We start from the raw sequence: 264,766 nt of genomic DNA, 5'->3' as shown, positions 1-264,766 counted from the left end.
AGAAAAAAAATGGATGGGGACGGGAATGTGCCCCCGTTTTCGCAGCATACAGCGCCGGAGCAGCGCAGCACTGTCTCAGCCGTCCTCACTGGCTCTCCCGCTCCCCTTGGGGCTGCTGCGGCTAGGTTCTACGGGGCCTCTCCCACAGGCCCCGCGCTATCCCCGACAGGCGTGTCCCAGGTATTAGTAGGGAGATCCCTGTGGCCGTGTCCCAAGGGTATATTTCTTTCCCCGTGGGTGCTGTTCTGCACACCGAGGAGTGTCATTAGGACGGGGCGTCTTGCAGCTGAGGACGGGTTTCAGCTCTGCAGAGGCAGATCTCCCTATTCGCGCTCCCTGAAAATCTGCCCTCTCCTTCCACCCCATTTTACTGGGCCCTTTGGCGCTGAGCGTGGGGCTGACGCAAAGCCATGTTTTAATACCAGTGGGAATAATTCAGCTACCTCTTCCTAAATATTCAGAGGGGTCCATTATCAGTGGCCCTGTGAGACCGGGACGCTCAAGAGGTGAAGGACGGAGCATCGCTCCTGGGGAAGAGACCACGGGCGGCCCACTCGGAGCCGCTATGGATACCCCGGATGCGAGGAACGGGGTACCCCCACCCTCCACACAGCCGGTGATGCCTGCGCCCACACTGTCACTTGTCATTCTCAGGCTGTCGCTGACTGCCGCGGATGCGAGCCTACGATAACAGCAACACAACAGCAGAGATGCAGGAACGCCTGCTAGCTGCCTTCTCCGGAGGGATTTCTCTCCCTGTTGCCTATTCCCACTATGACACCTTCCTCCGGCCCCAGCAGTGGCGTACCGGGGTGAGGGAGTGGGACTTAAAGCCCCCAGAACTCTCTGAGCAGGAGACTGAAATGTAACTCTGGAAGAGAAATGCTGTGTACCTTCAATGTAACCGCCTGTCCCGATAAGCACCGACAGAGCCGATCTATGCAGATGTGAATTTGATGATGCCATAAACGGAGAAAGGGGTCATTAAAATGACAAAACTCTCAACATATTGTATTAAAAACGCACCACAATCTTGACCTGCCCCGAAACAGGCCGGTTTTGTGTCTAAGGCTACATCAGTGAATCCCTGGCAGGCAAGTGGTAGCGTTTCGGGGTGAGACCTGACGCCAGCTCATGCTGGCCGGGATGAAGGCCGTCGGCCGCGGAGTCGGATGAGAGTCCCGGGACAACGGTGAAGGAGCAGGACATGGTTCCGAGGCAGCACCGCAATCATCTGGCATCGCAGCGAGCGCACGGCTCTGCTTACCTACTTTGCCATTCGGATAGGGATCCCAGCTGCCCCCGGAGTACAGGTAGGACTTGGGGAGACCGGCCCTACCAGCCGTCCCCTACCCTAAGCCGTCGGAGGGGGAGGACGAGTCCCGCTTCCCCCGCGGATAAATGCTCTGGAGCATCCTCCGCCGCCGAACAGCTGCCCCCCGGACTCGACCTGTCCCAGCGATCTGCCTGGCTGCTGGGGGGTGAGGATACACTGCGGCCGGGACCCTCTTGTCTTACAGTAAGAGGGATCCTGAGCCGCGCATATCTACATACCTGTGAGGCTGGTCGGGCTTCTTTTCCCTGCTACTGGCACACGATTTTGTCCACTTTCCTGACCTACCCAGAGATCGAGGCTTCCCGAGGAGAGTGGGGAGAGAAGGTCTCTCTCTCGGCCGGGTTTCCCCCCTTTACTCCGCTCCGTTCTGGAGGAGGGAGCTGCCCGCTCCCTGTTGCCTTCGTCTCGGGTTTTCCCGCCGACTCTGGCCCAGAGCTGCAGCTCTGGGAGAGAAGAGGGGATCCCGGGACCGGACCCCGACACCACAGAGCGGGCGAAGGCCTGGTACCTCACTCTTTGCTTCCTTCATGTTTTGTTTTGTTTTGTTTTGTTTTGTTTTTTCTTCCCTGTTTCGTTAGATCCTGAGGGGGAAATGTGACTCTACGCCTCTCAAGCTGACAAGTGCCTGATGGGGGACACTGCTTGCAGGGAAGTATCTTCCCCCTCCCCGCCACGATGACCACTGGGCAGACACCGGGCACCCCGCCTTCCTCCTTCAGCTTCAGCCTTACGTCTTGATCTGAAAAAATAATTTCCGACATTATTCCGAGGGGGAGTCAGGGCAGCGACACGACTGCAGAGGAATGCCGGGGGGCAGGCCGCGGCCGGTGCCCGGGTCTGGAGCGGACACCTCGCTTCGGAGCCGCCGCTCATCGTCGCCTCGGGCCACGGGGCTGGGGCGGACTGGGGGATAATGGTCCGAGCAGCATAGCAAGAGGAACCCCGTCCTGGGCCAGACACTCCCCCATAAGCCTCGGGAAAGACCGAGTGCCGCGCAGTGCCCGCGATCCCTCCTCCACCAACTGCTCCCTCTGAGCGGGACCCTTGTGGGGATGCGGATTCATCGTCTTTACTTCTAATAGTTTTGTGCTTTAAAGAATTTATTTTTCCGTGACTTAGGAAAATCTCGGGGTGGGGTATGGGGGAGGACCTTAACGACATGGAACCGGGAGCTTTGTTTGCAAGGTTAAAAAAAAAAAAAGAAAAAAAAAAGAAAGGAAGGGGAAAGAAAGCCCGTTTGAAAGCCCTTTGGTGACCATGGGGAGAGAAGGGAAGGAGGAATCGTGTGTTAGTTAGTCCGACCTGTGGAATTTATGACTCCCCCTAAGCACAGACATGATAAGGACTTAGAAAACATCTTGGATCTTTTCAAGCCGGCAGCCCCCGAGGCTTTGATGTAGATTACGTTGCAGAATACTTTTATCATGGGCTTGATACTCGTCTTGTTTAAGCACATGCCTCTAGGAGCGGGTTAGATGCTGAACGATCGCGCCCGAGCGGATTTGTGTTGCTGGGAAGGAAGAAGAGACGGGGAGGAAAGGTGGCACCTTGTGCCAAACCAGGGCACCGCCGCCCCGCAACAGCACCCGCCACGGGCCGCCCCCGCGGCCCCGGCCGGCCCTGCCTCTTTGCACAGGTGCTGTCAGGCCTGAGTTCACATCGCCCTGCTCCCCTTCAGGAAGTAGGAACGTAAGCAGAAAAGAAGGGGAAAAATAATGATAAATAATACTATACACCAGAAGCTTCATGCAGCCGGAGGCCAATGAGCGTGATCGCAGCCGCTCGGGTCCAGTGGCCAGATCCTCCTGGGGAGACGCTCGGTTTTTCAGACGCAGGAGGACCAAAGGCTGATCCCTGTCGTGCTCCCTGACCCTGTTTACATGGGCTTGGCATTGCTCAGCTCTCTCGGAAGTCTCCGGTGAACCGCGACCGGAGGCCTCCGGCACACATCTGCTGGCTAAGGAAATAGCCTTGGTTGAATTTTATTTTATTATTTTATTTTATTATTTTATTTTATCATTTTTAAATGCCACGGGGAAGAAAAGCCCCACCAGCGCGCCTCGGCCGCCTGCAGAGCTCTTGTGCCCGGACTTTGCTGGCATGTCCCACCTGGGAGAGTGGGGGTCTGATCCGGTCACGGGAGCTGTGAGTGACCCGGCAGCGGGCACACGCGGGGCGGCCCCGGCGGCGCGGTCCCGGCTGGCGTGGGCGGGGGCCGTCCCGCTCCCTGGAAGGGAGCTCAGAGTTCGACTGTTATCACACTTCCCCGTCAAGGACATCCCCCGTCCGCCCACGGACGCTCCCCGCAGCACGCAGGGCCCCTGTTCGCTCCCTCGGCACCAGCAGCACCCGGTGCGGGATGTAGCGGGAGCGCGGTGCTCCCCAGGCGCCCGCTCTCGGTTCTGCAGCGAGGCACGGCCGGGCCGGGACCCCGAGGCAGAGGGTGCTCTCCGGCCTTCCAGCCGTCTCCCAGAGACACGCCACTCCCCGGGAAACTACAAGCCCCGGTCCAGCTGGCGGGAAAGAGCCACTAACACGCGTGTCGACTCCCACGCCGAGCAAAATACCAAATTCTAGCTGTGAAATGGTTTGCACACATTTGCCACCAGCGAGTCCCCAGGCTATCCCCATCTCCCAAGGGCAATATAAACTCTGGTGTCTTCATTGTCTTCCTCACTGATTCATTTCCTACATCTCCCAGCATTAAAACATAACCTCAGCAGGGAGATGATGTCTTCCCATCTCTGCAACTAGTCCTGCTGATTTATTCCCCCTGCCGGCTTCAGACCCTTCCATGGTGAGATGCAGTGGGGTGATTGCCCCATACCACCATCTCCCTCAGCCTGTGTTTTGTGGCAAGCCCAATCCTGCAAACTCTGTCAGTCAGCAGACTCACAGGGTGATGCTGGCCCATGCAGATGGTTTGTTGTTTGTGAGGTCATAACTGTATACATCCCTGCAGGGCCATGGTGCTTTGTGGACAATATTTCATGTTAGAAAATGTAGGAATCCAAAGCAGGCAAGCACCAAGTGCTTCCTTGGCCTGGCAGGTAACCAGCCAAGGCTCCCACCTTTCTTTATTCTGGGACTGTGAGAAGGCAGGAGAAGATCTGTCTTTCTCCACCGGCACACCTGTTCTGTCCAAAATAAAACCTCAGACCTCCTGGCTCCAAGGAGTAACTAGTGCCTCACTGCTCTCCACCACCTCCCATCTGCTCCCAGTTGTCTTCTTCTAATTCCTGGGAGGGGAGTCTCACCGCGTTTTCTTCTGGTCTAAAAAGAAGCCTGAAAAGGAGTGGAAGATACGGACAGGCAGATCCAGGGCTGGCTCCCAGCCATGGCTCACGCTGCCCTCCCCTGGGCCCTTCTTCAGTTTAGCTCCCCAGTCCCTCCACACCCAGAGCACACCCACGCATAGGAAGCTCTTCCAAAGGAGATCTTAGTCCACATCAGGCAGTCGCTTCTCCAGGAGAAATACGGTGGAAACTAGAACACGGCATCTCTTTCTTTTTAGGATCTGAAGCTTCCAAACCCCTTCTGAGGATGGGGCTGTCATGGCACTGGTGGGACTGGAGGGCTGTCATTAGAAGCAACTTCTGGGCTTTTTTCAGAAGGTGATGTAGACATTGCATAGGGCATGGAGGAAGGGGAACTCTATTGCACCTGGAAAGAGGTTTCTCTGGGCACATATGGGCTGCCACAGCTACGTGCCAAAGCTTAACTTAGAATTAACTTAGTGCAAAGAATCATGAATGGGTGTAGGTAACACATGGCGGGAGGAGTGGGTCACTGTGTTACTCTATCAGTCTTCCAGTACAGACTTAAACACATAAATTCTAATGTGTCAGTGACCTATAAGACAGAATCCCTGACCTGAGCAGTCCCTCTGTTTATGTCATCACTGGTAAATATGCCAGGAAGCCTGAATCCAGCCCTGGTCTGAGACAGCCTGCCTTGAAGGGACTTCTTCCCGGTCAGTCCGTAGTGCTGGGATGCTCACCAAGGGTGAGAGGAAGCTGGGCTCAGGTCCCAGCTCTTTCTGAAGTGATCTGTGGCCTCCTCAACCACAAATCTGGATGGGTCTTTTTGTGCCTTGTTTTTTTTAAAGCTGGTTTGCTTTACACAGTCTAACTAATTAGCCACTGATGGGGGAGGGAAGAAGGCATCAACTCGTTGGTGCTGCACTGCATTTGGCTAGGAAGAGTGACCCCTGAGCCACTGAGCACTTGATCTAGTACTGTGTCTGGGAGTAGGGGACTGAGATTTGATGTATCCAGCTCCGTGGGGAATGTCCTAATCCGATTATCTTCTGCCTGCTTTGATTTTTGCTCCCAAAATAGTTTCCAGCAGAAGTGTTGCCTCCTAAAAAATAACCTGTCTGCAAATAGTTCTGTCGCAGCTATGACCTTGGATTTCTTCATCCCATTTCACAGTTCCCTCCATGAACATGTGGACTGAAAGCCTCTGCCAGCATGCATGACAGGGTCAGTTCTGCTGTCCTCTTCTGGTTCAACACATGGTTAGCCCCAGCTTCTCCCAGAGGGACCTCCCAGAGCCCATCTCAGGTATCCCAAACACAAGAGTGGGACGTGTTGGAGGAGCACCTCCAGTTTCTCTCGATCCAGACAAGAGTCTTTTTCTTGTCCCTGCTGCCTGTGACACACGGGAATGGTTGTTTGGGAGAACGCACTGAGGTCGGGGACTGAGTCGTTTGCCCTGGAACTGGGCCAGCCGCGGTTTCTGCTACGAAGTTTTGGCTGTGAATTCCTTTTGGCCGACACCCCTATCCCCAGCTCTGGTCTCCTGGTGTCCTGTAGCTTCGGTCCAGACACCGCGGCTGGCCCAGGCCCTTCTGTTGAGCACCAGCCCGGCTCCTTGTCCCCTCTGCACCACCCGCTCCGTCACTGCCTGCCCGACAGCCGCGGTCGCGGAGCTCCACCTAGTGCCAGCTGCGGCTGTCCCCTGGTTGTCGCGTGGCATCCCGCGGGGACGCTTCCTCGGGAACGGGCTGCCAGCTCCGAGGGGTGCTCTTACAGGTAGAAGGGAAAGAAAATTAGGGCATATTCCTCAATGCCATCCTGTTCTTTAGCTTCGGTTGTCAAATGTATCTTCCTTCTGATTTCTGTTACTGCTAAGTAGGAGAGTGCAGTGTCCTTTGCCCTTTGGCGCCTTGAATTGACCTCAACTCCTTCTACTCTTCTTCCTGCATCAATGATTACTAAATCTTTGTAAGTCTCAGCCTAACCTAATGCATGCAGCTTAGACTAAAGGCATCTCTGCTGGAGGTCTTCAAACGAACTTAACTCTCTCCATTCACTACAGGGGGGACTTTGTCACTTTCTCCAGGCAATCAGCTCCTGGAAACACAGATTAGGGGTCTGGATTCTAATAAGAGAAATGTGGACATTTTCCTTTAAGAATCATGAAACTACTCCACTGCTTGTGGCTCTGCACAAGCCTCAGCAAACCATTTTGCTAAGTTGTGTTGGAAGCATCCTGGAAAGGAAATGTGCTCCTAGAAGATACTATTTTTCACTCAGTACCTCTTGCAGCTTTGTGCCATCTCTCTCTGCTGTGTGGAGAAGCAGGTGTACAACTCTACACATGATCAGCCCTTACAGGAGGGTTTTTCTCCTGATTGCACTTCCTTACAGAGTGCTGTGTTGCCTGATCTGCTTTTCATGTGTGCATCATGAGAAGTTGTGTGTGCTCCAAGGTTCTCTGTTCGCCTTTATATTCCCAAATCTCAGCTTAGTAGTGATGATGGGGCCAGATGACCCCTACCCACTTCTTTTTCATTCTTGTGGAAAAATATTTGACACAACTCCCTGGCATGTTTTAAAGCACGTGGGGTTCCCATCTGCTTTTCTATGAGCCAAGTTTACATCTGCTTAGCTTCCAGAGCCAGTTAGGCTTGGATGTGACCAGTTCAGCATTAAGTTCCTCTAGCTCTGAATTCTGAAAACTGTCTGCACAAGACACTCAAGATCCTCTTTCCAGCTGATGAAAGCTGTGTGTTAACAGTGCTGAACAGTGATATCTTGCAGATGAACACTTTGAAAGTATGTTAAAAATAATATACATTTTCCAGAAAATGAAATGTTAAAGTTTTATTTCTAGCTGAATATTTCAAAATTACTCTTTGGCAGTTTATATGTGATTAAAAAATTTATGACTCCTTGTTAATTATTAACTATCATCAAAAATATACAAATCATAATCACTGCATTACAACATTATTTTCAGACAAAATTAGTAAAGAGCAGCTAAATTTATAGTATATTCTATCAAAAAAGTTATTAATTTAAAACACATGCCACTGAAAAATCCTAAATTAAGTTAGCACCTTGCAAAATGTAAAAAAAGAAAACTATTAACCGATACATTCTCATATTCATTCACTGAGATGCAGAAAAATGTATCCTGTTAATAATGACAGAAGTTGCATTTACAAATTCCTAACCTCATAATGAAAATAATTGTCTTTCTAACTATACTGAAAACACATCAAGCCTCTGGTTATTGTCCTGGGACTCTGCGAGAAAGTTAAATAGGTAATACTCTCATTTTAGTGCAGCAGTATTCATACACCCAGGCTGATATCTGGGAATTGGGAGTGATGATATTACACTCCTAAATTGCTACAGAAGATAATTTATTCAAAATTAAACATTTTTTATTTGATATTAAAACACACAAAGCCTCCAGAATGGAATTAGCTGTAATTCAGTTGAAATGAGACTTCCAGCTGGAGACTGCCACCTGGATTTTCTAGAACAGGGAGGTAAAAGGTTATCTCCAAATATCAATCCTCCTGTTTATTTTAGATTCTTATTTTAGATAGAAAGGAATGACTCACTGCAAATGCCTAGGTCTCACCAGCAGTTGCAGAAAGTAACCTGGATGACTAGAGGCCACCCAAGTACTTCTAGCTTGATAAAATGAACTCACCTGAACATGACACTGGTCAACTACTTTACAGCGATTGAAATATCCAGGATAAGACAGTTATACACAATTAAATTAAGAGTTCCTTGTAAAAACAAGACTGATGAAACTCTAAAACTTGGCATCTAAAGTTGGCTGCTCGAATGGTCTTTGTTTTTCTAACACTCAGTGACATCTGGAGATGAAGTTGTGAACAGCACCTCTGGAAATCAAACCATCTCTTTTTAGTGCATAGTCAATGCTTGTAAACATTGACTAAAAAAAACTGTGGATTTTCTCATGTTTGCTTGTGATGAGGCAAGAACAGTATGAATTCAATACATTGGTTAGACGCTATTTACACAACACCAGGAAAAGAGATATCCAGTTGTAGAGAGGCAGCAAAAAGACCTGTCTTGCTATAGATGTGTTTGCTGAATTCAAATAAATGACTCATCTCTTCTTCTCAAAGTCACATAAATATGGATGGGACCACAAAAAATGCAAACAGTGCTGCATTTGGTGACAAAATCTCTTCTTAGAGCTGGTGTAAAACACTTATCCTACACAGAGTTTATGAAAATAATCAAATCCACAACCCAGATTATTTTTCAGCCTGAGGGTCTTCATTATGGTGCTCAGTTGGGAACAGCAGAGACTCCTCATTCCTGCTTACACTTCCTGGTTTAGTTTTGATGCTGGAATTGTTTGTAGCAGCATTTTTCTTCATATTCTGGTAAACCTAGAATTGGGAAGAGGAAATAAAAGATATCTTCTATTATTACTTATTGTACCTGGAAACCTGCTCTCCTCATGAAGCAGACACTTGTCATGTACAGTTCACCTCCTCTTGAGGGAGAATCACACTCATGTCTGCTAGTTTACTTCCCACTGACTACAAAGGGAGTCCAGACTACTGCCTAAGTGACATGGATCTTAACCAGCCAAAAAGAGTTGGGTTGAGGGATGGCACTGGACTGTAAAGGAAGATTTTTTCATAGACATAGTGCTTTGAAGTTGCTTATTAGTTCATTCCTACAGTTGGCAGCTTCTGCCAGGTTAACAGCCTTCTGAGAAGCTCAGTGCTACAAAGGCAAGAGTCACTCCTCATATCTCAAAAGGTTCTTAAGTACACTGCACTGGGAAATAATGTGTCTAGCCCAGGGTGGATAACCAGGTAGAAAGTGGTAGTTTGGAAAGAAATTATCGTCCCTGAAGAAGAGATAACTGTCTGGTATGGATGGAACAGGGCTTCTTCAGATCCTGTTTAGTATTTTGACCTTTGAGGATGACATGCAGCACTCTGTGAGGACATGGCAGCACATGCCTATGGTGACCCCTCATGAGATCCCTGGCATCAGCTCCCCTCCCATGGTATCTATCAGCATCACCAAAGCAAACTGTACCAGCTCCTGCACAGGGGAAGCGCATCCCCACAGCACAGGCTGAGACCTTTCAGTTTTCCAGAGGCCCAGTGCAGGCAGTGGGAGGAAGAAACTCCTCATCTGGAAGGTCAGGATTCTTTCTGATGGCAGAAAAAATGCCTCAGACTCTTACATAGATCCATGGGCACTGTATCCATAACATAGTTGTATACTTCAAGAGAAAGCAGAAGGCTATTCCTCAGCTCATTCTGATCTATGGAGCTACACAAAAAAACCCCAAACTCCCCTAGTCAAACCCAAACATTGTTCACATTGCCTGTATTTCTGTGTTTACTTACTGCTCCTTCTGCCTCAGCCAGCTGACCTGCAAGAGAGGAAACCAGGCAAGAAAAAGAGGGTCTTTTTCTGGAGTCAAGGGCCCAACAGGACTGCATCATGCAATAGCTGCAGAAGCAAAGAGGTGGTACAGAAAATATGTTAGCTCTTGGACTATCTGTAAATGACTACATAGTGTTGCAGGATTTGAATGGGAATCATGGGGCATCAGAACGATTTTATAGAAACAGGCCAGAACTACTCTCTTGCATACAAGGAAAAGACACAGAAAGATAAGGATCAAGGGTGAAATGAAGAACATGGTTTTACAAGAGCCCTTAGTAAAATCCTCCTCATAGAATTGGAGCCAGAATTCCATCCTGGCTGGCACATACTGGCATGCTAACCCTGTTTTCCAGCTTCCATACAGAAAATTGTAGGAAAACAATTCCTATCTGTCTCTGGGACTGAACCTGCTCCTTGTGGACTATGTATTCTTGAGAGTACTTTTCACAGCAAGTCTTTTTATGTAATTTGACATAACAAATGTCTTTCTAAAATGTAAACAGCACCTTAGAGATTTTGCAGTTTCATCAGGCACTTGTGCAGCACCTATCCATTAAAGTTCCTTCCAAAGTTACTGGGACAAGAGGTTCCCTGATATTTATAAGCACCACAGCAATCTTTCATGGGTCATCCTGTCAGAGTCATGTGTACCTGTAATGCCATTTCCATGGAGAGGATAAGAGCAGTACAGTGTCATAGCAAGGCACTGAGTCCCTAGACCATCTATGAAATGTGTGCCAGAAGAGCTCAGACAATCCAAAGTCCTTCCTTCTTCTCCATGCTCCAGGTCTCATAGCTCCCTATCATCTTCTCTTGTACGCTGGGGTCCACCTCTAGGTAAAGCCCACCCAGGTACAGAGGCACAGGCTAAAAATCATATACTGAGAGCACAGAAATAGCTCCCCCCAACTCTTCCTAGCAAGATTCTTATCTAACAGGATCCCTAGCCACCCTGAACCAAAATAAACGTAGTAAAGCTCAACTAAAAAAAAAAGTTTAGAAAAAAACCCACCAAAGATTTAGTCAATATTCAAAACTGATTTTTTTTTTTTTGGGGGGGAAAAAAAATAAAGGAAAGAAAAAAAAAGAAAAAAAGTAAAGGAAAACAAGGGAAAAAAATATCTCTGATCTGGGAACAAGAATTGTTCCCTGGGAAAGGAAGGCACAATTAAATAAATATGATAAATTAGTCTTTTCAAACACACATAACCTTTAGTGTTGATCGCTTCTGCTTTAGAACAAAACCTGCAGGATCAGGTAACCTTTTCCAGAGTTAGAGGAAGATCTCATGTTTTGCAACTTATTATGAGCAAGACAGAGTATACAATAAATAAAAGGTCATTCAAACAGTGACCTGGTAAATATAAATTCACATACTCTGCATCAGGCAAGAAGTACACTTACACATCTTTTGTAGCATAATATGGTTGGTCCATATTAAATCCACTTTGTATTAATTTGTAGAAATTTGTATCAACCTGAATACCAGGGTAGGGATTTACACCTGTGGAAATTATTGGAGAATACATGTTAATTCAGAAGCTAACAAAACCAAACACTGCTTTTTTGTCCTATTACAAAACATACCCAAAGAGAATATTTCCCATAGCAATATTCCATATGACCAGACATCACTCTTCATTGTGTACGTCCTCTCAAATAAGCTTTCAGGAGCCATCCATTTAACAGGTAAACGAGCCTGTAAAGACAGGGGGAAAGGAGGCCAGGTCATGCTTTGACACAGGCTTTCTAGATGACTCACTGTAGTTCTCACTGCTTGAATACGATCAATTCATGTTTGCCATGTCAAGAGCTGTGTCTCTCTTAGTAGTCCTTTGAAATTCCCGTTGCAGAGAGAAATGGGCACTTCTAAGGAGCCAATTCATCTCATCCATTTTAGATGACTATTTAAGGAGAGATGAGCTCAGTCCTGGAAGAGCTGCCTTCCTTCTTATGACTTCTAGAGTGAGCGGCTCAGATGGAGAAGCCCACACTGTACTTCTTCATACAGGCAGAGGATCTGGCATATCCCCACATTGTCCTACACTATTACTGTCTGCAACAGTAAATGACTCCCAGTGCTTCCATCAGTAGATTTCAGTGTGCTTTAGAAAGAGCATGGGTATCATTTCCTTTACAGTACTAGCTTGATTAGTTTAATCATAAGCTAAGAATTTGCATTTGCCAGGGGCAGGAAAAAGTGAAATTTCTGCACTTTCGGTACAGATATCTGCAAAGCTAACAAGGAATTTAAAAATTAAAACTTCACTTTCTTTGTTCCTTATAATTCTTACAATGGTATGAAAGCCAGAGAGTGCTCATGAACTTACATTCCCCCTGACGATGTAGTTGGAGTCATTAATTATATCTCTGGCAAGGCCAAAATCACATATTTTCACCACTTTTCCATGGGTCACTAGTATATTCCGGGCAGCAAGGTCTCTGTGAATGCACTTAGAAGGAAAGGAATGGTTAATGCTCTGCAGCATTTAGTATCAGAGGAAGACAACTCCCTGCTCTCTGAGTTGCTCCCTCCTTCCACTTAAACAGTTTTGTGAATGGGCAAGCTGGATGCTCCCTGGTTGATCATGGCTAGGGGACAGGGCCAGAGCAGGCACAAGCGTTCAGTGCAGATGCTTCTTACTCAGGGTGGTACCTAAAACTGCAATTCAGCCTTTTCTGTTAAGCCAGGGAAGGAGGTATAGTTCAAGCTTGCCACTGAGTGTCTCTGTTCTTCAACCTGCCTTTTATAAACTGATGGTTTTTTACTGCCTTTTCTATCTGAACAATTTGCTACCCCTCACTATACCGATTTGGACTCAAGAAATTCCATTCCTTTGGCAACTTGATAAGAGAAGCAAAGAAGGTCTTCAAAAGTGAGCACATTAAAATCCTCTTCTTCATCCACCTGTGTGCTTGCATCCTTAATTTTATCTGTAAAAAATAACCAAGTATGAGTTTTCCATGGGCTTGCTCACTCTCTGATTAATTCCACTGACATTTTAAGAATTTTCCTGTGCTCCTACCAAGAACAACATCACAAAGAGCATCTATCTTTTTTATCCTAATAACAGAATTAGTAAAGATAAAATCATTCAGTCTCTTACCTTCCTCAGAGAACAGCACTATCCCATTTGAACCAGGTGTCACATTTATGTTTTGACTTCTTTGCATGGTTTCAAATTCATCTTCTCTGCACAGAGTTGTATTTACACCATACTTCAGGTGAGTCCCCATCCTGGAGCGGGCAACATATTTTCAAAGGTTACACACAGTGTATCACGTAATCTTCTACACATAAATGGTTTCACAGTGAAAACCATGATCAGTTACTGATATTAAAAATCTGGGCACAGACATGCACAGACATGAGACTTCTCCAAACTGGAAAGAGAAACAAGAGATTGCTTGTATTCTGCAGTCCAGTGTGAAGAACATCATAAGGAGAATCAAATCTCAGTTCCTCCCAAAGCATTATTTATTAAAGTACGTCGAAGCACATTCTCAAGAATTGAATGTTTTTACCAGTTTAGTGCACAGCTGAGAATGCAGTTTAAGAAGTGATAGTAGTTTTAAAAAATACTAGACTGTTGCTAAATGCTTTACCTGGAATTTTGGTCCAAATGAATATTGTGGTAAAAGCTGAAATTATGCTGTTTAAAAATATCTGTCAGTGTCCAGTGAAACTTTTCTCTCTTGCTCCTTAAGTAGTTCAGAAGGTCACCATAGCAACAGTACTCAAATATCAAGTAGATTGGTCCTGAAATAGTTGGAAATGTAAATGTTTGCTGCTATTTATAGCACCCTCCCCATTAAAGCCCTAATGCTCTCTCATCTTTTCTCAGGACTAGTCTGTATTAAAACATCCCAAACATCTTTCCTTCCAAGGTAGATAAACTGTGCTGATGGGCAGGTAATGTTTACCGACTGTAATGTCCCTTTAGAAAGTCTGTGTAGCTGATTCTTCCTTATGGTACATCTCTCAATGTGTACTGAAAATCCCTATAGAAACAGAAAGATCCTTCCTGGTAGGACCGCACAGACAATAAAGATGCAACACACTGTCTAAACCATGCATGGTTCAAGTAAAAAATGATCCCTGCTAATTATCTGGATGATGTGAATTTGTATCCTTTGACCTACATCCTTCCATTTATCTGTGCTATCTTCATGCTCTGGAAATATCCTTTTTTTACCATGAAGGCCAACTGAAACCCAAGTGTGCTTGCTGAGCTGGCCCATAGGAGGGATAGATGTTGCAAGGGGATGTGTCTGAGTAGAATACTGGTCAGGTCACTTTCTCAAGAAAGGAAAAATACATCCAAGACCTGACCCAGGCAGGCTCGCAGAAAAGTCATGACAAGCCAGCAGGAGCTCAGAGTGGTCACACATCATCCTGCAAAACCTTACACTGGCATCACTACTTCTGGCTCAGAAAAGCCAACTATGAATTTGCAGCCATTTCTGTCGGAAGGCCCCTGCCAAGTAAGGTAGGGCACACTGGAAACAGCCTGTGAACTCTCTCAGAGGATGGAAAGGAAAGTCTTGAGAGCCAGAAAGTCTTGAGTAAATACTTCTGAAAATGGGATTTGGATAAGGCTGGAAGCATTCCTGCCCTACTGTGCCAGACTAAGCAGGCCTTCACTGCAGCTCTCCTACCTACACCATCACATCTTTTCTAATGTTCCAGAAGGCTGTGGCAGCCTATATAGTTTAAACTCAGCTAAGTCCACCACCATCAACCTATTTCTCTGCTTTCCTCTTATCCCTCAGATGTCTTTGCATGACTATTGCTGCTGATGCAAACTGAGGAAAAAAGAGTTAACTGTTCTCCTTGGTCTTTCTGAGGAAGCCAAGTTTTTCAGCGGCAGGTGTCATAGTTCATGACATGGACCAACACTGGGTAAAATCCTGTCCTTTCGCCAAGGGCATCTGTTCTTTAGCCTCTCCTCACCCACTCTTGTTCACTGCTGGACTGCCCAGGGAAGCAGTTCTTGGGACAGGAATATCTGCGTGTTTCCTCAGTGATGAGTCACACAATAATTAAGTAGTGATAATCCCTTGCTGCCTTCATTTTAACCCATATTTACTTATTTTTTTCAATCTTCAGCTTTGTTTTTACAATTGTTCCCTTAAAAAGTTGTTCCTCTGTCCATTATTCACTTCCCTCATCTTCTTTCTTTGTGTGGCCCTCCTGCCTTTGCTCTTTTTTGGTTTCTTTTCCTTCCTGTCTGGCTTTTAGCCATTTTCCCTTTTCTTTCTACAACTTCACTGTTTGGTGATCCATATGATTTAAAAAAAAAAGAAAAAAAATTATTTCTTATGTGAACATAATCATGTGGATACAAAAATCCCTGACACCAGATAAGTTTTTCCTCTCCTCTTACTAAATTGGCCCATATCAGTGCTATCACCACTGCAACAGGAAATCCTCTTCTACAGAAGAGCTGTTGTATCACTTCATGCAACTTCAATCAGAAAGGACCCTTTTCTGTACACCTGCACAGCTTTTACTTTGCTTTCAGTTCAACCTCATCTTATTTTGGTCCAGCACAGAACAGCAAAATTGATTGGGCAGAGATGGAATTCAGCAGAGAAGAGATTGAAGAGCAGTCCGAGGAATAGGTGATTATTTATGACTTGGATGTCTTTAATACTATTTTTAACAACCAAGTTTTTGACACTTCTTATCTGTTTAGGAGTCCTCATTAGTCTGGAGGTTTTAATTGGTACCTTTCCACAATTGCAAGTTACCTGACACCGTACAAGCTCCTAGTAGGTTCACAATATTTTCATGGCTTCCAATGTGAGTCATCATTTTCAGCTCAGACATTAGAGCATCTTTTTCTGCGGCATCAGGTTTTTCTGTAAAGGTAATAACACAGATTTGGAAATGTCTAGCAAAGAAATAAAAATTTGAATGTTCGTGATGCTTTATCACATGCAAATCTTAATTTCAAATTCATTGAACTGATGGTATATTTGGGAACATTCTGAAAAAAAATCTTTTTACAGTAAAAAAAGATTTAACAAAAGGTGGAAACTAAATTTTTGTGTGTGTGTGCATGTACCATTTGAAGGCTTGGGAAAGCAGCCCTTAAATGTCAACATTTGTCATTCTTGGGTAAGAAATGAGAGCAATTTATTAAAGTGTCCACAAGCACAGAAAAAATGGCAGTCAATTCTGTTGCAGGGAAATGTTAAGAGAAAAAAATGTCTTGGCAGCCATCTGGCATGCAACTAGTTGCAATCCAATAGCTAAGAAGGCCACCCTGTGTTTCTGTTATAGCTTTAGTCTCGTTTTTCAGAAAGCATTTGGTCCTCAGGATCTCAGTGAATTAAGTATGTGAACCATAACGATCAAGTTGAGCTTCCATAAAGACAATCACAAAGGAGTGGACCAAGGAAGTATAAAACTGATGCATATGTGCAAATAGGGGATGGAGCTGCATGGCAGCACTGGCAGTAAGTGGCTGTGTGGGCATACAGGTGGGTAGGGTGCTGGTGTCAATGTGAAGCTCATCCCAATATGTATCAAGAGGTGGGTGAGGTGAATATCGGTCTCTTCTCCCAAGAAACAAGTCAGAGGATGGGGAAAATGACCTCAGTGTGTGCCAGGGGAGGATTACACTGGATATGCAGAAAAAATTCTTCACTGAAAGGGTTGTCAGGCATTGAAACAGGCTGCTCAGGGAAACAGTTGGTTCACCATCCACAAAAGTATTTAAAAGACATATAGTAGTGTCACTGAGGAACATGTTTTAGTGATGGACTTGGCAGTGTTGGGTTGACAGCTGGACCTAATGATAGGTCCAACTGATAGAGATCCAAAAGATAGAGATCTTTTCCAACCTAAACAATTCTATCATTCTTGCTGCCAGGGAGGTTTGCTCCTGGGCACTGCTTTTATGAGGAGATCTTGGAGAGCAGCCAGAGCATAGCACCAAGGAGTATTTGAGGTTTAAGAAGCCTGACCTGTAGGGAGGGATGGAAAGAAGTAGTTTTGTGTCATCAAGAAGAAAAGACTACAGGAAATTGTGCTGAAGTTTTGGAAACAAGCTAGCTCAGACACAGCAGATGAAGGGTGTTCCACAGCTAGACAGCACTACAAGAAAAAGGGACCTTACACCAAAATTCATAGAGACACCGATGTAACCAGGAGGCTAATTTGCACTAGGAATTTCCATTCTTCCTCTTTAGAGCAGAGCAGCTCCATACTTCCCCACAGAGCACACACCTTCTCTAGTGTGTAGGACAAAAGGCAACACACTGCAGGATGAAGGCACTTCAGCAATATCTTTCCAAACTGAAGCAGGATTTTGAAAGGCATTTTAAGGATTTTGAAGCCAAGCGTTTTTGAGGATTAACTACTGAAAGGTTGTATACAAGGGGATTTCCAACTCTGCTTCTGCTTTGGAGCCACTAGAATACGTTGTTGTTTGTGAAAGGTACTAGAATTTATCATACCTTTTAGCATTTTGACTGCGACCTGGACTGAATCTCCCGCATTGCTAATTCCATAAGCTGTCGCATTCACCACTTTTCCAAAAGCCCCAGAACCAAGGATCTGTCCTACAAGACACAATATGCCAATATTATTTGCTGCTGGTACAGTACAGGCTATTACTCCAGTGTTGGGGTTTGCCTTAGGGACTGCTCACCAAATTCCAGGTTTTCCCTGGGAAATTCCCATTTTAGATCGTATTCGAATTCTCTGAAGTCAATGTAGATGTACTCATTATCTGATGGCCCTATCATCTGTATCATTTGCAACTGGCTTTCATATCTAAATTGCTTTGGAAGAAAAAAACACACAGTGTAAGAAGCCTTAGAGAAGAAACAGCCTGGTAGGAACAAAAGAAGAAGGGACAGATATTTATGTTTACCTTTTTGTATTTAAGAAACATGAATACAAACACAAAAGTGATCAATAGGAGAAAAAATCCGACAGAGACATAGAATGCATCATTGTCCGTGAGAGAAGAAACAGCTCCTGCAACTTTAAGAGACACATATTATTACCCACTGAATCAGTTTGTGTGTGCAGCTGAAAATGCAAGGAGAACCCATGGTGGCTTGGTCAGTTGTGGCAGTTTGTAGCCCTCTCACTCCTGAGCCTCCTCTGCATGGGGAATGAGATGGAGCCATATACAAAGCAAGATGGAGCCATATACAAGATGGGCAGGAGGCATTAAGTGCTGGATAATTCTGACATCTGTTTTCAGAAAAAAAAAGCTACATCCACTAATAAATCTACAATAAACTATAAATCTAAGTGCATGGAGGTTTTGGTGTGATCCATGGATTGAACTCTGTGAGCATAAACAGGACTAATCAACTCCTCTTCTTATTGCATCTTTCTGCTCTCTCCCTGTGCCTTCCCCCATCAACGTATGTTAGGTACCAAAGTTCCAGTTATCAGTGGGTGGACTGTACACAGCCTGCTTGGAGCATTGCTGCTGCTCAGCCAGGAACTCTCTTAACAAGCCAAGATATTACTGTAAGGGGCCTGTGGGTAGGTGAGTGTTACATAAGACCTACCCTCATATTCTGGTTGTCTCTAAGAGCGTAAGTATAAAGATTACTTTCTATTTTAATTTCAACATGAATGCTCGAACTCTGACAGTGGTCACAGCTTTGGCCAGCTGTAGTCAAAAGCACCAAACAGGCTGTTCATCCATGACAAAGGAAATCCCTGTACTGCAAATATATGGGTGTTTCAAAACACTTCCTAGGTGCCACAGCACATTCCTTGTAACTGAAATTTTTGCTCTATTGGATATATATGGTGTTACAAGTATAAAGTGCAAAAAAATCATATTGACTTTCTGGCTCAACAAGGAAATATCTCATTGTCTCGGCAAGAAGAGAGACTGCACAGCAGTTTCCAAACTAGGGCTTAACCTTTTGCCACCTGTCTATTATCAGTTTAAGAAGGTCTCTTGCCCAGTACTCCTTCTTCCCAGACAGGGTAGACCCTTAAGTGGTTCTGTTGGCTCAGTCATGATCTTACTTGTGTATGCAATGACCTCCATGGGGTGACAAGAGCTCCCACAGGCATTTCTAGCAGAAACACGATGACTTCCAGGAAAGGAACAAGAGCTAGCATCTGCCACCAGTTATCAAGCGACCTCAGCTCTTTCCGAAGCTGATGCATCCAGATTTCATGTAGGGATTACTAATATGAAATAAAAAATGAGACCCCAACATTGCCATGGTTCCATCCCACACTTCCTATTTGTGTGAAGTTTCTGCTTATTTTAATGAGGGAGGCCCCTGCTTTGGGACTGGAGAAAAAAGAATTGTCTCCCATTCACCCACCATTTCTGATGCTGTATACACATAGAGGTTGTGTTTCACCTGTAATGCCATTGCATGGTCAGCCATTTAGCCAGATAAAAAGTACCACAAGTTCTACCATGCCAGTTTTAATTGAGAAACCCTGTGCTAAAACACTGGCCTATGGTACCTGGCTGGTTAATGAAACTCTTTTTACAGGCTGAACCAGCAGAATTGTTTGCACAGCACTCCACAGAGAAGGTTGTTGCTGTCTCCTTTAGATCCAAAGTACTGCTTGAAGTCCATGACCCCAGGGATCTCCTCTTTGGCAAGAAGTTGTGAATCCCCTCTGCGATTTCTTCTGTACAGCTGAAAAAGTAAGAGGGTCAGTTTTGGTATTTGATTTGACGTTTTCCAGGGGAGAAGGTGGAAAGTTTCAAAACATGTCTTATGTCTGTCTTGGAAGATGAGAAGGGAGGGGGCTTGATTTTTGTCAGTGATAGAGTGAGACTTCAGATTGGTTACCAGTCTCATTTTTGGGGATGGACATGGCAGGGTCAGCAGGGAGCGCATTGGGTTTTCTACCTCCTACGCTGGGTTCACTCCCACTCTCTGCCACTGCCTTGCACCCGCTGCCTTCCAGGACCTCCACCAATTTCATAACTGACACAACCCTCCTATACTGCATCTATTCCCACTGGTTTCATACTTGCCTCAAACACTCAAAACACTGAGCAGCTCCAAACGGGCTGCTACTAAAACTATAAATGCAAAATGAACCCACAGTAAAAGTTCTAAAGTCCTTTCCCTGAAGGTATATGTTTTCAACCACGAAGTTTCTTTTACTCAAGATGAAGAGTATCCACCATGTATTAATGACTTATTTAAGACCTGATATGTAGAGAGAGGGAACATTATACTCGAGGGAAAGGAAGCTCACACAGAGATAATTTTGACTTTTAGCTTTTCTATCATTCATCAGCTTAGTACCTAATTTACTGTTCATATAAATAAAAGAGGAGATAAATAAATGAATAAAATTTATTCAGCTCTAGACATAACACTAGCTTCTACATGTGGAAGTTTCCAAGAAAAGAAATGTCACAGCATTTTCTTTCCAGAAAGATGATTTAAGGAGTATTTTAAACTCACTAGCCGGACGTTTTCTTTCCTCTTCCATTTCTGCATGAACAGATTGATGTTAGGAAACGTTTTCAGAGGTATAGATAAGAAAATTGTTCAGATATTTTTTTTAATTTCTAGCTAAAATACTTAGAGCTTTATCCACAACCTTATAAAGGATAATTTGACCAAGTACTCTTCTGCACCATAGGATTATTAGTTTTTTGCAAATCTAAAATAAAAACTGCAGAGTTCATAAAAGAGTTCAAAGTTCTTTCAGCATCTCTTGAAATTTTAGTGCCTGACTCATTGCCCTAAATAAATAGAGGAAATGGAAACACTCTCACTAACTTTACTGGAAGCACTCTCCCTGACTTCACTGGCTTTGGTAACAGGTCACCATAACAGCTGTTTTAACCAAAGCTTAACCAATTAATCAAGCCTGTATTAACCAATGCATTCCCTGAATCACTTTAATTTTGATAGGCTAAGAGAAAAACTTAGATTGAACTTTGTAGCTACCTAACTGTTGATATAAACCCAGTGGGGCTTGTTTTGGTGCAAAGAGCCTGAGATACATCTTTGTAGAATTCCTTTCATGTCAACAAAAAAATGGAAAACTTTCCCTAGTTTTGGTCATCTGGTTCCTCTGAAGTGGGACACCAAAGAGTTGAGGGTGCATCTTAAACTTGGGTTTTTACAGGTCAGTCTTCATGTAACCAAAGATAGCTCAGATAGTCTTTGCAAAGAATAAAAAAGTGAGAAAATTATTACCTGGATGAGTTCAGTTCAAGACAGTTCCTCCAAACCCAGGATGAGGCAGGATAACTTTCAGCAGTGCATGAGATCTGCGTGAACAACTGCTGCATCGTTATTTCAGGCTTTCCTACAACAAGATAGCACAAGACTTGAGGACATGGTTTAGTGGTGTACTTGGCAGTGCTGGGCTTGTTGGACTCTGTGATTTTAAAGGTCTCTTCCAACCTCATCAGTTCTATGATTCTGTAAGACAATTTCTGTCAGTGACAATACACAGTGACAATTCTATCAGATTTCAAGTGACAATACCCTGTACATTTTTGTGTACTGTATCTGCTGAGACCAAGGTCTGCTTTTGTGTTTTCAAAATAGCCCACACACATGTCCTGTGAGAGTTGGGTGCAGCCCGCAGTCTTACTCCTCCCTCAGTTCTGTGGATGGCAGTGCGGGCAAGGCAAGGGGAGCAGCCACTACTCTGTATGGGCACAGTGAAACCAAAACAATGGCAGAGCCAAAATTAGAAGCCTTAACTTCTGCTTTTCTGACGCTGAACAAGCGATTGGCCCTAGGACTGCCCTGACACTCCAGTTCTGGGGGTCCAGCTCGTACAAAATGTGCACAGGATATATCCCTGCACACATAACATATCATAAATAATGCTCCCTGACCTGGAATAAGGGAGACATGCTCCAGTCATGTGGCAGAACTGAGATAACTGACAGCATTGGTCAAGATTGTGCATGTGTAAATCATGAGTTTCTCATGTGGCTCATGTCATTTCTGCAGCAGTCATATGTGTTACAGCTCTGTAGAATTAGAATACAGTCACTGTATTTTATTGAGCTCCTAAGCTCGTAATTTTCTTAAGAAGCATTAATTTTCTGAGTATCTACTAATTTCTCATATTCTCTTTATGATAGACTAAAGGAAAGAAAAAATTAGTAACTTTCTCCTCCTTTCTCTGTTCTCCATCCCCGACCAAGACAAGAAATACAACCCACAAGCAATCCAGTGTCTTTCTCTGCCCCCGTACCTGGATTTCAGTAGTGGAGTGCAGTGTGAAGAGAATCATATTTTTGCCTTGTGATCCTCCATTTTTAACAATAAATCTATGTAAATGAAATGGCAAATACCAAGGAAAAACAGCAATAGTTTCATTTATACCAGTGACAAGGTCTCAGACTTTGCCAAATCTTCACGGGGATAGTTTTCTCACTTACTTCTCACATAGAGAGTGAATTTTTTTGTCACAACCATATCATCATTTTCAGCATAAAATATGTATATCCCAGACTGGCGCTGATGGTTGCAGAACTTTGATGACACGCTGCGGAGCAAAGAAAAACAAAGAAGGAAAAGGACAAAAAATTGACTTGAAAAAGATTTTAAATGTAGTCAAGACCCATACATATGTTGGAAAAAATTCAGCACCCTCTAATGAAGAACACAGGGGAAATTATTTTTGACTAGAGAATATAAATCCCAGAATCTAACAGTCTTTGTGGGAGTATATTTTTTTTCTGCAGTATTGATTTCATTCTGCATTTTTTCTCACAGGGCCTGGAGTGCACATAGGCTGTCAAGCTGTTATTTTGTTACCGAACCATTGGAAGACAAGGCACGTAACACATCCTGGCACAGATGCTAAGACCAGCAAAGGATCAAACTCTCTACTCTCCAAAGAACTTTGATGGGACTTTCTAGCTGATATGACAAATAGTATTAAGAAACAACAATGTCAGGGAGGATTGTAAAGAGATAAACCTCTCCAAATGGAAAGATCTCATGGAAACTCTGGAATGAGGTCACCATCATAAATTTATTGTCAATGAGACGAAACACCGACCATCAAGATAGTTCTGCAGGAGGAAGACCAGACTTCTGCTAATCCCTATGGCCTTTGACCCAGTGGATGGCAGAAAACCAAGACCCGCACCATGCAGGAGACAGCTTGTGACAATGGAAATGATGAGAGAGGGCTCTAACAAGTCACTGGGCAGAAGCTAACAACTGAGAACTGCAGCAACTCAAAGATTCATGCATGACTGTCCTGTTGTCACTGGTTTATGAGACGTGGGATGAGACAGGGAGGAGGGAATATACCAACTTGCAGAGATGGTATCCTATTTCTGTGCTTTTGACTAGGTTATTGTTGTGAGGACAATTGTCAAATTTGAATGGCAGATAATGCAGTTCATCAACATTAGAAACGCAACCTAAGAAAATCTTTCTTAGGTTTAGTTGCTGACATTTGGGGATAGATGGTTTTGCTGACAGCTCAAGGATAACCATGTAGAATGTCCTCAACTACCTTTAAGTGGTAAAGACAAGCAGGTACATCAGTGAGTTTGAAGCAAAGAAGGAAAAAAAGACAGCCTGCAATCTGCAAGGTAAGAGAAAGCAGTAATGAGATAGAAATCTAGAGATCTAAGATCTGGGTATTTCTCATTAAGGAAGATACATACAAAGGAACTAAGTATTGCCTTGAAATTCTAGACCAGGAAAACTTATGTTGGAGCCACTGGCAGTTTTGCCTTCTCACTAAGGCAACACCTTCTTGTAGTTATTGACTTTTGAATATCTTCATCTGAAATGGCCTTAAAATTGTCCTTGAACTCATAGACATTTTAAAATTAGAACCCTTTTAAGCTGACTCAAGATGGACACTGAAGACAGGAAAAAACACCAAACTCCAAACCAAAAATAATGAATTGCTTTTGAAATCCCAGGGCTGAAGGATTATGTCCTAATGAAATAATGGGAAAAAATTCTAAAACAATATCTTTGATACATGAAAATATCAGGGCATGTGAGCTAAATATTATAAATTCTAACAGAGGTCATAGTGTTTATGAAAACTCATTTGCTCTTAGGAGGGAAGTGAAAATCAACAGTGTGCTGAAATACAGAGACAACAAAAGCAAATAGAAAATGGAAATTCAAGAGAAATGTCTGAAAACACATAAGGGTAGTGATAGGAGAGATGGATCTCTGGGATTTGAAATGAAAAGCTAAAGAAAAGAACAGAGTTAATTAATACAATTTAATATGACCTATAATCAGGAGGAAAAACTTAATACGAAAATGGCAGAAATAAAAAAAGGGAAAAACAGGAAATGAAAAAGGATATGAAAGGAACAAAGTAGAAGTGTTGGGAGACAGGATTACACAGAAATCAACTAAAATATACAAAGTGAGACTTGCAATAGGTTTAGATATGTGATGACCTTTCTCTTGTAGTTTCGGGAAACTTTCTGCATTAAAATCATATGGAAATCTGCAGTGCTACAGCTTGCAGGCAGAATCTCCTGACATCCTCACCCCTTGCTGCTTCTTTCCTCAGGTGAGATGTGCCTATCCAGTGCTTGTATTCAACCAAAATTATAGTTGTGTATGTATAGTTGTGGGGGATGTTTGTACAGAAGAATGTACTTGTCAGATGAAATAATTACCAAATTCAAGTACTTTTTCCTCAATCATATTTTTTCCCATAAAATAAATAGAATGATAAAACAATGCAAAATATAACTACCCGAAAATTAACATTAAAAAAATCTCTTTATCCAATAGCACAGTCAGACGGATGGCTGAGTTGTCTGTTTGAAGCAAGAGCCAGGCCACACCCCAGCAATACTTGGTGGCTGTGATCGTGGCTATGGCCATGACTGTGGCTGAGCCAGCCAAGGACACACAGCTCCAGGGACACAGGCTGGACTTTTCCCCATCCGGCAGGTGGGGATCTGCACTCGGCAACTGCTGCTTCTGTGCTGCAGAGGCTATCTGAAGTGACTCATAAATCCCAAAGCACCAGCAGTTGCACCTTTCCAATTAACAAGGGTTGCCTAAACTATTTCAAGAGTTCTTGACATTATTATTGTTGGCGCAGTCCACAGCACCTTTATCTTATCTGCACTGAATTTACACCAGTTCTCAATCATCCAAGCAAAACTGACTGCTGCTTGTACAAGCGGTGAGAAGAGGTCCATATCAGCTGCAAAGCAAATCAACTCGGTGTTATCAGCTGGAGGGAGGTACCTATTCGACAAGGATGAGCAAATGCTCACGGTTGTCCCTTGAGACTTCATTTCCAAAATCAATCTTGACACAAAGCGCAGATCTGCTGAGCCCATGTCAGGCATTGCAGATTAGTCACCAACACCCACGCAATGCTATCAAAGTTTGCTGACAGCCCCCACTTTATCAGCAGGGACAGAGTTCCTGTGGCCATTGCCAGGAGATGACAATTTGCTAATCTGAACTGAGCTGTCTCTGAACCTCACTGAGGTCTGACTCCAAAACACCATCTGATGCAGATGAAAAGGCCAATCTGTTACAAAGATGCCTTGACAACCTAGTGGATAAAATTGAAGGTACCAAAATACTACAGAAAGAAATCATAAAAAGTGTAATCCAGGCTATGACACAGCTTTATGGAGATGATAAGACAGGTTTTAAGAATATGAGAAGAAATCAGTGCAGCCACATTAGTTTCTGCCCAGGTCCTGCTCAGTTTTAAAGTCAAAACTTGAAAAGAGCAGTCTGGCTTTACTCTCACTGAGGTGAATAAGAGCTGTTACTTTCAAAGCCATGGGACTACTCTGAAAGAAACTCTGAAGGAAATTAGATAATGTTATCAAGAAATTAGAAAGCCTAGGGAATGGAGAAAACATTAACCTTAAACAGGATACATGCCAGAAGTTCATTGTAGGAAATAACAGAAAAGGTAGATAACTAACAGGTTTATTCAAAACATGTTTTGCTGCAGCAGCAGAAGAATACATGACCTGGGTAATGAGCAGAACGGTATGTTTCTGTGGCACAGGCACAGTCAAACAGATCTAACAGAGGCTTGGAAACTACAGGTCCCTGGACTTGATCTGGGCTGTTTGAAAGACACTGGGAACATCATCAAGAACAGGATGACAAAAGGGGAACATGCAGAACTTGTGATTCAGTACAAAAACTGCAGCAGATCTGAAACTAAGAAATTACGTTAGAGAGAAAGGGAATGGCAAAATGCATATAAACTAAAAGGTTACTAGATGCATAACTTACCAAAGGGTTTATTATAAATAGAGAATAAATTGATTCTACAAGTTATATATGTGAACTGTTGCTGAAAGTCAAAATTGTGTTTGAGTGCCTTTTGTTAACATGGTTTCATCATGTGACCCACCCACATTTTAAAAACACAGAGTACAAAACATGGACAGTAAACAGTCCAAATAAGATAAAAAGAGGAAACATTATCATATTAAATTATTACAAAAGACTCAAGTACCTGTGTCCATCCACATTGTAACTTTGTTGACATGGAAATGTTTTTTTGGAAAATAACCACATGCATCTAACTGGTGGATAAGCTGTAAAGTTAACTTCAAAGCAAAACTCTTCCTCATCAATTTCAAAATCTTCTTTAGAGTCAGTTACATTTATAAATCCCTTTTCTGAAGGAAAAGAAAAAAGAGATATTAGGCTGGGCTGCTTAATGAAGAAATTTTGACCTCTGTATGATTTTCATTTTGGTTATCACAAGATAAAAAAATCACTATCATCATGTTACATCACAAAAGGTATCCTGTTAAAATAAGATAATGTTTCAAAATAGTATTGAAATGTTGTCACTGTGTTCAGTTGCAGTCAAATGATTTGAGCCTGGTGAAGTTGTGTATTTGGTCAGACCAGAGCACTTAAAAATGCTTCAACATTTCTCCTCAATACGCTCTACAGAATCACAGGGTCAACAATGTCATTATTTATTTCGTTTGGGTTAGATGTGTATTCCAGGTGTTAACAGCTGCAACTCCTGGCTTTTCTCCTACAAGGAAGAAAAACCAGGGGGCACCACTGGCATAATCAGATGCTGACAGTAGTTCTCCTTCCCTAAAATGAGCTGAAGATTTTTTAAATTAGTCTTGTAGCTGCTCCTTTATTTCTCCATCTAAATTAGACATATTTCATGCAAGATGAGAGCAACATGGAAAAGTGTTTTGAAGATGTCCATGAACCATGTGCTGCTGGCAGTTGCCCTACTAGTGTGGGATTTGTTTTACCTAATGGAGGTGTCTGAAGTTCTGTGATCCATCTAAGCTACTTGTTTGGACCTCTGATAAACTCAGTGGAATGAAACAGGCATATCCAGATGTACCCTGTCGTAAAATAGAAGACAACGAAGATGTACTGAACTGCTTCTGGAAATATCTGTTTCTTGACACTGACTGTTGAAGGAACCAAATTCATTGCTGGGGCCAAATGTCTCATGACTTGAAATGAATCCTATCCAAAGAGACTGAAGAACAGATGTGTGGGGGGAGGTTATCCTGAAGATATCAGTGTAAATATCAGCTCTGTAAATGTCACAGAACTATATACATTGGAAGAGATACCTAGTCCAGTTCCTGCTCACAGTTGGTCCAACTAGATGAGATTGCTCAGAGCCATGCCCAGTTGAGTTTGGATATCTCCAAGGAAGTAGACTTTACAACCTCCGGGAAACGTGTGGTGGTGTTAATCAGTCACATGGTGAAAAACTCCACTGTAAAAATATTGCTAGACTGGGTTTTACTTTTGAGTGTTTTTCTTCTGGTTATATCTGCCTGGCATGCTTTATCTCTGTCTTAGCTTACTGGTTTGAAAAATACTACCTGAAAACTCCCATATAAACCAAAAAAGTGCCAATATTTTAAAACAAGAAGCAATTCCTTTCATGGCTGTTCTCCTACTTTTTGATATTAAAGGCTTACTGCTTTTATAAATTGGACCTTCATCTTTTGTCCTCATCCGTCCAGGCAGAATATAATCTCTGAGTATAGTGTTAACAACACAACCAGCGAAGAGTAATGGCTTTCTCCAGAGTGCATACAAGGACCTTGGAGCAGTGTATGCTATTTCTCTGGAAAATAGCAGAAAAAAAAAAAAGTAGTTTCTTTATTGAAGGAGAAACAAAATAGCACATTATTGCTCAATTTATAATTTTTGGCAAGTTTAAGTGTATTTCTGACTACTTACATTTAGTAATGACACAGAAGTGAGATGAAAGTTGAGACTGAACAAGTTTCTGTGTTTATCGTATTTGTTTATTCATTGCTCTAAACAAATTTTGCAAAACAAATATTGCAAAATAGCTTACATATTCCTGAAGCAAGATTGTGTAGTGCTAAAAATTCTTTATTCAACACTGGTGGAAACTGAGCATAAGAACTGCAGAAACAAAGAGCCTTGCAGCTGCAGTCATTGGTATGATCTGTGTCATGCTTTAAAGTGGTCTAACCACCCTGCCTACCTGACCAGCCACACAAAACGGGATAAGTTGATGAAGTATCAGTTAGCAAAGAGCAAACCAGAGCAGTCTGGCTGCAAGGCATTATTAGAGACTAGAAGAGCACCCATGCGTGTACCTATGCTAGCCAGGCTCCCCAGGCAATGCAGTATGTGCCAATCAAATCACTTTTCTCTTGGTTAAGGTGCATCACAATGATTCCCAGTGTTGACCCATGCACAGTAATGTTTTAAAGGTAGGACCCAGACATGGGCAACTGAGTGAAATCTGTATCTAGATCACTCCTGTATCTGTATCTATATAACTGCTGAAATGGAACCTGGCATGCTAGTACGAATTCACACCAGCTGTGGTTGCCATTAACACATTATGCTAAAGGCTGGGGTGGATCAGAAGTACAGGATGTCCCTGCAGAACCTTGGAGAGAGAAGCACAGCTGTTAGTGCTAGGTATGACAACATTACCTACTTTTATCCACCTTGTAAGTAAACAAATAGATTTTTTCTTCAGGAAAGACAGTGAGCCCTCAGAATTTTTGTTGGCATAAGGGCTATTAAGAAGGGTACAGATGATCATTGTAGGTTCGTGTCTTGCAGTGAAAAAATACCCTTCTCAGAAATATAGCCTTCCAGGGACAGTGACTCAAATATTCCCTGTGACCGTCACACATATTCACGCCTGATAGCTTATATATCCAGGAAGCCACTATTTCTGACCTGTGTACACTACTGATAAAGAGGAGGATCTTGCCCTACCTCTACAGTATCCTCTCACTTCTACATTCCTGTTCACTAAGATGTATGTAGAAAAAAAGCCCAGGTATCATATTTCATTACTGTAAATGATGGGAGAACTTCCTGCTCAGTGGTTAGCAGAATCTGAAAAGAGGATATCGCACTGGGAAAGTAATTTCTGAAGAGACTGGGGTAACTGTTCTCACTTCCTACCATTCCTTGCCTAGGTATTGTAAGCTCTGAGAGCAACTACATCTAAGGTCAAACACATGGTGAGTGCTTCAGAGAGCCTTGTCATCAGAGGCAACTCCAACTCCAGGCACATTAGTCACTAAACTACTCCCAGTGCCTACTCCAGCAGAATGATTCTACCTACAGCTTTCCTTTTTATGCTTTTTTTTCCAGATTTGTGTCTATTTGTATATTATTTCCATCTGAGAAACAAGTTTTGCAGTTGAGGCTGTTCTCAACTAACTTCAACACCACTGGCTTTTAAATCAACATATTGCTTAAGTAGAATGAAGTTTCCTTTTTAAAATTTTCAGGCCTTATGTAGCTTGGCACCAGGAAGATGGTTCTCTTTAGTGCCTGGAGAACAGGAGACACTCAGAACGAAGGATAACATTGGAGTATTTGTCTTTCTATTTTCAGGTTTTCCTTCGGATCCATCACAGCTGCAGCAGCACTTTTGCATGGCAGCTTGCCATCTCCGTCAGCATTCATTCATCACTAGACAATCTGTTGGGGCTTACATTCTCCATTAACATAAAAGTTTAAATTTATTTTCATCTACTAGTTACACGTGTTTTGGAGCTAAAATTCTTTCTCAGATTTACTTTCCCATTAAAAAATTGGCGAACACAAATGGTTTCTTGTGAGTCACTCCCTTGCCATAAGATGAAATGGTCATTTCTCATTTTTTCTGGGTTTTGAGTAGGAAAACCTACCAGCAAGAACCTTCCAATTGTTTGATTCTGTCCTGTTGGACCCAGATCAGGACCACACAAGTAGATTTCATGTCTACTTTTTTTTCTGTATAAGAGCAACAATCACCTGAAAGGTCCATACAAAACAGCAGAGCAGAGGCCACAAGAACATCTGTCTTACATCCCCACCCTCAAAAGCGCAGCAAAGGTGGAGTGGAAATGCCATATGTGAGTAGGGAGGTGCAATGGTGAGAAGGAGACTGAGTCCATGGCTACAGCTTCTAAAAATCCATGCTGAAGTCACAGCAGGATACTTCACATTGGTTGAAGTCAGTCAGTGGTCATACCAGACTGACCAAACTAACATACAAACCATCAATAGCCGAACAAACAGGGCAGGTCTCATACTTCTTGTATTCTTGGCCAGCTCCAGCAGTGCTTTAGCTCTAGCTCTTTGTATCTGCTCTGCAGCTCCACTTGGTGACACAGAGAAGGGCTCTACAACTATAGAAGTCCCCGCTGCCCAGAAAGCCCAAGGCATATCCCCCAGGGACCCTATAGCTTTGTGTCCTCACAAAAAGCCACTGGCTTTGCAGCACACTGGCTGAGCATCACCTACAGCAACATGAGATGAATCCTGGTCTGTGTTTCTAGAGATCCCATTGAAACACTCACATGGACTAGATCTCTAACCAGTGCCATTTAGTTTCACTTCTAAAAGCACTGGGAATTATTATTAATGGGAATTATTTGAAAAGCAATACAAAGAAAAGGTTGATTGTATTCAGGTACCAGAATGACTCAGTTCAAATTAATCTCTTGGCTCTCCTGGACTGCCAGTAAGTGCAAACAGACTTTTTCCTTAGCAAAGGAACTATAAACATGTACTGCATACCTGCAAGCAAAGAACTGCCACATGGAAAATAAAGCAAAACATCCAGCTGAGGAAAAAAATTCATACCAGGGATTGGAATTACCTAAAACTGTAACCACAGCAGTTTGATTCGGATGAGCAGTAGAAGAACAGGTATAACGTCCACTATCACTTCTTCCTGCTTCTGAAGCAAATATATACTGGACCCGAATTGCTGAGTGGTCTGCTGGGTATTCTAATCCTCCAAATAGGCGATCCTAGTTTTCAACAGAGATTCCAATTTAATCAGTTGATAGTGCCCAATACTACCAATTTTAAAACATGCCCTATCTTCTTACCTGAACTTCTCTGTTTTCAGAAGATAATTTTATTCTGAATTTATAATTATGGTGAACAGCTCTGCATCTTATCAGCAATGGTTCCCCGACCTTAAGTAGCAGTTCAGGTAAAGGTGCTGCTTGCCTTTCATTCAAATCTACAAAATCAAAACAGCCACTGAAACAACTATCACTTCGCCTGAAAAAATGCTTGGTTAGATCAACATTTTTCCTGCTAATGCTGTATAGATATTCATTATTTATTCATTGCAATGATAATTACAATAATCATGAAATTAGTAAATTTGATGGATTTAGATGTCTCAAACCAAATTTTGTCATAATTTACAAGATATCTATAGGACACGGGTGCAAGCACACAGCTTAGCTCAGGTCAGGTTTATTAAGAAAACAACAGAGAAACAAACCTGCATATATATATAAATTAAAAATTATTTCTATGTGTATACCTTTGAGAACACCTTAAAGAGCTTTTCCATGCAACACAGTCCTAAAAGCACGAACAAAAAGTCAATACATGCATAGCAAATACAGAAAAGTAAGACATTTTCTACAGAGACCACAGAGAGCTATTGGAATTAGGTTTTAAAGCTGTTACAGAAAAACATATTCACTGTTAGATTTGTTCCAGTGATTACAAATAAGTAGCTTAGCCCATAAAGCATACTCAGATGAATAGTGCAACTAATTTCAGTGTCAGGAACGAGCTCGCATGCAAGAAAACCTTAGAGGGAAGTTACCTATCGTAAAGAGGTTGGTGCATTCTCTGCCCAGGGCATTAACTGCACAGCACCATATGTAAGTTCGAAATAATTCATGTTGCACCATCTGTATGCCATCTATTTCTCCAGTTTCTTCATGCATTTTATCAGGGCAACTGCAATTACAAGCACAATTATTCATTGACTCATTTGGTTAACCTCAAGCAACTAAATCTGATAAATCTCCAAGCCATGAGAATATGCAAACAATAGTGGGAAAACTGGATTTTACATAGTTGAATGAAAAGGAACCAGGAAAGATGAAGATAAGAAAATAAAAATTTCACAGTCTAGGAAGAAATGTGGGCTAAAACGACCTGAATATGCTCAAACTGGCTCATAGACAGGTAATGATGTAATTAAAATCCAGACAAGAGTTAAATCATAGAGACTAAGCTTTCACACCATATCTCTGAATTCCTGGTGGTGGGAGCTACTGCAAATCCAGCAGCCTTTATGAGACCCAGATCCCAAATGACCACACTGCAGAGAAAGGCATTATTCCCACTGTTAATAGAATAAACCTTATATATTAATAGAATGGGAAAAATTATTTAGCTCACAAAATTATGATCTCTTGTAATATCCTCCCAGCTCTCATGCTCCGAGTGAAGCCCACAGTGACTGGGAAAAGGGAAACGTAAGAAAGGGTAGAAAGGAAGACTGTGGGAACTACCAGCCCATCAGCCTCACCTCAGCACCTGGGAAGATCATGGAACAGATCCTCCTAGAAGCTAGGCTAAGTTGTATGGAGGACAGGGAGGTGATTTGAAACAGTTAGCATGGCTTCACCAGGGGCAAGTCCTACCTGACCAACCTATTGGCCTACTGTGATGGAGTGACAGTAGCAGTGGAAAAGGGAATGGTAACAGGTGTCATCTACCTGGATTTCTGTAAAGCCTCTGACACGGTCCCCCGCAATATCTTTCTCTCTAAATTGGAAAATACAGATTTGATGGGTGGACTGTTTGGTGAATGGGGATTTGGTTGGATGGTCACATCAACCAGAGATTAATGGTCAATATCTTGGTGTCCAGTTGGACATCAGTGAAAAGCAGTGTCTTTCAGAGCTCTGTATTGGGACCAGTACTAATATCTTCATCAATGACATAGATAGCAGGATCGGGTGTATCCTTAGCAAGTCTGCATATGACATCAAGCTGTGCAGTACACTTGGTATACCTGAGGGATGCGATGACATCCAGAGGGACCTGGACGAGCTCGAGAAATTGGCCCATGGGAAACTCATGAGGTTCAACAAAGCCAAGTGCAAGGTGCTGCATCTGGGTCAGGGCAATCCCTAGTATCAATACAGGCTGTGGGATGAATGGATCCAGAATAGCCCTGCAGAGAAGGATTTGGGAGTACTGGGATGAAAAGCTGGACATGAGCTGGCAATGTGTGCTTGCAGCCCAGAAAGCCAGTTGTATTCCAAGCTGCATCAAAAGCACCATGGCCAGCATGCGGAGGGAGAAAATTCTGTCCCTCTACTCTGCTCTCATGAACCCCCCCTAGAGCATTATGTCCATTTCTGGGGTCCTCAACATATGAAGGATATGGACATATTGGAGAGAGTTCAGAGGAGGCCACAAAGATGATAAGAGGGCTGGAACACTTCTCCTGTTAAGACAGGTTGAGAGAATTGGGGTTGTTCAGCCTCAAGAAGAGATAGTTCCCTTCCAGTAATTCAAGAAGGCTTATAAGCAAGATGAGGACAAACTTTTTAGCAGAGCCAGTTATGATAGAACAAGGGATAACAGTATTAAATTAAAAGAGGGTAGACTAGACATAAGGAATATTTTTTTTCCTGATGAGGATGGTGAACCATTGGTACAGGCTGCCCATAGAGGTGGTAAATACCCCATCCCTGGAAACATTCAAGGTCATTTTGGTTAGGGCTCTGAGTAACCTGTACTTATTGAAGATGTCCCTGCTTATTGCAGTGCGCTTGGACTAGATGACCTATAAAGGTCTCTTCCAACACAAAGTATTCTATAGTTGTATGATTAAAATTTCAAATAAATGTGAAAAACTAGAGGGAAATTAAATATCTTTGATTTGCTCCTGTGACACCAGAATACTAGAATCTGGAATAACACTCTTAAAGCCAAGAGTTGACAGTTTCCAAAAGAGCACAACAGTCAAAATTTCTAAGAAAAACATGTTGTAGACATAGGTTTTCAACCATCATGTGGGTGTGCCAAACAGCAGAGTCCAGTTCAAAAAGTTCTGAACCAAAAGCTCTTTTTCAGTTACCTCCCCAGTTCACTAGGTGCACTAAGCAGTGTAGAATCATAGAATTATTAAGGTTGGAAAAGACTTCTAAGATTATTGAGTCCAACCATCAACCTAATGCTGCTGTATTCACCATTAAAACGAGTCTGCAAGTGCCACATTACACTTTTATTGAACACTTGCAGGGATGGTGACTCAACTACTTCCCTGGGCAGCCTGTTCCAATGCCTGACCAACCTTTCAGAGAAGAAATTTCTCCTAATATGTAATTTAAACCTCCCCTGGCACATCTTGAGGTTATTTCCTCTCATCCTGTCCCTTCTTCTTTAGAAGATGGGAAACTTTCAGTTTAGAGATACGACACACATATAAACATACACCATACCTCTTTTCAGGTGTTTTGCAGAATATCCATTCCACTGAGGGCTGGGGGTAGCTCTCAGATATGCACTCGATAGAATCCGAATTTTCCCTTTTCCTGAAATGGGGCTTGCTTGGTTTTTCTGTTAAAAATCATGCAAATGTTTAAGAATGATGAAATGATTATGAGACAGTGTTTTGCTCATTTCATAGTAAGTGAAGTTACAGAGCTGTAATTTTTTCAGGAGGTTTCAACACCGAGGGACCAGAAAATTATTTGGCCCTAGCAGTATTGTGGGCTGGTCTCATGAGCCTTGATTGCTAAATTCATGGGTTCCCTGTACCAAAGGCCTGCATCATCCCTATACATCAGGGGATAATCCTGAAACTGATAGTGAAAGGTGTTAATTTGCTATGGTTGCTATTTATTTCAATGGGCAGGAGCACAAATACCTTTTGAAATCACATCCTAAACCCTTCCTTTGGTGGAGTATCTGATGAGACTACAAAGTCTGTACACAAAGTGGGATTGTTGCATACTCCTCAGTCAGATCAGATACAGGATAGAAACACAATGGGTGATAATGACTTCTGAAAGCAGACTTTTCTACCCTGCATCTGTAACCCAGAGGGAAATGATTCCTAGAGAATTCCCAGTACCTTGAACCTATCAGGCACAGATTTGGACTACGCACAAAAAATTTAATGTGTTAAAACCGCTGAAGACTTGACTCAAAATGCAAAACACTGAGTTTGGCTTTAGGCCATCTTTCAATGAAATTACAGCTTCCATCCAAAAGAGTGACATCTTCTTCAGTCATACTTCCATTGCCTGCAAAGTGTCATGCTAAGGTGAAACTAATACTTATGACTTTTTAATTTCTTTGCTCATTTAGCTCTTATAAGCTGGGCCTAGAAGGTTTAGTTCACCTACAGAGATTCACATCCCAGTTGAAGGATTCACATCTAGCCTGAAGGATTTTATGAGATGTAATTATGATATTAGATTCACAGGAGCAAAGAGAATGCAATCCAAGCAATTGATATGGAAAAGACCTTTATCGACAGTGTTTCAAACTATTCTTGCTTGTGCATGTAATAACGTATTCTACCTCTAAAGCCTAATTGATATAGTAGAGATGGCAATCCTTAATGAAAGATTTAATACCTTGTCCCCTCAATAAAGCTGTAAAATTATAATTGAGACATACGATAAGCTTTCAAATAAAACAAGGAGAGATTGGAGGTGACTTTCTGACACTTGAGAAAGAAAAAAATTAAACAGAAGAAATATTTTAAAAGATGGAATAAAAAATGTTGATTTGTTACAGTTTACTAAAAACAAGGCAAGTAGTGATGCTTGTTAAACCTGTATCTAGAAGGGTCTTTTAGCTGTTTGGATTTATGTTTTTGAAATTTCTTTTGCATTTTTAAATTTTATCTTTAAATTTGGTTCTTTTCAGACAAAATAATATAGTCTTTATTTTCTTTCAGAAAATCGTGTCAACATGGGTCTTTTTGTGCTTCGATATGTTTTTGGACACCCCAACTTAGAAAAAGAAGTTTGCACTTTGTTGCAGCAGTTGCCTTTGCATCAGAGATGTCTCTTGTGTGAGCCTCGACAGAATTCAATCAAATCCACTCTCAGCCTTTCAAAAAGTCACACCTCACAGGTGCTCTGTCATGAACATTTAACAACAGTTAAAATCTCAGCTTCTTGGGCACTCTTGTGTGAGCAGTTGCAGAACTGATGGGTTTTACTCTGAAACACAGTAAATTACAAGTAAAGGCTGACAATGAGAAGAGGGACACTTTCTTTCACCTTCCCTCAGCGTACCTCTTGCTGAACACAGAATTGTAGAAGGAAAAGCTGTGAGAGAAGTGAAAGACCCAGCAGCAGGCACAGGTGGAAAAGTGGCAGTGACTCAAACTGTGACTTGGGAGCACCAGAGACCAGAATATGAAAGGTACGTCCTGATCTGGTCCAGATTACAGCCCAGCCAGCAACACCAGAATAAACAGGTTAAAATGAAAGCAAACAAACGTAGCCCAAAAGCTTTGAAAGCACACAAAAGCCACTCTCGTTTTGTCCTTTTTGTCACAGAGGGGAATCTCTCACACAGAAGAGAGCTACCATGCATTTACATCCTTATTTGTTCATTTGCATGGTTTATTGGCTGAAGAAAGATGACTCTCACAGAGTTTGTGGTGCCGACTTCAGCCTCCAAGTCCTATGCTAATCTAGGAAGATGTTTGAAATGCTCATGGAAGCTTCATTGCTTTGGCTGAACTTGAGTCTCTGCCCTTGAACCTATTGATGGTATGACCCCTTTCATGTAGATATACTCACTTCGGATGAGAACAGGCACAACTACTGTGTAATTGCTGTTTTCACTTGTCACCAAGAGGGTGTATTTTCCAGCTTGTCCTTCTTTTATTTGTGAAAAAGTCAAAGATGTAATATATCTATAAAACAGAAAGTAAAGTGGTATTTGTCATGTTAACATAAAGAAGGTAATATGCAGCACACACAATGAAATGTTAGCTCTTTAGCTCTGCAAAACCCATTAGTATTCGTTATTTATATAGTGCCCTTCAGCCTGAAGTGCTTTCAGCATGTGTCTTCCTACACAAGTGCACATAGGAACTTACAGACACAAGTACCACGTGCTTAATGCTGAGCATTGGGAAGGAGGGGTTTCCTGAGCTTAGAACAGTTCGGGAGTTCCACATCAAAATGCTTTAACTAGAAGTTTTGCACAAGGAGGCAATAATTCAGTCTCAGGTTCCAGCCCAGGTTTGGCTGTGAGAATAAGAATGCTGTTGCTGTTGTTCCTGATTTTCTCTGTGATCCTAAAAGTCATATAATTCTTCATGCCTCAGTTTCTTTGACTATAAAATTGCAATTTTCCCACATAAGCACCACAAAGCTCAAATAGATCAATGTCAGAAAGCCCCTGGAGACCCCCACACATGATGCTATACAAATTAAAAGAACAAGCTTATTTTGGAATGTTCTAAGATTCATGTGTGTACATATATCTAAATGAAAATCAGCAATGTGCAGCTGGGTTACAACAATTAAGAAAGGTTAGGAGATTGAAAAAGATAATACATAATGTGAAATTGATCACACAGAATACTTTCCATTTGAATCCTAAAGGAAATGACCTTTTAAAGGCTCTTTGATCCAGTACATCCCTTGACTTACCGATTCTCTGAGTCCAAAAAAAGTGTACAAGCTTTTCTCTCTTTAAAGAACCAAAAGCATGAAGTGATATTCGAAATTCTCATTATTATTCTTAATTCAATATCTTGAAATAGATTGACTTCCACATTTTTAATTGTTTTATAGATGTTCTCTGTTCCTTGAGAATTCAAATAACACCCAAGATCTTCCAAAATGTTAGAAATCTGCAATGCAGAAGGACAGATTGTTAGGTATTTACCAGCAATTAGCTTTATTTGCCAAAATACAAATAAAAATTACAGTAAAATAACACCTTCATTTTGTTTGGTTTGGGGTTTTTTTTCCATTTCTACTGTCAAACTTATTCATAAATATGTTGAGTTCTACTGCATGAGGAAACTTTACAGGTTTGCTGTTGAATTAGTTAATTCTGTTCTCTAGACAGAGATCACAAAACAATTTTAGCCAGAAACTCGATAACTTCCCTTAGTGATATATGTTATTCTTTACACTCAATTTTGTTTCTTTTTATTTAGAACTGTAGGAAGACATAGAACTACAACAAAACCTGTGTGTTTGCAACCTTAATGTAAAGGTAGGGTCGAAATGTTGGGTTTATGTTAGCATCCTACTACTTGTCACTGCATCATCTGGCTAGACTGCTCCTCAACTCCTTGGGCATTTTAGTAGGTAAGAAACACTGGGGCTGGATGCGTTCATGGTTTTCATTTCCTCACCATTGCATATGGCTAAAGGAGAATTGCAAATAGAAAGAGAACACTCTGCAGTCATTCTGAAAGCCACCAGTGGACTAATGAGTCTCTAAGATCAGCTGCAGCAAAAGGTGCCAAGTAAATAGCTCCATCTGAAGAGGAGCCCACAATGTCTCTATTATTTTGGTGGGTGAAATTTATCTAGTGTAAGTTTATGAAAGGATGGAGTTCATTGCATTCTCTGCCCTGCAGTTTTGCTTGGCTGGTTGGTTCTTCTCATTCCTTGCTCCTTTTTCCTTTTGATTGACATGAAAAGTATCTAGAAAAAACGGCCAAATTCTGCCTTGTCAGATACAAGGACAGCACAGCTTTGGCTGATACACCTTAATTTGTTATCTGATTTATTTGTTCAGAAATGAAAAAGATTTCATAAGACTTTCATGAAACAAGAATCCTCAGGAAATATTTTAATCACAGGTCTCAGCTGATTTATAAATTAATTGCACATCATCTCTTCTTCGATTTCTGCCATTTTGAGTCAAAAGAGAAGAAAATAAAGTTATATTTGATTTATTGTCCAGCTTTGGTGTCTAAGTCAAGGGATTTATGGGCTTTGGTGGTGGGAATAGAGGGCAGTACAACTTCCCTATCAGTCCCAGCAGCCATGGCACACACACAGCATGGCAGGACACCCATTCACACCATGGCCTTGGAAATCCCCTCTTAAGGCCACATATTTTCAAATATATTTTTACATTGACACATTGCCAGCAACATCCAGGAATATGACAGCATCAAGGTGTCAATTAAAAAGTCAGTTTTAGAGAAAACTGGTACTTAACTATTTACAGTTTCAAAGTATGAATTGTGATATACATATCCCTCTAACCTTCTGTAGTCATATTTGGCTTAACCTTGGTTATTTTGACTGTGACATCCTCACATCTTCAGGTTTAGTGAGTTGTAAGCTTCTGGGAAGGTATTTCTGGAATGGACAGGAACATTTTACAAGCAAATTGTTTTCTGCTATATTACCTTAGGAGATACTGATGTCTCCGGTGCTCCTGAACCCTCAGCTTTCCGGCTGATAAACTCACATGTGATCTCAGATGTATTTTGAGTTATTGTAGAAGTGAAAGCAACTGCTGTCATAACAAGAACTGCAAAACAGAAAGAGAAAACAAATCTAATAAAGTCTAGATGTCTGCTCAGAGATAGTAATTTTAGTAAAAAAAAAAATACAACAAAACTGTAGAAAGATTACATCTTTTAAAAAAGTGCCCAAATGCATATGCAGATATACTGTATGCATTTGCTAACTGTGCATTTGTGTGTTGAAGCTGAGTGGAAACTTTATTTGACCTTTCAAAAACACAAATACATCCCACTTTAGAAGTATGTCCCATAATACTGCAGAAAATGTCTAAAGACAGAAGCTTCTATGTGTTATGGAGGCTCCTTTAGAAACCACATTACCAAAGACAGGCTCCCTCTTGCACTTCACTTCTGCATCAGTGTGTTGGAAAGGGCCCTGCAGCATCAAACCCTGCAGTGCAGGTCAGCGTTTGCCCACTGTGAGCCAGAGGATAATCATGCAGCATTCCTCCCACAGAACGCAAAGGCAACGATGGGGAGAATGAAGTACTGCCTGCTGCAGGAAATTAGAACTGAGAACATCTAAGGAACCTGAAGGTGAACAAGGCTGTGGGACCTGATGAGATGCATCTGTGAATTTTGAGAGAGCTGGCAGAGGAAGTGGCTAAGCCATTATCCATCCTATTTAAGAATCTGTGGAAGTCCTGTGAGGTTCCCACAGACAGAAAACTAGAAAACATAAGTCTCATTTTTAAAAAGGAAAAAAAAAACGAAGACTTGAGGAACTACAGGCCAGTCTCACCTCAATGCTATCAAGATCATGGAACAAATCCCCCCGAAAACCATGAGAAGATATGTGGAAAATAAGGAGGTGACCAGTGACAGTCAACATGACTTCACTAAGGGTAAATGGCACCTGACAAATTTGGTGGCCTTCTACGATGGGGTTACAGTGTTGGTGTCTGAGGGAAGAGCTACCGACATCATTTACCTGGACTTGTGCAAAGCATTTGACACTGTCCTGCACAACATCCTTGTCTCTAAACTGGAGAGACAGGAATTTGACAGTGGGACAAATCAGTGGATATGGATAAGTAATTGGCTGCATGGTTGCACTCAAAGAGTTGCGATCAATGGCTTGATGAGCAGTGATGAGTGGCATTCTGCAGGGAGCAGTTTGGGACCGGCGCGGTGCAACATCTTTATTGGTGACATGGACGGTGGGATTGAGTGCGCCCTCGGCAAGTTTGCCGATGACATCAAGCCGCGTGGGGCAGCCAATGCACTGGAGGGAAGGAGTGCCATCCAGAGGGACCTGGACAGGCTCAAGAGATGGGCCTGTGTAAAACCTCGTGATGTTCAATATGGCCAAGTGCAAGGTGCCGCAACCCCAAGCACAACTACAGGCTGGGTGGAGCATGGACTGAGAGCAGCCCTGGGCTGAAGGACTCCAGGTTGTTGGTGGATGAGAAGCTCAATATGACCCGGCAGTGTGCACCTGCAGCCCAGAGAGCCACCGGTATCCTGGGCTGCATCCAAAGTGTTGTGGTCAGAAAGTCGAGGACAGTGGTTCTCCCCCTCTACTCTGCTCTCATAAGACCCCACCTGGAGTACTGTGTTCAGCTCTGGGGTCCCGGAAGGACATGGAGTCACTGGAGTGTGTCCAGAGAAGGGCCACAAAGATGCTCAGAGGTCTGGAGCACCTCTCCTATGAAGACAGGCTGAAAGAGTTGCGGTTGTTCAGCCTGCAGAAGAGAAGGCTCTGGGAAGACGTTATAGCACCTTTCAGTACCTGAAGGGGGCCTGCAAGAAAGCTGGAGAGGAACTTCTTACAAGGGCATGTAGTGATAGGACAAGAGGTAATGGCTTTAAACTGGACAAGGGTAGGTTTTGATTAGATATTAGGAAGAAATTCTTCACTATGAGGGTGAACTATGAGGGTGAGCACTGTAACTGGCTACCCCGAGCAGTTGTGGATGCTCTATCCCTGGAAGGCCAGGTTGGATGTGGCTTTGAGCAACCTGGTCTAGTGGAAGGTGTCCCTGCTCATGGCAGGAGAGTTGGAACTACATGATCTGCAAGGTCCCTTTCTAACCAAACCATTCTATGATTCTATGATTTTGAGGAAAGAATATGGAGAAAGTAGAGGGCAAGGAAGAGAAAGACCTTTCTTTCTTCTGCCTTCTCCCTCCTCCAAACCTCTCTGGCTCTGTCACACCTCAGGAGCCTATACAGCAAGGGCAGCTCACTTCCCAGCACCTAACATTGGCAGCAGTAGCAAAAGTTATTTGTCCTTATGCATGAGGAGCAGTGTGGGAAAACTTCTTATTCCTCAAAGGCATCATGCCTCTGAAATGCTTCCTATAATCCTTTCTTCAGGGACTGCAGCTTGAAAAGTCACCTTTTAGCCTGAAAGGGGTTACAGTAACCATGTTCCCACCACTACACCAAACAGAATAAGACTACAACTGGCAGTGTGAAATGCGTCTGCTTTCCATTAACTCCCTAAAGGCAGCTCTCAACAGTACAAATAAGCAGTGAATCATAAAATAACATCTCTCTTCTGGCAACTTGAAAAATTTCTGCCCTAAGTCTCAGCTTTTTGCCTTGCTTTCTTTTTTTTTCCCTCAGCTTCTGAGATGGTTGGATGTAAAGCAAGGTGCAGAGCTGAAAGGAGGAAAAAACATAAATATATCAGGAAGCACTTCAAAGATTAAAGTGATGAGACACTTTCTGCAGGTGATGAAAGCAGCAAAACTGGAAGTAGGGAGAAATGTGTAAGAGTTGCTGCCATCTCCTCCTTGCCATTTGTGTCTTCTGGAAATGTCTGAGCTCTAAGCTGGCAATACTTTGACAACCTCTTCTCAGCCCTCTTGCCAAATGTAGTTTGAGTCCTTCTCATTCAGGCACCTAACATACACTTCATTCTAGTTGCCACCTTTCCACAGCATGCACAGGTAATGGTCTGCTTTTGCAGATCTCTGAGTAAGACCCTGTTTGTTATACCTAAGAAAGGTGAATGGGATTTCTTTGTGGAGACATGTATCTCCATCCATTGGCTATAGAGATAATATTGGCATTTCTTGAGACAGTGAATGCCAGAGGACAGCTAAGAGGCAAGAACACATTAGGTATCTACACCAAACATGATCAGTTCCTCCCACTGATGCAACACAGGTTCTCAGGTCCCTCCCTAGCCTTTTGCCAAGTCTTTCTCTGTTCAGCTTTCTCCGCTTCTGTTGGTTTGTTGGCTGATTTACCTTTTGCCCTTTTCAAACAAGAAACCATTTAACTCGCTCAAAGACAAGGACTCAGCTAATGGAAACCCACCTATATCCAGTGATTTCCAAAACACACCTGCAGAAAACACCTGAAAATATTACCTCAAAAATTCAACTCATTTGGCCTGCTGAGAATTCTCTTGCTTTAGATTTCTGATTTGTGAATAATTTTAGCTTCTGATTGTACAAGCCAAGACAGTGTATCCCAGTGTGGCATTACTCCACTTTGCTCACATTGCCTTGTTAGGAGACTGCAGTAGAAGAGGCATATTTAAACATCGACAGGGAGAAGATTCACAGCTAAAAGTTAGAAGCAGACAGATGTAGAAACCAGACTGTGAGCCAGACATGCAAACAAGCTGTCTGATGAACTGGAACTGCATCTGGAAAGGATGGTATGTGGGAGTATATGCTGGAAAAGGAGTAGTAAACACAGTGAACACTCTGACACCTCATGTGTAAGACAAAACCAGACTCTTTGTCTTGTAAACTGCTAGAGCTTGCCACTGCTGTGGTCTACCTTTATTCCTTGAAATCCAGCGAGTTTTCAGAAAAAGAAAAGACATTTTGAACCTGAGATAACTCCAGCTGCTTTACAGTGAGAAACAAATGATGGAGTGGCCTAAACCTGTGTAGGTCTTACAGAAATACATTACACTGTCAAAATAGAAAAAGAGAGCATGAATGAGCCTGTCAGAAGAAGCAAAATCAATTAAAGAAATATTGGGAAAATGGTAACACTGATTCACTATCCTGATATTTCAGCTTCTGGCTGGCCTGTTCAGGGACTGCTGTTATGGTCTGCACATCAGTCATCTCCTGAAAGCCCAAGTTAAGAACTGCAGGGACTGAAAGCACTGGGTAAAGAATATCAAATACATAGCATGCATAATTATATTGTGTATTGCTGAACTGTAGTGTAGCTGAATTGGAAATATATTGTTGTCTCTGAACAATGTTTGTTTATGCCTGCTTTCCATCTTTATCTTTTTATAGGCTATACAAAAATAAAAGCAGTAGGAGAAATCTTGTTCTCACTGAAGTCAGACAAATGTCTAGTTGCCATAAACTGAGCCAAGATTTCATCAAGATGTGTAGGTACATACTTGGGGAAATGCCTGTACAAGGCAAAAAGTGGGCTTACATGTTATGGTGCTGAGAAGAAAGGCCTGAATCTACTAGAGAGATATCAAACCAAGTAAACTATGATTTCGATCTTATTTGGCTTTTGACTATTTTCTCTGGACGTGACTCTCTAGATCAACTTTCCAAAATTTTCTTCCTGATCAAGGGAGGTAGAAGGACCCTTTTTTTCTGGGAAAACTATTGCTCTCCCACAGTCGTGTGCTGCCAAGACACAAATCTTCAAAGTGGTGACAGGGATGAGCTTAGTACACATGCATTAACCCTTGAAACCCCCACACTTTTGCATGTGGCTGCCTTTTTCTCAAGTCACCCCCAAAGAGGTGGATCCTGAAGTGAAAATTGTACAGTACAAATATGCTAAAAATCAGAGGGAGGCAGGACACATAGAAAGAACAGATCTGCAGTGAATTCCTACCTTCTACCCTTATATTCTTTCTCTCCCATCAAACTTAACTTTTGTCCTTCCCCACCTTTTTGCACATCTTCCTTCCTTGGTGTCTTCACCCTTTCTGCTTAAACAACTCCCAGTTTAGAAAAATATGCACCCCATGAGTTCATTCTCACATGATGGTGGGGCCAGAGATGTTGCTCCACGTTGCAGAATAATAACCATGTTAGAACAAGGTTTAACAAGCAAGGTGGGTGACAAGATGCCTCTGTTGCAGCTCATGCTAACTGTGACCAGATGTTGTAACACTGGATAGAGTATGTCTAGGTCAGGACCAGTCATTTATCTGGTCTTGCCAGTCAATTACAACAAACATCACGTGAACTGATTTAATGATTTGCAGTTGTGTTCAAGCACGACTGAGATTTGAGACGGAAAGAAAAGCCTATAGAGTGTGGTAGCTCTTCAGTAGGGTTTAGTGGGAGGGAACAAGAATCTCTAGACTTGAATCGCTGGGCCGGACAGCAGTGAGAAGAGGGGAGTGGGGAAGGTCGTGCGGTTCCAGAAAGTGCTCATTTAGAGTCCGAGTCAAAAACTAGTCGCGGGAACCAACACCGATATTACACAGCATCCTGGAATGCTACTGTCATCTGCCAGTCTTGTTTGCCGTGGCCTGCAGCCCTCCACCCGGATTATTTTTCCACCTGGATGTGCCCGCCGCCTTCCCTCTCCATTTTCCCCCACCCGTCCGGGCGCTGGCACTCCGCACTCTTTGTCCCCAGGACAGTCTCCGTGCGGGGGCACCGGGGCCCACGACCACCCTCGCACGGTCGGGAAGTCCTCGGGAGCGCCAGGGGGCGCTGCGGCCCCGCACAGCCCCGCGCGTGCCCGCGCATCCCGGTGCTCCCGCAGGACCGGCGTCGGGATACAGGGGCAGCGCCGGCCACGTGGCGCGCCCGGGTCTGGCTCCTGCGTGCTTATGGAGGAGATGCCCTGCTTCCTGTAAATTCTTTCATGCGTTAGTTAAATCGCTGATGACCGATTTTATTTTCTTCTTTTCCTCCACGATGTCTCCAGCTAACATTTTTCTGATTTTCTATTGAAAGGCAGAAAGCTTAAAAATACTTTAAAAAGCTGATGAAGGATCTGGAGCACAAGCCTTATGAGGATTGGCTGAGGGAGCTGGGGTTGTTTATCCTGGAGAAAAGGAGGCTCAGGGGGACCTTATCACTCTCTACAACTACCTGAAAGGAGGTTGTAGTGAAGTGGGAGTCGGCCTCTTCTCCTAGGCAGCAGGAATGGGATGAGAGGAAATAGCCTCAGGTTGCACCAGGGGAGGTTTAAATATTAGGAGAAATTTCTTCAGGAAAGGGTGGTCAGGTATTGGAACAGGCTGCCCAAGGAACTGGTTGAGTCACCATTCTTGGAGGTGTTTAAGTGATGTAGATGTGGCATTTGGAGACATGCTTTAGTGGTGCACTTGGCAGTGCTAGGTTAACAGCTGGACTTGATGATCTTAGAGGTCTTTTCCAACCTAAGTGACTCTATGATTCTCTGAATTTGGGAAAAAAAAATAAAAAAAAGGGTATTTTTTTCACAAGAACAACTCATAAATATACAGCAAAAAATTTCATCTTAGAAAAACACCTTCAAGTAGGTTATGCCCCTCTTTATTATAGTAGTCTCAAAAATGTTTCTTCAGAAGTGGTGTTAAACCAGAACTCGTCACAGTGAATAAACTATTTCTAATGCATTCAGGGGAAGTGTCAGCAAAGGGTTTTGATGGTTGATAACATTCACTCTACGTCAGTTTCTGTAGTGAAACTACATTGCCTCTCCTAAGAAGTTCACTTCCCTAGTCCTCCCAAATTTAATCTATGCCTTAATCTAAAAGATCTTCTTCCACATCTGAGAAAGAGAGAAGTTTGCTCAATCTGCCTCAGGAAGATCATAGCCAAGACCCACCTACTCCAACACAGTTTGACACAAGCAGCAGGGAAAACTCCATCCACAAATTTATTTTCTGTCATTTTTAATATTCCTCATCTTTTCATCAACTGTCCATTTTCAGGTCCCAGATGAAAACAGGTGCAAGAAATTTACTCTTTCACATTTTTTTTAAAAAATATATATTTAATATATATCTAGGGACTTGGTCACTATTTCCAAAGTGTCTTTTTATGTCCTAAGAAGTTTTTGGTATAGATTTCAGCAAACTTCATCTTTTGGGTAAAATTAGGCTTTTCAGTGCTAATACCTTTCTTCTTAGAGGAGCAAAGTCAACAGCCCTACCTATGGATTTTTGCAGGCAGCTTATAAATTACATAGAGATTTTAACAAAGAATAATTGAGGTAGCTGAAGATTTCAAATAAGGTGTCACACTGAGGATGTATTTTACACTGCTTTGCTGGAGAACCAGACAAAACCTTACCCCAAAGCTGCGAGTCAGCAGATACTCATGTTTTTTACTGGTTACTTACAGGTATGTTAGATTCAGTACCTTATGTAGTAAAAATAAGTTAAGAATGACATGAAGTGCAAGCATATTTTTTACATGATACTATTACATATCCAATGTTATTGATTAATTTTGCTATTTACTTTTTGCAGACTAATACCCAAATCATGCTTCTTGATTCATGTTGTGATTTCAGCATTCATTTAAGCCAGGAAGAATAACAACCTAGTTTGTCTTATTTATATATTTCTATCATTTTTCAGACTTTCTAATCATATATCTGCCCTACTGAGTACGTAAGACTTTCTGTTTCCCCATGAAGGAGTTGCTGCTTCGGAGGGATTTTGTACATTTATAAGCAGCATAACCCCTTTAGCTGTTGCAGGCTTCTTTGCTAAATACAAACTAGCCTTAACACTGTGCTGCTCCTTAATTTATAGATTTGCTTTGAAATCACCTTTTTGAGTTCTCAGTCTGTGCCAATAACTCATGCTTTTTATCTAGGAAGAAAAAAATCCCCTTAACATAAAGCAAATGCTGAAGGCTGAAGAAGGCAAAACATTTAACTCTGTTTTATCTCTATGGCCCGCCTCTGCTGGTTTTTATTTACCTTGACTTGGGTGAGGAAAGACTGCAGGGCTCTATTCAAACGCTTATTTGCCTTTCATTTCACTAAGATAACTTTCCATCTACCTTCCCTGTGGATCCAAGATAAAGGTACAGCTCAAACAGCTGAACTGTTACTTTGCTTGTTATTATTCATTTTCTCTGCTTTGCATGGACTGGTTGAATGAATAAACAACAGCCCTTCCACAGGACTGTGATCCTATAGTGACTTTGCTCAGGCTGGTTCTCACAGGGCGCTCACTGAAATCCTTGCTGCTTTACCCATGTTTTGGGTCATTCCAGCCACTATTCTTTACAAAGAATAACTGGGACGGCTGAGGACACCCCTTTTTGGGAAGTGGCTAAAAAGTGGCTGAAAATATAATGAACCTCAGCTACCATGGCAACCTCCCTTTCTGAGGAAGAGGTGGCTGGTTCTTCTTCTGCTTCTTGTCCACATCTTCTGTCCTCTCAAGGGAGCTGCTTCTTGGCTCCCACATTACCTTTACACCTCAGTAAGTATGGTGAATAATGATATCCTGAGCCACATTATGAAGTGTTTTGTCAGCAGACAGAGGTCCTTCCCCTTACTCAACCCTGTCAAGGACACACCTGAAGTCCTGTGTCAAACTGTGGGCTCCTCGGTGTAAGAGGGACATGGCCATACTGGAGAAAGTGCAGTGAAGGGCCACAAAGACGATTATGGGACAGGAGCATCTCTCCTATGAGGAAAGGCTGAAAGAGCTGGGACTGTTCAGCCCAGAGAAGAGAAGGCTCAGAGGTATAAATACCAGAAGGGAAGGTGCAAATAGGATGGAGCAAGGCTCTTCTTGGTTGTGTGTGGTGATAGGACCAGAGGCAATGGGCACAAACTTTTACACCATGTGAATGACAAACATGGACACACATTGTCCAGAAAAATGGTGGTCTCTACCCTCAGAGATATTGAAAAGCTACCTGCACAGGGTCCTGAGCAGCTGGCTTTAGGTGGTCCTGCTCAAGCAGGGGGGTTGGACCAGAAGACCTCTAGAATTCCATTTCAATATCAACCCTTCTGTGATGTTGTGAACAACGGGACAATTGTGTGGGCAAAGAAGTGCTGGTGTGATGCCACCACAGAGGTCCCCCACGAATCAGAAAGTGGCATTGGGCTGTCCTTATTCTTGACTGTTTTCTACAGGATGTTTGCTCATGGGAATGGCGTGTTTGTGTCATTAAGAAGCTGGATAGACAAGCCTGAAGCAAGGCAAACAGATACATCTCATCTAATGACTTAAGCAAGTTTGTGTTAACTCTTTTTTTTTTTTTAAACTGCTCTGTGTTAAAGTACTCCAGTCTTGTTACCTGACACACTCTAGCACTTCTACAAACATTAGTGGAATTATTAACTTCTTGTAAGCAAGGGATACTTTAAGTATCTAAAGGTAAAGGTATAAGATTCCTGGCACTTCATCAACAAGGAGAAAAAGATCTGCCTGAAAACAGAAGATGGCAGATAAAGAAATGATACTACTTGTCATCCTAGTATTGTAAAACTCCCCTTTTAAATGAAAACAGGTTTCTACAACTGACTAGAGGATATTGTCCTTACTTTCCTGGAAAAGGGAGTGAGGAGGGAACACAGAAGGCCTGAATTGTGTATGGAGGAAGGATGGACAGAAAGAGGGAGAATGGGAGAAAACAGTTTTGCTACAAAATATGAAAAGATGAAAATGAATCTAAGATCTTTGATAAAAAATACTATTTGCTATTTGGTACAAAATATGGTAAAAATTAACAAAAAAATAAATACTAGTTGTTCTTATTTGTCGCATTAGGAGGTTAGGGTTAAAAGTAATTGCAATTCCAAAGCAATTGTACAAATGAAAAATTCAGCATACTCCTTAAAGAGCATGTTGTAAAAATAAAACATTTTCAAACTAGCCCTTGAATCTCACACATTAGAAATCTTATCTACAAATGAGTAAATGCTGTCTTACTTTTACAACAGTAACAAAACCAAATATCCAGGCAATAAGCTAGCTTTTGTCTGTTTGCCCTGTTCAGCTTTTTAGCAGTTTTAAAGGAAACTCCTTAGAAAAACTAGGGATCTATTGCTTCATTTGGATGGGAAATAGGCACATTATATAGATAACAGACATTTATCCAGCTATCTGTCTAGCTTTGTTATCATCTTATTTCCTATTAAATATAGAGGCGAAAAGAAGAGTCTATCTCAAACACATCAACAATTTTTAGGGTATTATCTGTGCTTGAAGATTACAGATCCCCTAAGGAAACATTTTGCATTACGTTTCAGTTTAGAGTTCTATAGCATCTTATTAAATGTATGTCTATTAACAGCAGTAGTGTTAAACCATATGGGAAATAAGGTCTTCCTGCCCACGTGAGAAATGCTGCTTTTTGTTGACTCTGAACTAATTTTTTTGGTCCCTATTTTCATTTAAAAGTGTTTGATCACTGTGATTAAACAGACCTTGTCCTTTTCTAGTGTTACTATATAAAATTGAAATTGCCTTCTGCGTTCATTGGTCATCACTCCTGCTCTTACACATTTTTACTCTTTAAATGTTTTACTCTCCGATTTAATTCCCACTGCTGCTTTATGGATCTTTCCATCCCTACCTTTTGCAGCAAACATCTCCATGAAGATTTTCAGGAAACCTAACTAAACACAGTGACCTAAAACAGCTTCTTAGCTGAGATGTGGGTGAGTTTCATGAAGTTTCAGGTATTTTGAAAGATACATTTTCAGAAACATGTGAACAAGAGGTGCTCCATTATTTTGGGAGTCATTATAGAAGAGGCTCCTGATGAGGATGCTGCAGCAGCACAGGATGCCCACAGCTCTGCTCTGCTGACAAACCTGCCTCTGCTGAGCAGCCACAGCAGCACACACCCACCCACTACTGGACACAGAAGTGGGGGCGGCCCGGGAAGTCATGCTGCTCTCTGGGCATCTTCCTGCTTTTCAGTAGCTTGAAATATGGCTGACCTGAGGAATTTTCTGGAGAAAAAAAGAGTAAAAGCAAATTGTTCCAAATCTCAAAAGAAAAAAACACCCATATTTTTAAGCTGCATTTACTTCCATTGGAAAACAACCCTTTTCCTGCATAATCTTTCACCTTCTGGAATTTTCAGAAGCCATACCTTATCTTCTGATCCATGAAATATATGGTGATGGATGACCATGAATATACGGTCTGCTGGGCGCAACAGTTTCCCTGAGTAAGCCGACCATGTACTGGCCTTATCCAGCATTCACAGCCAGTTTGCACCTAAGTGTTTGTATGTTTTGGGAAAAAGACAGGATCAAACTTGATTCTCCCTGGAGTGCTCATTGATTTCACCTTCCTGCCAGTGCAGAGCTCAGCGCCTGAACTTGCTCTGGAATGTTTGTCAGCTGTTTTGTTGGAGACAAATCAGTGTATTGTTGGGAGATGGACAGATCCTGCGGGCGTCTGGGTTCTATGCATTTCTGGTATTCTCCTTGAAAAGCAGAAGTGTGCTGGCCCATCTCATATTTTCCTGTATTCCTGCTGTAGGGATGTAATGGACATACACAGATGTATGTTCTGTGAGGGAATTTTCAACAGTATTATCCTGCAGTTTTTGTGCAGTCAGACACACCAGAATCTAATCCAAAGCTTGTTAGGGCCTGAGTTTGCAGTCCTTGCTTATATAAGATTTCATCTCATTTGCCAGCCACAGGGAGATCTTAGGCCGCATCTCACATCTTCATTTCTCTCAGGTGCCCTGAAACTGGGTTTCATGAATATCCATCAATAAGATGGATGCAATAAAAAAACCAAAGGGAGCAAGAGTCGTTGTTAATTGAAAACTCCCCTGATGAGAAAGGTCACTGAAAGTCTCTGTTCATCAAAAAATTCTCCAATTTGTAAAACGTGAAACTACTACTGCCTCAGTTCCCAGAGCCCATCCACCCTCCTGCCTTTTCCACTATCACAAGGCTAATTGTACGCTAGATAACATTCCCTTTAGCCACACACTCTAGCTTGCTATGACCAGAAAAAGTTAAGATGAGAAATTGGAATAGTGCTTTCAATATATATAGCTGTATTTACATATATATTGTATATATTGTCTTCTGAAGTTCTTGGGATTACATTCCTTGCTGCTGGGGAGCATTTATTTCAAGCAAATAACACAGGCAAGATGCTTTTTCTTTCCTGAAACTTTTGCAGTTCTGAGCCTATAATTTAAAGACTGACCTTGTGCCTTAAGTCTAAAGATACTGCAGACATTGTCCTCCAGGTGTTATTATAATTTAGCTTTCCTTTGCTGGTTAAGTGTTATGATTTCTGATGGTTCTGGTTCATCATATGGATATCATCTGTTGTCTGCACAATTTATTACTCAGTCTTATCTGTAGACAATAGATTCTTAAAGGGAACACAGGCATTTTTAAGAAAGTATGTGTAATTCATTACATGCTTAACATTTTTTACATCAACATTGTTTTTAAGAGTGATCTGCTAGAGAGATGCACAGAATTAGCAAATCTCAGGATTTCTTCTGTCAACTATACTTCTGATCCTTCAAATCCTAGCTGGTTGGTATGTCCGAAAGCATTTGCACTTTTTTCCCCTATAACAGCTAGCCTTACAAGAAGAAACACTGCCTCCCTTTATACCTTGCCTTGCTTAAATAATATCTCAAGAGAAAGAACACCAGTCCTCCGGGAGGATAATCACATCTTGGGGCTTTCATACCTTTTGCTCTCTTAGCCATGCTGATAAGGGCCTTTGGGCACCATCACATCCTGGATGCTAATGATTTTTATTTATTTTGTTATGCAGCCTGCAAAACTGGCAAAGCTCAGTCAAAGGAAAACACAGAAATCCCTCTTTGACAGGGTTTGCTTAGTAGTATCAGCAATCATGCAAAGCAGGAGATCATAAAATACTCATTTTCATTTTTACTCCACCTTCTCTTCAAATAGCTCACGTAGACTTTCAACCATGAATGAATAATATCTAACAATTGCTCTTTGAAGTAAATATTACTATCCCCGTATATGGAGCTGAAAATGGACCACAGGTTGTTGAATAACTTTCTCAGGCATGCATCCGAACTGCATAATCAGGAAAAAAAAAAGCACTCTTTTTTTTGTCAGTCCTGGATTTTGAATCAGCAAGATCATGTTTGATAGGAGCAAGCCATTTATTTTAGAGAACAGTTTCAGGCATTTGAGATGGAAGCAAATGTTATTTCCTTTTTTCTTAATAGTTAATTGTTGAGATGATTTTCAGTAGAGGAAATCAAGCTTTAAACTCCAAAACTCTAACAAAACAAAGGTACTTTCTATATATTAATATCACACCTTCTTCTATTTAGATCATTAAACAACAACAACAAAATAATGATACAGTTGCATCATTATATTTCACTCTACTAAGGTATCTTATTCACAGACTATTTTCGTGGAAAATCGCAGGTATATTATTTTAAGTGTTCAGGTCAAGCTAGCAATAACAACAGGAAACACATTTACATCAGGAGAAAGAAAAAAGAACCAGTATATTTAAGTACGTTTTGCCTTGAGCATAAAGTGTGACAGATGCAGCGAGAGCAAAAGCCAGGCTGGGCTGGGAGAGATCAGGATGATGGGAAGAAGAAGAGCATCCCCAGAAGAGAGAAGAAAGGTGAGACAGAAAATAAAAGATTCAGGAGAAAAAGAAATTAAATGAGAAAGAAAAGAAAGATGTGAAGGGATGCAGTGAGGGAGTAGGAAGTGGATATGAAAGAGTCTGAGGAGTGTGATGAGAAGACCTTACCTGCTAGCTGAAATGGGACTCCAGCAGGGCAGCCGTGGAGCCAGCTCGCTGTCATGGCTGGCAGTGCCCTGCAGTCCCTGGCCCCAGGAGTGAAACTGAGCCTGCAGGTGGTTGCCTTAAGGGTGCATGTCCCTGCCCACAGTGAAACCACTTCTTCAAAAGAGAGGCCCCAAGACCTGAGCCACAAGGAAACGGCTGTGGGATGGGGAGAAGAGGGGCCTCTCTGTGGGTCAGAGAGCATCTTCCTTCTGCCAGAGGATGCCTCCACCAAACTGAGCAGCTGCATCCACTCCAGCTGCTCAGCCTCTCCTGGTTATGTAGTCCTTCGCTCACACTTTTACAACAACATGTTTTTTTGTGTAAAATTGGTGCAGCTGACTTTTTACTGCCTCACGTCAATTCTTATTTTCACAGTAGTTAGTTTCTGCTTTCATGCACTGGCAGTATGCATAATTTCTCTGAGTATTGACGAGAGGAAGAGCAAGCTGTGTTGTTACGCTAAAGAGCTCAAAAAAAAAAATCCGAATGAAGTTTGTGCAACACCATGGGAATACCCTGCCACGTCTGTGTCGTGGGCCAAGGGAGGTTTCTTGTACTCAGTGAGCGCTTGTTCTGCTGGTGACAGAGGACCTGTGCAGTCATCTTTAGAGCCTGAGGGCTGCCACCCAGGCAGGGAGTGGGGCTGTGCTCACACCAGGGGGAACAGGGAACTAGCACTGTTCGCAGGAAGATTCAAACCGAGCTACAGCTGCTCTGAAGTTGTTGCACAGATGACTTGTCTAGGGAATAAAAATAAAGGCCTCCAGGCTCAGACGTGAGCCTCTAGGAGCACAGTCCCTCTGCCCTCAACCTGTCCCTTCTTGCTGCCCTCCTCAGAGCATAGTACTTCACACTCCCGGTTGCCGGTGTGTGAAGGGTGGAACTCGCCCGGGTGTGGCTGAAGTTGCTGGCCTCAGCAAGCCCCCCTGGTTTGTACCAGGACAGGACATTGCAGAGGGGCAGACAGATCTCCCTGGCTTGCACAGCTATGCATCACAGTCAACAGGCAGAAAGTGGACCCAGTTCTAAGGGATAAGCTGAAGCATCTCCCCAGGATTCCCAAGAACAGGCTGGGGGATTTTTATTATTCACCCAGCTGTTGTATTTTATGTATAAATTTATATTTTATTATATTATTCATTCAGTTGTTATTTTTATTTGCTAAAGGCTAAGCATTTGTTCTGCAATTGTATAGAATCTGGATAAAAAGAATCCCTAAGCAAATAAACTCAGTGTTAGTAAAGCATTCTCAGAAATCTGCCAGAGATGATACCTGGATTTTTTATGTTTCATTGATACCTGGTAAATAGCTTCTTCTGCATTAGGGAAGTCAAAACAAAAAGTAAATGGATGAGAACTAGACAGACATACCATAGGTAAAAGAAGACATAGAAAACATCCCGAAGGTAATTGCAGGGGCAATGGGGGAAATGGCACTGAGGCCAGCATTGTTCATGGATATGAACACATGATCTCTCACAAGACTGCCTTAGAAATAGAGACTGAGGAATACCATTGTAATGTGGTGCTGAAGATAAGTTTGTGTGTGCTGCAGTACAAAGGAAGGAGCTGAAATGATATGAAAACTAGGGAGGTGCATATTTGCAAAGATGCAAAAACCAGGAAAGGAAGTATAGGATTCCATTAGCCCTAAAGAAATCATTGCAAACAGGAAAAAGCCATGCTGGCAATAAAGCTTTCTTGGCTGGCATGTTGCCCCTTTTTTTTTCCACAGCCCTCACTGATACCCAGTCCCTCAGTGTGGATGAGGTTATAAGACACCTCTGGAGATTGCCTAGTCCAACTCTATGCTCTCAGCAAGCACAGGTCCCCAGAGCACACTTGGTAAGGTTTTAAATATCTCCAAGGATGAAGAGTCCCCAACTTCCCCAGGCAATCTATTCAGCATTCAGCCAACCTCACAGTATAAAAGTGTTTCCTGATGTTCAGAATGAGCTTTCCCTATTTCCGTTTGTGCACATTGCATCTGGTCCTGTCACTGGGTACCAGAGAATTGAGTCTGGCTCCCCCATCAGATATTTATACACGCTGATGAGGTTCCCCTCAAGCCTTCTCTTCTACAGGCTAAACAATTCCAGCCATTTCACTGCCTTCTTGTATGCCAGATACCCCAATCTCTTATCATCTTTGGGAAAACAGGAAGACCTGAGGAAATACAGGCCGGTCAGTTTTGATGCCTGTCAAGATCATGGAAAAAATTCCCCCAAAAACCATGAGAAGATATGTGGAAAATAAGGAAGTGACCAGTGACAGTCAACATGACTTCACTAAGGGCACCTGACAAATTTGGTGGCCTTCTACATGGGGTTACAGTGTTGGTGTCTGAGGGAAGAGCTACCGACATCATTTACCTGGACTTGTGCAAAGCATTTGACACTGTCCTGCACAACATCCTTGTCTCTAAACTGGAGAGACAGGAATTTGACAGTGGGACAAATCAGTGGATATGGATAAGTAATTGGCTGCATGGTTGCACTCAAAGAGTTGCGATCAATGGCTTGATGAGCAGTGATGAGTGGCATTCTGCAGGGAGCAGTTTGGGACCGGCGCGGTGCAACATCTTTATTGGTGACATGGACGGTGGGATTGAGTGCGCCCTCGGCAAGTTTGCCGATGACATCAAGCCGCGTGGGGCAGCCAATGCACTGGAGGGAAGGAGTGCCATCCAGAGGGACCTGGACAGGCTCAAGAGATGGGCCTGTGTAAAACCTCGTGATGTTCAATATGGCCAAGTGCAAGGTGCCGCAACCCCAAGCACAACTACAGGCTGGGTGGAGCATGGACTGAGAGCAGCCCTGGGCTGAAAGACTCCAGGTTGTTGGTGGATGAGAAGCTCAATATGACCCGGCAGTGTGCACCTGCAGCCCAGAGAGCCACCAGTATCCTGGGCTGCATCCAAAGTGTTGTGGTCAGAAAGTCGAGGACAGTGGTTCTCCCCCTCTACTCTGCTCTCATAAGACCCCACCTGGAGTACTGTGTTCAGCTCTGGGGTCCCGGAAGGACATGGAGTCACTGGAGTGTGTCCAGAGAAGGGCCACAAAGATGCTCAGAGGTCTGGAGCACCTCTCCTATGAAGACAGGCTGAAAGAGTTGCGGCTGTTCAGCCTGCAGAAGAGAAGGCTCTGGGAAGACCTTATAGCACCTTCCAGTACCTGAAGGGGGCCTGCAAGAAAGCTGGAGAGGAACTTCTTACAAGGGCATGTAGTGATAGGACAAGAGGTAATGGCTTTAAACTGGAAAAGGGTAGGTTTTGATTAGATATTAGGAGGAAATTCTCCACTCTGAGAGTAGGGAAATATAGACTGCCCTGAGCAGTTGTGGATGCCCCATTCCTAGAAGTGCTCGAGCCCAGGTTGGATAGGGCCCTGAGTGATCTGATCTAGTGAGTGGCATCCCTTCCAACACAAACCATTCATGATTCCGTGATTCTTCATAGCTCTTCACTATGGTGAAGAGCTCTTCACATGGACTCACTCTGGTAAGTCCATGTGTGTCTTGTACTTTCTTGTACCCCTTTCAACAATATACATATATACAGGTCTTGCCCTCAGAAAACAGGGGCTAGACAGTTTGTGCTTCTGTTCTGAAACTAACAGATATCTGCCCCAGCCACTTAGTGTTCATTGTTAGCATGACAATGACCTTTCTGAACACTTAAATATCTACAAAGCAAGTAGATGCCTGTCCTTTGATTTAAAATTGGCAAATGACCAAAGTGCTTTGTTTTCTCTCCACCTAACGCATTCAGTGCTGGAAACTGCTAGGATTCCATTGAAGATATTTTGCCTGGTGATTCAGCTGATCTGGTATCAGAAGTCTTAATGTGCATGTCCAGTTTTCAGTTTAAAAGCTTTTCTGAAAGATGCCATCAGCTAGGACAGTTCGTATCTACTGGACTAAGCCAAAATAAAGCTATAAATTCTGGCATACTAACTTATTCCTAAAGATACTGAACTGGGGGTAGAAAGGGTTCAGTGAAAGTTTCATATACATGTATATGACAGTAAAGTGTTGTTCTGAGTGAGCAGGGAATTTTTCCACCGTGAGAGAGTGGTTTCTCTTACCAAGTATTTTATCCAAGTTGTGTCACATCCTGGTTGGCCTGTACTGCAAGTCAGATAAAGCCTATGCCAGTGGGAGCAGCCACATGGTAAGAAATTCTCTAGCTAAACCATATGACCAGATTACCAGCACAGCAAAACTCGACTTACATTTTAGTGCTTGTACTAATATGAATTCTAGCTTAGGGCTAGACCTCTCCCCCATACATTATTAATATAGGTGTTAGCATAAATTATTAATGTAGGTGTTAGGAGGAGCACTTCAGGGTCAACTCCCAACTTGCTGCTTGATTTGAATTCAAAACTTCACTGAGTTGGAATTAATTTCTTTTTGCATGTGAATGGGAGTTCTTCCAGATGCTGTAAGTAAAGAAAAATGCCCAGCTGGGGACCCATGAGTATTGCCACAGCAGATCAGTGCACTCAATCCAATATCCTAACTGCCAAATTAGTAATTCTCAAATACTTCAAAGGCAGATTAAAAAACCCTAATTTTGTGGAATAATCCCCTCAAGAGTGGCAATTTCCCTCAGACTTCAGACATCAGCTGCTATATATGCTGAAGCATCAGGCTTTATTATTCTTCCTTCAAAAAATAATGAGTAAATGTTAAATTCATGTCTAATATTACTGTGGACTCTGATCATGTCTATATTTTTCCTTAATAATATACTATAATGATAGACTTTAAAAGTTAAATTCAGATTATGTGAAAACTTTTTTAGGAGTATTTCCTGTGATCTATTTCAATAATATTAAGCAAAGCCAGTTTTGTTAGTAGAGATAATATCTTCTAATAGACAAGTAGTACTGTTGAAAAAAACCTCAGTATTCAGGCATTACTTTTTCCAACTACTTGTTAGTTTAACAAGATTCTTACTTAAAAAACCTGTCTTGCCTATACCTTAAAAAACCCCCACAGCTACAATAACTCTTTCCCTTAAAAAGTATTATTATTCATTTGCATTATCTGATGCCAGCCTGCAGTTCAGGATCTGTTTCCACACGATTTACTAAATATGTTAATTCTGGGTCGACACAAAGAGAAACTGTCACTCTCAATAGCAGACATGGCTTTCTCAACAGTGGTTCAAATGTTAGGGGAGAGCTATTTGGCATTTGTGAGCTTTGGCTGGAAAAAAAAAGAGCTCTTGTCAGGGCTTTCCTTTCCAAGGATTTCCTCCCCACCCCCCTTCTGTTTTTCATTTAATAATGTTCGGTTCTGCCTTTCTGATAGAGCTCATAAAAACCCTGTCACTTGTCTATGGCTGCATGTGTGCATACAGAAGTGTTTCCCCATTTCTGGGTCGAAAAGCACACCACAGTTACCACTTAAACTACAAAGTGGGACAAGGCCCAGGGGTATCTATCTGTTTCTCCTTCGTCTTGCTTCCTGAATTTTATGCAAAGTGTAGCAATACGCTCCTTAGAGATGCCAGTTTCAATGATCACGGGACCTAGTTTTGTGAAAAAAATAACATAATCAATCACTACTGCAGGAATGCCTAGTACATCTCCTTGCACGACATGAAGCTGGGGAGCAAGTTGAAACAGATAGAGAGTGGTCTGCGGGCGTCCTCAGCACTCTGGTTGACCAGCAGGAACAGGCAATAAAAATAAAAAACTGGAGGGGAACACATAATTAGTGATGTCAGGTTCCTATATGGACACTCAGTACTTTCAGGTCAGTCTTCAGGCCAAGTCCTTGTATATAGCTAACAGAAATGAAGATACAGGAGTGGTCAGAGCTTGCCAGAGTCACAAAAAGAGGCTCATGCCATCTTGAGCCTCTTCCCATTATTTGCTTTGCTCTGCGGGCCAAAAGATGAGGGATGCTTCCAAGTTGTTTTGGTCCTCAGTGGCTCAGGTACAGTACTTTCACTGATTTTGGTGGGGGAGAACCCAAATGTTCTTGGCACTGTACCACACACCTCATTGCTCTCTGGGCACTCGGGCTGGCAAGACCACGCTCTACTGCCCACTCCACTATCTCAGCTGTTCCCACATCCAGTGGGAATGTTTTGAACCTGAGCTAGAGACTGCAGAGAGAAAAAATGCGGGTCATGTACATACAAGCCCATTTGTGTCCTTGTTCCTAACCTCATTGTATATATTAGACATATACACAGATCAGCAAAAGAGGTGTGGGAAAAGCAGATTCACAAGGCTGAAAACGCAGGTTAGAATACACTTGAGCAATGGGAGTGGCTATGCAACTGAAGTCTTTGCTTGGAAGAATAGATTTCATGTTCAACCAGTTTACCCAGAAAAGGTATTACCCTACGTGTATCATCAAATCTCTTGTAAGATAACTTGATACCATTAAATCCACAACACTAAAGCCTTGAACTAAAGACCTACAGAGCTTGGGAAAGCTCTGGGTGAAAGCTGAGATATTTCTTCTCCCTTATTAATATTTTTTTGCATTCCCTTCCAACCTCCTCACAGGTACATATAACTTCTCCACTCAGTCTGACCTTTCTGGGGCCAGAAGGGAGGTCTTCCAGGGGACATCATACGTGGAATAAGGGGTCATAAATAGACTGCTGATAACCAGGCTTAAGCAGATGATGATAGAGGGTTCCTCTCTCCCCCCACACTTGGCATTACCTCAACACATCTTCTATCTCCCATTCCTCTCTGTGAATCCATGCACCCTCAAATCTCCATCTGCCTTGTGCTGGCATTTTCCCAGGGCAGGAATTAGCAGGACAAAGGGAGAGAAAACAATGCACTCCCAGACTCTCTCCCCTCTGCAGAAGCTGAGGGAAGTATCATCCAAAGGCACCTGTGTGTAGCTGTAACAGCATGAGGAAGCCCTTGGTTTCACTCCTCAGAGGCGTAACACTAATGCCAGGGGGCCAAGTGATACACAACCAAGTGGGCACCTCACCTAAATCAGCCAGGACCACCACTGAGCTGTGTACCAAACCCATTTTGGTTATCTCAGAAGGGATAAGTTAGGACTGAAACAATTTCCATGGCTGGGGCAATTATGATGTCTGTCTTCCTTGTGGAATCTGCTCTGGTTTGTCTGAGCTCTGACATGGAGATTTTAATGGAGAAACCAACAGACTCTTTCCACCCTTTTGCCTGCTTTTCAAGCTTGGAGGAAGGTAGAAGCTGTGAGCTCTTTGCCCTACTGTTGAAAAAAAGCAGAAGGCTGAAAATTGTTGGGGAATGAGAGATGATATCCTCACCTTGTCTTCTTGGTATACCAGGATGAAACTGGAGTCAGGACAAGATTTTAACAGTCCATTCTCTAGTTTCCTCTCCAAACTTTTTGATCTTGAGACTTCAGCTTAAGGCACATTTACTTCTCAAGTTCTTTGAAGACTTTAACTAAGGAAGAAAGACTGATTTGTTCCAATGAGACAAGCTCACTCATTATTTTTATAAATGTCTTTTCACACAAACTGCGTGAAACTTTTTCACACAAAGCATCTCACACAGGCAGGCTCTGATTTTCTTTTAATTTTTAATAAGGGAGAAGGCTACAATATACAAAAAGCTTAATTCTACTGTAAATGTTTTTCTTACAAAAATAATGTCAAGTGTACTTTAACATTTGGTTTTTTTCAAATATATATACTCATTATTTCAGCGATTGCACCACAAGCTATGCCAACAAGTTTACTGAGGAAAAACTGAAAAAATTAAAATCTTGTGTAGCATTGCAAGCCAGTCATTTAAAATCTATATAACAAAGTTCTCTACGCTCCGGGGAAAAGACTTCAAGCATCCTCTTAAAAACTGCCTCTCGTCTCCCGGAGAGGGAGAATCCCTCAGGCTGCGTTCCCCTTATGCCAGCAGGAAGGGCACAGCCAGCGTGTGTTTTTCGGCAGGAAAGAGGTACAACAACACTTTGGGAGAGGTGGAACCACTTGAGGTCCTGCTCGGAGCGCCGGTATTTCGACCTCGACCCCGCGAGGGGGAGAAGGCTCGATAGCCAGCCTGGTAGAGAGCTGGAGCGCCGATCGGGCCCGGGGCAAGGGTCCGGTCGTGTTCCGGGGCTCACCTGCCGCCTTCCCCCGCCGGTGCGGGCGGTGACCCCGGCGGGCGCCGCGCCGAGCGGTTAACGCCCCTCAGCCGGCCCCGGCCCCCTGCGCCCCGCCGGACACCGCGCCCGGCCGCCCGTGGCTCCGCGCCTGCCTCCCGCTCTCTATCCATCCATCCATCCATCCATCTATCTACTCATCCCTCCTCCCTCCCTCCCTCCCTCCCGCCCGCACCGGCTCCCCCTCCGCCTCCCCGGCCCCGGCCGCCGGCGCTACCCAGCATGCCGCGCGCCGGCGCAGGCGCGGCCGCTCAGGAAGAGGAAAATGGCATAAACAACCCGGAGCGCCGGGACCGCTGAGGAGGAGGAGGCGCCGCCGCCCCGGGCCGCGCGGCCCCTTTAAGAGGCGCGGAGTCGCCCCCTCCTCCTCCCCCTTCCGGAGCCGGACCCGGGGTGACGGCGGTCCCCGCGCCCCTTCCCCCTGCCCGCCCCCTTCCCCATGGTGCCGACCCCGGCGGCGGGGCGGTTGCCATGAACAGCAGCGGCCTGCCCTGCTCGTCGCCGTCGCCGGTGGTGGGGCCGCCACCGCCGCCGCCGCCGGGGGCGGGGGTCGGCGTGGCGGGGCCGGCGGCCGGCGGGGCGGGGGCCGCAGGCGGCGGCGGAGGGGCCGTGAAGCTGAAGTTCTGCCGCTACTACGCCAAGGACAAGACCTGCTTCTACGGCGAGGAGTGCCAGTTCCTGCATGAGGAGCCGGGCGCCGCCCCCGCCGGCCCGGGGCCCGCCGCCCCCCCCCTCGGCGGGCTCCCGCTCGGCATCCCCCCGCCTGCCGCCGCTGGGCCGGGATACCCGCCCCACGGGGCCAGCTCGGGCCCGGCGGCGGCGGTGGTGGGGCCTAAGAAAGCCGAGCTGGGGGCAGGAGGCGGCGGAGGCGGCGGCGGCGGGGGGCTGGACGGCCCGCGGCTGTCGAGTGAGTGCGGCGGGGCGGCCCGGGGGTGGGGTAGGGTAGGGTGGGGCGGGGGCGCTGCTGGGATGGGGGCGGTGGGAGGGCGGGCGGCGTGTTGTTCCTCATCCCCCGGAACGCCACGGTGCTGCCGGAAACAAATAACAACAGCCATGGTGAAGGCGGGGGGCCCCGGGCCGGCGGGGGCTCCCAGGCGGGCGGGCGGACTGACGGGGCTGTGCCGGGCAGCACTGATGGGAAGGAGCGGGCAGGTGTGTGTGGGAAGGGGCTCCTCCTGTCTGGCTTTGAGGGGCACCCTGGCAGCTGTGCGTCGGTCACTCCAGCGCTAGGCTTGGTACAGGTTCACAGAACCTCTCTGCTCAAAGTCAAGCTGGGAGAAAAGAGGCAGCGCTTTCCGGAGTGGTATCCTCCGATGGGCGCTTCCAAACAACATATGTTGAGTTTTGGCTCTTGGATGTTTTAAATGTTCCATCTGAAATATAACGTTAAAATTGTAAAAAAAAGTACTCTATAAATAACGATTCACCCCAACATGAGGAAGAACCTGTTTACGCTAAGAGTGGCAGAGCACTGGAACAGGCTTCCCAGGGAGGCTGTGGAGTCTCCCTCTCTAGAGGCATTCAAACCCCACTTGGACGCGTTTCTGTGTCACCAGCTCTAGGTGGCCCTGCCTTGGCAGGGGGGGGCGGACTAGATGATCTCCAGAGGTCTCTTCTAACCCTAGCGATTCTGTGATAGATATCTGCATTATTTACTAGTGTGAACAGAAATTTTTAAAATTTTTTTTCCCGAGTTTTTTTTTTCAGCCCCTTTTCAAATGGTGAGAATTCAGATTGCCAGTATATCGTTCAGAGTGGCTCTGCTGTTGCTGGTTCCTTGTGCATCTTCGTGATGTGCGGTCCAATAGTTAGATGGTGTTTGCAGTACAGTGATTTTAATAACCAGTCATTTTGTAGGTAAAGCAGCACTTTGGCAGGCAAGCAAAAGATGTTCCTTCAGAACAGTCGTGCCTCTTTACATGAGTATATTAAGCTTGGCTGCATTATTGATTTGTGTCATAAACCTGGCATTTATTTACATTAAATGTCTTGTCGACTAAATGGTTACAACCGTATTTTTTCTGAAATTAAGATGCTACCATGCTGAACAGCTGTATGTAGGTTTTTAGTGCCTGATAAGTCTTTTGGGATCCTGCAGCTGCTGTTTTGCCAGGTGTGGTGAGCTTGTGCCACTGAGTATTATCTCTGTAGTTGGTAGCTTCTCAGTATTTTACATTAACACAACACTGTCATGTGTACCCTTTCAGGAGGAGCCTGTAATATACAAGTGCTTAAGACTTTCTGTTAAAAGCCTTCCAGATTTTTGGTCATGCTTCAGTTGTGCAAGCTGATGTCCCTCTTGCCATTCATTTTTTTTTTATATAGGTAGAAATATCTTGGAGAGATTCAGTAGCAATAGGGCAATCTTTGTTCATTTTTATTTTGGACAAAGTTAGGCGTGAAACACACTTTTTCCCTGTGTGAAAGAAAGTGATTAGGGGCTTCAGACTTAGGGAGAGGGTGCATAGTTTGGCTTGTGGATAAAAGCTGCTATATGAAGGCTGTTCTTGTAAAAATCAGTTAAAAAAATTTGCCCAAGTCCTAAATCTAAGAAAAAACCCTTCAGAATTTGTGTGTACTTGGAGGTTGATACTGCTGAGCAGTTTAATTATTTGAAACACTTGCTTCTCTTGAATGTGTCAGAGGTTTAAAACTACATAGAGCTCCTTGCAGTTGTACCCATTGTGAGGAGTGAGGGCACCAAGAATGGAGAAACTATGGTGTTATCAGTGATTGCCTGCTGGGAAGGCCACCTCACTTGTTGTAGATTTGCAAATTGTAGGAGGCAAAAGCTTTGACTAGTAGAAGATCTTAAAGGAAGGAGACTAGTTAGGTAAAAGAAGTAAGGAAAAGAAGGACAGGGAAATTTAAGTTGAAGAGCCAAGGAATGGGCCTAGTTTCACTTCTGAGCTTCCTTGCTTTGCTATGCATTTGTGAAACAAATAAGGAAAATGGTTTTTCAAAATCTGGAGTTGATATACATAGGTGCTAACAAGGTAATATCTAAGTTCCTTACCTTGTTGATGACCTGTGGTTTTAACAGTATGATTTTCAAGTGGGTGGAATGAAAGCTTTATTTCTATGAATGTAGGAAGTAATAGATAAAGTTGTATTAAGTAATAAAGTTCTGAGGATAAGAACATGAAATTGGGAATTGCCAAAAATCACCTGCCTGTACAGTCTCACCGACTGTCTTCCCTAATTCAAAAGTTTTTGGTAGTCTTAACATAGCTGTGGATGTCACCTTCTCTTCCTCTTTCCTCACTGGACCCCAGCCTCATTCAGTGCATAGAGCAGATAATGCTCATTGACTAATTAACTGGGTAGTCCTATTTATTGTTAAAAGTGGGTCAGTGCCTCATTCTAACATGCGTGTTACTCTAATCCTGCTTTGAGTACAGGATTATTAATTTACTTATAGGTTTTTCTGTGGTAATCACAAAGGCCCCCCAAATACCAACGTATTTTCACAACATGTGGGGTAGGAATATTGAGTGACAAGAAAATGGTAAACAGTGAAAATACAAGAAATGTTTCAGTGCGGAAGTATTTTGACATGAGAGTATGAAGTGGAATGAGCAGGTGACATCCGCAGAGCTAACCAGGAGAAGTTTCTCAGGCAATGTGTGGTTAAGCTGTTCTGTGGCATAGATGTTCTGAATGCTAACAACTGACAGGATTCCAGAAGTGGTCAGATAGCATTAGAAGAAAACTCTGCTTGAGGTTATTTGATGCATCTCTGATTCAGACTCATCTTTCTCTACATATGGCTGAGAGCCTGCTGGGAAATCCTGCTTTATCCTTGCCTCATACGTGTGCTTTTGTCCACATATCCACTGCTGTTCAGCGTCAGAGATGAGGTAGTGGGCTAAATGTGGCTTTGGCCTGATGGTGTGGCTTTTTATGTTCTTGGGGAGCAGGACTGACCATGCTGATGAGCTCTACCCACTCTCAGAAGATAGCAATGCTGCCCACTGTCCCCTGATTGTTTGAAATTCGGAGCATATGTGTTCAAAGCAGCATTCCTTTTCCTTCCACAAGAGTTGTGAATGCTCAAACCTTCTGCATGGTTCACCTTCCATATATAAGGACTGCCTACAAAACAGGAAACATAGTTACTATTGCCTGTCTAAAATTTGATTAAAAAAAATCCTTTTCAGTAGAATCTCTGTGACAAAATAAGGGGGAAAGAAAAAAAAAAACCCCAACAGAATATTTTCTCCAGATTTGCTAGCTGCTAAAATCTACACATGGTGCTTTTCTAATAGAAAAGTGTGTCCCTCATGTCAGCCCAGTGAGCAGCAGTGGCAGCAGGACCAAATCTGTACTAGGCTGTAGAAGGAGGGAAATGGGGGAATGACTGGTACTTGATATTTAAGGGAAAAGATATGAACTGTGTCCAGTTCTGGGCCCCTCAGTTCAGGAAAGATGTTGAGGTGCTGGAGCAGGTGCAGAGAAGGGCAGCGAGGCTGGTGAAGGGACTTGAACACAAGTCCTGTGAGGAGGGGCTGAGGGAGCTGGGGTTGTTCAGCCTGGAGAAGAGAAGGCTCGGGGGAGACCTCATCACTCTCTACAACTACCTGAGAGGAGTCTGTAGGCAGGTGGGGGTTGGTCTCTTCTCCCAGGCAATCAGCAGTAGGACAAGAGGGCATGACCTTAAGCTGCGCCAGGGGAGGTTTAGGTTAGACATTAGAAAGAAATTCTTTACAGAGAGGGTAATCAGCCATTGGAATGGGCTGCCCAGGGAAGTGGTGGATTCTCCTTCCCTGGAGGTTTTTAAGATGAGGCTGGACATGGCACTTAGTGCCATGGTCTAGCAACTGTGGTGGTAGTGGATCAAGGGTTGGACTTGATGATCTCAGAGGTCCTTTCCAACCCGTCTGATTCTATGGATTAATAGGATTTTAAGGATTAGCCTAGGGAAGGATGAGGAGAGGGCATGACAGCCTGAAAAATTTCTCTTCTTGTATCTGCTTTGTGTTCTCTCTAGCACTTTCTAACTTCTGTGAGCAGCAGACCAGCAGCCTGCTTTGATGCACGTGTCTGGCTTGTTCCTAGGGCACTGTCCCTTCTCAGTGCTGCTGGGGGGGAGGCTCTGGAGGGAAATGTGGTTGTGGTATTAAAAAGTGTCATGTATATACCTATGTCAGACAAGTTAAAGTTGCGTGGACAACTCAGTTGTATTTGTTAGCTTTCAACTAGTTGAACAGGTGTAATATTCCTTTGTCTGTAGACCTTATACATAGATATTGATAGATATTGATAGATACAAGCTAAAGTGTGGCTCTAAACATTTGCTAACTTCCCCTCTGCTTTTTGCTGTAGAGTACATAACACAGAGTGCTCACCCTTTTGTCTGGCCTCTGATTCCTCTAAATGTGTCTAAAACCCCGAGGTGCTGAGCTGAGGAGTGCCAGCTATGCTCAGGGCCGGCAGCAGCAGCACTGGTGGGTGGGTCGGTGCCGCTGGCCAAGGAGCTGGCCACGGTGAAGGTGCTGCTGCTGTTGCCCAAGTTTCCTGTGCCTGGGGCTTGCCCACCCTCTTGTTGTGAGATGTTTTCATCTGGCTGTCTACTAGAAAGCCTTTTGCAAAGCCCTGCTAGGAGCCCTGTAGTTGAAATACAGGCCTGTGTTTCTGCAAGGTAATGTTTTTCTATGGCTACTGAGAAAACCTGTCTCTGAATAGACTTTACTGCCAGCTTCTGAGAAGGTGGAAAGAGACATCAAGACTTGGGATATGTTTGGGTGACCTAATAAAAGTATTATGTCTTTTTTTTGTAGCTCATCACCCACATCATATATCTGGTCGGAGCAGTAGTGGCCTCTGCTGTAGCCAGTCCATGCGATTGATTAGTGGTTAGTTTAGTGAGCATTACAGCTGAGGTTTTGTGAAATCCATAAATATGCTAGGATTGGTGTGGAAAGACCTAGCCATTTGTTTATTTTTTACTTTTTAAGAGGTGTTTGAATTGTTACACAGTACATTCCTTTTTAAACAAAATGAAGCAACGGATATAGAAAAAATGGGAAGATAGCCATTCAGCAAAACAGGTACTAAGGGTAATCTGTTGCATTACACTTCTTAATGTAGTGAAACAATGGTCAGGATTATTCTAAATATGGATTTTTCTTATCTTTGGTAGCATTTCAGTATTTACAGGTTGAAATATTTAGAAACAGTTATTTCAAACTTTTAAATAGTTACAGTATGTCACATACTGGTCACTTTTCCCTGGGTTTGTTTCTTCTTCACTTCTATGCAGAAAATAGGTGTTATAGTAAAGGTGTATGATTGAGAATTCTATTTTCACACATTTATACTTTTTGCAGATGATGCTGTATTAGTTGTGTACCTCAGTTGCTTGTTTGTTTGTTTTTGAGAGGTGTTTCCCTCTTTAATTTTCATTATGCTTTTTCCAGGAGTAGACAGACCATACAATTTTCATCTTGTTTTGCTCTGAATATTTTTAAGAAAGGGGGAGTCAATTCCGAACATTGAAGAGATATTTGGAGACAGAGACAATTGCGAATTGAAGAGTAAAAACAATAACCAATTAGAGATGCATGAGAGAAAATGAAAATTACTGATTTCACTTAATCACTTTTTGTCTCTTATGTCAGCTCCAGAAATCAGGAAATTAGACATGGATTTTCTTGTTGCTTTTACATGTTTCATGTGGAAATCACAGAATGTTATGAGTTGGAAGGGACCCATAAGGATCATGGAGTCCAACTCTGAAGCGAATGGCCTGTGACCTGGAGGGGGAAAATTTTTGAGGGGAGCTAAGAAAAAAGAAAGGAGAGAAAGAAAAATGTCTCAATCTGCCAAGATATATGTAATTTTGAGGGACAGTTTTATCATATGAAACTTAAAACCCCACACTATTCATTGGCTTTGAAGCTGATTTTATCTGTTTATTCACTTTGTGGTTTTTTTATATTGTATGGGAAATCATTCGAAGTCCAAATATTTCACAAGAATTACAGATGCACGAGGAGTACTGGTAACTACTTTCTGGTAGAACTCACCCTGTGTTGGGTATTGAAGAATGTAAAGCAAGCACTATTACTCCTGTAATTGTCTTCCTGCTTCAAAGGCAAACGTGAAAAGGAGCGTGTGTGGATAGTTACATTATGTGAGCAAACTCTATATGCTGTATCTTAATAATTTTATGCTTGTTTTTCAAGATTCAGAACATCCTTATTTATTTTCTATTTAGCAGGTATTAGATAACTGGTTTTTTTAGGTATCACTGTAGGAGTGGGCCTTCAGGAATTCTTTGAATGTCCAGAAAATAGTGACTTTGGGGACTAGCTCAGAAAGAGTTCCTTGTGTAAGGAGCCACCTAGAAGCAAATTTAGATGACTGTGGGAAAAGTGGACAATTGGTAAGTGAGAGTGGGGTGATAAGCATAGGCAGAAGCATTTCTGTAGAACCTCTAAAGCAGAAAAAATAATCGTGGCCATGAGGCAGTTGATGAAAAGGGGGTCAGTGGAGGGACTCAGATAGTAAGCTGATATTTTCCTGATCTGCTGCTTTCTAGTGAAGATGTAATGCATTATACCACCAGAAAAATGGTGTGCTCAATCACTGTGTATTGGACATATCTTGGAATCGATCACACCCTTTGTGTGTGCATTTGTGTATTGGCTCCACAAGTCTTTCAGTAGTTGAAAAAGTTCCAATTATGTGATTGTTTTGTTTGATCTTCAAAGATATTTTGTGTTTAAAACTTACGTGTATTTTTTAAATTTGCTTCCTAGCAGCATTTTACTCCTGACCTGTTTTAAATTTGAGAATAGAGATTTAGAAACAAAGTACAGATGTACAAAAGTGAGATGGGAGATCTGCGTTGCATAGGTTGTTGTCAAGTCGGTCATGCAATATGTGATTCCTGTAATCTGTGGGTAGAGTCCCTTGATTTCAGTTGCTCTAATGCTGAGGCAGCTGGCAGGAAGACCTTTTATGCATTCTCCCCAGCTGCTGTGAAAAGTGTCCTCATATTCTGTTCAGGTTATCTGCACACACTTCATGCAACTATGTTCATTAAAAAAGATTTGATTTTGTTAGGAGTAGGCTATAAAACCAAAAGCTTAAGTGTTTGAAAATTTTGATGCAGTTTGTTGAATAGTTTGATACAATGTTTTAGGAAGTGTGAAAGCTCTTGGAGAGGGTTAGTTCTGAAAGCTATGATATTAAGTAATTACATTACTTTAAATTGCTGTTTCTGATAAGAGTAGTTCTGATGACTCTTTTGAGAAAGTATCAACTTGAATTTGTATTATCACTGTGCTTTTGGACTTGGTCCATGACGAGGAGTCCAGCTGCTCTAGACTCTGTACTGAAACTTTTACGGAGCAAAAGGATGGCACCTATCTTTTATTTTTTAGCCTTTGTCAGATGCTTCTATGATATGAGATAAATAAAAAAGGATACAGTCCAGTCATTTAATATTATGGTAAAGATAGCTGTTTTCCTTTGCTTGCCCATGAATATCTCATTGCCTAGTAGGAGTGTTTGTAAATAAGGCAGCATTTCTCAAACTGTTTTACTTCCTGCCTGCCTTTCAGCCAACTTGGTTTGTTTGTGCTGTCTGTCCTCCAACTGCACTCTCTGTTGCAGCATCTGAACCCAGGTGTGTGCTTTTACTTTTGCCTCTCATAGCTGGAGTGTGGTTCACTTTCTTTGTCTTCTGCCTCTATTTCATTTATTCTTAGTCTGTGCTTCAAAAACATTGCATTAAATGATAGAGGCATAAAAAACATCAGAGAATCCCATTTCCCTAACAAGTTCTAACTGTAGTGGCACTGTAAAGAAAGTAACACTGAGTATATGTACTAGTGTGTAGTGCTTATGAACTGTTAAAGGTGTACAAGTGAGGTTAGCACCACCAGCACATGATTATTTCCTGATGCAAGTCAATGTACATGTCAGTACAAAGCAAAGGAAGACAAGCATAAGCTTCTCTGGCACTTTGGTGCTTCTAGGAGACTAAAAGGACACAGATCTTAAAAGACTTACCATAGATAGGCTTTGTATACAAGTTTTATTGGTTTTGTCTCAATATTAGGATAGCTATCTCTGTAAAATTCCACTGGAGATATGGCACTGTAGTTTTTACTGCTTCATATCTAGCTGAGATAACACCTTGTCCCTTGGATGCACATGTATACAATGAACCTATGATTCAGTTTACCAAGCTGTGAAAAGTGCACTGTTGCAGTGCTGAGGGTTTAAATCAACATTATATATAAACTTTTTACCCAACATAAAAATAATTGTACAATTTTTTTTTTAAGCAGTGATAATAGCAAAATGAACTATTTCAATCCGTGTTCTGTTACCTTTCCAGAAGTCTTTAAATTGTTGTTTTGAAAAGTGTCAACTGAAACTGTTGTGGCCTTACTTTAGCCCATTCATTTTGGGGGCAATATATCACATTACTAGAAAGGATCCTTTTTTATATTAAGAAGAGTGTCTGAGATGATAAGTGCTGATAACTAGGTTCATAAAAGAAGCAGTCTAGGATAATGCAATATTTGTTTACTCTTTAGTGAAATGATAGAATGAAAATATCAGAAATGCAATCTTTTCAGATAGTATTAATATTCAGATAGTGCTGGTATTAGACAAGATGAGCATTAGACTAAAACTAACCCAAACCCACCAGTTCTGTTGAAACACATATGATGAATTCATCATAGTACTACTCAAGCACTTAAGCTGTGATGAGATACTTTGTTTCTGAAAAATGTCTTTGTAATAAGGAAGACAAAAGTAACTATGCTTTTTTTTTTTCCTCTTTGGTGGCTACATCTGATGGGAAGCCTACTCTCTGCTGAAATTCTGTGGGAGAGGAATTATATAAGAAGATATTTATTTTTAATTGCAGTTGTCACATTAAGCTGCAGCGTTGCTCACCAAGCAAGAAATTTATTAGATAATGTGTGTATAAAGAATGGAAAACCTCTTCTGAATTTCTCAAGATGTTCTATTTAGTTTCTTTCCAGATTTGCCAGGACGTAACTTCTGTCTTTAATATTGATGGAATTTAGAAATTTGTTCTTGTTCTCACATGTGCTTACAAAACGTGGGGTTTTTTTCCCCCACTGGATTTTTAGTTTTTCCATCATACTTCCATCTTTTCTCTGACTTGCCTAGTCAACCTTTCTACTTTTATAAGAAAGTTGTTGCTTCTCTCCAATAAGAGCCTGTTGAAAATATATACAGCTTTAATGCATGGATAGTACTGTTACACAACAGACAGGCTTATCCTTTTTAAAAAAGAAAAGCCAATTTGGGATTTACCTAAAATTGTCTAAACTTACCTAAGGTTATAATCAATGCTTTAAAAGAGAAAAATTTTTTTATTTTTTATTCTAATAGCATAGTGTGTGAAATATTGGGAAGTTGCTTGCATTTGTTATATAGGAAAGATTTGGATACTTAAATTGAATGTGAATTAGTAAACACATGAAAATAAAAACTTTGTAAGGACTAAGATCTTCTTCTTCCAGCTTAGGCTTCCATTTTTTTTAATACCACACTGCTCATGTGGTAAAGTGTGCCCACTTCTGTAGACCTTTTATGGATTGCTTGTGATAAATAATTTTACTTCTATTCATGCTCTGAACTACTGTGGCTTTCCAGAAGCAAGTGAGAATTTCTGATTTGCCAAATGTTTGACAGAAGGAGGATAAAGTCTTCTACTTCTCATAGAGAAGGCCAGGTGCTAAATACAGTAAAAGTGCCTTGGCTGTTTAGGTATTTGCTGGGCTTTGAACAGTGTAAAAGCTGAATGTCCCTTTGAATGCAAATGGAGGATGTAGTGAACACACTTTTTGTTCTGTAGGCAATGCAAGAATTTTTTTCATCTTTTCTGCAGTCTTAATTTTCTTGCTAATTACTATTGGGAAGTCAGTTTAAGGAAGCTAGTGTTGAGTTTTCTTTTGAAAGCAATAGGTATGCTTGCCACTTCTACAGCATTCTCTTCTAAATATGAGCTACTGCCAAGAAAACTCTCCTCTGCTCCAGTGAGTGTACTTTTGATGGTTTTTTTTTATTGTTCCTGTGGAATATGCTTTCTTGTGGTCTTAGTCCCTCTGCTAGCGGCATGTTTCTGAGCTGCTTGGAAGAGGACAATGAAAATCATCATAGTTGAAAGCCATGTTGAAATTGCTGTGCTACCAGTAGAACTGAGCAATGTGAAATACTGGAGTACAACAATTTGTAGTAATGGCTCAAGGAGGCTGATCGGAATGGCCATACCATTGCACTTAAGTACAGAGATGGCCTTCCTGCTGCTAGATAAAGAAAATGTTCTGGAGTAGCTTTTGCTGTCTGGAGTGCCCAGTTAGATATCAATATGCCAACAGAAAGCCTAAATTGTAGCTTTGAGCAGCTTTAAGTGACTTGGAAAAAGCTTGCATAACTAGTACCAGCTGTAGAAAGGCAGCAGTGTCAAAGATCTGCTTTGTCATTCCCAGCAGCATCTTCAGCCTTGCTCAGCTCTGGGGTTGCTGCCCAAAGCCTGCACCTGCTTGCAGCTTGAGCTGCCTGGCACTTAGGAAGCTTCATCCAGAGTGGGAGCAGAGCACCTGGTGCTGTATTTGTCTCCTAGCAAGGTTACCGGCACTGAGTCCAGTGCTTTGTTTGAATAATGGGTGACTGAGCTGTACCAGTGGTCTCAAGTTACTGGAGGTCAGCTCTGGGGTTTCTTTGCACCTAGAGGGCTCTTCACATGCCTTACTGCTCCATGTGGCAAAACTTCCAAATTCTCATTTGCCTCTTTCCAGTTTGAAAGGTTTTGTGCGTTAACTTTGTGTCTAATGGAGAAATGAAGGTCCAAGGGTTCTCCAGTTGACTCTAGCATAGTGAGGAGCAGTGAAAGAAGCAGAAGGAATAGTCTTTCTTAGTTCTTCAACAGAGCCTGAAGGATTGGTAAAGCTGATGGTGTCATCTGAGGAAGTAGCTTGCCAGTTGGTTAAAAATTGGATAGAATCTGGAGTTTCTGGCGAAAGTACGAGATGAAATAACAGATACACTGTTGAAATTATGTACTGTACCTTGAAATGACAGTTGTTCCTGGAAATGCTTGGTCAGTCAAGTTGTAGCATCTTTTACAGTCAAGATATAGCATAAAAACTGAGAGATTTTTTTGATAATGGCTGAAATGCAGGCAGAGAAAGCTATACTGGAAATGCTTTTTTACGATAATTAAAAACCACAGTGAACTCTGAAAAATTTATGGGCAAACTAGACTGAAACTACTTACGATTAAACATGAATTTACTATCTTTTTATTTTCTTCTATGAACGAGTCCTAGTATTTTCGCGATGCCAGAAAATGATTGTGTTAAGATACTAACCTTCCCAGTGTAGGTTAGGGAGTGACTGTAGTGGATAGGATGAGACAGTATTTGGTGTTACTGCAGACATTAATATTTTCCCTGGTACAGTAGTTGAACCATAAAATAATTTTCTTAAACTTCTGAATGTGAATTTCCCAAATGAAGGCAAAGGAGGAATAGAAGTTTAAAAGACAAATCCAAAAAGTTTTGTCTTTTTTTTAGGGCTGTAGCAAGAAGACTTCTGAAGCTTCTATGTGGCTACTTATTTAAAATTATGAAGGAGAATCTAGGGCATGGATAGTGGAGGGAGTTTTATTTTCCTATTATCTTAGCTAACTTTAAAGACTTTTTAAGAAAGAAGTTGCAATTTGTTGGTAATTAGCATCTTTAAAGTTTCTTAGATGTTTCCTTCAAACCTACAAAGTGTACAAATAATATTCTAGATAAGACAGCAGTACTTTAAGAATCTTTTTCCATTGCAAAACTGGCGTGTATTGCCACTGAGATATTTATCTCAGTTTGTTTGATCTGTCACATACAGCTCTTCATTTGATGTGCTGTTGGTGTTACCCCAGTTGGCTGGTTCATACAGCTCCAGTCCTGGGGAGTGCAGCTGGGCAGTGTTTCCCTCTGTGGTGTGTGTGCTACTGGTCATTCTCTCTTCCAGCCCTTCCTGTGATTATGTAGGACTGTACTTCTTTTGCTGTTTCCTCTGCCTACTGCATGGAAATAGCTCAGCAGGTCATGTGGACTCTTTTGGAGGGAAAATTCCTGTTCTGATGAAACTTGAGGTTTATAATATGCATTCCTTTAGCTGTGCCACAAAGTTGCATTTTATTTCCTTTGAGAGTTAGGATCAGGAAGTTGTTTCCGGGTGTCACCTTCCGGCTACAAATCCTCCCAGAAGTTCAAGTTGGATAGTTTGGTACAGGATGTTCTTCTGTGTTGGATGTGTGCCTTCCTACCTTGGAGCTACCCATTACTCATGCCTGTTGGCTTGCAGTGGCCTGGCCATTGTGATAAGTGTCTTTACAATTCCATGTGGGTGTTTTTATGGAAGGTTGATTTGAGCTGCGGCTTGTATACCGTTGCAAATACTTTTTTTTTTCTTTTTGTTTTTCTATCGAAGTAATACCTGCTTGAGTCTTTTGTGTTAATTATGACTGCTTCTTGTTCTTTGTAGTTTAACAAAAAAAAATTAATTAAATACTATAAAAGTCCTGTACTTGTATGTCATGTCCTTGTTTCTAGATGGGATGAATTTCTTCTTAAATCCTTCATACTGGCTTTCAGTCTGAAAGATTTGTTTTTTGGCTACATTTTATGAGAATGTTGCCACTTTATGAAGTATGAAATAATGAACATTGTCATATACTTTTAAGGAAGCATTTAAAATCTTTGTGGTTTCTGTGAAAGGGCTTGAGATATTTTGAAATGTACATTTTCTATATGTTACCCTTTAAAAGAACCAGTACATCCAGTTGCAAACTCTCCTGAACAAATGTTTCCAAGAAGAGTATGCAAGAATATAGGTTTCCATAAAATGAGCTTGCCTTCTAGTTTTTTTTTTTTAGTTCATTTTTTTTTTTATATCATTACTTGCCTTGCTATTCTTGTTTCTAAAGTTCAGACTCCTCATCATCTCTTTCTGCATTTGTGCTGTAACTTCATGCTACAAATGCTCTCATTTAGCAACCTCTTTCATAAACTTTCTTTTTCGTGCTGTGCACTAATATGTTTCTAGTTGTTTTGCTGAGAAGATGGTAGTACCAACCTTTTCCTTTTCTACTCTCTGCCAAAAAAGTATGTAAGAGATATTAGCACATAAGCCTATGGTAAACTAATTTTTTTCTGAAACATTTTTCTGTTTCTTTTCCTTCCAGTTCCTGGAATAGATGGCGGTGGGTTAGCTGATGCTAATCTAACAGATTCCTACTTTAGCACCAGCTTTATTGGCGTTAATGGATTTGGAAGTCCTGCTGAAACGAAGTATCCCATGATGCAGGTAATAGCAGTGATTTGTATAGTGTTTCATTAGTTCTGGCTGGTGCTACACCAGAAAGGGAAAACTGTTCAAGAGTCAGGACCAATGGAGCCTTCTGGAATGTTATCTTATACAGAGTATATGCTCACTTTAATCTTGCAAATGGAAATGAAACAGTATCATTGCTTTAAAGATAGTCTCTATCAGCACTTACCTGAGCTGTTGTGTCAGGCTTTGCTGCATACAAATCTAGGAACTCTGTGTTCCTAGATTTCTTTTTAGGCTCATAGCTTTTGGTAGCTTTTTATTAAATATATACAAATTAGGTTTTGAAACATATCTAAGATCAAAAGTTACTGAAGCAAAATGTGAACCGTTAAATCTGAAATTACTAGGCAAAAATTTCAGAATTTGTAAACTCAGATTCAGGTGGTGTTATGTTGAATTCACATTTAAATCTTCTGTGATGTTTACCTGTATTTATCGTGTTCTGTAGATGTTGGCATAGGAACTCCCTTGAAGTAGAATTTATTGTGTAGGTAGTATTATGCAAAATTTACAACAAAAGGCTGTATTTAAAACCTAAATGAGTATCTGTGGAATTAACACACGAAGTACTGTAACAAGTCCCTCAAAGTGTTATGCTTTTTAAAAGAAGCATGGTCTGTCCATGAAAAGATGATCTGTCCTGTATTTAACAAACCAACTTCTGGTAAACAAAAGAGAGCACAAGTCAAATAGTTCACACTGAGTCCTGACAACAACTCTCTTCTTTTATATCGAGGAAACTCTCCTTATGAGCTTACTTTGATCTCAGTTGTGGCTGTATTATGGATTGAAAAATAACTCAGCAAAAGGTGGGAATTAATTAGGTGTGTTCCCTTTTTTCTTTTGTTTGACTGTGGGGTTTTTTTTACTGCATGTTTTCAAGAAGGCTTATTTATTTCAAGAAGGCTTTCATATTCAACAGCATTGCCAAAGTATGGAAATGTTTTACTGACAGTGATGCGTGCTTTAAAAAGAAAAATTTTAACCTCTGATTCCAATGTGTACTATTGAAGCTGGCAGTTAAAAATGCTCTATATCACTGAGGTCATAAAGTTTTACATTTTTAGCACAAAGTCATTGTTTTGTGTCCTTAAAGTGTATTCTACAGAAACACAAAGTTTTAATTTTAACTTTTTCTTCTAGAAAGGCAATATGGCATGCATCTAACATGAATGCTCATAGGATTTTTAAATAGTAATGTCTGTGAGATTAAAGTTAAGGCATTGTTGTTTCTCTTTGAGGAGAAATTGATGTCCCTCTTGCCCATTCGAGGCTAAGGAAAATTACTTCTGAAGAAGGGTTTCATTAGTGTTGAGAAAGTGCTTACAGGCATTAAACTACAGTTTAAAAAGCATTCCTGTATCATTTTTTTTCCTTTGAATCATATAATTTAAGTTCTTGTTTGCATAGGTAAAGCTGGTAATGCTGTCTGTTTTGATTCTGGGTCAGCTACTAAGTTAAATCCATACCAACAAAGTTTAGTCACTTGGAATGAGATTTTCCATGTCATTCAGCCCTTTGGAGAACAAGACAAGGGAGAAATTTTAGTGGATTTCACTTTAAATAATACTATATCTTTGTGATTTGGAACAGAGACTTTAAATCTGATAGATTGGTTATTGTGTCCAAATCCTCTCCAAAGAAAGGATTTGCTTGCTCTCTCTGAAAATCTGCCCAGATTTTGTCACTTGACTAAACCTTTGCAAAACTGGTTTATATAGGCCCACTGGAGACTTCCTAGATGTTAGATAATTTTCCAAAGATGTAATCTGCGTTAGCATGTTCTGGCTTGAGTACATTTTTGCAGTTATAGCTCTGGCCTAATCTAAGCCTTGCCTGAACTCTGAACAGGAATGCTGATCTGCTTCATTTGCCTCTTTTCTTCCACTTCAGACTGAAGCAGCGTGGAAATGGATCTATATTTAATGAAAGACAGCTGCATCTGGGTTAATTGGAGCAGAGGGGTCTGTAAGGGAAAAGAGAATTTATATTGTGGGATTAGGGAAACTCAGCTGAAATGAATAAAGAGCTAGGAAAGGCTGAGCAAAGGGACTGAAGCAGAGGGGAGGCATTGGTGGGACACTTGCAGGATGGGGACTGGAATTGTACAAGTGAAATACACAGAAATTGAACAGGGAAAAGTTGTTATAATGCAAAGGTGGGTCAAAGTAGGGTGGAGAGAACAAATCCACGTGCCTGTTTCTCTCCAGGTCCTTGAATCAAACTAAAGAGACTGAAAATTTAGTGTTCTGCCATCAATGAAACATCAGACATCTTCTGTAAAATATCTCATTAATTCTCAGTTTTTGCAGATGGAAGCATCAGTTCCATGTGAGTTATCTTGTTATATCTGGTGGCTCTGCGTAGTTCACAAATAGATGCTTCGGTGATGCAATAGGAGGCAACTTTCTTAGCTTGCTTTTTAAAATTGGGAAATTGCACTGGCATGTGAATAAACACATTGATAGAAAAACACTAGTAAGATGCAGTTAGGTGTTAAGAAATGGTAAATTTAGGTTGCCAGTGCAGCCTTGAGGTTATATATCGAGATATATTTCTCATGATGTTGTATGATTTTTTCCAGTGGGAATATTATTAGTGGATTTTGTTCAGTACTGAAGATGTGTGATGCATCTGTGTGTAATGAGTATCCATTTGATATTCGATTTAAGTGTTCATCTTACAGTTCTGTGCCTTATCCCTGCATGGTGTTCACATACTTCTTGTGACGACTGTTAGTTGGCAGTGCACTTCCCTATGCAGGTTACAATTATTCTATTAAATTTTGTGGGACACTTTCCACATCAAGGAATAAAGTAGTTTGCATTTTATAGATGCATGGGAAGAAAAAGGATAGCAGTTGAACAAGCAATGCCCCAACAGTGCTGGCAAACTAGAGACTCCAGAGTTTTTGAAACTAATCTTTAGAGCTGGAAGGTGGGGAATGGAATTAATGACCACCAGTAGAAGCTTGGTTCAAGTTGCTTAACTGGCCTCAGTCTAGCAAAGATAGTAATAAAGTCAGTCTCTTCTGGGTAATGCTCATTTCCTGTTACCATGAGATAATTTTTCTGCACTCCTTGTTTTTATTCACCTTTCAACATAATTCAAATGATGAGTTGTCTTGACTATTCCTATTTAATCTCCTGAATGTAATTGTCATGGGCAGCGCATAAAATAAAGGTTTGTTGAAAACAGTGTGTGATTGTATATATTGGAGTTGTTATAATGCGTAGGTAATGGAGTCAAACTGCATCAAGCAAAGCTATATCTAAATTTTGCAGTTATCACATTTTTGTATGCAGTACCTAATCTCTAAAACTGATAGTGTTAAATAAGCACAAAAAGGAAGAAAAGTAAAAGTGGATTGTATCATGATGAATTGGGAGTGACTGTGCTGCTTTGATCATGAATAACATAGATGAATAGTGATCAACATTTCTGTAGAATGGATATTTGAGATTGCATTCATATTTGTGGAAGAATATTTTATGAGATCTAGGACATACCATGGGGCTTAAATTAGTGGTGAAAATGCAATTAATGGCAATGATTGCTTTGCAGTGGGGAAAATAGAGCAAAAATCTGTGGTACAACTAGGAAGAGGCAGAATTTTTTGAAGTGGCTGTGGTCTAATTCTTCCTTTCTGAAAAATATCTCTTGGCCCCATCATTCCACTTCTCCTACTACAAAGGCCTTTGCTGTTAGCCAACCTTTCATTGCCCCCCATTGTTTTCTTCTGTTGTTACTAACTTAGTTTCCTATTGATTAATAGTCTTCTGTCCTCATTGGTTTGTGGTTTTCCACGATAGTGTTGTTTCACATATCTTTTCTTCCCTGTATCTGCATATGCTTTCATATACTGTATTAACAGTATTGTCTTCCAGCTTATCAAAGCACATATTTTCTGTTTTTCCCTTCTCTAATGACAGAGCAGGCCTGCACAACACATGGCCCATAGCTGCATGCTGTCCTTGAAGCTGTTCTCTTTTTTTGGCATAGCAGCAGCTGCCAAGAGACAGTCAGAGGTGCGGTTCAAGAAGCAGCTCATTGCTTTTGGCGTTCCCAGCAGTGAAGAGACAAGAGCTGGCTGGCTGGGATGCTTCTAATGCTTGGCTGTTTGCTCAGTCGCTCTACTTGTGCTACTTGGCTGGGTGGTGTCTGTGTTCCTCTGGCATTTGTGCTGCCTTTGACTGACTTGTGGCTTGATCAGAGATGCAGGTGGTGCAGAAAGGTGCTTGAGTAGTGTTATGTTGGGCTGTTAAAAGAGTATTATAGCAGGATGAGGCAGAGAAGTATTTTGATGTCAGAATTTTTAATGTATTAGAATTGAGCAATTTGGTTGTAAGAGCATAAAACAGTAGAAGGTGACTCCCTGTGTTGCTTCACAGAAGTCTGGTTTTCTTTATTTTGATGAGTTTTATAACTACATGGCTTCCAGTGGACTGCAGGTTATGCAGAAAAGAAAAATCACAAGTTTTCAATTAATCACCCTAATCAAAATAAAAAAGGGGGTAACAGACTTCAGTATTGAAGTTGGCAAGGCCAAACAATGGAGAAGAATTGGTCTTGCTTGTTTTTGCCATGCTAATGTTGGTGTACTAAGCATTCTCGAATAGCCTGAGAAGTAGAGACCATGCTCACTTCAAAGCCTTGCAGCTGAATAAACACAAAGACCTTTGTTACCATTGCTGCATCTGCCAAGAGTCAAGTAATAAAACTCTCCTTATAGCACAGAAGCTTGTAAATGTCTTCAATTTTTTCTGTTGAGGACTGAGTGGAACTACAGGCATTTTATTTTAAATATGAAATTATGCAGTTGTTTTCATAATGCCTTCTGAAGAAATCCAGTTGCTTTGGTTCAAATAGTTGAGTGGGACATGCTGTGTAGATGGTGCCAAATATGCTAACTGTTGAAGACAAGTTACGGATTGTTTAGAAAGGAAAGCAACAGGTATCATGCTTTGTAGGTCACAGAATCTGACAACTAAATGATTGGTTTGGTTATGACCATCTCATTCTTTCATAGGATAACTTCTTTTATAGTCCAATTAACATTATTTTAAAAATTATAAAAAAAATTCTGAAATAAAGTTCCAGTAAAACAGTATTAAGATGAAGAGAATAGATTGTGACATGCAACAAAAGATTTTGAGATGGCAGGCTTAGCACAGGAATGACCATGAGGAAAATGTTTATTTTCTCAGAGTTAGGGCAGGGAATATGGAGAAAAAAGAAACAAATATTATCTCTTATATATTTTGGGGAAAAGAAATGGTGGAGAAAAAAGCGAAAGCATTCACTTCAGTCTTCTAAGCTATGTAAAACTAAATTTGTCTGCATCAAAGTTTTATTCATTCTCTATCTTGATGAGAATTTTGTAATATGTACTTTAGTGGAGGGAAATAAAAGTAAAGCAAACTTGTCTTAAGTGCAACTATAATTTTGAGTTTTGCTACTGAATACTGAAAGGTGGAGGCAAGGTGGTGTATACCTTTAGAAGGTGGGAATGTTTCTTGTAACACTTCTTTCTCGTATACTGCACCAAGGAAGTATTAAGAAGAAGGTGAATGGTGTTCTGGAGTGCATGAGGTAGAAAACTGCTAATGGTTTGAGAGGTGATCTTTCCCTTCTGTTCATCAGTGATGAAGTCACACCTGGAGTGCTGGGCCTCTCAATACATGAGAGACCTGGATATACTGAAGAGAGTCCAGTGAAAGGCCACAAAGATGATGGGGGTACTGGAACATCTCTCATGTGAAGAAAGGCTAAAATAGAAAAAACTTTCTAATTTCTTTTAAGGGAGAGGGGCAGGATGTAGTCCAGCCAGCCCAGTTGAATTTTGACTAGTGTTTAAAGAACCTCAATAAATCATAGCAATAGGCAGCCAAAGGAAAGGAGCTTATTGGGACTGAGCGACATTGGTGTGGTAGTTGGTTATGACAAAGTTGTCTTTCTGTATTAACTTCCATATGATTAAAGTATCTTAAAGTCTGAAGCTCTCAGATGGGTTCACTTGCCTTCCCTGGCAGGCGTAATATTTAATTTTCTTCCTCTGTTAATGGTTGCTTTTACCTTTGTGGAGCTTTCATCCTTTGGGCCTGAGGTGCTTGTGATTGTATTCTTGAGATTGAGTTTATATGAAAAAGAGTTCAATGCTATTTGAAGAGATTGAGAAGTGTTATTTAAAATCAAAGCTGCATTCCAGAAAACAAAAATAACCAATAGTACTTGTGTGTTCTTTTAATTTTTATTTTTCTTTCAAGACCTTTTCAGCCTCACTTGTTAGGAAATCAGACACATTATGGCTAAATGCTTTTGGGTGCAGTGAAAATATTAAAACAGTTTAAAAATCCCTTACTGATTACTTGCAGGTCTTCTGTGAATAATGTTAAGGTAAGAAGCTTGTGCATGTGTAATAAAAGTGAGCAAAACAAAAAACTCATGAATATGGTGGAGGTCTTTTAAGCTCATTCCAGGTACAAGCAGTTGTTAAGGCAAGAGCTGCCCAAGATTGGCGAGACATGCTTTGATTTTTCGGAATCCTGATTCGCATAGAAAACATTTGCACCTTGAACAAGACTTGACTTTGTAAGAGTACAGATGATGTTCCTAAACTTTGTTTGCACTGTGCTTTCACAATCCAGAACAATGTGCTCTTGCAGTCTCTTGCGCACGCTGTGTGTTTTCAGTGATCATCATGTCAACGCTGGTTTTTGTCATCGCAGTCACATCACTATTCACATTAGAAGTCTGTTGGTTGAATGTTTAACTCCTGTACTCAAGGATGTAGTATACTGATGGCAAAGAAGTGCTTGGTTCCAAGTTTAAGCCATGTCCTTGACCACCTTTTGATATGAGTTCTCAATATCATATTTATTCCTGTTTTGACAGACCATTATCTTTCGCATTAAAATTATTAATAATTCTGGTATTATAAATAGACATTAATAATCTTTATCTGAACATGGAAAAATTTTGTGCAAATCTGAAAGGTTCCCTTTAGGAAATTTCTTCCTAAACCCCTTTGTTCTAGGAGGATCAGTGTGGATGTATCATATGACAAAAAGAAGATGCATAATAGATATACTTTTCAAGTATTTGTGAAAAACTATTTAACTTCTTTCCATTGCTTAGGAAGGGAATATGGAAAATGATTAGCTGAGCTACTGTAATCCAGAAATGATTTTGATGTATTTTTATTTTGATGACGGTGAACAGTAGGTTGAGTTTCCCTGAATTTGGACTTTTGTCCAAATTGTTAATTTAGTGTGAGTCTCTCAAATTGTTACCACCTTTTGTAAAAATAAGTAAACTTTTTTTCACTAGAGGCATGCTTTTTGTTTAAAGTATGTGTTTATCACTTATGCTTTTAGTGAGATTTACATTGTGTAAGAAAGAAGTTCAGTATGTTTAGGAGCATGAGACAGGTGATATCAAAATAAGGAAAGAGCACATAACAGACACCTTCCTTCAAGTCTTGAAGAAGCTGAAGGGTTACATAGTATTTACATATGTAAACATTCCATGTAAAAGCTACTCTGCACAATCTATTTGGGTTTTTTAGATATGAGTATTAAAAGTTGCAGCTTCTGATGAAGTTAGTGGTGCTATGAAAACTGCAAATGTTGAGACACTTGAATTGCCATAGGTTTACAGTCCTGCCATGTTGAATAGCACTCCAGCTTCTGTTTGTTCTCTTGCCAAAATTACTCCAGAATATTGATCTTTCTGGTCAACAATTAGATGAAATGGCATTGAAGTAATGCAGTTCTTGCCCTTTACCACCAACATTGAGACTGATCATGGAAAGAAGTAAGCATAGAGAACAACTCTGGTGACCAGTTTTGAGTCAGTCTGTGTCTAGACTACTAAATTGAACTTGCCTGGAAACTTTCCTTGATGCTTAGGGCCAGCTGGCGCAAAATGGCCTGTTTGTGCTGGTGTATGCTCACCCACGAAAGCAGAGTCTGAGTGCAGACTGTCTATTTGTGAAGGGTTCTCAAACCTTTTCACTGCTGAATAGTGCCTGGAAATTGGCTGGGAGATTCTGGGTTGATGTGGGCCAAAAGCTTGCAAGGGAGTATTTTAACAAATTGCTTGTTGTCTCTCTTAGTGATGAAGAACACTTCCTGACTTTGCCTCCCTTTCCTTCTCCTATTTGTGCTTCCTGTTGGAAAACTGGTCAGAGAAAATAATAAGCAGGAGTAAGAAGACACTTTTAAACTTCACTGTCAAAGCAGTAGTAGCTCTTAGAGCAGCACTGCTTCACTTCGTCTAGTTTATTGCTAGGTCATATCTCTAGAGGAATGTAGGAGAAGCAGGTGGAGCCTAGGAGGAATGTTGAGAGGGTTTCAGATGTCCTGCTGTCTTGGAAGAATTGCATGATTTTGCTGAAAGGTTTCAGCATTCATTTTTATTTTTAAAAAGAATCTATCAAATAATTAATTTGAATATATTTTGTTGGGGAAGTTTCATGTTGTGATGATACCGTATCTTAAAGGGAGGAGTTACTTCAGGAGTGCAGTGTGAAAGAATGTTTAAAGGAGATAAGTAATTGGCTTACCTAATGTTCTGACAACATGCAGGAAGAGAACCATAGGTTTGGTAGACCCTCCCAATTTAGAAGAAATTAAAGAAGATAGTGTTTTGTTTTGATGTACTTAGAGTATTTACTAAATGGTGAATAATGCACAGGTTTCATAGTCTATTCTTAAAACTTTCTAAATGTCATACCCAATGCCCTCGCTTGATCTTTTATAGTTTTATTTTACATGTACACTTTTGTCTTTTATTTTTGCAGAGGATGACAAATAGCAGCAGCTCCCCTAGCCTTCTCAATGACAGTGCCAAGCAGTATGCAGGCCATGGTAAGTAATTCAAAAGTAATACATGTAGAAGTACGTTTGGAAATTTAAGAGATTCACTTTTGCAACATTGACACTTAAGGAAATTTTATTTGTCCTCTGGTTTGATTTGAGATGCAGTAGAACTTTTTTTTTTTTAACAAAAGTATAATGTATGATTACTCTTAATACAAAATTGAAGTGGTACTGAACTCATAAATTTTCGTCCTTCTCTTTGCTTGGGGGGGGAGTACTAAAAAAAATCATTATCAGTCCTGTCACTTGAAGTGAAATGCTAGTTTGGATGTCCATTGTAAAGCACTGATAGCTTACACGTTTATGTTGCTTCGCCATAGTATCCCTTTCATTGTTCTTCTTAAGTAAATTATTGTGTAGAATTAATGTACGGGTGTTTTCCCTTAAATTTAGGGTGTATGGATTTTGTGAAATGTGTCACACAATAGCTGGTAAAAATCAACTACTGCAAGCAGTACTTTACATCTTATATTTTTTTCCCTGCTATAGGGAACATGGTTTTCAACTGAACAAAATGTCTCAGTAGTCCAAGCCTACATACTCACTAAGTTATTGTGCAGGGTATATTAAGCTTTATAATGTCCTCTTCAGAATCACTGTAGATTATTTCATCTGTAGCTGTCAAACTGAGTTCCAAAGAAGAGGGTACTACTCCCTTATGGCAAGGGCATACATTTAAAATAAATTTCTTCTTTGAAAATTGCTGTGTAAATTATGTTCTAGAACTCCATTTGCATGTCTGACCCTGCAGCTAGTCTACTTACTAGATTTATAATTTTTTAAGCATGCTAGTAACTACTGTAAAATGAACTTACTTGAAAGTCAAAATTTGTGGGAGTTTTCTTTTTATTCTTCCTAGTTTCTTTCCAGGAGCCTTTGAGATTAACTCTGCTTCTTTTGTCCCACTGGACAATTAGCTATTCAAGGCATTGGAGGTCTCCAGTTTTAAATGCAGTTAGTTTAATTGTGACAGGCCAAGTAGTGATGGTGATGCATGTGAAGGAGAGAAACCAGACTGACTTTTGGAAACCATTTTAAATTCTGATGTCTCTCAGATCCTTTCCCCACCTCCTCCCTGGCCTTGCCAAGCAGTGCTTCACTTGTAGAATTACCCTTTTATGGAGTATTTTTTATGGGTGAAGAAAGTGTTTCATGAAAACACCAATGTTTACAACTGGCAGTTGTCTGCTAATTTGGCAGCTCTATCCATGCAATTTGGAGTTTTAAGTTGCATGTATTATTGTTACAGTTTTTGGTACTTCAGCTCTGGAAAGGATGCACAGGGACAAAGAAAAGCAATAAAAAGTTACTAACAAAATGTAGACTTTTGCTACCATTGGTTCTGATTTAAATTTGTGCAGAATAGTGATAAGACAAGCAAAATCCACATCACTACTTTTAAGACTACTATACAGAAGGTTGCAGATTTCAGGTAACTGAAGATCATAGAATCATAGGATCCTTTAGGTTGGAAAAGACCTAAGATAGATCCAGCTGTTATTTCAGCACTGCCAAATCCACCACTTAGTGCTACATCTACACAGTACAGCTACACTGTCCCTCAGTGCTACATCTACACAATACCTCTGGGGATGATGACTTCCCTGGGCAGCCTGTTCCAGTACTTGTCAACGCTATTTGGAGGAGCTTCTGCTGAATTAGAAACACTGTGTTATATTATCTACAGGATTAAAAATGACATGCACATGTAAGTAGCACTTAAAGCAGATTTTCTGATCAGATGAAGGCTTTGAAATGTTAGGTGGACTTTAAATAGTGTCAACAGCAGTTTAACTTACTGAATTCTGCTAAGGAGCAGCATTTCAATTAACTTTGTCACAACTATTTTTATCTATACAGAAATAAGTTAAAAAGTATAAAATTTCTTTAAATAATAGCTGTATGTGTGTGTGTACATATATATATATATGCTGGTTTTACATTCTTTTTATAGATCCACTGACTTCACCAAATTCATCCTTGTTTAATGACTTTGCTGCCCTCAGCGTGTCTCAAAGGAGGAAGGTAGGCAACAACTAAATCTTAAGTAGCATATTTGTCTGTCAGTTGACAGGGAAGAAGATCTGGAATAACTTGAAATGCTACCTGAAAGAAGGATGATTCTTCTAATGTTCTTAGATTTATTTTAATATGTCACTGCTGATATAAATAAGATCTTACCTACTTCATTTTTTGCTACATCAGATCAGACTGCTGCTGTTATTAAGAAATATTCCAGGCGTTTGTAAACTGAGGTTTATAAGAATTCTTTGAATATGAAACTTAGTACATAGCCCATTGAATTTGAAAACAAATAACTTTTATTCTACTAAAGGACAATGACCTCAAGCCTTCGTGGCAGCAAGTTCAAAATATGTTAAGAATCATTCTCCCATTTATTTGTACATGATGTTATAATAATTATAGCAGTTTGAAATGCATTTAGTTTAAAAGACATCCTGATATCATTGGAGAGCTAGAGTTTGGGGGTTTTCTCCTCCCACCTCTAATCTGTATTGAGAAATCTTTCCTTTGCTGAGGGCTAGACGTCATCTTCAAACACCTTTGGCCTGCAGCAGTGCAGATTGTGGTGCTTTCCAGTTATACACTTAGAAATGCGGTGGCTGGAATAAAAGACAAAAGTTTGATTACACCAGAGTCCCTTCTCATTTTTGTGAACTGTTGCTTATCAAAAAAAGACATTATCTTGTCCCAACCAGTTACTAAGTTTTGCTTTCACTGATGATCCTTATATTTTACTACTTATTAGCCACATTATCTTGAACTTCCCTCTAGTAAAAGAAAGCAAGCTACATCAGCATGCTCTGTATCATTCCTGCAGGCAAAGATTGAGCTTAAAGATAATTACTGTGGTTGGCCCATCACACTGTTTCGTAGCATTTAAATGCTGTTGTAGAACATTAATTTTCTCATACTATGATGTATCCAAACTACATGGAATATCTGCATTGCTCTTTTCCTTAATGCCAGTATAGTGCACTGGAAGTTGGATGTAAACAACTGTAAATGTGTTGCTTATCCACTTACTGAGGCTGGTAAGAACAAAACTAATCATATATTCCTTTTCAACACAATCTGCAATAACTGATCTATATACACACATATGTATGTCCCTGTGTGTGAATTTGTGTTTGTGTATAAACCACCTGCACCAAAGAAAATGAACTATTATACAGAAGTACTGCAAGAGTGACCACTGCCTCTAAAAATCACTTCAAAGCTAATTAAAGAGTACAAAATTAAAACAAACCAATTCATGTTTGACTGTGAATAACTCAAAGCTCAAATGCTAATTTAGAGTGTTTTCTGACTTGGTCCATTTTTTTCCCCCAAGAAAAAGGAGCAAATTAATTCACTTGCTGCTAAAATACTATCAAGAGTAAGATTTATCTGTGAAACTGATTACTAGTTAATATTTCAGACATAACTGGCATTAATTGAAAGAGGTTTGTGTTTTGCTTTGCATGTTAATTTTTTGCTTATTATGACTGGTGTTTTGTAATGTATGTTTGTATTAAAGGTTGTTAAATACTAGTAAAGGGGAGGTTTTCATATGCTACTACTTGAGCTGTTTAAATCTAGGCATCCAGGCTCCCTCTATAGTCAGCAGAGAGAGATGAGCAGCTTAAAGAAACATTCGGCTCACACTGAGGAAAATATTTTGGAAAAGACCAGATATCTGTGACTGCTTTAAGTGGGTAAAAATTGATGGCTAAAGTTATGAGAAATTAATTACAGTTTTGTGGCTGACTGACTTTTGCTGCCAGCCAATATGATGCAAATAGTCACAGATGTAAGTTCTTCATATTTTTAGTATTTTTTTAGTACAGTGTTCAGATTGTATTAAGTGATTTCCATAAAAGCACTGAATGATGGAGTGCCAGGTATTTAAAAAATTGTATGATTCCCCCCACCTCATTAGAGCTTGAACAATGTGATTTATCAGGCAGTGCTTGATGCCTGTTGTATAAAGGGAGCCTTGGTGACTAGTTCAAATGTAGGTGTTTACAACATCTACTGTTTGAAAAAAACTTCCATTTTCTTGCTAAGAGCCCAGGTCTAAGGTTTTGTTTGTTCTGAACTAGCTGGCAAAACCAGCATTTCCTTCGTTTATCACTGACTTGGAGGACAGATATAATACAGTCTTGGTAAGTGAATAAAGAGCAATTGCTTTTCTTTACAAATTAGAATTGTGATATTTTAAATATTTTGAAGTATTAAGTTATTTGCAACTCTGTAAAAATTGCATGTTTGTGTTGTGTAGAACTGTGAATAGTTTCTGTAAAAGCATATAATACATAGCTGTATTAAGCAAATTTGATTGTCTCTGGATATTGCTGATCATGTTATACTGGCAGCCCTTTAACAATGGGCAAGCCATGTGGACAAATATTTGATATCAATAAAATATTAAAGATAAGACTTGATGATTGTAGTTCATCATAGAATATCCTTTTTAATTAGACAGCTTTTTTGAAACTAGTTACTGTGTCTGGGCTGTTTCATATGCTTTTGACTGTTTTGATGTTTAAAGACATTCTACTTTCTGTTTAAAAAGTAAACATAGTCCTTGAATTTTTATGAATGTTTTTGAGGTAATTATCTCTGTTTAGAAATTATTAAACTGCATTTCAATTTTAGATTTCAGGAAAGCTAAGATTACTATTTAAAGACATTTTTATAGGATACTTAAAATGAAATCAAAGGAGCTAAGTATTTCTGTAGATGGAGCCTTGGTGGAGGTTCTGTCAACTGTAAAACCTTCTGGATTTACTGTCCGGTTGTTGTAACTCCTCATGCAGTAAGACAAGCAACCTTAAAGTGAATTTCCTATAAGAGATTTCCGGGTAAGTATTAATCTACAGTGCACAAATAGGATTTGTGAAGCATGGAACAAAAGCTAGACTTAGTAATAGACTAACACACTTTCCTAAGAGTAACGATATCATGCTTACTTCATTTTTCTTCAAACACATGTTATACTTGTTAAAAATAGGGTGATATTCTGAACTTGAACTTCTCGGGTGTTTTTCCTAAATTGACTTTAGCCATTATGTAGAAAAGTGTGCTCCGCTAAACCCAGAATGATCTGGCTGGAAAAATCTTTGCATTCACTTTGGTGGTTCTGGTAAACAGTTCTTAAAAACATATGCGACATAACTGATCAGAATCTGCTTCCAAGGATGTGATAGCTTAATACACTAAAAAGAAAATCTATTATGAAACTTTTGTTTACATTTGTTCTGAGACTGTTGCCACCAATCCAGGCTAAAGGGTTCCCCTACTTATCACTGGTCAGCCTTACAGGATAGTGAAAAGCATTGCTTTTGCATTTTACTTTGTTTTTTCATACCTTCAATCCTCATGAAAACTGAACTCTTATGAAAAGTTTCTAACACTGACTTGTTTCCATTTCATTTTTTAATTGTTCAGTCACATCTAGAGGAGGTCCGTTAAGGTGAGAATGACTTCAGTTCACAGGCTGCGAGGGGTAAACCAAGTGCTGTAGTGAACAACTTTAAATACAATTTTAATGCTGCTTTTTTTGTATTTTGAAGAAATTTTCTTTTCTAGAACACCTTCCATTGGTTTTAGGTGAGTAGAAGCCAGGACAGAGTCTAAACTAGATCAGAATGGAAAGTATAGGAGAGATTAATTGAAGTTGACCCCGAACAGGGTGTTGCTGTTTAGTGCTATGGAGATCTACAGCAAGTGAGACTGGACAGCAGACTGATTTCTGCTGATCAAAGTGAATTAATTAAATGTACACAGAAAATTATTTGAAACAAAAGACTGCCTGTAAGCCTAGTCTCCATAAATGCAAGTTGTTTAATGAGTACAAGGAGAGTTTGCCCTCTCAAGTTAAAAGAAAACAATAATGCTGACTTAAGGTCCTGTGGAAACCAAATTCTTAGAACCTTAATGGTTGCTATTTTATTTTTGAGTGTCCTACCTTCCTTCTAGTTTTGTTACCTGTTAGGAAGCTGTATTCCTCTCCAGCTTCCTGTTTCCAGCTTTATTTTGACACCTCTGGTACCTGATCATTATATGGTTCAGTGGTGTTCATTGAAAAGCTGTATGTGCCATGTTTTGTCTTGCTGTACTTACCTTTAATGAAAGTGTGCCAAGACAGTTGTTTCATCTTCCATATGGTCCTGCATACCATCTCAGGAGCATGAATCCTGTTCTGATAAATTGAGGGGTCATTACCAACCATCACGTCACTGTGTTGTAAATGACAGAATTATGGCTGCACAGATTTTATTGTACCTGGCATAAATTTATATTTCAAATTTTAAATTTTCCTTCTGGGATTATCCACCCCTACTGCAATAATAAAACATTACAAATTATAAAGCGTGCAAAAAAAGGTCGTTGCAGGAATGTAGAAAGACAGACTGTATTTTTCTAGAAAAACTAATAAATGTTTGTAGGTAGTACCATGTTGTAAAGTGTGTTTTAAAGATATGATATAATCTAATCTGGTTTACATTTTTCCTTGGAATAGTTAGTTGTTGGAATTGTTCCCTAGTTATGTGCTCTTGCTCTCTTTGTTATTATGTAGTTAAGTGCATATTTTTCATTTTCAAGTGTGGCATGAGAGAATATATTATTCAGATTTATTTATTTATGGTTTAGTGATCATTGTAATGAATAAGAAATCAAATTATTGAAGTATTTTCTTTTAGAAATATGTAACATTTTTACATTGTTTGCTACCTCGTACTGCTGGGTATTTGAAGGCAGTTAACTACAGATGTAACTAATATGCAAGGTACTTTTGTTTATATTTACAAACTGTGTTTGATTCTCTCTAGGCCAAGGTGTATGTAGTCTTTAAGAGTGATTTGCAGAAAAATAATTAAAATATTTTAAACTTGTGCACATATTTGTTGAAGTCACTATACAAATACTAAAGCAGCTAGAGAATATACCATTTTTGAGAAATCATGTGGTGAGTAAAGAGTAAAAGTTGCACCAGTCTTTAGCCCGCTTACCTGTATTTTTGGTTCTTAACCGTGCATAATTTTTCCACTTTTTTTGTAAGTAATGTAAAAATTTCTGGCCTATTGACAAAGAGACCTTTAAACATGGAAAAAGAAAAGCTGTCGTTTGCTCGCGGAGTGCTCCTTTAGCAATGGAGTTTTTGAAAGTGCATCTTGAGGTGGTGGTACTATGACAAGTCTTCACTACAGTTAGAACTATCTACTCTAATGGTGGTGGAAAACACCTGGTTTTCCACCAGTTTATTTCAGTTCAACAGGTGGTATTAATTTATTAGTAAAGAACTTCGTCAGCATTACTACATCTGTGCCAGGCTTTAGCTCTTGGGATAGTTTGTACTTCATCCAGCCTAACTAGGCTGCAAAATTGGTGAGAAAAGATTTGACTTAGAAATGTTAGTTTTCCTCCTTCTGAATTTAAGATTTGCATGCCTTCAGCATGTGAAATATACCTTTTTAGTATGTACACCTGAAGAGTTTTCCTTAGCTATAGTTTAAAATGCATGATACAATACCTGATCTGTTGCATCTTTGACTCTAAAATTTGTTTAAACCAAGAATGTGTTATGTTTTTTTTTTTTTTTGCTGTGATCAGATATGTTACTCTGGAATAAAATCTATTTCCATGTTAAATGGCACATTTTAGGGTTTTTATGATAGAAGGTGGCACATTTTAGTTTTCTTCGGGCAGAAGAATCATTTTTGTTTGTCTCTGTATGATACTTTTCAACTAGTGAAAGTTTTACCCCCAGCCAAACCCAGGTTTTCATGAACAATTTCAAAAAAGGATTCCAGATGGAAGGGTGACTAGTCTGTTAAATGCATGTAATCTCAATGTATAGTATTAGAAACTTCAAAATTATAAACATATAAGCATTGTAAGTGTTAGCATACTCTTCTTTTCTTCATAAGAAAAAAAACTTTTTTGCCCAACAGCAAACACCAGCCAACTACACAGTTGTTTTTAATGTGCTGACCAGGCTCCTATTCCTTTTTTTTGTGGATCAAATGTAAAAAAGTTGGTTCCAGCCTTCAGAAGTTGAGATAGAGAATACACAGATATTGCTTGCCTCTTGACCAGTGGGTAGTGTAATAAAAGAGAAGGAGGAGAGGGTGTTTTGGTTAGGAACAAACCCAATCCATGTGAAGGGGTTTTGTAGCTCTGTTGTCCACAAAACTTAAAAAGTACCAAGTCAACTTCTCTCTTTCGTATTTCCAGCTTGCAAATCTGTTGGTATATTCCTGGTGACTATACCTAATCTTCACGTGTAACATATTACTAAATCCAGTTACGGAGCTGTATTAATGAGTAAGGTGCTTCTTAGCTGATTTGTGCCTGTGTAGGGATTCTGCCTGGACTGTTGTGCTTTTCCTCAATAACATATTGAAGTTCAGGTCTGTGGCTGGGTGTTTCAAGTACTTGTCTTACTCCAGCTAGTACGTTATGGCTGTTGGGTGAAAATAGCGATAATGATACCAATTAATTTTATTTAGTTAGTTTTTAGTTTTCAAGGCATAGTAAAACAGAAATTGGTTCTCTTTCAATGGATTAGAAGCCTAGCTTTTAAATTTTAACCTCTTTTTCTAATGGTCTCTTTGCCATTAATTTTTCAAAAAATGAAGTCTTACAGAAGTCAGCATTGAAACTTAAGTTGTACATATTGTTAAATTTTGTTCTAAGTGGTGCAAGAAAATTGAGTTTGTATAGCTGATCTTTTTTTGTCTGACAATATAATATTTTTTGTTAATTTATTTTTTTCTGTTTGTATGTGCAGATACGATCAACTCACTGTACAACAGATGAGCCTTAGCTAAATGCTACTGTGATACCTTTTAACTATGGTAGTTTAACATAAAGCTGCTTTATTTAGCCTGTGATGGAGAAGGCTTAAGATCATTTCTATTTGCTTTGGTAGTAGATGCACATAGACAGCATTACCATAGCTCAGATTCTTGGCAATACTTTAAAACTTAATAGCCTCCTCATATATTTATATGCCAGACTTAATTGTGTATGTTTTGGTGTAGAATATGTCTTATAAATCAAAATTCAAAGCCTGCTAGAGGTAAGTGCATTTTAAGGAACAGAAATGTAATTTGAGACCAAAGTGATCCTGAAAAAAATCCAGTTGGAGTTTTTCAGGGGAAGAAAACTTTGCAATTGTGTAGTTTGATTTATCAGCTTATCCAGACTTAAATACTACATGAAAGTTATTAGACAGGAGGAGTCTTTACAGTTTGAATGCTTGTAAATATTTTCTTTTAAAATTTATTCCTCTAGGACAGCCTTATAATATCATACTCCACCAGCAGTCAGTTTAATCCTGAATTAGAAAAAGGAAGTGTAGTGTTGCCAACGTCCATGAAACAGGAGGAGGACGGGGCAAAGACACTGTTTAACTTGCTAAACATGTTCCCAAAGTTCTTGTTGAATGAATGAAAAAAAAGTAATTAAGCTGACTTGATGAATACTTTCTAACGTGGGCTACTTAAGTTACTCATCAGTAGTAGTGTTCTCATGTGACGATACTACTTAGGAAAGGCCTTTTTGTTTTTTGAGTGGATTTCTTTTGTTTCAAGTTTAATGTTTTTTAGGCTTCAGGGGTTTATCCTTGGTTGGTGTGCCAACCAATAGGTTCCTATCATGAATTGCTGGCAGCAGCTTGGTTCTGCAGGGCAAGGATTATAATTACCGGCTATGGTTGAAAATGCTTACCCTTCTCACACTAAGGAACCGAACTATTGCTAGCAACTAAAGGTAGTTAGCTGCTCCATGCCTCATGTAAACATTGTCAACCAGTAATTACTGCTGCTTCAAACTTTTTTCCCTGGAGGACTTGAACTCTTCCAGTAACGCTTTGTAATAATTTGGATTTTGTAGTTTCTCTGAGATTTTACTGGTTGTAGTTTAGCCTTTTCCATTTAAAAGAATTGTGATGGTTTTGATCTTTTACAATTCAGTTCGGAACTTGTAACCATATTTGGAGTTACAGCCTAGTTGGAGAAATACTTGATAAAGGATTATGAAGTATGTAATTCTTCACCTTCTCTGCCTCAGAAAAAGTTCATTATGTTGAACTATGCTTTCATCTGAACAGGTTTTTTACCTCATAGAAAGACTTTAGGGAAGGCAGAAAGGCAGGGTTTTTTGTAAGCATTTAAGAGAAATTGCCCCCGTGCATAAAGTTGGATTTCTTAGTCCAGATTGTCATGCCTCTGTGTTTTAGGTAGATATATTTATGAGTTTAGATTTATAAGTTCTTAAGCACTGTTGTGTGTTGCTTTATTTGCTGCTCTGTGCAGACATCAGGGATGTAGCAGAGTTGATGCACTTATTCAAGCTGCTGAGTCTATTTGCTTTCTGTTCTGTTGAATCTCTCCCCTTGGTAGATACTTTTGTTTTCTGATATCCTTTAAACTCAGATTGCTTTTTTAAGTTGTGCCATTTTGCTCATTGAATGCTCAAAGAATGACTTTTGTCCAAATAGACTAAAATTTATTTCCATATGTTAATATTGTTTATTCCATTTTCTAGTGTCCGTCTAAATGATGAAATACTGACCTGGTAATCCCCTAGTGAAGTTTTACAGTAGATAATGAAAGTAAAATTTTACTTCAGTCCCACCCACTTCTTAATTTCATTTTTTTCTACCAGTAGACCAAGAACTACTGGTATATGAGCTCATATTATCTCTGTGTGGCTTTAAGGTTAAGAACTCACAATTGTTTGCCCTGTCCCCCCCCAGTATGGTCCTTTATAAAGCCTAAGATACAGTTTCATCCTGTTGCCTGGAATCTGAATACCATTGGAACCAAAATAGCCACCTTCCACCTTGGCTCAGTTCCTCTTTTGTTTTGGTTCTCCTTTTCAAAATATTTATAGACAACTGTTATTATGGAGGATTAAAAGAACTCTTTATGAATGGAAATGTTGAATGGACACTGGGTTCGAGTCTGGTAGTCTGAGGCTGACTGTACCGCTGCTCCTGGTAGAACATGGAGAGAGATGGGAAAGCTTCCAGGAAAACTGTTACTCTTCATTATGTTATTTCCAGTAGTCAGCCTAAGAAAAATACCTGCTGCGTTCAAATCCTGCCCTAAAGTCCAACCTGATTTGTATATGTAGCTTCTCAGACCTTACAGCTTTGCAGTTTAGGATATTAGTAGTCTTTCTGATGTACTGAGATAAATTGCCCAATAGTTTAGAGTTTCTCCAGATAAACAACCAATACTTAGATTTACTGTGATCAGGTTTGCATTTGAACTACAGGAGGACTTTGCGCTACTCATCACACACTTTACCAGATTTCTAACTGATATGGCAAAATTTAGTCTTATTTATTGTTATTAAGATTGGTTAAGTCCTCCATTGAATTTTTTGCCTTTACTAGTTCATAATCATTGATGGTATCCTTGGGGGTTTTTTGTTGTTTTGTTTGTGGAGGTTATTTTGGGGGGAGGGAGGGTTTATTTGTTTGCCTGAGGTTTTTTTAGGCAAATGAGCTACTATTGACTACTCAGTTTTAACTCTTTCCAAAGCTTTCAACCTAAAAGGCTTCAGGACAGCAGAGGAGGAAATCTGTTTAGGTTTTGGTTTTGCAGCCATTTTATGGCCGTTTTGTCCTGTATTTTACAAATAGTTTGTGTGTGAGTGGGGAATCTTCTGCAATTAGATTCTTTCCTTGTTTCCTGAGGAATAATTTTTAAAATGTGTATGAAGGTACACATTGCTAAGATTTCTAAGGTGCCAGGTGAAGTAGATATCTGACTAAAGGTAAGTTAAACTTTGATTGCTTAGAGTGGTCTTGACGATAGTTGCACTTTCACATAAAAAATGTCTGAGCAAAATCCACAGCAGAAGAAAACCAGACCAACCCCTGAAATTTGGTCCAATTGTTGATATAGTTATACAAAAGGTCCTGGTGTAAATATGCATGGATGCTAAAATATTTCTTTTGATGCTATTTACTGTCTAGGTAGCGACACATAGGTTTGAAAGCATAGAGAAATCTGAAAAACTTCTTTTGAAAACTTTACCTGTTTGAAAGTATTTAACATATTTTTTTTACGGTGTGCCTTTTAAATTTAATGTTCATATAAATAGTTTTATTTGTAGAGATCGTTACCAATGTAATAGAAATGTCACTGTTATTGAGGTGCAAATAACTTCTGCATGTTCACTTCCTCAAATGTTTTACTCTCTCAATTTTAAGACAATGCATTTATCATGGTAATTCTTGTCTGTTTTCACTTAAGACAGTAAGTGAAGTTATTATTTCAAATATTAAGCTGAGAAGAAATGTTTTTCTCGGAGTTCTGTGGCAATTGACTACTCAGTTCTATCTGATTTTTTTAAAACTAATCTTCAGGAGTCAGGGCAAATTTGAACTTAAAATTTGTTTGGTAGGAATTTCAAGGGAAGTGTTCATTATTATGATGTGATTGAAGGTATCTCAAAAATACGGGTTTTTTCCTTTTTTTAAACAATTCCTCATTTATGCAGAATTCCCCAATTTGTATGCATATTTTAATGGCTGACTTGTGATGGATGGTTTTGCTTACAAATAATTAGTAGTCCCTGAAGTTTATTTTCCTATTGTTTTGGGGTTTTCTGGGGTTTTTTTGGGTGTTTTTAAGTATTGTGTATTATACTCAAGTAGTCAGGATTGAAAGGAAACAGTCTCAGATAAATTTTACTTGCAAATTGTTTCCTATTCCACCAATCCAAAAATTATATCACAGTGTAATACCTATTTTAGTGTAGCTTTAGATGAGGGTTGTTAGGAGTGGCCTGGTTTCTCTCCTTCTTTTTCATAGCCCAGGAAGTATCGACTGGGAATGCTGGATGAGAGGATAGTTCCGGTGGGATCAAAAGCAAGAAAATCAAAGAACCCTATTGGCTGTCTGGCTGACAGGTGTAAAACAGGAGTACCCATCAATATGGTTTGGTGGAACAGAGTCACAGAAAACAATTTACAGGTAAAATTATTTTTTACTAGTCACTTTTTCAGTATTTTGGATGCTTTATTTTAAATTTTGGAAAATGTTAGAAGCAGTTACTCCACGTTTGAGTAGAGTTCAAATCAAATATTTATTTCACAAAGTAGGCATAGTAACCCTCCAGGAGAGTGACTTGGAGATGTTTTATTATCTTCATCCATTGCTGAGCTATTTACTTTATTTGATTTTGCAATAATCTGAGGAAAAGGAGCAACAGTAATCATGAAATGTATTCTAAAGGCAAACAAACACAACCTTTTATTTTAATGCTCATGTGAGGAAGGTTTCTACTAATAAAATTAGTGATCTTTGTTAAAATGATTGACACTTAATGCAAATAGTTGCCCTCAGTACAGAATTTGAAGATGTAATCACAATGATCAGGAAGTGTAAATTTTTAATTTTTATGTTGGGATAGTTTATACTTCCCAACTTGTTTGAGAAATATATTAAACTTCATTTAACTTTATTCCTGAATCATCTTCAGCTCTGTAAGAGGGGAGTGGTACAACTGCATTTGAATATCTCTTTACAGAATTAGCAGGTAGTCCTTGGAGTAATAATGAAGGATAGTTCTAGTCTAGGATGAATATGCTTCATGTCCCTTAAAATGGAGTTTAGATGAAAATTACTACAGTGGTGGGAACTGCACCACTGCTGCTAATACTGTTTCTACTTGTGTAGTTCTTTTGATTTCTCAGGGATTGTTAGTCTTCCTGTGAGGGTTTTGTTGTTTTTGATGTTTTCTAAGTGAAGGAAATGGATAAATTGACAACAGATTATGCCTAGAGTTTGTGACACCTTAAGATTTTCTTTCAGTTCACTGAATTTCTGCCATGTAAGGGCCAACATGAAGCTCTTACAAGAGCCTTTCCATACCTACACTAGTTTTGCATTGCTTGATGTTTGGACATCTCTGTGTTACTGAAATGGGGAGTCATGGACAGTGTGATGTAGGTGAACTGATGCTACATTGTTTAGGGAAATTTGGACTTTCAGTCTGTCTTGGCCCTTTTGCTGCTGGGGAAGCAGCACAGTAACTGATGGAGAAAAGAAAGGAAACATTGGTAGAAGAACCAGGTAAGGTTTTGGGAGAGTGATGGGAGCCTGTGAAGCAGTGCTGTTCTGAAGGGATAGAAGAGTGACAAACCAAACTTATCATGTACATCTAACAGTAAATGTAAACCATAACTAATAGACAGTTGTTCTGAGAAGACAGAAGCAGAAATTTGGTCTCTATTTTTCAAGTGGACATTATAGGGCAAGAACAACCTCATTTGTACTCCTGCCCTCCATTGTTTTCTCTCCTGAACAGTGGCGCAGCAAATGCTGTTGTTAATCTGCTCCACTTAAGAGGAGGAGCAAAAAGGAGGCTGGAGGCTGGAGAGTCAGTAGCTCAAAACTTGAAGCTTCTTGCCAGGAGCAGTTGTCTTCTCAATACCTGTGCACTCTGAAGTAGTGTTCAAAATGTGGCAAAGAGAAGGAAGCTCAGGGTCTCCTAGCATTCTGAGGTTTAGCAGCATTTGGGATTGCTTGGGATTGGCTGCAGAACATGTAGCTTTTGAAGGGTGCAATTCCAGATTTGTTTATTGTGCCAGAATCCCAGCTACGTAACTTAAACTGTGCAGTTAAGATTTTGTATTGTGTGATGCAATTGCATAGCTTCCCATAGAGATGTGGACTTGAGAAAAGCATGTATATGCACATGTGGTGGAAATTTGAACAGAAGGATGTTCAGCCATAATAAATAGAATTAAAGAAACAGGAGGGATTGCAGAGAATCTGTGGAGTCTGGCAAGACTGAAGCATGAAAGGTGCTAAAACTTGCATTGTAACATAGTTTAACTGCTACTCGTTCATGCCTATGGAATTATAATCTGGGTCAGTTTTTTTAAATATGGTGTTACACTTACATGATTAAAAGTGAAGTCTGCAGGGAGAATTGTACTTAGAGTTGTGCACTAGAAAAGCAAAAAAAAAAAACCAAAACAAAGTTTGTTTTATAGCGATAAGTCCTACCTTATATTAGGAAATATCCTGAGCTGCTATACTACCACGTGGTACGTATTATAATAGCAAATGGTAGTTCTCCTTAAAATAGTAGGAATAGGTCCATTTTAGTTATATACTATCAATAACTGATTCCTTGTTTCTTGAGCAAAAAAATAATCATAGAAATGAATTTTTCAAATATATCGCATCAGGAACATAAACTTCTAAGACTTTAAGGGTTTTTGCAGTACTGTGAAGGATTTTTGTTAAAGAAATGAGAAAATATTCCAAATCTGTAAAAGTTTACTTTTTAGTGAGATCTACTTGTCAATTGTAACAAAACTTTGCTAATAGTTTTATTTGTCTGAGCCTGTGTTCTGGTTTATAAACAAATAAGTCTTTAGCCAACAAATTTTACCCACTTTTAATGAAATTGACTCTAATTCTTCTGCAAGAGCAGTAGAGCAATACAACTAATAATGTTGCCAAATTGAAATTTATTAGAGCCTATTGTATGAATGATGTGTTGACTTGTCACAGTAATTACAGTAAAGGTAGCATGTTGAACAAATTTAGTAGTGGGAGAGAGAGATTTACTTTGAAGCCCTTGGTGACCTCCAGTGCTGCTGGGTTGCTCCGACATCACAAAATGTGTCCTTTTCCTGATCTTAATTAATGAGAAATCCCAGAAATGGAGGGATTGCAATGATGCTCTGTGAAGTGAAGCTTTTCATACAGAGCATCTGCCCATTAAAAAACAACAACAAAGAAACCCCCAAACCTGACAAAAACAAATAGCAACACATAAAAACCATGGAAGACTTTTGCATGTTTTTGTATTCCTAAGAGATATTATGAAAACTATGCCAAAAATAGACCTGTAAAGGACTGCCCTGCTTTATAGCATGGGTGTAGTTTAGTGATGGTTTTCTGTAACCATTACACAATTATGTAATTTGGGATGTCAGAACAGATCAGTATGAATTTAGAGGTGAAGGAGAATATAAAAGAACAAAAAGGCTTGTGTCCAGTTTCTAGCATGGTAAGTACATTATCACATCCTTCTGAAATCAAATGAGATTGGCCTACTTTTTGCATTAGGTAACTTGCTTGGGGCTTCAGTTGGATGTGGGACCAGAACTGAAATTGCTAAGGTTGCTGTGCTGCTGTACAGCTCTGTGCTGTGTTGTGAAATGCTGAAGGGGAAACGAGAGAGGGAGAAGGGTAGTTTTCAGTATTCCTGTGGGATCCTTGAATGACTTTCCAAAGGCTCTGTGACTTGTGCCTCCCTGTGTTACAGGATAATTCTGTACTTAATGGCATTATGAGGATTCATTTATGCATCAGTGCAGCAGTGGGGCCTTAGAAGTTTATTGCTGAGAAGTGTAAAGACAAATTATGTGTATTGAAATTGATAGCTGATGAAGCAGGAATTTCGATTTTATGTCTGAATTACAGAAATCTATTGATATGTGCAACTCTTCAACATACAGTCATACTGCATGCATGCTGCTGTGTAGTCCTCCTAGTGATGGTCTTCGTCTTGGATCCTTGGCTTGCTCTTTGCTTTCATCTGCACCTTCTTTTAAAGAGCCCTGAATTTTTTTTTTCTTGTGATAGTCACAAAATATTTTGTTTCTTCCCCTCCATACTGTATTCTAATTTTATTTCCTTTTATACCTGTAAAACCATAAAAGCCACTAGACAAACTCTTGAGCTGGATGGTGGCACAAGTGAGTTAATAAATAGTCTTCCCCTGCTTTTTTACTTCTTTTGTAGATCCATCCTTACTAATTGCATCATGATTAAATTCAGCCTTCATTTGGACTGTATTTATATGTGTTTTATAAGTTGTTTGTGCTCTGATGTACAAAAGTGTAGAATTTGGTTTTGTATGTGAAGCCAGATGGACTCAGTTTTGTGGTCTGTCTTCAGAAGTTTGTTTGCCAAGCTGACTGAAGAGGTCCTGCTCTTTGAGAGACCAGAGATATAAAGAATCTGAAAAATAGGATATTTTGGTGAACTTTCTTCATGGAATCATTCTGGTGAGAATGCACGATGTAGGTATTAATTCAAATAATAACTAGAGAAGTTGTTTCACTGCTTTAGTTCAGCAGCATTTATATGAATATACTGGAAGAAGGGGGATGAGACTTTAAATTGACAAGGTTGAGAGGAAAAAGGAATGATAGCAATTTTAGCAAAGGTGTCAAAAGTCACTTTAAGTGGTTTTCTAGAAAAACACAGCGTAACTGACGCAGCTATACTTGTTTCTGTTTAATCCCCTTTGTTGAAAACATGTTTATTAATGTTTAGAAATTTTGTATGTGCCTTTCTATAGGACATTTGCATTTGAAACTGAAAATACAGACTTAGTGTAGGCAGTGCTAGCAGGCATTGTTTATTGTTTGGGATTTAGAAAGTATGTTTGCTGCTTTTCAACATCACAGTAAATAGATTATTTTAATTCTTATAAAAAATTATTATTCTTTTATTGAACTTTATTTTGGGAAGTTTGATAAGATTATAATGGAAAGGCTGTAAGAATACCCAGTAGGATTCTAAAGCATAGTTCCCGTTTAAATAGGTTTTCAAGCTTACCATTGATCCAAATGTAAAACTAACACTGGAATTTACACTTCATATTATGAGTTGGATATTTTTTGAGGCCAACAACATAATATTTTGAATCATTGGCCATTAAGAATGTGGCTTCCTAATTCTAGCATATTTGCATGGTGATTGTTGCAGAATAAGTTATCTACAAAGACTGAAAAATAATTAAAAGATTAAATATTACAGAACTAATACTAATATTACACTCTCTCAATTAAGTCATTTATTCTGGCCTAATTATTTTAATTATTTTGTTGGAAGAAAGGTGTATAGAGAAAATGGAACGTTTTATGTCAGATAAAAACTTCTGTGCTTTTGAAAATGTTTTAAGAACTGCAGCTTCACACAGATGTAAGGAATTTAAACATGGCTTGGAGCTTAAGCTTCAAATTATCTGACAGTATTTGCTAGTTTTGACCACACATTACTGAAATTTGTTGCAATTCTTTGATTAGTTTGTTCTAGCTGGTGACTGTGGAGCCTTGCTATTTTTCTGTATTTAGAAAACAACTTGAAGGAGGAAGGATCTTTTAAAATTGTAACGAAAATTTAAATCACTTTTTTACCAATGGGGAAAGTCTTGGATTACATCTTCATGTTTGTAGCATCACAGAGAAGTAAAACAGGCTTTCAGGGTCTATCTTTGCAAATCAAAGCTGTTTTCTCATATACAATGTTTTTGTCAAAGTTATGTAACAGTAATTTAATCTTAGCAGGCTTTGATTCTGATACTGAATTGTGACATCAAAAAATGAAACTTGAGCCATTGCTGTTTGTAATTCTACAGCGTAAACCAGGTCAGCTGTAGCAGATTCCTGGGTTTGACTCCTTTCACTTGGATAAACTAAAGCACCTACTGGTTAAAGTGGAGCTCTTTATTTAAAGTGAAGCTGCATTTTAAAATTTTGATGGTTATAAATAACTTTTATAGATGAAAACTGTCATTAACTAAATAACTTCTAGGTCCAAAACTGGTGTGTGAAAACTTGTAGATTGCATTTAGAAATAAGAAGCATCACTGTGCTGTAGGAGTTGTTTATAGGTGAAAGTAGCAAGAGTTTAACCGGAATGGTATGGATGGGATTTTGGGAACTCTCTCAGTTGCTGTAGAAAATGCTGAGGTTATCTTCCAGAAGGTGTGTTTCTTTGCACTTGCGTGCTTCAAAACTAATGCCGTGTCCTTCCCTTGTCACCTAGTTGACACAATATTTAGGTGTGGTAGAGGTGTGCACATGTCACGGCTGGTTTTAGCAGTGGGAAAATGTGGATCTTGTAGTTCTTTGAAATTATGTGCTTTTAGCAAGATGTTACAAATTCTTTTGCATGCTCTCACAGTTGTTTGACTTCTGAACTCTATCATTATTTGGACAAATTCTACTCAACTCTTTACCACCTCTGTCATTTTCTCCAGTTTCGGTGCAGTTTTGGCTGAAGGGTTACATGCCAGATTTTATCTAGAGGAACACCATTCTCTTAGGTATTCTTGTACCTAAATTCACATAAGTCCAGAATATTACCTTTTGAGTTTAAACGTGTCAGTTATGTGGTTTTGGTCTGTATAATGCAGCTTACCATTTGTTTTGCTGTATTACTGTATATCTTAGCAAGTTTTCCAAAACTGTGATTAAGGAGTTTTAAAATTCTTATGAGCTTTTTACCCATATAAATGTGTTATACTTCACCAGTCTGCATACTTGGTTCCTTAAATATTCAGAAACATACACATGTAAGATGACAAAGAACGTTGTAAAGATGACGTTATAAGGTGGTTAGTGGTTGAAATTTACTGAGTCATTAAAGGTAGAATATTCATACTATTTCCTTTTTAACCTGCACATCCTCTTTAATTTTACAACTTTTAGAATCTTCTTTTTCAGTGCTTTGAAATACATTAGTAATATGACATGTGGTAGAAATATTCAAATAAAGGTCTTACAAACAAATTAACAGAAAAGAAGACTTTTCAAATACTTTTCTTCCCTAAGTTGGTATTCACACTTCTTTTCTAATTTGCACTAACTTACTTTCTATGATGCCACTTTACTTATGTTGGTAAAAATTGATATTGGTAATTTAAGTAACAGCTGACATACTTGGTCATTTTAAAACTGCCTAAACCCGAAGTGGTCCAATATAAATTTCTTTAAAGAAACATCATGGGTTATCTTAATAGTATCCCTTGTTTATTGGGATTATTTATTTATATACTGTCTTATTTTACCTCATTTGTTTAGTCACTTGTGGGAGGTACACTGAAGATTACTTAATAAACTGAAATCTGTCATTTAATAATCAAGCTTTTCAGAGTGTTCATGTAATAATTGGTTTTATTTCTTGGCTTAATTTGTTTTTTCTTCCGCTAATGTAATTTGTAATCGGCTGTCCAGTAATAAGCCTTTTGAGCTCAAATTGGGATTTTCTTTTTCTAACCCTCCCTACCCCAAAGCAAACAAAAAGCTCACCTCAAAATGAACACCACCACACCAAAATATGAGACCGACTGCACAGATTTTAATAGAATTTAGAAAGTGATTATATGCTATATTTTCTTTACTAACAAATACTGGATGTTTGATCACTCTACTTCTATTTTTTTTTTTCTGTGGTACCAAATTAAACCTCATTATTAAACATGCTACATAAATGAAATAGGTAATTAAAACAGAAGTTCACAAAAACCCTGAACTTAGAGGTCTATTTGAAATAGAGGCAGGGATGGCTTCTTTAGTAGGAATCATTTTTGCTCCTTTAATTTGAAATAGCTAGTGAGTTTGAGATGAAATCTCTAAAGTCATGGAGGAACAATCCGTGCAGCTGTGGCAAAGCTTTCTCAGTGTCAAGTCTCTAACTTTGTATGGAAAGCCTTTTGCAAAGTGTTTGTATGAACTCATATGCGAGCTGTTCATATGCAAAGCCTTGCTTATACTACTTCAGACATGAGCTAAAAGCACATTTCAATTTGTTTATGCTAAACAGCTTCCAGTATTCTTGGTTCTTGTCAACAAGCTGTATGTACCTTAAAAACATCCCCCGCACTCAGTAGGCTTGCCTAGGAAGTTTTTTCTACCAAGTAGACACTGTTCATCCCTTCTCATTTAAAATAAAAATTTAATTTATGTTGGTTTTTTTTATTTTTTTTTAACAGACACCAAATCCTTCTGCAAGTGAGTTTATTCCTAAAGGAGGATCAACCTCTAGGCTGAGTAATGTATCCCAGTCAAGTATGTCTGCCTTCTCTCAAGCCTTGTTCTCTCACCCCTCTATGGGAAGTCCTGCTACTGCTGGGCTAGCACCAGGTAAGTTGAGAGTAATGATTTGTAGTACAGTGGCTTTTGTCTAACACAGCCCTATATATATTGATCAGATTTATCGAGTCTAAATGTAGCCACCTCCTCCTTTAGCTCTTAAGACAGTCTTCAAAAAGTAGAGGAACTTTGGATTTATCTTCCAGTAGCATGGAAATCACATTGCAGGCTGTGAAATCTGCTCAGCCACAGCAGCACGGAAATTAACAGCCGAACTTACTCTGCTCTTTTTGGGAAGAAGGGGTGCTGAGTTACACATACTGTGTTCTATGTGGTCCTTGCCAGAGCAGTACCTGAAGATGATTTAAACTACCATAGTCTGCAATGAATATGTTCTCAGATTACCATACACTGATCTGCTCTTTTGACTTGTTTCTAGACTATGTAATCTAGAATTAATTATTTTCAATATTAATTGAAATTGAATTATTATTCAATATTAATTGGATTATTAATTCAATATTAATATTAAGTATATATGAGGACTTAAAAATCTGGATTAAAAACAAAGTTGAAGGCAAGTTTATTCTAAAATAGCTTGCCTTGTGAAATAGTGTTAATTTTTATTGTATCTGTCACGTGTAATCTCACTTTTAAGGACAATTTACGTTCATTTCCCAAATTTAAAACTCTTACTGAAATGTGTTCCATATAGTTGTGTAACTGAGTGGCAGATTTTTTTTCTTTACATTTCAAAAGTTCAAGCCCTTCATGCATCTTTTAGTCCTCTCATCTTAAAAAGTTAATTCTACTACTTTTATTTGAATAAAATTAAATAGTTTTAATATACAGCCATCAGCAGATCTGGATATTACACATTGCAGATTCTTTAGTGAGTTTCTGTATGTAGTCAATCCTTTGACAGTCTCTGGTGACTGACAAGAAGCGTTAGGTAGCTGCCAAAAGGCAGAGGGACAGATGTTGTAAATTATTTTTTAAACTAGTATTGGCAATAAGCATTTGTTAAACTGAACTTCAGTCTTCCTGATGCCAGGGAATCAATCTCAGTGTCCATGTGAAAGAAGCCAGCCCTTAGCTTGCATGTAAGAACTGTCAGAACAGGCTAGGAAAGTGATTGATGCTTCTACTGACCAAATTAACGTGTTGTGGTACTGTGTCTGATTGATACTATATTGTGCTGTACCATCTTATTGGAAAACTGTTGTGTTTATATGCCTCTCAGCCTTGTCACCTGGATTGAAAAGTGTATAAAGGATTAAATAGAATACAGTAAAATGATCTACTTTTGGAAAGTGTCCAGTGGGGTCTCAGAGGGATCCTTCACAGTCCAATTTCTTTACTATCTGTAAGTAATACTTGAAAGGATAAGTAACACTGAAAGAAGTTCACCAAGAATTTGAGCTCCTAGAAATATAGATACCAATGCTGCATACTTTCTAGCATCAAATACTATTGTTTGTTTATGGACAAGAGGGATGGGGGAGTATTCGTAAGAGCTAACTTCAGGCAAAGTTGGCTTGTTTCCCTGCTCTTCCTGTATAATTAAAAAACAAATATAGTTCAGAGTAGGGATCTGGGTTGGATGCTCTGAGTTTCTTTAGAGGCTTTTTTTCTCTCACTGAGTGCAGAGTTCTCTGAACCTAAATGACCAATGTGAATACGACTCAAAGACATTTATTTTTATTTAAATGTCAACATTAAAGTTGTCAACAGTATACATCCACAAAAGCTTCTGTTACCTCAAGGTCAGTTAGGAGGTGTTCTTTCTGAAAGATTAGGCTCTTAAATAAGAAAGCACTATTTATGTGTGGGGAAACATCACCACTTACATCATGCTGGATAACAGAATAAAAATAAAATTTAAATATATTCTGAAATTGTGATGAAAAAATATTGTTGAGATCTGTTAGCTTTCAATAAGTGAAAACAAATTCAAATGAAACCCGTATGAAGAGTTTATAAGAACTTTCCTTTGAATAAAGATGTCTCCTTCCAGTTAAGGGGTGCATACTTTCCAGTAGAATAATTTTGAGGGATTAAGTGTTTGCATGAGATTAAGATTGTTTATAGTAGTTTACAGGGTACTGGAGGAAATTAAGATTTCATAAGAAATACGGAAATGTAGTAGGAATAATTTTAGTTCCATAGTTTTATTCACCCATAACAAAGTCGGTAAATTATGAGAACAGTCCTTTGATTTCCCTCTTGATGATGGAAAAATGTAAGCTCTTTCACATATCTAATTTCTGAGATTTCCCTAAAGGTAGGTGGAAATCAAAACCACTTTTCACATGTAGTACTTCATACATAACTCAATTGTCCTTGGAAAATATTTATTCTGCCTGTCTTATCAACAGTACTACAGAAATAATTGAAAAAAAAAAAAAAGACAAGTGAAACATAAAATACTTCAGTAGATAACTTGTTGTATCCTCACCTGACATATCTGTTAGGGTGTAGGATGGAAGAAGGTTACTCCTACATTGACACATGTTTACTTAGATAAGCACTTTCTAGTGTAATCTCAACAGTCTTCATCTTGGTAGCCTTTAATGGAACATGTAAACATAGTGATATAAAAGGCAATTTACACAAACAGTGGGAGAAAATTGTTGCATTGAAGAGCTTTGAACCAGTCTTCTTCACCATCTCCAAATTCTCTTTCCATAAACTCCCCTGAACAACACCGTATTGTTCCTTCCCTTTCCTTGATACCAAACATACCCTATTTGTCATTTGTGTTGGAAATTTAGTTAGTTGACAGTCTTTAAATAGCACTTTTGCTAACAAGCTTATCTTACCCAGTTCTGTGTAGCTGTTTTAGAGTATTAATGCCATTAAAATATGCAACACAGTGTATGGAAGAAATTTATTAATGTTGTTGGAAGTGTTAAGACATCATTGCTATGTTAAACTTGGTAGAGAACAGATGTATAGCCTCCAACAGTGAAAATCTGTATTGCTTGGGTTTGCTTAAGCGATGTTATAGCTAAAGAGTGATGCCTTTGTCACTGATGGAAGTGACAGCAAATTGCTGTTGCTTCTATATTTAGTCCAAGTCAGGTTCTAAGCTTATGCAGAATGTAAGAGATTCCATTTCTGCTGACAGTCTGAACCTACAGGCTTAGGAGCCAGGAGTGCAAAGGTGTTGTGCTTATGTTTGGTTGACACATCTCTATTAGGGGTGAGCTGCAAGAGTGTAGTTCTCAGAGCTCATGACTCCAGTTGGAGATGGAGCACTTTCAGCTGAGGTGGTTTGAGTGGCCTAAGGCCTCAAGAGCTTGTTCCATCCTCCTGGATCAAATATAGTGCAGAGCAAGTTGTGCAGCTGTTCCAGAATAATGGAAGAAAGAAAGAAGGCAAAGAGACTGTAAAATTAAAACTGAGGAGGAAGAATTGATGACTCAAATTGTTTAGGGAATGAAGCAGATTTAATTAACTTGAAAATACACAGTTGCAGTGCTAGTGACCTGATAGAAAGCTTACAATAAAAAGAAATATCTAACGAATTTAAGGATGCTGCTTTAAGTTCTTTGAAATAATGTGATTTTATTATTTGCTTTGACTTGTCATTCCTCAACATTTACCTAATAGTCTAGAGTATCTCTAAAGTACAGAACATTAAAATGATAATATGTTAAATGCTTAATTTTTGACCTCTGAATGTGTTACAGGCCTTAGAGGTATAGGACTATGGTTGTACATGGGTAAATTTGCAGGCAAAACTTGGAGGTTTTTTATGTTGTAGGCCAGCTGATTTGCATACACATGAGCTTAAGTTCACTAAGTTGTGAAGTCTCATTGAATCAAATAATTGTAGACACTGAGACATTGAGTTCATGCTTTGATACCCTTTCATCCTGTTTCTGTATGAATTCTCAGATTCAAAATAGAGTCTAGCTTTAATTCAAATACATTGCCTGCTACAAAATTTTATTAGAAGCATTAATCTCATAAAATATCTTTGAAATTCATTTGAGATGAGGCTCAAAGTCTACCATTTCCCTTTCCTCAGTCACAATGAAACTTCAAAAATAAGAGAAACAATGAAAGAAGTGAAAATATAAGAATAAAGAGGGATATGAAATATGATCTCTCTTTGCCAAAAATGACAATAGTGGCAGGAGCTCCAGATATGTGTAGGTATCCTCTACAGTCACTGTGAATCTTGTGGAAACACCTTCAAACCCCACAACCATTTCCAAGTTCGTATGACGCTGTCATAGCTGCATACCATGACCTCTCTTTAGATGTGAATGTTTGTGGAGTGAAAGAAACCTTTTCTCCCTGCAGTTCATCTTTTAAGATAGTATTTGACTTCTTCATGAAGTGTATTAGGATTCCCCAAGACAAGGAGTGGAGAGCCACCTTTGCTAGCAGCAAAGCCTCAGGAAGGACAATTTGAAGCAAGCTTTTTGGTGTCTTTAGTTCTCCTGTTGGCGTTTGAGTTTTAGTACAGGGGAATGTTGAACCCTCTCACGGGGAAACCTTAATGTTGTTTGCCAGGATCACTGGTACAATATGTATATGTAAAGAAGTAAATCATAATTGGATTATTCAAAGCCTGTTTTTTCTTAAGCCCTTAAGTGAATAGGTATTTATATAAATTGTGCTATTCAAAACAGCTTGTCTAATTCCGTGAGGTGTGGTTCCATATTCACCACGTTGTTACTATTGTGTGTTCAGGATCATCTTTTTCCTTGAGTATGAGCCAGTAGGAATATATATTCACTTTTTAGTACAGCTATTTTCCTTTATTTTCCTCTAATTCTATTTTGTTGTGATTAAATATTAATATTAATGTGCTTTTAACTGATTGAAATACTAATTGGTGATATCTACTTGAGTTTGTGCCCTCAGTTATTTGCTTCCCTAAGTACTTAACTGTATATGAGTTTTGCTTAATTAAAAGTTTTTTCCTTTTTTTTGGTGTGATATTGGAGTTTTAATATTTATTTAGACTCTGCAGAATGTATTGCAAGTCTCTCAGAAGAGTCTGTTGCCCTCAGTATTTGTTGTCTCAGCCTGTCTGTACCCACTGCAGCAAACAACAAAAGTCCTGCAGCATGTGTAGGTATTTTTCTAGTGGTATGAAAGCGAACTGTAGTCAAGCTTCTTTCATATCTCTGACTTACTACCCTTATTGGAAAATGAGAAGCCCAAATGTGCTGCCCACAAGATAATTTTCATTGGACTCTCAATGTCCTTCCAAAATCAGACCTAAATGAGACTGGAAGGGTGTTTGAAAGGATTTTTGTAACTCTCTCATCCTTTTATTTCAATCTTGCATTAATTCCTCTGCAAAGACATTCAAGGATTTATATTTGTAACTGTTCTTTGGCAGGAATAAATTTTTTTAAGAAGTAAATCTTACAGTGGAAATCATTTGAAACTGTATCAGTAAAAACCACTAGAGATCTTTTTTCTTCTGAGAAACTTGCAGTAGAAGGTCTCAGTATAATTTTAGTGAGTTGCAAGTCTTCACTTTAATTTTTTAAAAATAATATTTACTGTATACTGTCTTACACATATAGTGTTTTTTTGAGTAGAGAAGTCTTCAGTTAATTTTTCATCAGTATATATGGAGACTACTGGGCTCTTATTTCATGATCCCTACAGTTGAGTGTTTTTTGAAACAAGTTTCTTGAAACCAGTTATTCCTGTCTTAGTTGAGATTATATGCTTGTGAGGACTTCAGTCAATACTATTTAATTGGAATAGAGTGGAAAAGGCATGCAGTAACTTTCCCTAGATGAAGAAAAGCCCTTGAACATGTAGAGTTGCAGTTTTACAGCCTTTAATTAGTCATCTCTCAACTAATACATTGTGTCCTTTGGAATTGATCTTTTCCCCCTGTGTATTGAAGATTTACTAAGTCACTGGAGGCAACTTTTACCTTAATGAAAGTATATTTTCTTTTGTAGCTAAAAGATAAACTGGTGCTATCAAAATGTGTAATGTTTACAGTCATACAGTTAATTTGTAAACAGATTTTTAGGAGACTGCTTATATTACCATTTAGAAGTACCTATTATAATTCACATTTTAAGTTAGTACACTAATCAACAAGCAATTATTCTACAATATTGCTTATCTACAAGGTATGTGTAAACACATTTACACGTATTAATAGAAATGACAGTTCTGACCCATAAGAGTGTAGCCTTTTATTTTTCATGTTCTTATATTTTACATTTTTATAGAAAGAATAAATGACTGCAGAGACCCAACCAAAGAGAAAGGCATGAGATTTTTCCACAGTTTACGTTTAAGAAAATCTTGTTTATTTAGTTGGAACTATTCACTTTCAGGAACAAAAGAAAGAAATGTGCTGAATTAATAAGCATGGTTTCTAAGATGTCAAAGTAGTAAATGAGTGGAGCTAAATGAAAAGTTACAAATATTCTGTAAATAACATTAGGATAATACAGCTTCAAAATAATTTTTCCCAAACTACTGGTTAACTTGTTAATACTGAAATTGCTATTTGCTTTTGTTTTTTGTATTAAAAAAGAAAAAATGAAATGCAGGAGGGATGTGACTACTTCAGAGACAAGACACTAGTGCGAAATCACTCCTACACATTACTAATGATGCATAGTGAGAACTCTGCATGCAGTAACTCATGACTGAAGTAACTTAACTAGTTTTTGTAACTAAAAAGTGTGTATGCCAAAAAAAATTGCTCTTGCTTTTATTAGTCAGATATTTGCTTAAATTACTCTGGTTACCAGAGATTAAGGAATTAATTTAAGCAAATATCTGAGTAATAGCTAACAAAATGCTTATTTAGAGGAGAATTCTCAGCTGTTGATAGAACATTAAAGTTGTGTGTCTTCTATCCTTTCAAAAAAAGAATTTAGTATGACTAATATAATTTTAATTGTAAAGAAGTAAAAGTACATCCCAATCTGAACTGAGCAACACTAAATTTCAAAGATGCTCTCCTTGGTGTTAATTTGAACACCTGAATATCTCAGATCTTTGCTAGGAAGTAACTGCAAGAAATTTTTTTGAAGGATAATCTCTTCCTCAGCAGCATCCTGTAATGTCTGTTTGATACCTAAATTTTTATAAATATACAGATATGAGAATTCTGAATGCAGTAACTTGAAGTAACTAAAGTTTTTGGTAACTAAAAGGTGTGTATGCAAAAAAGTTGCCCTTGTTTTTCCCACTGATACACTTTGTTTAGAAGTAGAGTTTCTCCAGTTTCAGTTGAGTTGCCCCTCTAATGTTGAAGGTGAATGCCACTCAATAAAATAATTTCAAATAAATTAGAAAATCTCAGCACAAATGTCTAATATACTTCATATCATGAGATGTTACCTACATATACGTATCAAATAGAACTTTTGGGGGATGACTTGAATATAATAATGACAGGAAAATAGATAATTACTCCCCTGAAATTATTAAAAATAGCATATTGTATATTGTTTATTTGTGTGCTGTTATTACTGGAGATATTCATAGCTGTGGAGTTAGTTCTAATAAAAGGTACATAAATAAATAATTAGGTGAAGCGAGTTACAGCTTAACAAACTGTTGACTGCTCGTGTAGCTGTTAAGTGAACACTTATACGGTCATTAATATTTTATCTTTTCGCAGTTTAATAAACCGTCTTCTAGATACAGCATTATTTTGACTTGTCTCACCCCTTCAACTACTTCTAAGTTTTTCATTTCAGTTCCTCATGTGTATATCATAAGCTGTCAAACTCTATCTCTCTGAACTAAGCAGAGATTTTTTTGGAAAATATATCTGTTCAGTCATGCTTTTACTATTTACCTCTTAAAGATTTCTATATCTATATGAAGAGTTAAGTGTCTCACCTGCTCAGAATATTGTTGGTAGTGAGGGCTGTTTTTCTCAAATTGCTAAATATTCATAATGACAGATTTGATCAAGAATATCTTCTTCTGTTTTCTTAAGGAATGTCACTGTCAGCAGGATCTTCTCCTCTTCATTCTCCCAAAATAACTCCTCATACATCTCCTGCTCCTCGAAGAAGAAGTCATACTCCTAACCCAGCAAACTATATGGTGCCTACTAGTGCCTCTGCGTCTGTCGCTAATGCTGTCTCTCAGCCTCCATCTACTGGCCAGGTGATCCAGAAGGAAACAGTGGGTGGAACAACATACTTCTACACTGATACAACTCCAGCACCTCTCACGGGAATGGTATGTTTGCTTTTAATACAGAAATGTATGGAGTTTCCAAATGCTGAATTGATTTATACTAAAGAGATTGTTCTTAACATTCTGAACCCCTTATTCTGGATGAAGATTAGGCCTTTTAATTGTTGAAATTCTTTGCTAAAATCACTGAAATTTAAGGAACAGAGAATTTTTAATGTATTTTTTCATTTACCACTGTGTATAGTTTTGTGGGGGTTTTATATTTTTTTATAGAGCAATAGAAAGAAAGCATTTTGTGTGTCTCAGTGGATACATACATACATAGTGAGAATATCAAAAAGTCAGATTTTTTTTTTTCTGATAGGTTAAATAGTTCTTACATTTACAGTGGCAGGGGAAAGGCAGTTACAAAAATGTTAAAGTAACTGTGGTCACCCACCTACCCATCCACCCTTCCCCTTGAAATCATTAGAAGCGAGTATCATATAAAGTTGTAATCTATATGACAGTATATTTGTAACTTCTACTGTACATGAAGACTTTATAGATCAGTAGTTTGAACTAAAAGGGTGACAAAACTCTTCATCTACCCTATCATTAAGGATTTTAAACTACTTCTTAAAATATTTTATTTTCAGGTATTTCCAAACTACCACATCTACCATCCAGCTGCACCTCATGTTGCTTACATGCAGCCAAAAGCAAATGCACCTTCCTTCTTCATGGCAGATGAGCTCAGGCAGGTAAGATGATAGAGAATTTAAAGGAAAATTGCATATCTTGGTAAAAACTAGAAAATTGGTAATGGTCGAAGAGAAGTAGACACTAAAAATCTGTGCAGTCAGTTTTACCTGTGGAGAATTTAAAAAAATCAAACCTTGTAACAGATGGAGTACAACAGAGGGTGGGAGAAGCTTATGACATGTATGACTGCAATCTAATCTGCATACCGTGATTTACTGTTCAGCCGAGTATTGTTACTAGGCATGAGCTCATTTATGTACTGTTCTTTTAAGCTGCAATCCTATTCAGTTTTAAAATCTCGCACTGAAGTGAAAGTGTTTGCAGGTGTTAGTTTATGAGCCCTTCTCAGGGCTGGATTTCAACTTTTCTGCAATAGGTGCCTTAGTCAATGTTGGCTATAGCAAATGTTTTCTGCAGCTCCTTCCTTCAAGAATTTATGTATTTTGTCACTAACATTTTCAAGCTAGTGGTCTTCTGACTCTCTGCAACCTGGATACTTGCATCGATTCTCTGTTTTAGTATCAATAGCTAGTACTTCAAAGACACTGTACTCTTAACTTATCAAAAACGATGAGCCGAGTTATAATGTTCAAAACTTTATTTATTCCTTCAGGAACTGATCAACAGACATTTAATAACCATGGCCCAGATGGATCAGGCTGATATTCCTGGTAAGTAAGAGTTTCTTATAAACTGTACTCTGATCATATTGTTCTGCAACTATGTGTATTCAACATCTTTCAAAAAGCACCACCTCTTTTTATTTTTTCATGAAACTTTAGTCATCAGCCTGAGCTATGGGTAACCAGATACAAAGTTTTTCAGAAACATGATTTCCCCCCCCTTCTAATTTTTCTGTTTTTACGCTCCGTAATGGTTAGAAATACTTCAAATTGCCGAGATAGGAAAAATCATTAAGGCAATAAAGCCTTGTGAAGAACAGTTTTGTATTACTTTTTACATATTAGGTATTCCTTTAAATGATGTATATATTTTTCAAAGGCTGTATGTCACTATCAAAGCAGTTTGTTTTGAAGTGAATGGCTTGGTATATTAGAGAAGGCTTTGTACTAATTGTCAGGCAAGAGAACCATATACTGTTCACTGTAATTTGGTTTTTGGGTAATTTACAATTGGCTGTGCTCAACTTTATTTAAATAGTTTTTGGTTGCAGTATCTTTTCTTCTCAAATGTGCATATAATATGATAATGATACATTTAAAAAAATGCAGTTTAGTGTTTTAATGCAGATGAAGTGCAAGTATATCTCTTCTTGCAAGGGTGATCTCTTAATCTGATTTTTAAACTTTCAGCACCTCTCTCTCCCTGTTTTCTAAACCAGCATGTTAAAATACAAAAGACTGAGATTTGCTTTTTTTGTGATGAAAATGGGATTCTTACTGTAGAATGAAGTCTGTAGAGGAATTGGTGCTTATTTATGAATCAGTGCAGGAAAAAATCCAAAGAAATGTCATTCAGAAGGGTGAACTTCTAAGGTAAATGAGAAAATGGCAGGTGGAACTGTGCATCTATTCTGTTGATTTTTTTACTTGGTGTAACTGTTCTCCTGAAGATGTTTATTTTAGCTCTATTGAATCACTTCTAGGAACCTATATGTTGGTATTAAAGCAAAAATAGTAAATTTTAATTTTACACGCACCTAAAAGACGGTGCGTGTAATACATAATTTATGTATTAACTTAAAGTCAACTGAGGCCTAATGTGTTTCTGTGTACAAACTGATTTTAGCAGTTCCTGCAGAAGTGGATAGCTACCACAGTCTCTTCCCTTTGGAACCACTGCCACCGCCCAATCGGATACAGAAAACAAGCAACTTTGGGTACATTACATCATGCTATAAAGCTGTAAATAGTAAAGATGACCTGCCATATTGCCTTCGGAGGATACATGGTGAGAAAAATTGAGTTGTCCCAATAGGACTGGCATTCTTAAGCATACTAGTGGTGTTTTAATGTCTGGTCGCTTTTCAGTGGTTTCAGAAGAAAAGTTAGAGTAAAAAATTCTCGTCTAAAACATGACACTTTAAACCATGGGTTTTGGATTTTTTCTAGGTTTTCGTCTTGTTAACACAAAGTGCATGATATTGGTTGACATGTGGAAAAAAATTCAGCATTCAAATATAGTAACTTTGCGTGAAGTGTTTACCACTAAAGCTTTTGGAGAACATTGTAAGTTTTTCTTTTTTTTTTTCCCTAGCTGATGTGTTGATACTTTTTTCCAAATATGCTTGAGATAACAAATATCACTTTTCTGTTTTTAAGCTCTTGTGTTTGCATATGATTTTCATGCTGGAGGAGAGACTATGATGAGCAGACACTTCAATGACCCTAGTGCTGATTCCTATTTCACAAAACGGAAGTGGGGTAAGGAAAATACATTATCATACAATACTGTACACTGTTTCCAATACTTTAGTAAATATCTGGTCAGAAATAGTTGTTCGACTTAATTTTTTGGATAATCAGTTCTCCTATGTCAGAAGTAAATTAGTATGAGAGAACTATTCTTCACCTTCTACTTGTAAAATTTTTTTTAAGATTAATAGACAAGTATGAAATTGATATCAGTGTGTAAGGGAATTACAGTCCTTTGAAATAGAAATAAGCTGAAACAGAACTGGGAACCAGGAATTCAGTTGTCCTAATAGCAGGACTGTCACCAGGTAACACCTAACATTTAATGGCGATGATTCCAAAGTTGTAAAAGACATGCAATGTCAATTTGATGTTCAGGTGTCCTACACTTCTATTTTTTTCATCACTAGGTATTATGAGGACTAAGTAGACAGTATTTTATCTGATGATTTGAAATGTGAAGTATTAGACAAGACAAGGATTGAAAAATCCCTGTAACATATTCTTTTCAGACACCAACTTCACATCGTAGGTCTGTTTTGGGGTTTTTTTGTTGTTTGTTTTGGTTTTTTTGTTGTTTGTTTTGGTTTTTTTGTTGTTTGGTTTGGTTTTTTGTTGTTTGTTTTGGTTTTTGTTGTTTGTTTTGGTTTTTGTTGTTTGTTTTGGTTTTTGTTGTTTGTTTTGGTTTTTGTTGTTTGTTTTGGTTTTGGTTGTTTGTTTTGGGTTTTTGTTGTTAGGATTGGTTTTTTGTTGTTAGTTTTGGTTTGTTTGTTGTTTGTTTTGGTTTTTTGTTGTTTGTTTTGTTTGTTTGTTGTTTGTTTTTTTTTTTGTTTGTTTTGGTTTTTTGTTGTTTGTTTTGGTTTTTTGTTGTTAGTTTTGGTTTTTGTTGTTTGTTTTGGTTATTTTTTTTTTTTTTGTTTTTTTGTTGTTTTTTTTTGTTTTTTGTTGTTTGTTTTGGTTTTTTGTTGTTTGTTTTGTTTTTTTTTTGTTTGTTTTGGTTTTTTGTTTTGTTTTTTTTGGTGTTTATACTGTGGCTTCAATGGAGTCACTATAGCTGCATTCACATTCATAAACCTGTCACAGCATGGTCTGTGGCTCAGCAAGTTGCCCAGTAGAGCTCATGTCCTTGTGGCTGGAGCCTCTTTCTCTCAAAAACAGTATGCTGCCAGTCATTCTGCCTATTAGGACCAGTTCATGACCCCTGCAGTCCCACAAACTGCAGTCAGGTCTTGCCTAGAACACAGCAGGGCCGTGCTGAGAAAGAAAATGGTCACAGCTGAACAGAATCACAGAAAGACTTAGAGTGGGAAGATACCCTCGAAGCTTCTTTGCCCCAACTTCCAGCTTGTTGCAGGACCAACCCTGAAATTAGATCCAGCGCTAAGTAGAGAGGATGAGAGGACTATGACTGGACCTTGTTTTTTGTATTAGAATAAATCTTCCCTAAATGTCTTTAGGCTACCAGCATGTGAATAGAAGCAGAAGCTAAGGTTTTTTTCTTGTGCCTTTTGAAATTAGAGCCTTTAGCTGTGAATTCAATCTGTTTCAAAGGTTGAGATATAAAACTCTACTTGGCTATCTTTTAGATCAGTGTGTAATGGATTAGTAGTGTGTGAATACATTCAAAGACTTGTAGATACCTTATATATTGAATAATTCTCATTGACTTTGCACTGAGCTGACCAGTATAACTGAAGTTGGAACTTGATTTCCACCACTGGTTTTGGTGGTAATATCTCAGACAGAGGAAACCCTAGTTTGACATGTCATATCCTGTGGCAAATCAAAAATGCAACTACAGATTCAATGAACCTGATGCGGAACAAATTTGGTGAGATCAACCTGGGAGATCTACTGCCAGGTTAATGACTGTTAGTCCAGGGCTAGACTTCTGAGTGTTTTCCATGTAAATCAGTCCTTGTTATGTTTTTGTACCTCTAGAGTATTATAGAAGAATGATGTCTGTTCTAGATAAAATAATAGAAGTTATAATAAAATTCTTGGGAATTCTTTTGTCACACTGGAAAAATAATTAAATTTTGGTCCTATAAAGGGCAGTCATGTCTCATTAATCTATTAAAGTTCTTTGAAGGAAGACCTAATAGATAAGACCCTGGGTTTTCAGTGAAGTCCAACAGAGTCCTTAAAAGAACATAAGTAACCATGAGATAAGAAAAAGTTCTCAGTTAGGATAATACCTGATTAGAAGATACGAAACAGTAAGGGTGAACAGTTGCTTTTCACAGTGAAGATCACTGGTGGGGCCTCACAAGAATATGTGCTGGGAGTTGTATTTCTTAACACATTCACTTGTTTGCACTGATGATAACTAATGGTCTGCCAAAGTTTGCTGGTAATACCAAATTGTTTGGATTGTTAAAAACAAAGGCCAATTGTGATGGATTGCAGAAGGATCTTACAAGGCTGGTACTTCTAGCAGTAATTTAGCAGGTGATGTAATATAAACCAATGTGATCAAGGGGAAATATATAACTCTATCTTCAAACATAAAATAATGGCCTCTCTTGTGGCTGTTGCCACTCATTAATAGATCTGGGGCCATAGTTAAGTAGATTAAGGAAAATGCTGTTGTCTTGCTGAATAGCAGTAAGTAGGAAACACATTGGTTTATATTATTAGGAAAAGAGTAAACAATGAAACAGAAGATACTGTGTTCAAGATGTGGGTGCCTGATAGACTCCTATTTGCAGTTGTGGTCCTCCTTACCGTATTTTGAAGGGTGTAGAAGAACAGCAAAGAAGCTGAGAAGAGGTGACAGGGATGAACAAAGGCATGCATCAGTTGTATGAAGAGCAGTGGAGTGGGATGCTACTTTTCATGCTTTTAAAAATGTAGAGGAATATAATGGGGTTAAAAATGACTGGAATATGTTAGATGTCTGAAAAATATGCTGGGATAGAGAAGAAATGAATAAAAGTAGTGTGCTGTTTCTTCCAGCCTAAAACTAAAGACTGACCAATGAAACTAGACCGGTAGCAAATTCAAAACCTGTGTAAAGATAATTAAGCAATGGAACTTTTTCACAGATTATTGTTGATGTTTACCTGGATTTGAGGGGAAAGTGGTCTTACTCATGGAAGAGAAATACATGAGGACTATTTGCTGCAAAGACACAATATCTACCTCAGAAGTTCTCTGAGCTGCAAATCATTGGAGGCTAATAGAATATTCTACTTATATTTGTACACTTAGATATCGATTGCAAGCTGTTGTTCTGATTTTAGTGTATATGTCTTTGAAACAGGCTAGTGGGCTATTGGGACCATTTATTTGGCCTACTACAACTTCCTTCTATAGGCAGGAATGGTCTGGGAAATTAGAAATAAGATGTCAGTGTCTGCTCAGTCACATCAAAGTATTATTTAATTAAGATGAGCTGTTGCTACAGAACTTAAAGGGATATGTAGGGAAGATAACTGTCTCCTGCCTCATGGCACTTCTCATTATCTGCCCTTCCAATCTTCTTATTAGATAAATTAGGGAAAAAGTCACCTGAAATCCCAGATTTTACCAAATCTTTCTGCACATCTTTGCTTTGGCCTTTCTTTTTTGGTAACTGCTGCTTTCTAGTCTGGTCCTCAGTAGAAGGAGCAATTTAAGAGAGAAAAATAAGATTGCATACCTATAACTTGATTTCTCAGAATTGCCTGCCTTCACGGATCCTTTCTCCATCCCCTCACAGAGTTTCTTGGCCGTCTGCCTGCCTAGAGGAGACTCCCAAGAGAAGCAGGGGAATGGATGGAAGTTGGGTACTCTGCAGCATGAGGCCCAGATTAGTACAATTGCTTTTAAAGGTTTTAGGAGGCACAACACTGTGAACCTGATCAGTGAACTCAGAATTTGATTTCAGGTATGCAACCTTATTTATGTTGAACACTTCAGTGGGCAACACGAGACCTTGACAGTTAAAAGATGAGGATTATGGTTTACATGGCTGTCTTGCATGTCACTGGTGTCAGTGTGGTCAGTCTTGGGTGGGGTTTTTTTGCTGCGTTATTTAGAGACCATGTTACAGAATCAGCTTCAAAGAGATTTGGAGTGGGGGAGGAAAATAACAGCTTATGTTTATTTTTATAATGTGAATGTAAATAATGTCTTTGTAACTCCTGAATGCTGTAGAAATTGTTGCTTGTGTTCTTTATGCAATGAAATCTCCTCTTTCTTTAGGTGGTACAGTGTGATAATCCAATATTGTTCTGTTGAATTTTACTAAATTTATACAAGTTTTAAAATCAGGAGTGTGGCTTGGAGTGCATTCACTTGAAAAGTTCCTTTTTATTTGATTCTCATTTCTTGTATTTCCTCAATACACTTTATACTCTAAACATTAAATCTGTTGTTCTGGAACACTTGTTTTTCTCGCACTTTTCTGATATTTCTCATATTTAAGTTTTCTTTGCATTAGCAAGTTAGCCCGAAGTACTGCAACATTGTTCTGAACAGTCCAATAATTAAATGGTAAACAGAATTCTGAATGTATGTACTTTAAAACTTACCAGCCAGAAAATCCTGGCAAATTAACAGTAACTATTCACAGCTGCCAGTAAGGTTTGTCTTGATGAGGTTTTGTGGTTGGCAGAGATAAACATGCCTTTGATATGTCCTTTGGTCTGTTTTTAAACACTCTGAGTAATTAAATGTTGGGGTATGTGCTGTTAGTAGGAGTTTTCAGCACCACAGTATCTGCTCTTTAGCAAACAAATGCTTTCTAATGAAGATAAACATGGTCTGGGAAATGTGCTTTCTTTTTGACACAATAATAGTAGTATGTAATGCACAAAAGTGAACTTCACTGCTGACTCTATAGTTTTTGCATCCTCAGATGCTGAATCTTTTTATCATAAAATACCTCTTTCATTGAAAAAGAAATAAGTTGTGTAATGACTAGATGAATAGACTGTGATGAAGGGTAGGAATATATGAATATTGAAAGTCAGCGTGATGTTTTGAAGATATAATATGTGACTAATAATTATCCAAAAATACCTTTGCCAAAAGCTGCAACTTTTTCAAAGTAAATTCAAGTTTTCAGGATATTCAGATTTTTTATAAAATATACTGCTGCACTCTAAGTGGTTCAGAACCTTTCTGTATATTGAAAACTGAGAAATGTAAACCCAAAGCCCCAGTTTCCCTGGAGAAGAAAGAGAAATGAAGGCTATTGAATTTATCTTACTTTCAGTAAGATAACTCAGGAACACCAACTAAACACTGAACAATTCACAGTTATCAATGTAAAAGACTGATTTATGAGCCTGAGAGGTTCCATTTAGTGATCAGTTAAATCTTTCATTGGGCTTCTAATGTTGTTTGTTTTTTTCATAACTGTGTGAGAATTGCTGTTTCTTAATGTGCTCTCTGACAGTGTTCCTGATAATGTAAAACAGGTCCTACTGCTGGTGGTCCCAGGTCTTCCACCCCACCCCAGGACTATTCCTGGATTCATACTTTCTCTGGAGAACAGAATTGCATTTGAGTACTTTTTTAACAAGGAAAAACTTAAACTACACATGCATACGAGTGCAAAGGGTTATTTTTTTGTTCCATTGAGAACAACATACCACAGAACTTAAAAATAATTGTCAGCATTTTTATTTATTTATGTTTATTGTAATACAGCAAGGAAAAATAATGGATAACCTGTGTTTTTGAAATGGCAGTTCTTAAATTTTTAATCTTTTCCATTAGTGTCTGTGTTCTGCATCTCAGAGAGATTAAAGTGTTGGGAGAGGCAAGTATGGCCAGCAATAGGTGGAAAGAACACAATCTGAAATTTTGCTTCTTGTGGCTGTGGATTCAACCTGTGGTGGGAAGCCTTTGCAAATCAACCATGGAATCTTTAAAATACCTCTTTAAAGTAATATTCTGATGATTTTGATAACTTTTATTTACATTCTTGTGATATTTTTCATTGTGTTCAGCACTGTTTGGACAGCTTTCAACGGTGTATTTTGCTTGAAGAGTGAGCTTTTGGGTCTCATCTCCTTGGGTCCTTGCTCAGCTGCCATCTCTGGCAGGTCTGATGGGCCTTATGGGGCATATTTCATAGTCAGCATTGCAGCACACCGAACTTCTTTTGATCTTGAGTATTTTGTACAGATAGATCTGTAAAAGGACATTTCAAAAGTGGATTTTTTTCCAGTGTTTTAGCTTGTACCTTTAGTGTATGTGAACATGGGGTGCAGCCAACCAGTGTGAAACCAACAGCCTAGAGTCAGCTGTAGCCTCAAGTGAGTCCTTCCAGTAGTAAAATAGCATTGTTTAACGTTTTCTGCTAGTGGAGGAGAAACTTTGTTGAACTCTGGTCTTTCAGCTTTTCAGCTTATATTGAATATTCTCTGGATTACATTGACTTTATTTGAAAATCAAAGTGCAAGTGCTGTTGTACATGCAGAAAAATAACTCCCAAGTTTTGGCTTTTCTCTCCCTCTGGGATGTTGTAGCAACATTTCTGTTCTGGATTTACTTATTTCATATAGATGTAACTGTCTTGCAATATCCATGTGCAGTCCCTGTTAAACATATTAGACCTGCTGCTGTTTACGAAATATAAGGTGTATTCTACAGCAAGTAGTAAATAGAGAAAGAACCTTGACTAATAATGAAGATTGTATCTTCTCAGTCATTTTATATCGTAGTTTGTGTCCCGCTGAAGAGGAGAGAATTATGATGGAAAAAGTTTGCTATGTGAGACTTCTGGTATGCGGGTTTTTTGGGAAGTTATTTGCATAATGATTCATCAGGATTCAGGAGGCCAGAAAAAAACAAACAATATCTCATTATGTTCAGCTTTCAGTAGACATGCCAAGCTTATTGCAATTTAGAGGACTTAGTGTCTTGATCTTTATAATCTAAACAAAAGCACCTTAAACCTGAAAAGTGAACTAAAGTTTAAAACCAGACAAACAAGCTCAGAAATGAAAGCTGAGAGCATTCCCAGCCCGTCACCCCAAAGTCAGTAAAATTCCTAAGTAATAAATTTTCATTAACGCGTTCCACTTTTTTCACTTTTCATATATTTTGTGTGTGTGTACTCATGCAAGCACACACATTTATTTTGATCAAATGCACAGATACTGATATGGTCCTGTAGGAAAAGGAAAAAAAACAAACCCAAAACAAACGTTCAGAGAAGAGTGCAGTCAGTTTACAAATGAATCAGATGCTTACTTGATTTTACTTAATACTGATAATATTACTTGTCTCAAAATTAGCAAAATCAATACTGAGGCAACCTCTTGAAATATCTGTAATTGATTGTAAAATTGAGACCTACCATCTTACTCTGAATGTATTTTCTTCTGCTTTAACTTTGTGCAATGCAAACAGTGGCAACTTCTTTGAAATTACAGACATCATACTGAAAAAATAAAGATATAGATAACAAATGTTATTTTTATCTGTGGCTCAGTATTACTCAGAAACTGCAATATGGAATTTGAGTGTGTGTTTGCAAAGATTGGTTTACTTTTGAAAGAAAAAGTATCCATTTGGAAGGGGAGTGATGCATTGCTTTCATATGGCCCATTGAATGGAGTCATGCAGTGATGACTTGTCAGGGAGCTGTGTCAGCAGGGCAAATGTGAAGTTGTGTTCGCTGATGTTTAGCCACAAAATCTTCCTGTCTGATTTGCCTATGTAGCTTGAAAGTAGTTTCTTATTCTTATCAAATGATAGAGAATGTTTAATTGAGAAACCTTCTTGCAATAAAGGAGGTAAAACGGGATCTGTTGCAGCTACTGTGATACATGCTCTTTGTTTCAGAATACTGGCGTTTTTATTTATGAAGTACCTGCATATTTTGATGTACCATCTACTCTGAGCAGTTTCTAATCAGTGCTGTTGTTGTAGTGATAGTTCATTCTAAACTTTAAAAATCAGCATTGCTTCTCTGAATATCAGAATGAAAATAATAATGCTTCTGAATTGTCAACATTTCTCAAAAAACCCAACCTAAACCAATCAACCAAGAAAAATCCAGCCCCAAACCAACCATTAAAGCACAATAGATGTGTCTTTCAAGGACTGTTAAGAGTTGAATGAAATGAATATATGAGTTAATTGTATAATTCAAAGTGATGCAATTTGATTTTTGCACAGTAACCTTTTATTGATGCTTATGATGTTTTGCTTCTAGGTCAGCATGATGGACCTCTACCACGGCAGCATGCTGGGTTGCTTCCAGAGTCTTTGATATGGGCATATATTGTGCAGCTCAGCTCTGCGTTACGGACCATTCATACAGCAGGACTGGCATGCAGAGTTATGGATCCAACAAAGATTCTAGTAACAGGCAAAACAAGGTAATGAAAGCATTCATTCTCACTGTGTTACTGTGGTCTGTATTCAGCTGCTGACTGTGCACCTGATACAGAAATGGCTACTAAGTTCTGTTAAACTTGTAATTTTGTTGGGTTTTTTTTTTTAAGATATTTTTAAGCATATTTTGGGAAGATTTATGCGTTATCGTCGAACTACAGATCAGACACACTAGTACCAGTTTTGAAATTTGTTGATGTATTTGTACATGAATACTGTCTGCTGCATTTTATCAACTAGTAAAATTTGTATTTTCTGCTGCATACTAATTTGCTAAGTACTGATGACTACATTTATCATATCAAACCATTCAATGAATGCTAGAGGAAAAATTGAGTAACCAATAAAATTTAATGACACTTTTTCCTTTTCTCTTTTTATACCTAAAGATTACGAGTTAATTGTGTTGGAATTTTTGATGTTTTGACGTTTGACAACAGTCAAAATAATCCACTGGCATTAATGGCTCAGTTTCAGGTAAGGCTACAGTGCCATAGTTAGGTTGGTGACTTGGCACAGGGAGTACTGAAAACCAGTGTGATTCTCTTCGGAAAACAAGTACTTTTAATTAAACTGTAGGTCAGTGTATCTATGTCTAAATGACTGTATTTTTTTGTTCCTGATTTGATCTTGGTTCTGCCATACTTAGTTGAATTTGCTTGTAATTTAGAAATGTGAATGCTCATTTTGCTGTCTTCTACTTCTAAAAGTTCATCAAACTTGTCATACAGGTTGAAGTACTAGTGTTTAACAAACTCAAGTCAGAAATGGTTGGAAAGAAAAATTTCTAAATGAAGGAGAGAAAAATCTTACATTTAGTTTTAGAGATATAATGATTCAGTAACAGTTTTTGCTCTGCCTTTTGTTGTTTTAAGATAACTAAGTGTTGAATACCTGTTCACAGAGGAGTAAGAGATCTTTTAATTAGCTGCACTTAGGCCTTCTCATCACTCCTAAAAGATTCTAGTGTATCTTTATTTTAGTCTGTCTCCTAGTTTTTCCATGCTCTCCTGGTGTTCTCTGAAGTGTGGACTCTGCATAATTCCTGAATTAAGAAGAATCCCTTTAGACTTAACAAAAACTGTTCCACAGTCATCTGGAGCATCACTGTGTACAGGAATACCTCTTTCCCTAACTTCCCCTCAGGGTAAAGTACATTACTTCAGCTGTCATCACATAGCCTGTCTGTGGTGGGAGTGAAAGACTGCGATAGCGAGTTAGATTTAATTTATTTTCATTAATTGAGCTTATTCACTGTAAGAAAATTGCTCATTTGGAGTCTTCCAGTAATAACTAAAATGTTTGAACTTTGGCCATCAGAAACTAGCTTTTTGGAGACCATGTCCTCAAACATAACTTTTCTTTTTTTTTGATGATTCAGTTTTCAGTGTACTTTGAGTAGTACAACATAGAATTTCATGTTCTCCCTCCCCCTGCCCCCAGCTACATATCAGTGAGCTTTTGGTAATAATTTAGTGGAAAACAGCTGAGAGAAGATGGAAATACATGCAAGTAAGGGATCCATGCCTAAAAATGTAATGAGATTTTTTTTTTAAATCTTAAGTACTTCTCTAAATTTGTTTTAATTGCAGCTTGAAAAGGGATCCTCCTGAGATATTATGACATTCAAGTAAAGCGAAACATTTAAAGTACTTGGAGGTACAAATCTAAAAATACTTGCAGGTACACAAATCTGTCAAAAGCACTAACCACCATAGCAGCCCAACACTTGGCAGCTGACTTGCTTGATAATGCCTAGTTTTGTTTAGGGGGAATGGTTTTTCATGTTTTATATGTTGTTAATATTCAAATTGTTCATGTTGCATTGGTAAACCAAAAAAGAAGTACTCTTAAATACATACTTCGGGAGATCTAAACTGCAGTTAGAAAATATGGTATTGCATTCTTTTTTGTTGCTTCCTCTAGAAGGGCTAGGCTTTCAAGGCCCATTTTCTTCCTTCAGAGATGCTGGGCTGACTTCACTTCTTGGAATTCAGGAGTCATTTCTCATCTTCTACCTTTGTTTACCCTAGCCAGATAAAATTACAAAATCACAGCTGCTGCTTGTCCTTTTTCCTCTTGATCCATGACCCAGTGCCTGAATTCCTCTGGGATTCCTGTAACTGTTAAAAATACAGATTATCTCTTGATTTACTGCCCAGCAAATATGCATTTCCTTATTGCTGTCTTCAGTGGAGGAAGGTATGTTTTTAAGGATTTGTTGTTTTCTGGCTATTTCCCGTTGTTAATATAGAGAGAAAAAATTTTGGCCAGAACAGTGAGGAGCTATGTAATAGGAATGAAATTGTTCTTTACAGTCTGTGTTAAACACATCTCATGATCATTTAAGAGTTAAATAAAGGCAACAATAAGGAAAGCTAAAAAGAAGTAAGTGGAATATGAATGGCCACTTGCATTAAAAACAGGGAGTTAAACCTGCAAAACTTGAGGCACACCACTTCCTGTCCCCCAATCCATAAGTCTTGTCAGGCAATTGCAAAGTATAGATGGAAAAACTGTAAACGGTGATGTAGGAAACAGTAAAAAGGTTTAATAAATATTTCTGTATTTGGAATAAAACACGAGTTCTCCCCTTTCTGAAAATAAGAGAAAACTTAAGTTTTATTGTTTTAACAAGGGCTATAAGGTTACTTTTGCTTAAAGTAAATATTTTCAACTTGGAAAACCAGAATAATTTTCATATGCACCTCCCCAAATTTAAATAAATTAGTTTGAAGTGGCAACTCAAGTATTAATGTTGACTCTAAAAAAACAACAAAAAAAAAAACCACACCAAAAAGTAGGAACTTGAAGGTACTTCTAAGGGCAATTCCCTTAGGATAAGTGAATCCACAGAATTGTAGTGTGGATGAGCTGATATTGATCCAAGAATAGCAGTGGAACAGGATAAACAAACAAACAAAAAAAGTAATTTTGGTTTCAAAGAGTTTATGGAAAAGGGATCCTGTCGAAAAAAAATAAGATTTATTTGAATAGCTTGCGTGTCTGACAGGTGTATAAAGTATTGAGGTATCTCTGGGGCATTTGGCATAGTAGCAGATTCCTATTTAATATTAAAAAAGTTACTAGCAAAGGGTACCTATGCAATTAACTTTTGAATTGCTCACTTGACATACTTGAAATTCATTTGATAACAGGGAGACATTAATGAGGGGGGCTATCGCTGAACTAAATGGTAATAAAATCTTTACTAGCAAACCTTTCAGCAGATAAAAAGTTAAGTTGGTACAGGTTACAATTATGAATGAATTACTAATTACATTGTTATTAATTGCATGCAAGGTGCATTTTTGAAGAAAAGGATTCTTGTACTTAAAAGGTAAAAAGCTTTTTCTTGAAGTTGAGAATCAAATTAGTATGACTTGGTAGTCAGTGTTGATGGTTACCATAGCAGAAATTCTCTGGATCCATAGGAGCATGCCAAGCGCTATAGGGAGTATAAACAAGATTGTACCCAATGTTGATCTGTACCTTGCACTATTAAGGCTACTACAGGAATGCAGCATTTATTTCTGATGTCCCTGCTTCAAGGGAAGTGTAGCAGTTTTTGTGTACCTTCTTAGCCTTTCTCTGCCTGGAAGCAGGAAGAGCTGAGTCTGGTGACATTTTCAGAGGGAAGTTAGGGCTTAATGGGCATATGTGGATTGCTTCCTTACAAAAAGGATGGTGTACCCCGGCTTTGGGGAAGTCATGTTACTTGTCTGAGTGGATAGAGTTGGTCAGTGGATGGTAGTTTAATCTCTTCTAAAATAGTAACCTGACTCTCAGAAATCCTGAAAACTTTGAGTTCTTTCCAGCTTGAGATATTCTGATTCTCTGAGTCCACAGAAAAAATAGTGCCTGTCTTTGCACCTGTAAAACTTCAAACATTGAGCATCTAGTAACCACGATGGTAGTGGATCAAGGGTTGGACTTGATGATCTCAGAGGTCCTTTCCAACCCAGCTGATTCTATGATTCTGTGATTGTGGTAACCTTTTCTTTCAAGGTTTCAGCTGCCAGTGAACAGTGAAGGGCCTCCAGAGAGCAGTTCAGCTCACTCAGAGTCTGAACTATTTTAAAGAATTACAAATACCTTAAATCTATCGGAGTCTTGACTGAATTGCTTAAAGTTTAAGTTCCTAAAATAAGTGGGATGAATCCAAGCCACTTTTGCAGCTAAAAGAAGCTAATCATTGACTGTAATTTAAAAAATATATGTTTGAGGCTGTATTGGTGTGTTTTATCCTCTCTGCCAGTTCTTCTGTTAGATGTAATTTGCAAAGCAAACAAAAAATTAAGGTTGTGAGTCAAATGCTCAAAGAACCACAAAGTTGGAATTTAGAATTTCCTGGCTGATGTTAAATGTAAGATTCTTTCTCAACTGTTTTCAAAATCTAATGCAATCTGTATTGTGAAAACACCTGTGTAAAGGAAGACTGTTTTCATAGGATCTTGCCTGAAGTTATATATTTTTGGTGTCTCGGGGTTGTGGGATGATACAGAATTTATATAGGATACATCCTTATGAATTACTAAAAGTTGAAAGGTACTAAGTGTAAAGTAGGGGACTGCAGAAAGAAGTAATGCTGTGATTAATAGAAACGCCTATTTCTTTCAAGTCTCTTAGAGGCAGAAGTCATAATGAAAGGAAAAAAGAATGCTGATAATCAGAAATTCCTGGTTCCTTAGGAAATAGCATGTAGCAAATTCCAATCCCACCTTCTTATCCACCATTTTGTCGTTATTTTTGTCTCATTTTCCATATCCTGTTGCTGTCTTCATTAGCTACAAGAATATCATGCTTTTTAACTTATGACATATTGTGTATTCATGTTCAAATTTGCTGCTTAATCATACTTGATATGGGAACAGCAGGGACATTGAGAGATCTGGAAAGGTTTGATATTTTTCACTGGCCCTCAGCAGTTGGAAGATGTGGCTTCAGGGTCAGATACTGCAGCCAGAGGCAGCAAACATGGCTTCACCTCTGGGTGGAAAAGCTGTGAGGGGCTGTGAAATTTTAATGTTGCAGCGCTGCCAAATTTTCAGCCCTTATTACAGAAATGACAGAAGGTGTATTCCTTATATGACTGCATTCTCTGATAAACAGCTTGACCTTTCTCTAGGCTATGGAGCTGACATTCTCAATAATTAGTAGCTTTTATGTTTTTACTTTTTCAAAAATATTTTCTCAAAAAGCCCTCCTGAAAATCCTAAATTTGTATCTGTAGCTGACTGTTAAATTCAGTCTGAGGCAGGTATTCAGCATGGAAAGCTGCAGGTGTTTCAAGTTTGGCCAAGTTGTGTACAGTTGGAAGCTTTTCCATGGAAAGAATCAGTTAGCTTTTGCTATGAATGTCATTGTTTGCTACTAAATTAGTCTCCTGTTTTTAGCAGTGGACTTTAAAATCTGTTACAGCTTTTCAAAATAATTTCTTGTGACTGTCTATTAAAATTGACAGAATTTTCTGTTATGGCAGAGCAGTCTGTATCCAACATTCATCTTTTCGGACCAGTTCTGCATTTAAGGAAAGTGTTTAATTTCTTCATAAAACATGATGCTGCTCAGTTTGTCAGCCATACAGGCCTGTTCCTGTCTAGTTATTTCATGCAGTTCAGATCTTTTCACACTGGCCATCAGAGATGAAAATACTTCAGCAATTTGTTAAAATAGAGACATCATGTGCTAGAATGTGGTGTGGCATCACACTGAATGGCTGTCATGAAAAGATAAGAGTCCAGCAAATGCTGGTTCTGTTTTAACAAATAATCCTTGTATTTCTACATCTTGTATTGAGAAGATTTTCTCTGTTTGCTGCCAACTCCTTGACTCATCAGGATTGGGCAGGTGCGTGGTTAGAAGAACCTCTTTGAAGAGCTTCTGCTCGCTACTCAAGAATTCTCTCTGGTACTGTCCTTAAGCTAAAAATAGGCAAATCTTAATCATTGAAAGACAAGTGTAGTACCTAGAAATTGCTAGATGTCAGGACAGGTTTTCTTCTGTACATTTTAACTACTTGTAATTTAGTCATATTGAACTGTGCTTTGAATAGTACTTACTTTAGTTGCTCAAATTCTTCTAAGGTTATTGAAGAACTGTCTCTTTTTAACACCATCCAGTACCATAGCTAATATTAGTCTATACTAAGAATCTTACCTGTGTGTGTTTTCCTTATTAGCAAGCAGATCTGATCTCCCTGGGGAAAGTTGTGTTGGCTTTGGCTTGCAATTCTTTATCAGGAATTCAGAGAGAGAATTTGCAGAAAGCAATGGAACTGGTGACAATCAACTATTCCTCTGATCTGAAGAATCTGATTTTGTAAGTTGGCTTAATAAATCTTTTAAAGGAAATTACTACTTTTACATATAGAAATGCAAATGATAAATGGTATTTTTAGATGCAAGTAAGATTACAGATAAAACTACTGCCATTGAGTTTTCTGCACAGTCAATGCATTGTTAAATGTTATGATTTAAAATTTGTTTGTAGATGCTGGTAAAGCTCCTAATAACAATTAGAAGTGTAAATAAAACAAGCGTTTGAAGTTGTTTTCAATACTGGGCTTCACTGCCTGTTCTCTACAATAACAATATGCTACTCTTATCTTACAGTTTCAGAAGGTGTGGAGAAATAGGCACGTTGCCTTTTTGACCAAAATGTTGAGTGCTAGTTTTTCTTGGCAGCATATTATTTTGTGTTGTTTCAGTATAGTCAGCCTTTCTCTTGCAACCTGAGTGGGAAAAGTAGAAATCTTTGCTCCTTCCCTCATTTGAAAATCAATTGCATTACAATCTGAATTTGCACGTCTTCTCTTTTTTGGGTATGTTCTTGCTGTTTGGGGTAAATTGCACAGTTTCATGAAAATACGCTCATCTTGTATAAATAACTGACTAGGTATATACACGTAAGTTAACATGTGTTTTCTCTGTTAATATCTTCTTTTAAGAAAGACAAAAATTGTCAACTATGTGTATTAAACAAAAAAAAGTCAAATAGTTATCATAATAGGATATAATCTCTAGCATTTGTGACATGTTTAAGTAATCTTTTGGGGGTTGGGTTATTTTGGCAGGTATTTGCTGACTGACCAAAACAGGCTTCGCAGTGTAAATGATATCATGCCTATGATTGGTGCACGATTCTATACTCAATTGGATGCTGCTCAAATGCGAAATGATGTTATAGAAGAAGACCTAGCAAAGGTAAATCGTAGAAATTCCTACAGAAAGACCTCTACTCAGTATTCCTACGGCTTTACCTTAAAAGGAATGTTTTCTACTGGTTTTTGTTGGGTTTTTTTTCCTTCTGTTTGTTAAGTAACCTAAGTAATCTGCCTGAAGGCTTGACAACCCTAAGCTCAGGTTTTTGAAAATCCAAAAGCTCCAAGAATCCGTAGTTTTAGGATGTCCTCAGCTGGCATTTCACTGAAGTAACATCGTGTCCAACCAGCAGTCTTGGGGAAAATATGTTCTTTATAGAACAGTTAAAAGGTAGCATTCTGAGTAAATAAGGCCATGTATGTCATCACATACATGTAGATCATGTAGTGTGTGCTAAAAGTTGTACAGCAACAGATGCTGCCTTTTAAATTCTTGGATTTGGGTTTCAGTGTCACTTTACTTCTCAATCTTATGTTTTCCTTTCCAAATGAATTCTAGATCATGGAGATACCGTGCTTAGTTTCCCTGAAGTGTGCACCTCTTACTGTGGGGGTCTGAGTATTCTATAGTGTTCAGTCAAGGTATCAAGTGCTAACAGTGTGTATTTTTTCAACAGAAAAGGGTGTCTGTTAGAAGCCACTGATAGCAGGATTTCTGTCAGGATTGAGATACATTACAAAGTGCTTTCATGACCCTGACAATGTGTGGGATAGGGTATAAGTAAGAATTTAATCAAGTACTGTGACTCCATTGCATTGTAAACCACTGAGAATTTTTTTAAGAGGGAGGCAATAGACCAGTGGTTGGGATTATGATGGACTTGGTTCTCTTGATTTCTCCACTATAGGCTTGTTGGATAACAGTTTTTTCCTCTTTAGTGAAAGATACTAAAATCTGTCAGAAGCAAGGAGCTATAGAAGAGCCAGGCAGTATCTATGTTGGATGCAGACCTCTAGATGTTGGGTGCTCACTTTATCAGAATCAACTACTAATCCTTCTCTAAAAGTATTTAAGATCATTTCTTCTTAAGGTGACCCTGTGTGCCTGCGCAAAGCTGGGCAGATGGACCCTCTCCCATTGCAAAGATGGAAATTGTCCTATAATCAGCATTAAGCATTTTGCATTTTTAGTCAAGTTGTTTGTAGCAGTTGCTTATCACTGGCAGGTGAGCAGAGCCTACTACAAATCCAAGTTGTTGCTTTACCCTCAGTTTGGTAATAGCTATTTACCTGGCAGTGATAAATAGCACTTCTTAATTAGCTGTCATACTGTAACTTGTTTGCACTAGCACATCTTTGATAGTATCAGAGCTACAGTATCCCTTAAGTCTAAGCTCTCTTCATTATTGTCCCAAGCAAATGCTTTGGGGAGAGTATTAGAAAAAGACTAGCATGTGTGATTGTTTTTTTTTTTCCTCATATTCTCCAAGGACACAGTCATCTGTAGCTTAGGGACTTCTGATGCTGGGAATGGTTTGTATTTAGTTAATAACTTGATTTTCTTGAAGCCATGAAACCTTGTTACTCCTGTAATGCTCATGTTCCATAGAGCAGTGACCCTATTACACTATCACTTTCCTTCCTCACCTTTATGTTCATCATATACATGTCACAGCAGTCAAAGCCACAGTTTATCCAAGCCCTGTGATCCACTGTGTAGAAAAGTTCCCTGCCTTACAGGCTCCTAAGCCTGCAGAGAGGCTACCTGGAGACTTAGTGCCAGTGTTGTTGCTCAGCTGTGTCACCACTGATTGGGAATCTACAAGGCAGCAGCCTTCACATAGATGTTTGTGTTGGTTTAAAGGTAAACCAGCAGGGGAAATGAACCCAACTCAAAAGAGATTATAAATCAGAATAACAATTTAATAAAAATAATACAATAAATACAATTACACAGGCAGACAATTTGTTTTAACCCACAAAACCCAGATGTATAACCCAGCACCGTGGGGCATGAACAGAGTGGTGTTTGTTGGGCCCCCCTCCCTGTGCTGAGCCCCACGTGGTCCCCCTGAGTCCAGACAGTAAAAGGAGAGGGAAAAACCTGTTGATGAGAGTGCTGGTTGCAGTCCGATTGAGGATGGTAATCGCAGTCTGGTCGAGAGTGGTGATGGCAGTCCAGTCCAAGTTCTATTCCTTCTCTGGATCCCACAAGTGGTACCAAAGTCCCAAGACCTCAAGATTATATATCCTCAGGTTCAGGCAGGAATGCCCAGTACCTCCCTCAGGGTGGGGAGTTCCACAATGGGTGTGAGGGCAGGAGCATCCTCCTATCTCACAGGCCTCTTAACGCTCAGCTTATAGCCTGAGGAGTCAGGCATGCTCTGGGCAGCTGCTGTAAATGGTCTATTGATAACTGTTTCTGGGAAATTGCATGGAAGGCTATAGAATACACAGTTTTGGGTTACACCCACACAGTGATGAGCTGAGCTCCCAGCTGTTCTAACTAGAACAGTGTCGTTTTGGCTTTTGTGTATTTGACCACATACCAAAAAATTATTTGGAGGTTAGACCAAATAATAGACCTACCTAGCTGGGCAAGGTAGGTTTTCCCTTGTCAGCCTCTAAGTATAGGTACTGTAGTGGAACAAGCTGTTCTGCAGTGTGTTTTTAGCCTAGTAATAGAAGTCTGCAACCCCTAGGTTGTCTGAGGCCAAGCGGTTATCACCTTGACCTACTTTACCCATCTCCGCACGGTAATCTACTCCAGACTGAATTAATTTGAAATCAATATTATCATGCATGGAATGAGATGCATCTTAGCATGAATAGTGCTGTAGAGCTGAGCCACTGCAGAATGTGAATAATATCAGGAGAGAATCTTTTCCTGACAGCTTTGACTTACACTGTGAATTAATCTTTTGTTTAATGTAAGCTGGGATGTACTCTTTTTACTATATCTTAAGTGATGTGGAAAAACATACTAAATCAATTTTCAGTTGCATGTACTCTAAGCATCTGTAATTCTAATGTTCTACCTGTATGTGAGCTCATTGTCATTTATGGACTCAACATTTATACTCTTTAAGACTTAGATTCTAACTGTTCTGGAAAACCTTGTTTCGAAATGATATTTGGAATAATTATAGTTTGAATGTTAGTCTGATGATATTGTTGCTAAATATTTGCTAATAATGGCCTACAAAGCATTTCTGAAAAACAAATCTGTTAGATTACATTCCTTTGCATCTTAACCTGAAATAAAGTATTATACTGTACTTCTAAATATCTTGGTAACTCTTTGTGTGTATATGTATATATTAACTTATTCATCTTATTTAACTTACTATATTTTAGCATACCTGTAAGTATAGGCTGGCAAAAGACTAGACTTATGTTTCCACAAAGAAATAGATTGCCTGATCCAGTTCCTTTTGGGGCAGCAAGGAGTCATTAGTTATTGAATCTTCACATTATAATTTGAAGTTCTAAACTGAGCATTGGACTACTGATACACAATACAATGCATTTGATCTCTGTCTGAAAAAATTATACCCTCTTCTTTGAATAAACAAATAATTGTAATTAATAGTGCTTCATTGGCATTACTACCATATACCTTTTGCAAATAAGTGTCTTAATTTTATGTTTCAGAAACTTTTAATAACTTTTTTCTTGTTTTCTAGGAGGTGCAAAATGGAAGGTTGTTTAGGCTTCTAGCAAAACTGGGAACAATCAATGAGAGGCCTGAGTAAGAAATACTTGTTTTCATGGTTTAAAGTATGTAAAACCCTGTTTGCAATACAGTGTTTCTTCCCTCATAAATTTAAGATAAACATTTTTTTCCCATGTTTGCCCCTGGAAAAATGAATGTTTAAGAAGCCTTGAGAAAAACTAGATAAGCAGCTTTGACTAACATTTTAAATAAAGGAGAGGAGAAGGCTGCAAATAGACATGCCAAAGTTGCTTCATTGTATTTAGTATGGTTTCTCTTAGCACTCACTCTGTTGTGAGAGGCAATACTTTTAGAGGAAATCAGTAGCTTGCTTTAACTGTAGCAAAGAATGTGTAGATACTGGTTTTAAGCTAGTGATTTTTCAGCTTGTTTTTCTATCAACTAACCACATAAAAATGAAGTTCGTGGTCTGTTTTCCATCCTTATGCATAGACTTACAGTTATGTTTATGGTGCTGGTTTCTAACACTTACGCATTAAATTTGTTGCAGATAATTCTTGCTTTCTTCCATTATTTTCTGTGGCATTAGCTTCAGGTGCTTTAGCAGCTAAGAAAGTTTGAGTATGTTATCTTCTGTTCGTGACAGGGGCAGACTAATTTAATTGCAATTTATAACAGGTAGCTGAGCAGTGCAGTCAGTCTACTCAGGTTAAGTTGAAGAGTCATGTGTATCTGTGGGGTTTGATTTTTCTTAACTTACTGAACTTTAATATGAGCCTTTGTTTTACACCAGGTTTCAGAAGGACCCAACGTGGTCAGAAACTGGAGACAGGTATTTACTAAAGCTCTTTCGAGATCACCTTTTCCATCAGGTGACAGAAGCGGGTACTCCTTGGATTGACCTCAGTCACATTATCTCATGTCTTAACAAGGTACTTTGGTTAGCTTTTAAGAATTTTTTGGGTTAGCTTTCTTTAAAATAGTATCCCACTGCAACGCAAGTTGGCATTGACAGGTTAATTCCGTTGGTTTAACTGATGGTTATTTTCCCTGTTTTGGATGAAAACAATGTATTCTCTGAGCTAATATTCCAACATTTATGAATATTTAAATAAACTTAGTACATGAATATTAAAACCTGAAATTTGTTAATATAGCATGAGATGCAGTATTAACTTCTCATCCTAGAATGCACTGAATACTGTGGATAAGCAATGCTGGTCCCTTTATGCTACTCTGGTCTTTCAACACAGCATAAAGGATCCATAAAACCCCTTTAACTGGGGGAGGTTTCTGCTGATAGTTGTCATAAAAAATGGTTGTATGGCAGGACAATCCATTCCTAAACTGTGCTGACCAGAGTAGGAGACAGGAGGGAAACTGCAATAGAAATTTGTGCAAAATTCTTGCCCTCTAGGACAGTGCTGGAAAATTTCTGTGACTTAAAATGTTAAGTCCACTTCTGTAATAACTTCCCTAGCCTCTCCAGCCCTTCATTTTCCAAGGTTGACTTAGTAAAGGTATTTGCAGTTTTCTAAGGGCTGCATCACTAGCAAAATTGTATTTAAGCACTGTCATGATTAATAGCAGGAGATGTGTGAGAGACCACAAGATCTTCAGTAGATAAAGAACTTGTCTTAGTCTATAAATTAAAAAGTACTTGAGCTGATTTTTTTTTTTAATTGGCAGATCAGCTTTCAACTTATTTTACATTGTTTTGCCAAACTTCACTAATTAATAGGAGACTAAGGTGCTGCTACTTCCTTTTTTATTTTTTTTTTATTTATTTATTTATTTTTGTTGTTGTTGTTGTTGTAGCTGCTGGTCATTTCACTCACTCTATAGAGAATGGTGATGCAGACACTGACAATACACAGTTTCAGTGCCCAGTATTTTCTTTTCTAGGATTAGAATAGCCAATTTTCCCCCAAAAAAACCAGAATATATTCAGATCCTTTGACATGTAATAACTGACTTAACTACAGTTAAATCTTTTTCTAAAATTGTCAGGGCTTCTAACTTCCTATTAGACCACTGCTGTGCATTTCTTTAACCTCCTTTTTGTCTTTCTGGTTGGTGTCTGTAATCACTTTAAAAGGGACATTAAAGGGATTGAGGCTAAATCAAAAAGAAAGCATGTTGACATTCAAATAGGCAGTGAAATGCCATCATGATTTGAAAGCAGTGACCCATACAGTACTGTAGCAAGAGGGGACAGTCCTGAATTCATAGGTCAGGTAAGAGACAATATCAAAGAATGCCTTGTTCTATAAATGTTCATGGCTTACCTTTTTAAACAGAGGCTCTTCTCTTCTGTGGTTGTGGGCTCAGCACACAAAAGATGTAAGGCTTATGGAACTCTACTTTGGAAATACACTCTGAAAAGCACTTCCAAAACTATAATGTGTACCAGTTTATTTGGGTGTTCCTGCTACAGTCCAAAATCATTCCTTTTGAATGAAAGCTACTCTGATAAAAAAAAAAAAAATCCTTTTTTTTTTTTTTTAATGTGGTGTTTTGGGGATCTTTTCAGCTGAGATACTGATTTATGCCTCCACAGGAGGAAAGAAAGAAAGCCATAAATATTGATGTTTCTAGTTAGCTGTGTGGCTTTCTTAATACAGATCTTCCCTATCCTACATTAAGGTACTTCACTGATTTATTGTATGATGATAATGGGAATGAACAGTGAACAATATTTCATAAAACACCTTGATAGTGTTAATATTTTGTGATGGATGGTGGAAGACAGTGGTGGTTTTATCCTACTCTACAAAAATTAGAAGCTAATTGGCTTGCTTTTGTCCTTCTGAAACTGTTCACAAAGCAGGAGCTTTAAAATGTGGAGGTTCCAGCTTTTAAGGTTATGTTCATAACATTACTTTAAAAGACAAATACAAGAAATTGCTAACTTGCTGTGTTGCTCCAGACAGCAGCTAGTGGAACATCTTGGTGACAAATTTAATTGTTTTGCTATTAGAACATTATAATACATATATTTGAACCCGCTCAGGTTGTATTTCCAAAGATTGGGTCGATAGTGTCATATCAACTTGTCTCTGCCCCACTTTCTGTATTGGAACAAGAAAGTTTGTAGTGTTAAGTATTTGGAAATATCAACATATCAACTAAAACAGAGCTACAAAAGTTTTGCTTTATAACTGAGTCTGACAGTTCTCCATTGGTGAACATTAATTGCAAAGTGAGGAGAACATAAGATACAGTATTGTAAGGGGCTTCAGCTTGTGAAGTAGGATATTCCTCTGTTCCAAATTAGGATTTAATGGTAGATCTCTAAAGTACATATTGAATTTGAGAAGTCAGAATAAAACATGAAAACAAATGTGGAACAAACTTTAATCTTCAACAGCAAATTATCTATTTGATTATGGATTATACCAAGGTAACTTTTTTTCCTAAGGGGTGAAATATAGCATACATCATAGGAAATATAGGAACTAGTTTGCTTTCGGTGCTGCTAAAAATGTGAGGTTCGGGTTTCTACCAGTTTTCAGACTACCTGGGGCTGATCCATCCATTATCTCATTTTAGACTGGGCAAGAAGTAATTTACCTACCCTACATGGAGGCTTGTGGATCTTATGTGTAAATGTAATGTCAAACGTAGTTTTGTTCTTCAGGAGCTGTATGAAAATTTTGCTTCCGCACAGGGAAGGGGATAGCATTGCAGGATTATTTGCCTTGTGGAAAGGGAAGAAAACAATGGTAATCTAGTCCTAAGGTCTAGAATGTCCATCAGGTTAAGACCAGAATGTCTCGATTTTTTGGCAAGAACATTGTTGTGGTGCAATTCAGATCCTTCCGTTCTGTGCTGTTAGCATATTTGAACTGCACCATAACAGTGTACTTGCCAAGAAATTGATTGCTTTTGTTGTTGGGGAAATGTTTTGCCATTTCTTTCACACTTCTTTTATTTTATCTTTTGCATTCTTGTTACAGTTAGATGCTGGTGTGCCAGAAAAAATAAGCCTCATTTCCAGAGATGAGAAGAGTGTACTTGTGGTAACTTACAGCGATTTAAAGCGCTGCTTTGAAAATACTTTTCAAGAACTGATTGCAGCCGCAAATGGTCAGTTGTAGTATTTGCTGAAAGCATGCAGGACATTGCTGAGGAACTTAACCAATAGCAAATTGCACTACAGCTGAATTGTTGTTGTCATCTCATTTCACATTTGGGAAACAAACAGGAGATGAGCAAAGCTGCTTGCACTTCAGTCAGGTACACTGTTACTTGAAGGGAAGAATGTTTCACTTATCCTAGAGCTAAGGCTGCCATTGGAGGCTTTATCTGTGAAGAATTTATTTTAGATTAAGGAACACATCAGGTGCATGATGTTCCTACTTTTATTTTTTCCACTTGTATATGCACTAATTTTAATTTTTTTAAGACTTTTCTGATCTCTGAAGTTTTGCCACATTGTATACTTTAAGGGAAACTCTTTGCAAGGACATTTCTGGAATACATTTTTGTCACGGAAGATATAGCAAAATTTATTCATTTTTGATATTATTTGCACCCAGAATAGCATAAAGGACCAGGTAAATCATTTAATAGAAATTGTGTTCTATTAATGACCATTTAGTTCATAACCTCTGTAAAAGTGTGTTGTATGCAAGCTCTGTATGCCACCCACTGTTAGCTCAAAGAAATGTGAGAAGGCAAAACTTTTTAAAACCAGTCAAGTGAAGTATTGATGAATAGACAAAAAAGGAAAGAAAGTCCCCTGTCATTTGATTTAAACTTTGTCTAAGCAAAGTGACGAAAATAGCATAATGGGAAACATCTATAATTTAAGGAGCATATCAAACTTGCTCTAAACACAACCAGCGCCTTTTAAAAACTGTTTGTACGTTTTCCTGGTAGTCAGAAGCATTTACATTTATGCAATTTTTTTAATAGATTTTTTTTTTAAAAGAAATTGTTTAAATGCCTGAAGTTTCAGGAGTGTATTACTTTAGGTTATTTACAGTATAATTTTTGTATAAAGTTCTGTTCTTTGAACCACAGCTTTATTATGGTACGCTACACTGGATACAGATACAAAGACACTGTTAAAAGAAGATTAACTAAACACAGCAGTTGTCTGGCATCAAGAGCTTTTCAAGTTTTACGGCCTGAATCTGGAGGGATAATGATCTGCTGTGCCTTTGCAGTCACTGCTTAGCCCAAAGTAATATTACTTTTGATAATACTCAACACATGAATATTCCTGAAGTAATTCAGTCTCAAAAGTCTGGAATTTTCCTCCTCAATTACCTTTCTAATATTTGGACATGCAGTTGTCTCCAAACTTGGGTATTTATGGGATTTCTAGTTAAACACCTACACTTTGATACTGAAGACTGCCAAATACGTAGGAATTTCCTTTCTTAAAGCAGTAGTGAAGACTGTATCTATCCTTTCCCAGCACTGAATGTTTTAATAGCACTGGGTGCTCACCATGAAGAAAATGTGGAAACTCAAAAGGTCAGGACAGACTCTAAGCACTTGCAACTGATGTTACTGACATCAATTTTAATAATTCTCAATATTTGTAGTTTTCAGAGAAGTTTTTAATATTTCTCTGTCCACTTTTATAAGCTTTAAAATGATTCTCCGCCTTGAGACTTGCATCAAGAAAAAAGCAACTCTCTTCACATCGAAAGCTTTGAAGACTAGGGACATGCTTTACACATGTTAGAAAATGTGGTTGAATCCACATTAGGTAGCATCAGTTGATGAGTTTAAAAATCGATGATTGTTGCAATTTTAAAAGGAACACGATGTTTAATATTCAAACGATAACAGTTGCCAGAATGTTCTTTTTAATATAAAAGGAACAGGAACTTTGAAAAGTGAACATGCAAAACAGTCTTTTATCATTAGCTCATGTATTTGAGGAAGAGCAGCTGTCTTTTCTATGTTTTTTGACAAATCATATTGTAATTCTTTTGTACAAAAAAGAAGTACTTGTATTCTAGAAGAAATATGGAATGCTTAATTTATAAGCGGGCTGAGGTTTTTTCCAGTATTGTTTTCTTTGAAAATGAAAGGGGATCATCTGTTCAGTTGTGGGGTTTGGGAACCTTTGAAAATTTAATTTGTGGACCAATATTTTGTGGAAGTGTAAGGCAGGGGTAAAATAGGGCTTGAATTCTCATCCTTTTTAGACCAGCACACCCTCTGCAAGACATGTCTAAATTGCAAACCTGTGTGTATTTGCATAATGTCAGTTTGCTTCAGCCCCTAGTAACCTCAGGACTTGGTTTAAAATAAAAAGGTAGACAGCTAATAAGTTTTCGTACATAATGTCAGCCAGAAGATATTTGGTGTCAGGTAATACATAAAATAAAAAAGAAGTTGAGCTTTGTTTTCTATTTATTTTATTTGATCCGTATTTGGGAATGATTTGAACAGTCTGAAGTTCAGCTTGGGTATTTTTTTGGGGAGAGCCCTTCTACCCCATTTTAATTCCATTTAGAAGGTTGTCCTAAAGTTGTAGTTCGATGCAGTCATAGGAAGAACTGTGTATCTGTATTTAAAAGAAGAGTCACCAGGATGTGCCCTCCCAGATGGGAAATTTATTTCTGACCTTCCAAATTTTTACAGCTAAAAGCACAGAAGGGACAACCTTTAAAATCATATGATGTTGGTCATTTTAATTTTTGTACCTGTTTTAAATTCTGTTGCCGTATTTACTATATTGTAAATATTTTGTTGAGGGTACCTATGTATTTTTGATTTGCCCTTGTTTCGGTAATTCAGGTGTCAACTGCTTCCCCTAAAAAGCACCAGTATGTTAAGTTCTAATGTCATGATCCCAATATGTGTTACTCATCTTTAATCCTGTTTTCATTGTTCATGTGTACAGCAGTATTTTTAATAAAGAATACCAGAAGTAATGTGGCCTTATTTTGACAATGTGAAGTTCTGAAGTTGGATAGAGGGCTTTTCAACTTTGGTGCCGGAATTGTATTTCATTCTGTTTGCAATGCAGAGTTTCAACCATTAAGAGTCACATATTGTGTTCAGTGTTTGCCACTTAAAGTGTATCAGATGTTTTACAACGTACAGATGCTGTTGACTAAATTGTACTCATGCATATTTCCTTAATTTCCAAGTCAAATCCCATCTGCTTCAGTTGAATGGGGTCTTCTTTATTAGATAAGCCCTAATTTTGAAAACTCTGCTCAAGTACCCTTACTTCCATGTTTATTGAGCTTTTTCCCCCCAATAACAATGTATATTAATTTCTCTGAGAATTTGCATATGGAGTCATGGCAGCTTCACTTCCCAAAATTATTTTTTCTGTATTTTTAACCAGCAATGGTTAGATGATTTGCTGGTGGGATAAAATCTCCTGTATCCATCCAATCCTGACCATGCTTATGGAACATGAAATTTTGTGCAATATATGTGAAATTGCCAGTACCCCCTGCATATATCTAACATGGAGTTTATTGTCCCTTAAATTGTTATTATATAAGCTTCAATAAGCTTGATTGATGCACATATCTAGTCTCCAGTTTCCTCCTTAGTAATGTGCAGCAGCAGTTACACAACTCCTGTGGCAGTAGGCAATCCTACTATATTCTGCTTTCACAAATAAAGTTTCATCTCCATTTCCTTCCATCACTTCACATGGATGAGGTGGGGATGTGGAGATTCTCTGAAGAAGAGAAAGCATCTGTCCAGGCCTGAGGTACTACCTGATGTCACAGTAGTTTTGGAACAGGCTTTGTTGGAGACACCTTAGCTCTGTTTGGTGTCCTTTTGTCTGTTGTGGATCTTCTGGCTGCAGAAGGAACATGGTGGGTGGTTGAGTGGATGTTTGTTCATGGGCTGCTTAGTGTTCCCCAACCATGAAACCTCACCTCTTCCAGAGGCAGAGTTGAATTTTTGCCTCTAGGCAGCAGTGAGCACTTCTTAAATATGCTGAACCTAGAGGATGTCCCTCACACAGGGAGCAGTTCAAGTCTCTCACTGTGTCTGCTTTGCTGTGTGAGAAGTGTGCCTTCTGAGTTACTCCACATTCTGGTTTGCTCACAAAACTGGCATGTTGGATGGATTTTGTGCCAGATGTTTGTGCTGCCCAGTGCTAAGTCATCTGCCACAGCAGACTTTGACACTGACAGAACTCCTGAATTCTTTCAAAAGCAAACTTTATTATATGAATTTAGCAGTGAAATACATTATATGAAGACAGAAAATGCAAGACAAAATAGGAGTTATTCACATCTGAAGACACTTAGGAGGTTCATATAAAAGTAATCTTTGTAATCCAGTTTTCTTAAATATTTATGCACAAAAAGCATAATTATATATTTACATTGTGCAAACGCTTCCTTTGAGATGCATCATTCTGTAACTGTTTTTGTTCAATTCAAGTTAGGAAACAGTTCTTAAACTTTTGTTTTGATCAAGGTCAAATATACTTTGCCAGCAAGAGACAGTGCAATAGATACTTAAAACTGATGATCTCTTGGCCAGGAAGATCTGGAATTGATACTTAGCTTAGAAGTAGTGGTACATATTTATTTTATTTGCATATCTAAGATAATTTTTATTTGTAAATATGCAAAAGGTCATTTGCCTTTGTTTGTTAGTGGGTTACATTCACAGCTCTTAAGCTGAATTCTAAGAGGTCAAGACCATATAACATGTAGCATTTGAGTTAATATATATTTTTAGTGGACCATGAGAAGCTGAGATTGGGCAGTAATTGATTTGAAGATATCAGTGCTACTGTGTTAAATGGCCAACTCTCATTTTAGTATTGCATTCAAAGGTGAAAGGGAATGGGTGCATCCTAATGCTTCTTTAGCAAAGAACACTCATGTTCTGAGATGCTATACCAAAGTCTGTTGCAAAAAAATGATACATTTTTATTCCTGTACATATATAGTGGTAACTAACATGGAAATTTAACTCTTCATAGAAAAACTGCCCTAACTTTACAGGGAGATTGTCTTGTAATTTCTAACTGATCTCTTCAAACTCTCTAGCAATGAATTAATTTAAAGTATATGCAGTTTAGTAGCCATCCTGTCTTTTCAGACAGATTCCCATAAATAAAATACAATCAGTGCAGTGTTAGAAGGTCCACAAGGTTTTTGTGGACAGAGCTTGGCTTTAACATATCTAGTTTGTGGTTTGGTTCCAGTTTGTGCGTGTTGGCATATTAACAAAGTGCAAAACTTCAAGAATATTTACTTGATTACAGCAGGCTTATCCAAACTGAATTGCTATGTATTCCCTCTTGTTGCAGCCCTGGCTCTGGTCTTAGTTCTCCTCTGTCTTTGCCCATTGTGTTTAGCAAGACATTTTAAATTCTTACCTCGCAAAGGCTCCCTACCACATGTGCCATCTGAAGTAGTAAGATCCATCTAATGCCCCATTCCCAGATAGCCTATTTGGCTTCCCCAGAGCATCAGCCTTCCCTCGTTTCTCAAAGTAGTTTTCATTGAAAATGTAGCTTGTGGTCTGTTTCTTGTTTCTGCCTTGTTAAAGAATCCTTTTATTTTCCAGCACTACACATAACCCAGCAATAGGATGCAAATGCCTTAGTGCCTGATGCAGGCTCCTGGCTCTCTAGGGCTCCCAGCTGCCTCTCCTGACTGGGACAGCAGTGCTGCACCTGGGCCTGAGCAGAGGCTTGGGGACAAGAGCATGAAATGCCATTCTGCTACCAGGAACCAAACAGTGAACTAGTTTTCTGTGTAATAAATGGCCATCCAGGTTTTCCTGGATGCAGAAGCATGGGGCATTTTTAGCAGCTGTTGGTTTTGAGCATTTGGGAAAGTCGAGGCCTAAGCAATAGTATGTTGCTGTATTTTGTATACATTTGTTGTGATCTGTAGAAAAGCAGATCACTGTGATTAAGCCAATGATAACCTTCTAAATTTTATAATAATTAACATAATTTGGGTCAAAGTTCTTAAACTGACAGTTTTTCATAAGAACCTTTTTGGATTAAATGCATATTTAGATCTTGGCCTAGAAGGACTTAAACAGGTGTTTGAGAATAATGGACAACAGAGTTATATTCAGGAGGCGGAGAATGGCTGGCTTTCATTTTCTCCAGCACTGCATTACCATAGGTATATCTTTGCTTGGAGTCACTGAGATGGTCACAGCTGAAACTGCAGAAGCTTCTTGGCTTGGTTATTCCAGAAAGCACTGACTCCTTGCTCCTGCTGGCACCTTTAATGCTGTAAGAGAGCAGTGTCACTGTGAGCTTACTTAACTTGTAAAGGCATTTGGTTTAATGACTTGAGCAAAGCCAGGTCACAAGAAGCAGCTTTGTTTATTCTGACATGATGAGGAGGGCATTGATGCTGATGGGCTCACTCAGTGGGAGTATGGAACAGAGGAATGAAGGAGCCCTCCTGTGTTCCCCGAGTCCCCTTTTGAACAGAGAGGCTGCGACTGAACATCACTGTTAAAGGTGCTTGTGTTCACTGTATCAGTCTTGGTGTTTGCAGGGAGTACATGATTGCTCAGCTTAAGCTCTGGTGGCTCATCTGTGGCAGATGCTGGCGAGTGAAACGTCATTGCAGGGCAAAGTAGGGGGGAGTGTCTGGTATCTCTGCTGCTGGGCTCTGCATCCCCATAGGGTACCTGTGCCTAAATGTTCTTCCAAAGGGAACTGGGATTTCTTTGAGCAGGAATGAAGTAATGAAAAGTCTCAAGCCTTGGGGCAAAAGTAGAAAACTACTAATGTAGGTGTTCCCAAAGCCTAATGCTGGGATGAATTCCTAAGATAAACGGCCAGGGTTTGTGAGGAAGGGCATGAAGTCTGGGTATCTCCTCTCTTGGGCTTCTTTTGGCAGCTAACATGAACTGCTGGTTTGAATTAGAGATTTCCTGTCCAAAGGACCTTACAGTTATCCTGTAAGCTGCCTTTTATAAGATGCCCTTTACAAAGAGGGGTTTCATGTCTTCTTAACCAAGCCACTCTTAAAGACACTTTGTTTTACAGCACTTTCTCACCCGTATTAAGAGATTGCAGTGCTTAAAAGGGCTCTTTCAATAATAAAGTTAAGGCAAAGAGAATTTTCACACCATTGAAGTTCGATACCAAAGATTTATCCATAGACAAAGGACAAGCCAGAGCATTTTCCATCACTGATTACATGTGAAATCCTAATGTAAACATGTTGGACCACAATGCCTAAAATTAGATTCCTTCCCCTGTATTTTTAGAAGTTCATGGACAATTCAGCCCTGTCTGTTTATAAGGTCAGGAACGTTGGCAACCCTAGTCTTGAATTCCAGAGAAGACAGTCAAAACATCTGTTGAGGCTTTCAGAGCCCAGGGTTTTGCTCTTCATTTTAATTTGCACTGTTAGGTTTTTAAATAAAAGTACTGGTAGCACATGTCCATTGCTCTTTAGGAAATGGAGAACTAGCAGTTTCTCTTAGATGTCACAGTTTCTCAAATTTTTAAATCACAAGCCTGTGTGCTTTTTAAGGAGTGGTCTCTCTCTTCTGTCCTACTATAGGAAATTGGAAGGTCCAATTCCAAGAAGACCACCCCATTCCATTTATTTGTAGATGGATGGAGTTCATGAGGAGGAACCCACATGATAAGGCTTGCAGATAAATCCCATAGTTTTGTATTGCCCTTGGGATAAATTCTGTAAATATGACAAGGTTAGTCACAGACTCAATAGACTTTTTGTGATGGGTTTAAAGAGAAACGTTTCTGTGATTTACATTGTAATTGTGAGTCTTAGGGAGCAGTGGGCTGGCAAAAGTGGAGTGTGCGTGCAAAGTTATGAGTCTTGAAACTGTCACACTTTGATCCTTTCATTCATCATCAGGCTTTTGTGTCCTGAGACTTTTCTTGTGAGCTAGACTTGGCTTCTACTTTAATTATTAAACCTTTATATCAGTAGAGCTGCATCTGTTAATTTTACCTTGAGTGCACTGCTGTAACTGGGCATGCACTCCCACGAAGAGCTTTAAGGGAGCCCACAGGGTTTTGGCATCTGTAGTCAGGCTTCATTTTGAGACTGAGTTTACAGTCCGAAAAGGCTTGTCTAGCTGTAGACTATCTTCTTTCCATTCTAGAAATGTAATTGGAAACTGTGTTTAGTAGCTCTTTAATTGGGATTGTCTGTTGGATGAAATTGCTGCTGCTTTCCTGACATGTCCAGGACGAGAGTGAGGTTAGAGGCTGACTGTGGCTCTTGAGACACTTATTCCAGCTCACAGGAGGTGTTCTTGCTGTTTTTCTGGCTTAGAAATTTACATTGGCTGAAGGGTTTGCCTCAGCCCAAAGATTTTGGCTTACTTGGATTGGGATTTTTCCCCAGTACTGAAAAGCTAGAAAAGGGTTGCAGTTGGGATTCTTTCCATCTGTAAAGGAGCACACACCATTCTTTCTCTGCCCCTAAACCTTTCTATTGGGATCTTGTTACCCAAGGGCTTACATTAGGAAAGATCTATTTCTCTTCATGCTGTTCACAATATCATTTTCATCTCAATGGCATTAGCAAGTCCAAGACACATTGCAATGATTTCTTCTCTGTGTTCCTGGCCACCACCTTGGCCTGAGGGCTCACCAGGATTTGGACTGATGCTCTTTCCTATAGTGAAACCAAGAGTGAGCTTTGGCATTAATACCTTTTCCTACGCAGGAGAAGTGGAAGCCCAAGAGGAGGGGACTTGCTGGGGTCCATGGGGTGCCCCTCCATTGTCAGATAGGCTGTCCTCTGGGCCTGGCTCTCGGATTGGTCACACCGAGTAAGCACTGCTGCACGTACTGGCTCTCTCCCGCAGTCAACTCATTAGTTTCCTCTGAAACAAACCCCGAGTGTGCTTCTGGGAACAGATAGGATGCACTGGGTTTGGCTCCTTCCACCCTATGCAGTTCTTCAGCCCTGTGATGGCTGATGTGGCCCTGCAAAGTCTGAATCCTCCAATGCAATGCTCCAGGACACGCCTCCCCCTGTGCTGGTCTGAAAGCATCACCCCACCTGGCTGGCTTAAATGTCAGTTCAGATGCTATGAACAGTGAAAAAAACATGCTGAGCCCAATTGTTCTGCTCTGGACAACAGGGAACCATGGGATCCTAGGAAAAGGCAGGCCAACCTGCATAGGCCCACAGCACCCTCAGCCTTGCCTTAGGACCCACCCACTGCTGCGAGTGTGTTTTGTCTGCATCTGTGTCCTAAACTGCAGTGTGAGGTTTACAGTGTGAGGGCAAGTGCTCTGGGGCATTGCAGTGAAGGGCATCTACTGCCAAAAGGGGGGTGAAACCCTTCCTCAGCCTGGTGCTGGCACCAGCTACCCTGACAGTGAGCTGCTACTGCTCACTCAGGAACTATTCTGGGGCTGTTGAGCAACCTGAACCAGCTCCCTGCAAGACAAGCCAAGCTGAAATGTCAGCAGAAGAGCACAGGAGCACAGAGGAGGATGCTTGAGATGCAAGGGAAGAAGAAGGACTGCATCTACTTAGATGAGTTCAGATGTGTCAAACCACTCTGGGCTCCGCCTTACTCAGTACAAAGTTTAGGGACGTTTATTTACTGCTCCAATTTAGCCTAAGTAAAGGATGCTTAGCTAGGAAGCTCTCACTTTTAGGAATGTGTGCAGACTAAAGGGTCACTGCCTGCATTCACATACGAGAATACTTTCTGGCACAGCACTACAGTACCACTTGTTTAGCTTGCAGGGCAGATGACTTTGTGTGACCTAAGTCAACCACTCTGTTTCCCCAAGGTTTTAGGTTCTAGCAACCACTCTTGAATTCAGTTTTTTTCCTATCCAAGCATTCCTTTTTCCTTCAGCAGCTAAAAATGCCCCCTTAAGCACTTCTGGAGGGCTGTTTGGGCCACACTCCATGCATTCCGTACCATGCAAAGAAAACAGGCGTTTCATAAATGTCATTGGGGAAGGTTGCCATGTTGTCTCTGTGGCTCACAGCAGCCTTCAGAAATGTCATGTTTACACAGAGAAAAAATGAGTTAAACTGCTTCTAGGGATCATTGCATCCTTTGGAGCCCCGTAATATCCACACACATTCTAAGCTCTATGGTACCTGCCTCCTCCAAAGACAGTGTGCCTGAACAGAACTGAAATACCATACAGTTGCTTACAAGCCTATTTTCTGAAAGGTCAAGGCAGGAGGAAGGGTTTCCCAGCATTTGTTTGGAGTGGCTTCTATTGCCCTGGCTTCACCATGCATGAGCAGTGCTCCTGCGTGTGGTGCAGTCTCCTGCCAGCGGCACACTTACTCGTGCCATGTATTTCAGCTGTGTGTGTGTGCACGCTCCCATACACATATTTCTGCGCTTTCAACCAACGCCCTCTTAGTCACTGGAATTTTTCTTAAAAGTGAGTCCTCTCTGCCTTGACTGCATTTTTCAGCCAGCTCCAATTGTTCGTCGAGACAATGCTACACCTCTCAGCCTGCCCAATTACAAGTCGCTGACAAGTTTGGCATGGCCAGAATGGCAGGATGGCCTTGACCTCCTGCCAGCATGAGATGAATGATGGATTGGGTCTGACCAGTCTCTGGGCAGGGTGAGAGCACTGAGCTGAAACCAGGACACTTCCAGCTTGGCAGTGGCTGGGAACTGATAGAGTGCCGGCATTGAGAAAATAAACACTTCCCATTTGCAGAGAGTTCATGTCAGTGCAACTCATTTCTTAGGGCAGCCCTAGTTCCCTGCTTGGGCAGCTGTCAGGAATTAGGTGTAGGAAGATGGCCAATATATTCAAGTGCTTAAAGGCAGGAAGAGAAGTGAGGCCCTCACATCCATCTATTGTAAAGTTACCACTTTAGCATCCTGAGCCCATGGGTGTTAAATGGGCTGTGCTTAGCTGAGTCATGGAAAAGAAGGGCAAAAACAAGCCCAGAGGTCCTTGTCCAACTGGGGTGCCCTTGGGGACTTGCAGAAACAACTGCAAATCCTCCACAGCCGCGCATTCCTCCTCCTCCATTATCAACAGCATATTTCCTACAGTTACCTGCCTCTTACCTTAGTTTAGTGCTCTCTGACACTCACTTGTCCAGCCTGGCATTAAGCTGAGGCTTTGGTGGCTAATAAATCATATTGCTGATGTGCATCAATGGGGTTGAGGGTTATTTGTTTCCTCAAAGGAATATAGAGGGTTAGGTGTGGGAGATGATCAACTGCTGATTCAACCAAGTGGGACACACCTCACCAAGAGTGTTTGCAGGGACTGGGGACACCTTAGCTACTTTGATGAGGCACAGTTTAGCACAAAGACCTTGAATCCTTCTTTGCCCTCTAAAACGTAAGAAGAAGGGAACATAAAATACAGACCCAAAGAGTGTCCGTTTCTGCTTGCTGCCTGTCCATGTGAAGCGTTTCAGTTCTTCTGGAGCCAGAACCATCCCACTGTCTGCTTGGTAATCCTTGAAGAAAAAAGAAAGATGCAATCATATTAGGTGTTAACTATAGAATTGACAATGGACTCAATTCCTTTTTGGTCTGATTTCCAGCAGCCTTTTGGTTGCTGATACTGAAAGGGGTCTAGGAGACAGCAGCTCCGTGCTACTGGAGGGGCTGCAATGCCCAGGTATTTAATGGTGCCTTTCCAAACTGCCCTTGCTTTGGAATCCAGCAAACACATGCTCTTAATGCAGATACTGGGTGCAAAAAGAAAAGTGTCTACATGCAATGTGAGGTTCTGGCCATCCCGTAGTTCAATCCTTTGATGACCACCTGTGCCTTTCCCACCTCTTATTGCTTAATGCATACAACTGGGTCACCAAAAGCTTGCCCCAACCTCTCACCCATGCCCACCCCTACCAGGATTGTATGTGTGTCCCATTAGCTGACATGTCCCCATCTTGTCCATCTGATAACAGGATTTGTTCCTACCAGGGCCCTCTGATGAAAATGTGACTCACAATTCTCATTTGTGCACTACTATTCAGATGAAAACACAAATCTGGGGAATTTTAAGCATCTTTTAAGCATCCCACCAGTGGGACTTAGGTGGGACTCTGGCAGCTGTACTTTGCAGACCTACTCAAACTGACCACTTTTTATCAGAGGAGTGTTTGCAGCCTATGACATGGTCAACAAGAAAATGCTGTTGTAATTTGTAAAGCAGTGGAATAACATCTTGTTGCAAGCACGGCTAGTCTTTCACCTTATATCAGTAGAGCTGGCAAAACAGTAACCCCCCTGTCTTGATTATCCCTGTATAAATCTCTCACACAAATAAAAAGAAATACATGGTGCACCATGTGGCCCAGGAGTCACTTACATTAAATACAAGTGTTTCCTTGATGGGAAGCTCTTCAAATGTCTTTATGCACTGGTGGGGAGTTATTTTGAAAGTGTTTATGTATCTGTTCAACAAGAAAAGCAGGAGAATTTTCAGTGAGAGTTGAAGTGCATAAGCAGAAAGTGCTGGATATGTCTCCATTTCTTTGGGCAGTTCCCAGTTATCACAGAGGCAGGTCATACAAAAGGGACCAGTTAACCAGACCCCACCCAAACCTCACTCCCCAGTTGTGGAGTGCACACAGCTGCCCCTCTCGCAGTGCCTGAGCCCTGTGACTTGAAGGTACCCCTATGCAGGGACACTCCAAAGAGCTGTCCCAGCCCAGTGGGTGGTTCAGTGGCTGATGGGACACATCTGAGTGTTTTCTCCCATCCAGATCCAAAACAGGCTATACAGCAAGCTACCATCCCCAACAAAAAAACTCAGTCTTTATCTTGCTTGTCTCACCTGATGTTTTCAGTGCTTCCAGAACTTGAGCATGTAACAGAAAGATTTTCATTGCACAAAGGGTCAGATGCACGGGGAAACCCGCTTTCAGTTGTAAATATTGTGCTGAGGGGTATGTAGTCTTTGCCTTCCTAAATGCAAACAAGAAACACAAGTGTTATTCCGGGGACCATGTGGCCAGTCACCCCTGCCCTGGCGACAGCACGCAGTTTTGACATTAGTACCTGCTGGACATTTGCTTGCAGCAGGTCACCCAGCTTTTTCACCAGCTCAGAGAACCGTGGCCTGTCATTGGGATTGCTCTGCCAGCAGTCCAGCATGATTTGGTAACTGTGAGGACAAAAGCAAAGTGAGCACATGGCAGGGTTACAGCTCAATTTGATCTAAGGCAGCGCAGTCACTGACAGCTTGTTAGAGTTAACTCCTGAACCTGCCTGACTTCACAAAAATTCTCTCTAACACCACGGAGGCCTCTTCCTAAAAGTAAAACAGTAAACTTTCCACAAAAAAAAAAAAGAAATAAAACCTTCCTGCAAGACCCTGGAAGACCACATCAAAAGAATAATTTAGCCAGCTAGTCATACTTGCTTTTTTTCATTCCTAATTAAGCATTAAATCTTTATATTAAACATCTATTAGCTGGCAATGTTTAGGTTAAGGCATCGTAAGATGACTTATATGAACGTGTCACTTCCTTGTATTGGTCAAGCTGAGCTTTCCTTCCTGCAATAAAATATGTGGAAGAGAAAAAAGAAAGTTCTTATCTACGGTCACTAGGATAATAAAATTAGCCGATGGGCAATAATCCCAGATAGGCATGGCTGGCTTGCATCCTTTTCTTCTTCCAGAATTATTTTTTGGTAAGTGTTGCTATTTAGAGTCACGACATAGCACTCAGAAAGGCACCGAGACACCTACATGTATTTGGTTTTACCTCCAGAGGTAAAACACCTGGGATATGTTCATGTTTCTCAGTGAGTTGTTTCATGGGGTGGATATTCAGTGTGCTGCATGTGCCTCCCTGGGCAAGGTGCTCTGTCCCACTTCCAGGGCAGAGGGGCTGCAAACTCACGATCTCATTTGGACCCCCCTAGGTCTCCAAAAAGGTGTTGGCCATGCAGTAGCAGCTTGAGGCTGCACCTGAAGGCAGGGGAGTGGGGAGCAACAGCCGACGTCATGGTGGAAGGACTCGGACGACGTGGGCTGGGAGGCTGCGGGTCCCTGTCACCTTCCTCTGCCATCAGACACTGCGTACAGGAAAGGGTGGACCCTCATTACCCGAGGGATTGCAAGGAAGCTTCTGTTTTCACTTCCTAAGTCAAGATGATGTTAATAATGTCACATTCCTCCAGCACTTATCTGTGTGCATGTCAGTAAATATTAAACCTGGCGAGGAATGAATGACCTTCCTCCTCCTCCTTGCTCAGCTCCCTTCGGAGCACAGCGCTGGTGGTACACTGGGCTCAGGTCCATGTCCTCTCCTGCCCTCTCCTACCCTGTGGGAGGACCAGGGGGCCAAGGTGGGGGGTACACAAGAAAATACTGATGCAGGATTGAGTTTTTTTCCTTAGGCTGGGTCAGGGTGCTTTTACAGAGACTCTACATTATCTGCGAGGCAGGCCAGGATGGAGGGTGGTGCACAAGGCAAGCAAAGGCATCTTACATCTCCTCGGTCGCTTGCTCCGGAGCTCGCATTCTTGTGCCTTCCTTCAGTCTGCTGCAGAAATCCTCATCTATTTGGACTCCAGGGTAAGGAGAGGCGCCTGGAGGCAACATTGAGAGAATAGATACATGCCTTGAGTTGGGTACTTGTGACCTAGCTGTAACCCTTATGCATCTCCCTCAAACACTTGGGATGTGCAGCACCAGGTTGCAGAGCTGGGGATCAGAGGATGTCCCCTCCACTGCAGGGTCTGGTCCTGCCAGCTGCCACAGACAGGGAACCACTGCTGGTGGTGCTCCAAGCCCCAGTCCTTGGAGGGGGACAAGATCAAACCCATAACTATTTGCGGTGCTTACCTGGCCCGAATGGAAAAAATACGCATGAATTTGACTTGAGCAGTATCCCTTGAAAAGCCAAGTCTAATCTTTCTATTGATTTGGACTACTCCAAATTCTAGTAAGCAGAGTATTAACAAACCCCAAATGCTCAAAATCACCTTGAAAAAAAATTGAAATCTTTATTTTAAATCAGATCACAGTACATTTGCATTGTTTTTCTAGTTTCTCTGGTTTTAAGATGCAGCCTGATTGTGCTGTTGTTTTTTTATCTGTGGACAAAAAAAAAAATCAGGAAAAAGGAGAATGAAAGAAAAAAAAAGACATGTCAGAGAGTTGCCAGGTTCAAGGAGCTGGGGCTTTAAGAAAAAAATAGCAGGTGTTATGAAGCTGACCGTAAAATCACAAGAGTTGGCAGGCTGACCAACAACATGTATTTAAACTAATAAATGATTGATTGTCCTGAGAATTGTATAGTATTGTTTCCTCTGCTGTTTGCCTCTTTTGTCAGCCTCTGTGTTAAACTCAATTAAGATTCTTCTGTTCTGGTGGTCATTGTTGTTCCCGCTCAGTGCACATCTTGTGTCCTGCCTTTTCTACATGAAAGAAAGGGGGGGAAAAGCTTCACAGGGTTTTAATTTCAGATTGCATGCTCCGGTTCATCCTGCGGCATCTGTGCAGATGCTTTTCACCTGCTGTATCCAGTAGCCTGGGTGAGTGGCATGCTGGATCCCTCCTGGACTGGGGGGACCTCCCGGTCTTGGGGTGGAAATGGAGGTGACAGAATTGGATACATGCAAATACCTCTCTGTGTTTGGCTCCCTTGCTCCCACAAGAGAAATAAGGAACCTTTGAGAGAGCACCCAGCTCATGGCACTCAGTGTCTTGAATGCTGTCTGTGGCATGGGAGGTGATGCCTTGGGCCTGGGCAACTGAAGACTGACACTCACATCTCTGTGTTATCCCATAGAGTTCCACATTCAAAAAAAATGCTTTAAAAATTGCCTTATTTTTCCGGCTTGTGGCGTCAGTCAAACAAAGCACTGCAACTGCTCTGGCTGTGCTGCCTTGCAAATTCTACCAAGGGTTTCAGCAGAGAAAAGAGGGAAGCTTAGGTTTTGCTCATGGCAGAAGTAAGTGGAAAAGTTCTCAGACAACTGTGCTATCCATTAAGTCTTTCAGCGTGGCAAGCGAGCTTTCAGTGTGCCTTACAAGCACCAAAACTTCTAGTCCGCAGGGTCGTGATACTCACTCTGCCTCTGTCTGCACACCTCACCTCTGACTGTTTTAAGTCTTTCTTTATTAAACACCTGTCAAAAGATCATTGAAGGTAATGGATGTTTTTCCCCAAGCCTCAGTCCCCATTGCTGACTCCAGCTCCCAATGTGCAGAGTTAACATACCCAAGGAAAATATCTCCCACAGCAAGACCCCATAGGACCACACGTCACTTTTGGTATTGTAGATTTTATCAAATATGGATTCAGGAGCCATCCACTTGAGAGGAAGTCGAGCCTGGAGTAAAAGGAACAAACCTGACTATTATTTTCAAAGCCTAAAAGAATTTAATCATAGATGAATCAACTCTATATTGTTATGTAAATAATTACCATTCAACAAGAACCTGTGGGATTTCCTTGCAGGTAGTCAAGATAAACCCACACTCATTCAGACACTTTCTTAACAAATTGTTGGACTAAAAGGCTTTTTTAAAATATGTGTGGCACAAAACACGAGACATTGGAAACCTGTGACCAGGCCTTTTCTTTACAGGGATGTTGGGATACGTAGGAGCAGAGGTCATAGAGACAGGGGAGAAAACCCTGCATTTAAGCATAATCATTCTGTGATAGTGTTGGAGATATTCTGAGGGAAATTCTCAGAGCCTGAATTGCAGGAGTACATCAGCAACCCTTGAAGTCCGCTCAGCACAGCCTATTAGGGTTTCCTGAGCAGTACCCAAGTTATGTGAACAACACTTCCCAGCTAATAAATATGCAATGCTGTAAATCTCAAAAGCTGTTTATGGATGTGGGAATAGCTGGCAGCTGGATGAGACCTCCAGAAAGAGACTGCGTGACACTCCCACGCCAAATTCCTATGGCACCAGTGGGTACAGGTGCAGTTTGCTGACCCAGCCCCTTCACGTCAGGCCTGGCAAGGTGCTTCCTTCCTGCTCTCTCCAGTAGGAGCAAAACAACCACCGAGCAGGTGCTGGAGGCAGCAAGTCCTGCTCAGCTCCTAGAAGCACCATTGAGCAGCTTCTCGGGAGCACCGGGGGGCACACACCTTCTTTTGGAGGGACTGGTTTCCTTGAAGGAAGTTTACCGAGTAAGGGGGTTATGCTGAGCCAGCCAAGAAACACGTCTAAAAAGGAAAGTATTAATGGGGCAGAGCTGTGAAGCAGTTAGCATGTCTAAGCCTTATGCCTGAGGATAGAAATGCTTTCCAGACCCTCAACACATCTGGATAGCTCATCTTTGCTTTTGAGCTCTCAAGTTCAGGAAATGTGAATGTCTACAGAACATTTTGGTGGACAGTTTGAAATGATATGTTATAAACACTTGGGCAAATAAAAAACATCTTGACTTACATCTCCTTTTCTCACATAATCAGGATTCTTATAAATATCTCTTGCGAGGCCAAAATCACAGATCTTCACGACATTGTTCTCAGATAAAAGGATGTTTCTGGCTGCCAGGTCACGATGAATGCACTATAATAAAGCAGTTTCACAATCAAGCTGCATTTCCTTATTCTTGCCCACAAATTTCCTGTCTCCCATATCCTTAAAAAAATTATTATTATTATTATTATTATTGAGATCAATTTACTTTTTTTTAGAGAAGTTAGTTGACTGTAGTTTACATGAAGTTACTGTAAACAGTGGTCATTCTTTAAAAAAAAATAAATTCTTAATTCCAGAAGGAGATAAATTTTTAAGCCCCTTGACATTTGCAGGGAAAGCGCTGAATCATTTGGAGCTCCCCATCTAATATATGTTGAAATTAAGGAAAAACCTACCACACCCAAAAGATCTTTCCCAAATGAATGAGCTTGACCCACTGCCTTCAGTCATGATCCTGTGTTTATGGACTATGGAGACTTGGATAAACACACCATTATATTTATAACTCCAAGAGGAAAATGGCTCTTCCTTTGGGAGCTTTCCCAAGGAAGGTGTCACTAAAATGCAGACATGATTTCCCTTCTGAATCCTGTCCTTCTGCAGGGAAAAATCCTCAGTGCAAAACTCACCTTTCTGGAGGAGAGGAACTCCATGCCTCTGGCCACCTGAAAGCTGTAAGAGATGAGGTCCTCCATAGTGAGGGGCAACTTGTATAGATCATCAGCATCTGCAGAGGTAGAAAGTGGGGTTTGTTACAAATATCACTCATGGTTATTTTCCTCCTTTCTTACAGACCCCATTACTCCCATAAATTCAGTTTTCACAGAGTGGTATTTGAAGGTCAACCCACTGTAATTGGAAACAAAAATAGTTCTTGCTTTACACCCCGTGCTTTGGACACTGCTGTGTTTTCCCCAAAGATAAGGAGCAGTCAGAAGAAACAATCACACATTTTCCTGTCAGATTTAGTAACCCTGGAAATAATCTTTTTTTAAATCTTCTATCCTCTGGACATGACCCTCTGAGCGTCTCCCACGGATGTTTATTAGGGTGATAAATGAGGAAAAAAATTTCAGGGATGCACAGTATGTTGTAAAAATATCACAACCCATGTAGGGACAGGAAGGAATTAATACCTACCCTCCTCGTCCTCCTCCACATCTCTCAGACTTTTATCTTCCTGGAACCCAGAGCTTGCAAAGCTCTCGCTGCTGGTGACACTGGCCAACCTTTGTTTTTTGCTTTCCACTGGCTCAATATCTTTTTTCTCTTTCATTGGCTCTCCCTGCAGAGAGTAGTCCTTCAAACAAACAGAGGAGAAGAGGTGCTACATCAGAGCGAAGGAGGGGGTGGGAAAGGAACCGAGTCAGACTGCTGTCGCCTTTCTGCCAGGATGGTGGTCTGTGGCGTGTGTGGGCACATCTCCCATGGGCGGGGGTGTTTAGTGCTACTGGCAGCCAGAGACTGGTGACAGGGCTGTGCTCCACCAAGGCTGCCATCCCCAGAGGGCAGAAACATGGTGGCTTGGGAGCACCAGTACATGATTTTGGGGTAACGGGGGCTGTGGGCTATTCCTGATGTGGACGTGTCTGCTGGGCTGTGGCTCATCTCAGCTTGAAATGAATCATCTGGAAGAGCCCGTTTCTCTCCACCAGACAGAGAAGGAGCGCAAATGGATGAGCTGGGAAGGATGTGCCCACAGTGCAGGTCCCAGCCCTCTCAACATCAGCAATTTGTCCCAGGCTGCTTAAGGCATCTGCCTCTATGTCCTTGTACAGTGCTTGGTGTTGGGCTGTAAGCCCTTCCAATGAGGAGCAAGAGCACTTGGTGCTTGAAACACAGGTACTGCTGAAAGTGACTCCCTCTCTTCAATGCCTTTATCCAATACTTTCATCTGATGGTCAAGGATGTGATGGTTTAATGGGACACATGCAACACTGTTTGGAAAATGCCTTCTTACAGCTACCTGTAGAGCAGCCAAGCTGCCTGACCATACTCTTGCCCATCTTACCTTTTGACTTGTCCTGTAACCATCTCTCTTCCCTATGCATGCTGGTGCAGAGTCAAACTTCCCTCTCCTTCCTTCCTGGGCAACCTTCCCAAGGATACTGGAGCACTGCGCCTGGGAACACTACTCACCAGGTGAGTGACTCCACTCAAGATGGACCCTGCACAGCCCTAGTCCCTGCAGAGCATCCTACTTCAACAACCCCATGTAGGAGGACGTGGCTGCTCTGTCTAATGCAAAGTCCAGCATGGACAGCCGTGGGAACAGAGACTCAGAAAAAGCCTTTTGGAGGCAGATGTCATCTGATTGTGCCCTCCCACAAAGCCCTTGCAAAAAATAACCCTGAGATGCTGCTGAACTTTTGGCACAGTTGAGCAGAGGTTTTGAGGCCTGCTGTTCAGCATGCAGGCTCCTAAATCCCATTTCATAGAACTGGATCCTTTGGAGGATTGTGCTGGAAGTGCACAAGCATATAATTGGCACATTTGGGTTTAGGTTTGTAATAAGAAACATGCCATAAATTTGATTCAGAGGATTGTGGGATAAGGGGACAAGACTCTAATCTCTTTTCCTCTTGATAGGCCTTTTCCTTACACAATAATATTACTTGTAAATCTCTACATATTAGAGTGTCTTGGGACGCGAGATTTAATTGGCATTATCTCGGTTTTGCTCCCAGCAGTGCTGAAATCAGAGGGCAAAACCACTTCCTTTGGTTTTGCCAACACCAGCCTCTGAAGTGACCCCAAGCTCACCAAGAATGGGTTCAGCAGCAGCAGAGCAAGAGGACATGGGGACACTTTGTATACGATTCACTTCCCCTCACTGTAGATGGCTCCAGCCACATTACCCACAGCAGTCTCCTTGCACAGGCAGGGACAGAGAGAGATGAGTCCTTTCTTGGCACAACACATCTCACATCAAATATTAATATAGGTCAGGTGAACTTCACCCAAAAGTCATTTCTCTCCTATGGTAAAAGAGTCTAAGGAGACTAGGTCAGAAGCTGACATCTATGCTACCAATACTTATGTCAGGTAAGATGAACCCTACCAGGAGCATCTGCCTCCTCACCTTGTTAGGGCTGAAAAAATTCCTCTTGCTCTTCAGATAATTTGATAAATTCCCGTACTTACAGTATTCAACAATCACCATCAGAGGCCCTGGTCAAAAACAAAAAAAGCATTCTGAGCAGCGTAAAGCAATACAAGGTGGCATCAGTTCTGAGAAGGATAGTCTTTCATGCCCGTAACTATAACTTGAGTCCAAAATAACTGGCAACATGTCCTAATGAAGTCAAAGGCTGCTTGAAGGACATTGGACATGTTATCAAAACAATACTGTTTCTGGAAATTAGGACAGGGCCTAATTTTTGAAAGGTGGGTCACGAATCTAAGTCCTGAGAGACCCTCTGTTTCTTCTTCAGTCAGTTCAAACTGGAGTCTCGCAGCCCACACACACTTGTTGAACTAAAATAGGTGACATATATAAAACAAATAATCGCTCATACTGGCCTTTTGATTTTCTAGTGTAATACCATGGAAAATTTTACAACAGCTGCCTTGTGATTTGTTGTTCAGATCCAGCAGCTGATATCTCTTGTTCCCAGCCTTTCCAGATCATGTTTAACTTGAGCTTGAGCAGTGAAATGAGTGAGATAAAGGACAGCAAGTGGCATGGTCCCATATTCACATTTCACATGCTAATACTAAAAGAGGGTTTAAATAAAGGAAAAGTTTAAGGGCTTCATTAAATGGCTAAAAGTCTCTTCTTATCTTCCTCTTTTTGTTTCACCAACTATGGGATGAGCTCAAATATTAGAAGTTAATAACTTGACCTCTGAATGAAAAACAACATGGCCCACTGACTGTTATTGGGAGGTAATCCAAACCCATTTTCAGAGCAGTGCAGACTTTTTTACCTCCATTTTTTGTGCAAGCTCCCAGCAAATTCACAATGTTGAGATGATGGCCAATGTGGATTAGGATTTTCAGCTCTGTCATCAGTGCTTTGTACTCACTTGCTGTGGCTCCTTCTGTAAATACAAAATAAAAGTCAATGTGAAATGGCAAAGAACTGGTCCTGCTGAGCTTTACCACTTCTCGTTACTTTCCATTGAAATAATCTCCATTACTGGATGTACTTCTTGTGTTGATGTTCCTTCTATATTCCCCCTGCTCAGCATCCTCTCAGTTGCAATTAAATAAAAAGAGTCAGACACTCAACTTCCTCCCAGTAGACTCTGTTATATTTAGAACTGAGAGAATTTTTTTTTGCATGAATAGTTTTGATATTTCACCCAAAAAATTTGAAAGAACAAATAAAAAAGGATTTCAAGATTATTATTAACTCTATCTAGAAGAGATTTCATTTGGCTTGACTTCATCTATCTAAGTTTTATATACTAGCCTGAACTAAATATCTTAAGGAGTCAGTGGAAAGAGCAAAGTATTTCCAGAGGCTGATGCAGACATCAAGTTTAGCCATTTGTATAGGGAAAAGAGTAACTACCCGGTAGTAATGATTGTCCGGTTCTGTCTGTTATATAGGAAGCCTGGAGATAGACAGGGAAGTAAATTTTAATTGGTTTTAAAGTGATATGACTGCATCTCATCCTACCAGTCATGAGCAATAGTAATAATAATACTAATAGTAATAAAATGAGAAATCCCTCAAATAAACCCAAAACATTCGATGTAGTGTTGAGTGCAACTTTTCATTCCCTCTGAGCACATTTTTTCCTTCAGAATTTAATTTTGTAAAGAAAGCAAGGAAAAAAGCATATTGCTTTGTGTAGATCCAAAAGGAGTTTTTCAGTTTAGTGACACCAAGAGCAAGAAGAACAGCGCTGGGGAAAAAACTCTGGAGCTGTCTTAAAGGGCTTGGTTCAACATCTGAATGGAAACAGTTTTTCTTGGTGTCCCACACAAAACTTGTCATCTACCTAGCGACCCACTATTTGCTTGTATAGGTGGTGACACTTTCCCTCCACTGCTGCCTTGATGGTGCTGACTGTCACAAGAAGCCTGCTGATGGACACCAAGAAATGTTGAGCCTGGCAGACCACTCTGCCAGCACATATGTCTGCAAAACAGCTCAGTTAACCCAGGGTCAGATGATGACCCAGGTGACAGGCTGAAACCAGTGAACACTGAACCCAGTGACAGAGATGGCTACTGGCCCGCTGCTGCAGGAGATTTGGACAGGGACCAAAGATTTATTTTCCTCATATTTTCCAGCCATTCTTGCTGCAGGGTAGTTGTTCTTTTGACACTGACTACCAGAGTATTTCTGGAGTAAGAGAGAGGAGAAAGGTTTGCAACCCTCTCAGTTGCAAATTCTGTCCTTGGGAATGATCCTGTATAGCATGTACACCCCCTGAGAAAGCATTGGACATTACATTGCAGACAAGTTTGTTGAGGACAAAATCAAGAGTGCGCACCCTACATGCTGTACGGATGTCAGACTGTAGGTCTGAAAGTATCGCACAAGGCCCTCCAAGGGCTTGGATTGACACATAAGGATCTCCTGTAAATGATAAGTAGCATCTGTGAAGCTAGGAGCCACTGGCTAAGGTGGATGTATTCAAAGTATACCTGAACAGATTCAACCAAGAGCACCAAGGATCCAAGCCTGACTGGCAGAATAGGGGATGTGTCCCGGCAGAGAGCAATACCAAAAAGGATTGAGGGATTATGACAGACAAGTAATGCAGAATAAGCTCCCAGGGCAATGCAAAGAAGCCTGCTGTGATCTTTATATATATAAACAAGGGAAAGCTAAATACTTATGAAAGGATGCCACTAGGACTCTGGATTAGGGAATTCAACCACAGCTGCTGCAGGCTATGACTGAATATCATACTGCTTGCTAATTTCCCAAGTGCCCTCTTCAAATCAATGCGAGGTTTTTGTCCTTTCTGCTCCAATGAGAAAGGTGGCAGTGAATAGCTGAGTATGAACAGTGCTGGCAAATCCATTGCACAACCTGGGTGTCAGCATCCTAAACACCGTGTGATGAACCTGCAAAGGGTTCAGAGAGGACACACCTGCACGACACCACCAAGACTTAAACTACTGAATATATTTAGCTTAATAAAGGGACCTTCATGATAAAAAATCATTATATAATCCAATATAGAAGGTTAGAGTGAGAAGCAAAAGTCAGAGAGATGCAAATTAGACATAAGGCATCTGTTTTTAACAGTAAAATGATTATTCATTGGAAATAATGACCAGGGAAAATATAAAAGCTTCTGTGTAGGTGTCTTCACATCAAGGTGGATGCCTTATCCTTCAGCTAGATTTCCTTTACAGCAATCGGTATAGGGTCAATCTAGCATAATGGTACAAATTTTTATTGTGAATGCAATTTTTATTTCATAGTTCTGCCATTTCAATTGTGGTGGACCTGAAGCTTAACTTGTACACATTTTCAAGGCTTCCAAGAATTACTGTGATAGGCTCTTGCTTTCAACAGAATCATATAAAAAATTAAACACTGTATCGTTTTTTTCAATGCAGCTTTACAGCAAGATACCTTTTAGCATTTTCACGGCAACTATTCTGCACGTTGGTGATTTCCGAATTCCAAAAGCAGATGCTTGTACCACCTTTCCAAAAGCTCCGTGTCCAAGAGACTTTCCTGCAAAGAAAACAAAGCGGAGAGATGCATTCTGGTAAAGAAAGAAATCGTCAACAAATGGCTTCGTGAATGAATCCCACGCAGATACTTGCAAACAGAGAAAAAGGGCTGCTGTCAGTTCTAAAATAAATCAGTCCTGCCTTTTATATGTGTATCATATATCTAAAATGTAATTCTCAGTATGTCTGTCAATAGAAGAAAATAGCATATGTTATCAAAGCAATGTAAACATGAAGTGGAATATGCTAAGCCAAAAACCTCCAGAAATGTATGCCCACCCTAGATATGCAAGCGTTGTATTTTTTGCAGCAAGTAAAAACCATGAAGAACTTGATCTATGTGACTGAAAAGCATCAACAGACTGAACCTTGTTTTGTGAAGGGCTTAGTATTTGACAGAGAAATACAGATGAATCAGTGTGTGTCTAAAAATCTACCGTCACCTTTTTCAGTTACTGCCTGTAGATTCTTCATTCAGCAGGTGTATAAGGAAAGCATCATTAAGACTAAAGTCTCAGTTTTCTAAGTGAATTAATGCTCTTAGTCCTTAATGTTTTGGCTGTTCATGGTTTCTACAAGATGAACTTGCAGTTTCAAGTCCTATAAACCCCATCATACCTTTGTTTAATCCATAGCTTTAATCTGTTTCCATCACTGTTGAATCACTTCCCACATCGAGATAACCCACTTAGTCACCACTTGGAAAACATACCAGCTCGTAAAGCTACACAAAGCTGCTAACCTTTTATAAAGGAGAATGAGCACTGGAAACAGCACTTCCTTCTCTAAACAGCAGCGGGATTTAATGGGAAACTGTAATAACACTTGCCTTTGTTGCTCTGCTATTGTTTGTACAGTACTCAATAGTAGTGCAGAATAGGGCTGCTTTAACTTTTCAGGGTGTAGCTCAAAACTCCACAGTTTAGTATGTAGATTGTGGCTATGGTTGTTCTTGCAAAAGTTCCTTTTGTTGTCACAAAAAGTAGCTACAAAATTATTGAACAGAGCAATTAAACAGGGGAATATTAAGTTGCCCAAGCATCTAAGTAGTCAACTTCTCACAGCCTTCAAGCAGCTACACTGGATATATTTGGGGTAATGCTCAGGTATGAAATGTTGCAGTATTTAGATCCAGACCAATGAAGCAAAATACTCTGCCTAAGTTTTCCACACTTGATTTGGATTTAATGGGCCACTCAGAACTCATTAAACTGAACATACCCCTCAGTCAAGGAGTTTTGGATCAGGAAGTTTCCATTTCAGTCCCATTTTAGCAAGGTCCTTCAAGCATGTGAGTTGCTGGACTGGAGCATCAGCAAAAAGTACTTGCAGACACCGAACTCCATGTCTGTGGGAAGGCATAGGCTCAAAGGTGTGTTCCTTTCTCAGGTTCTTTGCCACAGTTTGAGTGATCTGGGTTTTCCCCATATGTGGCTTCATATTTTCCATTCTGCTACACAGGACAGTTCTCATGTGAAGGAGAGCGGAAAGCTCTGTGGTCGGTGCCAGCGCTGTGGGCTTGCATTGCACAGGAGGGAGCGGAGCTCAGGAAGCTATCCACCATCAGTGTGATTGACACTGTACTGCAGCCATGAGGCAAAACTCCCTGGGGGTCCGGCATCGCAGCATCAGCAGTGCGTGACCTCTCATAGATTAGGAAGGTCAAGCCCAAGAGTGAGGTGGGAAGTGCACAATAGCTCAGCTAATGCTTGTGCTGGACCGCAACATTATCATCAACCACAGTGTCAATAATTTATAGCACCAACATTTTTTCCCCTAATGAAAAGATGACATTTTGCTCTCAGTGAAGGTAATCTATACTGAATGTTAATTACCCTGACTTCAGTGATGCTCGTATGAAATTTCTTATAACGTCTGTACCTCTTACAGATGAAGGGGGAGTACTGTTATATAAGCATTGCATCACAGCCCCGGGTTGTGTGTATGTGTGTTGGAGGAACACAGAGCAGAGGAGATGTGGGCTGAAAGGAGAAACTTATTTGCAAAAGTTATAATAAATATGTGTCCTGGAGGACAAGTAGGTGGGAAAGAAAAACATGATGCTGAAAGGGGTTGCATTTCTAAGTAAAAATATTTTTTAAAAACCATAGAAGCACATTTTGTGTCTGTGAGACACTAATCCTCAGAGACTGCCAAGGTTACTCAAAGACTGAGCCAACTTACTGAGCCAAGTCCATGTAAGCAGGACTTGCACTGAGTTAATCTAGCATACAGCACACACACAACTTCTCCAAATCTGGTTCTCATTCACTGTCAGCATTCTTTATTTGTTTATACCAGTTTTTCCACTTTTAACTCATTCTCTGGTCATCATTCCTCATCTCTGGACTCTGAACACCAACCCTGCAAGACATGGGGTTTTCCTTGGTGTTTACATTCCATTTCTGCTTGTTTCTTTCCCAGTGGTCACATTGTCTGCACATCAGGCTCTTGGTCCATCGTTGTAAGAAAACTGTCTAAAGATTGAAGACACTCCAGCACAAGGTTTCAGCATTCCCAGAATTGTGTATGACAATAATAAATTGCGAGCAATATATTTCAACTGTACTTATCCACATCTGGTCAGCTTGTGTCTTCTGGCAGGCAAATTAAGTGTGATCCTAATTATATGCATGTGTTAATCACCCTCTGTCCCTGATACCCAGAAGGCAGAAGGAATTTGTTACAGCTCCTAACTAAAATAAAAGGATTTTCTAGATCTTGCTGCAGGACAAATGTAATGCACGCCTGAAAGAACAAACAGCACTATAACAACAAGGCTGAGCTTATAATTGATATTTTAATGTTGACCTTTTTGTTAAAATCTGTGTGGTTTCTGGAGGGAATCCTCAGCTTCAAAATATGGTCCCTACTCACCTTTCCTCCTCATCAGCCCCACTCTAGGCTAAAAAGATAAGGAATGCTCCCAAGTCCATGCCTTTCACTGGGATAGGTGAGCTAGCTGTAGGTTTAAAGTTTCCAAGGATATTTATTCATTTATGCGAGGATTTATGTGTCACGACATTCCTACACTTTACGGTGCACTCACAAGAATGTTTATAAAACTACAGCATGGAGGGAAAACAAGGAGATTGTGCTGGAGAGGAGGAAAGGGAGAAACAGGGAGGGACACGATGAATTATGAGGACCCATTCCTGCACTGGCTTTTTTCCAAATGAATATGTAAACAGGTTACGAGGGAAGAAAATCATAGAATCATAGAATATCCTGAATTGGAAGGGACCCACAAAAAACATTCTTGTGGATGAACCTGGCCCTGCACAGGACTACCCCAGTAATCACACAATGCACATGACAGCATTGTTCAAATACCTCTTGAACTCTTTCAGGTTTGGTGCTGTGACCACTTCACTGAGGAGCCTGTTCCAGTGCCCAACCACCCTCTGGGTGAAGAACCTTTATCTAATACCCAACCTAAACCTCCCTTGACACAATTTCAGGCCATTCCCTCAGATTCTGTCACTGGTCACCACAGAGAAGAGATCAGTGCCTGCCCCTCCTCTTCCCCTCACGAGGAAGTTGTAGACTGCAATGAAGTCACCCCTCAATCTCTTCCAGGTTGAACAGATCAAGTGATCTCAGCCACTCCTCATACAGCTTCCCCTCTAGAGTCTTCACTATTAACACAGCAAATCACCAAAATTACGATAAATGCCAAAGGTCAGATTTCTGGGGTCTAGAGAGAGAAGCATCCAAGTTGGCAGTCTGTTTTGGAATCCTTTGGTTGCCTTGTTTTTGTCATGTTTTAAGTAAATCAGTCTGCAAAATACAGAATGAAGGATTCTTGTCTGTATTCTCCTTCTATGGCCATGTGGCCAACTCAGTGGATGAGGGAAAGACTGCGGGTGTTGTCTACCTGGATCTTAGTAAAGTCTTTGTCACTGTCTCCCACAGCATTCCCCTGGAGAAACTGGCTTCCCATGGCATGAACAGGTAGACTATTCACTGGGTAAAAGTCTGTCTGGATTGCTGGGGCCAGAGCGTAGTGGTGAAAGGAGTTACATTCCAGCTGGTTGTCAGTCACTAGTGGTGTTCCCCAGGGCTCGGTACTGGGGCCAGCCCTGTTCAATGTCTTTATCAATAATCTGGGTAAGGGGATCAAGTGCACCTTCAGTGACTAGAGGAAATGGCCTCAAGTTGTGCATGGGCAGGTTGGACATTACGAAACATTTCTTCACTAAAAGGGTGGTCAGGCATTGGAATAGACTGCCAAGGGAAGCAGTGGACTTATCATCCCTGGAGGTATTTAAAAGATGTGTAGATGTCACAATGAGGGACATGGTTTAGTGATTGAATTGGCAGTGCTGAGTTAATGACTGTACTTCATCATAAAGGTCTTTTCCAACATAAAAGATTCTGTGATTCTATTTAATTCTCCTACCTGGAGACAAAATATATATGTGAAAAATCAGGTAGACACAGTCAGTCAGTCCTAAATGCTGAAGTTCATTCACAGACTGGTGGCCCTCAGTATGGAACAGATCACACCGAACCTGGCAGTATGTTGTGCTGCATGTCTAGAACACACCCAGCTCCTCTTTATCTGTGGTTACAGATAATCTTACTCAATCACTGCAGATTCAATGTGAAGTATGCCAATATTACCTAGTTTAAGTCTTTCCCTTGCAATTTCCCACTTGCTGGCATCGTAAGGCAGACGCTCACATTGCTCATCTAAGGGGACTTCATCAGGATCCATTATGATTGACAGGTAATGGTTGGTCTTCATTTCAGAGGAATAAGGCTAGAAAACAAATATTGCAAAATTACATGGAGTATAAGGGCATTTGTCAGCATATTCTTGTTTAGATCAAGGGCTCCAAGTTCATTCTGTTCACAGGGTTGTTGGTTTCACAGCAAAATAGATGGTTTGGTTAAGCTGATTTGGTTATTCTACATATTGCAAGACTTTTTGTATAGAAGAAACTCCTTCCTCTAGCTTTCCTCCTATGTGACATACCAGTTTTTTCAATGAAATCCATGTGGATCTGTATTAACATATGGTGTTATGACACAGGGCCCTCTGCACATTCAAGAGAAATGTTTTCATCAAGTGACTAAACATTGCAGACAAAAATAACTTTTCTTCATGATTGTGCAAAGCAAGAAGTGGCCACATGCAACAGATGGTGTTCAACTGCCAGTGTTTATTTTTTCCATACACCCGGCAAAGATAGGTCATATGTGGTTAGAAGTTGTGCAAGACTAGTCATCAGGAGACTAGATATCATACACTTCAGAAACTGCTTACAAATTTTCACAATTTTTTTATTTCTTTGGTATCATTGCTGAAAAATTTATGCAAATTATTAGAGCTTGAAGGAATTTATAAACAGCCAGACTCAAAGACATAATTTAAAACATACCATTTCAAAAGAAATCGCCAGTGCAGTTTCTACTGAGCAAATGGATTATCCATTTCACATGAGAAATGTAAGGAAAGATGAATCTGATCTCAAAGTTTTCTGCAGTTCATCCATTTTGAAATATATTTTCCTTTAAAGAGCATCTAGATTGCCATTCTAATTCACTGGACTTTTCTTGACACAGGAGTACTTATATTTCAATAGAAAAGGTCTAGTGTTTGCCATAATTTGCTACCTATTAGTTGGAATTTATTGGAAATCTCCTGAACTGAACTTCAACATGTTGCTTTTCCTAAACTTGTGGAAGTAGCACACAGGTGCAGGCACAAACGTACAGATATATCCATATACTGGTTTTTTTTAATTTGCTTTAATTGTCTCCTGTGACTTTCAGCTTTCTTCCTCTGCAGATTGGGAAAATGTCCCTGATACCTGCATTTCCAGGCATTTTTGAGAAGGATATTACTAGCTGTGCATGCCTTGATTACAAGCACAACTTGACAGTAACTAATAGCTGCTCGTTTAGTTGCTTTTCACCATACCAAAGAACTATAAAGTTAGTCCCAAGAAAGATTGGAGTGATAACTGGGGAAAACTGAGGAGACATAAAGCTTGGATCCAAACCATCCCTAACACTGAGCAGGACATGGATAAGTGGGATACGGGTAGAAACAGAAACCTGTGTGATGCTCCAAAAAGGGTGTTTCTAGATAGAGATGTGTGTACCAGATTGCTCCCACCAGTCATATAGAAGAGCTTTTAAGTGGATTCATCCCAGAAAAAGCAATAGCGGAGTGGAAAAGTTCAGACAGCTTCCTGCAATTCTTCCTTCAGATGCACCAAATACCAATTTTTTGGCACAACTAGAGACTTGAAGTAATATTTTCAATGATGAGGAATTGTTGAGGATATTGTCTTTCTCTGTATGCATAACAGACAGGCTTCAAGAAAATGCTCTCAGAGAGGATGTATTTCTTTTCTGTTCAGCAACATTATTTCTATATAAAGTTTAACTTAAAGCTAATTCCAGACATAAATCCTTGAGAGTAAGGGTTTATAAGAGAAACACAGAGAAGACCATAAACATAGACCAACACTAGCTGGAAAGGCTCATCTGGAAAGGAGCCTTCATATGTCATCTAGTTAAAGTTCCTTGTTCTACAGCAATGATGATTATTTTTATTATCTTTTAACAATCTAAAAAGTTTTAGTCTCATAAAAAAAAATTAAAAAATAATCTGCAACCCTTTGCTACATTTAAAACTCAATTTTTTCCAAGAGTTTGCAGTCATGTTACAAATTGCTTCATCATTACTGGCGAGCATTCAGTACTAGTCCCCCTTGCCTTGTAATTTTGCTTACAGCTATGAAGTTTCTCCACAGCTTCAGCTGATTTCTGCTTTTCTTTCTCTGCAAACTCCCATGCGTCTCTCCTTACTGAAGTCTGTGGTGATAAGAATACAGGCAGAGTGACTACTGCCACGCCACCCTGATTCAGAGGTCCATCAGGCTACACCAACCTTTAGCAATCATCACGTAGCCACGTGGGATACGCTCCACTGTGGCGGCTGTGAGCTGACTCCTGTGGTGTCATGCTGTGATACCTCTTGGGCTGGGAGTGCTCAGTGCCACCGTGGAGTGGGAGTGGGGAGAGGGGGGCACGCAGCCATTTCTTATCTCATGTCTTGCAGTGCACCCCGTCGCCCCAATACTGCCATTCCCTCAAACCCATCTTCTCCTGCAAGTTACCCTGAGATCTTTCTGAGCTACTGAGGAGTTGTATTTTCTGCTTATGAAAGCTGCTGTGGTTTAACCTGCCCACATCACACAAAGCAGGCATGGTGTTGTCAGCAAAAAGGGCTTTAAGCCATCACAGTCAGCCTTGGAAAAGAAGGAGGGTCAGATGCAGGGGCAGTTAACTTTATCACACTGATAGAGGATCATCTCTCTAGAGGCTGCACCATCATAACTGCTTCAGTAAAATATCACTTTGGAAGTGATGTAATTATACCTGACACTGTGCAAACCAGACCCCAGCACTATCTATGAAGATCTGTCATTCCCACTCAATCAGATCTTCAAAGACATTAAGATGCCAAACTCCCACAGCTCTTATAAGGGAATGGGGATGCCTTTGGTGGGAGTCAGGCACACAGATTCTTGTGACCCTCAGAGCCTTGTCCCCACCCAGACTTTGCTTCCTGGCTTACTCATATTCAGCCTTGCAAGTCACGGTTCCCCAACAACCACAAACAGCCTGGTGATTGCACCAGGAGCAAAGGTGAGTGGTATTACAGAATCAGAGAATATTTTGAGTTTGAAGGGACTCACTAGGATCATCAAAGTCCAACTCCTGGACTTGCACAGGACAACCCTAAGAGTCACACCACAAGCCTGAGAGCATTGTCAAAATGCTTCTTGAACTCTGGCAGGCTTGGTGCTGTGAAAGTGGTGGTGCTGCAGTAAGTGAAATGGAATTTTTTTTGGTAAACTCAGAAATTCCACTGGCCTGGGAAAGATTTTCTAACATGAGCAAAGGGGTGTCAAAGAGAGGTAGGTGTCACCAGCAGATCCCAATCTGTTCTTACCCTCTTCAGCTTGCGAATGAAGAGGGTCAACAGGAGCCAGAACAGTGTCGCAGCCACACAGGTACAGGTCAGGGTTATCAGCTCCAGGTTTGACCTCTCTGATATGCCTGGGAAAATCAAGCAGCAAACATTTTAGAAAACAACCTGCAAAGCAAGGGCACTTTATGGGTTTTTTTTGCCATTAAAATAAAATACCAGGAAGGACCAGCTGCTTTTCAATGGGGAATTAATCTCTGTTTGGACTGGATCACAGAGCCAAGAAAAAAGGTCTCCTGTAGTCTCAGGAGGGGACAGGGCTGCACAGAGGGGATGGCTCTGCTGGCCCTTTCCCAGGGGCAGTGCTGTGGTGTGAGAGCTGCTGATAACACGCAGGAGAAACTCCAGGAAGGGCTTGTGCAGGCACCAGTGAATCCAAGTGTGACCCAGGGCATGCTGCAGTGCTGCTGCTTGGGGTTTGCTGTCCAGGACATGATGCTTTTCCTTGAGCACTGCTCAGAGAGCTCTTCCCTGCTGATGGCTGAGTCCTGCAGCCCACACCTCCTTCCCAGCTGTGCTGGAAACCCACCAGCCCTCAGCAAAACACTCACTGGGGTAAAGCTGGGTGTTCCTTTAGAGGCTCATGATGCTGCCAGCAGGAGTCCATGAGCTCTTCTTCGCATGGCCTGGATAGATCTTATCTGGCACCTGGAAGATCAGCTCATACAAAGCATGGCACAGGGGCCTATTCCCACAGGTCAGAAACCTAGGGTGTATGGTCCAGTGTTCCCTTCAACCCACTGGTTCCCCAGTGGTCTCTGTGCCCTCAGGTCTCCTGCTGGTCATAGCAGCAACACAGGGCCAGGCTCCTTGAGGGGACACGGGACCCTCTCCTTTCCCAACAGCACCCCACAGAACCCAACAGGCAGGGAGAGCTCTCCAAACCAGGGAACAAATTAAGCACAGAAAGGGAAAAACAAAACCAACGACTGAAAACAAAGCAGCAAGAAAACATGAACATTAAAAATCTGGAGTGTATTAGAGCCCACTGACAGATCTTAAAAAAAAGCCAAAATAAAACTCACTTCAGACTGCTATTTAGGGATGTGTAAAATAGTTTCAGAGCAGTCTGTTTTGTAAATTCTGTGATCAAGTCAAAATCCCACACTTCCCACAATATGTTTTCCATCTGATTGGTAGCAAATGCAAGAAGAACCCTTATATTCTGCTACTTATTTTGAAACACCCTCCAGAGAGGGGAAATGGGAGGATGAGGAGAAGTAATTCTGAACATGATTTCACAGTAGTTTTGTCAACTGCTTTTGCATACTTTCAGAGCCCAGCATCTTGGTGTTACTCTAGACACATGAAAAGGGGATGATTGATGTCTCACTGGTGGATTTATGGGGTAATCCAGAGGGATGTGTTTCCTGGTTTTAGGCAAGGCTAGAAAGCTTTGTTCAGAGTGTATGAGCATATTGCCTAATTAGCATAATGTCTTCCCTCCCTAAAGGTGATAATCAGATTTATATTCATGCCCCATATCTAAGATTGCTCTGGTATGTCCATTCTGGAGCTGTGAAAATAAAGCTGACCGGGGAAAAACACAACTGCAACTACAAATGAAGATACAAAGTATCTATTCTCCAAGAGTGCTATTTTTTCACAAGTATTTGTGTAAGTACTTGATTTAGACATGAAGCATAGTGATGGCATAAATAATACAGCCTAATGCAGCTTGCTTATTCTCTGGCATCAGCATTTCCTTTTACATATGGATACTCTCCTCTTGCTTCTGAGCAGCACACGTGCAGATGGTGAATAATAATTTCTGACATTTATTCAGCAAAACCTGGAGAGGCTGAAGTTCATTTTTTGCCACTGCTCCATACGGCAGGACACAGAAAACAGAACACTTGAGGCATGATGTTGCTGCCAGTCCTGGGGTGGAAGACAGCAACCCTCTAACCACTACAGTGTGCTGCCCAGGAGTTAGCAAAGAGACACAAAGGTGCTGTCTTTGAAATGTTCAAGCAACCATAGAAAACTAGAAAGCATTTCCCAAGACGGAGTTGGCCTGGGTTATCAAGTGCCAGATTCCTAGTCTTGCTAAAAGACTTGAAGCCAGAGCTCTCATGTGGGTAGGAGAAGGTTTGATTTGAGGCAGAACAGACAGAAACACTCAGAAGAGGTTTTAGGATTAGCAGAGTTTGGAGAACCTATAGGTAGGACTAAATCCCCCTCTCTGCCTATGAGCCCAAGATTTCTGGCTTCCCCTTACACCTCCCTGCCAAATATTTATTCAACAGCCACCTCATCAGACAAAGACTTTCCCTTGTGTGAAGCTCTGTCCCATCTGCCTGACACATTGCCACAAGCAGCAGCCCCCTTCTTGCCCCAGAGCCCCTCTAAAAGCCCTCCCACACTATACCATGTCTCTGCAGTGCTGCAGAGGGGTCAGGAGGGGTGAGTGAAGAAGTGCCACCAGCAGCACTTCTCTCTCTCAGTAGTAACAGAAGCCACCAGAACTGTGCAAATATGCCAGGATGAGAGCCTGGATTAATGTGCCAATCCCTCCATCTACAAGCTCAAGCCTTTGGCTGGCATGGATTTGCTCATTAGGATTTCAGCTCTAAACACCTAAACATTAAGCTGCAGCTTAGGTGTCAATCGGGGGAAAAATAATGCCTGGGGCAACAACACTACTCTGTTGCACCCAAAACATCCCCTATCCTAATGGGACCTACCCTGTTTAATCCATGTGATCCCACAATCACAGCAGTGCAACAGTGGGATGGGTTCTCAGAGTTGCTGAGGAATTTCCATCCTTGGAGGTAGTCATAACCTAGCCAGATAAAGCAATCACTGACTGGATGTACTGTTGGTGATAACTCTAGTTTAAACTGAGATTGAACTAGAGAATGCCAGGACTCCTTTACACCCCACTTTGGTGGACTTCTGAGGTAACACGAGTCTAAGTGTTCACCTTTACTCTTACGGACATAAGACATAAACCAGGCTGAACTTCACTTAACAGCTGAGGGAATTCCGGTTAAATGTCATGGAGAAGTTCCTGATGACTTCAGTGACCCAAAAGGCACAACAACTTTTTGATATACAAAGTCAGAGAGGTTAGGTAGGTAGGGAGGTAGGTAGGTAGGTAGGCAGATGAGTGGATAGATAGATAGAGAAATAGATAGATAGATAGACAGATAGACAGATAGATAGATAGATAGATAGACAGATAAATGATAGACAAAGTTATCATTAAAAACGGAATTAAATAAAAGTTATTTAAAAGGCAACACACCATTTTCGTAGTGTCAGAATAGTCCAGTGAATACTTAATAAGTGTGACACTTTCCTTTTCAACAGCAGGGTTCAGATTAAGTTATCAAACATCACCTTTAAGACAGGACACATTGCTGTATTCATTTGCTTGTTATACATTCATATTTTAGCAAGCATGAGCGTAAAGGATGTTCCTTCCTTTTTCAGCCCATCCACTTCAGGATGAAGCATCTCTGCAACTAGTTGTAACCCTGGCTCCTGCTGACAGGGAGTGTGAGGGCCGTCCTTAGGAGAAGCAGGGCAAGGCTTTCATGGCAAGTCCTCCACTCTGTAAGCAGGTGACCCCCAAAAGAAAGCTGCCCAAGAGCCTGTGTCTCCCATGTGCTAAGCAGCATGTGCCCCCAGGCTTTTAGGTATACAGTGTCCTCCATCTGCTGGGTGCTCTGGCAGCCATTTGCTGTTTCTGTTCTGTCCTTGCATATTTGCTGCCTCTTTGGTTCCTCAGCCAGGAGCAAGAGGAGAGCTTGCTCTGACATGCCCACAAACATGTCCCCTCTTCTACTCAGACAGCCCAGCAACTCCTGCTTCCAAACTAAACACAGGCTGTGATTATTTAAAGACGGTCCTTTGATTCCACCATCCATTCATCCATCTCAGATACAAAAATAACACATTGTTTTATCTGTGAGTATAAGAATTTTTTTCAGAGGAAATAAAGAGAGCAGACAGTTTCCTTCCTGACTCATTCACAACTCTTCCAATCTGCTAAACATGGCCATTGACATGAGGCACTGCTCCACTCTCTTTGATCTGTGGCCCCATGTTCTGAGAGATGCTGGGATGGAGGGAAGGCTTTGGTGCTCACAGAGGCAGGCACAGGGCCTGTGTTTCCAAGAAGCACAAAGAAAGTGGTAAAGCCTAGATCTTGCCTCTCCCGGCTCAGGGATGAGGTCAGAGGCTGCCGTTCCCTGTGAGAGGGACAGGCACTCCAGACCAGTGTAGGAATGAGTGAAAAAACCTCCAGTGAATTCCCTTCTTGTAGTAGGAAAAGGGTGGAAAGGCATTTTCCTTGATCATAGTAGATAAGACAAACTGTCTTTCTTTTTAATGTCCAGTCTCAAAGCCATAAATTTTAGTATAGTAGTCTTCATCTCCTGCTCCCACAGGAGTCATACAAGGACATTGCCAGTGGTCCCTCAGGACATGTAACCAGAGAAGAAGCTCTCTTGGCTGGTCTCTTTTCTCTCTTCTGGAGTAGGAGATATGATTTCCTAGATGCCATCTGACAGAATGCTTGTGGTTGTAATAAATAGACAAGCTGCAACTATGCTAAAAATCAATACAATAATGACAATGAATGACATAGTCCAGGACTATCAATTAGTAGGATGCATTGGACAGCAAGTTACTCTTTTAGCTATTACAGCAGCCTTAAAATCCTTAGTGTTATCAAGGCACCTCAAGGGAGGTAACTCTGCTTTTCGACTCCACTCTCATGAGACCCCATCTGGAGTGCTGCATCCAGCTCTGGGGTATCCAACATAAAATGATGTAGATCTGTTAAAGTCAGTCCAGAGGAGGCTACAAAGACGATCAGAGGGCTGAAGCACCTTTCTTATAAAGACAGGCTGAAAGAGCTGGGTTTGTTCATCCTGAAGAGGAGAAGGCTGTGGGGAAACCTTATAGCACCTTCCAGTACTTAAAAGGGGGCTACAAGAGACCTGGAGAGGAACTTTTTCCCAGGGCATGGAGTGATACGACAAGGAAGAATGATTTCACACTGAAAGAGGACAGGTTTAGATTAGGTATCAGGAATAAGTTCTTTACGGTGAGGATGGTGAAGCACTGGCACAGGTTGTCCAGTCAAGTGTTCAACCCATCCTTGTCAGTGTTCAAGGCCAGATTGGATGGGTGTTTGAGCAACCCGGTCTAGTGGAAGGTGTCCCTGCCTTGGAACTAGAGGTTATTTAAGGTTCCTTCAACCATTCTATGATTCTATAATTATTCATAAGGAGATAGGCATTTTTAACTCCTTTATTTCACCAGTTAGGCCAGCCCATGTAAATATAGTTATCCCTGACATTTTAAAGCAAAAACATTATTGTATCATCACCATTAACTCAGACTGATAACACACTCATGGCAGAAAATCAATACTGATTTAGTATCTGTAATTGTCTTGTGCTGTAGGGTAGTATCCAAATACTAAGTAGTATTCAGATACATTAAGCCATTGTATGAGAACATCCACAAACACATAATCCCTGCCCAAGATACCTGGTGATACTCAAATTTTCTTCTATAACGAGAAAGTAAATGCATTTAGGACTCTTTACTTAACACATGAGGTCAGTAGAATAGATTATGTCAAATTTAATTCGTACATGGCACTGACTTATATGGAGAATGTCAATCTACTTCTCTTATCTCATAATTTATGAGCCAAAAGGGTATTTAATGAAATCAAAAGGTCACTGAATAAAATTTATTTTTATGCAGTGTAAAATTAATTTATAGAAGTCACTGCCACCGGCACGAGTCGAGATTGTCAGAAGGCAGAACAATGCTGAACTTTTAAATGAGTAGCAAACTATCTCAGGTAATGGTTACAGAAATAACTAGGTCATACCTACTTCTTTGTAGTAGCACCTTCGCATATGTAGCTATCGCTAGGGTAAAATCTTCTAGTCTTATTTGGTGGTTCACTTTACATTGAAAATAAACAAATGAGAATATCCCAAGCCACTAATTTCTATGGAATTAACCTGAAATGCGAAAATGTGTGAGTAGGAGAGAGTTTCTTACTGGTTTTTGTTTGTTTTGCTGATGCTAAATTTACATTTATCACCTACCCTGACCTGATCTTTGTTGAGTTGAAGCAATTCTTCTTTTTAGGTCAGTGTAAACATACACTGAGTTAGCATTTCCTGCTAGGCTTCCTTTCCAACCTGGTACGCTTCCCTTGCTAGGACTTCCTTCAGATTGCTGCCTTCAGAGATCACCAGATGAGTCTCAGGTCATACCCCTGCCCTTCCAGCCTGAGTAAGAGCATCACTCTGGAAAGCTTGCACTTCCCATTTAATGTCATGCTTTACCTTGTACTGTGACATATGCCGCACTCTCCACGGAGCCTTTTAAGTTGGTGGCTATACACTGGTAAAGTCCTTCATCCTCCTCTTTTACTCTTTCAATAAACAGCATTCGGCTTCCGGGCCCTAAAATTATTCCTGTGAAATGAAATATTTGCAATGAGAGGGAGCCAGGATATAAACAAAAACTGCCCCTTGTGTAATAATATCTGCTTCGAGTTCTTCTCAAAAGAAATATGAGCCACAGACTGCACAGCACAATGTTATCTGCAGGAAAGCCAAACATACTTGGACGCTCTGTGAATGTTTTGGAAATCACTGTTTGCAAAGCACTTGGGTGAGTGAAAAAGCTCAGCCCAAGGAAATGATCTTGGAAGCACTTGGTACTGTCTGTGTTGATTAGCACTGGGCCTAGGCTTTCATCCAGGTGAATCCTTCAGCATGTTTCCAGCTGTTGGAAAATGGGTAGTCTGATTACTGCACTTACAGGCACAGGTTTGCCCCACCAGCAGTTCAAGCTTAGAGCACTTCCAAAAGATATCTAGACTGCCCCTATGGGCAGCAGGCTTGTCTCAAATCTCACTTGCCCATGTGGCACGGAATGGTGGTCCCCTTCACAAAAGGACCCTAGATAGTGCATGGAGAGATCCCATGAGGTGTACCCTAAAACACAGGAGTTACCTGAAGTTTCAACATCTTGTTTATTCCAGCTAGGTCAACCCTGGAAAGGATTGACCAGCCTGCACAAATACTCCAAGAAGCAAGGAAGAGGCAGGGAGCAGATTTGGCCTCAGGACTGCCTGCTGCTGAGGCACCCTATAGCCAGGAAATGTGCAGTCAAGTACACACTTGTGTTTGGCTCCATCATAACTACAGTCCAATCAAAATGTATTCCCACCATCTATTTTAGGCACCTAAGTAAAGTACTCTGACTTAACCTCTGGAAACATCTTCCTGGCTCCTAATTGTATGTGTTAGACAGATAACATTCATTTTAGAGGACAGCGTTATTAATGCACATTACAACTATGTGGTCACCATAAAGCTGCATGGAATCTGGCTCTAGATTAAGTTTAGTGCTTGGGCTGCAAGTCTGCCAGGCTTATAACTCACTTGGAGAAATCCTCAGACTTTTTTCCAGTTGTCTGTATTCATGCTATAGTAATTTCCAATAATGCAGGACAGAACCATAACCGCAAACTTTCTAAAACCTTATTATAGAAGACTACACTTATAACTCAAGTTCGTATGGACCAAACCTCTTCGAACATTTTTATTGAGCTCAATGTGTGCTTTTGATCCAAAAGTGAATGAATTCCCATGACAAAGGTTTTGCCTTTTCCTCCGTCATTCATCTCCATCTGAAATCTCCAAGGAACACTTCCATGACTGTGGTGACAGCAGCTGGACATTTAGTCTTAGCTGATCTTTGAAGCCACATTCCAGTCACAGCAGTAAACATCTCCCAAAGTTTTCCTGTCACTAGAATATGCCACCTGGGAAACTGTTCCTTTCTGTTGCACGAGACCCGGATTCCTCTGCTGCCAGTAGACACATTTCAGTTTTGGACATCCCGGATGTGGATTTAGTGTTGTAGCTTGTGACTCAAGAACAGACTTTGAATGCCTTACCACAGACTCTCCCTGGTACTCCCATACACAATGCAATACAAACAGATTGGTTTTCTCTTGCTTAGCTATCTTCTTGCCAAAACACCCGATCCTTAGGCTCCCTCTATAGTAAATGGAGGGAAGTATCTTTCTCTGGAGATGACTCTCATAAGATGAAAATTTTTTTCCACTGATTCCATAGAGACTTGTTGTGTCTAGGCCTCCAACCTGGCTCAGGTTTTGAACTGAGACAGAACAATCTGGAGCACCTGTGTTGCTGCCTGCCTGCCTGGAATACCTTGGCAATACTTCTTCCTTGTGTCTGGCTACTGGTACCAATGACACTACAGACGACTAGCTATGGCAGATGGGTTAATAAACAGCCTGTCAGTGGTAGGTGAGTACATAGAGCTCTCACCTGGTTCTTGCTGTATTTCCTCATAGTTTTTAAACCAGGATATCTGGGGCTCAGGGATACCACGAACCTGGCACTCCAACATGGCAGATTTACTGGCGTTCACTGTCTGATCCATAAGATGCCGCAGCAGGGCTGGTGCCTCTTGAGCTACAAGACAAAACAACAACTCTGTTTTACATTCTTGTAGCTAGGGGGTTTTAATTACCTTCCCTACACTCATTTTACTGATGTTAGAGACTGCTATGGCTGTTCTACCAAGTTCATTGTTCACTGGTTTTATTTACTCTTCCACTTTGCTCAAGAGTGTTGGGTGTGTACAGAGAACTCCCATTACTCAGCAGTAGCAGCTTATGATGACCAGTGGAGACCCAAGGATGACATTGTTCGAGATTTTCTCAGTTCCATGACCTACTATGTTTGTTTTTATCAAAAGTAATGAGTTCCTATGAAAGCTCAGTTTTTCACCATCAAAAGAAACAAACTGTGAACCAAAGATTTTAACAATTATCAGGACAACCTTGTAGCAGAGTATCTCAGTGTTGCTAATGGCACCATGCGGATCTGTACACCATAATATCCATGAATGTGACTTTTATAATTTACTTAAAGAGTAGAGTTACAAATCATCTTTGTTAAACTCAGTCAAAAACCAGAAACCGTAAGCACAAAAGAATTGTCCCAAAGTCTTAATAAATTCTTCTACTTTTGTGTTTCACATATTTGGCTGAATGTAACAACGCCTGGCCAAACCACACCACAGCATTTGAGAAACACACTATAAACTTCATGTTAAAGTGTCCCTGAAAGAAGCAAAGTAATCTCATCATAATTTCAACACTTTGCCACTCCTTCCCTCATCTCATACAGAGATGGAGGCAGTTCTGACAAAGGTCAAGATATTTGTGACTTTTATGTACATTATATGACAACATTTTTCATTCACATTTGCAACTCTCATTAAATTCTTTTTGGTATTTTGGTCCATTGAAAGCAGTGACAGAGAATTCAAGGAGCTCCTGAGCAGTGTCACAGATGCAGATGCTCTGCAGATTCCCTCAAATTCCATAATTGTTTGCAACCTTTCCCTTCAAAGACACTGACAGGATGAGCAGTTTCTAACATAGTAAGACACACATTCCAAATATGAAACAAAACAAAGCAGAAACCAACTCCGCAAATATTTTCTTTTGAACTGCAACAGATATCAATACACCAAGTTCAATATCAGCTGAATATCTGATATTCTGTGTTTGGAAGATTATTCTCTATCCTTACAGAAAAACTAAGCATCAGACATTTCCATCTTCATAATGATCTGTTACCAGCTGTGAATAAAAACTCTCCAGAAACCTCAAGAACCTGTGTACCACCAGCTTATGCAGTGTGATGAGCCCCACAGCACTAAAAACACTTTTAAAGTAGGCTATCTTTGTTCCTTGAAACTAACTTCAGCGTAGTCATGACCATAAAATGATCAATTTGTGCTTTTCTGAGCTGCAAGCCAGTTATTTCCATAGACATAGCTGTTTATTGTTTACAGTATAGTAGACAATCTGTTCTCTCTTCCCAAACAGTATTGTTTATGAGAGACGCTGTAAAGTAAATTCTTCGTCACGTACCTACACAATGACATAGTCAACTATATTTGACTTGCAGCCAAGAAGACTGCCCTCTTCTCATTGATACCTCGCCTCGATTTTTGCACTGTTCTCATTTTTCACACTATGAACAGGTACAGTGTAATACATGTCCACGTACACATGCTGAGAAGAACTCAACAGTTCACATTTATCAGCAGTCCCTGATAGACACCCCATCCCAGACATCCAAAATGAAAGCAGACAAGATGACACAACAAAGGCAAATCACACGTTCTGTGAGTTGTGATTAATTTTAATTTGTTTATAGCCATACACTAAAGATGGGTTTTCATATTAAGAAAAGTTTTTTGCTTAAAACCTAAGTCATCATTCACACACTTTCGGTAATTTCTCTGCTGCAATTAGCTGACTTTTCAAGGACTTGGTCAATCTGAGGATTATTCTCTTCTGTAAACCACCTGTTTTCTCCCATTCATTTTTGCCTTGAAGCCAAGGGGAGCAGTTTCCAATGTCCTACTCTGCTCACTCCAAAGCCGAGGGGCTACCCTGGCCACCAGCATGCACAGTGCAGGGCTCAGCACCCAGGGCAGCCCCCCGGACTTGAATCCAGTCTTCATGCTTGCCCACAAATGCTGCCTTGCTGGGCCAAGCTCTGCTCTCAGTTACTCCAAGGAACTTCATTGTAGGCAGAATTTGGCCCAGGGGAGTGGCAGGGGGGTTACAGAGGGGAGAAGGGGACACTGGTGTCAAAGAACTCGTCTGACCTGGAGTGGTAGAGCAGGTAAATTTGCATTTCCAAAAGCAAACAAGGGGGAAAAAAATCACAATTTGTTAATTTTGGGGTTTACATTTGTATGCCATCAATTTTTGCCCTTTGTTATGATTATGTTGTCTGTTCACTTATTTTTATTAATCAGTACAAAAATATAAATACAAGCTTTATTTTTAACACTTAAAAAGAAGAAATATAATTCACACCTTTCTCCCTAAATAATATATTACACAACAAAAGGCAGAGAAAGTCCCCAGACCCATGAGATTCTCCAGTCACCTGAGGACATCAAAAGTGACATCAGTAGTTTTTATCTCGCCACCAAGAACTGCTTTTCTCAAACGTTTTCTGTGAGCATTCTCTGAGCCTCCCAACACGGACAACCATATTGGGATGTTATGACATTCTTACACAGTGTGGCCCTCTAAGTGCTGGTTGAGACTAGGCTAGTGGGATATCCACTCAGCAGGGATATACATCATTGCAATTCACAACAATTTCACAGAAGAACAGTCTAATCAACACATCTCTTTTTTTTTGACCCAAATTTGTATTGCCTGATTGCTACAAGTCATCATGCTCTGGCTCCCAAGGCCATGGAAAATTCATAATGTCCTGTCATCACCACCCACCTTGCCATCAAACATCTTCCCACAAAATACCCCAGGAAAAAGGGGGATTCTGTATTGTAATTCTTCTGAAGACTTGCAAATGCTAAAGAGTGCATTTGCTCCATATTCAAGCAGTCACCAATGACTTCACTTGCTTTTTAGGCATGTTCTAGGAAAAAAGAGAGCCTGATCCCTTTGCAAGAGCACATTGTTTCTGGAAGCCATCACACTAATAATGAACAAAAGAGTTACTGTATAGAAGCAGGCTATAGGTGCCATTTCAAGATATAAATGATTATTCTTTTCTTTACTCTGACAACTTCCAGGTTATCAATTGTTTTCTAAGCATTTTAGGCTCCATGAAACTGGCATTATGGGGAAATGCTATTGTTTACCCTTTCGCACTTGACAAAAGCAATTCCCACGTGAAAGGCAAGTTTAGCCGTGGGACACAGTCTCGATACCTAAAGGAGGAAATAGTTGGGTGAGTTCCCAAGAGCAACAAACTGTCATGTTGTCACCCTCTATTTTAAAAGCACAGCCACTTTGTTCCTTTGCTATTTTGGTCACTACGGTCTGTTTTGTTATGGCTTATGTAAATGCTATATAAATGATCGATCATAAATGTAACCAAAAATAAAAAGCTATGTATTGTAAAAAAATAAAGTTATCAGATCTATTAAAAATAGCAACTTCTTCCTTTTACAGAATTTATAATACACAGAAACATCCCATAGTAAAATCATGACAATGGGGAAAAAAAGGGGAAACACTCACAAGGAATTCTTAAGTTGCCCTTAATTCTCCTTCAGAAGTTTGGCTGGTTCTTAATCCCCATAATAAATCCAATTGTCATTTGCATACCAAAAGAGTATTTTTAATGGCTTCAATTTTGAACTTGTATTTTAAGAAATGTATTAACTCACTGTGCCAGTTGAAACCTTGACAGTCGTGTTAGTGTAACATTCCTCATTTAATAAAATCATTACAATATTACAAATTCCTGAATCTTCAGGCCAGGAGCAATACTCAAAGTTTTATCAGTAGTTTTTTACATTAGTGCAGAACTGACTTTAAAAATTGACCAACACAGCAATTGGAAGTCTACCTGGATTTATTTGGAGAAACATGGTTCATGTCTGTCAGTTTTAAAATCATCATTATTATAAATGATATGATAGGTCTGTGCATTATATCAACATTTTTATTTCTTCCCTGCATACTTCTTTTAGAAGATACTTTTTAAGATTAATGTACTTTAGTGTAGAAAATAATTTCAAATAAATAAGCATTAGAACTTGCTCAGCAGGTAATATTTATAAGTCCATCAAGATCAGATTAAAATAAAAAATATATAGTCCAGTCAATCTCAAACTGAATTGTGCTCCTTCTGCACATTTAAGTTAGCTTATTAAATGTCCGTTGTTGACTGAAAACAGCAGTTTTTAAAGTTAATCAGTTTATTCAGCTTTGACACTTTTGATGAGGCCGATATCAAAGCAGAAGAAAAGAGTGATCCAAAGTTTTCCTTATTGCTCAGTAGGAGACAGCAAGAGAAAAAATAACAACATGTAAAATGTAGCACGGGGCATCTTCCAAACCCCAGCTTCCACGTGCCTTGTCAAAGCAGAAAACACCCGTCTGAACTCAACTGGAAGCTCATGCATTAGGTTTTTGTTTGCTATTCCTCCTATATCCAAACCTTGGGGGAATGAGCACCACCTCAGGGCTTGAAAGGTAGCAACAGTAATAAGAGATCAAGATGATATGAGACACCTCTTACTGTTTAATGAGTCCTTTAATGTTTTACATTGCTCTGTGTTGTACAATCATTCCTTGTGCTTTTATATTTGAGGATCCGAGAGTAAACAGCCTTTTTGTTGCAGTGCTCACCTCTGATTGTAACGTCTTTCTTTTGAAGCACTTCTTTCCCCGTGTATATGTTCCTTGCTCGGCAGGCATAGGTGCCTGAGTGTGCCAGGGAAACGTTTTTGATGGTCAGAGTGAGGGTGGTGGAATACTCCTTATTGTGAGACCTTTTTGCTTTTGTTTGATTGTTGACTGTCCTCGGTAAAATCCAAGCAATGTCTTTGTACAGGAATTTGTTGGCTGAACAGGACAATACCAAATTCTCTCCTTCAATGGGCATTTTTTCCAAACTAATATGGAATCCGCTTGGTACATCTGTCAAAAATCAAGAACACTTTTCAGTTTATATGAAGCGAATGAGGCAAAATTAACACTGCATATATTTTCCCCTTTTTCGGGAAGTCTTTGAAATAATCAATGTCATTTTCTTCCTGCTCAAGTCTGTAATCTTTCCTTTCATATGCTAGGCTCCAGCTATTCTTATAATTTGTCTTGGAGACACTTGGGCACAGACATCAGTTCGTGTAAACTGAAGTTGCTCTTGGAAGTGATGAGTTTGTATAAATGTTATGTCAAGTTAAGACAGACTGGGACAAGGTACCAAAAGCAGAATTGTTTAAAGACAGCACAGTGGGACTCTGAAAAAGGAGGGAAATTCTGATCACAGTTCCAGCTTATGAACTGCATAAGAGAAAATGAATCTCAAGAGGGCAGTATGAAAGTATTGCATTTCATCATGCTCGGTTATATTGTTTTCATATTATTCATATCTATTCAGATAAAGGGTGTCTATTTCTTAAAAATGCTTCAGGTTCTGAGAAATTACTAAACCTGTGATCACATGCCTGAGATTTCCCTTGGAAATGAGGTATTTATCCTCCCTGCACTTAAAGTGTGTCAGACGCACAAGAGGAAAGCAGAAACAGTACCCTCTGGCCTGAGTGGCCAGCTGCGTGTGGGCAGCACTAGGATGAAGATTACTTTGTTTAGGTGGCTTGGCATTAAACATAGGTGAAAAATATTTTCACCTGAGAGAAATCAAGGATCCATTTACTCAGTGTAAATATGGCTTAAGTTGTCACCTCACAGAAGATAGTTCAGGCAGGAATAATTTAGCCAACAACTGTAAAAAGTCATACTGGAAAAAATATGTGGTTTATTGTAGTGCTACTTGCAGCTTCTTTCATCTGGTGAGTGGCAGAGAGCTGTGGCTGTGTCAGCTGCCTGCCAGCTGCCTCCACCTGGGGCTCATCCCTCCAGCAAGGCATCACTGACCTCAGGGAAAGTAAAGCAAGTTCCTGAGAGAAAGCACTTCCAAGTTTTACTCCTAGAATGCAAACTTTCTTGGCTTATTTGTGGCCAATATTCTGATAAAGTAATTTCCTTCTTCTCGGTCAAGTGACATTGACTTTGGCCATTTTCAATTGTTCTTTCACTACTAATTGCTACGGCACTTGGCTGTAAACTTGACTTGAAATCCTAAGAATGGCTTATTCTTTCATAAGGGAGAATTATGCCTTCTTTTATTGTTTCTTAGAGTGTGAACAGCTCAATGCTGACTTTCAATCAGCTCCATTCTTACCGATGTCGCTTTGGGTTTAATGTCACTTCAGTAAAATGTAGATCTCAAGTGAATAATATCCCACACATTCTTTCACTAACCTCTTTCATTGATTCACCAATCCATCAGAAAGCTTGTCCCTAAATCCCCACATCACAAACTGAGCTGCCTTGCCTCCCAGGCGGACCATGAACATGACCTGCTCACTGCTGCCGTTCAAAGTTCTGCCTATTGAAAGCATCAGTTGCTCCCCATAATGTCCTCTTTTCCACACTTAGCCCTGAGTTTACACAGGGTGAGCTCTTGATAGTCCTGGATTGAAATTTCTTCTGACTGTAGATGCCTTCTAAGGAGAGACCTGATTTCTGATAGTTGAACTCATCATGCTCTTGCAGTGGGAGTAAAGTGTGTGCCTGTCATCAGCGTTAGTTCAGGTGTGTAGTCTGAAGATCAAACAAATGGAGGCACTGAAACTAAAATATTGGATTGGGTATTACAGCCTGTCGGTTGACTTGTTCCACTCACATTTCATTGGGATTTCCTTTTTTTCTCTGTCCAGCAAACAAAGCTTTAAGAAAAACTTCAAATTTTGTGAACTCATCTATGACTGCTTATTATCAGGATCCTTTTTGATATGTTAGAGTACGTGGTGCCAGATTCTAATCTCAAGAATATGTTGACTGAAAGTGCTACTAAGATGAAGCATTTCCCTACATGGGGTACATCATATTTAGCCTTAGCTACTTGAATATAGTTGTTTTGTATATAGGCAGAAGTTTACAGCCCATGGAGTGACATAAATTCCTCCAGAGGGCAATGCAAACCACCACTCTAGGATGAGTCAAATTCCAGAGATCCTGGCCCCTCACACTTAATTATGAAGAGACCCTACATGACCAGCTTAGGCTTAGATACCTAACTTTGAGATTTAAATTAGATGAAATGAATCCTATACTTTTGTTAAAAAGCATTCAATTCAGATACACTTAAAACCAATCAAGGGGCCAATATTTTGAATATAGGTAAGTATTTGGAAGAAAGAAATTACTGTGTCTTACTCACAGTACATCTCAAATTGTTCTGATGTGCATTGGGAAAGCCAGAGTATTGGTTAGAAATACTGGTGATTTTGCTTTTGAAGATGCCAGTACTCAGTAAAAGCTAAGAAGAGCCAAGCAAAACTCTTAAGATGAAATTAAAGATCCCTGGGGACTGAGGGAAATGGACTATTTTTAACCTAAAAGGATAGCGTGCCAACAGAATAATATAGTTACAACTACTTTCACGTTGTCAGGTCTGGAGCTCTTTCTCAATGTGTCTTCTGTGAAGAAAGTCTATTTTCTGAACAAATCCAGGGACAAAAGCAAAATGCACAGGATTCCAAGAGAATCATTTGTTTAAAGGCTACGAGCCCCCTAATATATGACACCTCTCACCGATTGTTACAGACTCAGGCTTGCTAAATAACATGGCTGGGAATAATGTAAAAGGGTTTTATTTACTTTAGTGATTTGAAGCTTCCTGTGGAAATAGCTCCCAGGTTTCCTGATGGAAGATTTTGTTTATCTTTGCCAAGCACCATCAGGAATCTCAAAATAAAATGCGCTTAGTGTCATCGGGAAACCAGGAAGATAAGGCAGGGCTGTTCCTGTTTCACCCTCTGTAATTGCAAACACACCCATGGGCCTGCTGTGTGCCAGCAAAACAGCCCAAAATGTAGGGAAAGGGGCAAGCTGGAGGAAAGGGGGCTACCACAAATAAATTTGGTGGGGTAGAGGTGTTGTTACAGAGACTGTTTCTATATCAGCAAGCAGGAGAACTTTCAGAAAACACCTTTCTATGTTGCTTTTATATAAGGTTCACATCTACTTTCGAATTTTGAATAAGGATTTGCCTTTAGAAGTAAGTCAGTGATCACACCCCAGAAATGCCCTCCGATTGATAGAAGCCATAGGAAAGTTACTCAAAAGCCCATGGACTTCATGTCACACACCCTCAGGCACAGTGTATAAAATTATATCATTCTCAAACCTCCCAGAGAAAGACAAGCAAGTTGCACTTGAAGCCCAGGAATAATGAGATTTACAGTAACTTAAGAAAGGACTTGTTCTTCCCAAGTTCTCTCTGCTAGCACTTATTTCCTCATGTTCACTGTTCCCTGAAGGAGTGGAACATGTCACCTCCAAACTAGGGCTGCTGGAACAGGTTTGGCCTTCCCACCACCTTCCTAGGTTTTTCCATCTACCGTAAAGAGACTCCTCACACCAGTATAGCCACTGGAGTGCATGCATTTTCTCATCCCCAGGAGAAGGCCTGAAGGAGACTGCCTCCAAGGAAAGGGATTCTTCCTGTTAAGAACAGGCTTTGCCTCCATCTGCTCTTTGGAGTAATTTCTGGCTTTTACAGAGGACAGCAGCATCTTTTCCTACAAGGATTCATCCTCTCCTGCTTAGACATGTCTCTTAGACACTTTTGTGTGGTTCAGGTTGACTTCATATGGCACCAGTAGACTCAACAGTATAAGACAAATTAGCTCTAAACTGTCACACAAGCCCTGAAGTATTGGTTTTGGACTCATAAGAAGGAAATACTTTGCAGTGTCCTGTTCACATCCATCAGCATTTAAGGCTCTTGGGTTTTTACTCCCTCAGTGTGTTTTTGAGCAAATTCTGGACATATTTGTTTCTTGATGTGAAACACAGGCTCTACCCAGCCATGGCAGTTTGGTCTCAGCCTGATGGAGGAGAATTATGATGAACCTAACTGGATTTTTGTAAGGACAACACAGCAGTACTGTTTATACTGCTTTCAATCAATGGAAGTGAGTGTCAGTAGATGATCAGGACTTTCCATGACACACAACTGAAGTGCTCAGCTCCAGGAACATAAAGGACAAATTCATTTCAACTTCACCACCATATAAAGAATGTTTGCCTCCAGTCAAGATACTAAGAATTTCCAAGCCATAATAAAGCTGCCAATAAAGCTGCCACTCCTCTTTCTGGACACTAGCCAACATAAGATCTTCAAAGGAAGTCACAATTTTCTGCATTTTCTTGTGCAAGCTTTGGTATCAAGGAGAAGGATATCCTTCTCTCCTTGGTTAAGATCTAAGAATGTGAGATCTAAGTAGGGAAATTAACTCCTTCATGTCAATTCACTAGCATACCTGAAACCACCATCAAAACTTTGAAAGGGAGATTTGGATACAGCGAATGTGGCCCATCAAAATACAGTTTCATTTGGTTTCAGGATGTCCCATATGACCTCTTGAAAACTGAAGAGTAAGAGTTAGAGAAGGCCAGATTCAGCATCTTTGCACATTAAAAGAGGAACAGTCTCAGTGAATGACTCTCAATGACTGCTCCATGTTACATGTGAAGTACCCCCACAAAGAGGAGAATATGGCACAGTTGGCACAATAATTTGTGGAGACTTATGTATTGTTTAGCTTTCGGTCCAGATAGACACAGTGAGAGGATAGGGACAAAAGCAAAACTGTGATTTGAGAGTGGGGACAACAGTCAAGGTGGCAAATGGTCTTGTCACACTCATTAGTAGAACATGGAGATATTTTTCGTGTTTCTGTCCTTTACCAAACAACCTGCCAATATGTCACTTGTCTGTTTATACTTGTCATGCTTCTTACAAAATTTCTATATTTATAGATAACTGGCACTTTCTAAATGCAAAAGTGTATTATGATATGGAGCTTTAACAGCTGTAGACACCCATAAACAAAGTCTGTCAGGTGAAACTGTCCCAGCAGCACAACAGCGGGTACTCTAAAAAGAAGTGACAAGTGCTCATAGAAGGTGACTGTTTTAGGACGCTAAGGCACCCATCTGCTGGCCTGACAGGGAATTATGCTGCCTTCTGGGAGGTAAGGTCTGAGATGTCGCTGAGAGGGTGCCACAACGTGTCAAGAGCAGACTACTATTCATTCTACTCTTTCATGTGCTCATGAGTGATACTGCAAGTTAGAATCTGGGCAGACTCAAGGAAAACTACAAAGTCCTGGAGGTGCCAGTGAGAAGTATTGATGCCCAAGCTATCTTTTCTTTCACATTACCAATTAGAAGAAAGGGTGCTCTCCTGGAAGTGCAAAACCACTTCATCTAAGTCAACAGATTCACACAGCTGGGAGCACTCTGTGGAAAGGGGCCTGGAGTGGACAATAAGCTCAACATGAGCGAACAGGGTGTTGCTGTGTCAAAAAAAGTCAACAGGCTGCTGGGTTGCATCAACGAGGGCATCACCAGCAGAGATAAAGAAGTCATTATACTCTCCCCAGCACTTGTAAGGCCATACCCAGAATACTGTGTTTGGTTTTGGTCCCCTCTGTACAAAAAAGATGTGGACAGTCTGGAGAGGGTCCAGAGAGGTGCCACAAAGATGATGATTAAAGGACTGGGAAGCCTGCCTTATGAGGAGAGGCTGAGAGAACAGAGTTTGTTCAGCCTTGAGAAAAGAAGGCTTAGTGGAGACCTTATCACCATGTTCCAGTATTTAAAGAGTGACTACAAAGAAGCTGGAGACTCCCTTTTTACAAGGAGACACATTGAAAAGGTGAGGCTTAATGGCTATGAGTTACTCTTAGGGAGATTCTGTTTGGACACGAGAAGAAATTTTTCACAGTAAGGACAATCAGTCATTGGAATAATCTCCCCAGGGAAGTGGTGGATTTCCGAATGTTGGACACTTCTAAAATATGTCTGGACAGGATGCTGTGATTTTACCAAGAAAGGTTGCACCAGATGATCCTTGAATTCTCTTCCAACCTGGTATTCTGTGATTCTATTACGTCAGTCAGAATATTTAAAAAATATAAATTTTGGGAGGACATTTTTTGAAGTAGCTTTTTTTTTTAACCAAATCTAGTGTGTGTCTACTCTCTTTTGATATCTCTCAGAATAGAAATAGAATGAGTTTCACTAAAATCACTCATCAGAATGATAAGCAAGAGAATGACAACATAAAAAAATCAGATAAAAGAAAGCAAAAATTAAAAGGGATGCATTAACATTATTTTCCCCTTTGGGCTTCAAGATTATGATTTTGAGATTAAAGTATCTAAATATTTTAACGTTTTTACCTTTTCTCATATTTTCAAATTAATTATCTTTCTTTGTGATCTACCCCAAAAATTGCTAACAGCCCAAGTACTCTATGAACTACCCCTTAATAAAAAAAAACAAAAATAAAATCTTTCAAAAAACCAAATCCTTTGTAATGGCATGTGCAGACTTTACACTGCTAAATCATGCAGTAATTATTCTCAAAACTCACCGTGGGGTTTTTTTTCAATAATTCTTGAAGTAAAACATTTAATAATTTGTTTGTGAACTTGAAAATATCTAAACATATCTCATAATGAAAAAATAACTAAAAGCATACTCATACGTGCAGCTAACATTATGAGAATTTTCAGTGCCATGGCCCAAATGACATCCAAGGTTGCCAGTCTCAGAAGAGGAAACAAAACTCTACAGTTTGACAGTTTTCTACCTAGTCCCTGAGATCCGTGAGGGGTACCCCAGACCCTTGTCTAGCACACTGCCTGCAGACCCTGGAACTGTTCTAGACACCATATTGTGAGACAATCTGGTGGGCAACAGGATGTGGCTGTAGAAACCGTCAGTGTCACACATGAAACCGGCTTACTGGTGTATAAAAATACAGTAAAATGTATGAAATTACTCTGCAGGAATGTATGAAATGTATGAAATGTATGAATGACTCTGCAGGAATGACTGCAGAGACTAGATGAACCAAATAGGGAATTACAGCTTGCTGCATTTGTAAGCAATTTGTCAAAGCAAAATGTCTTCTTGGATATTTGATGGAGGAATGTCATTCTTCAATTTGGTGTCCTTCTTAGAAATCCAGACCAGCTGCTGTGCAAGCTACCAGCAACTACCGTAAAGCATGGTATGAGTTTACAAGTGTATACATTACAACAATTCTCAAACTGTGGTATATTAAAAAGCCACAACATCCTAGCAGTTATAATCCTTGGACCAGGAAACATCTTTGACTGTAGGGGGGACTAAATCTTACCTGTTACAATAAAGCTGACATTTCTTTCAGATTTTCCCACTTTATTGGATGCCATACAGCTGTAGATTCCAGAAGATTTGGCTTCAGCTACAACGAGAGTGCTAGCAGTCTGCAAAAGAAAGAAGAGGTTTAGTTCTCATTGGCTCAGCAACTCTTCTGTTTTTTCTAAGTCACCATTGGCACTCCCATGATCCATTTTTTCAGTCATGGGCACCTCGGGGGCTATTTAAAGGAGATGTCACCATATACAGTTTTGGAAAGCATAGAAGAATAACAGGAAACAAGCTCCTTGGGTGACCTTTACGTTATCAGAGCCATCACAACCAAAAATCTTTGAATGTGTCTTTCAGATCAATTTATCTCTCAATGGTGATGTAACGATAAGCTATAAAACATGAAACATGACACAATGCGTTTCACCCGAGGAGATAAGCAGCCTGCAATAGAAGAGCCAAACAGCAAAGGTAATAGGTGAGGCATGCCTCAGGCACTTTGATAATGCTGGGAAAAAACCCCACAACATAGCTCCATTTGGCACTAAACTCTTTTGATTTCTCTTTCATTTTCCCACATATGTGTTAGGTGAGAAAGGACAGGGGCAAAACAGATGTGCTCTTTTGTACTATTTTCTCTTCTTGGACTTAATACTTCTATTATTAAATAATAATACGTCAGTTTTATTTACATTGTATTCTATCACCATCTTAAGAGGTCCATCACACTAAATATTTTCTCAGAGTTATATGACTTCAAGATAAGACCTTCAAAAGCCAGGGACCAGCAACGTCTAATGTGCCTTTATAAAAATAAAAACTACTGTAATAATAAGAGCTTTACCTTCAGGGTGATGGAAAGACACAGTCTAATGGCTTAGGCACTAAGCAAAAGAGGAAAGTTATACAGAAAAAAACTGAGGTGGAATTGAGACATGGGGTATGAACATGAAGCTCATCAGTGTAACATGTTCCCAGTTACAACGTGGTAGCTTAACCTTCTGTCGTTCTGTCTCCATTTTACTTCTTCTGTAAAACATGTTTTGGCTGGAGTTACAGGCAGAGCTGGGATGGTGACAAAAGGAAATTGTATGGCCACAGAATCCTGTTGTTTGAAATTATTTGGCTTTTCTAAAAACCTTAAAATCAGTTTTGTGAAATTAATACATTCTTTTAAGTCTGCCTGATTGCTGGAGTTCAGAGGGTGAGTCAGTGATAAATAACAACCAGTTATCTACATTTCTACATAAACACTGTCTGATTGTTTGCACTGCTTCTGTCTCTACTCGGAGACTTCATAGCTATCCCCAAACTCCCGGTGAACCCTTGATTAGTACAAATCTTCTGGCTTCCCAAATTCATTCTTTAGTAGAAAGAGTCTATTTTCCTACTACTCGAGCAAACACAGTGGAGTCAAGTCATTTGATTTTGGCTTGTTTGTTTTAGAAGACTGCACTATGGTAAATTCACTGTAAATGATGCTAACAGCACCATTACCCTGTAAAGCTGTCTCAGTGGTCTGCTAACAAACTACATAACATTTCTAGCTAGAATTTTTCTAAACTATCTTTTTGGATGTTCTCTGAGATGAAAGAGGATCAGTAATACTAGGTACTTAATTACACACCTTAGAAAAAATCATCCTGTTTTGCTAAATTCAAGAGGCTGACCTCTACAAATTTCTAATTATAAAGGATGGGTCCAGCTCTGTCTATATTTTGTCATTCTCTTTGAATTTCTTCAGTTTTTAAACATAATTTTGCAAAGTGCGGACACAGGGCCCAGCACCAGGATTCCTGCAGCTATTTTATCAACACTAACTCAGAACGGAAGGAAGTCCCATAATGACTGCCACAGAAGGCTAATGTGGGTGGTTAAAAACTGTTTCTGCCATCCCAGACTTTTTCTGCTAGTTGGTATTAACTCATAGCAACTTTACCCAGGTAGCAACTGTGACCTAAAACACACAGTAAAGGAGAATGAAGCTCTTGCTCTCTATCTCCAGGACACCTGTCTTTATCCTACTATACACAGAGGCAAAACATTGTTGAGCCTGAAAAATATATGCCAACTATTCCTCCCACAATTACTCCAATGGTTTGAAAATTTTTTGGTAGTATCAGACTGTATTTTGTCCTTATATCACAAGGTATTCATTTTTAATGAAAAATTGTGCATCCAATCTTGAGATTTACTGCTGCAGCTGACTGGATGTGATTATTACTTTTGTTGCACTGAGGATGGTGCATACAGTTACGCTGAAGCATCAAGACTGCAGTTACTTACATACACAACATGCTTCTTGTGTAATAAATTGCCTGAGAGCACTAAAATTCAGTTCTTTAAACTGTTAGCTTCTCCCCCAGCATTGTTTTGGTTTTGACCAACTTACACTGTCCCAAATACTTTTCTAGCATGGGCCAAGGATCACTTCCAACAGGCAACTTCCACGCAAGCGACGTCTTTTTGGAAGGCAAGGGAAATATATATCATGAACACAGGAGGCCTTAGTGCCAGAGAGCAGTCATTGATATGTTTACTTGACTAAGCAGGGAAAGCCACAGTGTCTAGGAAAAAGCGAGACTGACTTTGCAACAGAACAGAATATTTTAGGGACAACACACCTCCACATAAACCTTTTAGCTTATAAATTAGTCTTAAGGATAAGATAACATCTCTTTAAATAGTTTGTGAGCCCTCCAGTGGCGCAGTCTGTGTTTTGCACTGCAGATGCCAGCTAAACCCACCAGAGGAGCCTGGCATGTTGCTGTTTATTGAGCAACCATGGCTGTTTGAGATCAGCTTGTGCAGCATGGTTCCTCTGTATAGCTATTGCAGCCAAAGATGAAAAAGTTCTCGCAACTTTGTATCATCTGGCTTCACAACAGGGAGTTTCAGATCCTAGATTTGCAACCACATTATATATAGAAAGACTGAATCTAGTTTGCCCGAACAGGCAAATTCCTCCTGGCACGCTCAGTATCTTGAGTATTATCTGTCCACAACCCCCATTTACCACTCAGGTTTTGGTCCTTTATTCCTTCTTTCTACTCCCATCATATCAGCTGAAGCACTATGCTACAGGCTCATCTGAAAGGCGTGGGCTAGGGAAGTAAATCCCATATTGCTGCAGCTTCAGCTGGCAAATAGAAGAGCATAAAGTAGAAAACCTAAGAAATGAAAGAGGAATTTACAGATTTGTTTCACGTGGAAACTCATGAGGCAAAGACTGAGGGACAAAGACAGTGCAAAGCAACTGGCATGATCACTGTGTTGGAGCCAGGATGGGCTGGTCTTTCCTTTGGATGGTCTGCTTCAATTTTTCTTTTTTTCAGAGTAGCTGAGATACAGGATTAGCACTGCTTTAGCTGATGGTGGAGAAGCAAGAGGAATTTTCAGAAAATGGTTGGCAACATGACTCTTGTGTGACTCCTAGAAGGCCTCTGCAGACACTGGCATAAACATGCTCTGCTCAGAGATTGTTGTCCTGACTTCCTGAAACAGCCCATATATTTTAAAAACAAAATACTGCCCTTTCATCTTAGAGCAGGTTAGTGCAAGTGTGTAAATTATTTCTGATTCCCTGCTATTTATGCTTTTAAGAACATGTATTTGTTTTAGAAAAATAAGAAAATAAATGAAAATATGCTCTCTTCAAGCCCTTGGATTTATCTTTGGCTAAAGGAATATTATTTAGGAAGACCCATATCTAAATATTGGTAGTGTACTGTTGGATTGGCCTGTTTGTGCCAAAGACATATGAACTATGTGCCTCACATGTTGGCAAGGAGCGTCAGTGCAAAACATCTGGACAACATGTTTCACCTTCAGGACCACTATTGAAGAAACACCAAAATATCTTCAACAGCAGGACATGAATATACGCAGGAGAGCACCCTCTGTCCCCCCAGAGTCAGACAGGCAAGTCACTGCAAGGTACTGCTCTGTAGCAAGCAGAGCTGCAGTTTCCCTCTGCGTCCCGTGCTGTCCCCCCAGACCGAACACAGCTGGCTGACTGGCAAGGAATCACGCCACAGACAGCTACACCAGGGCACCCCCTGCTCTCCTCCCCAGGGCCAGGCATAGGGCAAGGCAGCACTTGATTCACACCTCCCTTTTGCACCAAGGCAGGCAATCAATTTCAGGAGCTGGAGGGAGCTGCAGCTCAGCAGTAGCAGGCGCCGAATTCTGCTGGTTTTAGTCTCACCCAGGGCTTGGCTCCACTGGCACCTCGCAGTGATCCGCTTGAAAGTGTTGACAGCGATTCTAGTAGCACTTAAGAAGGCTCCATAAGAAGTACAATGTGCTGAAGAGAGGCAAGGGACACTGCTGCTGCTATCTTTAGCCTGATTTCTGAGGAAGATCACACTGTCAGTATGTCCATCTGTCTGCCAGCCTGTCCATCTGTCTGCCAGTATCCTCTCTTCCCCCACGTGCTCAGTAATTTTTGAATCCATTGTCCAATTGCAACTAAAATTTACTGACAACTCAAAGCGCAAAGATCTCACACATTTCATGAAAACCAGCTGCTGGGTAGAGAAGAAAGACCAAAATGTTGCTGTAGTGAGCTAAACAGCTTTCTCTTCTGCTTTGGGTTCCAGATGGACAATCTGTACAGATGTACTGGCCAGACAGATGGCATGTATCAGGACTGAGAAGAGACACAACATGTGCTTCCTCATTTCATCAGTAACGTGGAGATGTGGAAGAGAGGTAGATGTTTAGGGCTTGGCACAGAAGATGTAGGAGAGATGGAACCATTCTATTTTGCATGGTCACACTTTATTAGTCATGTCTAGGAAGGTCTGACTCTTCTGACTACCTAACACTCCACCTCTATGTTGGGAGTTTTAATACTACCCTCAGTCAGGTTGACCCATTGTTGCCAGCCAAACCAGAGATGGACGAGGGCAAGTCTAGGTTTCATCTTACAGAATCAGGTTACAGGGCCATTACTTTCCATTTTCCATGAAGTCAGGTGGCTTTGTCACTCACAAAGGATGGGACCACTAAAAACCTCTGTCAGTAAGGTATTTATGCAGTGGAAAACAAAGCCATATATATGTGTGTGTGTGTGTGTGTATATATATATATACACACACACACACATATATGCATAATAAACCGCAACTTCATGCATTATTACCCTCTACACACAGTTCTTGAAGGCATATCCTGTGACATAGACACATGGTACCTGCTGTTGTCAGTGGGACCCCAATATTTGCTAACAGCAGAGCGGTGAGGCAGTCACCCCTCATTCTGTTCCATTTCAGTTTCTCAAGAATGTGATTCTATAGGTTATTTTCCCAAAACAAGGGGGTTTTGTCTCACTCCCTTCAACTTTTCCCTGTACTTAACTGCCTTGTTGTCTATTGTCTCCTTCCCTCAGATTTATCATCCTTTCTTCTTGAACCACGCTTTTTACTCTCCCTCATGTGAACTCACCCTCTTAGTGCTTTTTTGCACATTCTCCGTACCCAGGATCCTTGTCAACTTCTCCTGCAGCACCCTGTCTCTTCTACCCCTGTACAAGGGGTACTGACTCCTGTCAAAGCTATTGATAAACTAGTGTATGCCTGCACACACAGGAGGGAACATATGCCTGTATGTATGCACTGGTAACAATGAATGCACCAGCTTTTTGTACCTTATAATTGCAGGTCATTCACAGATTGACATTTTCATGAGCACAGCCCAAGGAAAGAATAATAATCAGTATTAGCCCTCAGTCATACATAGCAGTTAGCTTTAGCTGGGAACACTGAGAAGTGATGGGTTTTAGTAGCTGAAGGACAGGAGAGTGTCTGTGACCTGTTTACATGATAAGACTAAGAATAGCTCAACTTTGTAGGAAATCACTGAAATGTCCAACAAAACAAGAATTAACACTTTGGGTGGGGGAATCAAATCACTTTAAGTGTTGTATTATGATTAAGTATTATGGCTGATGTTACAAAGTTCTTCTATTATACCACTCAAGTTTCTCAATGTCCTTTTAGAGAGGCTTCAGCGGAAACGTTACTATAACACTGTTGTCACGGTTTCTCTGTCACCAGAAGAATAATGTAATGCAGGCTTCCTGCACTACTTTAGCTGCACAGACACAGGGTTTGAGGTTTTTCTAACTTTAAAATATACTTGTGACTACCCTGATAACCAGAGAGAAACAAAGAATTGACCACAGCAAAGAGCCAAACTGGAGACACTCAGATGTTGCACACAGAGAAAATGTGTGGAACTGGCACGAAGTCTTTAAGAAGGGGAAAACAGCTACCTTGATTGCTAAAGAAACCTTCTGATAATTCCTTTTTCATCTCTTCCCTTGGTTACAATAATCTCATCCTGTGACCACCCTAATTTCTCCTTTCATAGTAACCCAAAAGGCGTGTAGCCTTTTTCAGGTTCTTCATCCATCTTCCTCCATTCTTCCACCACTTTGTCTCCTACATCTTCGTTGTTTCCACTGAGCTTTGAGATTGTTTCTACCATGCTTGCTGTGTGGGGATATGAAAGTGGGATAGACACTCTGTTCAGATTGCAGGGCACTATGAACGTGGAAGAGCCTCAGAGAGCTGTTCACAGCTGCTTGCAGTAGCAGAACTGCTCACAGCAGTCCATCAGAGCCGGACGCTTGTGATGACGTGCTGCATTCAGTGAGCTCAGTGCTATTAACAGCCTTACAATATCGCAGCAGACGTGGAAGGGTTCTGCTTGAACTGTGTCTCTCTGAATTTGCTCTGGGAGATTGAGAATGACCCTTGGGCTGCAAAGAGTGAAAAGTCATAGACTACCATGGATTTAAGAAAATAATCCTGGATGCTCCAGAGCAGCTGTGTGTGCACAAATCATGCAGCTCTCAGCTTGGCCAGGAACCTGGGCTTAGAGAGCATTTTCTGCTTTACAAAGCAATCCAGCTGTGCTTGAAGAGCTATGGAAGAGCAGCAAAAATAGAGAAACTTAAGAAAAGCTGTGAAAAAGCTGAGTAAAGGGATTGTTTCACTGATGTCCCCCTTCCCATAAGGACCAGGAGGAATAAGGCAAAGCAAGGTAGAACTTTCTTAGTCGAACTAAAGAGTAAGAAGACAAGGAATATCAAGGAGAACCAATAAGTTTCACAGCAAAACTTTCTGTGCAGAGACAATTCCTTGGTTCATTTCTGGGCACATTTTTCAAAAAGGGCTGTTTGCCAAAGACTTCAAACAACCCCAGCATTTCTACTGCAAGGACCCATTATTAGCATCTTCCTCCAGGGAGGAATTTATTTGCTGTTGACTGAAAGTTGCTTTGACATTTCAGCCACTCCTCTTACAATGTCTCCAAAATACACGACACACGAGAATGAGATCTGACCATTACACAGTTCCTTCTGCACCCTGTGAGCAGGTAGGACTTCACCCATAGCACGGCTATATGCCTTCTGGAAAATAACTGGTTCTTATCACCTCATTCATCATTCCCCCTTTGGAATAGACTGTGTCTTCCTGTGCCTGAAACCGTTTCCCTTTCCTCCTTCAAATCCCTCCTTAAGTCACATTTTTCATGTGCTTTCCTATGATAGTCTACCCTAGGAAGCTGTTTGCTTCCATCTTTGCCTTGATCTTTAAGCACGTAGAGTTGGACAGCTAAATAGAGCAAATGCCTCAATGGGATCCAGCCCGTTCCCATGCACTGGAATGGTGCCATGAACACCTGTGGTATTTTCTAAATAATATAACAGCAGGAGAAAATGCAGTCCCAGATCTGATTCTTGGCTGCACGTAAAACCCTATTTATTCTGCGGTGTGTGAAAGGGCCCTAACATGAGAATAATTACAGTTCATAAACATTTTCATATACAGAAGACTGAAGGCAACCATCAAGGAAAAGAGACCTATAACCTCAGCACCCTTAGAATTACAAAAAGCATTTCGGTGGCCTTAAAAATGGCAGGCCTAGAGAAAGATAGGCTTTAAAATTTATAATCTCTTCAGATATTACTGCCACAAACTAAACTAGCCTGTGAAAATAGATGGTGTGACAGTGGCATGGCATTGTGCATCTTCATCTGAGCAGCTGCGTAGCACAGGCTAGCCAATCACACCAAATCAGTCTCATGTATAACCCAGGGAAGTGAAGCTGATCTAGGACATCCTTGATTTGAAGGCTTTAATTGATGGGCAATCCTCCTTAGCCCCTGACAAGTTAATCTGATTGGCTTTCTCTCTCACATTAGACACCAACAGACGACAGGCCCACACACCCTTCAGAATTGTGTGCATCTCCCCATGGCCCATAAAGGAATTGCTTCACTTAGACTAGACACTTAACATCTAGATGGTTAATATCACTGGGATGAATCCCACCTTGCTGTCTGACTGAGATCTCTCTTAAACTTTGCTTCTGTAATCTGGATTCATTTGGCTCTTTAAATTTTTTATTCCAGAAAAGATTTGGTCATCTAGTCATCTAGGACCACATCTGTGAATAAACTCTAATGAGAGTAAATTGTTAAATTCTCATAGGAAAAACAACAAGAAATTGTACAATTGCACAACATTAATCAAAGATGGCCTGGAACCCTGCCCCTGTGCTCCTGAGGTACCCCCAGATACTACAGATCATGTCTAAGAGAGCAGTTATAATGAATCCCACTGATAGTGCCAAGTGATCCTCTCTTGGCATGTCACTTAATGTGACTGCCTGCAGAAATAAATACATCTCTGCATCTCAGACAATAAATACCAAGTATGAAAGTTAACTGCATGTATGCAGATTTTCAAATCAAAACAATATAAAAATACTGGCTTCCTCACTGTTACCTCGATAGCATCTTACAGTGCCTTTTCAACACATGCTCTCACACAGAAAGTTATCTGCTCCTAGGAATCATACCTTATTTTTGCCCTCTATTACAGCCATTCGCTCAGTGATGCTCTGGATCCTGTTTCCTATGTTGCTGCCACCTTTCACGATGAAAGATCCTTCAGTATAAAAGCAAAAGCCATGCCTGAAGACAACAAAAATTAAAATTTTATTGATTCAGTGATAGAAATTCAACACATAAGACAAAACAATTGTTCTGAAAACAGTGATAAGTCAGGGAAACCTCAGGTGCTGTGATGACCAGGCAAGTATAGTTATTTTTCATTAAATCTTGAGGTTTGGAGCCTGATAATTGGATCCACTTCCCCAGCCCCTCCTTGAATATTAGTTCTCTGGAATCAGTGTTCACATTTAACCCACTGTGGACCAGGAGGTCAGAATTTACAGTCAGAGCCTGAATATAGGGCCGTGCAAGACCAGCATCCTATTTCCAATGCTCCAATGCTCCACTATGGTTCAATGTTGGCTTAAAATGTGAGTTCATACACCTTTTAGCCTTTAAGTCAAGACCCATTCCATAATGTATTGGATGTTGATTTATTATGTGCAGGTTCTTTTTGTTATAATGAGATATAATACTGCTAGTCATTTAGGAATATTTTCTTTAGTTCAGTTTACAAAATGGCAAAATATCAATACTGAGGCTCAATGATTACAAGACACAGTAAAAATGAGCATAATCTTGCAAATTAACAAAACAAAGTTAAACAAAACTAAATAGCAAGAGGATTTAAAAGATAATTTAACTAAGAAAAAAATCAAAGTCATCTTAATGAATGGAAGTCCCAGAGAAAAAATGTTTTTGTCTTATACAACAAATCAGCTTGTAATCAAAACATTCAGGTGTGGTCATGGTAGAGCTAATTTGTTTCTCAAAGCCTAATTTGGTACACATGGAAATAAACACAATGGAATGCTTCTTAAATGTTGCCTGACCCTGTTCTTCTTTGAGAGTATCTAGTTTAGCTTTTCCTCCAAAATTAGGTTGTTGCTTGTTCAATTCCAGTTCCACTGTCAATTGTACCCTTCAGCTAGGTGAACCTCTTTCAGATTTCCTTTGATCTTCCATGGATTTGAAAGATAATGACTGTAGTATCTGTAATCAAACAGTTCTGATGTGTATAACAGTTGTTTGGAGAAATGAACTTTAATGCCCAGTGACTGGATAACAGAATGTGATGCAATCCTGACCAAAGAATGAGATTCATTTCCTTTCACCTACTGTGCACTTTGCTTAAACTTTGTGTTGTTTAGAATATCAATAGTATAATAACTTTACATGCTTGTTTTTAATTGTGCAGCTTTCTGTCAAACTGGTCAGTGTCTTAGCAGATATAACAGCTTAAAGAAATGATGACATGGAATCTGACTTGGGCTGTAGTATGTGATTGTCTGCCCCAATTTCACAATATGCATTGAGAGGATCCAAAAAAAAACCAGGAGAAGGCCATGGAGATTCAGGCACGGAAAGAGGGCAGGGAGCAATAGCATGGCAGGAAAGCCCTATTAACATTACTTTTTCTTTCAGACTGGTTTAAAAGCCAACTTCTAATACATGACTCTTGAGGTCAGGGTGGATGAAAGACAGCTGCATTAATAAAGGCACTTGATGCATTCTAATGGGAAAATTTGGTTAAAAATTACTCAAAAAGGTAGATGTCATTTACTTTACACATTTAATGCTCCAGGAAGTCTGGATCTGTAGCAAGACTAAAACACAGAAGACATGATAATTTAGCTAAGATGGTAACATTTCCATGCCACCGGAGATATCAGAACTCATTTTGTGATGCCAGTACTGTAGGCACACAAACAGGCAGTATCAAAAACACATTCTTGTGACTGGATGCAATCTGTACAGGAAAATAGACACCCCAAAACCTCACTTGACTTATACTAAAAAGTACCTCCTAATTTTTTTTTCCTTTCCTCACAGAATTCATTTATGTTTCTTTGTTACAATGCTGAAATTTTGTACTCTTTAACATACAAGTCTTTACAGACACACATATTTTGGTAAAGGACAGAAAGAAGCACATGCATATTCAGAAGCTGCTTGTGTATCTCAGAAAAGCATCTCTGATCTCCTTTCTTGCAACTCCGTAGCCTCCAGACTTAGTTGCTATTATTATACTCTTCCTCATAATTCCTCAAAAAGACTGTATATATTTGGGTTGCGATGTCTTAGGGATGAGGACACTGTTATGTCTTTGTTGATGCCTAGCACAGTGAAGTGCTGATTATTCATTAATATCATAATACAAACCACCATCATAACTACAATAACATCACAATAACAAGAAAAAGACATGTAAAATGCTAAATGAAATATTAGTCTCTGAGGCACATCTGTGAACTCTACTAATTTCACATACCATTCCACATCTAAACTTCTGACTACGACGTTAATGCAACTATAGTAGAAACTCAAATACACTTCATAGCTGTTGCCCATGGTTTTAATAAAAAAGGAGTCACCATCAAGCTGAGAGTACTATATCCAACAGCTGCCAGTACACATGAATACTGTTCTATACACCACTTTGTCTCCACAGATTGCTGGATCACCAAACGTTCACAGATCTGTTGCAGCACGGCTGCCAGGCAAAGCCTAGGACAAGACTCAGACTCATCTTTTTGGATGCAGAACCAGATGCTTTCTCTCATAAGCTGCCAAATGCCTTCACTTTAACCTCAAAAGCTGCTCAGGTTAATACTCCAAAGCATCCTGCCTCTTGCTGCTGCCAGGGGTGCTATGCGAAAGACGCTACCAGCAGCAGGGTAGAGACAGGGAAGGGACAAATGGGAGTAATTAAGTCCTGGCTCTTAACCTGACCTCTTCTAACAACCGGCATTTTGTAACAGAAAGAGAAAAGGCTCTGCTGAACCTAGATGTAGTCATCAAACCAAATGTTTGTGTTAAGTACAGATGCTTGGAGAGAAAGAGAGAAAAATGAAAACACAAAAATCTATGCTGGCTGGAACCTAAACAGACAATCATCTTCTTGTTAACTCAATTGATGTTTCATTGCATGTGTCCTCAGATAACATGAGCTACATATTTTTCTGCTTTGTAAAGAAATTGCAAACTACTTCAAAATACCTACTCAGTAAAATAGCAAGGGTATCCCATTTTTAGCAAGAACTGCCTGTGTTTCGAAGGAAATTCCACTGAATGTTAGATATCTGAATATTACTCCAGATATCTCCAGAGTGCATGAATTCCTGAAATGTTTTGCTTTGGGATGAGCGTCGTTGCTTTGCATCTTCAGGAAATCTTACAGCGGGGTTACCGCCAGGTTAATGAACAAGCACGTAGTGTGCAGAGGGTTTGATAAACAAGCTGATATTTGTCAGCACATTTCTAAGTATTTCTTTCACCTGTTTCCCTGCAGACCCTTTCACGTTCCTATTTTGTGGGTGCGACTCTGCGTGTGTAGAGATCCCACAAAAAAAATGCTAAAGGAGATGTGTACAAACCTATGCTTATAAACATTATGCAACCTCAGAGCAAGGTAATCAGGCTCTGCTTTCTTAGTTGAGCAGAGCAATCAGGTTTTTCACACCCTAAGTAGTTTTTCCCATGTGCCTACACGCATGCTAACATGCACATTTGCTGTTGTCCACCCGCATCCACCCCCACCCGCACAGGCACGTGTCTGAGAAAACGGCTATTCCTTTGGAAAAACAGGAGCTGCTAATTGTCTGTCGGGTTTCAAGAGAAGCCCAGCACAGGGGGAAAGAGGGGTGAGAGCGTCTCTGCCTATGGTGCAGGGCTCGTTCTGCCGTCAGACCTGCTCATCTCATCGCCCGTAGCCTCAGGAATTTGCATGACTTTGGAAAGGCTGGGGGTGGTTTATGCAACCAGAAGTTAAGTCCAGCTTTATAAAGTGTTTGTGATGTGCGGAGCTGGCACCGGCAGGGGCCCTGGAGAAGTGGCCTGGGGGAGAGGAGCCAGCCTGCTTCTCAAGAATACATCAAGCCCTTGAGGAAGCAGAGTGTGCCATGTTTGAAGATGCAAAGATAATCACAGTGCTGGGAACCGTCTTGTGTAGCGGAGGAAGCCAAACAACAAGAGGAAAGCTGCATATGCTCCTGATTTCGCACAGGAAGCTAGCAGCACCTCCTGCCAAAGCGAGATAAGAAAACTCCCATGGCTTATCCTGGACAAGGCTATGGTGATCAACCTTCGCTTCACACTGTCCTCGCTCTGCTCAGTGGCCCGCTCCCTTTCCTAATGAGTTTCAGAGCCCTCACGTCTATTAGTATACAGCACACCAAGCACAATAGTGTGGTGTATTTATAACTATCAATGGGGAAAAGTTTCCAGGGTAAGAGTGTACTTCATGTCATCTTGATGTATGTCACCAAAATCTAACTACAAACCAGCTCCAAGCTAAAGTCCTGACAATTAAACTACTCGTCTCAGAAGAAAAGCTGTTCTGTTGTCACCCCAGTGATTTGTAGCAGAGCAGAGGAGCTAAGTGATTTGTGCAATTATTCACAGGACTGGCTTGACCCCAAGTATGACAGTCAGTTCTAAATGAAAGCCCCACATCCAACCTGACCAGACACATCTTCCCCATCCCAAAGACAGTACTGCAGTTTGCAGTTCAAACAGTACAATGAAAAATACCAGTGGAAGAGCCTCATTCCCCAGACCCGTTGGAAAAACACTCGTCTCTATCTCCTTGTCTTCCCAGCTCCTCCCTCCCAATTCCTCCTGCGTGATGCCAGAGGCCATTGCAATTGTTACCTCCTGTAACATCCCATTCAACTCTCTAAGCATTCCTCTTGGCAAAGCCACTGGAAGCCTTGATCGCACTCAATCACTGAGGCAGTGCTTGTCAATTGATAGTATTTGTCAATTGTACCAGTACTAGGAGCCAGGGGAAGCCATCCTGTCAGTAATACTGCCCATTTTTTAGAGTGATTAATGGCAGTCACAATACTTTTCTCAGCACCTTTCTTTTTTTAAAGAGCAGCAATCTATTCCTAGCAGTATCGGGGCAATGTTACTACAAATCCCAGTTGGGCTGACTCACATCTTTCAAGAAGCAATGGTGACAACACTAACTTAAGACAGGAACTGTGGGAATTCCTGGAATTGTAAAGAATACATAGGAACTGTTTTTCATTTGGAAGTTATCAAAAAAATCTGAATGACATGGGCCTCGCCAGCTCTGTGCCTCAGCATCCAGCACTGTGCAATTGGTAGCATAGGGCTGGTGTAGCCACGTGTCCCTGGGAATATTGAGTCAATCTGAAGCAGGAAACAGAGAGGAAAAATAGTAGCAGGATCATGTACAGTTTGTGAAACGTGCTTTATGGGGGGGAAGGGGAGAACATCTGCTGGCCCCCTGCCAGCTTTGTCTGTGCCTATGAGTCTGTGATTCTCAGAAGCTTTGGTCCAAATGTTCCTGCTCTAGATCAAAACCTATAAGTTAGAGATTGAAATACTGGCCCCACTGCATTTGGTGGCAAAGCTGCAGCTGGGAGCTCATCCCAAGTACCTTTCCCAATATGGGGATTAGTGGGGCTAGGAGGAAATCTACAAAGGGTAGGAACTTGATATATTTTACACTGTATATTGTTTATTTGTTTATTTATATTTATGTAGGAACTTAGCAAGGAATGCCAAATAAGAAATCCTAGTGAAAGTGGTGCATATTCCTCCCTTGCATGACTCCTTCTCCTCTCTGCTCACACTGTCACTGGTCTCTACTTCTTCCCATCATAGTATCAACATTTGCCTACCACGAGCAGATGGGATATCACCAACTCATCTCACTTCAGATACACTCATGACTCTCAGAGTGCAGTAACTCTCCATTGCCACTCCTCAACCTTTGTCTCCAGAGTAGGTGCAACTTGTGACCAAGGACACCGTGCTGAGAAACTATTCACTGACAGCCTATGGGGTGGCTGGAGGATTTCTAAGTGGCCTCCGTACTTTAGGCTGGGATAGGGCCCTGGTGTACTGCTCACTTGCCAGAGGGAGGACTGAGGTTTTTTTCTGTTTTGTAGAATGATTTGTTTCCCCATTGAGGGGGATATCTGGAGAGTAAGTATGTTCTCTAGGGGAGATCCCTGATGTCACAAATGCCTCATCCTCCTGGTCAGCATCTTTGAAAACAGTAGGGTATATGGCATATGTTGTGTATTTCCATGGTTCTATCAAAAACGAAAGTATTTGGTAGCTGCACGCTGCCTTTCTTGCTATTATCTACATGCAACCAGATAATGAGATAGTGTTTCCTTTTCATACGCATCCTTTCCAAACATTATGACTTGCCCTGAACTGTTCCAATATGCTTCCACGGAAAGATGATTGATTTGAGCTATCTCAAAAGAAGCAGTAAGATCAGCAGCAGTGTTACCTACCCCAACTTTCAACCTTTCATCAGCCCATGCTCACATTTCCACAGGAAAAAAATCACTTCTATATCTGCACACCTGAGCACCTTGCAACACCAGCTACTCACAACAAATAATGCAAATGACTGAGGCTGAAGGTCACAAAAAACTCCATTCTGTTTCCAATTTCTTTCCCAACACTTGAGACTCCTGGCCATTAGGGAACATAACACCATTTCAAAGTAATTTTTCACGTGTCTGTACATCCTGAGGTTACCTGAAATTTTCTGACCTTGTCTTATCAGATAACTATATTTTGCTTCTTGATCCTCAGTTTTCTGATTCACACTGCTTAACATTTTTCATGAACACAAATTACCATCGTATTTCAGCCAAACCTCCCTTCCTTCCTTATTATCCACCTCTGTTCCCTCCTTTACTAGACTATAATCACTCTCATGTCCCATGCAATCCTGAGACTCAGCCTTCACTTTCTCTGTCCGAAAGCAACAATCACGTCCTCCACAGAGGAGCTGGATGTTTGCTGGAACTATAGAATTATCACTCAAAGCATGAGATTTTCACAAACACCTAGAATTTCTTTCTGGGGAAAAATGTGTCTGATTTTAATAGGCTGTAGTACTGCAAGGAAGAGGGTCTTGTGATCTGGTTGAACAGTCAGAATCCTAAAGAGAAAGTCCATGAAACCTCTACCTACAGTGTCCACTCTATTTTTTTTATTTCAAATTTATGCTCCCTATATATAAAGCCCAAGATACCAATCAGACGCTTCTTGCATAGGTTCTTTTTCATGAACAACTCACTTTTGATAGCTCACTCAACTTCTAGACATAACCTTACATCTATAACCTTCCAAGATCTGTGTATCTGCAACATCTTCCTTCTCACAGTGTCAAAATCCCCTTCCTTTGCTGTGCTGAGTGGATCCTCTTGGTTGTAGAAAGGAGTAACACCTTACTAACCTATTTACATAGTTCTTAATACTCCCTGTCTTGCTGACAAGCTGGAGGCACAACTTACACCCTTTCCATTTTCCAGTGATTAGCAAAGGAGACGAAGGACCTATTGCTGCACAGAGGTTGTGTTTTTCAGGATGATTTGTATTCAGCTTCACTCCAAGTAGGGGTCTGAGAACAACTCTGGGCTGACTGGATTGAGGGACTGGAAGTGCAGGCAGAAAACAAGGAAGGGATGAGAAAGAATGGAGGGAAACATTTCTAAGGAGAGAGGGGAGTTGATTAGAGGGAAAACAGGAAGAGAAAATACTGACAGACATGGATGTAAGACCAAGGATCCATCTACCCCATATCCTGTCCCAACAATGACCATATGCAGATGGTTGGGGATGAGTAAGAGCAGGACTAACTTCAGATACTTCCTCCTAATACTCCCCCAGTCATCAATTATTATCAGCTCAGGAACTTCCCGCAATGGAGACTGTTTCTACACTTCAGTGGACTTCTCTTCCAAGACTTTGCACAAACTTTTCAAACCCCCAAAATCCTCTGGTGAGGAGTTTCACAGATATGCTATCCACTGCACGAAGAGCTATATCCTCTTTCTGTTCCAAATTGTTCTCTTCTTGTCTTCATTTAATGGCCCCTACTTTTTGAACTGGAAAAGACATACGCAATTCCTTCTCAGACATGTGTGTAGATCACAAATTTGTAGATCTCGATCTTGTAGCCCCCAAGTCACCTCTTTTTTGGTCTGCAGAGACTTGACCTCCTTCCTCACTCTTCCCTCACACATTCCTCTCATTCCCTGAAATTCCTTTAACCCTTTTTGATGCCACTCCTTGTGTGCCTCCCAGTTTGCTGCATCCTTTGAAATGAAAGGACCAGAAATGCTCACAGTATAAAAGATGTTGGTAATTTATGGATTTGTGGAGTTATCATGGTGTTCTTTATTCCAGTCTTTATTTCTTTCCTGGTAATTCCTAACACTTGATTTGCTTTTTGAGCTGCTCATGATGGTGATCATTTTCACAAACACATCTATCAGAACACTCAGATCCCTCTTTGTGGTAGTAATGACCAGTCAATAGCCTTTTTACATGTGTCGTACATATGGAAACAGATTTTTTTTTCCTGTGTATATCATGCACATTTATGTTAAGTGAATTTCACCCTGCCACTTTGTCACTTATATACCCAGGTTCATACAGTTCTGCATTTCTTCACAATCAGCCCCTCATCCTTACAAATCTGCATAACTTGGTATCATCATCAGACTCTGACACCTCCTTACCATCTTTTACGCGTTATTTCTGAACATGTTGACAAGTACAGACCCAGCACCAGCTCCTGAGAAACTTCACTGGTCTCCTCCCTACGCTGCAAGAACTGGTTGTTCCCTCTTAACCTCTGTTTTCTATTTTTTAACAGAGTATTTTTTTCTGAGCACAAGCTTACCTCACATGACATATCTGTTCAAAGCCTTCTGCAAAGGCTTTTTGAAAGGCATACACATAAAAGGAAAAAGGATGCTAACTAAAGTTTGTATATTTTTGTAAAAGGTGTACTAGATCCAGTAATAGTACTCCATTCATAATCACTCCTCAGCACACACAGAGTTTGACCTGGTGCCTTCCTTTGGCCCGGAGCCCCTGCTAGTGCAGGAGCAGGTTTCTGGCTACGGGCTGGGACGCCCCACTGGTTCGGACCCCGCCAGCGTGCGGGGCCTCGCTCACATCGTGCAGTCCCCACGTACAGCCTGTCACACATTGTATATTCTATGGGCTGGGCCATGGGGAGTAAAAGATCAATCAGTAACGTCCCATGATCTGTGTGGCCCTTATGTGTTTTTTCCTAAGACTGCACATAGTCAAGCCAAGAGACCACTCTGTGAAGGCAACAAGAGGGAAAAAAAAGAAACTAGGAGAAAAAAAAAAAGGGGGAGAGCAAGTAAAAAAAAACATAGGTGAGTGAGAATAAAAGTTTGATGCTAAGCAGAGCATCCCTGACCACCTGGATCTTGCTGTAGTTCTTGTGTTTTAAGTTTGAACGATGATACTTCTTGGTTTAATTTATTTTTTTAGATTTGGTTTAAAGTGATTTGAAAGCTAGAAATTTCAAAATTTGAAAGCTTAAGGTTCTGGTTCAACTAAGACCCATAAGGAAGTTATTTCTAGTTTGCAGAATAAATTCATCAGCATCTTACACTGAGGACAGACTGGGGCAAACTGTACTTGGTGTAAAGTATGTATTTGTCAAGCTTATGTAAGCATATGTATGTGCCAGGTCTGATTCATATGGCATTTTGCAAGCAAAATAGTAAAAAATATTTTAAAATTCTATAATACTGACTGAAGACAAGGATACAGTCCCACTAGGTGTTTTCAGAGGAAAGAATATGTTTGCAAGCAAGCATTGAATTTTGGGTCCCAGTGGAAGTGCAGAATGAGATACTTCAACATATTGCTTGTTCAGGCTGAAGCAGATCAGATGCTATTTCACTCCTCTCTTTCTTTTGGTTTCGAATTCCCTGCAAGTCCATGCTGCTACAATGTACAGTCATGGCAGTTCATCTGCATTTTTTGAAAGATACGTAAAAAAATCACAGGGTTTGATTTTTTTTTTACACTAGTCTATTTCCCCAACTGCAGCAAAATAAGGGAATAGCTAGTGTAATTTTTTGGTGTACCCATAAGTACCTTTACATTACTAGATTGCTGTAAGAAGATTTCTTATAGCACAGGGTAGAAGCTAAAAAGACCATCAGCCAGATCCTCAGACAGTGTGAATTTAGAGCTGAGGATCTAGCCACATGTCAAACGAAACAAAGGCATTTTAGAACTACCTGTTTATTAATGGCATCTGACCTACTTTTACCAGCTCTAAGGACTCAGATTTCCCTTTCCTGAAAATAGAAGATGGTACAGGGAACAAAACCAGTTGCTGTGGACAAACTAATGGGCATCAATGTTTGCAGACATCCAACAATTAAATTTGGGTGGTTCAGCACATTTCTAATTAAGTACAATTAACATTTGTTCTTTACTTGTTCATTTTACATACCTCACTGATGTTCCAAATCTGGTTTCCCCTGATCATCTCTCCAAGTACATCCTAATGATTCTGCCTTTCAATCCCTTATTAATACACTGACATAAACAATGCAGAAATGCAATTAGACTGCTATGCACACATGGCCTGCCTCCTCTTTCACTGAAGTCAGTGGGAGTCTGCCCGTGCAATGTCATTATGCTAGTTTCAGTCTTTCTGTGTGTCTGCAGAAGTTTCAAGGAAAACCCCTATTTTTTTCCTCCCAGAGATGCTCCTCTTCCTCCCTCTGCAGTGCTGGAGAGCTATTTCTGTAGAAATTTAATAGAAAACTATTTTTATAGAAAGTCATTCACATGACCCTGCCTTTATACTGCATACAAGTCTCCAAGGGAGGTGATATTCCCTTCTTATCACTCTGTGTCAAATCAGTAGTGATTTCAATGAGGACCCTCACATATCAGAGCACTGTAAATGTTTTGGTTTCCTGAAATTAGCTCTTTGGCAGCAGCACCAGCTTCAGCATTGCTGCACAGCCCTGGTTTCTGCTGCCTGCTTCTGTCCTCAACTTCATGTATTCAGCCCTACATTTCCAATCCCAGCGTTAGGTGATTTTACCACCAAGAAGAGTTCATATCCTGACACTATAGTCAGGAAGGCAGAGAATCATGTACTAGTTTTACCTATGACTTTGTTTTTGTAGGCAACTTCACAATACCCTTATGTTTCTCTCTCCCTCAAGCACGTACACACACAGAAAATAACCCAAAAGCCAAAAAATCACAGACTGATGTGATGGCAGGGTTGTAAAATAATAATCTTGTATTCAGTTTAAAGCTAAGCAAAACTGATAGCTCAAGGAGAGAGGGATGCAGCAAGGTGATAGGAGAGTTGGAACACCTACAGTAAAATTTCAGTGTGGCATTTGTTTGCAGTTTCTGAGGGGCAGATCAGTTAAACCTTGGGCAGAGCTCAAAGGTATCTCTTGAACTGCCCACATAGAAATGTCCGGAGGGACAAACTTGCCCCAAATGACACTGCATAACTGCTGAGCAATAACAGTATCCCACATCCCTTTCTTGGCAATCTCTGCCAGGCCAGTTTAAGATAAACACGAATCTGCTGAAGAGATTCAGGTCAAGAACCATTAACATCAAGCACGTTCCTGGCATGCAGACACTTGTTCTGCAGCCTCAGAACTGATCCGTTTTAGGTGGATCCCAGCCTGCCTCGCTCTGGAGACCCTCAGCAAGTCCTGCAACTGTCTGCCCCTGCACACCTCTGCTGACAACCCAACCTGAGCCAAAACCAGGACAGAAAGAACAGCTCCAGAGTGGTAGAGAAAAGGCCAGTGAGGCTGGTGGACACTGCAGGACATGTGTCCCACCAGCTGTCCTCCGCTATATCCACTGAGCAACTGCGGACTTCTCAGTTTGGGAATGTATGTGTCTGCTACAGACCAGCAGAGTAAGCTGCAGTAAGGTAGCCCTGGAGAAGAAGATTCTCAATCATTTAAGAAATGCTAATTTTGTTTTTTTCCCTACTTGCTTTTATTTCTCATTGCATCTTCTACTGTCTTTTGCCTGTCATCTCTAAATTTAATAGCTCTACATAAGCTTTAAAAAGCCCCAGAACATTACAATTTACCCCTGACAGTTTTTCTTGACTCACCTGTGTTTCCTTGCTGGGGTGACCATCAGAAGACAGTCTTATCACCTATCTATCTAGTTAGCTAACAGAAAGTTGTTTAATGGCAATAGAGTTGGTTCAAATAAAGTAATTGTAACAGAAAATAAAGAACAGGGAATTTTAATGATGTTGGTCTTTCCATGTTTCAAAAATTCACATTTGTTGAGCAATTTTACAACTTTTTTTTTTTTAATTTTTAATTTGTTATGAGGAAACTATGGAAATTATTTTGTTCGGCTGGTCTTTTGTTACTGGCCTGACTGAAGTAGAAAGAAAAGTTATGCAAATTGACTGTATCAATCACAAAGCATTAAACTACATCTGCTTTTAAAAACAATGGAATTAATTGAGGTATTTTTAGATTGCTGAAACAGAAATACTGTTTTGAAAATAAATTGAAAGAAGCAGCCATATAACCTAATGGTTGCCATTAAGGAGGTCATAGGCAGCAGTCCTTCAAAAATAAAAGCATCTAACATGCGCTATGCGTCATCCTCCAGCTTGCAGTGACACTAGTCAAGTGATGAGAAGTTAAACACATATACAAATCCTGGAGCAAACAGATCTTTGCATGATCTGCACGATCTTTGCAGCAACAGCATCTTTTTACTTGGAGTAGATGCTCTGTCCTGTGACACACAACTCAGATATTTGCTGAGAATCCCTACTGCCATACACCGTGAATGCCATACACCTGTGGAGGTTTATTGACTTAAGGTACAAGGTGCATCTGTGCATGGAAATAAGCACTACCTGAGCACAAGCAGAGCAACATTTTAATATTGGAAACCTAACATTGGGCAGGTAAATACAAGAAAAATGCTGTAAGGGCAGAACAAGATAAGTTTTTTATCTGCACAAGGTATATGCACCTTAAATCTGTTATTTAGGCAAACTTTCCCTCACACAAAGAGGAAAGTGTAATGAAATAAGTAGGATTAAAGGGTTTTCCAGTTCTTGAAGGAGAACACCCAAACTGGCATAGACATCAGCCTGAGCAAGGTGTGCCAGCTGCTGAGGTACTCCACTCTGCTCCCCACCTGGAGCAGGAAACAAAATGTAATTACTTGGGTATTTATGCCTTTCTGTGATAGTTAATTGTCACCACATTATTCAGAGGGAGTCATTCCACTCCTTTTAGGCAAAGCTTTATAAATGGCATTCTCCGGACTACTTTTTCAGTGAGTACTTTAAGGAGAAGGAAGGGAAGAGGGTTAGAGAGAATATCACAGAACAATTATGAAGCAATTTGGAATCAAGTCTGGAAACAACCTTGTTAACCGAGCCAATAGCTGATTCAAACTGTTACATTTCTCCTTGGATCACCTGCTCAAACACACTCCTAATTAACATTTAATGGAGTCTACAGTTTAGCACATAATTGAACACCTGCTTGTAGTTATTAATTTCTCTTTCTGATGATACGCTCTCCTGTGCTGTAGCGCAGATCTGTGTTTGTTGACAGAAGGAAATATCTGACAATGGATGAGCACCACCCCAGCTCCCAAGGAAGAAACAACTGTTTCTTCAGTGCTGCACTGAGATTTCAATCCAGAGTATGCATAGTTGTATAAACTCTTGAAAGAAACTAAAAGACTGAAAATTTTCATATAGGTCTTTCTCAATGTTTCTCTAATTAGAAGATGTGACTTCTTTTCTCTTACACCTATTTGCAAAAATAAATTAATACTCAGAATTTTGTGGCTTGCCCTTCAAGGGTAACATACCAGATAGAGGAAATGCAGCCCTCACCTGTCCTCGAAATGGAGAATTTCAGGTTATATCTATTCCAGCAAACGGAGAGATTGCTAGTGCCACCTCTTGGTGAGAAGGGCACAGAAAGACAGTCATTAGCATAATCCCAAAGAAAGGCATAGTGGGAAAAATAGTATGTGCTTCTAGGAAATGCTGTCCATTCTCTGACTGATCTCAAAGCAAGTACCCTTAGTTTGAGATGTTTGTTGTACTTAGTTGAATGACATCTTGTATTCCTGCAGTTAAGTATGTGCCTAAATATTTGGCTGAATACAAACTTTACTAACTAAGCAATACTTATAGCAAGCTTTATTCCTGTAAAAAAAAAAAGTAAATATTTAAGTGTAATAGTAAGGGAAGACATGCTAAATAAAAGTAAGAAAGTTGTCCTACCTTGTTTTATAATGGTTTTGTTTACAGGGATACCACATCCATGTAATTTTAGGCTGAGGAATACCATACGCAGTGCATGTCAGCACTTGTTTGCTGCCCAGTAAATACAGATTGGGATCAGGGAATGAAGACACAGCATTTTCGTATATCTGGGGTTTCACTGTAAAGAGTAAAAATTGAAAAGCAATTAAAACGAGCTCATTTCCAATGTATAGCATGATCATAAAAATACTACATTCCTGCAGTGTGACTAACAAGAAAATTTCCCAGGAGAACATAACAACCCAGCAGTCCTAAATCAAGTCAGATGAGCGGTTAGTAACACATTTAAGTCATCACAAATAAGTATGTGACTGTGGAAGACAGAAACCCTTCTAATGAAAACCAATGTCCATCTTCTGACTCAAAGATCAGTCTGCCACACAGCATCTGAGGCTTGTATTTGGGCCCATGCAAGTCAGTAAGAAAACCCACAAAGTCCTGACCTGTGCAAGATCAATGACAATACAGCTGAATGAAAATTCAGCATTTACATGTTCAGGAGAAGCATGGGAACAAGTTGCAAACTTACCATTTACCGTAAGAGTAACTGTAAGATTCTTCGACAAGTTCCACTGTCTTATGCTCAATATTATGGTGTAGTTTCCAGCATCTTCCTCAGCAACATCCTTGATGATTAATGAATAGTCTTTAACTATGTACCGGGCGCATTTTTCAGCAGCAGGTAGCCCATCTTTTAACCTGTTTAACAGAATTCCAGAAATCAAAATTTTCTAAACTATTTTTGGTTAAACTGCCTGTGTTCCTTCATTTCACAACACTTCTCAATCTTTGGGAAAGGATTTACAGTCTGAGATTCTGTTTACTAGAAGCTTATCCTTCCCCTTCAAAAAGGATTGTTGATATTTGTAAAGAACTTTAGAAAATCTATTCTATATATTAAAATTGTTAAGGATCTGACAGGGCTCTATGGCATTTGAGAATTGCTGAAAATTGCAGCTCTATCTCTGAAGATCCCAATTGTCCATGCTTGTGCCACCATTTAGTCTAGAAGACAACCATTCTGTCTAAGAGTCGCTCATGGAAATAAAGGTTGCATCATCCCCGCAGTGACCATTTTTTTATGACCTCAGAATACATCCTGGGACAAAGGATTACAGTAGCCTAAGCACAGCTGTGATTTTAGGAAGAGGAAGAGTAAGTAGATTAGATAAGCACTTAAGAATCAGATATCCTGCTATCAAGTGAATGTTTTCAAAGATAACAGAAAATCAACATAGAAAGTACTAACTGTTGCTTACACACAGATTCCTGAAGCACAACATTTTTCTTCAAAGTCTCAAATACATTGTAAACTACATTTTAATAAGTTGCAAGAAGATTAACATGATGTTAGTAGAAGGGTGCAACAGAGATTCACTATGATGATGGACTTGATCAAAATGATTCACAGGTTTTAATAAGTATTTACAGAAAACTCTTACTATTATTGAAGGAACACTAAAAATTTGTTCAAAGGGCTATGGATTTAGGCATTTCACTGTATCTGTATTTTACAGAACCACAGAATAGTTACAGCTGAAAGAGCTTTTGTCGAGTCCAATCCCCTGTACAAAGCAAGGTCAGAAGGTTGCCCAAGACCATTTTTGGTATGGTTTTGGATATCTCCAAGGATAGAGACTCCACAGCCACTCTGGATTACTTGTTCTAATGTTTGACCAACCTCACAGTGAGAAATAAATGAAAAATTTTAAAATTCTTTTTTAAATGTTTGGAGATTTTTTTATTTCAGGAGTTTTGGATCTATATGTCAATGGTCAATATAGTCAATAAGCCCAACCATTAGAGAAACAGAATGCGCCATATAAATGGCTAGCATCAGTGCCACATTCACCCCTTAATTTTCCATATGGAGCCATAAATGTAAGGGGTTTGTAAAATGGAACAATATTTTTGGAGCAAAAGTGATTCCTGGCTGTGAGTAACATGAACTCTCACTGTTCATGTATGTGTGGTTTGTTTTCTTAATCAGTCCTGTCATTTTGTTGAAGTGCAATGAATTGAACAGAGTTACTGGTGTTTAAAACGATTTAAACAAAAAACCACTTCAGATCATGAATAGATAACATTGTTTTATATAAAAATAGTTTGGATTATACAAAAACCGTTCAAAAGATTTCTTAGCACAGTATACATGAGATAAAGTGAGTGCCCCCGTCACTAAAGTAGATCTACAACCTGCAGATCACAACATAATAGCACCAACTCCCTTTTTTTTTTTAACTAATAGTGCATGTCTGTATGACTCAAGTCAAACAGCTATTTTAATGAAAACCTTCTTTTCTTTCTCTTACTGTCTGAAAATCAAGTTCAGGTCTCATATCTAAGTCTGAGAGAAGCTGAATGAGACACTTCAGTCAAGGCTGCTAGAGATGTCCATTGATTTCAAGAGGAGACATATTCAACACATTTGAGGATCTCAGCTTTCCAGATCTCCTTTTTTGCGCTTGCAAAATGGAAATAATGTTCTCGTAAATTGTTAGAACCCTGGGCAACTCTGAAACTTCCAATGAAACTTTTGAACTGTATTGCCTCCAGTTTGTTGTCATTTCAAGGGGTCCTATTCAACTAAGAAGAGGTTCAAGATGCATATTTGAAAGCAACTGTTGTCCTACCATATAACCTCTGGAGAGGGAAATGCCTTCACTTTCACTGACAAGCGATAGGATTTTCTTCCAGCTACAGCCTCCAGCGCAGTTTTTCTTCGACGTTTCAAATTAATGAACATTTTATCTTAAACAAAATAAAAAAGCGCACTGTATTACTGATTTTTATTCCTGCAAAAAGAGTTGCTCTACTAAAAAGAATAGGAATCCAAATAAAAATTATCGTTAATAATTTTGATGTTCCCACATGGTAACAACAAGAATAGAGCCTAACCTCCTAGAGATCTGTAAAATAGAAAAGAATACCACAAATATACAAGAAACTGAGATACAGTTCCCAGGGCATGAATCTGCTTGGAGAAGATATGGTCTAGCCAAATTCATATTGTGCTTCATCCAGAAAAAAAATGCGTAAGACATTAAGTGGTTCTTGGTATGTGGGAAGCTGAACTAGATGATCAGATGACCTTTCTACTTCTACAGGCAAAGAATCAATTAATGTTGCAAAAGAAAATATTCTGCCAAAGAGGATTTAAGGGACCTTCAGAGAAATAGCAAAGGAAAAAGTAAGAAACTTTCTGTATCATTGGCAAACAGCTGTTTTATTAAACAAACAAATCTTTGTCACTTCACAGAACAATCTGAACCTGCTGGAATTTGCTCTCTTTCAGTTGTTCTGCCCCATATCTCCAACTCTCTGGCAACCTGATGGCTTTTACCAGAGTCAATAGAACACAAAATTCACACAATACATTGGAAAATATCTTTTCCTCCCCTGCCAACTTGTGCAAAATAAAAGATTCAAAAATGAAAAACTGTTTGAATGTCCCTTTGATAGTACCTATCAAATTTACAATGCAATATTTACTCATATTATGAATTGCATAAGGATGCGGGATATCTATTAAACAAGTGCAATATTTATTCACACTTGCTATGTACATTGAAAATAACATGCAGAAGACAAATAAGTAGTTTAATTACATAAGTCATGTTATAAAGATACAACCCTGATTCTGCAAGCCTTTATTCACAGAGGCTCTTTCTAATATAGGTATCCCATAGATGGGGCTGCTTATGTGAATAAGAGTTTACAGGCTGACTTTGACAGTTCCAGTTTCTCTAACTTTAATTTTAATCTAAAACTCAGTTTCTGACTGCTTCAGTTAATTGTTTAAGAATATAGTAAGTAGGTATCATGATTCAACCTATGCTCCCAGAGCTGAAATAGAGAGAATGGACTGAAATACTCTCTAAGAATATCAACACAGGGTGCTTAGTCCACACTTCCACGTGAGAGAGAAAAGATACACCACTGAAAACATGAACAAATTGATTGTAGAGGACACCCATCAGCCACTTGGTCTATAGCACCAATGGTTCCCCAAAGATCCTGCATAGTCCTACTTGTAACAAGATGCCACAAAGAAGGTAGCTTCTCCTAGAGTCCCAATGCACAAAAGCCCTAATTCACATACTTTTGAAATAACGCCAGAAATTGGCAGACTTCACAGAAGGCCCAGGCAGACCACGGGGAACTCGTTTAAGGCTCCCACTGTGAAACCATATTAATGATTTGCAGTATCTTGTCCTTGCTTAATTTTTTGAATAATGTACAAGCTCCCTGCTCCATGCAGAGCTAGGGTATCTATATCTTCTTAATTTTTCAGAAACAGCAAAGCATAAAGTACCATACAAGATTCTTCTATTTAAATTCAGCTTGTACTTTTTTTCCCCCAAAAACTATAGTTTCACTGACTGCATCTGCTAGAACTGACTGAAGACAGCGTCATCACAGTATTTAGCAGACAAAATGGATCAAGTGGAACATTAACACGTCTACTGGCAACAGTACGAAACAGTCATGGAAGAAATGGCACATGGTCTCCCTCCTGGGTACCCTTCCTCCCTTGTTTTCTTTTTTCTACCTATGATGAATATGCTACAAATTCACTTCCACTTTCTGTCAAGATGTAAAGCTATCATATGACTGACCTTGGTGTATGATCATTCTGCATTCTATAAATCTGCAACACTTCTTACCATAAACAATGACTGTTGTGTTAACTGCTTTGATCGAGGGCCCGCTCTTCACATGGCAGGTGTACTGCCCTTTATCAATATCACGCACTTTGTCAACAACAAGGATGCTGTAAAAAATATTAGCCTCTGTATTCTTCTGGTCAATTCGCTGCATTACGGAACCTCTTCTCCTTGTCTGTAAAAGCAAAAAAATGAAAACCAGAAAGCTTAACCAAGCCAATTTTCATGATTATTAGGATTTTTATTTTACTGTACTGCCACCATAAGTGAATAAAAAAACCCAGATCCCTCTGTACAGCATGGACAGGTAATAAAAAGATGCTTAACATTTCCAGGGGGTCAACAATAAAAAATATATGCAACATTATATGGCAATTCATCCCTGTCTTCACCAAAGTTGTAATAGCATCCAAAGCAGTACTTTCCAGAGGAAGATCATCCCTTCTGTACAGCCTGCCATACCAACATGCCCCACTCCCCATTACATTGTCCAGCCTTGCTCCTAAAAATCCCTGAAACCGCGATATGAAGAGCAGCACCTGGTTTGGTGCCTGGATTCAGTGCCATAGGCAGCAGACACATAGAAGAAGAGAACAATAACACAAGAAAGGGAGAATTCTGGAAATGCTACAGATGGAAAATGGACTAGATTTGGCAAGGGAATAGCAGGGTGGAACTGAAGATAATGAAAGTCTGAGGAGTTATTTCCTGCAACTCCCCCTGAACCTTTGGCCTCGAAGTTTATTTAACCCAGGACATTGTTGGTGGCTTATAAACACTGAGTACCCTTAAGTTACCATAAAAATAAAAACAAAGCAGAATTTCACAAGTGTGGTGCCCAGCTGGGGTTTGGTAAGGCAGCAATCAGCAATATAATATATTTGGAGTAATTCTTGTTGCTAAGTTGTTTACTTCTGGGGTGAAAAAATGCTAGGGAAAATGGCTACAGTATATAATAAATAATTACATTAATTTTTCCTATGTAATGCAATCATAATTTCAGCTTGTAATTAGACACAATGAGTGACATAATAAATGATCTTGACTTGAATCATCAGCATAAATCAAACTGACATGAAAGGAATGGGAGTTGTAAATCTTAAGCTAATGTCAAATTTCTTATCAGCTTTACAAGGACTCCCTGGCAGTTATTCTGTAAGTGACAAATATTTATGAGGATGCTCCCAACATGAGGGGTGGAGAAACACATTCAAGATCATTCCTGTAGTTGTCAAAACAAGAGGACCGTGCATGTGACACTTGACAAATGAGATTTTGGCTAGCTAAATCATAATATCTTTTCTAAACATGCTCAGGTTGGGTGCCTGATTGTCTGCCAGTCTTTGAAATGAATGAGTTGAGAAAGCTAGCTTCACTGAAAACTTTTTTGTCACAAGAATATGTCCCTGCCTGGAACTGGGTGATAAATTTTTATTATTTCATCAAGTCGAAAAGAAACTCCCAGACATGAAACAATTCTAGTGTTCGTTTGTGATTATGCAATATAACCAAAGTACATTGTGTAAACATGTTTACTTATTCAATTAAGCACCAGAAATAAAAAAAGGAACCTTAAGAGAGACACGTCAGCAAGGGTCAAAATGATGGAATGCAAACCACGGTAAGCATTCCAAAGAAGAATTCCTCCCAGGATGATAGATGCAGCATGATCTGTGGGAAACTTCTGGTTTCTTTATTTCAGTCACAGTGCTCACCTCCCCAGGATAAGTCCATGTCATCTGCACTCTGGTGTTCCAGGCTGCAGTGACAGTGCAGTTAAGTGCTAGGCTGTCTCCCTTCAGCATCTTGACAAGACGTGGGGTGCTTAACTGAACATCGAAAATTGTGTTGGCTGCATGTGACAAAGAGAGAAAAATTAGTAATGTCAGCAGGGAAGAGTGCTTTCTGAAAGACAGGGAATGACGAACGCTACATACTTTCTCGATGTGTTAGGTATTTTGTGCTATATGTGTGTCCATCGATGGTTGTCTCACAGCTCAGGAGCCCTATGAATTTGTAGGTTGCTTTAGGTATTCTGAAGCCTTTCATGCTGTCCCAGATTATTGTCTTGCCATCAGGAATTAGAGTTTCTCGTGGAATCTGGAAGTGTCAAACACACATCATAAAAACAACTCCTCCTCATGCTTACTCTCTAATCAAAGTATCCTAATAAAAAGGAATGAGTAAAAAAGCACCCTAAAAAATGCCAATCAAAGCAGAAAGGATGACATTTAATGATGCAGGTTTTTCAAGTCACATTTTCATCACAAAATAAAGGAAAAATCTGGGTGAAGAATGTGAATGTTGTATTTGTTTCCAAGATTTCATTATTTATAACAGGATGTAATTTACGACACAATAGATTGACACTATCATTAACTTCAGCACTTGGGCTGCTGGTCTGTTGGCTCCTGATTGGCAGCTAAAGCGCTCATATTTGCAATTAAGTATCCTGGTTTCACCACAGAGACACAAATACCCATTTTTCAACGGGGGTGACAAATGGACTTAGTTTGCTGTCTTTTCATGGCTTTAACAAATTATCGCCAGAATTCAATTTGATGCATCTCTCATTTATGTTGTCCAAACAACGTAAAAAATAAAAATAAAGTATTGCCATGTGGGATCAAGTATTCACTTTATCAGCAGTACAAGTTATATTTTACATTAAAATCCTTTGTGCTTTAAGTCCCATATTAATAAGGTATAAAGAAAACCCTGAAAAGGCAAAGCATGACATAGGAATTGAAGGTCAGACAAAATCTCATGCTTTTTTGTTATATGTTATTGATGGAATAAATGCCCCCATTTGGGTAACACAGAGGTCAGCCATGGGTACAAAGTCTGGATGTGACTCTACTCTGATAATACTTGCTTTTATGGTAAAAAGAAGATATTTTTAAAGATGGCACGGAGCAGAATTTAAGTGAATTGGGGCCCTAAGCAAAGATCCCTGGATCAACTAAGCACCCATCACTTCTCACTTCTCACTGTGCACATAATGACCCTTCATCTCTTTCTTCCCCTTTATTTGAACAGAGGACTTATGTGTTGGCCACCCCTCTCCTTCCTCCAGCCAAAGCCAGCATGGATGGCTGTCGGAGGCTGGGGGAAGCACAGCTGTCCAGCTCCTTCCTGTGTGGTACAGCTTCTCTCCAAAATGTGGTATCCTTGATGCTGCCTGCTCAGTGTATGCAGAAAGCTACCCTTGAGATCACATTCACTGATCTCATGCCATTTCTTCCAAAAGAAATAAATGCATGATGAATCAAATAAACAATAAATAGAGAGCACAAAATGCTCTGGTAGAATTCCTTATCTTTACAACAGCTGATAAGGTGCTATAATAAGCACACAAATCGTGGGGGAAGTGTGCGTTACACCCCACCCCCCCCAAAGTAAAGTCCATTATATTACAGACTGCTAGCTGCCATTCAACAATATCTTGGCTTTTAAGAGCTCTGTTGCCATTCCTGTTCTAAATGAAACAAAACAAGGTACTAGGACAAGTCCCTTTCAGAGGGTGGAAATACCAGGACTTTTTCTCAGATCAGAACATGGTGGCTGGGTGCTCACCCTCAGAGCCCTTCACAGCTCTACCCTCTCTCTTTACTTGCCTCAGTTTCTTACCCAGCTCTCCTCTACACTGTTCTCCTCTGCCAACCCTACTGGTTCAGATGTCCTGTGTTCCACTCTCAGAGAATGAGAGTTGCTTTGCTCTTCCATAAACCAGCTTCCAGGCCGTCAACTAGAAACATGGCATCATCACCATGCTGATCACTGCATGGATGGTAAAGGACAGAGGATCCCAGAATCACACAATAATTCAGGTAGGAAGGGACCTCTAGAGATCATCTGGTCCTGCACCTGTGCAGAGCAGGGCCCATGTAGTTCAGGGCCTTGTTAAAAACTTGGCCATTTGGTCATCACAAAGAGATGTAGAAAACCTATGAAGTGTTGGAACGATGAGGTTTCCACTGAAGTAGCAGAGGACAAATTCAGCTGCAATAATAGCTTACAGATGGGTACCAGCAGCGAATCAGAGCTATTCAAAGAATCAGTTTGCTGTGACGGCTGCAGTAAACATGGAATTTATTGTCTACATACTTATCTGCATGAACCACATCACCGTGGCTGCCAGTGCAGTCCTGGCCTTTTACTTTCTTTGTTTCAAACTAAACTTCAGTTTCTTTTGGTATAGGCTGTGCCTCCTTCTTTGCCCAGCACCAACCACTAAATCTTTTTGCTACCTAGTAGCACTAACACAGTACTACTGTAGTGGGTTGGCTTTTGGGTTTTTTAGGCCTTCCTTAGCAATGGGGGTCAGAAATCTAAGGAAGTATTCCATATCATCCCCTTCTGTAACACAACATATAAATAGGGCGTAGATAAGAGCTCGCTCTCTTCTCTCTTCCAGTGGTTGAAGGCGACAGGTCTCTCCGCAGACGGTCTTGTATAGGCCAGGGCCTGCCTGCTTGGACCTACTGTTATCTCTGGTCCCTCCAGAAGGTGTGGAGAGTTGGCTGGTACCCCTCACAGTTCTGCTGTTGCGTTCAGGGGAGTATTAAATTTGTTTTTTGCATTTATTTGCTAGCTTTCTATTAACAGGATATATTCGAAGGATATTTGGGGTTTTTTAGGTTTTTTAATCCCTTTTTCCCCCTCCCTTTTCCCTTTTTTTTTCCCTCAGGAGTTCCCTACCATGTGTACAATATATTCAAATTGTATATATAATTGTAAATATATGTAAATATATTTTTTTATATAATTTGATTGGTTTTGATTTCTCTCAGTTTCTATAGGTTTTTTTTCCCTTTGCCTAAAGGGAGAGGGAAGGAAAAGGCTTTCACTGAGCTTTGGAGATTTGATGGGAAGCCAGCTCGAAACTTGCTCAACTACCACACAGGTTTGGGTACATACATACGGGCAAGAGTGCATAGACAAGATGTGGTTCCCCACATTTCCAAAGGTAGATTTTACTGGAAAGAGCTAGCTGAAAGCTTAGTAAAAGTGTACATTAGAGTTTTGAATCCCTATCCTTTCTTTCATGCTTCCCTTCCCGTCAATTTGGGAAGCATGAGGTGGCATTATTAACAATTCAGACCACATGACTTGCAACATCCCTGGGTTTTTTTCCTCTTTTTATTATTTATGCTGAAGCTTATTTACCTCTCTTCCCATGAATGGCATTGTTGACTTTATGACAGACAATCCAGAAGGAGAATAAACAGAGGGATCAAACCATTGTACCAAAAGGTGATGCTTTCTTCATTTAGCAAGATTAAAGCAAATTAAGAGGTAAGAGAAGTACATACCTTACTTGCAGTAAGGATTATCTTATTTTAGGGATCTTAAATGAGGCAGCCAGAGTTGTATTGATAGGAATGATGGTTTGAGAGGCTCTGGATATCAAGGTATTAAGTATTAGATCAAAACTATCAATTGATTTCACAGTCTTCATATGATGAGGAAGAGAAACAGACAGTAGTTGTTGCAGGTAAAGGTTATAACAGGACCTGAAGGCTGAATTTGAAATAGGAATTAAAAGCTCCATCCCCAATTCCCAATCTGTGTTATTAGCTTCTTGAATTTTGAAGATCTTCCTCCTATGTTGTATATGGTTGCCATGCTGTAAAATACAACTTTTACAGATGTTCAGCCTGGAAGTGAGAACAACACAGTATCTCGAAAGAGCTGACTAAGGTAAAGATGGAAAAAAAATCATTTGAGTGTTGAAGATGGATAATAAACCTTTCCCACATCAGTCCACTAAAAATAAGAAGTAGCACTGTACAGGAAAAAAATGCTGGAGGCAGTGCTCATACACCTGTAGTGAGTCCTTCCAGAAGAGAGAGATTGCAAAAAAAATATTTCATATTTTTACTTCCTGACCATATAGAATGCAGAACCTAATGACTCTAATGGTGGGATTTTCTTTCCAGCTCCAGAGGACTGCATTACATGGGAAGAATTCAGAGATGCTGCTTGCCACTGTAGCAAGAAAATTTGTGTGGTCAAAGCTCAGTTGGAGTTCAAGCTTGTCAGAAATGTGGAGGACAATAAAAAGAGATTTTTTCAACTATATTAATGGCAAAAGGCAGTATAGAAATATCACTGGGCCTTTACAGGATGAGGATTATCATCTCACAAACAGAGACAGAGACATGGCAGAGGTGTTCAACACTTTCTTTGCCTCTGTCTTCAACATGGGTGACAGACCAAGGGGATCTCAGTGCCCTGAGCTGGACGACCAAGACTGTGAGAATGATCAGCTCCCAGATGACCCTGAAATTGCGAGGGATCTGCTGCTCCAGCTGGATCCCCACAAGTCTATGCAGCCTGATGGGACTCATCCCAACTGGCTGATGTCATTGGAAAGCCTCTCTCGGTGATTTCCGAGTAGTCTTGGGAATCCAGAAAGGTCCCAGCTGAGTGGAAGCTAGTAAACATTGTCCCAACTTTCCAGAAGAGCAAGAAGGAGGACCAAGGAAACTAGAGGCCTGTCAGTCTCACTTCAGTGCCTGGAAAGAGCTAGCTGAAAGCTTAGTAAAAGTGTACATTAGAGTTTTGAATGCCTATCTTTTCTTTCATGCTTATGGAGAAGCATGTTATGCTTCTATGTTATGGAGAAGATTATTCTGGGAGGTGTTGAAAAACACCTGAAGGACATCATCATCACTGGTCACAGCCAGCACAGCTTCATGAGAAGAAAGTCCTGCTTATCAAACCTGATTTCCTCCTATGACAAGGTAACCCTCATAGTTGATCAAGGAAAGTCAGTTGATTTAATCTTTCTGGATTTCAGTAAAGCTTTCAATACTGTCTCTCACAGGATCCTTCTGGACAAGATATCCAGCACACAGCTGCATAAATACATCATGTGATGGGTGAACAATTAGCTCACACATCGAGCACAAGGTAATAGCGGATGGTGGGGTAACATCAGACTGACAATCTGTCACTAGTGCCCATCTTGAGCCCTGTGCTCTTTCACACCTTCATAAATTACTTGGATGCAGGACTGGAAGGGATACTAAGCAAGTTTGCAGATGACACAAAACTGGGAGGAGCTGTTGACTCCTTCAGAGGCAGGGAGGCCGCAGCTAAGAAGACAACTGGGCAATCACCATCTGTATGAAGTTCAACAAGGGGAAGTGCCAGATCCTGGGATGGGGCAACCCTGGATACTCATACAGACTGGGGAATGAGATACTGGAAAGCAGTGTCATGGAAAGGGACCTAGGGGTCCTGGTCGACGGCAAGTTGAATATGAGTCAGCAGTGCCCTGACAGCCAGGAGGGCCAACCGTGTCCTGGGGGGCATGAGACAAAGCATCACCAGCCGGTCAAGGAAGGGGATTGTCCCACTCTGCTCCGCACTGGAGCGGCCTCACCTTGAATATTGTGTGCAGTTTTTGAAGCCACAATATAGAAAAGATATTAAGCTACTAGAGAGTGTCCAAATGAAGATGGTGAAGTGCCTTGAGGGGAAGCTGTATGAGGACCAGCTGAGGTCACTTGGTCTGTTCAACCTAGAGAAAAGGAGACTGAGGGGAGACCTCATTGCAGTCTGCAACTTCCTTGTGAGGGGAAGAGGAGGGGCAGGCACTGATCTCTTCTCCGTGGTGACCAGTGACAGAACCCAAGGAAATGACCTGAAGTTGTGTCAGGGGAGGTTTAGGTTGAATATTAGAAAAAGGTTCTTGCCACAGAGGATGATTGGGCACTGGAACAGCCTCCACAGGGAAGTGTTCACAGAACCAAGTGACAGCTCAAGAAGAATTTAGACAATATTCTCAGGCACATGGTGTCACTTTTGCAGATGACCCTGTGCAGGGCTAAGGATTGGACTTGATGATCCTTGTGGGTCCCTTCCAACTCAGCATATTCTGTGATTTGGTGATTCTGGGGACACCGACTTCTTCCTTTATTATTGATGGAAAACATAAAATAGTTCTTGCCATTTCTCCAGGAGTAGTATGCCTGCAGCTGTGAAATGCATTTAACACGTCTCTTAATCACTATGGGAGCACAGCCTTGCTGGAATCTTCATATAAGGGTGTCACAGATGATAAATAAAGTAAGATATGATGTAATGCACTGTAGCGTACAGGCTTCAGGAAATTCTGGGATTAATTATGGAACACATTTTTGTTTTCCTGGAATGCAAAACATGTAAGCAACCAATCCTTTCTTTCAAGACTTGGCTCCGCCTTCTCTTTCTCCTTCTGAGAGTATTACATCTGTTTTCGATGGTGTAAAGATGTATGCTTTACACCACAATGCCAAGCAAAAGGCAAGGTGATATTAAAAAAAGAGTAGCTATGTCTCAATCTTCTCCGAATAAGGAAAAATATTTTTTTAGTATTGTTTAATAGAAGGGAAACCTGTCAGGAATTTTCTTAGTTAGAAATTTAATATGCTGACATTTCAGATGCAACACTACAGTGCCCAAATAAGTTCCCACTTTACAACATTTCCTCTATGGAAAGCTAAGCCTCATTTACTTTTGATTCAATAGCCACAGTCTTGTGCATCTTCTTGCACGATAACTGTGTGCCTGTGTGTGTGTGTGTGTGTGTGTGTGTGTGTGTGTGTGTGTGTGTGTGTGTGTATACATAGACACACATAGGGTAATATCCTGGGTCAGGTCACTTTCTTTTCTTTACATTTTCCTTTCTTTCATGGGATTTAATATGTGAAAACCAAGAAGAAAAATCAGTATCTATATTAGTAAAGTAGCACTGTGTAGAATTTTTAAACCTCCAGTCATGACAAAACACAGAATCAAATCTATGGCTGGTGTAAAACTCTGCAGTCGAGAGGAAACAAAAGACTTGTATTGAACTAGATAAGCATCTTATGGTGGTATTGTTAGGCAATTGCATATTATTTCATAAATTTCATTTCTCTTCCTTTTAACAGTGTCAACTTTCATGCCACCAAGTACAGAACTCCTTTTATTTAGAAACAAAACATCACAGGCACCTCCACCTAATTTTTAAGTAAAAAACTCTGGAACTTTAAAAAATGCCCCATTCTCTGTCTTGATACCAGGTACTTTACTACATACATATAGTTCACTTAGTTGTCCATGTAACCCTAAAGGCACCTAGGAAATAAATATTTTTCCCAAAACACGAAAATGTCCATTTTTTTTCTAAAATTAGTCCCACCACATTGAACTCTGCTGTTCCCCTGCAAAATTTCCCCATAAAGAGAAGCCATCTCTTTATGTGTAAAAGGAAGCAGCAAAGGCGCTGGTGGGAGTGAGGTAGGGCAAAGGCTTGCAAAGATCCTTGTCCAGCCCCACCAAGTCTCCAGGGACTGCACTTACTGGCTATTCCAGAGGACAGAAGAGGAAAAGGGAGGAAGGTCAGAGGAAGAGGTAGGAGGAAATCTTTTCTCCTAACAAGAAATTCCCTTCTGGGCTTAAGAAACCTTTGTCAGTGAGGATTTCATAAAGTAGTATGCAAAGTTTAAGTTTCTTCAGAAAATTGTCACTCAGTGTAGGAGATTTGATGAAGCCCTTCTGTGAGATACAAAACAAAGCCTCCAGGGTTGAAATATTTCTGCACACACTGACACCAAGAAATGTGGCATAAGAAACACTAAGTTGTTAAAATATTTCAAAAACCTTACAATAGCTGTAAACAAACAAACAAGCAAACAAAAAGCATCATCTATATTTACACTTTCAGAGCATGCTTGGATCAAGGTACCTTTTTTAAAGTAACAGCAATGTTTGGTGCTGTAACTCTGCATGGGACGATCATTTCTCTTCCCACAGTCATGTGTATTATTTTAGGTATATCACTGTGCATCTCTACAAATGGATTGCTTGTATCTGCAGGAGAAGGAAAAAAAACGGGTTAATATCTGAAACTTTAAGACAGTGCATGGAAATTGTAACAGTGCACACAGCCTTGAAAGAACAGACTAACCCTGTCAATAACAAAAGCTAAACTAAGTCCTGAAATCCATATCTTCTGTTTATTTTGTCTAAACATGTTCAGCAAATTATTATTATTAAATATTTGAAAATATTATATTTATAAATATTTATAAAAATAAGTATTTATCATTCAATATCAATAGCAGTATCTTGAGATCTCCTTTAAATTTCCAGAGAGTTGAAGTCCATTTTTCCCCTTTACAGCAACATCCCTACTGCTATGGGCCTAATTCATGGCAGTTCTATTTATTATCACCAGGAAAAGTAACTATATGAGAAGTGAGCTGAAATTCTCTTATCAGGAAACCTCTACGAAGTACATATTCCTGCTGTCTGCAAGGAAATTTATAGGAAAAATTCATGTTGGCTGCACTAGGTAAAAATCTACTGTGATAATCCAGCCATATTTTCAACTCTGAGAATACAGACTACCAAGAGTTAATTCTTCTCCTCCTTCCCACTATCACAATAGCTATGTGTCTCTTTTTTAAGTGACAAGGCAAATGAAAATGCCAGGAAAACATTAATTCCTCTTGACTCAATAACTAAAGCTTGGCAGAGTAATTTACCGTCCCTTGAACAATCCCTTTAACAAAGGGCATTGTCATAAATAGCTTGCTCTGGGAACAAGGAACATAGCTGCTGCTATTGTTTGGACCACTTAACAAAGAGGGGCTCAAGCTACAGTCTCTAGCTCCAAATCTTCTTTGCAGGTGTTCAGATCTGAAGGTTCAGTTTGACTCATATCGCAGCTAGACTACCTCCAAATTCACATAAGGTTTGTTTTTTAACTCCTAAAAAAGTGGAACATTCAGATCTTAATTCCATGCTTATCTACAGCTCTGATGTTTTTTCAGCCAAATCCCATTATTTTCACTCAGTCAAAAATCTTACAAATAACAATGGAAATCTTATTTGGATAAGAAATTAGTAAAGCTAGCAAGAACCAATCCCTTATAAATCCTCAAATTGTAATACTTATTCAAGTGTTCTGACCCCAGACTTCTGCATGTTGACCTATGTTCACTCAAGTACTTCTTCAAATACATTAGTTTTGCATCTCGTTCAAAAGTATGATATGCACTTCCTGGTGTCATCAAGCTGTTCTGCCCTTACAATCCTCTTTTCTTATTGTATGCAATAATACTTTTGTTTGAGACATCAAAGAGGAAGAGAAAAAAATTCTACTCTAGTTTATAGAGTATAAGGCAGAGTATCTCAAATGTAAAGAGGTTTAATGAAGCTGTTACACAAGCTTTCTGAAATGAAATCGACAAAGTATTATTTAATAGTAGGTATTAAATGTCCACTGAGACAGCAAAAGGAACTTATGACTAATAGAGGATGCATATGTAATAAAAAATGCCCTAAGGACTTGTTAGGCTGACATTTCCTCTGCAGTGCAATTCAAGGATAGACCAAGAATGAACCTGTTTGTAGCATGGGGAGAAGAACCTTTTTTGTTTCAGGGGCTGGAGCCACAGAAGAGGTCACCTGCCCCTTAATATCACCAGACAAACCAATTTACTACTCCCCAAAGTCTCATTTGTCTTTGTCACGAAATTAAGAGCTCCTGCTCAAAACCAGCAAGCTTTGCAAAGTAGCTTCCTGTATCATAACCTCCAGATCATTTTAAGTGTGAGGAAGAGCTGTTCTGCGGACTACAAGTGCTGTCTGCAGACAGAGTGTCACCACTGACTGATGCCAACATCGAGGCAGTGGGGGTTGTGCAGCTCAGACCTCACAGGATTCCTGCCCATCTGAAGACAGGGACAGGAAACAAGCATAAAACACCATGTTTGGTTTTTCTTTCTTCTTCTTCTTCTTCAATGGAAATTCATGTTTGTGCCTGGAGAAGTCAACGAAGTGCTCTGTAAAAGTCAGCTGAGCACCCTGGTTGCTCTAGGTAGGCTTTGAAGCTCAGTCCCAGCCTTTCTTGGTACACGCCCTGCAGTGGTACGCCAAGGCGTCTCCGTGCCCCAGCTATTCGCGTGCAGAGCTCCCACTGACATCACCGGGGACTTCCGCCATGGGCTGGAGGGCAATTGGTGGCCCCAAGTGCTCCAAATGTCTTCCTGCTTTTGATTAAAAGAAATACGCATCATGTTTCCTAGCACAGTTTTGTTTTCATAATGAGCGTGGAGGCTTTTCCTGATTCCCTTTCATTTTATTCTCCTTCCAACTTAGAGGCCATAAGGGGATACTCTCAGTGCCTCAAGATCAGAATCTGGTGTGGGGTCTACCAGCCTGTAACAGGCAAAGCTGAACACACAGCAGCACCAAGGAAGACTATGCCACATTGGCACAGTATGCCAACAACATGGAATCCTTCTGTCCCCAAGCAATAGCATTCCTTGCTTCTTTTTTCCTCTCTCCATCCCATTACAACCCCAGCTATTGCCACTAGTTTCTGCCACCTTTCCTCTCATTTTCTTCCTGAGGGGAGGTAAATGGCATCCTTCCTTGAACAGCTGGCTGGCAGCACACGTGGGATGACCTAACCTTCTGCCAGCAGTCTTTTGGGCCAGCTCCACTCACTTTTATGTTCAGAAAGCTCTAAACATAAAATGAACATTACAGACTGACCTATCTTGAAGACCACATCCAAGTTACATGTTCAGCTTCATTGGGATTTGGAATGGAAGATCTAAGAGAGTTGAACTTGGTTTTTGAATTATTGATTGGTTTTGTTGGTTTCACTTATTTTTCTTTAGAGCTGCCTGCAAGGGTACCAAAATGAAAGCTGGACAGCCAGAATATTTCCATATGTTAAAGGTTACTTTAAAATTCAGCTTAATGTATTTTTAAATTGTGCCTGGAATAAATGACTCTGTGCTGGGTTGACTGTGGTCCTTACAATATCTCTCAGTTTCAATCAACATGAAACCACAAAGAGCATTCATGAAGTCACAAAATTCATGAAGGTCACCTGCTATATTGTTAAAGAACATAAATAGCAGCTTTTTCTAAGCTGGTTGGCAGCCAGATAAAAACTTGATAAGAGACTTAACACAAGTAATATTATGTCTGGTATCAGTAACCTGTCTAAGCTATTTATGGGGTTTGCACAAACAACTAAATTAGCCAACACTGAAATGCCAAATTCAGAAAGTGGAGAGGTTCATTATTTCCAAAACTTTGGCTACTGTTCTTGGGTTTGTTTTGTTTTTAATAATCTGAGCTATGTAATTCAGAGGACTTACACATACATTTGCAAGAAAAAAAGTCTCTGCAGGAAAATCTAAGCTCCTTGAAATCCCTGAAAGCTTGTCCTATGAAGTTCTTCCGAAATGCCTACTTACACTTGGCTCATCATTAAGATTCTTTTCAGGCTAAGAGAGGTAAAATATTTTTATCATATTCACATAAAATCCTTTTCCCTCATGCACGTGAAAAGGACCAAAGTCTTTAGTAAAGAATAGATATGCAGACTTCATTGAAGTTAATGGGCCAATTGCCAAATTCCCTTTCCATTGCAGGGATTCATCCTAATTAACTCCTTTTATCCCAGATAAATTATTGGGGCTGTTCAGAATGAATTCCAGAAGAACCTTTCGTTCTAAGAGTGGTTCCAGCTTCACTTACGCATCTAAAATACAGACATTTCTCATTGAGGTAGGAGCCAAACTGTTACTGTTGTCCCTGGGCAGAATGGAGGAATTTTGCAATGGGACTCATCTAATCTATTTTGGACATCTGCTTTACCATGAGATGAATCATGCCCTAGCAAAGATACTTATTCAATCTGCTCACATGTAGGTGCCTAGGTTCTTTAAGAAAAAAAGAAATCCCATTTTGTATGCCTTATTCTAAGCAAAGGTTGTTCCACTTTTGCCTCTTAGCCTGTAAAATAATACTCTTCAAATACAAAGCATGTCTAAACCTTGAAGGAAGACTTGAGATACAAAGTATTATACTCCTTTTTTCTTTTTCTCTTTTACCTGGACTTTTGTTATTATTAATTAATATCTAGAGCACATTCAGATACAAAGCACTGCTAGTATAATTGTGCAACAGTTTTCAGGCCAGATTGGTTTGTTTTCCTTTGGGACTAGTTATACAATGCTGTGACATAGGTCCATAACACAAATAAAACACAGTTCAATATCTTAAGGAAAAATAGTCATATTAGCCAAGAAATCCATGCTAGAGCAATTACTATGTTCAGCAAGCAATTCCTAGAAAGGCTAACAGATATTAGGAGTGCTCTTTCAGATGTATCTCTCCATTATGACGATTCATCCTGGAAACATATTTGTTTCAGAAGGAGCTATGAGCCTTGGTGAGGGAGAAGGACCCTGGAGGAGGCAGTATGTAGCCTTTGATGCTGCCAAGGGGTCCACACATGCTTTGCTCAACAGTGTCCTACGATATGAAATCCATGTACACACAACGACAAAAGCACGGCAATTATGGGCAATGGACGTCAGCAAGTCCTAGAGGTCTCTGTTTTGTAACAGGAACCTCATTAGACACTAAAAATGTGTCCACATACTTGATACAGCTGCAACATAGCTTAATTCCAACTAGTTTCCTCTTCATAACAGAAGCACTATCATATTATTGACTCTGACAGCATAAGCCAAAACTGTACTGCTCGTATGTTAAAACTGTGCCAAAAGCAAAGACTGAAAAAAATGCACAGGGGAGGAAGAGTTCCCCAGGTCTCGGTAGGTTCTTCTATTAGTACATTATCTGTGAACAAGAAGAATAAAGAAAAAGTAGGAAAATCTCCCTTTCTATTTGTTAGCTTCCAAGATGTTTTTTCTTACTGCCTTTTTTTACATGTTGAATTATTTTGACTTTGATGCTTCTGATCTTAAGAGACCCTTTTAGAGAACTCTTTGAACGCCCTCCATGTTCTGCAACAATAGTATCTTTAGGATAACAGGAGTCAATCCACTCTAGCTAAGTCTTAAATGCATGTCAGTTCTGGGGCTGGATCCAGCTAAATCTTAAATGCATGTCAGTTCTGGGGCTGGATCCAGCTAAATCTTAAATGCATGTCAGTTCTGGGGCTGGATCCAGCTAAATCTTAAATGCATGTCAGTTCTGGGGCTGGATCCAGCTAAATCTTAAATGCATGTCAGTTCTGGGGCTGGATCCAGCTATTTGTCTGCAAGTGGACCTCCCAAGGAGATGCCATACACTCAGAACTTGCAGCGTACAACTTTAGAGTTTGAAAAAGAGCTCAAAACCTCAGACGTTCTGAGACTTCAAAGGCTTACATTTTGAACTATTCCTTAGTGCTAGAGCCTTTCACATTTTGGACTGCCAAGCCTGAGATACATCTCAAGCCAAATACATACAACTAGTAGACATGTTTAACATTCTAGGCATTGGTGTGTACAAGTACTCTTAGGACGTGTACCTTTAATTACCCAGCTCTGATTTGTCTCATCTGACTTAATTTGTCTCAAAGCAAGACATCTATTCTAAGCTTGTTCTCCAGATTTCCTGTAAAGTCAGTGACAAGTGATAGATACCATGAGGTCTTTTTGTTCTCTGTTAACTATAGAAAGAGGATAGAAAACTGACTCAGCCTAGAGGTCTGATTTTAAAACAACTCATTTTGCAAGGAAAATTAGGTGTTCAGAAGACATACACAGCAGGATCATAAGGACAGACAAGGAGAGGTACAACACTGAATAAGAAATGGGCTAATGCCCTAAAGCCAAATACAGCTTCACTTAGAGAAGAATTCTATTCTCTGTTACAATATAATTAAGACATTACTCTTGCATATTGCTAGCCGAAAACTGCCTTCATTACAAAAAATAGCAACACTTCAACTTGAATCACAGTTTGTTTAAAGTCTTGCAAAAATTTAATTTATATCAACGTATCTAACTATATATCAATGTAATAGAACTTACAGGGTTTTTCTCTGTCATACCGTGAGAACAATTGTCCAAAGGAAAGAAATGATGAGAGTAGAGAATAAAGAGAACCGCACATTTTTTAAGAGAGTGAACTAGCTCCAGCAACTGAAAAGTGTCTTGGAGACAAGGACAAGGCAGGTAGAAAGAAAAGTCTTAGTAATGTCCCCCAGGGAAATCTATATAGATTTCAAAACAGCCCGCTGATAATTTGATATTTCTTAAATGTCTTTATTCCATCATTATCTCTTTTCAAGCAGAAAATTCCCCATGCCTCGCTGTGATGTAGGCAGTGAGTGTTCACCACAAGCCTTTTTTCACTACTAGGCTGCAGTTGGCTTCCAAAACAAAGCTCTGAGAAGTTTTGGGTGCAAGACAGTGGAGAAATTGGCAGAGGCTTTTCTTCATTTTCCCATGGTTCATGGGCAAAGTCAGGTCATCAGTTTTCTTGAAGCAAAGTTGAAGGCTCTTAAGAGAATTAATTTCCCTCGCTTAATGTCTCAATTCCTGAGCTGTGTGGAGTCAAGAATTGCTGAGACACTGTGCAACTCTGCAACTCAGCAGTGACCTCTCCAGCCGAAAGAAGGGTGGTGTCAGGACCAGCTCCTGGAAGATAAGTCACCAGCCTGCCTCTTCTTGATCCCCAAAAGCAGGACTTCAGAAATGCTCCAAGTCATCCTGGGGCATGTGGGACTTGCAGTCTCCTTCTTATCGTCTTGCATCTTGTTTTTGTCTGTAGAAGCTCATTTTCTGCTGTAGCATACACTCATTACTGAACCAAAGGACTTGGTTTGTTGCGGTTTGGTCTTTGGACTTCTTTTTTTTTTTTTTTAATCCAGTTCATATTCAGTATCACTCTAATTACGGAAATGAATAACATTTTTAAAACAATAAGTGATGACTTCCTGTACAAACAATATCAACTTTCCTGATTTGGATTCTGTGTTTGTAAATAGCAACTATTTGTTCTCATCTGCAGCATGCTAAGACATGGGAAACAGGCACCTCAGTGATCCACATGAAGCTAATATGGGAAATGGACTGACACAACGTCCTGCCACAGGAAACAATACAAAACTAGGAGGGACACAAATTTTACAAATGTTTATTTCCTAAACACCCACAAATTCATGCAAAATGAAACTAAGCTCGGGAAAGGTAGTCTTCACAGAGGATTTTGTTATCTCCATCTTAACCCCACTTGAGACAGATAATTGAATTTTCATGCATGTTCACAGAAACAGTGACTTATTATAAGAGACAGATAGAAAAGAGATAGAAACAACAAGATGGAAAAAGTATTTTCGTTCCGTATGCCAACAGTACACTTATCAGAAAGGGTGAGTTTTGGTACTCAGTATCTTGTTTCTTTCCAACTTAAATATTATTCCTGAAATTGTAAATTTTTGGATGACTAATATACTCCTCTCCACCTTAGGGCAGAGTGACACTTCCAACAGGCATTAAATGAGCAGTCTCCTTGCAGCCTTCCTTGTTATTCATAGTTTGCCCTAACTCTCATGTGTGTTTCCTAGGACACAAACAACACTAAGAAATTGGTTTTCAATAAAAAGCATTGTCAAATTCAGAAAATCAACATGCCAAAGAGGCCTAACCTTGACACAGGTTCGTTCCTTAAACATTTTACTATTTTTTTGCAAATAAGATAGGAGGAGAAATATAATCTAACCATCTCTTCAACAGTGACGTCAACATTTATGACTGAACATCCTTGAAAAACCAACAAAACCAAAACACTCAGGCAGTCTTCCTTAATTGATTATAGGGTGCAGGGGCAGAGGTGAGTGGCCAGAGGCTGTCCTAAAAGTATTTCTGCAATGATATATTTCTCTTTCATCACAATTTGAATTCTGCAGATAACCTTGGTTCACAATCATCTAATTGAGGATCTCTTTCAGATGCAGGCAAGACATATACAACCTGGGTAGCAGCAAAGAATTAAAAAAGACTGGTTGTGCCTTCTATTTGTAAAAAATCAGGATTCAGAAAAATTAACACTTCAAAGAGGTAAGAGACCAAGAGAATGTAAAGGCATTCTTATATCATAAAATGGGTTCAGCAGAGAGGTCCTTCTCATGTGGTGAATGTAGAGGATTGTGGGTAGATCTCAGAGAGGACATCCAAGGTGGAAGGTTTAAGAAGATCCCATGATGGGAACTTGCAAAAGTCATCCAAGAAAACTGTAAGTTGTCCTAGGCTGCAGGAAATGTTGGTCATTAAATGAATATCCTACTTCGTCTATGCTTCTGTTGTTGGATTTACAATGAATCATATCAAAACAACTAGATGAGAAAGACACTCAGTGCAGTATATTTCAGATGAAGGAAAGCAGAATGAACAGCATGAAATAGTCAATAATTCTCAATAAAGCAACACAAAGTAATGGGAGGGAGCTATCTTTTTTCTATTACTGTAGTGAGAAGTCCACTTCATTCTGCTTTTTCACAGCACCGGTCCCACTCTTCATGTTACAAAATGAAAACAAAGGGTAATTCACTCTGATGTGAACTCATTAGACACAGCAGACCCATAATTTGGAAAACTTCCAGTTGCAAATTCTCTGTAATACGGGCTTTCAAAATCTGTGAATCATGACATGTTACAGTAATCTATTAATTTTATTCTGTAAAAATCAAGAAAAACTAAAATATTAATTAAATCCCTAAAGTGTTTATAATTTCTTCTGTTGTTGTTCTGCCTATAGAATTCAACTATTCTGAGAAGTGTCTGACTGATACCCTGGAAGAATACAGGATCAGAAAGAAATTTCTTTTATAGCCTAACTGACCTAATTCCAGCACTTCCCATACATTACACAATACTTGTTTGCTGAACAAATTGTGTTTAATTTGGTTTTGTTTACCCTAGATTTTTACAATCTGTGTAACATGGACTGCAGAGTACATTTTTGAATGTGACTTAACATGCAAATAATAATTTTCTGCAGCATGAGATAATTCAGTGATCTGGAAAGACATCCTTCAGCTGCCTAGAAATCTCGTCACATCCTATCATGTAAGATGTGATTTCTCTGATACCCATTTGACATATTCACTTCTAGTCCACTTCCATATGGACTTCCATTTACTGATTGGATTGGGTTTTTTTCTTTATTTATTTTTTTTCCTCACAGATAAAACACTAACATTTGTATTTGAAATTTCTGGTAAAGTAGATTTATACATTAATTGGTAAATTATCATAACATTTTGCAAGGTTGAAAATATAATTCAAAATTCTGTATTTATCCACAGCTGAACTGCCTTATTTTTCCATTTCTCTGTATTGAAGTGCAAGTACCAAGAAGTGTTAAAAAAATTTAATCTTACCGTTAATAAATACATAGACTGTAGTTTCCTTCTTCTTTTTCACTGGACTTGTTGGGTATTTGCAGCTATAGTTTCCAGTGTCACTTGCTTGAGTTCTGCTCAAGGTCAGACTGCTGCAGGACTGCTTCCCATTCCTTCCACAGGCATATTTAATTACTTTCAGCCTTTTGCTATCCTTGCTTAGAGTTTCAGGCAAAGACCATGAATGAACCATTTCCCCCCTGCAAATACAGATAAGGAAGCAGAAACAATTATGTTGGGCTGCAATTATATAGCTCCCGTTCCCAAGCTTTCTTTTTTATTATATCAGGCTATTTCTGGGGTTCTCTTTTATCTTGTTTTCCAAAAACAACAACAGAAACAACAAAGAACTATTAAACAATTGCCATTGAAGTTCATTCCCCACCTTTCCCCACAACATAAGGTTTCATTTTTTCTAATTTCAGTTACAAAAAAAAAAAAAAAAAAGAAAAGAAAGTGTCATGTGTATGATCTCCCTACCAAATTGTCAGAATTCAAGTCAGTTGGTTACCTGCAAGTGAGATTTAAAGTCTGTCCTACTTGAACAACATACTGCATGGCATTTATACTCAGCTCAGGAACTTTTAATTTTGATCCTGAATTAGATCCTAGAAAAACAAAGAAAAAAACAAAGCATTAACAATGACAAATCATTCTGCTCCCAGTACACTCACATTTAAGATGTTATACTGGAAAGGAAAAGAAAAGAAATTGGTGTGCCCCTCTAATCCCACATATTATCTTCCTCTGAGCGAAGTCCCGTTGTCCTGACTAAGGACTCACATAATCTTCCAGCAGCATTACTCAGGAAAGAAAATAGAAATGAAAGCTATCAATCAATGACTGCTCTCAAATTTTTCCCTGAGCATACCATGAAGAAAGTTCAGGACCTTGTGGCTACACATCTAACCAAGGAAGCATGCCCTGAAGCACCACCGGCTGTATTTTCTTAGGAAACGCCACCACGGCAGCCCCTTCAACAGAAAGGGCAAACTCAGCCAATTCCATGGCAAGAGCCACATACAGACTTTTAAGATACCGAAATCCTACTCAAACAATTTGCTGCAAAGCTGGAACTGATGTGAAAGGAGTGAAAGAGGATTAAGGATCTTCCCTTCCTAACTAAAGTTCACAGTACTGTTACCTATGGTCCCTTGACAGCTTCATGCTTCCTACCAGTGAAGTGGTGTCAAAAGGTAACTGGAGAGCTTTACAATGAATTTTGGGAACAAGATCAAGGCACCCTCCAGACCAGATTTGCTGCTTATTTGAGAAAGCAAGCATACTGTCATGCTTAGACCATTCTGATACGGGTGAAACCCTGGGTATCGATGTAACGCGAGGTGGCTTATGACACTTGAAAACATCCAGGTAGGTTTTGCAAAGGTCATGTGAAGGCAATTCTTAGGAAGACCATGAAAAAGCCCCATGGTCAGAAGACCAAAGGAACACTAGATCTTCCCTCTCATCAGGTTCTCCTCAAGTCAGTAAGTGCTGGCTGGAAAGATATGTTTTATCTTTGCCCCATAATAGGCTATGGCCGCAAAAGCTTTCATGGCAAGCTGACAGAAGTGTGTGCCTTAGAGGAGAAACAATCCTTGATCCATCCCATCGCCCTCACACTGACAGCAAAGTGTACCAGAAGCTAGAAACATAACAAAGAATTATTTTTAAACAGTTAAAGTTGAAAACTAGTTTTAGTCTGATCTGGTCCCAAGCGCAATTGTGAAGATTTCAGTGTTGTGAGAGAGGAGCAGTGAGTATTTCCAATCATTTTACTTTAAGAGAATATATTATTTTGTCAACATACAGGAGAAACAGCATCACATAAACAAGGGTAATGCAGATATTTCCACCAAAACTGAAAGTACAATCTGAGCTTAGCAACTTTAAGTCCTTTCAAGAGGTCCCTGACACAGCCAGATATGAACAACTGTGTCCATCAAACATAGCAGAAACACATGAACCTTATTTGGCAGCTATGAATCACCCATTGGAAATGCCTCCTTTGTTTGCTAGAGAAGGCACTTTTGGAAACCAGTTCTGGCTGAGATTAGTTACTAAAGTTTGACTACATTCTCCAAAGTCAATTGCTGCTCCAAATTCAGCAGATTTCGTCCAGCAGCAGATGTAGCCTCAGATTAGAGGCCGAATATCAAAACTTTGTTCTGAGATGTGGACTTGAATTCCTTCAGTCTGAGAACGGCCGAGAAGCCAAGTCTCCACGTTTGGGGAGAGATGCTAAAAATACAAAGATTTTGTACAAAAGTAAAGAGATACTGCCATCATTTGCCAGTTTTGGGAAGTCTGGGGAGCCAGCTGTGCTGCAGTTATCAGTAAGTATTCCATACTGATTCTCTATAACATTGGTGGAGACAAGAGGTCTAAATCACCTTCTGGGGCTACTGAACACAATACATAAAAAAAGCAAATAGTTGATTAAGTCTGAAAAACTGTTTGCTACAGGTGTTCAGCAGACTGTTTTCTCTTCCTTAGCAAATTAGGAAATGTAAACTGTTGGCATTAACTAACTTTTAATTAACCTTTCATGTCTAAGTTAATTACACTTATCTGCATTTTTTTTTTTTGGCCCTGTACTGAAGCTGTGGCTTCAGTATTTTTCCTATATATACTATCATCCATGCCTATTCAAAACAAGATTTAAAGGATACACTTGAACATAGATGTAAACTAAATTATAGCTCACTTGAACAAGCTTCAAGCAAGGGCATAACAAATTTTCAGAATAAAGAGGTCTTCTGGACTGAACCACAAGTAACACCAGAAATCTGAATGGTGAGACTGTACAGACATATAGCCTTCCTCTGGATATGTCTAGACAATCATACTTCTAACTAGAAATGAATATATTCTGCCAACTGTTAAGAGGGGAGAAAAGGATGCAGCAAATCTTCGACGAAGCATTTTGTTATATGATATACTGCAAACATACATTTTTCTTACCTACGATTTATGGCTCTCAACTCTGAGTGCTGGTTCTTCCAAAGTGTGCACTGTGCTTTTATGGGACAGTCTCCCATTAATGCTTACAGATTATGAGTCTGCTCGTTTGCCATTCTGAAATAATGTTCCTGAAGCTAATCATTGAGAATTTGAGATAAGACGTTGCAAGGGCTTAGGCAGATTCTTGGGGAGCAACCCAGGCACTCTGGTTGAAAGGGTTTGCCAATGTCCTCCAACTAAACAATCTGACCATTTTGTGAAACTACCATCCTCTGGCATTTCATTTGTATTCTTCTTGTCATCCCAGAATTTCAGACTCAGATACTCTCCCAAGAATACAGTGTTTATATCCAGCTTTAAGAATCTTGTTCTTTAAATCTTTCCCAAGGGGAAAACTTGAAAAGCTGAAAGCGTGAAACAATGTTTACAAACAGTTCAATATGTATGAAAAAACCATCACTTAATGGTCTGCCAGAGGAAACCATTGGGACCAAAGACCAGCTGCTAGAGTTGCAACACTAGAACTAGTTACTAGAGAGCAACATATAGGTTGTTGCTTCCATTGTAAAACTTGTGGGAAAGTGGAAAAATCCATGTGTGTGACAGGTGTTGACAGCAAGCAGGAGGGCAAGTCTGCAGTGCCTTTTCATGCCTATGGTGCTGAGAGTTCCATTTTGCTCAGCACTGGCACCGGCACCAAGCTCAGGAGCAAAGCCAGCCATGCACCACCATGCCCACACCTGACCCACGCTGCAACCAAGAGACCAGCCCTGGGCATATGGGCTGCTGTTGTTTTCAACATCTGCCAAAGGTGGCAGGCAAGAAACCATTATAAATGTTACAAATTTTTCTCTTCATAACTCTTCAGTGATATAAACAAAGACATTAAAATCTAAAGATCTGTCTTAAGTTAAGCATACTAGACAATGCAGCCTGGAAGCCTCTATGTCAGAAAATCTGCCTCAGAGTTATTAAAATCAAAGAAAAACAAAAACCCAAAAACACCTAGCTTCTCACCCCATCCTGTAGGCAAAAAAGAAATCCAAATATACTGGATACATACTCAAGCTTTTGCCCTTTCACACACATTACATATATCTGAAAGACAGCACAGTATTTGTAAATGTTGTGGGTGGGTTCTTCAGGAGTGCTTAGTGTTTGTCTAACTCTGCTCCGCTTGATACAAGTCAGTATTTCATCATTGATTTCAAGTACATTTTAGACACTTAACTCCAGTAACTAAACATATTAACATTCAAGACTAAATGTCAGTGTATTTGGCAAGACATAGGAGCTTCATTATATATTCATTTATTTAGTTTTTCACTAACAAAAAGCTGAAGTCTTATTTCAAGCCAATATTATTGCTTTTACAAGTATGTGAGACAATGCTTTTACTGGTGGGATGCTAAGTCTTGAAGAAAAATAACTTTATTTGACATCCTATCTATTCATGGGTCATTAGCTTCCTTACATTTTTAAATGCTTCAAAACTGATGCAACCTATGAATACAATAGAGTTTGACGTGTTTACCAGAAAAGAAAAAAGAAGGAGAATAGCAGGGAAATTCCTACTGTCAATATTTAGAAGTGGATTATGCCTTTTATGTACCTTCTGTGGGCATTTCACTTGACACTGTCTTTTCGGAAGGGTCATGGCTCAACAGGACACATTCGCTTATCATTGTGCCTGTCACTAAGCGACCATCAGCAGCCTACCCTCACACTGACCTACATTGGGGGGTTCAACTTCTTTTCATGTGACAACAAGAGAACTAATTAATCCTGATAACTGAGGAATCTCCCATCATGGGGAAAGAGGTGATTTTTTGGCATATTTTGTTTGTTTTGGAAGGCTTATTAGATAGATGTGAAAGTCAATCAACATTATTAATTAATTAATGAGCAAACATTAATTTAGATTGCAAAAGTTAGCCATTCTAAGTAAAGTAAGGGAAGTAAAGTAAGGGGAAGGACAAATATTTTTTTAAAGAAAGCAGAGAGCAATCTGTAATTTGCAAGGCAAGAAAAAACCAACTTTTTTCAATTATCTTCTGCCCTGTAAAAAAGCTGATCCTCTTCTTAATGAAATAAACAAAAATTTGAATTTTCTATCAACCACAAACACTGATCACAAGTCATGAAAAAAGGTAAGATAAATGAACATGCTTATATTTTTTCAATATGATGTGAGTGTCCAGTTCTACAGACAAATGAGTAACCACGCACACATTATCAACCTTCCACTGATTTCTGCTAAATATTGATTTCTCTTAAAAATTATAGATATGATGAATCCAAAACTGGGACCATGTTCTGGATTATTATTCCCATTCAGATTTTTCCAGCTTCTACTTTTAAATTTTCTTTCATACATTTCTGCTACCTTAGACTAAAGAAAGTAAACTCAAAAGCTAGTTTTATACCTTATTTTAAAAAAATACAATATCAGGAGTTATCATAATTTTCCTTGAAGTTAACAGGTTTGATGGCTTTCTAACATCTTTTTCATAACTTAAGGCTGTGACTGTCTTCCAGCCACCCCAGTAATCCTCAACATGTTGACTAACTGTTTTTTCACCTGCACAATCAGAGGATAAGGAGAGTGATCAGTTTATCTTTGCAACTTCAGTGTATACAAAGAATCTGACCTTCTGGGTTTAAAGTGCCATCTGCCAGCAATAAAGTTATCCATCATGAAGTAATTGTTTCAGTCACTGTTGGATTTACACGTGTTTTAAGGCTTGTTAAACATAACCGATCCTTTGTTGTTTTTACCATCGAATATAATTTCCTCCCGATTCAAACAATATTCAGCAAAAAAGCATTTTGTAGGAGACACTCATGCACTGGAAAGAAAGTGCACATGATTTCTTTATAGGATCTTCACCTCTCTGTGATCCTTAACGTGGGTCATTCAGTTCAAATGCAGTCCAGGACTTTACTCTTGCTTTTGAGCATTTCCTTATGAGTCATACCACTGAAGAGAATGGGAATACCCACATGTGTGCAACTAGTAAGCAATTGCAGAATTTGGACAAAATGTTAAGGAACATGGTGGTACCCAGTGGGTGGACCTTCAGTGCATCTCCGGTGAAAATGAGCTGACTCTGATCTGCAGCACCACCTTAATCAGAACATGGTCACCAGCTAACCTCATATGGGATATACAGCTTTACTCCATTTTGTAAGGAACCTGGGATATCAATAATTATTTTTTTTCAAAGCTATTCTTGACAGGCTATTGTATTACCATCTCTTTTAAAGGCACTTCAGGACATTCTGTAAATACTCTGTTATATTCTCTAAACATAACTAATTTTTTGCTCAAACAGTTATACCCATCCATAATAAGTCCAATTACATCATTACACCAAATTACTCCAATAAAAAAAAAGAAAAAGAAAAGAGAGAGAGAGAATGAACTTGTTGTTAACTCTCAAGAGTTGACTCAACTCTCACTCAAAGTTTTGATTTACATCTGACCATAAGAAGGAATCTTGGCCAACCAGTCCTTCTAGTTCAGTCAACACTGAGATTCTCATGAGCATCGATAATTCCATTTATAAAGACAGGAGAACTTTTAGGCAAAGTTGTCTCAAAATTTGGGTGGTGATTGCAAAAAAAGTTTCTCTTTTTTTCTTGCTGAAGTGTGACTGTCTGGCCTGGTCCTACCACAGTACTAGGGGGAGAAGGGATCACTCTGGATAATAAATCTTTCTACTTCTGTGGCTGCTGGTGACTGAGAAGAACTGTTACTGGAAGAAGACACTCTTCTATCTCATCTACGTCACCTGGGTTTCTGGTGCTCAGACGCAGGCAAAGCAGGCAACATGGTCTAGTTCCTGCTCCCAGGGGTAAAAGCATCACCTCCATTGCCTGTACTTAGAAATAGCCTCCAGGGAAGACCTAAGGCATCAAACCAAGAGCCACCCTGAGACTCAAAGCAATATCCTCAGGTCTTTCAGATGTCATCTAGATGTCATTCTAAAGGAAACCTCACAGTCCTTCATACATCTAATTTCACACCACTTCTCTGAAGCAAATCCAAACTTTACACCTGAAGCCTGCAGAATAGAAATGAAGACAGCTTAACTGCGAGAGAGTGAGGAGGCATGCCTTTGCCCCTAGCTGATGTTGAGAAGTGTCCAGACGAGCAAACTCATGACTTGAAGCAGCAAAATGCAACCACTATTTCTATCGAAGTAGAACTTTGCAGAGCAATTAAGGCCTATGGGGATTTACAAGTGTTAAGAGACACAGGTCCTTGGACTGCAAGGTAGTTTTGTCCCTGTTTCCTGTTGTTTCCTGTGCAAAGAGAGGCACCATGTCTGCTGGTACATACCTGTCAAACAGAAGCACTCTCAGAGTAGAAGCAGGAGCTCAGCCTGTATCATTCCCTTAATAGATCCATCACTTGCACATAGCTCTGTTGTGACTGAAATATCTTCTCGTTTGCATTCAAGATCAAGGAAATTATTGGATGCCATTTATTTACAAAGTACACATTGATGCACAAAAATCATCAATTCATTGGTTCATCCCTTTCAGGTCCAGAAGGGACATTCCAATTATCCAGTTTGATGTTCTACAATACATGCCAAGTGATTTGTGGAACAAATGCTTTAATCTGATCAATCTCAATTATAATTTAGGAATTTAAAGTACCATTAGGATGTAACAGCCAGTCAAAAAAATGGATAGATTAATGGATGAGAAAGCTGGGCTGCTGTATGATATGCATTTTGATAGAATCTGAACAGCATAAGGTTTATCACAGTAGATTAGATGAGTCCTGGGCAGAGACTAAAACCTTGACCCTGACTCTGTGCCTTGGAACTAAAAATCATTCAGCAAGGCAAATGGATGTTCTACTGCCCAAGAAAGGCCTTCAAAGGCATAGAAAGGTATTCAAATAAGTGTGTCCTTCCCCTTTTAGTTCTGCATCGCAGAGCAAGTGATAATTTGTTACTCACTCTATGCATTTGCTGTTCCTAGATGTATATACACATTCTGGTATAAGATTAGGTGCTATAGAGGCAAAGCAAAAAACCCAGTTGCTACAAATAGTGCAAGTACAATTCTGATAACACTCCATTAACACTTCTGAATAGTACACACTATTATGCCAATATAGTCAATCACTGTAAACAAATACATAAGTCCCCAATAACTGCCATAAGCTTTGCCAGTATTTGCCCTAGCTAAGTCAGATTGCATTTACAGAAGCCTGTGCTAAAGCCATTTAAGGGGGGGGGGATTGTTCATTTAAAAATTTAAATGCAGAAATTAAACAAACTAAAATCTGAGTTGGTTATTTGAAACAAATCTCATTCCAGTTACTACCAATTGAAATTATTAACATTTCCCATCATACCTGGGCAACCAAGGCCATGCAGTTCAGTGTGTTGTGCCCTGTGAGATCTGCTTGAAGGCACTTGCTTTACCAGGTCATCAGAAGATTATGTCCTGTCTGCCCTGAAGTCACTAGGTGACTTCCATGGGTAACCATAGGCACTTAATATAATGCCAGTTGAAAATAAATTTCAAAATTTAACAGCCAGAAAACCTGAGAGAAAAAAAAATTTGGTTTCTTGTTTTATCCACCAAGTTTTAACATCTCTAGAAACTTAGAATTTGAAATGAGCACTTCTGCCATTGTCTAGCCTGACGAAGGTGTTCATTTAATTGGCTATATAAGGAGAACATACTTACAGAGAAGAAATAAAACCAGCCATAACAAACTTTTTATTTTCCATTGAGCATATGGAATTGAAAATGGAAACCCAAATGTACAGTCTGACACCTACATTATAAACCTGCGTGGGACTGTCGCTTTGGTAAACCACACCAAGGAGCCCAAACACACATATATATGTAGTGTGCATTGAGAAAAGAAGATAAATACCACAGTTGTGTCCGCCTTAGTCTGGTGTTCACTCCAACAGAGTGAACACCCAGTTTAAAAAAAAAGCCAAACAGGTCCACCGAGGCTGCTCTCAGCAAGACCTGGTAATAGCAGAGCTAGGCTGCGGCAACACTTTCTCAGACACATTCAAGACAAATCCCCCTCCACCTCGATGCGCCTGTCCTGGCCCCTTCATAGAGATCCTGATCAGGCTATTCAGATGAGAAGTGGTTGTGACTCCATCATCTGCCCAACAAAAAGGATGCTGTGTGATCAGCCATTGGCATTCACCCAGGAGTATAATTTCATACCTCCACACATGAGTCAACCTGTGCTGCTTACAGGAGTATAGATAACCCCATCCAGATTACGTCTGTGAGTCATTGGATCTATCGTATCACTTACTGACATGTGGCAGCAAGAACTGTGCCTCTGCTCTAATTCCACTGTGACAGAACCCAGCACATAATCATCAATATTTTGGAGAAAAGTTTATCCCATTAATTAGCATAGTAGGAAAGTATTGATATGGTATAAAGACAAAGCAAGTACAATAAAATTGACACAAAAATAATTTAGAATTCCTATATAAAGGAAGGGTGTACATTTTCTTGACCAGACTGAATTTCTTTACCAGCTTGATGCTTAAAATTTGTTACAGATTATCTGGCAGGACAACTAAAGCAACATAATAGGATTGAATTGGAAGACTTTCATACAGATAGACAAACTGCCTATCTGCCAGTAACCTGCCTTCTTAGCCAGCAACTCAGGCCTGTCAAATTCATCTGGGGCTGTACTAATCATTAAGCTGTAAGCATAGAAACAAAATTGGGAACTATGTAAAAGAAAATTTAAAGTAAATTTGAAGGATTTCCACTTTGCTGAAGGTTCCCAGTTATTATTTCCAAAACTCCATCGTTACAGCTGAGCTGTCCTGTAACTCTCCAAGATAATAAGAAAAGTCAGGAACTGACTTTCCATTCATCCCACTCAAACCTATAAAACAGAGCTATAAACAAAGGCCCTGAGTTCGAAACAAGAGCAAGTAAATAATGAGACACAATAATTTAAAATAGAGAGGTGAGAAAACAGTAATGGTCTGCACGGAGAAGTCCCTTGCAATGGCTCAAGAGGCCAAACCCATTTTGCAGTTCAAAGACATCTAAACCACAACGTCTAAGGCAGATGTACATGCAGAAAATTTCTCGCAAGTTTGTCTATGGCTCAATTACATCGTTAATACTTATAAAATAGATTAGGATGAACAATAATTGCAGCACTCCATGAAACAAAGAAAGGTGAGGTTTCATCTCAAACACTACCGGCACAACAGAAGAAGAAAATTCTCTGTACCATACAATACAATTGAATTCCACCATGTAATATCCATTTGCCATAAACATAGATGACAACTAAATTTTAGTTCCCTTGACTTTCAATCCCACGGTTTCTTAGTAAATAATACTGGATTTTAGATCATACTAGAAAAAAAATTTCCTCTTTGGAGAATTTTATCAGATAAATACTTCATGTAAGTTTCCTTGAATGTTCCCTGAAGATCAGATGTTGGACACCACCAGAGACATGACATGAAACTAAATAGAGCACTTGTCTAATCCAGGATGGCCGCTCTCATGCTTCTGTTAACATTATACTATGGTGATCCTGATGAGAGGTTTTTCCACAGAGGAATAACAAGGGCAACAAAGGGGTGAATTCCTTCACTCTGTGTCAAGGAAGAATCCCACAGGAAGGACGCTTAAGGGAACTATGTGAAATCATGAAATTCCTCTCATGAAATGCCCACACATTCATCCCTTGTTGCTCCCCACACACTAAGCAGGGGGTCTGTTCCCAGAGCATAGGCTTCCTGAGAGAACATCTGAGGAGTAAAGACATCTGCTCACAGGTCTCCAGCTCTGTGCCTTGCCCGCTCCACCCTTGCTTCCAGACACGGCATGGAAACAATGTCACCACATTGCCACAGCATCTTCAACCCACTGAAATCCTAGAAACCACTTCCTTCTAGCCACTTCCACATCCTTCAGCTGCTCCAACAGCAAAAAGAAACTTGTTTCAAGGCCATACCTCCCAAAGAAGGAATACAACTTAAAAAAGATGGCACAAGTGCTTAGTGCAATGTATTAGTGAATGCTGGAAGAGCAGCCCCCACCATCCAGAAAAGTCATGCCAAGAGAAGTCAGTGTCAACCACATCACACTGGATTGTGTTCTAAATATGTTACAGGGGTGACTTAACATTATGGATATGTATTTCGATAACGAAAATCAACCGGGATTTGAGGGAAAAACCAGAAAGAGTAAAATCAGATCACCATGAACATGAACTTTTTGTTTCTGCATTAACACAAGACAAACAGAAGTCTGTGAAAGATGATTAATGAATCAGTTAACTATTTCACAAGCTTCTATAATGGTCTTGAATACACAGATGCACCATGAGCTAAATCATCCTCTTCATCTTTAGACGGGCACACTTCCATTCACTAGGCCACAAAAAAAACCCACCCCAAATACAAACATGACTTAATACAGAGGAAACAGTCATCCACACTCCCAGTCCAAGTTTCTTCATACATCTCAATGGTTCAAGACTTAAATTTCAGAAAAAAGTACCTCTAAAAAAATCTCTTTGCCCACACCCTTGGTGTTTCTCAATCTGTTACAACTTTGCTTAGTTCTACCATGAATTCATTCTGCTGGTCACAAGGGCATGATATTGTGCCACACTTGGTTTTGGAGAGAGTACCGGTGCCCATATTTTCACTTTTCCAACTCTTGCTTTCTGCATAGTAACCAACAGGATTTATCCAGTACTGATCTCCAACCATAGGGAAACTAAACTGAGCTTCTACATCTCAATAGGAGAAAAATCCGTGGGCACCTTGCTGACAATCACTGGACCAATTTCAGGATAGGTCATTCGCAGCTGAGAATGCTTGGGAAAGGTGGTTTCTCAGTTGGAGGAGTATGTGCGGTAAGGATGCATCACAAGGGCAAAGAGAGAAGAAACTGGTTCTGTCCATGGGTAGAATTCATGCTAAAATGTACATTCTTACAATACTGATAGAGGGGAAAAAAGAAACTGTTGGGGGCAGGGGTGAGATCTAAAGACAAACCACGTCTTTGGAAGAAGCTGTTTGCTTCTTGAAGTCTCACACCAGTAGGAGAGATTTGCCTCCAAGGGCAGAGGTGACTGTGATTGGCCATTCTGCAGTTCATGGCAAAGCTACTCTAGCAGCAGTCTTGCTTCCCATTCCCTCTGGGGCTACAGCAGGAAGTCTCAACCCCTGACTTTGGGGGATTCAAAGGAGTAGTTTTGCTGATAAAGTCCCACCACAGCCCCACTGGACATAGACTTTGGAAATGCTGAACCTTAACCCCATCTGCTGACCTTCTTCCTTTCCCAATCTCAATCAGACATGAAAACTAGCAAGCTGATAAACACTGTGCTTGAAGTTTCCAAACCACATTAAAGTCTAAGGACTCATCAACTGTCCTGAAAATCTGGACAATTTCCTTTTGTCCTATACACCCACACAACCTGAAGGGTTATCGGCTTAAGTCTTTGAAGCATCTGACAAAAAATAGGCTCAACTTATTTGTTATTGTTCAGATGTAAGAAAACCCCCAAAACCACCAAAAAACCTCTCAAACCTCCCCAGTGACAAATTTTTAGGGGTTTAAAAGTATTGGGTGCTTCTGGATATGAAGATCTTTACTAGGGCAGAGGTGAAGTCCTGATTTCCTCTAGCACAAACTGTAAATCTAGAAGATGCCAGCCTAGCCCAAAGGAATTGCTCCAGATTTACACCATCTGTAAGAGAATGAAATCTAACTTTGTGTAGAGCATACGAGCAAAACACCTGCTTAGTAAAACGTCAGTAAATGATGTGATTTTCTTTAGCAAGGTCAGAAAGTTTGATACTTTCACCCCATGTATACATTTTTTTTAAACATCTGTGTTATATAGTAATGTTTAACTCTTCTGCCTTATGTGAATTTAGTTTGGAATTTTTGGGGGAGCCCGGTTTCCACAAAGGTCCAGAAGAAGTGGGAAAGCCAGATTTTCTGGACTTCATTAACATCTTCAGCCCTAATCCCTAATTAGACCACTCTGTATAGTTGTTTCAGCAAGTACTCAAATCAAATTGAAACCTTAACTTATGAACTTTCATCTGAACAGTGCTTTCAGAGAAGTCAGGTTAGTTACTGCAAGAAACTACCCTCAGCACTGATTAGATTTGACCTGGAATTTCTTCCTTCATTTTTTCCAACTGACCATGAAATTGAAAAGTCCACTGGGGATTTTGATGCTCTAGTTCCCACTGAAATAAATGTGATTCATATAGTGCTGTTCACTGATAAGACTGTAATAGAGTCTATTTACCTTTGAGCTGATGAATAGAGTTTCATTAAAAACACTGCAAACGGGAAGTGCTGGACAGCCTGAGTAAGAATTGTAGGTAAAAAGGCAGTGAAGGAGGATTAAATGGGAAGAAAAGCATAGAGAGATGTATGATACAAAACGTTCCACCACTTCACCAATAACTTTGAAACTCTCTGTGTAAATGCAAATATGAAGAGTTTTGCCAGTGATCCAGAAGAAGCATGATCAACCTATCTGGGATGCCTAAACAAAGCTGCACAAGAATGGTTTTCTTTAAAAGAAAAAAAAAATCAAAATCAATGAGTTTGAAAAAGTCTAAATTCTGATTTTAGGCACAATCTCTTGTACATTGGAGGCATATGAATTTCCAGCTAAAGAGCTTAAGGGCACTCAGACAAACTACAGAGAAGCATCTTTCCAGTGCCTACAGCACCTGAACCAACCCTGGGATGTACGTCCCCAGCACCCAGAGCACCAGGTTGACCCTTAAGCAAGTCAAGCTTTTCCCACTGGAACTGGTTGAAGGTACACACATCCCTGACAGTCCCTGGAACAGCAATGCGAACCAGGGTCTCTTACAGCCCCTGGCTCATAGTGTCCACTTTCTCCCTGGGCAGTGGTTTTTGCCATGATCTGCACAATGGAAAACCTTTCCAACAGGAAAGAGGAAGCCAGTCCCCAGCATAGCTGGTCACTGCAGGAGCCCATGTGGGAGTAGGACACCGAAGTTCAAACTCAAGCTGTGAAGGAAGCCTGGCAAGGATCTGAACCCACATTTCCTGTATCCAGGGTGGGTGTCCCATGCCTGTGCCTATTTCATCCTGGGTATAAGAACCTCCTTGGCGGAGACAAATAATGTGGGGAAATTAGCACTTTCCTGGGGAAAAGAAAGAAAAAAAAATAAAAGAAAAATACCTATATATCTGTATCAAAGTTGATGAATCAGCACTTCCCGAGCAGGAAAACGTCTCGTCGGAGCGGCCCCGCTAGCTCTCCTCCCGGGCAGCCTCGGGAGACAGCCGCCGCCGGCGGGCAGCACGGGCACCGCCCGCGCCGGGACCGCTCCCGCGGGCTCAGCGGTGCGGAGCAGTCCGAGCCCCCAGCCACTTGTGCGGGACAGCGTGGCCGGTCGGGCGAACGCGCTGCTAACCGCAAGAACGCCCGCCTCGACGGCTGTCCTGCGGGCAGCCAGCCCCTTTATGCCGTGTGCCGTGCCCCGCGGGAGCCCGCCGATCTGCTCTGCGGGGCATCCCCACAGGCCCCCACGCACCCCTACTCCCAGATGACCAGCCACGCAACGCTGGGACGAACTGCCCGCCACGGCGCACCGTCCCATTGAGGCCGGCTCCTCACTCAAAGTAAAATAAAACTCAATTAAGAACAGCAAATCTGCATTGATCCGTCCTGGCACACGCAGCATTGCGGGATGCAGGCGCCGGAAAGCAGCTCCATCGCACTCTCCAGAAAGAGTAACGCCAGGTACCCCGCGGGCAACCCCTCAGGCAACCTCAGCGATGCTCTGCCGACCTGTCCGGCGGGCGGCAGCAGGACCTGGATTTTTGCGAAGAAAACGGGCACCTTTTCCGCTTCACGGGCAGAACTGGGATACTTCGAAACAAAGTGCGGGGGAAAGAAGCCTGCTCTGCAGCCAAGACATGCTTTCTTTCCGTGATGAAGCGGTTCGGACATCTCCCGGTCACGTACGGCTGTCCCCCGCGCCCGGGAGAGGCTTTCCTCTCCACCACCGCCGCCTTGCCCGGAGGAGAAGAAGAACCGAGGCTCCGCACCGCCGGACCCCCGGGGCTCTGCTCCGGGGGCACGCCACCAGGAATCTGGAGGATAACAACCGCTCAGGATGCGGCGTTTCGCTCCTTGAAATGCGGAGATCGCTTTCCCGGCCCTGCCCAGAGGAGAGGAGCGAAGGGGAGGCAGGTGCCCCCCGGTTCCAGCCGACAAGCGGGGCGCAGCGGGGCCGGACAGGGGCGCAGGAGGCTCCGCCAAGGAGGCACATCACTGGGGGCCCGTCTCGGAGAGCTCGGCATACAACGGGGGCTGACTGGGGCAGCGGGTCCCGGCAGACCCTTACCTGAGAGCAGGAGGGTGGCTCCCAGCAGCACGATCCCTGAGAACAGCTGACGGGGCATGGTCCTGCCCGCGGGAGCGCAGGTTTTTATCCCTGCCGACGGCGGCGAGGCAGGGGCAGAGGTGCCGGCTGGCCTCCGACGGGCTCTCTTTGGTCCCGGGCGCTTCCCGCGGTGGCGGAGATAACGGCGCAGCGCGGCGCGGAATCCGCATCCAGCAGCCCCCGAGCCCTACCCGCCCGCCCTGCCCCGACCCGACCTGCGGAAAGGGAGCGTCCACTGCGGGCCGCCCTGCCAGCTTCACCTCCCGCGGGCACGAATTACTCGCCAGCTCCAGCCCCGCTGATTTATAACTTCTCCACCCCTCGCCGAGCACCCCTCCGCCCCCTCCGCCCACATCCTCCGCCGGGAGCACGCCCTCCGCGGGATGCGTCCTCTGCCCACTTGCACGCCCGCCCGCCGGCGGGTATGGGGTCGCTCCCCTGCGGGTCTCCCTCTCCTGGTCTCTCCCGGCCCCCACGGATCCTGGCCGTGTCCAACACCCGGAGCAGTGCTGCCAAGGCAGGCAGCGGGAATCGCCGCCCGCACGTCGCCGGGTCCCCCCGTGGAGGGCGCGCAACGCACTTGCGATTCCCAGACCAAACGCTGAGCAGCGGGGTCACAATCCCGCAGGGCCCCTCTCCGGCTCCGCAGGAAGCCCCCGGCAGCGCCGCGTCCCGTCACCGGCTGCTGGGCCGGGGCCATACAGTCGTTCTCCGACTGCCGGGCACGATGCTCAGAGCGCCCAAAAGCGCCGTGCGTGCCCCGGAGACCCGGGACTCCTCTCCCCGCCTTCCGGGAGGAGGGGGAGCGGCGGGGCAGACCGCCCTGTGCGGCGCCTGGCCTGGACCGGCACGGGTCCCCAACCAGCAGCGCTGAGCGCTGAGAGCAGGGAAGCCGGGAAGGGGCAGCACTGGCTAAGGATGCTTCTTCGGGAGTCTACCCTGCCAGCGCTGCTGCTGGCCTTTACTGACCCTGTAACATCCAGGGCTATCTTGGAAATATATTTCTCCTCCCTATGTGCATACCTCGAGTTTCCCACACGCGTTTTAGTTTGTGAAAAATCAGCAGAGAGTCTGTGACAGCAAAACACAAGCTCCATCTTTCCTTTTTCCCTGTGTTGCCAGAGAAAGGTTATTGGATAGGTCAGGTCTTCAGTTTGATCCAGTATGGCCCTTCCTATACTTTTATGCTATGAAATAAGTGGCAAGCATGTCTGCATGGGTGTGATGGCAGGTAAATGTGATCATCCCCATTTTACAGAGAAGGAAATGCAGGCACATAGAGAGGTTAGGCAGCTAGTCCAAGGTCATAGGAAGCTGGTGACAGGAGACACAAATAGAACTTGGATCTCCTGTGTCCCAGCAGACCATCCTGTGCAGATGAAAACTGTTTAACTTTAAAGTTTGTGAGAATATTTCCTGCACGCATCTCTCCGACTCCTATTCATAAGTGACACCCTAAACTATGAATTTAAGTCTGCATTTTCCAATCTTCCTGCCCCCAGCTGAGACCTTGAAAATAAAATAGCTATGGATACCTTCCCTCCCATCTGCTCACACCATGGAGGGAAGAACCCAAAGGGTTCTTTCCCGAAGAGGATGACTCACATGAAATCACCTCCTCCAGTGGAGAGGATAGCAGCTGGGAAAACAGCCAGAGAGGACAGACCAGCTAGAACTAGGATACTGGGCTTCCTGACTGCTCAGACCCCCAAGGAGCAAGAGCTCCCCATGGAAGGAGCTAGGGAACTATTTGTGCCTGTCTTCGGCCAACCCAGTGTTGAGTACGTGCTGAGTCTGAGATGATGCAGGCCCCATCACAAGCTCAGCAGCCATGCCACACCAGTTCCTCCCCACCCTCTTCACACCACCTACATCACAGCTGCATTCAGTCATGCCCCTCCAAAGACCACATTTCTTTGGCAAGACATAGCTCCTTCCTTCTCCAACAGATGTCATCAGCTCCTAATCTACTCAAGTCTCTGAGGACCAGGGAGGGCAAACCTAAAGATCTGCTCCTAACACCTCATCACTCTTCTATATGCTAAAGTCAAGGAGAGATGAGATGTAGAGCTTGTAGACTGAAAAGACCCCAGTAGTAAGATACAGGGAAGGAAGAAGCAGCAGAAATTCCCATAAAGCAGAATGAAGGTACAGTAGGAAGCCTGTACCTGGAACTGGATGAAACAGTCTAAAAACCTAGGTTGAAGCATCTGGAGGGCTGCATAGAACATATGAAGTATTATTATTTATGTATCACCATGCAACTTGCAACATCTAGTAGGGTGCAAACCAGCTTTGAAGAGTAGTTAAGGTATTATGGCTGAACAAACACTAAGGAAAGAGTCAAAGACTTGTCCCAGGAAAAAGTCTATCCTGCAGGCAATGTGATCTCTTCCTACCAGAATCTTAGGCCTTGATCTGATGCTAAGTAGTGGGTGGCATATGTAAGGACAACTTTTACCTTTGGAATTCAACTGTCATTCACTAAGACAAACAGCTCTGGTGCAAGCACAGCTCACAGTGGAGCAGGGGATCATAGAGAACAGGGCAAGTTCCCAGAGCCAGGGGAACCCCAGGAGAGCATTGAGGCCCACACGGAGCTGGCAGCTTGCACAAGAGCAGCTGACTCAGCATGAGCCAGAGCCCTCAGTGACAGCAGCTGCCCCCACTCTAATGAGTGCCTCCTAATGAGAGGAGCCCTTGGGGAGTGCTAGCATGAATCTGGAGATGCCTCAGTCTACTGGAAGCTGGTAAACATTGTCCTAGTTTTCAAGAAGGGCAAGAAGGATGACCCATCCAAGAAGGTCTGTCAGGTTCCACTGAAGAGCAGCACCACAGAAAAGGTCGATGGTGAGTTGAATATGTCAGCAGTGTGACTCCTATCAGTGTTCCCTGGCAGCCAGGAGGACCAGCTGTATCCTGGGTGTGCATCAGGCACAGCATTGCCAGCCCATCCAGGGAGGGGATTCTCCCACTCTACTCTGTACTAGTGTACTAGTACACTAGTACTACTGTACTATCTTGAGTACTGTGTGCAGCTTTGAGTGCCTCAATATAAGGACATCAGAATTATTACACTGTGTCCAGAGGAGGGTGACCAAGATGGTGAATGACTTCAAGGGCAAGACTTAGGAGGAGCAGCTGAGGTCAGTCACTTGGTTTGTTCAGCCTAGAAAAGAGGAAACTGAGAGAAGACCTCATAGTAGTCTACAGCTTCCTTACAAGGTGAAGTGGAGGGGCAGGACCTGATCCCTTCTCTTTGGTGACAAGTAATAGGACCCATGGGAGTGGCATGAAAGTGTGTCAGGGAAGGCTTAGGTTGGATATTAGGAAAAGATTCTTCACCCAGAGGGTGGCTGGGCACTGGAACAGGTTCCCCAAGGAAGTGGTCACAGCGTCAAGCTTGACAGAGTTCAAGAAGTGTTTGAACAGTGCTTTCAGGCACATACTGTGACTCTTGGGGATGGCCCTGTGCAGGGCCATGAGTTGGACTCCATGATTCTTGGTTCCCTTCCAACTCAGTATATTCTGATTCTATGAATAATGGATACATAACAGTTGTTATGTTCCCTTCGGCTCTTAAATGTGGGGATTTTCCTTTTTCTAGCATTTGTTAAAAAGACTATTGCTAAATAATAGAAAGAAAGTCAACTAAATTTAGCAGATGAGAGTAAGCCCTCTTTGAAACGTATCAGGCAAACATTCTTGCTGCAAGGCCGATCATCTGCTCAATCTCCAGCACTACAGAAGCTGCAAAAGAGAGAAGGAAAATGGCCTTCATAGTAGAAAACATTTGTTTTTAATGTTCACTTGCAGCCCAGCAGTACCTTGTATTGCTGAATTTTATTCTGCTCTGAAGGAAGACACCTTCTACCAAGACTTTTGCTTGAACAACCCACACATTTGACACTAAGATCATCAAATTGTCAGGCAGCAAAAGCACCAACTCTCCAATACACCTCCCTTACCCCTCCCTGAACAACAAGACTCATTGGAACAACACAGAAAAAGAGCAATAGGAAATACAAAGAAAAGGCAAGTAATCAAGGCATTCTGATCCTGGCTCTGCCTTGAGCAGCCCACAACCATGCTGCAAAAAACCACAGATGTGGCCCTAAGCACACAGGACTTTTCATAGCTGAGCACTCAACCAGGGCATTGCCTCTTGTCTGCTCTCTGACTCTTGCATGTCTGGCTTCAAGAGTTAGATGGAGTTGCAACTCCTTTCAATCTGGATATGACTTAGTCAAATCACTGAGACACATCCTGAGGTTGTGGTTTTTATTCCCCAATGGAAATAGAACCCTTGGAACATCTTGAGTTAGGAATCACATGGACAGTTCCTGTGGACCTGGCAAAAATAAAGAGTCCAGAAAATCCCACTTATACCAGCAGCTGAGACCCTTCCAATCTGACCTGACTCTTTCTAGTCATGAAAAAAATTTTTATTTACACCAGTGCTCAAAAGAGCTTCTTGTGGCACTGGTTCCAATGTTCAGAGCATTACACAAAAGGCCACCTCCAGCACCTGCAACAGCAGGTGCCTGCCCATGAAAGACTGTATGAGTCAGATTTACAGCTGGGGAACCTCTTGTTATCTGTTGATCCCTGTACTCACAGCAGAGAGGTAGACACCTCACAGGATCAGACTAGACTGTCTTTGAGACAGTCCCAAGCTCTAGATGTCAGGAGAGAAGAAAGGTGTCAAAGCACAGCAGACTGGATCTTCCTCTGCAGATCTAAGAATCTGCATCTGCCAAGTGACTTCGTTTAAGATGACTGGGTGCTCCCAGGATCGAAAATGTAATCAAAGCAATATTTCAGTTGATCACCTGAAAACATTACAATTTTTGCAGAGCCAGTGGGAAAGGTTCCAATGCTCCCTGTCTACCAGTGGAAGCCTTCTCTGTCCCCATAGGCCTTTATCAGTTCCACTGGCACAACTATTTCTGGGACTCAAAACTGTTTCTGGGGCTCAGTGTAAAACAGTTTGGTGAAATAATCCAGGATGTAACTTGCCTGCTTTCTATGGAGGATCACTTATAACCTGTATTTTACTGATATAGCTTACAGCACACCCACACAATGGGAGACCCAGTGAACTGTAAGAACTGGAAGACTATTGGAGCTTTCTATACTGATCTAGCTACTGGGGAGACTGTAACCTGGAGCAAGATGCGAGGTGACATGGAGTGGGTCTCCTCTACCTAAGGCCTTCCTTCGACTCTCTTTTCCTCTCTCCTCTCAATAAGGTGTTTACAATTGCCATTATTTTGACATCCTCTGGCAGGAATAGAATCTAAGAAGCACACTATCAGATAAATCCCATTTACCTTCATCATTATAAGTCTAGCTGCTACCATTATTTAGATTTGTCCATTACACTGAAAGTCACATGTAAACTGAAGTAAAGTTCCCTGGTTTTCCCTACTTTTCTCCAGGAAGAAAAAGACAAGATCTTTTCTCTGTACTGCAGTATTTACTACTTATACCTGCCCACCAGGTACATACATAGGTAAATGTATGCAGAGACATAAAATACAGCTGTGATTGAGCTTTCCCCCAGCAAGGCTGAGCTTTACCTTGTATTATGTAGACTCTTGACTCTGTACCTGGTCACTGTTTGTGGCAATGACACCCAAAAGCCGCTGCAAAGAACTAGGTCTTGGAGGACAACCTCACATCACTGTTGCCCATTCTTCACTGAAGGGTATGACAGCTCAGAGCAGTGCTTGTGTCATCTGTCATCCAAATTTCCCACCTGCATCAAACCTAGGTCCATTTCTGAGTGGCAAAGCAGGCAGATGTCTAACCATAGCAAGGAAGAAGAAGCAACAGGAGCACCTAATTTGCCGCTGCTCATTTTTGATTATAAATAGTCAACTGGCATTAAGCAGTTAATCAGATTACCTGGTATTTTATTGGAAAGTTTGGCAGCTAACGAAGAAGAGCTCTTGCAGTACTTGGGCCTGTAAATACCCCCTGCCAGGACTTGCAGTGGCTGAGTTAAGGAGCTCAGCTTTAACAGTACTGTACCTTGACAGTACAAGGTCACCGCCTTCACTGGTAGTTGATAAGGACAAAACTAGGGTAGTCCCTTGGGATCCCTCCTGTCCCTTGGGATCTGCTTTTAAACTGAAGCTGTAACACTGGTCCTTGCTTATGCTACATCACAGTTCACAGCTGGTGTATCTGTGCCCAGTCTTGCACCACCCTTGTGGCCTTGCTAGGCGATCACCAGGTAGTGTCTGACCCCGACTACTGTGTCTGGACCTGATCCTGACCCAGACTTGCCGTTTCACATTCTGGCTCCTTGCTGGTGTGGTAACTGCTCTCACCTGCCTTTTTACTGCCCTTGGCTCAGTTGGGAATCAGTTGGCCCTCACTAGTCCCTGGCACATCCAACATGATTTTGGCTCTGCCGACATCTCCTCTTCCTGCCAGGACCATACAGCAGAACACCAATGACTTCATCCCTTTTATTAAGAGCAAAATCTATTACAATGCACGTTTTCTTTCAAAATACTACACAAGTGGTTTTATATGTGCATTCAGCAACATTTTACTGAACAGAAAAGAGAGTGGAACAAGAATTTTCTGTCCCTGAAAAACACAAGTACAATAGAAAAATACTAGTAAGCATTTCCACCGTATGCTGGACCCCACTCTCATGCACACACACCTGCATCAATATGGGAATGACCTACTTTAAGCATAGCTGGGTTAGTGTGGTGGTGACATAGCACTCTTGGCTTAATCTCCCAGGCATCTCAAATCCAGTTCCCAGCCATTTTTTCTTCTCTTTATCTGGGAGGATATATATCTTTGTCTTGGAAGATATACTTTCCTGGAGCTACAAGTACATGAATGTACCAGGATAAGTGTTTAGAAAGAGGCAAGACCACATGAAAGAATAGAATACATCTCCTCCCTGTGGAATTGGGCTGAAGTCACTGCATTTCAGTGGGAAAGACAATCAGAAGGTCAGCAAAAGAACCACAAAACCAAACCAAACCATGTCAAAAAGGGAAAACTACCCAAGAAAATACTGGGCCATGAAAAGAAAACGAGCCTTACAATGAAGAGCTCTTTTCCTCTTATGACCCCAAACACTAGCTCCCAGAGGCTTAGTGTTTCCCTCACCATAACACAAACCAGGCCTCCAGGCTGGGAGCCCACGCAGCTGCTGCTCACGGAGAAGCTGGTAACTCATGGATGTGCACAAATGCCTATGTCCTGATTGTTTGGGAACACATCAGATACAAAATGTGAACAAAAGCAAACACTTATCCGACCACAGAAATTATGTTCACAAGAGTGCCTTGGGAGCTGTACTGGGAAATGTGGGATACATACTGTGCTGCCAAACCCTGCAGCACCAGAGTAATGTGTATGGTTACACCACATGTGCCCCAAATAGAAGGGTTGGTGTAGTCCCTGCCCCATATGCTGGTTCACTTACACAACTGCAAGTAGAGCCACTTCATGGGAGGATTCAGGGCTGGGTCCAGGGCTAAATGGGGCTAAATCAGTATTAATGCAAGTCTACTTCCATCTACTACAGGTGGAAAGAAAGAAGGCCCACTGCAACATTTGCCTAGAACCTCACATAGCTGTCTCCAGCCACAGTGTTTGCCCAAAACCATGTCAGACCTATCTCAAGCTCCATCTGCAAGTGGCAAGGATGATGTTGTACAGAGGAAGACTAAGGAGAGCTGCACTGGTCCAGGGGCAATAAAAGAGCTTCCTCCAAAATGCACTAGAATTGTCTTTTCTTTCATTCTCCAGCCATGACTGAGATTTTCAACACAACAGTTTTAAGATAGTTCTTTTACACAGAACACTTTATCGAAAATAAGCAAAAGTGAAGTATGAAAGTGTTAAAAAAAAAAATTAAACTAGCAGACAGGAATAAAGGATTGTTTTGCTTCTAGTTCCATGAGATACTCATGGTGGGCAGTCATTACTTTAGTTGACGCAACAGTGTCATTTCCACACTGTGAAATGAGTATCTTTGCTTCCTTTGGTGCAAGAAAACCATGACTGGCAGACCAGCACAACGGGGGAGGCAGAAAAGGGTTGCCTGCTGACTTGGCAAGCCTCAGACTTGCCCATCTGGTGCTTACAAATCCTGTCTGGGAATGCTGTCTTGTCACTAGGTCCAGCACACAGAATCCAGCACAGGTCTAGGAGGGAGAATGGTCTGTGCATAAACTAACCTCACAAGTACCACGAGCTGCTGATACAGTTCAAGTGTGTCCTTGCCTTGCAAAGCTACCAACTCATCTCCTGAAGCTGATGTTTAGGTTGTTTTTGGCAAAAGTGGAAAGACAAGAAGAGCAGACCAGAAGATTTTAGTGACAGGAGTTCTCTTGAGATCCTCAGAGACTTCTCCTCAGTCCCGGGAATGGGCAGAGTGAAGATGAAGAAGCCAGAACTGGGCTGTGGTCACTGAATCCAAACCTACATTTGCCTGAACACCACAAGGCAATAAAGACCAAAGCATCATTTGATGAATAATTGTGGAATGTATGTTATACTTTTGACACACGCAGTCTTTTTGCAGTAAAATTTACCACAAGGGTCTATACAGGGCTAACCGTCTTTTTTAATCCTGTAATCTCTCCTGGGGAGAGCTTGATAAGAAAGACATTTTTATATTTTATTAACAAGTGTGTGGCTTTCCTGGGACAACCATCGTGCAAGGGCTAACATCCTTAGAGGAAACGGGTTAGGAGTTATTTTGCGGAATTGGACTTCACAGGTAACAGAAACAGGCGTTACCACTCGTAGAACAGGAGACGTTGTGGCTCGCCCTGCCACCTTCAGCCCTCGGCAGACGGAGGGACAACGGCACGGCGGGCGGAGCGGGGGCCGTGGGGCGGGGCGCGCTCCCACCGCGGGCAGTGGAGCCGCGCTCGGGTCTCTCCCTGCACAGGGGAGGATGCGCAGAGGAGGCTGCTGCCGCTTCCCTTCCCGAGAGCCAGCGAGCCGAATTTCCCGGGGTGTGTACGGTCAGCAATAAAAAGAGAAACGCACGGTCCAAGTTAATTTTCCACCCCCGAAAGGAAATGCTGCTTCCTGTATTATGCAAGGCTGGTGCCAACGACACTGACACAGGAGTCTATTGTCCTTTTCACAAAGCCGTGGTGGTGAAGGACGCCTGAGTAAATAGTCCTTTTGCAACAGCAAGGAGCTTTTGATCTTGGGGGGCGGGGGGGTGGGGGGGCAGTGGGGGATGGAGAGACAAGCGGGTGTGGGCTGGGGGCTGGGAGAGATGCGGCGGCAGAGAGGAGTACCGAGGTGTTCCTCGCCATACCTCCAGCCCCACTCAGGAGGCCAGGATGCGCAAAAGTCTCTGCAAATGTCTTTGTCATGAAAAGAGATCACACAGCTTCGGCCTCTCTTCCAGTGTGTGCAAACTAGAAAAAAGACAACAGGGAT

At 40.5% G+C, this 264,766-nt stretch overlaps 3 protein-coding genes and 1 long non-coding RNA gene across 7 annotated transcripts; 2 read left to right on the top strand and 2 right to left on the bottom strand.

Annotated features, from left to right (window-relative positions):
- Positions 1 to 7,669: 7,669 nt before the first annotated feature.
- Positions 7,670 to 53,445, bottom strand: FLT3 (fms related receptor tyrosine kinase 3). Its single transcript, XM_032679218.1, has 24 exons — positions 53,373 to 53,445; positions 39,635 to 39,759; positions 37,908 to 38,110; positions 37,047 to 37,162; positions 34,722 to 34,839; positions 32,081 to 32,217; positions 31,341 to 31,477; positions 31,106 to 31,259; positions 26,471 to 26,636; positions 22,410 to 22,516; positions 21,205 to 21,316; positions 19,499 to 19,677; positions 17,916 to 18,028; positions 17,691 to 17,823; positions 17,497 to 17,601; positions 15,784 to 15,894; positions 13,636 to 13,789; positions 13,137 to 13,267; positions 12,839 to 12,963; positions 12,360 to 12,482; positions 11,617 to 11,728; positions 11,434 to 11,533; positions 9,987 to 10,092; positions 7,670 to 9,005 (listed from the first exon to the last, which is right to left on the bottom strand). Exons 1-24 carry the CDS (start codon positions 53,425 to 53,427, stop codon positions 8,868 to 8,870), a joined length of 3,060 nt encoding a protein of 1,019 aa, XP_032535109.1. The 5' UTR covers positions 53,428 to 53,445; the 3' UTR covers positions 7,670 to 8,867.
- An 8,337-nt stretch (positions 53,446 to 61,782) lies between these two features.
- PAN3 (poly(A) specific ribonuclease subunit PAN3) lies at positions 61,783 to 142,994 on the top strand. Of its 3 annotated transcripts, XR_004355696.1 has the most exons (21): positions 61,783 to 62,457; positions 75,784 to 75,905; positions 84,736 to 84,802; positions 86,769 to 86,839; positions 88,921 to 88,983; positions 97,657 to 97,818; positions 105,593 to 105,743; positions 113,650 to 113,897; positions 114,494 to 114,598; positions 115,213 to 115,270; positions 116,349 to 116,510; positions 116,672 to 116,788; positions 116,882 to 116,983; positions 125,133 to 125,298; positions 125,704 to 125,791; positions 131,496 to 131,635; positions 132,390 to 132,519; positions 136,103 to 136,167; positions 136,886 to 137,024; positions 138,191 to 138,329; positions 140,052 to 140,162. XR_004355696.1 is itself a non-coding variant. In XM_032681037.1 (20 exons), exons 1-20 carry the CDS (start codon positions 62,022 to 62,024, stop codon positions 141,166 to 141,168), a joined length of 2,640 nt encoding a protein of 879 aa, XP_032536928.1. In that variant the 5' UTR covers positions 61,783 to 62,021; the 3' UTR covers positions 141,169 to 142,990. The 3 variants fall into 3 exon arrangements, 2 of the variants coding, with proteins under 2 accessions (XP_032536928.1, XP_032536927.1); XM_032681037.1 differs by lacking the exons at positions 138,191 to 138,329; positions 140,052 to 140,162 and adding an exon at positions 141,121 to 142,990; XM_032681036.1 differs by lacking the exon at positions 138,191 to 138,329 and having other exon boundaries at positions 61,784 to 62,457; positions 140,052 to 142,994.
- Positions 142,995 to 143,786: 792 nt separating this feature from the next.
- Positions 143,787 to 155,090, top strand: LOC116783466. 2 transcript variants are annotated; one of them, XR_004355698.1, is made up of 4 exons: positions 143,787 to 143,903; positions 147,597 to 147,747; positions 151,575 to 151,648; positions 153,907 to 155,090. It is a non-coding gene; the product is annotated as an uncharacterized LOC116783466 (long non-coding RNA). The 2 variants fall into 2 exon arrangements; XR_004355697.1 differs by lacking the exon at positions 147,597 to 147,747 and having other exon boundaries at positions 151,572 to 151,648.
- FLT1 (fms related receptor tyrosine kinase 1) lies at positions 144,238 to 255,633 on the bottom strand. Its single transcript, XM_032681035.1, has 30 exons — positions 255,284 to 255,633; positions 240,424 to 240,520; positions 239,892 to 240,112; positions 230,430 to 230,554; positions 222,646 to 222,808; positions 222,424 to 222,560; positions 220,709 to 220,883; positions 218,675 to 218,792; positions 216,571 to 216,740; positions 216,000 to 216,159; positions 201,790 to 201,904; positions 192,923 to 193,031; positions 185,326 to 185,616; positions 180,449 to 180,595; positions 178,427 to 178,558; positions 172,065 to 172,171; positions 168,716 to 168,854; positions 163,986 to 164,090; positions 161,368 to 161,481; positions 160,521 to 160,609; positions 158,579 to 158,738; positions 158,068 to 158,165; positions 157,403 to 157,525; positions 156,213 to 156,324; positions 154,476 to 154,575; positions 153,037 to 153,142; positions 152,813 to 152,943; positions 152,345 to 152,429; positions 151,393 to 151,484; positions 144,238 to 146,303 (listed from the first exon to the last, which is right to left on the bottom strand). Exons 1-30 carry the CDS (start codon positions 255,339 to 255,341, stop codon positions 146,099 to 146,101), a joined length of 3,984 nt encoding a protein of 1,327 aa, XP_032536926.1. The 5' UTR covers positions 255,342 to 255,633; the 3' UTR covers positions 144,238 to 146,098.
- Between the last annotated feature and the right edge of the window lie 9,133 nt (positions 255,634 to 264,766).

This window comes from Chiroxiphia lanceolata, chromosome 2, assembly GCF_009829145.1.
Source record: "Chiroxiphia lanceolata isolate bChiLan1 chromosome 2, bChiLan1.pri, whole genome shotgun sequence".
NCBI lineage: Eukaryota > Metazoa > Chordata > Aves > Passeriformes > Pipridae > Chiroxiphia > Chiroxiphia lanceolata.
Note: the sequence above shows the minus strand (reverse complement) of the source record. Positions and strands in the feature narration are given on the sequence as shown.

Excerpts from the sequence above, each read along its gene's own strand:
- FLT3 (XM_032679218.1), bottom strand. The coding sequence starts at position 53,427 with ATGACAGCGAGCTGGCTCCACGGCTGCCCTGCTGGAGTCCCATTTCAG. Across the intron at positions 31,478-32,080 it reads CACCAACCTCTTTACGATAG|ATTTGAATGAAAGGCAAGCA; the intron begins GTAACTTCCCTC and ends TTGATTTTGTAG. Across the intron at positions 12,964-13,136 it reads AGTGCTGTTCTCTGAGGAAG|ATAAAATTAAGGATGCAAGC; the intron begins GTAAGAGACTGA and ends TATTTTTTACAG.
- PAN3 (XM_032681036.1), top strand. The coding sequence starts at position 62,022 with ATGAACAGCAGCGGCCTGCCCTGCTCGTCGCCGTCGCCGGTGGTGGGG. Across the intron at positions 114,599-115,212 it reads TGGCAGATGAGCTCAGGCAG|GAACTGATCAACAGACATTT; the intron begins GTAAGATGATAG and ends TTATTCCTTCAG. Across the intron at positions 125,792-131,495 it reads CATTAATGGCTCAGTTTCAG|CAAGCAGATCTGATCTCCCT; the intron begins GTAAGGCTACAG and ends TTTCCTTATTAG.
- FLT1 (XM_032681035.1), bottom strand. The coding sequence starts at position 255,341 with ATGCCCCGTCAGCTGTTCTCAGGGATCGTGCTGCTGGGAGCCACCCTC. Across the intron at positions 180,596-185,325 it reads GAAAGACGTTACAATCAGAG|CTCAAGAGGCACCAGCCCTG; the intron begins GTGAGCACTGCA and ends TTTGTCTTGTAG. Across the intron at positions 151,485-152,344 it reads AGGAAACACTTGTATTTAAT|GATTACCAAGCAGACAGTGG; the intron begins GTAAGTGACTCC and ends TTTTTCTTCAAG.